General features: G+C 44.6%; 6 protein-coding genes across 10 annotated transcripts; 3 read left to right on the forward strand and 3 right to left on the reverse strand.

Moving 5' to 3' along the window:
* Window positions 1-14,376: 14,376 nt before the first annotated feature.
* On the forward strand, window positions 14,377-16,091 carry LOC120985936 (uncharacterized PPE family protein PPE13-like). The gene is made up of 2 exons (XM_040414165.1): window positions 14,377-15,043; window positions 15,651-16,091. The coding sequence occupies exons 1-2, from the start codon at window positions 14,377-14,379 to the stop codon at window positions 15,662-15,664; spliced, it is 681 nt and encodes a 226-aa protein (XP_040270099.1). The 3' UTR covers window positions 15,665-16,091.
* A 32,712-nt stretch (window positions 16,092-48,803) lies between these two features.
* DMTF1 (cyclin D binding myb like transcription factor 1) lies at window positions 48,804-102,840 on the forward strand. Of its 2 annotated transcripts, none has more exons than XM_040413135.1 (16): window positions 48,804-48,906; window positions 60,203-60,321; window positions 61,296-61,390; window positions 67,020-67,134; window positions 69,504-69,580; window positions 69,949-70,106; window positions 73,933-73,965; window positions 76,413-76,522; window positions 77,293-77,521; window positions 81,355-81,506; window positions 84,952-85,140; window positions 88,129-88,208; window positions 89,324-89,482; window positions 94,727-95,095; window positions 96,738-96,879; window positions 101,237-102,840. In XM_040413135.1, the coding sequence occupies exons 2-16, from the start codon at window positions 60,210-60,212 to the stop codon at window positions 101,332-101,334; spliced, it is 2,118 nt and encodes a 705-aa protein (XP_040269069.1). In that variant the 5' UTR covers window positions 48,804-48,906; window positions 60,203-60,209; the 3' UTR covers window positions 101,335-102,840. The 2 variants fall into 2 exon arrangements, with proteins under 2 accessions (XP_040269069.1, XP_040269071.1); XM_040413137.1 differs by lacking the exon at window positions 48,804-48,906 and adding an exon at window positions 49,624-49,728.
* A 632-nt stretch (window positions 102,841-103,472) lies between these two features.
* Window positions 103,473-136,598, reverse strand: TMEM243 (transmembrane protein 243). The gene is made up of 5 exons (XM_040413142.1): window positions 136,447-136,598; window positions 114,691-114,950; window positions 112,117-112,167; window positions 107,146-107,250; window positions 103,473-104,618 (listed from the first exon to the last, which is right to left on the reverse strand). The coding sequence occupies exons 2-5, from the start codon at window positions 114,793-114,795 to the stop codon at window positions 104,496-104,498; spliced, it is 384 nt and encodes a 127-aa protein (XP_040269076.1). The 5' UTR covers window positions 114,796-114,950; window positions 136,447-136,598; the 3' UTR covers window positions 103,473-104,495.
* A 5,745-nt stretch (window positions 136,599-142,343) lies between these two features.
* Window positions 142,344-149,644, reverse strand: MEIG1 (meiosis/spermiogenesis associated 1). 3 transcript variants are annotated; one of them, XM_040415743.1, is made up of 3 exons: window positions 149,529-149,644; window positions 144,097-144,294; window positions 142,344-142,490 (listed from the first exon to the last, which is right to left on the reverse strand). In XM_040415743.1, the coding sequence occupies exons 2-3, from the start codon at window positions 144,253-144,255 to the stop codon at window positions 142,362-142,364; spliced, it is 288 nt and encodes a 95-aa protein (XP_040271677.1). In that variant the 5' UTR covers window positions 144,256-144,294; window positions 149,529-149,644; the 3' UTR covers window positions 142,344-142,361. The 3 variants fall into 3 exon arrangements, with proteins under 3 accessions (XP_040271677.1, XP_040271678.1, XP_040271679.1); XM_040415744.1 differs by having other exon boundaries at window positions 149,323-149,638; XM_040415745.1 differs by lacking the exon at window positions 149,529-149,644 and adding an exon at window positions 148,457-148,503.
* Window positions 149,645-149,695: 51 nt separating this feature from the next.
* Window positions 149,696-200,023, forward strand: DCLRE1C (DNA cross-link repair 1C). 2 transcript variants are annotated; one of them, XM_040413143.1, is made up of 14 exons: window positions 149,696-149,857; window positions 155,302-155,353; window positions 156,565-156,649; window positions 156,815-156,874; window positions 160,788-160,843; window positions 163,945-164,046; window positions 164,626-164,698; window positions 167,241-167,381; window positions 168,635-168,736; window positions 175,398-175,534; window positions 184,467-184,521; window positions 185,187-185,275; window positions 196,972-197,072; window positions 198,587-200,023. In XM_040413143.1, the coding sequence occupies exons 1-14, from the start codon at window positions 149,749-149,751 to the stop codon at window positions 199,528-199,530; spliced, it is 2,106 nt and encodes a 701-aa protein (XP_040269077.1). In that variant the 5' UTR covers window positions 149,696-149,748; the 3' UTR covers window positions 199,531-200,023. The 2 variants fall into 2 exon arrangements, with proteins under 2 accessions (XP_040269077.1, XP_040269078.1); XM_040413144.1 differs by lacking the exons at window positions 149,696-149,857; window positions 155,302-155,353; window positions 156,565-156,649; window positions 160,788-160,843 and having other exon boundaries at window positions 156,824-156,874.
* An 18,870-nt stretch (window positions 200,024-218,893) lies between these two features.
* LOC120985944 (E3 SUMO-protein ligase KIAA1586-like) lies at window positions 218,894-221,128 on the reverse strand. Its single transcript, XM_040414177.1, has one exon. It carries the CDS (start codon window positions 221,126-221,128, stop codon window positions 218,894-218,896), a length of 2,235 nt encoding a protein of 744 aa, XP_040270111.1.
* Window positions 221,129-288,358: the final 67,230 nt, after the last annotated feature.

The raw sequence follows: 288,358 nt of genomic DNA on the forward strand, positions 1-288,358 counted from the left end.
TGTAAAATTATGATAATTACCACCAAAATAATCAATCCAAAAAGCCTAAAAAAAATCAAGGACACAGCTATTTTTTTTCACGGACACAGGAAAAAAGTCACTCATTTTTACGGACTGTCCGTTTTGGACAGTTGGCAACCCTGTATCAAACAACTCACTAGATCAGCTGCCGTCACTTTAATTTCTAGAGCCGCTTCTTCTTTGTACAATCCCAAACATAACCCATTCCAGTAACAGGCAACAAAATGGTGTGGAGGACAGACGAATACCATTTCAAAACCAATTGTCACATTTCCAACTTTCACACATATATATATATATATATATATATATAAAGGAGCACTCCAGAATGTTTTTACAGTTGCCCCATTTGTAAACTACAAGAGGGAAGGGGTAGGGCAGTCAATCACATTACTGACTGCTTTATTGCAGAATTATAGGCTGCAGTTTTGGTCCACCATTACATCACATAACCTGTACTCTACCTCCCCAAGTCCTACAGAGTCCGCTGTGTGGACCAAAGTCAGTCTCTCTGTGCAAAGCCCATGAGACCCTCAGTGTGAATCTCATACTCTTGCATAGAGAGATTGACTCAGATGTGCACAGCAGATGCCGGAGGACTCGGGTAGTCAGATGGCAGGCCATGTCATGTAAAACATAACTGAATTTGTAAAAAATAAATACACAGGTATCGTATTCAGGTAAGTTAAAATGCAAACTCAAACATACAGAGCTAACTGAGAGTTCAAACAAGCACTAATATCCCTAAGGCTACTTTCACACTTGCGGCAGGACGGATCCGACAGGCTGTTCACCATGTCGGATCCGTCCTTCCGCTATTTCGCCGTGCCACCGGACCGCCGCTCCGTCCCCATTGACTATAATGGGGACGGGGGCGGAGCTCCAGGCGCAGCACGGCAGTGCACGGCGAAAGCTGCCGAACTAAAAAGTCGAACATGCAGGACTTTTTAGTCCGGCGGCTTTCGCCGTGCACTGCCGTGCTGCGCCGGAGCTCCACCCCCGTCCCCATTATAGTCAATGGAGACGGAGCGGCGGTCCGGCGGCATGGCAAAATAGCGGAAGGACGGATCCGACATGGTGAACAGCCTGTCGGATTCGTCCTGCCGCAAGTGTGAAAGTACCCTAAGGACGGGACATTGAGTGTCTGGCTGTTTATCAGCACCTCAACCTCCTCTCCTCTCTATTAAAAGAGCTCAGCGGTGAACTAGCAAAACCATTAATAGATTTATTTAACCAATCACTGGCAACAGGAGTCGTCCCAGAAGATTGGAAATTAGCAAATGTTGTGCCCATTCACAAGTAGGTAGTAGGGGGGAATCGGGCAACTATAGGCCAGTAAGCCTGACATCAATAGTGGGGGAATTAATGGAAACCATACTTAAGGAGAGGATTGTGGAACATCTAAAACCCCATGGATTGAAAGATTTAAAACAGCATGGGTTTACTTCAGGGAGATCATGTCAAACTAATCTTATTGATTTTTTTGATTGGGTGACTAAAATAATAGATGGCGGAGGTGCAGTAGACATCGCTTATCTAGACTTTAGTAAGGCTTTTGATACTGTCCCACATAGAAGGCTTATCAATAAATTGCAGTCTTTGGGCTTGGACTCCCATATTGTTGAATGGATTAGGCAGTGGCTGAGGGACAGGCAACAGAGGGTTGTAGTCAATGGAGTATATTCAGACCAAGGTCTTGTTACCAGTGGGGTACCTCATGGATCTGTTCTGGGACCCATATTGTTTAATATCTTTATCAGTGAAATTGCAGAAGGCCTCGATGGTAAGGTGTGTCTTTTTGCTGATGACACAAAGATTTGTAACAAGGTTGATGTTCCTGGAGGGATACACCAAATGGAAAAGGATTTAGGAAAACTAGAGGAATGGTCAAAAATCTGGCAACTAAAATGTAATGTTGATAAGTGCAAGATAATGCACCTGGGGCGTAAAAACCCAAGAGCAGAATATAAAATCAGTGATACAGTCCTAACCTCAGTATCTGAGGAAAGGGATTTAGGGGTCATTATTTCAGAAGACTTAAAGGTAGGCAGACAATGTCACAGAGCAGCAGGAAATGCTAGCAGAATGCTTGGGTGTATAGGGAGAGGCATTACCAGTAGAAAGAGGGAGGTGCTCATGCCGCTCTACAGAGCACTAGTGAGACCTCATTTGGAGTATTGTGCTCAGTACTGGAGACCATATCTCCAGAAGGATATTGATACTTTGGAGAGAGTTCAGAGAAGAGCTACTAAACTAGTACATGGATTGCAGGATAAAACTTACCAGGAAAGATTAAAGGACCTTAACATGTATAGCTTGGAAGAAAGACGAGACAGAGGGGATATGATAGAAACTTTTAAATACATAAAGGGAATCAACTCGGTAAAAGAGGAAAGAATATTTAAAAGAAGAAAAACTGCTACAAGAGGACATAGTTTTAAATTAGAGGGGCAAAGGTTTAAAAGTAATATCAGGAAGTATTACTTTACTGAGAGAGTAGTGGATGCATGGAATAGCCTTCCTGCAGAAGTGGTAGCTGCAAATACAGTGAAGGAGTTTAAGCATGCATGGGATAGGCATAAGGCCATCCTTCATATAAGATAGGGCAAGAGGCTATTCATAGTATTCAGTATATTGGGCAGACTAGATGGGCCAAATGGTTCTTATCTGCCGACACATTCTATGTTTCCTTGGAGGGCCCCCATCCCTATCCACTACTGTACACACATGTACTTCTAAGGCTATTTTCACACATGCGGCAGAGTGATCCGGCAAACAGTTCCGTCGCCGGAACTGCCTTCCGGATCAGGCAATCTGCATGCATACGGAGAGCATTTGTAGACGGACCCAGATGCGGATCCGTCTCACAAATGCATTGCAAGAACAGATCCGTCTGTCCGTTTGTCCGTATGACCAGTTTCTATTTTTTTTTTCACATTTTTAAATGGAATCCAGCATTCCAGTATTTTTAATGCCGGATCCAGCACTAATACATTCCTATGGAAAAAAATGTTGGAACCGGCATTCCGGCAAATGTTCAGTTTTTTGGGCCGGAGATAAAACCATAGCATGCTGCGGTATTATCTCCGTCCTGATCAGTCAAAAAGACTGAACTGAAGACATCCTTATGCATCCTGAACGGATTGCTCTCCATTCAGAATGCATGGGGATATGCCTGATCAGTTATTTTCCGGTATAGAGCCCCTGTGACAGAACTCTATGCCGGAAAAGAAAAACGCTAGTGTGAAAGTACCCTTAAACATAAATCATAAGAACAATATGGGAATATATTAGGAAAATTCTAATAATAGATCCCATTATTTATCTCATGAATATTTCATATTATTATTTTTATTTTTTACTACATTTTTTGACTAATATATAAAAGACGCACACAAATCACATAGATAACGCAGCTGCCATGTATTGAAGCATTTATCAAAAATATTTATGAAATACACGCATATAAATTTATATATCTTTATTTTATATATATATATATATATATATATCCAAAAAAGAAAAAAGTGGCAGCACCGTCTGATAAAGAGACAAGTGGGTGCAACTGGCCCAATTGGGAATGAACAAACCCAGTATATAAAATTGAAAAAACGGGCAGCACTCCAAAAAGTAAAAATGAAAAAAAGAATTTATTCACCCATACAGGCAATGCGACGTTTCGGCTCAATGCTGGAGGAAGGCTCCAGCATTGAGCCGAAACGTCGCATTGCCTGTATGGGGTGAATAAATTCATTTTTTCATTTTTACTTTTTGGAGTGCTGCTCGTTTTTTCAATTTTATATATATATCCAGATATTTATTGTGTACGATAATCATATTTTTCATACATTTTTATATATTTATACATCCACTCTATTTGTTCACAGGGATTTAGATATGAATGTTTGGTCCACAAACTAGATAAAGTCCGGTCCAGCGTTTCATTATATTCATTATGGATCAATGACTTCCGGACCAATACCTTTTGTGACACAGTGAAGGGTATGGTCTGGGAGGACAGGTATTTTACTTTCCAATGTGTGCTTCTGGGTTGATTTGCAGCCAGGTGGGGTCAAACACCGGACTGGATTTTAGGTGCCGGTCCGGGTTTTTTTTAGGTGCCGGTCCTTAAAAGACAGCTGGGCTCAGCAGCAAGTTGTCTTTGTTTTGGGATCTGAGGCATGGTGCCGTGCTAGAGGGCTGAGAGCCGCATGTGGGGAAACAGTCCCCTAAAGACAACTAACAAGGTGATTGTTTTGTTCTTTGGAGTTTCCTTTGTGTGAACGAACACTAAGACTGAAAAATGTTGCTTTGTTTTTGCCTTGTGTGTGAATAAACACTGAAGTTTTGTTTTACAAACTGGTTTTTGTCTATGTTCTGCGTCCGCTTACCCTGCCTACCAGAGTCAATCCCCACACTTTATATACATCCACCAAACAAGATGGCTATCAATACCCACTGAGGAAGGAGCACGTATGCTCCGAAACGCGTTTGGAGGACTATGATAGTCAGCACGCCAGATGTGATGAACAGAGACTGAACCTTATTCTTACGCTGTACATGCATTAACTATCAGCTGAACAGCGATCTGAGATATTTAAAAAGCACTTCTCCCTACCTATTTCATAATCAACCAGTGAGATAGCCGAACTCCAATACAAGCCCGGCGCAACTTTGAACAATCCACCATGTGGGACGCCGATAGCAGCAGGACTTGCGATTAAGCCGCACCGCCAACAGGAGAAAGAATACCACGAAGGGGAGAAAGCATCTACAGATCGGCGAGTGGTAACGTATGAAACATAGTATCACAACATGTGTCAACATTGAATGTTAGACTCTGTGACTATATGACCACGGCCTATATATCAAAGGAGCGACCCAAACCAAGGATCGATCACAGGATAAAACCCAAGAGTTCACTGAAAAATATACAGTGGGATGCGAAAGTTTGGGCAACCTTGTTAATCGTCATGATTTTCCTGTATAAATCGTTGGTTGTTACGATAAAAAATGTCAGTTAAATATATCATATAGGAGACACACACAGTGATATTTGAGAAGTGAAATTAAGTTTATTGGATTTACAGAAAGTGTGCTATAATTGTTTAAACAAAATTAGGCAGGTGCATAAATTTGGGCACTGCTGTCATTTTATTGATTCCAAAACCTTTAGAACTAATTATTGGAACTCAAATTGGCTTGGTAAGCTCAGTGACCCCTGACCTACATACACAGGTGAATCCAATTATGAGAAAGAGTATTTAAAGGGGTCAATTGTAAGTTTCCCTCCTCTTTTAATTTTCTCTGAAGAGTAGCAACATGGGGGTCTCAAAACAACTCTCAAATGACCTGAAGACAAAGATTGTTCACCATCATGGTTTAGGGGAAGGATACAGAAAGCTGTCTCAGAGGTTTCAGCTGTCTGTTTCCACAGTTAGGAACATATTGAGGAAATGGAAGACCACAGGCTCAGTTCAAGTTAAGGCTCGAAGTGGAAGACCAAGAAAAATCTCGGATAGACAGAAGCGACGAATGGTGAGAACAGTCAGAGTCAACCCACAGACCAGCACCAAAGACCTACAACATCATCTTGCTGCAGATGGAGTCACTGTGCATCGTTCAACCATTCGGCGCACTTTACACAAGGAGATGCTGTATGCGAGAGTGATGCAGAGGAAGCCTTTTCTCTGCCCACAGCACAAAAAGTGCCGCTTGAGGTGGGCTAAAGCACATTTGGACAAGCCAGCTTCATTTTGGAATAAGGTGCTGTGGACTGATGAAACTAAAATTGAGTTATTTGGCCATAACAAGGGGCGTTATGCATGGAGGAAAAAGAACACAGCATTCCAAGAATAACACCTGCTACCCACAGTAAAATATGGTGGTGGTTCCATCATGCTGTGGGGCTGTGTGGCCAGTGCAGGGACTGGGAATCTTGTCAAAGTTGAGGGACGCATGGATTCCACTCAGTATCAGCAGATTCTGGAGACCAATGTCCAGGAATCAGTGACAAAGCTGAAGCTGCGCCGGGGCTGGATCTTTCAACAAGACAACGACCCTAAACACTGCTCAGAGGAACAAGTACAACGTTCTGCAATGGCCATCTCAGTCTTCAGACCTGAATATAATTGAAAATCTGTGATGTGACTTAAAGAGAGCTGTCCATGCTCGGAAGCCATCAAACCTGAATGAACTAAAGATGTTTTGTAAAGAGGAATGGTCCAAAATACCTTCAACCAGAATCCAGACTCTCATTGGAACCTACATACGTATAATAATATTTACATAAATTACATAAAATCACTTTATTTAAAAAAAAAATTATAAAATATATAATAAAAATGATAATAAATTTTTTCTAAAAATGCAGTAACCGCATAGCACGCATAAAAGCCGCATATAATTATATGCATATACGTCTGCATCTTCCAATATATTCATTGTCAGTTGTGTCTCCCCACTAGTCGACACAACTGACAATGAATATATTGGAAGATGCAGACGTATATGCATATAATTATATGCGTTTTTTATGCGTGCTATGCGGTTTCTGCATTTTTAGGAAATTTTTAGAATTTTTATTATAATTTTTATTATATATTTTATAATTTTTATTTTAAATTTATGTAATTTATGTGAATATTATTATACGGGGATAATTATAAATATATGTTCTCTAAGAAATGGCAAAGTAATATGAGATTATGCGTTGAGATAATACTGTAGATCCAGATCCAGGATTTTCGGACAACCTGTTATTCCAGATACGGCGGGATATATAAAGCCCTCACAAGTAGTCCAGTTTGATAGCCACTGATGAAGGGGTGTATACCCTGAAACGCGTTTGGTGCCGTACTGGACTTTTACTAATGAAATTATTTATGGAAACCTGATTCTACATTCCCATAGATACCTGCATCTCTGAAATCAAATGAGAGCGGAGGCGGAGGGAAAGTAGGACCCAGGAGACTGGAGATGCTCTCCAGGAAGCGGCTGCAGAGTCACGTGGGACGCTACGTTTGACTCGGAAACCACGCGGGACGCCGCACTAGGTAACAGCCACACTGAATGCCGTGTCGGGCGGGCTGATAGAAGAAACCCTCACAGGACACAGCCGGAGAACCTAGGAGCGGTAATGTACAATATCAGTACAACTAATACCGTGCATTGAGGGAAAGTTTATCCATAACTTACCATACTAAACCTGCTATTAACCACCTGTGTTGTTTACCAATAATAACTTGGAGTTTTTGGGACACAGCAGGCTTGTGCAATTTATGAGAGATACCGCACCATCCGATACCCTACAAGTGTGGACTTACTGGCCTTATACAACTAACACTGTGCCTTAACATACCATACTAATCCCGCCAGTAATCATTTGTGTTGTCTGCCCATAATAACCTGGAGTTTTTTGGACACAGCAGGCGTGTGCAATTTATGAGGGACACCTCATAATCCGATACTTTACAAGTGTGAACTTACGGGCTATATACTCTGCATAACTAGGTGTGGACGTGTACGTTTACTACATTTTAGTTAGCAGGTTGGCTATTTTAGGCAGTTTATTTCAGCTGATTTGATTGCTGTGCCATCACAATTGGTTTTATTGCTGTGTCATTACAATTGTTTTTACTACTGTGTTATTTTATTGATTTAATTCCTGTATTCATCCAAGTGGAGTTTTATTAAATTTCTGTGTATTCCCATATAGTGAGTGCCCTTCTCCAATCCATTTTCTATTATCATTAACTGTTTTTTTCTTTTATTTTTTTACTATTTTTAACATTTCCCATTTTTTTATATAATTTTGTGTGCGAATAAATTGTATAGCAACTTTTAATTCTTGCGACACCAGATATTAGTGTGCCATCCATCTCTTCCATTTCTATTGTTTATATATAATATATTGGCGACTGGTACTCCTAGGATTGAGCACCTATATCCATTTGTCTGAATTAGGTGAGCCGCTGACATTTAATCTAATATCCATCTAAACACTTCTAAATTTCAACAAACTGTACAACTCAATTGAAAAACAAACTGAAATCTTTTAGGTAGAGGGAAGAAAAAATATAAAAATAAAATAATATGGTTGCATAAGTATGCACACCCTTAAATTAAAACTTTGTTGAAGCACCTTTTGATTTTATTACGGCACTCAGTCTTTTTGGGTATGAGTCTATCAGCATGGCACATTTTGACTTGGCAAGATTTGCCCACTCTTCTTTGAAAAAACACTCAAATCTGTCAGATTGCGAGGGCATCTCCTGTGCACAGCCCTCTTCAGATCAACCCACAGATTTTCAATCGGATTCAGGTCTGGGCTCTGGCTGGGCCATTCCAAAACTTTAATCTTCTTCTGGTGAAGCCATTCCTTTGTTGATTTGAATGTATGCTTTGGGTTGTTGTCATGCTGAAAGATAAAGTTCCTCTTCATGTTCAGCTTTCTAGCAGAAGCCTGAAGGTTTTGTGCCAATATTGACTGGTATTTGGAACTGTTCATAATTCCCTCTAGCTTAACTGAGGCCCCAGTTCCAGCTGAAGAAAAACAGCCCCAAAGCATGATGCTGCCACCACCATGCTTCACTGTGGGTATGGTGTTCTTTTGGTGATGTGCAGTGTTGTTTTTGCTCCAAACATATCTTTTGGAATTATGGCCAAAAAGTTCAACCTTGGTTTCATCAGACCATAACACCTTTTCCCACATGCTTTTGGGAGACTTCAGATGTGTTTTTGCAAAATGTAGCCTGGCTTGGATGTTTTTCTTTGTAAGAAAAGGCTTTTGTCTTGCCACTCTACCTGATAGCCCAGAATACGGGAGATTGTTGTCACATGTACCACACAGCTAGTACTTGCCAGATATTCCTGCAGCTCCTTTAATGTTGCTGTAGGCCTCTTGGTAGCCTCCCAGACCAGTTTTCTTCTCTTCTTTTCATCAATTTCGGAAGGACGTCCAGTTCTTGGTAATGTCACTGTTGTGCCATATTTTCTCCACTTTATGATGACTGTCTTCACTGTGTTCCATGGTATATCTAATGCCTTGGAAATTCTTGTGTACCCTTCTCCTGACTGATACCTTTTAACAATGAGATCCCTCTGATGCTTTGGAAGCTCTCTGTGGACCATGGCTTTTGCTGTGGGATGCGACTAAGAAAATTTCAGGAAAGACCAACTAGAGCAGCTGAACTGTTTTTGGGGTTAATCAGAGGCAATTTAAATGATGGCAGGTGAGCTGACTCCTATTTGACATGATTTTAAATGTGATTGCTTAATTATGAACACTGCTACATCCTCAGTTATAAGAGGGTGTGCACACTTATGCAACCACATTATTTTAGTTTTTTTTGTTTTCTTCCCTCCACCTAAAAGATTTCCGTTTGTTTTTCAATTGAGTGGTACAGTTTATAGGTCACATTAAAGGTGGAAAAAGTTCTGAAATGCTTTATCTTTGTCTCATTTTTTTACAGCACAGAAACCTAACATTTTAACAGGGGTGTGTAGACTTTTAATATCCACTATATGTATATACAAACCGGATTCCAAAAAAGTTGGGACACTAAACAAATTGGGAATAAAAACTGAATACAATGACATGGAGATGGCAAATGTCAATATTTTATTTGTAATAGAACGTAGATGACAGATCAAACATTTAATCTGAGTAAATGTATCATTTTAAAGGAAAAATACGTTGATTCCAATTTTCACGGTGTCAACAAATCCCAAAAAAGTTGGGACAAGTAGCAATAAGAGGCTGGAAAAAGTAAATTTGAGCATAACGAAGAGCTGGAAGACCAATTAACACTAATTAGGTCAATTGGCAACATGATTGGGTATAAAAAGAGCTTCTCAGAGTGGCAGTGTCTCTCAGAAGCCAAGATGGGTAGAGGATCACCAATTCCCACAATGTTGCGCAGAAAGATAGTGGAGCAATATCAGAAAGGTGTTACCCAGCGAAAAATTGCAAAGACTTTGCATCTATCATCATCAACTGTGCATAACATCATCCGAAGATTCAGAGAATCTGGAACAATCTCTGTGCGTAAGGGTCAAGGCCGTAAAACCATACTGGATGCCCGTGATCTCCGGGCCCTGCACCACAAACAGGAATGCTACTGTAAAGGAAATCACAGAATGGGCTCAGGAATACTTCCAGAAACCATTGTCAGTGTACACAATCCACCGTGCCATCCGCCGTTGCCAGCTGAAACTCTACAGTGCAAAGAAGAAGCCATTTCTAAGCAAGATCCACAAGCTCAGGCGTTTTCACTGGACCAGGGATCATTTAAAATGGAGTGTGGCAAAATGGAAGACTGTTCTGTGGTCAGACGAGTCACGATTCGAAGATCTTTTTGGAAATCTGGGACGCCATGTCATCCGGACCAAAGAGGACAAGGACAACCCAAGTTGTTATCAACGCTCAGTTCAGATGCCTGCATCTCTGATGGTATGGGGTTGCATGAGTGCGTGTGGCATGGGCAGCTTGTATGTCTGGAAAGGCACCATCAATGCAGAAAAATATATTCAGGTTCTAGAACAACATATGCTCCCATCCAGACGTCATCTCTTTCAGGGAAGACCCTGCATTTTTCAACAAGATAATGCCAGACCACATTCTGCATCAATCACAACATCATGGCTGCGTAGGAGAAGGATCCGGGTACTGAAATGGCCAGTCTGCAGTCCAGATCTTTCACCTATAGAGAACATCATAAAGAGGAAGGTGCAACAAAGAAGGCCCAAGACGATTGAACAGTTAGAGGCCTGTATTAGACAAGAATGGGAGAGCATTCCTATTTCTAAACTTGAGAAACTGGTCTCCTCGGTCCCCAGACGTCTGTTGAGTGTTGTAAGAGGAAGGGGAGATGCCACACAGTGGTGAAAATGGCCTTGTCTCAACTTTTTGGGGATTTGTTGACACCATGAAATTCTGATTCAACATATTTTTCCCTTAAAATGGTACATTTTCTCAGTTTAAACTTTTGTTCCGTGATTTATGTTCTATTCTGAATAAAATATTAGAAGTTGGTACCTCCACATCATTGCATTCAGTTTTTATTCACGATTTGTATAGTGTCCCAACTTTTTTGGAATCCGGTTTGTATATGTGGGTGCCTATAGATATATATACAATATATTATTAAAATAATTTTTCTGTATGATACATGAGATTTCATACCATTCCATTTCACATTTCTCAAAAATATACATGAGTTCTGTACATAAGTTATTACCTATATCCATTTTTATTCCTGTATTTGTATATATATATACACTGCTCAAAAAAATAAAGGGAACACTTAAACAACACAATGTAACTCCAATGCTGTTGTGCAAATGGGATAGACAACAGGTGGAAATTATAGGCAATTAGCAAGACACCCCCAATAAAGGAGTGGTTCTGCAGGTGGTAACCACAGACCACTTCTCAGTTCCTATGCTTCCTGGCTGATGTTTTGGTCACTTTTGAATGCTAGCGGTGCTTTCACTCTAATGGTAGCATGAGACGGAGTCTACAACCCACACAAGTGGCTCAGGTAGTGCAGCTTATCCAGGATGGCACATCAATGCGAGCTGTGGCAAGAAGGTTTGCTGTGTCTGTCAGCGTAGTGTCCAGAGCATGGAGGCGCTACCAGGAGACAGGCCAGTACATCAGGAGACATGGAGGAGGCCGTAGGAGGGCAACAACCCAGCAGCAGGACCGCTACCTCCGCCTTTGTGCAAGGAGGAACAGGAGGAGCACTGCCAGAGCCCTGAAAAATGACCTCCAGCAGGCCACAATTGTGCATGTGTCTGCTCAAAAGGTCAGAAACAGACTCCATGAGGGTGATATGAGGGCCCGACGTCCACAGGTGGGGGTTGTGCTTACAGCCCAACACCGTGCAGGACGTTTGGCATTTGCCAGAGAACACCAAAATTGGCAAATTCACCACTGGCGCCCTGTGCTCTTCACAGATGAAAGCAGGTTCACACTGAGCACATGTGACAGACGTGACAGAGTCTTGAGACGCCGTGGAGAACGTTCTGCTGCCTGCAACATCCTCCAGCATGACCGGTTTGGCATTGGGTCAGTAATGGTGTGGGGTGGCATTTCTTTGGAGGGCCGCACAGCCCTCCATGTGCTCGCCAGAGGTAGCCTGACTGCCATTAGGTACCGAGATGAGATCCTCAGACACCTTGTGAGACCATATGCTGGTGCGGTTGGCCCTGGGTTCCTCCTAATGCAAGACAATGCTAGACCTCATGTGGCTGGAGTGTGTCAGCAGTTCCTGCAAGACGAAGGCATTGATGCTATGGACTGGCCCGCCCGTTCCCCAGACCTGAATCCAATTGAGCACATCTGGGACATCATGTCTCGCTCTATCCACCAACGTCACGTTGCACCACAGACTGTCCAGGAGTTGGCAGATGCTTTAGTCCAGGTCTGGGAGGAGATCCCTCAGGAGACCGTCCGCCACCTCATCAGGAGCATGCACAGGCGTTGTAGGGAGGTCATACAGGCACGTGGAGGCCACACACACTACTGAGCCTCATTTTGACTTGTTTTAAGGACATTACATCAAAGTTGGATCAGCCTGTAGTGTGTTTTTCCACTTTCATTTTGAGTGTGACTCCAAATCCAGACCTCCATGGGTTGGAAAATTTGATTTCCATTTTTTAATTTTTGTGTGATTTTGTTGTCAGCACATTCAACTATGTAAAGAACAAAGTATTTCAGAAGAATATTTAATTAATTCAGATCTAGGATGTGTTATTTTTGTGTTCCCTTTATTTTTTTGAGCAGTGTATATATATATATATATATATATATATATATTTTTTTTTTTTCTTTTATTTTTTTTTTTAAACCTAGATCAATCTAATCTATTTACTTAGTTTTCACCAAAAAACAAAATACTAATTAAAGAGGACCTTTCACTAGAATAAAACATCTAAACTAACTATACCGACATGTAGAGCGGCGCCCAGGGATCTCCCTGCACTTACTGTTATACCTGGGCGCCGCTCCGTTCTACCGGTATAGCCTCCGGTATCTTCATAGTTAGGCTCCACCCAGGGGAACCTGCCGGGGTCTCCTTCTCCCATGCTGTAGCGCTGGCCAATCGCAGCGCTCAGCTCATAGCCTGAGAGAAAAAAAAGCCTCTCAGGCTATGAGCTGAGCTCTGCAATTGGCCAGCGCTACAGCATGGGAGAATGAGACGCCGGCAGGTTCCCCTGGGTGGAGCCTAACATGTGAAGATACCGGAGGCTATACCGGGCGAACGGAGCGGCGCCCAGGATAACAGTAAGTGCAGGGGGATCCCTGGGCGCCGCTCTCCATGTCTGTATAGTTAGTTTAGATGTTTTATTCTAGTGAAAGGTCCTCTTTAACATTCAGGATTTTTCTATCCAATCATAATTGCCTATTTCTCTCTCTTTTTTTTTTCTCTATTCTATTGTATGCTATATTTTTATATTCTGTATGTGTATTTTTAGACTTGAGAAAAGAGTTCTAAGGCTCGGAAATGCGTTGTCAACCTTTTAAATATAAAAAAAAGATATTTCTCTACACCCTCTTGGTCGTAAAGTTGCACCGAAGAAGTGTTGCTGTTACGTGGGTAGCTTACTACTACCTTTATAATTGATTATTTTAGAGGATTTTGATGCTAACCATAAAACCCTTTTACGTCTAGGGTTACACGGCAATCTTGGCAGCGACACCAGGTGCACGACTGAAGATCACTATGCTACATCACGTGACATTGTGACTTCCCACGACTGCAACAACAGTCAAAATAAATCTAGCACGGTTGATTTTCTTGTGACTGTAATGTCATAGTCACAGAAACCTGCGAGTCACAACCGCACTCCATTCACTTTGACTATACTGCGATGTAGCATAGTGAAAGTGCAATCTTAGGTTGAGCAATGGTTGTTGTGGCCAAGATAGCTGTGTAGGCCTAGCCTAAGGCACAGTTTTTTCTAGTGCAATAACAACTATCACGGGATGCAAACAGCTCTCTTTTAGGCAGGGCTTCTCCCTATGTGTTATTTTTTCACTATGCATTACGCTCTGGTATTTGCATATACAGTGATACCTCGGTTCACGAACGCTTCTGTTCACGAACAACTCGGTTCACGAACAGAAAAGTTCATAAAAATATGCTCCGGTTCACGAACTCCGCCTCGGTTCACGAACAGGAGCCGCGGCCATTTTAATGCTATTTCCAGGCTGTCACATGGTCGTCACTTCCTGTAGGAAGATCGTGGAGAGAAGAAGAGACACAGAAAGAAGTACTGTGAGTACTCTGCAAACATTGGTGTGCTTTTTAGCACATACAGTACTATACAGTTCACTGGACACCCAATATGGCTCCCAAGAAGCATAGTGGAAAGAAGAAAGTGCGGAGCAGCAATGAAGGTGATAAGAACAGCAATGCAGGTGACAATGTGCAAAGTGGAAATGCAAGTGACAATGTGCAAAGTGGAAATGCAAGTGACAATGTGCAAAGTGGAAATGCAAGTGACAATGTGCAAAGTGGAAATGCAAGTGACAATGTGCAAAGTGGAAATGCAGGTGACAAGAATGTGCAGCGCAAGCATGGTGGCAAAAAGAAAGTGCAGAGCAGCAATGAAGGTGACAAGAACAGCAATGCAAGTGACAATGTGCAAAGTGGAAATGCAAGTGACAATGTGCAAAGTGGAAATGCAGGTGACAAGAATGTGCAGCGCAAGCATGGTGGCAAAAAGAAAGTGCAGAGCAGTAGTAAAGGTGACAGCAAGGTTGTGAAGAAAATAACCATTGAGCTGAAGAAGGAAATTATAGAAAAGCATGACCGTGGTATTCGTGTGACTGATCTGGCCTCGGAGTACAAGATGGCAAAGTCAACAATCTCAACTATTCTGAAAAACAAAGCCGCCATCAAAGGAGCTGATGTTGCAAAAGGAGTAACAATGTTAACCAAGCAGAGGACGCAAGTGCTGGAAGAGGTGGAAAAACTTTTGTTGGTGTGGTTGAATGAGAAACAGCTGGCAGGTGATAGCGTTAGTGAAGCTATGATCTGTGAGAAAGCCAGGAAATTGCACAGTGATTTACTGCAAAGAAGCCCCTCTACAAGTGCAGCAAGTGACGAATTTAAAGCCAGTAGGGGGTGGTTTGAAAAATTCCGCAGGAGAAGTGGCATCCACAGTGTGATTAGACATGGTGAGGCTTCCAGTTCTGACAAGGCCGCAGCAGAAGCCTACAAGTTAGACTTTGCGGAATTCATGAAGACAGAAGGATACGTCCCTCAACAAGTTTTCAACTGTGATGAAACAGGGCTCTTCTGGAAAAAAATGCCTAACAGAACCTATATCACGCAGGAGGAAAAGGCACTACCAGGGCACAAGCCCATGAAGGACAGATTGACCCTTTTGCTGTGTGCCAACGCAAGCGCCGATCTGAAAATTAAACCACTACTGGTGTACCATTCTCAAACCCCTCGTGCATTTAGGCAACAAAATGTGAACAAGGCCAGACTGCCCGTCATGTGGAGAGCCAATGCCAAAGCTTGGGTCACAAGGCAATTGTTTATGGAATGGCTGCACGAGGTGTTTGCACCCACCGTCAGAAAATATCTTTCTGATAACCAGCTGCCTGAAAGGTGCCTTCTTCTGATGGACAATGCCCCGGCACACCCTCCAGCCTTGGTGGATGATATGGATGCTGAGTATGACTTCATCAAGGTAAAGTTCCTCCCCCCCAACACAACACCACTTCTGCAGCCCATGGACCAGCAAGTCATCTGCAACTTCAAGAAGCTGTACACAAAGGCGCTCTTCACTAGGTGTTTTAATGTCACTGAAGAGACGTCCTTGACTTTGAAAGACTTCTGGAAGAAACATTTCAATGTTGTCCACTGCATTAACCTCATTGACAAAGCCTGGGAAGAGGTCACTCCCCGAACCCTAAATTCAGCCTGGAGGAAACTGTGGCCAGAATGTGTCGCTGAACGTGAACATGACTTTGAAGGGTCTGATGCAGAGGTAGTGGAGGAAATTGTGTCCATGGGCAAGAGTATGGGTCTGGACGTTGATGGTGCTGATGTGGAAGAGCTTGTTGAGGAACAGAGGGAGGAGCTGACCACGAAAGAACTTTCTGAACTCCACAGTGAGCAGCAGAAGGCACTTCTTGAGGAGCATTCCACTGAGGAAGAGGAAGAAAGGGAGGAGGTTAGCAGTGATGCCATAAAATCCATTATGCAAAAATGGAATGAGTGCCATGATTTTTTTGAAAAGCACCACCCCAACATAACTGTCGTGAACAGAGTGCTAAATCTCATGAATGATAATGTGGTCTCTCATTTCCGGAGGGTTATGCAGCACAGGAAGAGACAAGTGACATTGGACAGATTTTTCAGAAAAACTGAGCCTGCAGCTAGGAGACAAAGGAGAGAGGAAACCCCTGAAGGAGATCCCCCTGATGTCCTTATGGAGGGGGACTCTCCCTCCAAACAATAACTGCCTCCCACCTGCCTTCCTCCATGCCAGAAGTCATGTCAAGCAAGGTTAGTGTCCTCTCTTTATACATTACTATACTGTACTAATGTGTATTGTAATTTGTTTCATATTTTTGTGCTTCAAAAACACCCAAAAAAAGGTCAGCACGGATTAACCAGATTTACATTGAACCCTATGGGAAAATGTGCCTCGGTTCGCGACCAATTCGGTTCGCGACCAGAGTCAGTTCACGAATTAAGTTCGTGAACCGAGGTATCACTGTACTACATTACATATTGGTGAGTTTTCCTGTCAGGCTGCTCATCCATGATGGTATGGTAGACAGGATCACATCATTACCATCCAAGCTCGGACTGGCCCACAGGAGTACATGTGAATCCCCCGGTGGGCCCCTGAGTAAAGAGTGCCCCTAGTCTCCCTCCCCCTGCACAAGTGGCACATAACACAGTAGGCTTACCGCACTACATACATATATTCCATGTACAGCACCTCAACCAGCCTATGTTCATATAAAAAACGTGATCGATTATTAAAGAAACTCCCCGGTTTATTATTATAGACACGATCAGAGCTGAGATGACTTCTAGGTATAGAGGAAAGCTAGCCAGTGTCCTCTTTTCCCCGGGACCTATCTTCTCAAAGGTGCTGCAGGGACCCCCATATTCAATCATCTGGTAGCATCTTGCTGCTGTGTGAGCAGGTTATACCGTATTTATCGGCGTATAACACGCACTTTTTCCCCCTGAAAATAGGGGGCAAATGATGTATGCGTGTTATACGCCGATATTCATTGCGGCCCGGCAAAGATGCAGCATCACAGACTGTGCTGTATGAGCCGGGAGAGAGGAGGGGCTGGAGTCCGTAACTAGGGGCGGGGCCCGGTGCAGTCACTGTACTCTTACACCGGGCCCCGCCGCTCACCAAAGTATTTATAAACGTGAATCCTTATCCTGTTATTAAGCTGCCCTCTCCCATGTCCCCCCTGTATCCCCATAGCACTTACTTAAGCTTCAATAGCAGGCAGAGCGGACGGCAGCAGTAACATCACTCACTGACGTCGAGCGTCTGCTCCGCCCCCTTTATGAATGAAGCAGGCGGAGCAGACGCGCGACGTCAGTGAGTGACGTTACTGGTGCCGTCCGCTCTGCCTGCTATGGAAGCGTGTGAATCGTAAGTGCTGTGGGGATACAGGGGGGACATGGGAACATGGGAGAGGGCAGCTTAATAACAGGATAAGGATTCACGTTTATAAATACTTCGGTGAGCGGCGGGGCCCGGTGTATTGGGGGACACTGTTATGAGGGGGATCTGTGGATGACATATAGCAGTGTCATCCACAGATCCCCCCCATAACAGTTCCATCCACAGATCCCCCCACCCCATAGCAGTACAATTTGAAATGGACACTGTTATGAGGGGGATCTGTGGATGACATAGCAGTGTCATCCACAGATCCCCCCATAACAGTTCCATCCACAGATCCCCCCACCCCATAGCAGTACAATTTGAAATTTAATTTTTTTTCCTGAAATTTCCCTTAAAATGAAGGTGCGTGTTATACGCCAGTGCGTGTTATACGCCGATAAATACGGTATTTGAATGTATCTGTACGGTGGGTTCCCAAAATACATTTTAATGGTGGGCCCTAGACACCAAGGTCAAACACTGTTACCATCTACAGTTGCAAGAAAAAGTATGTGAACCCTTTGGAATTATATGGATTTCTGCACAAATTGGTCATAAAATGTGATCTGATCTTCATCTAAGTCACAACAATAGACAATCACAGTCTGCTTAAACTAATAACACACAAAGAATTAAATGTTACCATGTTTTTATTGAACACACCATGTAAACATTCACAGTGCAGGTGGAAAAAGTATGTGAACCCTTGGATTTAATAACTGGTTGAACCTCCTTTGGCAGCAATAACTTCAACCAAACGTTTCCTGTAGTTGCAGATCAGACGTGCACAACGGTCAGGAGTAATTCTTCACCATTCCTCTTTACAGAACTGTTTCAGTTCAGCAATATTCTTGGGATGTCTGGTGTGAATCGCTTTCTTGAGGTCATGCCACAGCATCTCAATCGGGATGAGGTCAGGACTCTGACTGGGCCACTCCAAAAGGCGTATTTTCTTCTGTTTAAGCCATTCTGTTGTTGATTTACTTCTATGCTTTGGGTCGTTGTCCTGTTGCAACACCCATCTTCTGTTGAGCTTCAGCTGGTGGACAGATGGCCTTAAGTTCTCCTGCAAAATGTCTTGATAAACTTGGGAATTCATTTTTCCTTCGATGATAGCAATCAGTCCAGGGCCTGACGCAGCAAAGCAGCCTTAAACCATGATGCCGCCACCACCATACGTCACAGTTGGGATGAGGCTTTGATGTTGGTGTGTTGTGCCTCTTTTTCTCCACACATTGTGTTGTGTGTTTCTTCCAAACAACTCAACTTTGGTTTCATCTGTCCACAGAATATTTTGCCAGTACTGCTGTGGAACATCCAGGTGCTCTTGTGGAAACTGTAAACGTTCAGCAATGGGTTTTTTTGGACAGCAGTGGCTTCCTCTGTGGTATCCTCCCATGAAACCCATTCTTGTTTAGTGTTTTACGTATCATAGATTCGCTAACATGCATGTTAGCATATGCCAGAGACTTTTGTAAGTCTTTAGCTGACACTCTAGGATTCTTCTTCACCTCATTGAGCAGTCTGCGCTGTGCTCTTGCAGTCATCTTTACAGGACGGCCACTCCTAGGGAGAGTAGCAGCAGTGCTGAACTTTCTCCATTTATAGACAATTTGTCTTACCGTGGACTGATGAACAGCAAGGCTTTTGGAGATACTTTTATAACCCTTTCCAGCTTTATGCAAGTCAACAATTCTTAATCGTAGGTCTTCTGAGAGCTCTTTTGTGCGAGGCATCATTTACATCAGGCAATGCTTCTTGTGAAAAGCAAACCCAGAACTGGTGTGTGTTTTTTATAGGGCAGGGCAGCTATAACCAACACCTCCAATCTCATCTCATTGATTGGACTCCAGTTGGCTGACACCTCACTCCAATTAGCTCTTGGAGATGTCATTAGTCTAGGGGTTCACATACTTTTCCACCTGCACTGTGAATGTTTACATGGTGTGTTCAATAAAAACATGGTAACATTTAATTCTTTGTGTGTTATTCATTTACTTATTTGTGTGTTATTAGTTTAAGCAGACTGTGATTGTCTATTGTTGTGACTTAGATGAAGATCAGATCACATTTTATGACCAATTTGTGTAGAAATCCATATCATTCCAAAGGGTTCACATACTTTTTCTTGCAACTGTATTGTAGAGCAGTGTAATGTGCAGTGAGTGTCTGCCCCCTCACCCCCTTAGGTAGCTCTGCAAGTGGAGGCCAGTCCTGCTCACATTCTAGGACAGGTCGCTGGTGGCTTTTTTAAAATCATTATATAGTGCACTGTTCGAAATGCGTTAAAAATTTGGCACTCACAACTATCCGCAGCTCTAACAGTGACTTCACTAGTTGCTCCACGTGAGCGCGAGCTTTTGAACTATACTGAGCGGCGCCCCCAGCTGGGGCGCGCTCCATTCTATAGATACCTGACCAATATTCCCTGAATTAAAACCCACAGAGAAGGATAAAGAGAATATTAGTCACGGATACAGTAACAGCAAGGTAATCTTGGATTTGAATTGACATGTGTTAGTGGCCGCCTGTAGTGGGGGAATCAGTGTGTTTACTGGAGACGAGGTGCGCGGTATCCCATATATTATTTAGGCCTCATGCACACGACCGTTGTTGTGTTCCGGCTTCAATGTGACTTAAAGGGGTTATCCCATGACTAATATAAAAAATGAAAATCAGACATCATATAGTACATGACAATCTCTTTCTAACAAAGCTAGAACCAGCCCTGTACCTCACATGGATCAAGAGATCTCCCAAATAATTTCTCTGCTAGATTTATATCAGGCTGAAAGCCTAAGGGGAGTGTCCTTTCTGCTTCAGCTCAGGGGTCGTGTCCATGCTCTCCCTATCACAGCTCAGGATGCAGTTAAAAGATGAAACTGAGCAGGACAAAGAAATAAGAAAAAGAACAAACAGCAGATGGCGCTATACAGATACATTTTATTGAATAGCTCAGTGGCTATGCTAAATTTTTTATTAAATTCAATTACAAACGTGTTCAGATGCAGGTGCTGGTTTGAAAACTGTAGAATATTTTTTATGGAACAACCCCTTTAAAGAAGGCGTATTACCTACGTTTAAATTTACAAATCTTGCATGATCTCACTGTATCTTATAGTGAACAGCATCAATGAATGGAGGCATGTAAAGCCAGCAAGAAGAAAAGCCAGCGGGGACGCGCACCTCAGAAGCTGCTATATGGTGTACTGCTGGTTCTTCTTCCTGGCTATGCATCCTTCTGCTCCCTTTTGCTGGCACCACAGTCTGCAGTGAGTACACAGCATGGTTCGTTTCATAAAGTATCTTGCGAGGTCACACTGAGACTGTGTCCCCAAGTGCAACCACCTCTCGTTTCACTGCTATGGTACTGCTGGAAGTAGTTGAGCCAGTGCTTGGCTTTTTTTTTTTTAAACTTTTATAGTGATGAATGGAGGGTGGTTGCACATGCGCAGCTACTCTCCCTTTACTACATGGGCCCTATTCTGAAGATAGAAGGGCATCCCAGAGGTGGGATCTGTGCCTTTCTGACATTCATGGTATATTCTAGATGGATGCCAGAAATGTTGAGATGAGACAACCCCTCTAATTCTCGATGCTCCCACAAATGCTCCGGTGTTTTATTTATGTTGCTGGGCTCCCCACCCCTTAGTTTTGGCATTCTATATGCGAGTAAGATAATGGGTTACTAAGGGGTTACTCATTTTTCTCTTGAGTCATTGCTCTGATTCAGTGAAATAAGCAGGGCCAGCATCCGAGAGGCATCATCAGGTATTCTTGAAGCATAATCTAGAGAGTAGGGCTTTGGGCAGTATGTCCATTTTTGTGGTGGTAAAGATTTGTCCATGCAGCATGTGGCTGCCCCACAGTTGGTGCCCGTGCATTGCGGAACGCAATTTGCAGTCTACAGCACAGGCCCGACCAGCACACAGTTGTGTGCATGAGCGCTAAAAGGGGTTGTCCGAGTTATAAAAAATATATATATATACTGTAAATCTGATGGGTAGCAATATATAACTAAGCTAAGCAAGTTTTAGGCAAAAAATATATATTTCCTCATTTCCCTGGTTCTCCTTTGGCCCTTTGTTTACCTGCAGTAACAACAATCTCTGCCCCTACCCCTGCTCTGCAAAGGGAGTGAATACAAGTCCTGCCCTGAGTGACATGTCTGCCTGCTGGGAGACTCAGCAGCATGTTGTATGTGTAGGACTACAGGTCCCAGCTGTATAATGACACTGCTGATACACACAGGATCTTCCCCCTACCTGTTCTGGTGTAATCCTCTGCAGAACTCCTCTAGTCTGTCAGCTCCTGTGCCCAGCATTTGCCTCCTCACTGCCTGCAGCTACTCAGTAAAGCCTTCAGCACTAAGCCTGTGCTACTGAAGGGGTTGAAGTTTTTCCTGAAATAATTCAGGGAGAGGGCAGGTGGCAGTGCAGGGGAAAATGGCCAGCACAGTGACCTCTCGTGTACAGACACATCTCTGCTCTCTCAGGCTTGTGCACGAAACATCAGAGCAGGGAGAGAAACTGACATCACAGGTCATGCGACCCTCAGTGAAATCTGAGAAAGCAGCAACTACAGATGCAGTAAGTGCATGGTAAAGCCTTTACATTTGATTAGTAAGAAACATACAAAGAACAAAAAAATAACTCGGACAACCCCTTTAAAACTAGAGAAATCAACACAAATCTAATAAATATGAACAAACACAGCTGATGAAACAAAACAATACACTCATCACAAAGCTCCTAAAGCTGACAGCTGCTACATTGTAATGTAAGCTGTTGCTATGTACAGGTCACCCTGATAAACACGTTTTTCTTTCACTTGTGATCAGAATGAGTATTTACTCCTTCAATGCACCAACCAACGGTCAAGAATTCCTGCTAACAGCCTTTTAACTACCCTAAACAGTTCTCATACTGTTAGTTAATTGAAAGTGGCTCACTGCTGATAGTGGGTGGTACGGTGCTACAAACTCAAATTTGAGGACGCCCCGCCTCAATGCAATAAATAGATATAAGAGTAAGGAAGCGAGCACTCACTCTATGGCAATACTCAGGTTTAATGATAAAATATCAGATAATACAATTCAAAAATACAATTCAAAAATAATAGTTAAAATGCAATGCTATAAAATTATTACCATATGGTATACATAAAATGATGGTCGACCATATATAGACCACTAATTGAGATGTCGCAATCAAATATTGCATAAATAGTGCTCCAACGGTATCCTGGTGAATAAAATAATCATATAAATACAGTGACAATATAATAGTGAACACTTGTGAAAAATATAAAAATATTCATGTGATAAAAATATAAATAGTTGTGTTAAGACAATATTATCTTAAAAATGACAATGTCCCAGTGTACAAAATGTGATAATAAGCTAGTTCGCCAAAAATGAAAAAAGAAGGACACCTTATGGAGCCTTGCACTGCGCAATCGTGCACGCTAATGAACTTGAAGTCCTTCCTGTATAGATTAAGAATTCGGCAATAAGTCCGCAATAAACCGCATCAGATACTTCAGCCTTTATCTGTACTCTGCATATTAAAGAATACACTCGTATGAACAGTCTGTAATATCTGCTTGACTCTCACCTCTGTGCAGAGGAGTGAGAAGTCTTACCTCCTTTGATATCGTGTTACGCGGTCTCTTCCTTGGTATGTTGTACGAGCTCAGCTGGAGACGCCGTTCCGTCCTCACATCTTGCAGGCTCTGGCAGACCGGCCCAAATCTCGCGGTACTCCGAGTGAGACTTCCGTCCAATCTCCGTACTCACTATATTCAGGGCAGTTTAGTTGTCACATGGTTGCTGATCTGTCACAGAAACATGGCATGTAGGGCGTTATAATTAGGGCTTATTAGGTTTATAGACCCATACTGAGGGAAAGGCTCGGTGTGGGGTCGCCCCTGTCGGGGCGGGTGCTCCATTGTGGTAGGCAGGCTTGAGTCCCTATCCCCCTAGGCAGGCAGGAAAGCCACAATAGGGCCTTCCAGGATATACATCGTGCCAATACCACAACAGCACCTGGTCACATTGGTCCGTGGTTAGACCCTCGCCAGGACCATCCTTCACAGTTGGACCCCGCCCAGACGAGGTGAGATCCACCCATCTTTTCTTTTTACTATTTCTGAACGGAATATGAATATGAATTGATGCAGCAGAGGAACTTTTTGTTGTCTTTGTCGTCTCTCACCTAGTGTGGCATATTATTTTAAATGACCTAGTAAAGGTTACGTTTTAAACAATCCCAGTTTACAAATATTTTTTCTGCATGATTTGGGTGTAACTATATACCACGTATAACAATCACTAAGAGTGGTATACATAATTTTTTTTAAACTTAGGCTACTTTCACACTTGCGTTAGGAGCGGATACATCTGGTGTCTGTACAGACGGATCCGCTCCTATAATGCAAACGCTTGCATCCGTTCAGAACGGATCTGTCTGTATAACAGTTTTTTTCAGATCTGATTTTTCACTTCGTGAAAACTCAGATCCGACAGTATATTCTAACACAGAGGCGTTCCCATGGTGATGGGGACGCTTCAAGTTAGAATATACTAAAAGAACTGTGTACATGACTGCCCCCTGCTGCCTGGCAGGTGCTGCCAGGCAACAGGGGGCAGACCCCCCCTCCCTCCCCTGTATTTAACTCATTGGTGGCCAGTGCGGCCCCCCCTCCCTCCCTCCCCTGTATTTAACTCATTGGTGGCCAGTGCGGCCGGCCCCCCCTCCCTCCCCTATATTTAACTCATTGGTGGCCAGTGCGGCCGGCCCCCTCCCTCCCCCCCCTGTTTTTAACTCATTGGTGGCCAGTGCGGCCGGCTACCCCTCCCTCCCCCCCTAATTAAAATGACCGCCCCCCCATCATTGGTGGCAGTGGAGAGTTCCGATCGGAGTCCCAGTTTAATCGCTGGGACTCCGATCGGTAACCATGGCAAAGTTAGAATATACTAAAAGAACTGTGTACATGACTGCCCCCTGCTGCCTGGCAGGTGCTGCCAGGCAACAGGGGGCAGACCCCCCCTCCCTCCCCTGTATTTAACTCATTGGTGGCCAGTGCGGCCCCCCCTCCCTACCCCGCCTGTTTTTAACTCATTGGTGGCCAGTGCGGCCGGCCCCCCCCTCCCTCCCCCCCTGTTTTTAACTCATTGGTGGCCAGTGCGGCCGGCTACCCCTCCCTCCCCTAATTAAAATGACCGACCCCCCATCATTGGTGGCAGTGGAGAGTTCCGATCGGAGTCCCAGTTTAATCGCTGGGACGCCGATCGGTAACCATGACAACCAGGACGCTACTGTACACCTGGCTGCCATGGTTACTTAGCAATTTTAGAAGCATTATACTTACCTGCGATGTCTCTGACCTGCCGGGCGCTCCTCCTACTGGTAAGTGAAAGGTCTGTGCTATAAGCAATGCGCCACACAGACCTTTCACTTACCAGTAGGAGGAGCGCCCGGCCGGTCACAGACATCGCAGGTAAGTATAATGCTTCTAAAATTGCTAAGTAACCATGGCAGCCAGGAATGCAGTAGCGTCCTGGTTGCCATGGTTACCGATCGGAGTCCCAGCGATTAAACTGGGACTCCGATCGGAACTCTCCGCTGCCACCAATGATGGGGGGTCGGTCATTTTAATTAGGGGGGGAGGCCGGCCGCACTGGCCACCAATGAGTTAAAAACAGGGGGGGCCGGCCGCACTGGCCACCAATGAGTTAAAAACAGGGGGGGAGGGAGGGGGGACGGCCGCACCGGCCACCAATGAGTTAAAAACAGGGGGGGGGGGCGGCCGCACTGGCCACCAATGAGTTAAAAACAGGGGGGGCCGGCCGCACTGGCCACCAATGAGTTAAAAACAGGGGGGGAGGGAGGGGGGACGGCCGCACCGGCCACCAATGAGTTAAAAACAGGGGGGGGGGGGCGGCCGCACTGGCCACCAATGAGTTAAATACAGGGGGGAGGGAGGGGGGGCCGTCATGTACACAGTTCTTTTAGTATATTCTAACTTGAAGGGTCCCCATCACCATGGGAACGCCTCTGTGTTAGAATATACTGTCGGATCTGAGTTTCACGATCTAACTCAAATCCGATGGTATATTCTAACATAGAGGCGTTCCCATGGTGATCCCCTGACCTATGTAAGAACCACAGCCAAGCTGGATGCTACAGACACCGGTGGCTTTCCTCTCTTGCAGCTTGAAGTACCGTCCAGGATCCACCAACATTGATGCTGACACTCTATCCCGTCTGCCCTGGCCCCTACCCTGTGATGAAGAGGCGGTACAGATAGAGGTCCCAGCCCCTGAAGTGAAAGCCATGTGTCGCTGACATCAATTCAAGACTATCCCCAAACATGACTGTCAGATTCTTAGAGGTTTTAGCGGAAGTCTTTCCAACCTTGTTACTTAGGTGAATGCTGAGTCCCTGCCTCAATTGACCAGAGACCAAATGGAGAAGGCCCAACAGGAACATCCTTATGTGGAGGTGGTCCTCTGGTTGGTAAAAAGGGGGCTGAGAGGAATGCTCTGAAGACAGAAGAGAACATCTTGCTTGCCAGCCAAGTGGAGTTCCAAAAAGTGAGGAATTGGCTACTGTATCAGGTGACCAAACGGTTGACTGGAGAGATCCGAAGACAGTTGGTGCATCCCGCTTGTTTCAGGGACATGGTCCTGAAGGCTCTGCATGATCATCACAGGCATCTTGGGGTTAAGAAGCAGACTGGTCTTGTGGTAGACAAATTCTACTGGCCAAGAATGTAAGCCGACATTGAGGGTTATTGTAAGTCCTGTGCAGGGTGTGTTGAGAAAGACTCAATCGATCAACCCAATCTTGTCAACATCACCAGTGAGGGCCCACAAGATCTAGTGTGCATTGATTTCCTCTCCATTGAGCCTGGCAAGGGTAATATCAGTAATGTATTGGTAGTCACTAACCAATTCACCGGTTATGCATTGTGGGAGATGTTCTTTGTACATTATGGACTGCCAGCCCACATCCACACTGACCAAGGAAGAGACTTTGAGAGCCGGCTGGTTAGGGAGTTATGTGAGATCTGTGGGATTGAGAAGTCTAGAATCACACCTTTCCACCCTCAAGGGGATCCTCAACCAGAAAGGTTCAACCATACCCTTCTCAACATGTTGGGCACTCTAGACCCAAAGCAAAAAGCACGCTGGAGCGGGCACGTAAGTCAGCTAGTTCGTGCCTATAATTGCACCAAAAATTAGGTACTCCCCTTACTTCCTCATGTTCAGGAGGGAAGCTTGACTACTAGTGGATATTAGTTTTAAAGTATCACCTGACCAATTATCTGGGAAAACCTATCAGAAGTATGTGTCACAGTTAAAGGAGAAATTGAAGGAGGCTTATAGATGGGCTGACCAGGCTTCTGGTCGATCAGGAAAGCGAAACAAGATCCAGTATGATGTTGAGTCAAAAAGCAGGTTTTGCAGCATGGGGATAGAGCCCTCATTCAACAGTTGGGCCTTTCCGGAAAGCACAAGCTTGCTGATCGTGGCGTCTGAAACCCTATGTGGTGGTAGAAAAGAGGCCTGGTGTTCCATTCCAGCATACAGAGTGAAGGTGGAGAATGCAGGTAGGGCCATCAAAACCTATCATGATCACCTGTTACCTTTGGGTCAGACTGTCTGATGGCGATAGTCACAACCAGATAGATCTAAGCCAACCCCCTTCCCCAGCCTCCAAGGAGGAGTCGCCACCACCGAGGGATCAGTCTAAGGCCTCTTGGACACGGACGTATTTTCTTTCCGTGTCCGTTCCGTTTTCTTTGCGGACCGTATGTGGAACCATTCATTTCAATGGGTCAGCAAAGAAAAACGGAAGGTACTCCATGTGCTTTCCGTTTCTGTATATCCGTTCCTCTAAAAGATAAAACTTGTCCTATTATTGTCTGTATAACAGACAAGTATAGTACTGTTCTATTAGGGGCCAGCTGTTCCGTTCTGAAAAATACGGAATGCACATGGACGTCATCCGTATTTTTTGAGGATACGTTTTTTTGCGGACCGCAAAATACATACGGTCGTGTGCAAGAGGCCTAACTGTTGCTCTTGAAAGAAGTGACAGTGATTCAAGTGATGAATGGGGTCTAGACAACGGATGGGAAAGCAACCCCAGGCCCTTTGTTCAGGACAGTCTGGATCAGTTGCTTGATGTAGACTATCCAGAAGAATCCAGTCCAGAATTTAGCTCGCCCTGTCCATAGTCAGGGGAGAATTCAGAAGAGATGGAGCCACCAGATGAAGAAATAGCCGTAATGGAGCCCGAGTCTGAAGGTCAAGAACCAGGGGTTGAGGAGGATGCTTCCATAGTAAACAATCACCCCAGCCAGGACCCTAGGTCCCCAATGATGATAACCTATGAGAGAATGGGGCATGTGTTAAAGATGTGTAAATTTTATTCTATATTTTTGTATCTCTAGGACTGTAATGAGTTAACTTTTTCTTCTTCAAGTGCCTCCCACCCCCCTCTTTGTTTCAAGACTGGAGAAGAGAGGGGGGGCAAAGAGCTGTGCTGTGGGAAGTGTCTGTTTTCTCATCTTTCTACAGGTGTCCCAAGGGAGGTATATAGATTGTGGAGGAATGCATAAGCCAATCATATGACTTGATGATATGTATATATTATTCACTGCCTATAGAGAAGCACCTCCTTGAAGTGTCACATATGACGTATGCAGTATTATTGTTAGGATAAACGCCATTACAAAATGGTGATGATAACCAGATGTTTACATTAGTTCACATTCCAAAGTAGTGCCCAGTGCGCAGATGCCAGGGTGTTATCTCCTCTCTCTTATCTCTTCTTCCTTTTGAGCCAATGAAATAATGCCTGGGCCTCAGAAAGTACTGCCCTTTTCTGAAGATACATATACCACTTACTTTCTGTAATAAATTAGAGATTGCATTGACCAACTATGTGTCAGCGTCTAGTCTCTCAGCCACGCGTGGATATTAACCCCTGGGGGTACTTTGATTTGGAGCACCAGAGTGTATCTTAAAGGTTTTAATTAAAAGCCGTGGGGCCCCAAGGCAAAGGGAGCATCAACAGCCAACACACAAGAGGCCCCAGGACTTGACGAACGGCAGAGAGGAGATGGCCGGCTTTAATAGAATGGTTAGAATACTCTTACCCGCCTTTCTGCTATTTAGTTTGTCACTTCATGTTGGCTTAGTCTGCTGTGAGGTGGTACCCATGTAAGTATAGTAGTCGGCTAATATGCTGAAAGCCTGGGGTCCATAGAACCATAATCTGATTTCATAGATCACTCTGGTGTGTATATGTGTTTATGTGTGTCAGTATGGTCCGAGGAGTGAATTGAGCATGGACAGTAAGACCACAGACAAAGGGAGGGGACAGTAACCTCCTGGTTTGGAAGGGGGCGCTGTAGTGCCGAGGTGTGGGACAAAGTAAACTCCGGCTGACCTGGCAGGGAGACGTGTGGAGCCGTATGACCTTTAGATAAGGGAAGACTGCAGAGATATTCTCCACCTGACCTGACCTCAGGAAGACGCGTGGAGCCGTATGACCCTTAGATAAGGGAAGACTGCGGAGATATTCTCCACCTGACCTGACCCCAGGAAGACGCGTGCGGAGCCGCCTGAGACGTGCGGGGAGTCCCAGCTGACTAGTCAGACGTGATAGTCAGATCTGAGCCAACCAGTGGGGAGGGTGAATCCTTTGTCTGTGGAGGAAAGGGTTAAAGGTGCCTCTGTACTCTTCTGTTTTGTGTGCGTCAGTCTGAAATACTGCTGTTGAAATGGGTCAGTCCTAGTATTATGAAGAAGGAGAAAATACAGCCCCTAGCTAGTAACGAGGGAAGAGGGAGATTATAGGATGTGATATTAATGGAGAATTGAAAGTTAAAATGTGAAAAAGAATGTTACAGAGCAGTGTCAGGATGTTAATTGATGGCACTAGCAAGAAAGAAAGTGCCCCAGTGTCTGCAATCAGAAAGGCGCTTGTGTTAAATGTTCAGAAATGAACTGGTTAAGTTTTGTTACCCTACCGATATGTGTGTGTTTAAATGGGGAAGATCCTAGTACTAGCATTAGAGATTACAGCAGTAAAAGATGGTAAGTTAATGGATAAGCATTGTATCTAGTGTGAGCTACAGAGATTCACTTCCCCCGCCTTCACACAGAAACATTCCTGAGATAAGAGAAGCGGGCAAAGGAAAAGGGGGGAGGGAATCATGCAGAGTAAGTGATGTGTAATATATTATACAAGACAAAGAATTGTTCAATAATTTTCTTTCTTCTTTCCCAATCAGTGTAAGGTGGGAATCCAGCTTTTAACAAAATTACTGTATGATTATAACATGTATATTGTCTTCTCATAAGAGTTGATTAATCACAGAGTGAAGACCAGAAGACATTGGAAAACACAGCACAACAGCGACATAGAACATCAGCAATTCTGGGTGTGGTGTAGTTATCTGTTTCCAGGAAAGCTGTGTTTGTCTGTGCTGCAAGTTTTGGGATGAAACAAAGAAAACTATGTGGCTGGGTTAGAAGACATAAATGATTCAGTGGAATGTGAATGGGTGTGGCTTTGAGTTGTAGTTGAGTCGAAAATGTGTGAAGACTGATGGATGTTTTTAGCAGAGCTGTGAATGCAATTCATATTTTATGTATAAGGGCGTGGTTATGAGCTGTTTGTGAAAATGAGAACATGAAATTGTGAATGCGTATGGAGTACAATATTTGTTTTTCAAGTAATATGCGCATTGAGGATTTTATTTTATTTTCCTTAGAAGATTTTTGTTTTTTTATTGGTGCCAACAGTGTTGATTGAGCTGTACATTTTTTTTAAATTGAAGTCAATGATAGTTTCTTATGGGCCCTTTGTGTGTTCATGTCTGTATTGTCAGATCTGTTTGTTTCAATGTTTTAAGTTACCTGTTACATGTTAAGTGTTGTGCTAAACATCAGAGCTCTGTTCTAATGGACAGCTGGCACACTACTGACAGACAGAAGGAGGACCACAGCGTCCAACTGAAAGGGGTGGACTTAGATGACTCAGAGCGGAGGGAGGAGGATAGGGGTGGACGTTACAGACAACGACAGCCCTTGTGCCCATCCCCTAGTTATAAGACACTCCCATGGAAGATGAGAAGTCCTGTTTTCCAGTCTATTAATTCCGCGATAGGAAAAGTTGGATACTTCTGTAAGCCAAAATGCAGAGTAACATCAAGCAGCATTGGGTGGTTCAGTGGTGCCAACCATAGGTAGTGTTCCTTTGGCATTGCTTCAGCCCTGATGTCAAACGCCTCATTGAAGTGAGGAAAAAGTAAGTCTGCCACCCTATAATGGTCCTGGGAGATGGGCCTGCAGAGTCTGTGGGACCCAGATCACAGAAGAGAGAGTGTTGTGCTGTGTTTGGTACTCCTCGTCCACACCACACGAGAGGATTGTATTCTATGTTGACCATGCCCGGATCACTGTCCGTCCCCACAGACACCCATGTTTTTTGTCATAAGGAGAACACAAAGACAGGTGGGGGGGAGGAGTTAGATCAAGATTAGGAAACAGGAAATCCAGTATCGGCTCTACTTTTAAACATTTTTAGCAGATTCAGTCTGGCCCAATGATATCCCTCATTCTGGGTGATAAAAGAAGTAGTCCCGTTTTCGATTGATACTGGAGCAGCCAAGACAGTTGTGCACAGCAAACATGGCCTCCCCTGATTTACTCTCCAAGGACACCAGTCTTTGGGTAGAAGTGGATGGGAAAGTAGTACGCTCCCTTTTCAACAGAAACCATTCATATTAGATTTGCCCCTAACCAAGATGCACTTGCCCGTTTGCTGGTCACTGGTAACGCCCCTTGTTGCCTCCTGGGTGCAGATTTGCTTGCAAAAGTACATGCTGGTATCTCATATCAGGAGGACGGTACTGTGAAGCTTACAGGTGCCCTCAATGACCAGGAACTTTGTTTGTTGGCCATTAGTGATAAAATTCCCTGGTCCATGTTTGTATCAGTACTCCCAGACGCTGAGAAAAGCAAAACCACTCACCATTGGATGGTACATGACCTACATGCCGTTAATGAAGCCACAGTTTCTAACACCCACATCGTGCCCAATACACACACCTTGTTGGCTCAGGTTCCCATTACCTCTACTCACTCCACTGTGATTGATTTGTCCTTTAGTCCCTACCGCCTCACAGATGAGGTGGTAGATGCTTTTTATGCCTAGAGCTGGCAATTTTGTGTTCCCCCACACTGGGCCTATCAGATTATTACATTTAGATTGTATTGTTATGAAGTGAGTGGCCATGACTGAGCTGTCCTCACCCAACTGCATGGCCAGCAATAACGCCCCGTAGCATATTATTCAGCCAGACTTGATCCCATGGCCAGAGGTGCCCCTTTCTGCATCAGAGCTGTAGTAGTTGTACTAGCTATGCTTGATGAAAGCTCTGAGATAGTTCTGAACAACAAAGTGATGGTGATATCACATCTATCCTCATGAACGTACAATCCAAATGATTGTTTTGTTGCCCGTTATTTGAGAATGCAGTGTTCCATTTTGTTGCCTGACAATGTTGCTCTCCAAAGGTGTAATACTTTGGACCCAGCCACCCTGTTGCCTCTGGATCAAGGGGGGAGGGAAGAGTTAAGGCACCGCACTTTAAACTTTTCTTCCAGATTTAAAGGAAGAGGCTCCTGACAATTTGCAGATTATGTCACAAGAGGTAGTGGGATTTGGTAAATCAGCCATTAGGTAATCTAGATCATGTGCTCTTTGTGGATGGATCGAGGTATGGCCAGGATGGCAGGTACTACACAGGTTGGGCAGTGGTGATTAAACGTGAACTACCACACATGTCTGCTCAAGAAGTGGAGCTAAAAGACTCTGAAGATGGCTTGCAGATATGCAGATGGGAAAACAGCCAACATTTACACTGATTCCAGGTGTGCTTTTGGGATAGCCCATGACTATGGGCCCATATGGAAAGCCAGAGACTCCTTGATCGCTTCAGGTAAACCCATCGAAAATGGGGAAGCAGTGAGGTCTCTGATGGAAGCCCTCTTGTCACTAACATGAGAGGTGATGATAGCAACGAAAGGCCACTGTAAACAGATGCAGAGGAGGCAAAGGGGAAAGCCACGGCAGATCAGGTGGCAAAAATGGCTGCCAAATTACCTAAGCAGACCCCTGTCTTAAGTGGCCACAGTTCAGGTCCCTGAAATAACTCCTCCTGTCTCCCGAAAGGTCTTAAGACCTTACAGAACCAGATGGGGAAGGAGGAAAGGGACTGGTGGATGGAAAAGGGGGGACTACAAATAAGAAGGGAAACTTTGCCTTCCCAGGTCCCTCTACTCCACGATGGCACAGGCAACCCATGGAGTGATGCACCAGACAAAAACTGCTATGTGTGATTTAGTACGTAGCATATGGTACGCCCCAGGGTTCAGCACTGTAACAGTCAGACATACTCAAGGATAAATGATTTGTGCCCAGAACAACGTGGGCAAGGTGGTTAAGGTACCCAAGAAACACGTCTTGCTTTTTGTATCTGTTTCAACATTTGCAGACTACCTTCAACTACCCAAGGTGGGCATGTATGAGTATGTATTGATATGTGATGACTTGTTTTCAGGATGGCCAAAACCGTACCCAAAGTAGTAAAGAAGATTATGGCCGAAGTTGTGGGCGGGTATGGGGTACTTTAGATCATTGAAAGTGACACAGGTGTTCACTTCACAGGTGAAGTGATGCAGGAGATGATGAAGGTTTTGGGTGTAGGACAGGCCTTACATGCTTCGTACCATCCACAAAGCAGCAGTAGAGTAGGGAAAAGGAACTGAACGGGACACTAAGTTAAAGATTCAAAAGCCTTAATAGAGTGCCTGCTGGTAGCCCTCTTTTAGTAAGGTATACGCCTAACCGTGAGACAGGCCTTTGTCCCTATAAGGTCCTTTTTGGGTCAGCCCCTAGGATAGGATTTTATTTCCCACAGCAGCTCCAGATGCAACATGGTTGTCTGACAGATTATGTGATCAGTTTTGTACAAGCATTTGACTAAAGTACATTTTCGAGTTTTTGCTTCACTTTCAGGTTTTGATAAAGTACCAGGAACCCACCCACTTTTGTCTGGAAATTGGGTGGTAGTAAAAGACACGTTAGAAAAGTCCTAAAACCCTGGTTTGATGGTCCATTCCGAGTGTTGTTGACCACAAGCACAGTGAAGCTCAAAGAAAAGCCTAATTGGATTGATTTCAAGGAAGTGTTGAGACTGGTTTTCCCTTGTGTGACTGTTGATCATGACTCAGAAGAATATGGAAAATTGTATGAAAACTTCGGTCCAGTCAAATCAGAAGCACTGATGACCTCCAGTCTCCCCCATATGATGTCAACGCAAATTAGGGAAAGATCATCTGACTTCCCCGTGCTCAAATCCAGTGTCATGGGAGGCTGTTCACTAGGAATGGTTTGTCATGGAAGCTGGTGAAGAGGAGGCGGAGCATTGGGACAGATGTTTAGGTTTAGGGAGAGAATGAAATTCAAGGGGGGACTGTTAAAGATGTGTGAATTTTATTCTATATTTTTGTATCTCTAGGACTGTAATGAGTTAACTTTTTCTTCTTCAAGTGCCTCCCACCCCCCTCTTTGTTTCAAGACTGGAGAAGAGAGGGGGGGCAAAGAGCTGTGCTGTGGGAAGTGTCTGTTTTCTCATCTTTCTACAGGTGTCCCAAGGGAGGTATATAGATTGTGGAGGAATGCATAAGCCAATCATATGACTTGATGATATGTATATATTATTCACTGCCTATAGAGAAGCACCTCCTTGAAGTGTCACATATGACGTATGCAGTATTATTGTTAGGATAAACGCTATTACAAAATGGCGACGATAACCAGATGTTTACATTAGTTCACATTCCAAAGTAGTGCCCAGTTGCCAGGGTGTTATCTCCTCTTCCTTTTGAGCCAATGAAATAATGCCTGGGCCTCAGAAAGTACTGCCCTTTTCTGAAGATACATATACCACTTACTTTCTGTAATAAATTAGAGATTGCATTGACCAACTATGTGTCAGCGTCTAGTCTCTCAGCCACGCATGGATATTAACCCCTGGGGGTACTTTGATTTGGAGCACCAGAGTGTATCTTAAAGGCTTTAATTAAAAGCCGCTTTAACACATGCTACTGAGGTTCCCAGAGGGATATACCCATATTTCATTAACATGTGGCCTTATTTCTCACCTGTGCCTATGTGGCTTGCAAACGGTGTGTGTGTGACTGATTGCGGTGTTAGTCAAGGTGCTTTCACGCATGTTTGCATTTTAGATGGTGAGTCTTCACTTTGTCCTTGGACACTAGCTGTGATTCACCAGAGGGAGAGTGTAACCCCTGCATAGAAAGTGATGGGTCTAGTGGATGCTGTGGCTGTCAATTACAAACAGGGACTCACAGCAGCAGGCATTAGTGCCAATTCTTTTGAGGTGAAGTGGACTACAAATCCCATGAGCACTTGCTCCTCCGTGCAGCCAATATCAGGGGGACCACGGTAATAGGCTAAGGAAGGAAAAGGAACAGCAGCATGGCCAGCAGATAGAAAGACTAAGATCTCAACAGACAGAAGTGTGCCCTGCTTCTGTGGAGACATTACATCACAGTCCTGACAGCTCCTGTAATTCCTGTATGAGAAGAGAAAGCTGCTGCATTAATCCTACAGCACAGTCCTGGCAGCTCCTGTGTTTCCAGTGTAAGAAGGGAAAGCTCACCTACTCCATTACCACTACAGCCAAGCCTGTATCCCAGGAGGATCTTGCCCCACTCCACTGCCATCCTAACTTCCCAGGCAGGGCAATCGTAAGTGCACCAACATTAGAGCGCCAATGTTTTTTGCAACCAGACCCCAACGTTCGGACTAGGTTAATTGCTAGATAGTAGGGTAAATTAAGCTGAGTGCTAGGAGTAGATAGCTGGGAAGTGCATGCTGTCTTTAACTTCCAAAGTAGAGTGTGTGTGTGACTACCATCACTGCTTACTGTTACAGATAGCCAATTCCCTCACCTGGGGTTTTTGTTAGACAGAATTGTAATCTGTGCTTTGTTCCTTTTATTGCATTATATTTATGTTCTTCACCATTGTTCACCCTTTCCCAAATAAATCTGTAGATCAGTTAACTCCTTTCTGGGGTGAGTGTGTGCTGCGTTGTTCAGGGGTTTCCCAAGTCGGCCCCTGGGAGAAGAGAAAGACCCTCCTGCTATCCTATAAAGCTCCAAGCAATATTTGGGTGGAGGCACTGCGTCATAGTGAGGTGAGAACCACCATACACCCTGCCTATCGAGGGATGCCCAAAGGAGTATTACATCAGTAACATTAGAAAGTTTTCTATTTACTGACAAATTGTGCCACCCACCCATCGAGTAGTGAGGTGGCACCCTAGGCAGACGCCTACCTGTCATCCTGGCCCTGATGACATCCGTGTGCTTTTTTTTTTGGAACCATAGAAATGAATGGGTCTGTGTGCAATAAGCAAAAAATATGGACAGACGCGGATGCAAAATATGGTTGCGTGCATGAGCCCTAGTAAGGGGAAGATTAATAGTTAGGTCCTTATTGATGCTGAAAATTACAATTTATAACTATGGCATGAAGAACAGAGAATATCAGAAAGCTATAAAAAAAATTTTTTTACAAACAACATATGGTTGCAAAGTTGCATCATAGTCTGAAACAGGTTTAATGTGTGGGAGACAAAGAGTTGAAAACTGGCAGCAATGACACCTTACACTCACTAAGTCCACAATCCATCTTAAAGGGAAAGTTCACGTTAAAAAACATTAGCAGTGGAGGTCTGCGGCCTCCTCCAGTCACTAGGAGGATGCATACCGTTCATCTGACTGTCTCCAATGTAAAAATTCATTTCATCTCCAGCAACTACTTCTAGGAGTTTCTATCCAGGGACGGATTGGCCATTGACCTTACAGGGAAATTTCCCAGAGGGCTGATGCCCAGGGGGCCACCTGAGTCCGGCCGGCCAGTGGATGTTTTTGGGGATGTATTTTGTGCTGCTGGCAGTATTTTGTGATGCACTGTGGTATCTGGCTGTGTTGGGTTGGTATAATGTGCCACAATATAGTATCGCTGGCCCTGCCTTCCATCAATTTGGACCCAACTACAAAACGGGCCACTTTTAGTATTTTTTCCAGGGCCACTTTAAGTTGCCAGTCCACCCCTGTTTCCATTCATAGTCTGTTCAAACCGCTCGGGCCTCCACCAATCATGAAAATGTGATTGGTTGTGCCACCTATAAGGTTTTTTTTTCTTTGCAGAGGTAGTGGTTATCCAAATTAGCATAGTTGTCAAAACTCCAGAATTTTCTGGGATAGTGCCTACTTTTATGGGCAGTCACAGCAAGCATTTGTTCCAGGGACTGTCCCGCAAACACAAGGTTGGATTTGCAAAGGAACATATTTGAGAACTCTGAACTACACAGATGCTTCCACTTTGGGTCTTAGGTTTGTATTTTGGGGTCTGGAATCTGAATATTGGGGCCCGTGTTCTAAATTTGGGGGTCAGGTTTATCCAATCTTTATAAAGTTTGGAATTGTTACTGCTAATGGCAGTACTGTAAGGTCCATACAGTAAGGACAGTATATCAAGATAAACTACCTGTTCAGATTAACCCTGCCCCATGGTAAATCACATCTTGTAAAGTAATGCACTGTCAGCCAAAATTGTAGAGTAACTGGACCTATAAGGAATATGAATGACATCTAAAGTATATGACTACCCATAGTGTTTTTTCCATTTCTGTTCTGGGAGAGCATAATTATAAACAGTATATCTCCTGCAGGGTTTGCCACTAGGTGTTTCGAAACCCCTTAATGTCACTGTTACGTTCCATAGCTAAAAACAATATGCTACAGCAATGGCTTCATCCTCTTGTATACAATGCATTTGGAAACTCTTTAGAACATTTTTTTTTTTTTACATTTTATGTTGCGGCCTTGTGCTAAAATAAAAAAAATATAAATCACATTTTCCCCATTAATCCACAAATTCATTGTTACACAATGTTCAGATTTACTAAGCCTCCTGAATATTTAGGGGGTAATGTACCAAGATGAGACTTATGAAAGTTTCAGCCTAATTATATTTATTAGAAAGGTTCTGTCAGTTTGTACTCCACTACAGGACACTTTTTTTTCTTCAAAAAGTCACAGTGATAACTGGCAAAAATGTAGCTCCAAAGTACGTAATAAATTTGGCTTAGATGCCTACTCCATCAACAAATCAGGCAAAATCATTCTGCTTTTCTGGCACAGAACACTGGATACATTACCTCCGTAGACAATCAAACGTTGCGCCAAATTCACACCATGTCTGATTTGGTGAATCTTTAAAAGGTCTAGCCTAAGGAGGTAATTATCAAGTGCACTGCCCCAGAAAAATTAAGTGATTTTTCTTGTGTCAGTCGAGTAGGTATTTGTGCTACATTTTGGAGGTATTTGCAATATTTTTAGGTGGCTTATGCCATACCCGGCAGTTCACATTTACTAAGAAAGGGGAAGGGGGGCAGATGTTTTGTTAAAGAAAGTAAATTTTTAGCAAAATTTATCATTGCGCCATTTAGCAAAAAGTTGAAAGTATATTCCAGCCTCTGGTGGCATACAAACTGAGGGAACCTTTGTAAGGCTACCTTCACACCTGCGCTTTCCCTTTCCGCTATTCAAATCCGTCATCGGGTCTCAGGAGGAAAACACTTTAGTTTTGTCCCCATTGTGGGGTTTCGCTCTGGTAGACTTGGTAAGCGAGCGCAGAACAGAAGCAAAATACAAGTTCTTAACGCAAAACTTCAGTGTTTATTCACATTTGAGGCAATTGCACAAAACAGCATGTAACTTTGCAGTCTTGGTGTTAATTCACACACAATGGAAAGTTCATATAACACAAGTCACCTTGCTGGCAGTTCTGCCTGCAGTAATCCACAGCAGGCTTTAGGGGGCCTTTTTCCCCAGCGTGCGGCTCTCAGCCCTCCAGCACGGCACAAAGCCTCAGATCCAAAAAACAGAGACATCTCTGCTGAGCCCAGCTGCCTATTTAAGGACAGCCAGGTGCTGCCAAAACCTGGATCGGCACTTAAACTCTGGTCCGGTATTCGACCTCACCTGGCTGGAAACCAGCCCAGCCGCACATGCTGGGAGGAAAATACCTGCCTTGCCAGACACAATCCCTCACTGTGTCACACCATTCATTGTCAATGGGGACAAAACTGAACTGAAGGGAACAGAGTGCACCAGAATGCATTTCATTGCGTTCCCATGGCGCACACAAAAGCGCTGCAAGCAGCGGTTTTCTGTCCGCGATGTGGTGCGGAGCGATCCGTCATGACTCACAATATAAATCAATGGGGACGGATCCGTTTTCCCTGACACAAAAGAAAACAGATCCATCACACATTGACTTAAAATGGTTTTAGAGATGAATCCATCTTGGCTATTTTAGAGATAATACAACTGGATTTATATTATCAGGACGAAAGCATTTTTGCTGATCCATGACGGATCAATGAAAACGGAGATGTGAAAGTAGCCGAATAAATGCGACTAGAATTCAGACTGAAAAATCCACAGGTATTTCATGCAGTAAATTGGAAAAAAATCACATGGGAGATTTTGTAAAATTGTTATAAGTAAAAACTCAAAAAAGACAGTAAAAAGTCACAAAAGGGTCTGAAGACATCCAGGGCACGAGCCCATGTGAAGCGACGCCCCCATCCCATGAAGCCACGCCCTCATCGCCACCGGGTGGGGGGGGGCAACCCCACAGATCATCCATAACAGTGCCATTCACAGATCCTCCTCCCCATAACAGTGCCATCCACAGATCCCCCTCCCATAACAGTGCCATCCACAGATCCCCCTCCCCATAACTGTGCCATCCACAGATCCCCCTCCCATAACAGTGCTATCCAGAGATCCCCCTCCCCATAACAGGGCCATCCACAGATCTTCCTCCCCATAACAGTGCCATCCACAGATCCCCCTCCCCATAACTGTGCCATCCACAGATCTCCCTCCCATAACAGTGCCATCCACAGATCCCCCTCCCCATAACTGTGCCATCCACAGATCCCCCTACCCATAACAGTGCCATCCACAGATCCCCCTCCCCATAACTGTGCCATCCACAGATCCCCCTACCCATAACAGTGCCATCCACAGATCCCCCTCCCATAACTGTGCCATCCACAGATCCCCCTCCCATAGCAGTGCCATCCACAGATCCACCTCCCCGCCGCTCACAGGAGTGTACATTAACATTTTAAACTCCAATCCTAATCAGTATCCTGCAACTTTAACTTTAAATCCACGCTCATCTCTAGTCTTTATCTTAGGGTCCTTTCACACGTCGGCAATTTCGTTCCGCATTTTGCGGAACGGAATTGCGAACCTATTCATTTCTATGGGGCAGCACGATGTGCTGCCCGGATCCGGAATTACGGATCCGCACTTCCGAAAAAAATAGAACATGTCCTATTCTTGTCCGTAATTGCGGACAAGAATAGGCATTTTCTTTTAAGTGTCGGCGATGTGCGGTCTGCAAAATGTGGAACGCACATCGCCGATGTCTGTGTTTTGCGGATCCACAAAACACACACGGACGTGTGAAGGGACCCTTACTCTCAGCTAGTCAGCTCCAGTAACAGGCAGTGCGGGCGGTGCTCACTCACTGATGTCACGCGCCTGCGCCGCCTAGTGGGAGGAGCAGGCGCCTAAAGTCAGTTAGCGAGCGCCGCCGGCACTGCCTGCTGTTACCGGAGCTAAGAATCTAGTAATGAGATGAGAGGCTGATTTCAAGTTAAAAGTTAAGTCTGCAGGCGGATTAGGATTACAGTTTAGAGTTAAATAAATGATTGCCCTGCCAGTGTCAGCAATCATTCGGGGCACTGGTCAAAACATCCGGGGCTCAGGCCTGAATGTTTTGACCTAACGATGCCCCTGAGTCACATGCTGATAAATAAGTTTATACCACCATTTAGTTTGCTTATTTTGCCCCCTAATTTTGCCCCCTTGTTAGGGAAGTTGAAAGAAAGTGTTAAAAACAATAAATGTGTTGCAAGGAATAACCACTGCTTTTTTTTAAGCAAATTGTGGCCGATTTTGATTAGTATGTCTCCCCTGGAGTATTAGGCCTCTTTCACATGGCAGTGTTCTGGCCATAAATTTACATCAATATTTGAAAGCCCCAACCAGGAGTGTGTGGAAAACACGAAAGAGGCACAGATCACTATATTTCCTCTGTTTATGTTCCATTCTTCGCTTTGGCTTACGAGTACTGGTGCAAAATACTGCTGTGTGAAAGAAGCCTTTGCGTACCTGGCTAGGGTATGTGCATTTTGTACAATTTTTCTGCACTTTGTAGTTTTAGTGCCCCTTTTTGCACATGCAGTTGTTGTAGCAAAAATCACCAGTTCCCAGTGGGAAAAACAAAATGCAAACTGGTTTTTGCCTACTGGTGTTTTTTTTTTCTTCCCCAAGTTGTTGAGAGGCGTTTAACCTCTTGGGGACATAGGGCGTACAGGTCATCATTCAGCAGGCACTCTGTGACAATGCCGAGGGGGGTCCTGTGACCCCCCCGTATCGGCGATCGCTGCAAACCGCAGGTCAATTCAGACCTGCGATTTGCAGCGCTTTCGGAAGTTTCTGATCCCCGCAGTCCGTGACCGCGGGGATCAGAAACACAAAAATGACACATCCTTTCATTTTTAAGGAGTGCAGGCGGTGCGGGCGGGCGATCATCTGCCCGCCCCCTATCTCATTTCCAGGATGGCCGAGCGGTTGTGCTGTGCCATGGAAACCATTTCTTTAGTGGTCCAAATGGAAACCATTTCTTTAGTGGTCCAAACCGCCAGACCAAATTTATGTGTGGTGGGGTCCTTATACAGTACCAGCCTGTACGTAGATTATATTTTGAAAATCTAATGCACAAGTTTTCCGCATGTAAACAGGCCCTACAGTGCAGATTTTGAATTCCATATCATGTCAATTGTTTGTGGAATTTTAGTGCAAATTTCCGAGTGCAGATTGTATATGCAGCTTGAGGCCTCACAAATAAAGCTTTATTATGAGTCATTATGTCTTTATGTGACACATGTATTTTCTTTTAAAGTGACACGCTTGTATAGGTACAAGCCGTCCCATTGAAGTGAATGGGACGGCTTCTTGTAATTACATCTGCTCACCGCTGCGAAGTTGACAGTGAGCAAGTAAACAACGAAGGGAAGGCTGCGCAAGCACGGCGCACTGCCTTCTCCTCAACCAGCTGATCGGCGGGGGTGCAGTATCGAACCCCTGCCGATCTGATATTGATGACCTATCCTGAATAAAATTATTCCAGAATAGGGCCTTCAGGCAGCTCCGGTAAGGCTGGATCCAGACAGCTCTGGCAGGCTGCTACTGCTGGAGTTGGCAAGCAGTGGTGTGAAATTAGCCTAATAGACCAACATTTCCTGTACCCTGGCATCTAACAAGAATGAAGACACAGTCCTGCTCATATCCATGCACATCATCATTGCCTCATGCCCACTCACCAAACAGTCAGACCTTCCCATAGATACCATTTTGGAAACTCATAATTATGAAAACAGAGACCCTGTGTCCCCCTATCATCTGCAGAAGAAGTGGAAATGAGGCCACAGATGTCTGCCCAGAATTATCGATACAGCCGGCTTCTTGCTTATGCGCGCCTTATCTTCCATAAACTTGTGTTTGGAGGAGCTGCACATACAAGGTCTTCTATATGATCTTCTCATTTTTATAAAAAAATTTACAAACTAGGACAATAAAATGTTTTTGTGAATTTTTAATCATTTTGCATGTAAAGCAGAACATGCAAATGTAACAAGAAGACATTAAAAAATAAAAATAAAATACTTCTTGGACAGACTTGAGGTTGTAGAAGCAGTAACAATTACAGTAGGCATCATTGAGGGGAAAAAAAGAATGTTGCAGCCAATCACAGTGCAGCTTTTAATCCCCAACTTGATCTGGAAAAAGAAAGTTTGATTGGTTGCTATAAGTTTTGATAGTGAGCTTGTATGTATGGGACACAGGCCTATGGTGTGTCATGGCTTTGTAGACACCCTTCCACCACCACAGCAGTTTCTATCATACAATGTAGAGAGCAGCAGCCTTAGGTCATCAATATCAGATTGTGGGGTGATTTGACACCCAACACCCCCACCAATCAAGTGTTTGACTTTGCAGTGACCAGCCAGGTTATTGTAGCTCAGCTCCTATTCCAGTAACGCTCTGATCAGTGGAGGTCTGACATCTTCATGATCAGCCATCTGCTGCCACCAAAACTGTTCAGGAACTGAGCTGTGGTAACAAGCACAAGCATAGCTAACAGAGCCGCTGGCTCCATTCTTTATGTTAGTTTTTGTGCCGACTGCAGTCGTTTGGTGGGGGTGCTGGGTGTCAGGCCCCCTCTGATCTGATACCTATCGTAAGGTTAGGTCTTGAGTATCTTTATATTAGGAAACCCCCTTTAACCAGCTCCCGACCGCCTAACGCAGGGATGCGTCCTGCGGGCGGCCGCGTGCGTCCTGCGCATCATCTCGTTCACAGCGATGCGCAGCTAAGAAGATGATCTACAGCCTGCCAGCAGCGATCATTCGCTGGCAGACTGAAGATGCGATTTTTTTTAACCCCAAAAAGGTATATTAGACGCTGTTTTGTTAACAGCGTCTAATATACCTGCTACCTGGTCCTCTGGTGGTCCCTTTTGCTTGGATCGACCACCAGAGGACACAGGCAGCTCTGTAAGTAGCACCAATCACCACACTACACTAAATCCCCCCCCTTGTCACTTATTAACCCCTGATCACCCCATATAGACTCCCTGATCACCCCCCTGTCATTGATCACCCCCCTGTAAGGCTCCATTCAGACGTCCATATGTGTTTTGCGAATCCGCAACACACGGACACCGCGGATCCGCAAAACACGGACACCGGCAATGTGCTTTCCACATTTTCGGATCCGCACATTGCCAGAACTATATAGAAAATGCCTTTTCTTGTCCGCGATTGCGGACAAGAATAGGACATGTTCTATAGGCTCCACAAAAAACGCAGTGTTCGCCCGATCAGGCATGATCTTGTACGCACACTTGCGTTCAGTCCGCCCCACCGCAGTGCCAGAATTTTTTTTATGATCACTGCAAAAACACCGTAAAATTGCTGCACCGCTATAAAGATCACTTTTGAGGGGCATGGCGAGTTCATAGAAGATTTTTTTTTTTTGGCACAAGTTAGCGGAAATTGATTATTTATTTATTTTTTCCTTACAAAGTCTCATATTCCACTAACTTGTGACAAAAAATAAAATCTCACATTAACTCACCATACCCCTCACGGAGTCCAAATTTTTTAATTAGACATTTATATTCCAGACTTCTTCTCACGCTTTAGGGCCCCTAAAATGCCAGGGCAGTATAAATACCCCACATGTGACCCCATTTTGGAAAGAAGACACCCCAAGGTATTTCGTGAGGGGCATGGCGAGTTCATGTAAAATTTTATTTTTTGTCACAAGTTAGTGGAATATGAGACTTTGTAAGAGAAAATAAAAAAATTAAAAATATCATTTTCCGCTAACTTGTGCCAAAAAAAAAAAAATTCTAGGAACTCGCCATGCCCCTCATGGAATACCTTGGGGTATCTTCTTTCCAAAATGGGGTCACTTGTGGGGTATTTATACTGCCCTGGTATTTTAGGGGCCCTAAAGCGTGAGAAGTAGTTTGAAATCCAAATGCGTAAAAATGCCCTGTGAAATCCTAAAAGTACTCATTGGAATTTGGGCCCCTTTGTGCACCTAGGCTGCAAAAAAGTGTCACACATGTGGTATCGCCGTACTCTGGAGAAGTAGGGCAATGTGTTTTGGGGTGTATTTTTACATATACCCATACTGTGTGTGAGAAATTTCTCTGTAAAATGACAACTTTGTATAAAAAAAATATGGGAAAAGTTGTCTTTTACAGAGATATTTATCTCACCCAGCATGGGTATATGTAAAAATACACCCCAAAACACATTGCCCTACTTCTTCTGAGTACGGCGATACCAAATGTGTGACACTTTTTTGCAGCCTAGGTGCGCAAAGGGGCCCAAATTCCAATGAGTACTTTTAGGATTTCACAGGGCATTTTTACGCATTTGGATTTCAAACTACTTCTCACGCATTAGGGCCCCTAAAATGCCAGGGCAGTATAAATACCCCACAAGTGACCTTATTTTAGAAAGAAGATACCCCAAGGTATTCCGTGAGGGGTATGGTGAGTTCATGTAAAATTTTATTTTTTGTCACAAGTTAGTGGAATATGAGACTTTGTAAGAAAAAATAAAAAATAAAAATAATTTTCCGCTAACTTGTGACAAAAAATAAAAACTTCCATGAACTCACTATGCCCATCAGCGAATACCTTGGGGTGTCTACTTTTTGAAAAGGGGTCATTTGTGGGGTGTTTCTACTGTCTGGACATTGTAGAACCTCAGGAAACATGACAGGTGCTCAGAAAGTCAAAGTGCGGAAATTCACATTTTTGCACCATAGTTTGTAAACGCTATAACTTTTACCCAAACCAATAAATATATACTTATTGCATTTTTTTTTATCAAAGACATGCAGAACAATAAATTTAGAGAAAAATTTATATAGAAATGTAGTTTTATTTGAAAAATTTTACAACAGAAAGTGAAAAATGTCATTTTTTTGCAAAAATTTCGGTCAGTTTTGATTAATATCAAAAAAAGTAAAAATGTCAGCAGCAATGAAATACCACCAAATGAAAGCTCTATTAGTGAGAAGAAAAGGAGGTATAACTCATTTGGGTGGTAAGTTGCATGACCGAGCAATAAATGGTGAAAGTAGTGTAGGTCAGAAGTGTAAAAAGTGGTCTGGTCATTAAGGGGGTTTAAGCTAGGGGAGCTGAGGTGGTTAAGGAGTTCATGTGACAACTCACAGGTTACCGGGGAATATTGGGGAAACTCCTAAATATCCTCTGGATAGGTCATCAGTATGTGATCAGTGGGGGTCTGACAACCAGAACGCCTACTAATCAGCTGCTTGAGAAGGCATTGGCACTCGCAGTATCGGCCTTCTCGAAGCTTAGCCTAGAGGCCATGTGACATCATGTTCATCAGTCACAAACTAGGCGCAGGTCAGCCTCATAGAAGTGAATGGGGCACAGCTGCCATACCAAGCACAGCCGCTATACAATTTACAGAGCTATGCTTGGTGATCTGCGAGGCGGCCACGGTGCTACTGTGAGCGCCTGCACCTTCTCAAAGGTGTACCAAGTATTGTTGTGACATCACAGCACTATGTCTGTAGCATGTATGTATGGACAGCAGAGAAACAGTAATTCCTATCACACTACCTAACACCCTGCACTGGAACCTATCAGCTACACTATATCACTATCTAACCTACACTGACTATCTCCCACTAACTATCTGTAGTATATATATGAGCTAACTATCTAATGTCATTGGATGAGGAATAGGATCCAGATGAAAGCACAGAGCACAGTAATGTCACTGCTCTCTCTTAGAACTGCAAAATACAGCAGAAAATGGCTGCTGGGGAGGTTCTTATATAGTAAGGGGGTAGGCAACTTTCCTATTGGTTGCTAGGGATGTAGCTAAGCTCTGACAAAGATATTGCAGCCTTCTCATTGGCCCACAAGCAAAAAGCAGTAGTATTGATAAAAAATAAATCTAGAATGTTCGCGATTACGAATATATAGCACTATATTCTAGATTTTCGCAAATTCTTGAAGTACCGATATTCGCTATAAAAATTTGCGATCAATATTAGCATGCACACGGCCAGCATGCGTATTTTGAAGATCCGTGGTTTGGCATGAGACCATAGAGTGATATCGTTGTGGGGTCCACTCATCACAGAGTCCTATGTCTTCCACCCATATGAGCCTACAAGCATGAGGCCATATAGTGATATCGTTGTGGGGTCCACTCATCACAGAGTCCTACGTCTTCCACCCATATGAGCCTACAAGCATGAGGCCATATAGTGATATCGTTGTGGGGTCCACTCATCACAGAGTCCTATGTCTTCCACCCATATGAGCCTACAAGCATGAGGCCATATAGTGATATCGTTGTGGGGTCCACTCATCACAGAGTCCTACGTCTTCCACCCATATGAGCCTACAAGCATGAGGCCATATAGTGATATTGTTGTGCGGTCCTCTCATCACGTAGTCCTACTTCTTCTATCCATACAAGCCTATAAGTGTGAGGCCATATAGTGATATCACTGTGGGGTCCTCTTATCATGGAGTCCTACATCTTCCATCCATATGAGCCTACAAGCGTGAGGCCATATAGTGATATCACTGTGGGGTCCTCTTATCATGGAGTCCTACATCTTCCATCCATATGAGCCTACAAGCGTGAGGCCATATAGTGATATCACTGTGGGGTCCTCTCATCACGGAGTCCTACTTCTTCTATCCATACTAGCCTACAAGCATGAGGCCATATAGTGATATTGTTGTGCGGTCCTCTCATCACGTAGTCCTACTTCTTCTATCCATACAAGCCTATAAGTGTGAGGCCATATAGTGATATCACTGTGGGGTCCTCTTATCATGGAGTCCTACATCTTCCATCCATATGAGCCTACAAGCGTGAGGCCATATAGTGATATCACTGTGGGGTCCTCTTATCATGGAGTCCTACATCTTCCATCCATATGAGCCTACAAGCGTGAAGCCATATAGTGATATCACTGTGGGGTCCTCTCATCACGGAGTCCTACTTCTTCTATCCATACTAGCCTACAAGCATGAGGCCATATAGTGATATTGTTGTGCGGTCCTCTCATCACGTAGTCCTACTTCTTCTATCCATACAAGCCTATAAGCGTGAGGCCATATAGTGATATCACTGTGGGGGTCCTCTTATCATGGAGTCCTACTTCTTCCATCCATATGAGCCTACAAGCGTGAGGCCATATAGTGATATCACTGTGGGGTCCTCTTATCATGGAGTCCTACATCTTCAATCCATACTAGCCTACAAGCGTGTGGCCATATAGTGATATTGTTGTGGGGTCCTCTTATCATGGAGTCCTACATCTTCAATCCATACAAGCCTACAAGCGTGAGGCCATCTAGTGATATCACTGTGGGGTCCTTATCATGGAGTCCTACAACTTCCATCCATACGAGCCTACAAGCAAACAAACAAATGTTAACACGTCTCTACAATTTATAAAAACACAAAGCCACAACTAGTGCAGAGGAATGGCCCGGCGGACCATGCAACAGGTCCTGGTACAGAACCCCTGCTGCAACAGTGAAAAAGATTTCCACTCCCATCATCTTCTTAGTGTGATAGATGATAAATGTCTGATCGTGGGGGGGGGGGGGGGGGGGGGGGGCGCTACTGCTGAGACCAACAATAAACAGTAGAATGGGGAGATCTTAAAGGGAACCTGTCACCGGGATTTTGTGTATAGAGCTGAGGACATGGGTTGCTAGATGGCTGCTAGCACATCCGCAATACCCAGTCCCCATAGCTCTGTGTGCTCCCTGAGAGGAGCCCTGTCCCTGAGAGGAATCCTGTCCCTGAGAGGAGCCCTGTCCCTGAGATGAGTCCTGTCCCTGAGAGGAGTCCTGTCCCTGAGATGAGTCCTGTCCCTGAGAGGAGCCCTGTCCCTGAGAGGAGCCCTGTCCCTGAGAGGAGTCCTGTCCCTGAGAGGAGCCCTGTCCCTGAGATGAGTCCTGTCCCTGAGAGGAGTCCTGTCCCTGAGAGGAGTCCTGTTCCTGAGATGAGTCCTGTCCCTGACTGACTGCGGCAGCAAAAAACTATTTCGATCAGTCCCAGAAGAATAATTGGCGCAGCAGGGTGCCAGCTTGGTCCCTGATCTATTGCAGGGTTAAATAATAGCTGGGGGCCCCTGTGACCAGACATTTACCACCTATCCTGAGCATGAAGCTACACAGAGACTGCTCCCTCTCACCGTCCTGCACCTTCTCAGTCTCCACAGACAGCCCCTCCCCTTCCGACCACGTGACCTCCTCCCAGCTGCTAGCCTGCCTGTGTGTGCTGCTGTGTTCCTGCATCCTGGTATCTCGGAGCCTCCATCCTGCTCGCCAAGTGCCCGGACTGAAAACAGGAAGTGAGTATGAGGCCCGGCCCTATGACAGGCAGGCGGTGTGATGAGTGAGGGCGCCCCCGGCTTCTGCACGGCCGCAATGCTGGCGGGGCGCCCCACCTGTCACACCTAAAGGGGGAGTAGTCAGTGGAATAGTCAGGAGCTGGTGGTACCCAGACGGATGACTTATCCATGGCTGGGGGTCTGACTGCTGCGGCCCCTTCAGCTCCCCCCTCCATATTCAGTAGGCCCCAATGATGTGCCAGATGTCAGCAGCATCTTTATTTTTTTCACTGGCCTGGCATACAGCATGGGCATCAGTATGCCACCAGATTCTCCTTAGCAAAGCCTACTGTAATTGGCTGCTGCTGAGGAGCAACTGAGAAGCAGGTGTCAGAATTTGAAATGGTGTGTGTGGCAAAGCTGTGCCTACCTACCGTCTAAGGGGTTGACCTGTGACAACATCGGATAAGTGTCTGATCGGTGGGGGCTCGCCCCCGTGATCCCCACTTATAGGTGTCTTCTGCCCCATTCAACCATGTGGATAGGGGGTAAGTTGTCCCGGGACAGCCCCTTTGAACCATAGTGCCACTCCAAACTGCAGGTTTGTGTGATTGTAAGGGCACGTCCAATCCTATACATCGCAGCGGGTGAAAGTCTGCATGTATGTTTAATATGGCGCTAAATCCGCACCGCAGGATGTAGATGGGATCTCCAATCACATCCATCTGGTTGGTACTGTAAAGCGCTGCACACATATCCACAGCGTTTCCCTCATGTGGATGTCGTACAGAGCTCTAGGAAGCTGAGCATCGAGGAGCTGTTTGACCAGAACTTTACTTACAAGTAATTTTTATGCTCATGAAATGAATATTTCTCTTCTTAAAAGGGTTTTCCATGATTTTTGTACTTGAATGGGGCTGAGCTGCTCTTAGGACACGTGACACATGAACGTGCAGTCATTTGGCCTAGGAAAAGCATAGGAAAGGCCGCAACGCTCACAGGCGAGCCACTGCCCTCTCAAACAGCTCATGGGCAGGGGTCCTGTGCGTCAGACCTCCACCGATCAGATACTGATGACCTATCAGATCTGTCACCAGGACATTGAGGGATAAATCAGATCTGTCACCGGGACATTGAGGGATAAATCAGATCTGTCACCAGGACATTGAGGGATAAATCAGATCTGTCACCAGGACATTGAGGGATAAATCAGATCTGTCACCAGGACATTGAGGGATAAATCAGATCTGTCACCAGGACATTGAGGGATAAATCAGGTCTGTCACCAGGACATTGAGGGATAAATCAGGTCTGTCACCAGGACATTGAGGGATAAATCAGATCTGTCACCAGGACACTGAGGGATAAATCAGATCTGTCCTCAGGATGTTGGGGATAAATCAGATCTGTCCTCAGGATGTTGGGGATAAAGCAGATCTGTCCTCGGGATGTTGAGGATAAAGCAGATCTGTCACCGGAATGTTGAGGATAAAGCAGATCTGTCACCGGGATGTTGAGGATAAAGCAGATCTGTCATCGGGATGTTGAGGATAAAGCAGATCTGTCGGGATGTTGAGGATAAAGCAGATCTGTCATCGGGATGTTGAGGATAAAGCAGATCTGTCGGGATGTTGAGGATAAAGCAGATCTGTCACGAGGATGCTGAGGATAAAGCAGATCTGTCACGAGGATGCTGAGGATAAAGCAGATCTGTCATCGGGATGTTGAGGATAAAGCAGATCTGTCATCGGGATGTTGAGGATAAAGCAGATCTGTCACGAGGATGCTGAGGATAAAGCAGATCTGTCACCGGGATGTTGAGGATAAAGCAGATCTGTCATCGGGATGTTGAGGATAAAGCAGATCTGTCATCGGGATGTTGAGGATAAAGCAGATCTGTCATCGGGATGTTGAGGATAAAGCAGATCTGTCACGAGGATGCTGAGGATAAAGCAGATCTGTCATCGGGATGTTGAGGATAAAGCAGATCTGTCACGAGGATGCTGAGGATAAAGCAGATCTGTCACGAGGATGCTGAGGATAAAGCAGATCTGTCATCGGGATGTTGAGGATAAAGCAGATCTGTCATCGGGATGTTGAGGATAAAGCAGATCTGTCACGAGGATGTTGAGGATAAAGCAGATCTGTCATCAGGACACTGAGGGATAAAGCAGATCTGTCATCAGGATGCTGAGGATAAAGCAGATCTGTCATCAGGATGTTGAGGATAAAGCAGATCTGTCATCGGGATGTTGAGGATAAAGCAGATCTGTCATCGGGATGTTGAGGATAAAGCAGATCTGTCACGAGGATGCTGAGGATAAAGCAGATCTGTCATCGGGATGTTGAGGATAAAGCAGATCTGTCATCGGGATGTTGAGGATAAAGCAGATCTGTCATCGGGATGTTGAGGATAAAGCAGATCTGTCATCGGGATGTTGAGGATAAAGCAGATCTGTCATCGGGATGTTGAGGATAAAGCAGATCTGTCATCGGGATGTTGAGGATAAAGCAGATCTGTCATCGGGATGTTGAGGATAAAGCAGATCTGTCATCGGGATGCTGAGGATAAAGCAGATCTGTCATCGGGATGCTGAGGATAAAGCAGATCTGTCATCGGGATGCTGAGGATAAAGCAGATCTGTCATCGGGATGCTGAGGATAAAGCAGATCTGTCATCGGGATGCTGAGGATAAAGCAGATCTGTCATCGGGATGCTGAGGATAAAGCAGATCTGTCATCGGGATGTTGAGGATAAAGCAGATCTGTCATCGGGATGTTGAGGATAAAGCAGATCTGTCACGAGGATGCTGAGGGATACATCAGATTTATCACATACACTGCTCGGTCAGCAGCCTGTAGGTTCCTCTACCCCATCATGGAATGGAAAAAGCTGTCTATCATGGCTAAAGTGTGTGTGGGGGACGCTTGTGTAAATGTGCACAGCAGCCCTGTCTACATGTTTCCAAATAGAAACCATAGAGCGTCCTTGCTGCTATGGAGCCTTATAAGAGGGAGCAACCGGTGAGAGGTTGTACCAGCTGTTGTGAAATGACAACCCCCAGCATGTATACTTGCTCACCAGATCTGGGAACTCCCATAAACGAGAGCGATCTTGTAAAACCGAGAATTCGGAGACTGCGCTTCCTAGTTTAATTCTCTTCGACAGTGGGAAATTAGACAGTGGTTTAGTGGGCACGGCCTAAAGAATCCATAGCCTACAATGACCTGCGGTGTGGATCTGAAATCTCAGCATGTCCGTGTATGCAGCGGATTTCACCCTTTGCAATGGAGAGAGTGGCATCCACTGTCATTACTGCAGCAAATGCATGTGGTTTCTGCAGCAATGTTGTGGCTCCGCAGTTGACTTTTCTGTTGTATTTTCAGTCACATGTGGATGAACCCTTAGGGCACATCCGGACGTAGTAGTAAGAAAATTCTGCTGCCGTTTAGACAGGGGTGCACCTAGCCTTTCTGCTGCCTGAGGTGAAAACTGAAACAGCCCCTCCCTTCCTAATGCCAATTTCTTAACCTAACCCCTTCCCTTTAGGCCATGGCCCTTCAGCCTCCCCTCTCTTGCCCCTACCTGGTGCTGCCTGAGGCGACCTGGCCTCATGGGTGGTGCACCCCTGGGTTTATGCCACAATCAGGCTACAAAAAACACCAGAATTACATGTGTTTGTGCTGCAGAAATGGCTGTGGGTTTCACCCTTTCCATTGCAGTGAAGATCCGCATGCTGCACATGTCACATTTGTACCGCGGGTAAATTTATACTGCGTTATATTTTACACAGCGTGTGGATGAGTTTTTTTCTCTTCCTTTTACAGCATATCCTCATTGTTTCAGTCCCGTGTGGACATATCCTTAGTGTATATGTGCAAGGATTTTTTGTGTAGAAAATCTGCTGGATAATCCAGTCCCAGCTAAACCTATGAGATTTTCAAAATCTCGTGTACCTGGTACCGAAATTTTCCGTGCGGAAATTGGCCTGTGGTGCAGATATTGAAATCTGCAGCATGTCAATTGTTTATGTGGATTTTCAGTGCCGATTTTACTCTTCGCAAGTCGAATGGTGAAATCTGGAGCAAATCCCCATAAAAATAAGCCAGTAACAAATGCAGATTTTGGTGCAGAAACTCAGTGAAAACGACGTCAAAATCCATGCAGAAAAAGTTCGGGGATAAATATATGCTGTAGATTTGTTGCAGAAATTTATCCAACTGAAAATGAGTTTCTTTCATTTGAAGGAGGTGGTTTCTGCAGAAAACATGGATTTTTGCATGCCCTATAGAACAGTCAATGGAATTTCTTCTACAAAGGGACACTAAACCCTGAAAAACATAAATGCATAATGCATAGTGCACATATAGCAATGTCTACAAGGTGCGCCCCAAACTGCTGTCAAAAGCAGTTTAGGAGCGATCTTGCAAAGAACTTTCACCTTCTCCTAGTCCTCTCCATCTCCGGCTACAGAACGGCACCTCACACACTCACACTCTCAACAGAAAGTTCAGGAGAGGGGCAAGACTTGGTTATTAACCTGGCTGACATTAGTGATGTGCTAATGTCAGCTGAACATAACTATATTAGTGCCATCTCACTGCCTGCCGCCGTTATTGAGAAAAATGAATTTTTATAATCTGAAAATGAGACAGGGCAGACAGGGTCGGCAGGAGGAGACCAACGCTGCCTGGCCCTGTCAATCAAGTGTAGCAGGGTGTGGCCAGAGGTGGGAAAACAGAGCCTCTAGGAGCAGAAGCAACGCCCCCCCTGCACCTAGAGTATAATTGGCATATTATAAAAGTTAGTTTTTCTCAATAACAGCGGCAGGCAGTGAGATGGCACTAATATAGTTATGTTCAGCTGACATTAGTACATCACTAATGTCAGCCAGGTAAATAACCATTTTCCTGCTGATAGAAACCCTTTAACCCCTTAAGGACATAGGACGTACCGGTACGCCCTATTTCCCGAGTCCTTAAGGACCAAGGACGTACCGGTACGTCCTAACTTTTAAATCGGGATTCCGGCGCCCGAGGGGTTAAACGGAACGGGATTTCGGCTGAAATCCTTCAGCCGGCATCCTGTGACAACGCCAGGGGGGGTGATGTGACCCCCCCGTGTCGGCGATCGCAGCAAACCGCAGGTCAATTCAGACCTGCGGTTTGCTGCGCTTTTTGCAGTTTCTGATGCCCGCGGTCCCTGACCGCGGGGATCAGAAACTTTTGAGTGCCTATAATCTATATTTTTCACCTCCCCTGCACCCCTGCATGATTTGATGCCGGCGGGGGGGGGTGTCGCAGGTGGTGGGGGCGTTGCGGGAGGCGGGCGGTGCGGCAGGCGGGATCGCGATCCCCCGCCCGCCTCCCCATGAATGATCGTTGGCTTCTAGTGGTTATACCAGGGTGCCAGCACATTGCTGGCACCCTGGTATAAACGGCTGACATCTGTGCAGATGTCAGCCGTTTAACCCTTTCCATACCGCGGTCCGTACGGACCGCTGTACGGAAAAAGTTATCTGTCATCGGTCAGGGAGCTCCCTCCCTCTCCATCGGGGGGCTGCTGTGCCTTTGCAGCCCCCCGATGGAGAGGGAGAGAGCCCCCAGAGAGCCCCCCTTAGCCCCGTGCTTACCCTTCCCCGTCTGCGAAGTTCTGAGCAGACGGGGAGGGTTCCCATGGCAACAGGACGCCTGCTCAGGCGTCCTGCTGTCCATGGTGCTGAACAGATCTATGCTGAAAGCATAGATCTGTTCAGTGTAAGTAAAATACAGTACAGAACAATATATATTGTACTGTACTGTATTATACAGACATCAGACCCACTGGATCTTCAAGAACCAAGCGGGTCTGGGTCAAAAAAATGTAAAAAAAAAGTGAAAAAAGTTAAGATAAAAAAAAAACATTTATCACTGAATAAAAATTAAAAAAATAAAATAAACTACACATATTAGGTATTGCCGCGTCCGTAACGACCTGATCTATAAAACGGTCATGTTACTTTCCCCGCACGGTGAACGCCATAAAAATAAAAAAATAAAAACTATGAGAAAATTGAAATTTTGCCCACCTTACTTCCCAAAAAAGGTAATAAAAGTGATCAAAAAAGTCGCATGTACGCCAAAATAGTACCAATCAAACCGTCATCTCATCCCGCAAAAAATTAGACCCTACTCAAGATAATCGCCCAAAAGCTGAAAAAACTATGGCTCTTAGACTATGGAAACACTAAAACATGATTTTTTTTTGTTTCAAAAATGAAATCATTGTGTAAAACTTACATAAATAAAAAAAAAAGTATACATATTAGGTATCGCCGCGTCCGTATCGACCGGCTCTATAAAAATATCACATGACCTAACCCCTCAGATGACCACCGTAAAAAAATAAAAATAAAAACAGTGTAAAAAAAGCCATTTTTTGCCATCTTACGTCACAAAAAGTGTAATAGCAAGCGATCAAAAAGTCATATGCACCCCAAAATAGTGCCAATCAAACCGTCATCTCATCCCGCAAAAAATGAGACCCTACTCAAGATAATCGCCCAAAAACTGAAAAAACTATGGCTCTTAGACTATGGAGACACTAAAACATTTTTTTGGTTTTAAAAATGAAGTTATTGTATAAAACTTACATAAATAAAAAAAAATGTATACATATTAGGTATCGCCGCGTCCGTGACAACCTGCTCTATAAAATTACCCCATGATCTAACCTGTCAGATGAATGTTGTAAATAACAAAAAAAAAAAACGTGCCAAAAAAGCTATTTCTTGTTACCTTGCTGCACAAAAAGTGTAATATAGAGCAACCAAAAATCATATGTACCCTAAACTAGTACCAACAAAACTGCCACCCTATCCCGTAGTTTCTAAAATGGAGTCACTTTTTTGGAGTTTCCACTCTAGGGGTGCATCAGGGGGGCTTCAAATGGGACATGGTGTCAAAAAAACCAGTCCAGCAAAATCTGCCTTCCAAAAACCGTATGGCATTCCTTTCCTTCTGCGCCCTGCCGTTTGCCTGTACAGCTGTTTACGACCACATATGGGGTGTTTCTGTAAACTACAGAATCAGGGCCATAAATAATGAGTTTTGTTTGGCTGTTAACCCTTGCTTTGTAACTGGAAAAAAAATATTAAAATGGAAAATCTGCCAAAAATTTGAAATTTTGAAATTGTGTCTCTATTTTCCATTAAATCTTGTGCAACACCTAAAGGGTTAACAACGTTTGTAAAATCAGTTTTGAATACCTTGAGGGGTGTAGTTTCTTAGATGGGGTCACTTTTATGGAGTTTCTACTCTAGGGGTGCATCAGGGGGGCTTCAAATGGGACATGGTGTCAAAAAAACAGTCCAGCAAAATCAGCCTTCCAAAAACCAAACGGCGCACCTTTCACTCTACGCCCTACTGTGTGCCCGTACAGTAGTTTACGGCCACATATGGGGTGTTTCTGTAAACAGCAGAGTCAGGGCAATAAAGATACAGTCTTGTTTGGCTGTTAACCCTTGCTTTGTTAGTGGAAAAAATGGGTTAAAATTGAAAATTAGGCAAAAAAATGAAATTCTCAAATTTCATCCCCATTTGCCAATAACTCTTGTGCAACACCTAAAGGGTTAACGACGTATGTAAAATCAGTTTTGAATACCTTGAGGGGTGTAGTTTCTTAGATGGGGTCACTTTTAGGGAGTTTCTCCTCTAGGGGTGCATCAGGGGGCTTCAAATGGGACATGGTGTCAAAAAACCAGTCCATAAAAATCAGCCTTCCAAAAACCATACGGCGCACCTTTCCCTCTACGCCCCGCTGTGTGGCCGTACAGTAGTTTACGGCCACATATTGGGTGTTTCTGTAAACGGCAGAGTCAGGGCAATAAAGATACAATCTTGTTTGGCTGTTAACCCTTGCTTTGTTAGTGGAAAAAATGGGTTAAAATGAAAAATTAGACAAAAAAATTAAATTCTCAAATTTCCTCCCCATTTGCCAATAACTCTTGTGCAACACCTAAAGGGTTAATAATGTATGCAAAATCAGTTTTGAATACCTTGAGGGGTGTAGTTTCTTAGATGGGGTCATTTTTGGGTGGTTTCTATTATGTAAGCCTCGCAAATCGACTTCAGACCTGAACTGGTCCCTAAAAATTTAGTTTTTGTAAATTTCTGAAAAATTTCAAGATTTGCTTCTAAACTTCTAAGCCTTATAACATCCCCAAAAAATAAAATATCATTCCCAAAACAATTCACACATGAAGTAGACATATGGGGAATGTAAAGTCATCACAATTTTTTGGGGTATTACTATGTATTACAGAAGTAGAGAAACTGAAACTTTGAAATTTGCAAATTTTTCCAAATTTTTGGTAAATTAGGTATTTTTTTGTGCAAAAAAAATAATTTTTTTGACTTCATTTTACCAGTGTCATGAAGTACAATATGTGACGAAAAAACAATCTCAGAATGGCCTGGATAAGTCAAAGCGTTTTAAAGTTATGAGCACTTAAAGTGACACTGGTCAGATTTCCAAAAAATGGCCTGGTCCTTAAGGTGAAAATGAGCCCGGTCCTTAAGGGGTTAAGCCTCTAGCACATTGAGATGCCTGCCTGGGCTGCTTTAAGAGTCTCTTATCTGCTCTCTGGCTGACTCCAGAGAGCATAGATTAAAGTGGTTTAATGTATGTGTCTCCTGCGATGCCAGAGATGCAGCGGCGGCCGTGCGGGCATCAGAAGCGACGCTGGTGCCAGGTGAGCAGGGTAAGTACAACCTCTGTGAGGGGCCCGGCATTACACGGTTTAGATAACTCCTTTAAAGGCTATGTACACTTTCGGAAGCAATTTTTTTATGATTGCATGTTACTCATTTTCAGTTGGCCTTTATTAAAAATATTGAACTGTTCTGTGGCAAAGGGTTAACTGTTTTTCTAGCTGTGTGACTGGTACTTTCACTTTCACGTTGTTCTGGTCATCTAATAAACCTTGGGGGTCATTTATCAAACTGGTGTAAAGTAGAACTGGCTTAGTTGCCCATAGCAACTAATCAGATTCCACCTTTCATTTTTCCAAAGGAGCTGTCCAAAACGAAAGGTGGAATCTGATTGGTTGCTATGGGCAACTAAGCCAGTTCTACTTTACACAAGTTTGATAAATGACCTCCCTTATCTCTAAACTACAGAGAGGTCATAAACACTTAGCTATAGCTAAACCTGTCACCAGGATTTTGTGTATAGAGCTGAGGACATGGGTTGCTAGATGGCCGCTAGCACATCCGCAATACCCAGTCCCCATAGCTCTGTGTGCTTTTATTGTGTATAAAAACTGATTTGATACATATGCAAATTAACCTGAGATGAGTCCTGTCCCTGAGATGAGTCCTGTCCCTGACTCATCTCAGGTTAATTTGTATATGTATCAAATCGTATTTTTTACACAATAAAAGCACACAGAGCTATGGGGACTGGGTATTGCGGATGTGCTAGCGGCGATCTAGCAACCCATGTCCTCAGCTCTATACACAAAATCCCAGTGACAGGTTCCCTTTAAGCCACATTCTTATCAGTAAGATAAGAACTGAGTTATAATGAGTGTTTATAAGGTCAGAGATAAGGAGTCCGTCTGCTCCTGATCTGACGGAAAAGACAGAAAATCCAAACGGTGCAACTAGAGCATCTCAGCTCTGTACAGAAAAAAGGATGGCATATTTTTAATAACCAATTTTTAAAAATTATTTTTAGCTCAAAATGAGTACAATGCAATAAAAAAAAAATTGACCCCAAAGGTATACTTTTTCAATAAAACCCTATGGTGGCGGTTGCCACTGTATGTCATCCATCTGAAACAGCAGTTTAACATATATGTTAAACGTAGGACAAAAATGTGATCTAAACACAGCCTTACACGCTTCAGTAATAACGATTATCACTAGAAATAAAAATCTGACAGATGTCTGACAGATGGGGAAGGTTTCCATCAAAACAGGCATTTTCTATCACTGACTGTCACTACAAACAATTGGCTGGGTTATATCTGTATATATTTGAGTGGGGAGGGGGATTTATCTTGGTAGATTTATTCTAATAGTCTGCAGTCTTTATTACAGCTCCCCATGGTTATAACCCAGCTTTCCCAAGAACCTGAAAGGAAAAGCTGCCTAGCTATGGCATTGTTTAGGAGTGCGGAGGAGGATTTTTCTTGGTAGATTTAGTATTCTGCAGTTTATTAAAGCTCCACATGGTTTTAACCCAGCTTTTACAGGACCTTGAAAGGAAAATCTGCCTAGTTATGGCACTATTTGGGAATGAGGAGAAGGATTTATTTGGGTAGACTTAGTGCTTAGCAGTCCCTCTTACAACTCCACATAATGTGCTACTTAGCTTTCCTGGAACCCTGAATGACAACTCAGCCTAGCCTTGCTACAGCATGGAGGTTTTGTCACTTGGATTTTTACTCTGCTTTTTTTTGTAGCCCAGCTTTTTCACAACCCTGTGTGGCAAGTTGGTCTAGCTATGTGAAGGGATTTATTACTACATAACTAGGTAAATTTGGAATTCAGCAGGAATTGGGAAAGCTGGGTAACAACCTCTGCAGAGATGTAATGGAGGCCACACCTGGTATATACATTCTGTATACCCTATACACCTATGAATATATACCACATACATGTTTCCCAGCTTTCCAAAGCTGCTGAAGGGCAAATCTGCACAATTATGCAGTAAAGGGAATAATTATCACTGCGTAAATGGGCAGATGAGCTATTCCGCTGTATATACTATGGCTGATACTATGTATACACTACAGCTGGTACTGATGGGACTATGACTGTCACCATTGCCCAGTCTGCTTTGTATAAATTACTAAGAGTTTCCCTCCAACAAAACAGCCACACCCACTCCTCCTAAACTTCTTAGGTCATGTTTACTAGCATAGGAGGGGGGAGAATACATGGCTGCAGCCTGAGAGAACAATGCTCTGCTCTTCTTTAGTATTTTTCATGGTCTGCAATTGTGATATCTGACGATATAACACATAAGGAGATCATGTTAGGTTTTGTTGGTTGTTCTTTGTTTGTTTGGATTCTGGGTCCAGTGGTCCTTTAATGCTACCTTTACTCTCTTTACTGGTTAAGAAAAAATAATAATTTTCACTTTAAAATGTGTCTGTAATTGGGAATACACATGAATTTAGACACGTGGAGGCCTATCAATCAGGTAAAGAGTTCATGCATAGCCATAAAGCCTACCATCCTACGAATTGACTTCTTTTACATACATGATGCCTGTTGAATTAGTGCATTTGGTTTGAGCGTGATCTCTGAAATGTTTTTTATTCTGCAGTTTGAGTATGAGCACAGCTGAAGACGAGTCTGGATCAGTGAAAGTACAAAGCACAAGGAGCGCTCTCACACTCACACAGGATCTGGATGGAAATTTAATCCTCCATTGTCCTCAAAATGGTAAGAGTGATTTCTCTTACCTGATCCGATCCAGGGAAACATTTGTTTAAGGCTCCATTCACATCATGTCTTCAGTGTCTTTTTGATGTACATACGCCAGTAAAATCTCATTCTAAAGAAATATATAAAGCTGGATACTATACCTTTTTGGTAGTATACCAGCCAGACAGAGACTAAAAGAACACTCTTTCCACCTTCTTTAGATGAATGGAGCCCGATAGATGGACTTGGCATGTAGGCTGGGAGCTTTTCTTGGCATACACGCTAACTGTACGTCACTAATATTCATTCAAACCTGAAAATTCAGGTGTGTATCCACATAACATTGCTATCCTATTTCTACCATCACAATTGTGGGGGGTCCACGAGGTTCAGAGATGAGGTTTAGTGTAGAAGCATCTGGTGGCCAATGGTCCAGCTAAGCAAATACTGAAAGTGAATCATAGTCCCACTGACATTTTCACTTTTAAGACGAGATAAGCTGGCTATATACATTAGAAGTTTGGCTAATGCAGGATCACTGGAAAACAAATTAGAATTTACTGAAGAAAGTTAAAACCCAGCTGCCTAAAGGTATGCCGAAGGTTTAGCAGCCCCCAAAGTAATGACAAGTTCCCAGATGGGCTAGCCTCGGCTGCACACAAGCATAAATCAGCCTTGGTCACTTATGACCCTGTTGCTGGTTGTCCTTCCTTTGACCAACCATTGCTTACAGGGAAAACTCCACGAGCCCTGCGGTTTCTGAGATGTTCTGTACCAATCTTCTAGACATCACAATTTGACCCCATTCAAATTTCCTCAGATCCTTGCAATTGCCCATTTTCTTGCTTCCAACATATCAACTTCAGAGACTGACTGTTAACTGCTGTCTAACTCCCAGCCTTTGAAAGATGACATGTATAAAATTATATGCAATTTGTTATATTTATATATCCTCCGTCTATCACAAATGTTCTTTACTCATTTTCATTTAGTGTCAGAACATGACCAGAGCTTTGAGGTGACCATGACAGCTACTACAGAGGTAACAGAAGATGACAATAATGAAGACTCCATAACTCAAATTCAGGTAAAACAACCTTAGGTACTACGTGTTTGGGACCACACAGCCGAGTCTCAATAATATGACCACTTCCTACTTTATACGTCGGCAGCACGTAGCTCATGAAGGAAATCACATGTGGTGAGCTGTCTTGATGAGTATATAACATGTGTGATAGGCAGTCTGCACACTTATCTCTCATTGTTGTCATGGGTAAAAGGGCTGATTTAGCAGAGATGCAAAAAGGAATGATTACTGGCTTTCAGGCCAAGGGTGGCGGTATTTCTGAAAGTGTGCGGTTTGTGAGCTGTTTGCTGCTATGGTGAGTGGACAAATGGTACTATTGTGAATAAGTGAAGTGAAAACTGTGGAGCACCATGTGCCATTGATGTTAGAGGAAAACATTGGCTAGGAAGACAGACGCCATAAAGTGGAGCAACTCACGGGCAAAATGAACCAGAGGGCTACCAGACATATGTCTACTGCGTATGGGGCTCTGAAGCAGACGTATAGTCATTGCACCTCTGTTAACAAAGTTTAATCGGCAGAAAAGTCTTGAATTTTTACAGCAGTATCGGAATTGACGTTGGCGTGTCAGACGAGAAACATTAGAGAACACGTTCTGAAACCATTGCCAGAAGAACACAAGCTGGTGTGGCAGCGTTCTGGTCTTGGTCTCTAGGCCCTCTCATCCATGTGGAAGGCACTCTCAACTGATTTAGGCTACTTTCACACTTGCGTTCAGGGCTCCGCTTGTGAGTTTTATTTGAAGGCTCTCACAAGCGGCCCCGAACGGATCCGTACAGCCCCAATGCATTTTTTTTTTTGTTCATGGTAATGCAAACGGATCCGTTCTGAACGGATCTAAGCGTTTGCATTATAGGTGCGGATCCGTCTGTGCAGATACCAGACGGATCCGCACCTAACGCAGGTGTGAAAGTAGCCTTAATTATGAATACATCCTTACAGATCACGTTTACCCATACATGCTGATTGTCTTGTCTAGGGTGGATGGGATCTTTCAGTAATACAATATGACGTCACATGGCTAGAAATGTCCAAGATTGGTTGGAAGAGCATGACCAAGACTTCCAAGTACTACCCTGGCCCCCTATTTCCCCAGACTTGAACCCAATTGAGCATCTGTTGGACCACCTTGATCGCTCTTTGGATCCTCTCCCATGCACCCTTCAGCAGCTGCATGGCTCCAGATACCTGTGATGACCTACCAGGGCTTTGAGTCACTCCAAGCCCATCTTGCTGCTGTCTGTGCTGCACACAGCCGTTACTCTGGATATTAGCTGGTGGTCATAATAATGTGACTCAAATGTGTATATGTTGTTTAACTTCTTTATAAAGATTTATTTTTTATAACAATCATTTCTGAGCCTTTTCTCCACCTGATCGTAGTCTTGTAAACTAAAATTATCATTAATATTTCAATTCTAGTGTCAGATGCACCCATAAAGGTGCTCATACATGTTGAATAGCTATCTGCTTTCCTGACACACTTTGTTCTTTTGAGCATGTATGTGTTTTCAGTGGGGAGGGAGGAGAAGGCCGCTGCCCCACACCTCTGACCCATATCGGGTGTTGAAATTCAAAGTGCACAATCCTTTTCTCTCCTGATGTCATCAGTCATTAAAGGGGTTTTCCCATCTCAACATTTGTGACATATTGCTAGGATATGCCTCAAATGTCAGATAGGTGCAGGTCCCAACTGTGGGACCCGCTTTGTCTCCAGAACCACTTGTAGTGGCCACCGTCCCTTCACTGCTAAGGGAGTTCTGAAAATAGTACTAGCTTGGCTATTTTCAAGAAGTCTCATAGCAGTTAATGGAAAGGACGTTGCACATGCACAATGGGTTCTCCTTCACTTAGGGGGCCCCATTCTGGAGATGGGAGCAGGTCTCAGAAGTGGAACTTGCAGCTGACATTTATGACTAGTAATATGACATAAATGTGGAGATGGGAAAACCCATTTGTATTGTCAGCCAAACTCACCGAAAACAACAAAGTTAGGCCAGCAAATAGTATGGGGGCCTTAAAGGGGTTGTCTGACGAAAAGTATTCTACAGTTTTCAAACCAGTACCTGGATCTGTATACTTTTGTATTTACATGTAATTAAAAATTTAGCATAGCCACTGAGTTATTCAATAAAATGTGTCTGTGTAGCACCACCTGGTTGTTTTTTCTTTGTCCTGCTCACTGAGATAGCCGCACATGCTCAGTTTCATCCTTCAACTGCCTCCTGAGCTGTGATAGGGAGAGGTGAGACAGCCCCTGAGCTGTGATAGGGAGAGCTGAGACACGCCCCTGAGCTGTGATAGGGAGAGCTGAGACACCTCCTGAGCTGTGATAGGGAGAGCAGAGACATGCCCCCTGAGCTGTGATAGGGAGAGCTGAGACAGCCCCTGAGCTGTGATAGGGAGAGCAGAGACATGCCCCCTGAGCTGTGATAGGGAGAGCTGAGACAGCCCCTGAGCTGTGATAGGGAGAGCTGAGACAGCCCCTGAGCTGTGATAGGGAGAGCTGAGACACGCCTCCTGAGCTGTGATAGGGAGAGCAGAGACATGCCCCCTGAGCTGTGATAGGGAGAGCTGAGACACCTCCTGAGCTGTGATAGGGAGAGCAGAGACATGCCCCCTGAGCTGTGATAGGGAGAGCTGAGACAGCCCCTGAGCTGTGATAGGGAGAGCAGAGACATGCCCCCTGAGCTGTGATAGGGAGAGCTGAGACAGCCCCTGAGCTGTGATAGGGAGAGCTGAGACAGCCCCTGAGCTGTGATAGGGAGAGCTGAGACACGCCTCCTGAGCTGTGATAGGGAGAGCTGAGACAGCCCCTGAGCTGCAGCAAAAGACACTCCCCTTGAGCTTTCAGCTTGATATAAATACACTTGAAACCAGAAGTTTACATACACTATATAAAAGACACATATGCATGTTCTTCTCAATATCTGACATGAAATCAGAATAAACATTTCCTGTTTTTGGTCAATTAGGATTGCCATAAATATTATTATTTGCCAAATGCCAGAATAATGAGAGAGAGAGAGAATGTTTTAAGGCATTTTTATTACTTTCTGCAAAGTCAAAAGTTTATATACATTTCATTAATATTTGGTACCATTGCCCTTAGGGTCCATTCACACATCCCTGTGTGTTTTGCGGATCACACATTGCCGGCACTAAGAGAATATGCCTATTCTTGTCCGCTATTGCACAAGAATTAATGGAAAATAGAGATACAATTTCAAAATTTTAAATTTTTGGCAGATTTTCCATTTTAATAATTTTTTTTCCAGGTACAAAGCAAGGGTTAACAGCCAAACCAAACTCAATATTTATGGCCCCGATTCTGAAGTTTACAGAAACACCCCATATGTGGCCGTAAACTGCTGTACGGGCACACGGCAGGGCATAGAAGGAAAGGAAAGCCATATGGTTTTTGGAAGGCACCTCCCCGGCGTTGTGACAGGATGCCCGCTGAATGATTTCAGCGGACATCCTGTTCCGATTAACCCCCGCCGCGCCGCAATGTAGTTTGAAAGTTAGGACGTACCGGTACGTCCTGGGTCCTTAAGGACTCGGCAAACATGGCGTACCGGTACGTCCTAAGTCCTTAAGGGGTTAAAGGCATAGTAATCTTAGTGTATGTAAACCTTTGACATTGCAGAAAGTAATAAAAATGCCTTAAAAAAGGCATGCTCAACCTGCGGCCCTCCAGCTGTTCAAAACTACAACTCCCAGCATGCCTGAACAGTCTACAGCTATCAGCCTACAGCAGAGCATTGTGGGAGTTGTAGTTTTACAACAGCTGGAGGGCCGCAGGTTGAGCATGCCTGCCTTAAAATAATTTTTCTCTCTTTATTCTGCCATTTGGCAAATAATAATGATTATGGTAATAATCATTGACCAAAAAGAGGAAAGGTTAATTTCTGATTTCATGTCAGATATTGAGAAAAACATGCATATGTGTCTTTTTATATAGTGTATGTAAACTTCTGGTTTCAACTGTATATCACAGCAATGAATTGGGGCGATCTCTGGATCCATGTGAGGTACAGGGTTGGTTCTAGCATTTTTAGAAAGAGACTAGCAGAAGGACCTGGCTTTGCACTGGTATATTTTATCTATTTCATTTAATGTTTGTGTATGTCATTAAAAGATATCAACAGTGACCTCTACAGCACCCCGCCCCTTAACACTGACCTCCATAGAGTACTATGACCTCCACAGTTCCCTGTCCCCTTAACACTGACCTCCACAGTCACCGCCCCCTTATAAGTGACCTCCACAGCAGCTTGCCCCTTTAACAGTGACCTCCACAGCGGGCACCCCTTCATTAGTGACCTCCACAGTACCCCATCTCCTTAACAGTGATTTCCACTACACCTCGTCCCCTTAACAGTGGCCTCTACAGCAGCCCGCCCCTAGGGTGGCCAGATGTCCGGACAGTCCAGCTTTCAGACTCCCTGTCCTCCGTCCGGCGCAGGGCCTGGATGGATACAGGGATGTTCTTTTGAACCGCTCACTCTCAGACAGCAGCACTGTGCTGTCTGAGCGTGAGCTGCAGGGAGAAAGTCACCGTCCCTTCCACCCCTGCAGGTGACAGAAGTTGATTTTTACCTTCATTTTTTCAATCCCCTTCGGCTGCGGAGGGGGCGTGGTTTAGCGGGACCTGGGGGCGGGTTTTTTAAGTCCGTTTTTTGAGGGTGGCCTGAATGGCCACCCTATCTTCCGCCTGAACTGTGACCTCCACAGCAGTCTGCTGTGTGTATGTGGAAACTAAGGGCCTGCAAGCTTCTATTGGCTGATAAGGGTCATGTGACCAGGCTTCTATTGGCTAATGCATTTTTTAGGAATATCTCACGCAGGGATATCCTTTTGAACAGCTCACTCTCAGACAGCAGCACTGTGCTGTCTGAGCGTGAGCTGCAAGGATAAAGTCACCCTCCCTCCCACTCCTGCAGCTGACAGAAGTTGATTTTTACCTTCATTTTTTCAATCCCTTTCGACTGCGGAGTGGGAGGGAGTGTGGCCTAACTAGATTGGGGGCGTGGCTTAGTGGAACCTGGGTGCAGGGTTTTTAAGTCTGTCTTTTCAGGGTGGCCTGAATGGCCACCCTACCTGCCCCCTGAACTGTCACCTCCACAGCACTCCGCTCCCTTAACAGTGTCATCCACAGTTCCCTGCCCCTTTAAAGCTGACCTGCAGCAGTGAAGAAAAATGGCTGGGTTGTTATGGAAACCTGGTGTAAAACTGTGTGTATGTGGAGACTCAGGGCCTGCGAGCTTCTATTGGCTGATAAGGGACATGTGACCGTGTGTATGGCAGTCGGGATATGAAGAGAAAGACCTGCAAGCTTCTATTGGCTAATGTACGTCATGTGATGTGCCATATTTGCATTTTTTGGGAATATCTCAGGAACGGTACGTGCTAGAGAGCTGTGACTCCCATAAGATTTCTTTCCAGGAAGCAAGGGATGTGTATACCAAGTTTCGTTGAAATCGATCGTTGCGTTTTTGAGTGATTGCGGAACATAGTAGTCATGGGATAACCCCTTTTAAGATGGTGTATAATTTTTTACTTGTAAAATACTTTTGGTCGCAGGGTGTGTTAATGAGGGTGATGAATGTTCTACTCCTTTTTCTAGATTCTTCAGAACGAACAACTTGCAGACATCTCTCCTGCAGGCAATGATGAGGTGTCAGCAGTCAGTCGTGCCTGGTTCACCAGCAAAGAAGACAAAGATTCTCTCACCAACAAAGGTGAGCCTTGTATTTACCTTCATTAAAGGGGTACACTTGATTCATTTTTCCATCACATTATGCACCGCTCGTATCCACGTGGAAAATGGATCCAGCCAGCAAAGGAGGCAATATGGACAATCACAATACATTAGTAAGTGCCTTGTATTAACTTTCTCTACATGATAAATGCTATTTGCTGAAGGGTGTTTTAATTACATACTGTCACAAAGATACAGTCACCTTCAGCGCACGAGACTTGAGCTTATACATTGCAGACATAACTTTCTCGACATGATTAATGCCAGTTACTGAAGTGAGACAACCCCTTTAAGCTATGTTACACACTAATATATGTGTGTTGGACCACAAGAAAGTGATCTGGTGGTGAAACTGTTTCATGTTGCCTCGAGTTCACATTGCAGGTGTAACCTTCACACATGCAGTTTCTGTGCCGTTTTTTTTTTTAAAACCATTATTGATCCAAAATAAAGTATTAAGGATGGACTTTTATTCTTCTCTCTTTTTTATCAACACCTACTGTATGTGTTGCTGAAAAATCCACATGTAAATCTAGCCTTAGCTGGTGAAATCTGTAAAAATGAAGATTAAAAAACCATTCACATATGACTTGGATTTCCTCATGCCTTATCTTTTGCTCCAGCCGGCATATATGTTCATGGAGCCCTGCCATGTTTGGGAGGTTCTCCAGCTTAGTCTACTTTCACACTGCCGTTTCTGGGTCCGCCTGTAAGATCCGTTTCAGGGCTCTCACAAGCGGCCCCAAACGGATCAGTTTAGCCCCAATGCATTCTGAATGGATGAGGATCCGCTCAGAATGCATCAGTTTGCCTCCGTTCAGTCTCCATTCCGCTCTGGAGGCGGACACCAAAACGCAGCTTGCAGCGTTTTGGTGTCCGCCTGGCGGTGCGGAGCCAAACGGATCCGTCCTGACTTACAATGTAAGTCAATGGGGACGGATCAGTTTACATTGACACAATATTGGTACAATTGTAAACGGATCCGTCCCCCATTGACTTTCAATGTGAGTCAGGACGGATCCGTTTGACTTACACTTAGACTTTTTGGACTTCGTTATGCAGACGGATCCGTACTAAACGGATACCAGCGTTTGCATTTATAGGTGCGGATCCGTCTGTGCAGATACCAGACAGGTCCGCACCTAACGCAGGTGTGAAAGTAGCCTAAGTCCCCTTTTCCGGTTTCCATCAACATCTTTTAATAAATTAATTCATGAAGGTAGCTGTAATTTTGTAGTATATTTGTTTTACCGTTCTTGCTCCTATCTTCCGTTCTGGGCTGTGGTCACATGACCTTGTCCATGCAGCTCTTTATTTCCTGTGATGTTATGTCCCTACAGGGGCAGTGATAGGACAGTGTCTATGTAAGTAGCTGGGTGGGGGGGAGCTATAAACTAGCTGGGTGTTGTGAGGGGCAGTGATAGGGCAGTGTCTATGTAAGTAGCTGGTGGGAGGAGCTATGAACTAGCTGGGTGTTGTTAGGGGCAGTGATAGGGCAGTGTCTATGTAAGTAGCTGGTGGGAGGAGCTATAAACTAGTTGGGTGTTGTGAGGGACGGTGCTGGGGGTGTGGTAGAGAAAGGAGAAGCGCATTAAGTGTGGCTGGGTGCCGCTCCATTCTCCTTACACCACACCAAGATGTAACTGTACATTGTGGTGGGTTTAAGTTTATAAGGATCTTTGGCCCTGATTTATGAAAATAGAGAAAATTGCATCTTTTCAGTTTTTATTCACTTGTAAGACAAATTTATTAATAGGCCTAAAGCTATTTTTTGCTCCTGCTGACTGCAGTTTCAGAAATTCAGCTGTCTGCGGGCGTTCCTGGCAAATACATTGGTTTTTGGCCTTATTTATCATAGGGATTGTCTCAGCTCCCCTCCACTCCTGACCTGCCGTAGCTGTGGCAGAAGAAAATAAGTCAGGACGTCATAGCTTCTCTGTGCTAAGTTCAACAAGTGCCGTAATCCACTTTCAGAACTTTGGCTAAACACAAAAATAGACAAATTTAATAGCTATTTACACCTTCGAGGCAATTTTTTTATAATTGCATTTTTTCCTTGTTGTCACCCAACAAGGTACTGTGCATGGGCCTTGTGCCTTCCAGTAGATTGGCAGCTACTAGTTTGGTGCAAGTCCTTGGGCGCCTGCCACTGTACCATTGTTCGTAGGATTTCTAATACTTTCACAGACAGTTACCATTCACCTGCTATATCCAGCCTTTCCAGTCACCTCTCCATGGAGTACATGGTCAGATACATTTTGGAGAGGCCCAGCATTGTCCAATGGTAGTTGTAGTATGTCTTTACATGTCTATTGCTTCCTTCATTTATTGACTTGTGTGATTTTTAAGGTCACAGATGGAAACAAGGCATGTGGTCTAAGGAGGAAATTTCAATTTTAATGAGCAACATTGAACGATACCTGAAGGTAAATTAATATGTGCCAATGTATGAATGCAAAACCAAAGGCACCTCATCCTGCCTGATAATCCTGATACATGTTTTTTTACTGAGTAAAGGTGTCTTTACATGGGACGATACACGAAGCGTTCCTTCCCGGCAATCGCCTGCTCATCAGTGAAGGAGACCTCTGCATTTCCATGCAGCGATCTCCTCCACAGTATGGACAGGAGTGATCGCTAATGCCATCACTCGTCCCCATACACACTCGTTGTTTGCTGCCAGCAACAAATGTTTTTTGGGTCCCACATGAACGATCGATTACCCGATGAATGAGTGTTTAGGGCCCTAGCCATTATACCAATCCTTTACTGATTACTATCATTGTTAATTTAGTCTCACGGTATTAAAGATGCAACTGAAATCATTTTTGAGATGTCCAAGGACGAGAGGAAAGATTTCTACCGGACAATAGCATGGGGCTTGAACCGCCCTCTCTTTGCCGTGTACAGGAGAGTGCTTCGCATGTATGATGACCGGAACCATGTGGGAAAGTAAGACTTTTTTTCTTATTGTAAGTATATAGTTAGCAATGTACTTGGTATGACTTATCATTTTGTCACATTATTCTATTCTGTTGACAGATCTGTCAGCAGACTATGCTCGCCTATATAAAGCTGGGCATACACATAGGGTAACTGTAGGCCGACAACTCTCTCTCCTCTCCTGATCCTCCCATACATATGCTTGCATAGAGGGGAGAAAGCTGCTGCCCGACATTGCTAACCGTGACATATCTGATCAGAACAAAAGGATCCAGCAAACCGACCCTGATCAGCCCATTGTTGAGTGTCGGCAGGCCCCATACATATTACATGGTCATTGGAAATCAGTGGGTTCGACTGACATAGATCTAATGCATGTGGCCAGTGGGGAAGGGCAGAGGGACAACCCCCTTATAAATACTCCAGATTATATGTACGGGACAATACTTTTTGTGTGCCATGTTTGGTAATAGGAGAACGGACCTGTACCTTACATAGGGCAGTATAGACTGATGACAGATCCTCTTTAACGCTTTAATGACCAGACCTGAAAGGGCCATAATGACCAGACACTTTTTGCAATTTCGCACGTGTGGTGGATTAACACCTATACCGTTTTTATTTGTCGGGCTGCCAAATTTTATTATTTTTTTTGGCTGCAGAAAAAAACAAAACTTTTTTTTTTTCGTGACACATAAAGCTGTTTAATAGTATGGGTTTTTAAAAAAATAAAAATTCTTTAGTGTTATTTGGAGAAAACGGTACAAAATAATTGATTTTCAAGTTCTACCTCTTTAATAAATGTGGAAACTGTTTTGATACATAATATGTATAGTTTAGTGTGAACAGGGTGGCTATGGCAGTGGTTTGGGTTGGCGTGGCTGTTTTTTATTTAGTTGTGTATTCTGGTACATTCTTGGTCCCCCACTAGGTCATAAAAGACCTGTAAGGGACTTTTTATATTTTTTATTTTGTACTGTAGCTGGGAATCTATGTATCTGTGTTGAAACTTTCCACTGGCAGAGCTGATCTGGGTCTGCTACGACCCAGCCATTCTGATATGCTGACCAGTAGAGTCAGTGACCTAGACATCTCCTGCGTTCACTAGATAGCACCCATTGAGCACTAATAGGCTGTCTTCTCCTTTAGGCACCTAACCTGCTCCCGCTAGATTGCAGCAGCTATGCCAATCAGTTATGCCAAAAGACGTCACTTCAGTCTAAAGACTCCGATCAGTCATTATGGAGTTAAATGAAGTCTGTCACTAGGAAATTGGTTGTTAAAGGGTTTCTATCACTTCGTATCACATATTTAGCTGTCAGACACTAGCGATCCGCTAGTGTCTGCTCTAACAAACCATCCTAATATGATAGGTTTTGGGGCAGCCGTTTCGCTAAAATAACAACTTATATCTATATGCTAATGAGCCTCTAGGTGCTATGGGGGCGTCATTAGCACCTAGAGGCTCCGTCTACCTTCATAAACTGCCGCCGCCCAGCACGTCCCTCCAGCCTGCCTATCTCCTCCGGAATGCGATCCTCTCCGTGCGCGTCTCTGTTCGGCGCATGCGCAGTGAATGTCTGACCGCTTCCCTGCTCAGACATCTCCACTGCGCCTGCGCCGATGACATCATAAGGCAGATTACATTGTAGGGCTAGCTCAGTGATCCATTGCTTCATTCTGGATAAAAAGTACTTTAAATCCATATGCAGATGAGCAGTTAAGTGCACCAAGGGCGGTCCAAAGTGGACCTTTACTCCTTATGCTTCCCCTGCAAGCCTCTCTCTCTCTTTTTGATTGACAGGGCCAGGCGAGATGAAGATGCAAGAGCTTAGCCCTGTCAATCAAGGCTCCCTGTCAGTCAAGGCCCCCGTGTTTTAAAGGGGTTGTCCTCTTGTTTTTATATTAGATCTGTGGATCCACGGATCAGCTATTTGAAGAGACCGCAGCGCTTGTACAAATGCTGCCTTCTCTTCACTGTTTGCCTGCTGTTTACATTGCAGAGGTGAGCAGGTGTAATTACCCCATTCACTTGAACAGGAAGGAGCCACCCCATTGAATGGGATAGCGGACTTGTAATTCCACTGCTTGCTGCTGCAGTTGCGATAGCAAGTAGGTAAACAATGACGAGAAGGCAGTGCTCGTATGAGCGCTGCGGTCTCTTCATACAGGTGATCAGAGGGGGTACCGGGAGTCAGACCCCCATCGACCTGATATTGATGATCTGTCAAGAGGATAGGCTGATATTGATGACCTATCTTGAGGATAGGTCATGAATGTAAAAAAAAAAAGCAGACAACCCCTTTAATAGGAAGCCAGCAGAATCCCCATAGACTCCATTAATAAACTATGTGGTATAAAACAGTAAAATCACCCTCTTTTCCAATGTTATTTATAAAAATACAAAACAATAAAAAATAAGCATAATTGGTATTTTGCAGCGCAAAAAAATGTCCGAACTATTATAATATAAAAGTATTTATCCTGCAAAGAGAATGTTGTAATGGGAAAAAAAAGTCCAAATAGCTGAATTGCTATTTATTGGTCACATTGGCCCCTAAAAAAATGAATAAAAAGTATACAAAAAGTCGCATGTATGCCAAAATGGTACCAATAAAAACTACAACTCTCTCTGCAGAAAAAAACAAGCCCTCAAACAGCTCTGTAGATGGAAATATAAGTTATGGCTCTCAGACTGTGATGTAAAAAAAAAGTTTTTTTTCTTTTACGGTTTAAATAGAAAAAATAAATAAAAAAATAACATAATAGGAACTATATAAATGTTGTATCACTATATTTGTACTGACCTGCAGAATAGGGTCATCATGACATTTTAGCACACATTGAGTGCTTTAAAAACAATGGCGGAATTACTCAAGAAAATTTTATTCCCAATTTTATTACAAATATATTGTAATTTGAAGGGATTGTCTGAGTGTTTAAAACTGGTGACCTATCAGGATAGATCCTCATTATCTGATCGTGGGGGGTCTGACTCGCGGCACTCCTGACGATCAACCGTTCTTAGGCCAGTGATGTCACTTTGATGGTCACATGTGCAGCTCAGTCCTATTGAATGGGGCTGAGCCGCAGTACCAAGCACAGCCGCTGTCCAAGTGACGATGATGTGCCTGGTAAGCTGCCAGGAGGCTGCGGCGGTCACCAACAGCTGTTCGACGGGAGTTCTGTACTGATCAGACACTGTCCGAGGGGATAGGTCATCAGTATTAAACACTCGGAAACCCCTTTTAAATGGTGCCATTAAAAAATACAACTTGTCCCCTTATGTGCACTGTGAAAAGAAATGTAAAAAAAAATATGGGTCTTAGAAGATCGGGGAAAAAGGAAAACAAAAATTGACATGGTCCCGAAGGGCTTAAAGGGGTTGTCCAGGAGTTTTGTATTCAGGATAGGTCATCAATATCGGATCAGCAGGGGTCCGACACCCAGCACACCCACCAGTCAGATACCGATGACCTATCATCAATATAAAACCCCTGCAATACCCCTTTAATACTATTTCCTTAGATTGTTACTGGGTACATGTCTTCTGGCACAGCATTAGCGAAGGAAAAGTTGTTGCCTGTAATTCCTAAGGCATAAAAGGTGCCACTAAATTGAGGTGATCTGTGGCACTACCCGGAGCTGTATTTTCCTAGGTTGTGTTTGTGCAGCTCTATGGAGTATTTGATGCTGGCACCTTTATCAAGTCTTGAACGGCCAGCTCGTTGTTACCATATTGGTGATTCACTTCGGTCCAAAGTACCAGATATTATCAGACGACATGTATTCGGTATGATATCTCCCGGTTATTTGATGTGATTCTGTTTTGCAGGTACACCCATGCAGAAATTGAAAGGCTGAGAGAGTAAGTACTGCACAAGATCTACGCTCTATATCTTTATAGTTAGGGGTACAATTCAATCTTTTTAAAGGGGTTGTGCACCATTAGTGTTGATCGCGAATATTCGAATCGCAAATTTTTATCGCGAATATTGGCACTTCGAGAATTTGCAAATATCTTGAATATAGTGCTATATCTTCATAATCGTGAATATTCTAGATTTTTTTTTTTATCAGTAGCCAAGCTTCTTGCTTGTGGGCCAAAGAATTTCCGTATCGCGAATTTTTATGGCGAATTTTCCAATTGCCGATTTTCAAATCAAGGAAATAATGACTGGAGATCACGAATTCTCGAATTTGCAAATATATGACGAATATTCGCAAAATATTGCAAATTTGAATATTCCCCCTGCCGCTCATCACTGTCCACCATAGTAAGCATGGAATTTCGCTAGGACAGGTAAAACATATGGATTGGCGGTGGTCAGACCGATGGGACCTGTTGCAGCTATTATAAGGAAGAAGCACAGCGGTCTCTGCATAGAACCACGTGCAGCCTGGTGCCGCACAGGTACTGCAACTGGAAGTGTCAATGGTTGGATCTAGTGGTCAGCAAGTGCTGGCGTTATGGTTTCAGTATATAAAGCGTATTCATTGTAAAATAAAACATTATTCAGTTTTACTCTCTGTATTGCAGTCATTTAGTGGGAATCTTCATAGTATAGTACCAGGGATAAAAATGTGTCGTGGTCATGGGATGCACAGACGTGCTAACTGTAACCAGTCCTGTACCTGGGTGTCCGACACAGGACCAGGACAGATCTTTACCCACTGAGAGCGAAAACTGGAACACTCTTTTGGGGCATGTCCACATGTGACTGAAATGCTGCAGATTTTCTGCTGGAAAGCCAAAGCCCAAAACAATCCACCAAATGGAGCGGGTTCTGTTGTGGATTTCTTCGCTGAAATACTGCTCGTTTGACGCAGATTTCGCTCTTGGCGTTGCAAAGGGTGAAATCCACAATGAAAATCTGCAGCATAGATTCACACGCTGCAGATTTTAAATCCGCACCACGGGTTCTGCTGCTGATTTAGGGTCCATTCACACGTCCGTAATTTGGGTCCGCCTTCGTTCCGCAATTTGCGGACCCATTCACTTTCAATGGGGCTGGAACGGATGCGAATTCGCATTTTTGGGATCCGCATCCGTTATTTCGGGATCCGCAATTCCGTTCCTGAAAAAAAATAGAAACATGTCCTATTCTTGTCCGCAATTGCGGTCCAGAAAAGGCATTTTCTATTATAGTGTCTGTGAAGTGCGGTCCGCAAATTGCGGATCACACATTGGCGGTGTCCGTGTTTTGCAGACCCGCAAAACACTTACGGACGTGTAAATGGACCCTTATCCATAGCACGTGGATGAGAATTGCTGAAAACTCCATCACTTTGCTGGCACTGTAGATTTGCCGCACAAAAAAATGTGACAGAAAATCGGCAACATTTCGGTCATGTGTGGAGAAAGGTAGCAGTTTCCTGGACTTGCTGTGAATGGTCCAGTTGCAGCCTGAAAAAACTGATGAGGGAATAGCATTTCTCTTCTGATATTTAGGTGTAGTGCCCTTTTACCAGAATGCAGGGGGTGGGGAACAGCTACATCCTTTCATTATTCCCAGAGAGCAGTCTATTGTATAAAGAAGTCTAACTAAAGGGGTTGTCCGCTTTTTTATACTGATGACCTTGTCCTCAGGTAGCAGCAGCATCCTTTTAGGATTCGCCGGAGATGCTGCCGCTACCTCTCTTCATTTGCTATATGGTTGACTGCTGAGGATCTGCGGTCGTGGTTTGGCTGTTACATTGTCGGGGTGGCCGTTTGCGTCCGTGGGTGCTGCTCTACAAACACTTTGCTTTCCTGAGGATAGGTCATCAATATCAGATCAAGGAGTAGCGACACTCGTACGAACGCTTCTCATCGCTGTTTACATTGCTCTCCATCGCAACTGCAGCGGTGAGCAGGTGGAATTACAAGTATGGCATCTCCATTCACTTCTATGGGACGGTTCCCTCCTACTCACCTGAACACGAAGGAGCCGTCCCATTGAAGTGAAAGTGCAATTACGCTGCTCGCCGCTGCAATGGCGACAGCGGACAGGTTAACAGTGAAGAGAGGGCAGCACTAGTACAAGCACTGCTTTCTCTTCAAACAGCTGATTGGCCGTAGTGCCAGGAGTCAGACCCCCACCGATCTGATATTGATGACTTATCCTGAGGATAGATCATCAATATAAAAAAGCGGACAACCCCTTTAAATCCGGAGTGTGGAGATAACCACTACTACTGTGCCACATGTAACTGCTGGCCGTCTTTGTCATACCCGGCCGTTAGTGATATAGTAGTCAGTGATATCTAATTCAGCTCAGCAGCAAGTGCTCAATATTCCTACAGCGCCCATTTAATGTCTTTTTTCTTATTCAGGCTTCGTGTGAAGCATGGGAATGACTGGGCTACAATAGGAGCTGCTCTGGGTCGCAGTGCCTCATCCGTAAAGGATCGCTGTCGGCTAATGAAGGAAACATGTAAAACAGGTGCACATCTTTCCCAACTCTTTACAGTTGCCATTTCAGTATCAGTATGTATACTATGGCCAGCTAGTAAATGTGAATGGCTCAAGAAACATATTTTTACACAGCATTTTCTCAACCCGCTGCTGACACTAGAGGGAGCCTGAACAGCTCCTGCGCTCCCTCTAGTGGCGACTACAGATAGCCAAGACGTAGAGCACCTTGTTTTCTGTAAGCACTTTGGTTAGTCAGTCCGCAATCAAGCTTAAAGTAGTTGTGCAGGATCCTGAAAATGTAATTTTATTGTGTAAATCTTGTCCAATCTCCTACCATGCATATCAGGTTACAGGTCAACTTTTCCTGAATCTTCACTTCAATCTCCATGCCATGCTTTATTACTTACAATCCGAAATTTCAGGTTGTGGGTCAATATGAGCCACACTTCCCATAGTGCTGCAAAATCAGCCAGAAATGTAAACCCCTACCAAACCCTTCCCTTGGCCAAAAACTCTGTCCACTACACCTTCCATCATCCCCTTGCCCTTTCCTCCCAGCATCAATATGACAAGCAGTGGACTCTGACTACCCTGCTTGTGGATTGAGAGCATCGACCAGCCCATTCCAAGATCACAGTCATGTGACCAATCTCCCGATCTCTGGAGCGAGATAGAAAAAAGAAGCGCAATTACATTAGTGTAGTGCGCCTTTTGCCATAGCCTAATATGGAGTTGAACCTCTTACTGGTTGGTATTTGGGTCACAGATCATATTCATGAGTCTATGCATGATTTTTAGGGAAATGGACTGATGAAGAGGAAAGGCGTTTAACAGATGTTGTACATGAACTTACTGGCACGGAGAATGGCGATATAGTTACACAAGGGGTCTCCTGGGCTTCAGTGGCAGAACGAGTGGGAACACGCTCTGAAAAGCAGTGCCGGTCTAAGTGGTTGAATTATTTAAATTGGAAACAAAGTGGTGGAACCCAGTGGACCAAAGAAGATGAAATCAATCTAATTTTAAGGTAAGGCTAAAGTTTTTGTTTTGGACACCATTTTAATTACTGTATTTCCCACACCATAAGAGAAATAAAATTAAAAAATTAAAAAAATTCAGCAGGCCTCAGATCAGACTCTTCCATCAGACCTCAGATCAGACTCTTCCATCAGACCCCCACCAGACCACAGATCAGACCCCCACCAGACTACAGATCAGACCCCCACCAGACTACAGATCAGACCCGCCATCAGACTACAGATCAGACCCGCCATCAGACTACAGATCAGACCCGCCATCAGACCACAGATCAGACCCGCTATCAGACCTCATATCAGACCCGTCATCACACCTCATATCAGACCCGCCATCAGACCCGCCATCAGACCTCATATCAAACCCGCCATCAGACCCGCCATCACACCTCATATCAGACCCGCCATCACACCTCATATCAGACCCGCCATCACACCTCATATCAGACCCGCCATCACACCTCATATCAGACCCGCCATCACACCTCATATCAGACCCGCCATCACACCTCATATCAGACCCGCCATCAGACCTCATATCAGACCCGCCATCAGACCTCATATCAGACCCGCCATCAGACCTCATATCAGACCCGCCATCAGACCTCATATCAGACCCGCCATCACACCTCATACAGTCCTGATCAAAAGTGTAAGACCACTTGAAAAATGGCAAAAAATCATATTTAGCATGGCTGGATCTTAACAAGGTTCCAAGTAGAGCTTCAACATGCAACAGAAGAAATGGGAGTGAGACAAAACATTTTTTGAGCATTCAATTTAATGAAAACAACGAATAAACTGAAACAGGCTGTTTTTCAGCTGATCAAAAGTTTAGGACCACATGCCTTTAAAAGGCCAAATCTGTGCAAAGATGTGGATTCATTGTCATTTTCTGTCAGGTAGTCACACGTTGTGATGGCAAAGGCAAAAAAACTCTCTCTTTTTGAACGTGGTCGGGTTTGAACTGCATAAGCAGGGTCTTTCACAGGGCGCCATCGCTGCTGAAGTAAGACAGTCATTTGGAATTTCTTAAATGATCCTGACGGTTATGGAACAAAAAAGTCAAGTGGAAGACCCAAAAAAATTTCATCAGCACTGAGCCAGAGGATCCAATTGGCTGTCTGTCAAGACACTGGACGATCCTCGACCCAAATTAAGGCCCTTACTGGTGCTAACTGCATCCCCATAACCATCAGACGGCACCTGAGACTGAAGGACTTACAAAAACAAAAAACGTCTTCAAAGACCTCGTCTCCTTGAACGCCACAGAACTGCTCGTTTGGACTTTGCAAGAGAGCACCAAACATGGGACTTTCAAAGGTGGAAGAAAGTTTTATTCTCTGATGAGATTTTTTTTTACCTTGATGGTCCTGATGGTTTCCAACGTTACTGGCATGACAAGCAGATCCCACCTGAGATGTTTTCTACGCGCCACAGTGGAGGGGGCGCCATAATGGTCTGGCGTGCTTTTTCCTTCAGTGGAACAATGGAGCTTAACGAAATGTAGGGGCGTCAAAAGGCCGCTGGCTATGTCCAGATGTTGCAGAGAGCATTCCTCGTGACTGAGGGCCCTCGTCTGTGTGGTAACGACTGGGTTTTTCAACAGGACAACGCTACTGTACACAATGCCCGCAGGACAAGGGACTTCTTCCAGGAGAATAACATCACTCTTTTGGCCCATCCTGCGTGTTCCCCTGATCTGAATCCAATTGAGAACCTTTGGGGATGGATGGCAAGGGAAGTTTACAAAAATGGACAACAGTTCCAGACAGTAGATGGCCTTCGTGTAACCGTCTTCACCACTTGGAGAAATGTTCTCACTCACCTCATGGAAACGCTTGCATCAAGCATGCCGAAACAAATTTTTGAAGTAATAAACAATAACGGCAGAGCTGAAATTGAAAACACCAGCGGCTCAACCTCTCACTTTGAATGGATAAGGTGCTCACCTAAAAAGGCCCACCCTCAGGCCCAAATAAGACGTGAACAATAGTAAATATATAAGGGCACACTCAAATGGGGCCACTATATCCACAAGGTGGATGTAATTTATTAAAACATATACAGATAAAATACTATAAAATGGCAACAATGTATATAGCATAGGCGCCCTAAACAAACAGGACCACTATATATCACTATGAAGTAAATGTTCCGTCTATTGCCCAGTACAGAACTGCTTCTCAAATAGTCCAGCATAAGGTGAATATCAGCCTAATAGTGAATTCAATCTGCCAGCACACTATATGCAGGTAGCTGTAACACTGTAGAGGAACGTATCACACTTCATCCACTATCATCAATAGCTGGCCCGCTGCTTAAGTTCAAACTCCAGGCATAGTCCGGTGCGTACTTCTCTTATATTTAATAAGCAGTCACTTGTAACAACTCCAAATTGGCCACAACAACAGTGATTAGTGAATGCGCAAGCATCGAGCAAAACTCCTGACGGGAGCCGGGTCTTACCCTCCTTCACTGCGATGTTGCAGCGCTGATTCCAGGTGGCCGCACACCAGCGGCGTCCCACGTGGTGTGCTGAACCTCTACGTGGCGTCCCACGTGACCTGGTTGCTCTGGAGACCGAATGAGGCTCAAGTGACGTCACTGGTAAGGGACGACTTTCTCCGGATCCGAATGTCCCCGATTCTTTCTTTATGTGATAATATTGTCTCTGCTGGATAGATGAGACACACGCTCACTCCTTACGCCAGACGCGTTTCGAGGTGCTATACCTCTTCCTCACGGCGGAGCTACTCATTACAGAGTTCATGTTTGGAAATTGGATTTCTGTTTTGGGGGGGTTTCGTTTTTTTTTGGAGGTGTGGTCCTAAACTTTTGATCAGCTGAAAAACAGCCTGTTTCAGTTTATTCGTTGGTTTCATTAAATTGAATGCTCAAAAAATGTTTTGTCTCACTCCCATTTCTTCTTGTTGCATGTTGAAGCTCTACTTGGAACCTTGTTAAGATCCAGCCATGCTAAATATGATTTTTGGCCATTTTTCAGGTGGTCTTAAACTTTTGATCAGGACTGTATGAGGTGTGATGGGTGTCTGATATGAGGTGTGATGGGTGTCTGATATGAGGTGTGATGGCGGGTCTGATATGAGGTCTGATGGCGGGTCTGATATGAGGTCTGATGGCGGGTCTGATATGAGGTCTGATGGCGGGTCTTAAACTTTTGATCAGGACTGTATCAGACACCCATCACACCTCATATCAGACCCCCATCACACTTCATATCAGACCCCCTTCAAACCTCAGATCAGACCCCCATGAGACCTCAGATCAAAACCCCAGCAGACCTCAGATCAGACATAAAATAAATAAATTAATTTGCCTCTCCTGCTCCAGGCAACACCGGCACTCCCAGATCCAGCGCGCTCTTCCTGCACTCGCCGCTCCCTGGTCTCCTGCCGGCGCCTCGCTGCACTGTGACCTTATGTCGCACAGCATCAGGTCATAGTGTACACTTATGCTGTGCGACATCAGGTCACAGCCACAGTGCGAGGCGCCAGCAGAAGACGACCAGGGAGCGGAGAGTTCATCCAGCTCAAGGAGCACTGTATTCACCGCTCCCCAGTCCTACTGTGTACTAATGAATACTTCCATAATGGAAGTGCTCACAAGTATTTGCTTCACACACACACACACACACACACACTTTTGGGGGAGAAAAAGAGCGTCTTATGGTACAGGAAATATGGTAGATAAAAATGTTTGTTCATTTGCTTCAGCAATCCATCTCCCTATCATTCTTGGAAAACTACAACAGTCACATAATACCTTTTTAAATAACCTTGTCATTATATTTCTTCATAACTAGAATAGCAGAACTTGGCGTTTTGGATGAAAATGACATTAACTGGGATTTACTGGCAGAAGGCTGGAGCAGTGTTCGATCTCCGCAGTGGCTCAGAAGTAAATGGTGGACTGTCAAACGGCAGATTGCAAACCACAAAGATGTGTCCTTTCCTGGTATAGTAATTTTATTTCTGCTCTAGTGAATTGCATTTTGGGAAGTATGGTCTTTACACCATGGACTGTACAGTAACATAGGAAATATTGGGCCATTGTGTTATAGGAGCTCAGGTAAGCTTGTTGATTTTTTATTTTTTTTGTAACACCATCAGAATTGTTAATGCAGCTCTGCGCTATAATGTATGCTGTAAATTAGGATCAGTTATTTACATTGAATGTTAGACAATGGCGATTCATCATAGAGGCAACTTAAGGTCCCTTTACATGGGACGATACAGCAGCAGATTGTCACCTGCTTGCCGGTGGAGGAGACCGCTGTATTTACATGTGGCGATCTCCTCCACGGTATGGGGGAAGCGATCGCTAATGCCACCTCTTGTCCCCGTACTGACAAGTTGTTTGCATGCTGCCGATTCTGTTTACACAGCACCATCTGCTGCAAGCAAATGATAATTTTTGTTACCGCACAAATGATCTATTACCCTATGAACAAGCGTTTTGCTCGTTCATCGGGTAATCGGCGGAACATTTACACCGCTAGATAATTGCTAAAGATCGTTTTTATGAACACTTGTTAGTTATAATCTGCGGGATTCTCCGCCTGTGTAAAGAACCCTTTAGAAGTTTTGATCATTGAGGGTCCAGGGCCTGAGAGTCTCCCATTCACCAGAATGAAGTAGTACAAGCTCTCTGTCGAGTGCTGTGTCTGTTTTTGTAATAGTCTAACCATTCATTTCTTTTCGCTGGGGTGAGATGTATGATTTTACTGCTCTATACAGTCTGACATGGCTGTTCAAGGAGAACAAGAACCAAGGACTTGTTCTAGTGCTCAGTGAGATCTCAAGTCCTGGACCCAAAGCGTCTAATATGTGCATGATGTAGCACAAGTTTTGTGAAGGAACAGATGAATAATAGATTGAGTTGTTTAACCATTAGGCTATGTTCACACAGCTTAAAGGGTACCTAAGCTTCTGGCTAATATACCTTAACACCTTTCCAAATGCCATAGACAGCATTTTTGTAATAAATTGGATTCAATTATTTTACCTCCCTTTTGACGCAATATCTACCCAAAGGTCCAGCCAGTCCAGAGGCTTTTCAGTACTAAAAAATCCCCCTTTTTTCGATGTTGCCATTTGTAATCCATACATCTTTTCCATGTACAAAGTTGTATAGGTTGCAGTGTCTCAGAGTACGGGGAGTAGGACATGAAAGAGACACAACTGACAGCTCTCTATTGGCGCATGTACAGTTTTCTTTTTTAAATAATGGGCATATGGCATATTGTGGTATATTTGTTTTTGGGGTTTATGTCAGATAGTGACAGGTACTATACTCACTGACAAAAATAAGGCATCAAGAAGTTGTTGGAATTGAATAAAAGTAATAATGATATATGTAAGTGATTAAAATATTAGAGAGAAAGGTTAAGTTTATTGGGGAAAATGTACAATTGAAAGGAGGCTTTAATACACTGTTGGGGCTCCTCTAGCCTGGATACAGTTGGGCATGGAGGTATACAGGCAGGGGCGGACTGAGAACTTAAAGTGGCCCTGGAAATAAACCTGAGAGTGGCTCCATGTTGTAGGAAGATCCAGATTGGAAGAGGAACACAAGTAGGAAGGGACAACAGAAGTAGGTGGAGGCCAGCAGTACCTTAGTGCAGCACACAAAGACCGCCCAAGCAGAACCAAATACCACAGTGCAGCATAAAATACTGCCACCTGCATTGCAGTATATTCCACTGAATCACTGTCCTGAGGATGGTGACATAGTTGGATTCAGGAGGGCACCTGTGGATTTATTAATACTGAGAGTATCAGGTCATTATGTACACAGCCGGAGGCCATGCGGAGGGCTCGGGCTGCCCCCGGGGCATTGGCCCACCGGAAGATTTCCCTGTAGCGTCTATGGCCAGTCTGCCCCCGCATACGGGGCCTGTATGGTGGCACATTTGGCTACAGATGTTGCAGCTGGTCCTATAGATCCTGCACATTTGTTGGTTCCTGAAGCAGGCATCCCAGCTGGTTCCATAAATGGTCGATTGGTGCTAAATCTGGTGACCAGGCAGGCCAAGGAAGTGTTGCAATCTGGTGGAGATATTCCTGGGAAACCCTTGCTGTGTGTAGGTGAGAATTATCCTACTGAAAAAAAGAGTGGCCACATGATGTCCTGCACATATCACTGTCCCTCGTATCACCACTAGGGCTGACCGACTGTCATATGCAATGGCTCCCCATATCATCACACCAGCAGTTCGAGCAATGCGTCCCTCCACAGAAAAGGCAGGATCCTGTCATGTGATCCCAAACAGATCCTGGAACGCTAAAGATGATACAGTTCCAGTCCATACCAGTTCAGATTTCTCATTCACGACACCACTGCAAACGACAGCTGACTGTCAATGGTACGACAAGCAATGGGTGCCATGACACCAAATTTCCCTCTAAGCGCCTGGAAATGGTCTGGCCAAAAAAAGGGGCTTGTAATGAAAGTGTAAACTGTGGGAGCTGCTCATGCTTGATCCTTTCTGCTGGCGGTCTGTCTGGAGCCTGTTCGCCGTGTGTGCCCTCATGTGACCCCTGCTCCCAAGACCTCCTAACTGCCAGGTCAGAAAAGCCTAGATGGCAGGCAGTTTGTTGAAATGATCATCCTGCTTCTCTCAGTCCAATGTTGTCTACCCTCTGAAAGTGAGTGTGCGGTAGAGGCATGTCTAGCAGTCAGCGATCTCTCACCATAAGGTACACTACCTAAAAGTAACCCCTGAAAGCCTTTCTATAGGGCGGCAGGGGAATCACGTTTACACCCTCTTATCAGACCACACCTGTAATCATATACATATCTGCCTGAAATATTACTGCATCATGAGTTTTGCAGCAGTCAGACTTTTTTTCTTGTCAATGAGTGTATTATGATATCAGTATGAAGGGGGTGACAGCATGGACGCAGCAGCGATGCCGGGTAGAGGGTAAAGGATGCAAGGATGTGAACAAGGGGGAATATAATGGTATTTAGAAAAATAAAAAAGGGGTGATACTGATGTGCAGCCATTGTGAAAGTTTAGGTACACTTTAATTCTGTGCGAGCAAAACCAGTGGCAGATCAGTAAGCTTCCTGCCTCTTGAGAACAGTGCATTTCTGGCGGCAAAAATATGCCAAATACTGGTAGCCGTTTTAATCCTTTCCCATTGACTTCAATGGGGAACACAGCTACATACCCTTGAAAAAAGTAACATGCCACTTCTCAAGGGTATTTGGAAACAGATGGCTAAAAACCGTATTTTTTTGCAGGGTATTTTCGTGACTGGATACTCTGCAAATTTAGGCCGTATGAATATAACCTTCGGTTCAGTAACCTACAGCAGGACAGCTTGCGACGATTCAATAATTGTCTGGTAGTTCTTGAAAGACCTCAATAACAATAGTGCATTTCTGTTTTCAGTATTAATAAAAGGACTGAGACAGTTGCATGAAAACCAAAGTACTCTCTTGGGTGCTCAGGAGCTAGAGAACAAAGCGGACATCCAGTCCCAGAGTGGGACCTCCGGTGTGCAGCATGTGCAGATAAGAGTGGCTCAGCTGGAGGAGAGCCCAAGCCTGCTGCAGATCCCTGTACAGATCACCCACCTGTGTAAGTATGGCCCCTGATATAAACTGTACACACTCATAGATTTTGGCACCAGCATATTAAATAGTGTTGGGCGCGAATATTCGAATCGCAAATTTTAATTGCGAATATCGGCACTTTGAGAATTCGCAAAGATGTAGAATATAGTGCTATATATCCGTATTCGCGAATATTCTAGATTTTTCTTCTTCAGTAACCCCCCTTCTTGCTTGTGAGCCAATGAGAAGGCTGCGATGTCTTTGTCTGAGCTTAGCAACATTTACTATACTATATAAGAAGCTCCCCAGCAGCCCTGGTATGCAGTGCTCTGTGCTTTCCTGTGTCATTACATTAGATAGTTAGCTTATATATATAATACAGATAGTCAGTGTAGGTTAGATAGTGATATAGTGTTCTGCTGTCCATACATACATGCTACATACATAGTGCTGTGATGTCACAACAATACGTAGTGCACCAATCAGTAATATGTAGTCAGAACTGCTCAAATGTGAAGTTGCACGTATTGCGCCAAAATATGCGCATAATTAATTGCCGATTAGCGCAATCGGGAATATACTGGAGCACTCTATCTGCATATAACGCCATTGTAATGTTCTGCCGTGCCAATCATTTTCTCCAGTCTCAGGGAACTTCTAGTAGCTTGAAAAATGTAGCAAAAGTGACCCACGCCTGTATTGCGCGCGCAATATGCGCATATTACATTGCTGATTTTTTCGCAATCAAGAAAATAATTGTGAATTCTCAAATTCTCGAATATATGATAAATATTCGTCCAAATATCGCAAATTCGAATATTGCCCCTGCCGCTCATCACTAATAATAAATACTTAATCTCTTCTATGGGTAATATGTAGACACAGTACACAACTTACCACCTATAATCTAAGGGACAGATTCACTATTTACTGAGCCAGATTTCTGGTGCAGAGGACAATCAACACATTTATTCCTTTTTATTATGATTTTGTTTACCTCATAGGAAATCAAAGGGGGCATGGCTTAGTGGCAGAAGGGGCGTTGTTTTAGATGTGCCAAATTGACCCCAAAATGTAGACACATCATTCTAGCACAAAGTAGGCTACCTGCGGGCTGGTATAGATTTCAGTTTAGGCACACGGACATCCAGAGAAGCGCCTAATTTATCATGAGGCATGGGCCCAGTCATAAATTAGGCTCAGTCTTTGGCAGTGCACGGAGATATGCTAGAACGGCATAAAACGCTGGTCTGTGATACATTCACTTCTTAACATACATGGGCTAAAGGAGAGCCAGATTTATCCAGTATTGAGCCACTCTGATCAATTTTTGTATTTAGAAACTATTAGTAACTCTACCTTAAAGGGGTATTCCAGCTTTTATTCCAGTGCTACATGTGGCCGAGACTGAGCTGTAAATCATTCCCGTAGTGAGGGTGCGGTCTGGCTCTTTCCAGTCCCCGGGATGCAGACTTCCAGAAGGGGTCACGTGCACTGCCGAGGCCTCTGTTGTGATGTGTCCCCAAATGGCAAGTCATGGCTGGGTCACGCACCACCTGGGGACACATCACTGCTGAGTGCTTTTTTTCTTTAGGTACAGTGCAGTCCTGTCCCATTTAACATTAATGTAACAGCTGGAATACCCCTTTAAAGGGGATTTCCTGGATTTTAATATTGATGACATATCCTCAGAATAGGTAATCAATATCAGATCGGCGGGGGTCCTACACCTGGTACGCCCACCGATCAGCTGGAGAAGGCCACACTCTGTGCCAGCGCAGCCTTCCCTTCATTTTTTACCTGCTCTGCTCAACATCGCATCGGTGAGCAGATGTAATTACTAGTCGTCCCACTCACTTCTACGGGATGGCTCCTTCCTGTAAACTTGAATACTACAGAGCCATCCCATTGAAGTAATTACACCTGCTCACCGCTGTGATATTGTCAGCGTGCAGGTAAATAATGAAAGGAAAGCTGATCGGCGGGGGTGCCAGGTGTCGGACCCCTGACGATCTGATATTGATGACCTATCCTGAGAATAGGTCATCAATATTAAAATCCTGGAAAACCCCTTTAAAGGGGTTGACTCATCTCAGACAATGGGGGCATATCGCTAGCATATGCCCCCATTGTCTGATACATCAAGAATGGAGCCCGAAAAGTGGCGGAGGGTGCACTGCGCATGCGCAGCACTGGCTCGGCTATTTCCGTTGGGCCCATAGAAGTGGTGGCCAATCGTGCGTAGTGAGCTCCCATTCACTCCCATGCCCTTCAAAGAACTATCTCTTCTCTCACTTTGTCATCTCACTTCTCCCTCGCACACACTCTCACTTTATTCTTTTACACACTTCTCTCACTATTCTGTCACTCCTTTCTCTAATCTCATTCTCCTTTCCTTTAAGTTTTCTTTATCCTGTCACAAGGTCTCTTTTACTTTTCTTTATCCTCTAGCACTCTCTTTTCTCTCACTCTTCTCTCCTTTCTCTTCTCTCTATGCTCTTACTTATTTCACTTGCTCTCTTCTGTCACTTTCTCTTCTCTCTCTCTCTGAGAAAATGGCAGGCGTAATTTTGACACGATGGTAACTGATTTTTCCACTCCCACATTAGCAAGATATTTCCTAAACTCATGAAGGCAACGCTCTGTCTGGCCTCCAGATAAAGAAATACATAGCTACCCGTCTGAGAAGATGGCGTATTGGACCATGTAAAGCCGGCCCGAGTCTAGGTTACAACTAGTTCTGTGTCAGGTTTTTCTCTAATGAAGGCTTCACATACATTTTCTAAAGATATATATCATCCAAAGATGTCCAAACCATATTTGGTACAATTCATCTGTTTTCTCAAGATCCACTTTTGGCCAGTTTAGGTAATAACTAGAGAGAGTGTGGCCACATTGCTTTTTTAATCTCTTGTTCATCAGTACACCAAGTGAAATAACTGGACATTTTACACCCAGATTTGCACTCATCACATCCCGATATTAATGCTCCATTTTTATTGCTTCATTATAGCCTCACCTGAACCCTCCTCTCCTAATGCTGACCAAGACACTCTGTCTTCACGAACGCTGCAGACATTTGAGATCCTACCAGTAAGTGAATGGATGAATACATTTAAAAATATACATTTTTTGTGGGAGTGCTTCTCTAAAGGGAATCGGTCACCCCAGTTTTGGACTATTGTAGATAAGGAGTCCAGATAACTATTTTTTTTCCTACTGCCCCCCTTATCCCACTGTCAGCACCAAAATACATATTTGGGACCGTTGTGCTGTGCTAATATAATGAAGAGGGCACAGCAGTCCCAACAGGGAACAGGGGCCATTAGGAAAATAAATAAAAAAAAGTTATATGGACTCATCTACAATACTACTCATGTATTAATGCAGATAATAGTCCAAGATCCTGGTGACAGATTCCCTTTAAAGAAGCACTCCCACAAAAATTGTTATTCTCTGACCTATTAAAAAGGTACATGATGTAAACTGTAGCGAAGGTAATCCTCTTATCAGTGGCTGTATTTGTGAGTTACAACCTCCCTTCTGATCCTCCGCTGTGTCATGTGTCCAACACTCTGCCTCTCAAACTGACACAGGACAAAAAGTCAGTTACTTCTCTATTCATTTCTATAAGGGGTCATGCACACGAACGTATTTTCTTTCTATTGGTGTTCCGGGTTTTTTTGCGGACCGTATACGGAACCTTTCATTTCAATGGGTCCGCAAAAAAAAACGGAGGTTACTCTGTGTGCATTCCGTTTCCGTCTGTCTGTTCCGCAAAAAAATAGAACATGTCCTATTATTGTCCGCATTACGGACAAGGATAGTACTGTTCTGTTAGGGGCCAGCTGTTCTGTTCTCCAAATTACGGAATGCAAACGGACATCATCCGTATTTTTTGTGCACTGCAAAATACATACGGTCGCGTGCATGAGCCCTAAGACTGACATTGAGGCTCCCATAGGAATAAATAGAGAAACTGCTGTGTTATCTGGAGAGTCAAAGTGCTGGTCACATGCCACAGCTGAAGATCAGAAGGGAGGTTATAAATACAGTCACTGGTAATAAAATTACCTTCACTAGTTAACATCATGCACCTTTCTAACAGGTCAGAGAAAATGTTTTTTTTTTTGTGAGAGGGCATCTTTAAGAAAGAAAATATAATACCAGTCATCTCCTTTTAATTGACCACTCTTTCTCTCCCGAAGTCCTTTTATTTACAGCCCAGCGGTACCTCAGGCACCTTCATCCTACAGACAAGTTCTAGCCAAAGTCTTCCATTAACACTGACTTCAAACCAAGGTGTGACCCTGACCTCAAACACCTCCCCAGCATCACCAGAGCAGATTATTGTGCATGCCTTATCTGTGAGTAAGAGCATACGTACCGACTGCGTATATTTTGTTAAGAGACTTCATGGTAGAGTGTAAACTGGTATGATATGAGGTAAACAAGAGTGCTGCTTTTCAGGTTGTAGCATTTTTGTTAGATTTTTAGAATGTGTATTAGACAGAATGAATGAGATTGGCAGGGGGGAATATGGAAACCATTATTACATAGATCAGAAACACGGCAAGAAATGTAGTTATGTTATGTAAAATTTCTGTTTATTGGAGTAGATTGAAGTTGCAAACCTTCAAGACAATATGGGTTTCTTAAGGCGGGCATATACATTAGATGAATGTTAGCCGAACCTGTTAATTTTCGTCAGACTACATGACCATCTATTGTCATCATATCTCCAGATTGGTAGCAGCTAGAGATATGGGTTTAGTCTTGTTTGAAATCTGGCAGTCCAGGCATTATCTCAACATCAGCAAGAGATATCACAGTAAGAAATAGAGTTGGGAATAAATACTCTATAATCTGCATTTACTTTCACTTTCAGTTGCATTCACTGCCATCTCAACCGATCTTCGGATGTGGTGAGGATAATGCTTTGATTCTGGTATTGTTTGAAAGCTTGGAATGCCAGCTTTCAAACAAGACATATCTCTACATGCTACCAGTCCAGAGATATGAGCAGCTAAATCAGCCTTCCTGCTGCCCAAGCACTGGGGCAGAACTGTTAAGAGGTTAAAGGGGTGCGTTGACTCTCTCCCAATGGCAGATTAAATCCAACATGCCTGTTGTGGAAATTTTATTATGCGGACATTTTACTTTAGGATGTGTGTGTGTTTTTTTTATAGATTGTCATCTGTCTCCCTGTGTAGGATTTAGCCAGAGAACACTGGTCAGAGAATCGGGACCAGTGGTGAAACCGTCAGTATGAAAACCTTCTCATGGGCTTGGAGACGTGTTCTCAGTGTGTAGGGGGGGCGTTTGCCGGTTTGTGAGCACTAAGTGCAAGCACTGGGCTTCTTCCCTTCAAATGTCTATACACATTAGAGAAGTGAAGTCTGCATAACGAGAGATACATATTATACCTCTGCTGCGGCTTCGCTATCCCTTTCTGGATACATATCTGCTTTTAAGACATGCATATCTGCCTTGTCGGTATACTCGTACCGTATACTGACAATAGCCGTAGCAATGTCTCGCAGATAATCTCAAACCTATAAGAGCCAGTAGAATGATCTTCACTAGATACTGGTCGCTTTGAGCAGTATTGAATGGGATCCATACTGACAGTGGTGGGGGATGGGCGGCCACCTGGCTGGTCAGACAATCGACATGACTTATCTTTCCTTATACAGGGATGGGGTGTGTGCATTGTCTGTACAGCCACATTGATTGCCCCTCCCTGTCCTTTGACATGTCATCACTTCCTGTATGTCATCACTTCCTGTATCCTTGTCTTGGGCCAGCCCCTTTTACACCTTTTGTGAGTAAATAAAAGGTACAGGCTGGGCAGGGCGGGAAGGAGTTGCTCAGAATTTCAATCAAGATGGTAGCACCTGGGTCTGTCTCTGACTGCGGCTGAGGGAAAAGGGATTTACCTTACACAAACTTTGATGCGAGCTGATTACAACTATTTATATTTCTACAACAATGCCCGATCCTTTGTTGTCATGTGAGATAAACCAATGGAGGTATTTTACAGTGGCTTATTCCTCTCCACATGAACACAAGTATGCTGGGCTTAACCAAGTGTGCACGTGTATGTAGGTGACCGCTGAATTACTGTCAGGTATCTAAAGTGTATGGCCAGTTTTACTCCTACTATGGGAAACTCAAGAAATCAGTCATGCATGCATGCTGCAGTCTTTCTTTTGCATCAGTGTGCAGTGTAGACATGTACACGTAAGCCATTAGGATGTGCATATGGATGTGTTAGTAAAAATCTTGCAGTGGGGGATATGTATATAAACCACATACAGGGAAAGTGGAGTAGCTGGCTGTTACATATGAGTGATATGATAATGATAACTCTGCATAGAAGTAAAATGCTTCCCACATTTTTATGTGGACTATACGGCCTCTTCTGTTAGCACCAGTGGTACATTATCAGTATATCTGTGGCTCCAGTGTGAGAGAGGAAAAAAAAACACCGTCCCAGATTTACTAATGCTGTAGATCACGGGTGTCAAACACAAGGCCCGCGGGCCGAATCCGGCCCGCCAGACCTCGTCATGTGGCCTGCGCAGCCGCCGCCGATATGCGGCAGGCGAGCGAGCTGGCGGCGGAGCACAGGGAGATGAGCGCTTCCATTGTGGAAGCGCTCATCTCCAGTCATCTGTATCGCCGTCCTCAGGACAGCGATTCAGATTCCTGCCTGTGCTGCGGTAGGGGAGGGAGAGGCGTGTCCCTTTCCCTTCCTCTGATAGGCTGCCGGCCTAGTGCCTGCAGCCTATCAGAGGCCGGCGCAGGCGGCGCGATGACGTCATCGCGCTGCCTGAGCCATACAGCGTGGGACACAGGCCAGAAGAGGCCTGCATCGCATCGCTGCCAAGGGGGTAAGTTTGTGTTTTTTTTTAATTTTTTTTATTATGTACAATACTTTTACTGGTGGGGGCTGTTATTACTGGCAAAGGGGGGGCTGTTTGTTATTACTGGCAAAGGGGGGGCTGTTTGTTATTACTGGCAAAGGGGGGGCTGTTTGTTATTACTGGCAAAGGGGGGGCTGTTTGTTATTACTGGCAAAGGGGGGGCTGTTTGTTATTACTGGCAAAGGGGGGGCTGTTTGTTATTACTGGCAAAGGGGGGGCTGTTTGTTATTACTGGCAAAGGGGGGGCTGTTTGTTATTACTGGCAAAGGGGGGGCTGTTTGTTATTACTGGCAAAGGGGGGGCTGTTTGTTATTACTGGCAAAGGGGGGGCTGTTTGTTATTACTGGCAAAGGGGGGGCTGTTATTACTGGCAAAGGGGGCTGTTATTACTGGCGGGGGCTGTTATTACTGGCACAGAGGGGCTGTTATTACTGACACAGAGGGGCTCTTATTACTGGGGGCTGTTATTACTGGCACAGAGGGGCTGTTATTACTGGGGGCTGTTATTACTGGCACAGAGGGGCTGTTATTACTGGGGGCTGTTATTACTGGCACAGAGGGGCTGTTATTACTGGGGGCTGTTATTACTGACACAGAGGGGCTGTTATTACTGGGGGCTGTTATTACTGACACAGAGGGACTCTTATTACTGGGGGCTGTTATTACTGGCACAGAGGGGCTCTTATTACTGGGGGCTGTTATTACTGACACAGAGGGGCTGTTATTACTGGGGGCTGTTATTACTGGCAAAGGGGGGGCTGTTTGTTATTACTGGCAAAGGGGGGGCTGTTTGTTATTACTGGCAAAGGGGGGGCTGTTTGTTATTACTGGCAAAGGGGGGGCTGTTTGTTATTACTGGCAAAGGGGGGGCTGTTTGTTATTACTGGCAAAGGGGGGGCTGTTTGTTATTACTGGCAAAGGGGGGGCTGTTTGTTATTACTGGCAAAGGGGGGGGCTGTTTGTTATTACTGGCAAAGGGGGGGCTGTTTGTTATTACTGGCAAAGGGGGGGCTGTTATTACTGGCAAAGGGGGCTGTTATTACTGGCGGGGGCTGTTATTACTGGCACAGAGGGGCTGTTATTACTGACACAGAGGGGCTCTTATTACTGGGGGCTGTTATTACTGGCACAGAGGGGCTGTTATTACTGGGGGCTGTTATTACTGGCACAGAGGGGCTGTTATTACTGGGGGCTGTTATTACTGGCACAGAGGGGCTGTTATTACTGGGGGCTGTTATTACTGACACAGAGGGGCTGTTATTACTGGGGGCTGTTATTACTGACACAGAGGGACTCTTATTACTGGGGGCTGTTATTACTGGCACAGAGGGGCTCTTATTACTGGGGGCTGTTATTACTGACACAGAGGGGCTGTTATTACTGGGGGCTGTTATTACTGGGGGCTGTTATTACTGGCATAGGGGGGCTGTTATTACTGGCAAAGGGGGCTGTTATTACTGGGGGCTGTTATTACTGGCACAGGGGGGCTGCTATTACTGGCAAAGGGGGCTGTTATTACTGGCGGGGGCTGTTATTACTGGCACAGAGGGGCTGTTATTACTGACACAGAGGGGCTGTTATTACTGACACAGAGGGGCTGTTATTACTGGGGGCTGTTATTACTGGGGGCTGTTATTACTGACACAGAGGGGCTGTTATTACTGGCGCAGGGGGGCTGCTATTACTGGCATAGGGGGCTATTATTACTGGCACAGGGGGGGGGCTGTTAATACTGGCACATGATTGGGGGCACTATAGGGGCATCTACTGAGGCCACAAAGAAGGGGTATTTTATATGGGCTCTCTGTACAGTACAATTTTATACTGGGACACATGGTGGGTACTATGGGGAAGGGGGGAGAGGAGTACTATGGGGTCATCTACGGGGGACACTAAGAAGGGGTATTTTATACTTGCAAATTATGGGGGACACTGAGGGCATCTACTGGAGCATTTTATACTGGCACATTATGGGGGCACTATGAGGACATTAGCTCAAATGGGGGCATTACAAGGGGGTATTTTTTGCACTGTCACATTATAAGGAGAATTATTACTACTGGGGGGGGGGGCATTATGGTGGGCTTTATTACTACCCCATGGTATGACCCCCTAGTAGCAGCACCAGCCTCTCCCTGCTCTGCTATCCCTCTGCACCTTCTCCAAATACTTATTATGAAATCTTTCTCATTAGGATAAAACCCATCAGCTCCACCGAGCCCCCGGCCAAAGTGTGGAAGTGGCGTCCGAGATCCCCAAGGGCCAAGCCAAGTAACTGTAAGTTTTCCGGCCCTTTGAGGGTGACCAAACTGCTGATGCGGCCCCCGATGAATTTGAGTTTGACACCCCTGCTGTAGATGGTGTAACATTAGACAGGTTGCCTGGAACTGCACCAGATTATCACAGGGGCTCAGGCTGCATGATAGCGGTGGTACAGGGATAGACACTGACTCTGTACGGACTACTGGTTGGCTTACTTTCAGACAGATTTTTATGCCAGAATTGCGGAAAACTGTCAGAAAAAAGGGTAGAAGCCCTTTTGACACCGATACCTTAGTAAATCTGAGCCAATGCTTGTTCAAGAAAGGCATAAATATAAGCAAGACTAAAGATGTTGGATGTTTTACGTGTATAATTTCCGCAAGCTGAAATGCAATGTAAACTTCTTGTATCTGTTCACAGCCTGAAAACCTTCTAAATGCAAGTGATAATGTCACAGTCCACTGTCATACACCAGGGATTATAATTCGCACCTTGGCTTCTGATGACATCTCCTCCTCCCTTGCTCAGACTGAGCTTTCTGTTGATTCTCACTTACAGCAAAATGACTTACCCAGTTCCTCAAGCTCTCTGAAAGCAGACTGTCTTCCCCAGGAGATTCACAATACGGACATAAGTGTCAACCAGGACTCTTTATATTGCACTGAGCAGTCCATAAATATGGAGAATATGAAACTTGTACATCATCCTGGACCAACCACAGAGGACATTTCAAGTGAAGACATAAAAACAGATGACAGTCATATTGATGTGACAGAAAACTACGTCAAAGTAAGGATATTCTCAAGGAATTCTTTTCATTTTTTTGCTCTTTTTCTGACAGAAAAATTCTCTAGATGAAAAAAATGTGAACATTTTGAGTGTAACTGTGACAGCTTGAAGAAGAGCGATCTTAACTACTGCAGACAACATGACCTGTTAGGTTACAACCACACATGGAGAAAATGCTGCAGATTCTCCGCAGTTGAACTGTGTGCAGAAAATCTGCAGCATTTACAGTAGCAGCAAAGTGGATGAGCCTTATGGCTCATTCAGACGGCCGTATGCTGTCCGCAAAAACACGGATCCGTTTTTTTGGGGACATTTCAGTATGTCCACAAAAAAACTGATTGCATTCCGCATTTTCGTTGACCCCTAGAGTTCAATGGGGCAATGTCCTGATTTTCACTGACAAGTATAGGACATGTTTTATTTGTTTTGAGGGGCTGTAGAAAAGAAGAAAAGGTCCCCATAGAAGTGAATGGGTCTGCATGTAATCCATAAAAAAACGGATCCACATTTTTGTGGACAGCATACGGCCATCTGAATAAGCCCTTAACCAGAGAGTACCCCTAGAGGGCAGGGCACAGCACGTCCATGCAAGACATGGACAGTTAAATGGATACAGTAATATTTAATGTATACTGCAAGTGAACTAAACCCTTGCTGGCTGCAAATTACAGCTGATTGAGGGAGATCCCAGATTATCTTCTGGTATGGAGATCCTTCTAGCTGCAAATTACAGCTGATTGCTGGAGATCCCAGATTATCTTCTGGTATGGAAATCCTTCTAAGGCCCCTTTCTCACGGGCGAGTATTCCGTGCGGATGCAATGCGTGAGGTGAACGCATTGCACCCGCACTGAATCCCGACCCATTCATTTCTATGGGGCTGTGCACACGAGCGGTGATTTTCACGCATCACTTGTGCGTTGCGTGAAAATCACAGCATGCTCTATATTCTGCGTTTTTCACGCAACGCAGGCCCCATAGAAGTAAATGGGGTTGCGTGAAAATCGCAAGCATCCGCAAGCAAGTGCGGATGCGGTGCGATTTTCACGCACGGTTGCTAGGAGACGATCGGGATGGAGACCCGATCATTATTATTTTCCCTTATAACATGGTTATGATCATGTGACATACCATGTGATGACCGGAGTGACGTCATCAAAGGTCCTTTACCCAGGTCCTAAAGAAAGAATACAGAAGCAAATGCCGGCTGCGCTATCAATTTGACTAAGGTGAGTTAAACATTTTTATTTATTTTTTTAACCCCTTCAGCGCTATCTTACTATGCATTCTGTATTCAGAATGCTATTATTTTCCCTTATAACCATGTTATAAGGGAAAATAATACAATCTACAGAACATTGATCCCAAGCCCGAACTTCTGTGAAGAAGTTCGGGTTTGGGTACAAAACATGCGCGATTTTTCTCACGCGCGTGCAAAACGCATTACAATGTTTTGCACTCGCGCGGAAAAATCGCGGGTGTTCCCGCAACGCCCGTGTGAAAGAGGCCTAACAGAAAAGCATGGTCCAAACTAAATAACCTTTTATCATTTTGTTTGAAGAAATCTTTTTCTAGCATTAAACTTCACATTTTTCATGCACACAAATATTTCAAATAATCAGCTTTTTTTTCTCTTGATATAGGATCTTAGGCCTTCTGCCCTTGAAGAACACCTTGATCAGCCCACTATTGAAGGAACAGTGTTGATTGTGCCATCGTGCCACAGTTACATACAATCGGATGATATTGATGCAGAATCGGTGCTTCCGCTTACCACGCTTGCAGGTAGTGCTTCCCTTTGCTTATAGATCATGAAATGTTGATTTGGAAGGAGCGGCCTTTCATTCTTAATATATGACCGGTTGTTAGTTAAGATGCTTCTTTTTACCTGTGACCCTGACAGCGAAACTATCCCTGTAATTGTCAGTGTTTTATGCACCATGGACCTTACACCTCATTTGCAAGGTTGTAATGTGCTGCCTGAATGTGGGTCTGATACCATCTAAAGGAGTCTGGAGCTACTTTCAGATGCATGTAACTTTTTTCTTCATAAGAAACAGTAGTCATGTTACCATTTCTACCTTAAGGCCTCATGCACACGACCGTATTTTTTCACGGTCCGCAAAACGGGGTTCCGTTGGTCTGTGACCGTTTTTTCGTCCGTGGGTCTTCCTTGATTTTTGGAGGATCCATGGACATGGAGCCAAACGGATCCGTCCTGAATTACAATGCAAGTCAATGGAGACGGATCCGTTTGACGTTGACATAATATGGTGCAATTTCAAACGGATCCGTCCCCCGTTGACTTTCAATGTAAAGTCAGGAGTTAATATACCATAGGATCGGAGTTTTCTCCAATCCGATGGTATATTTTAACTTGAAGCATCCCCATCACCATAGGAACGCCTCTATGTTAGAATATACCATCGGATTTGAGTTACATCGTGAAACTCAGATCCGACAGTATATTTTAACACAGAGGCGTTCCCATAGTGATGGGGACGCTTCTAGTTAGAATATACTACGAACTGTGTACATGACTGCCCCCTGCTGCCTGGCAGCACCCGATCTCTTACAGGGGGCTGTGATCCGCACAATTAACCCCTCCCTCTATTGTAATATCATTGGTGGCCAGTGTGCGGCCTCCCCTCTCCCCCTGCCCGATCATTGGTGGCAGCGGAGAGTTCCGATCGGAGTCCCAGTTTAATCGCTGGGGCTCTGATCTGTAACCATGGCAACCAGGACGCTACTGCAGGCCTGGTTGCCATGGTTACTTAGCAATATTACAATATTAGAAGCATCATACTTACCAGTAGGAGGAGCTCCCGGCCGGTCACAGACAGCGCAGCAGGTAAGTGACAGGTCTGTGCGGCGCATTGCTTAATGATCTGTCACTTACCAGTAGGAGGAGCTCCTGGCCGGTCACAGACAGCGCAGCAGGTAAGTATGATGCTTCTAATATTGTAATATTGCTAAGTAACCATGGCAACCAGGCCTGCAGTAGCGTACTGTTTGCCATGGTTACCGATCGGAGCCCCAGGATTAAACTGCGACTCCGATCGGAACTCTCCGCTGCCACCAATGATCGGGGGGGGGGGGGGGGGGAGAGGGGAGGCCGCACACTGGCCACCAATGATATTAATACAATAGAGGGGGGGGGCCGGGGGGAGGCCGCACACTGGCCACCAATGATATTACAATAGAGGGAGGGGGGGGGGGGGGGCGCACACTGGCCACCAATGATATTAATACAATAGAGGGGGGGCCGGGGGGAGGCCGCACACTGGCCACCAATGATATTACAATAGAGGGAGGAGGGGGGCCGCACACTGGCCACCAATGATATTCAAACTGGGGAGGGAGGTGGGTCTGCCCCCTGCTGCCTGGCAGCCCCTGATCTCTTATAGGGGGCTATGATATGCACAATTAACCCCTCAGGTGCAGCACCTGAGGGGTTAATTGTGCGGATCACAGCCCTCTGTAAGAGATCGGGTGCTGCCAGGCAGCAGGGGGCAGTCATGTACACAGTTCGTAGTATATTCTAACTAGAAGCGTCCCCATCACTATGGGAACGCCTCTGTGTTAGAATATACTGTCGGATTTGAGTTTTCACGAAGTGAAAACTCATCTCTGAAAAAGCTTTTATGCAGATGGATCTTTGGATCCGTCTGCATTAAAGTAGCCTACGGCCACGGACATGGATGCCAATCTTGTGTGCATCCGTGTTTTTTCACGGACCCATTGACTTGAATGGGTCCGTGAACCGTTGGCCGTGAAAAAAATAGGACAGGTCTTATTTTTTTCACGGCCAGGAAACACGGATCACGGATGCGGCTGCCAAACGGTGCATTTTCCGATTTTTCCACGGACCCATTGAAAGTCAATGGGTCCGCGAAAAAAAAAAGGAAAACGGCACAACGGTCACGGGTGCACACAACGGTCGTGTGCAGGAGGCCTAAAGCGGTTGGCCATCTTTTAGGTGGGGGAAGGGGGGTTAGCAAACTCCCTTCTGGCCAGACCCACATAAGGGAAGCATACTTACCTCACAATAAGTCATCAGTATCAGATTGGTTGGGGTCCAACCCCTGGCACCCTCGCCGTTAACTGTCTGCAGCAGTTGGTGGCAACAGAACTAAAAGAGAGAATGGAGCCAGAAGCAGAAAGCTCTATCTACTTTGTAGTAGCCGTGCCAAGTTACAAGGGAGCAGTAACCGCATGTAAGAGTCGCAAGAAATCCAAACCTTTTGGACTTCTTGCCACTGTTAGGTCAAGTCGCAACCTCGTTTACTTCCACTAGGTGCAGAGTGATAGGCTGAGATCTTTGCCACGTGATGTTTGTCGCATCCAAAGTCGCTATGTAGCATTTAATGCAGCTGTATTACTGCTATGTGAATGTTAAGATTTGTACACTTTTGAGCACATATAGTGATAATTGCCAGTGTAAGGATCCTATTAGGCAGATATTTTTTCATGAGTGATTGTCGATTTAGTAAGTCTTTTGATTTAAAGAAAACTGTAGCTAAATATTTCTTGCTGCTTTCTCATTAAGGCTACTTTCACACTTGCGCTTAAATTTTCTGATATTGAGTTCCGTCATAGGATCTCAATACCGGAGAGAAACGTTTCAGTTTTGTCCCCATTCATTGTCAATGGGGACAAAATGAAACTGAACAGAATGTAATGCTCCAAAATGTATTCCGTTCCATTTGGTTGCGTTCCCGTACCGGAGAGCAAACCACAGCAAGCAGAGGTTTTCTTTCAGTCATGGGATGCGGAGCAAAATGGATCCGGAGTGAACCATAATGTAAGTCAATGGGGACGGATCCGTCCCCTATTGACTTTCAATGGTGTTCATGACGGATCAGTCATTGCTATGTTAAAGATAGCACGACTGGATCCGCAAAAACGCAAGTGTGAAAGTAGCCTAATGCAGTCATTTGCCCGTTCACCCTTAGAGCATTTACACAGCTAATGGCTAACAGTTTTGTCTGAATCACAAATGATGAATAATTTAACGCTAACAATAATTTCTCAAATTCAGAATTATTGTTTAGTCTAATAGGCCATTACAAGCACAAAACAATAACTTACATTGTCCATTAAATGATTCCTGTTCTTTGAGAAGCTTCCTTCTCTTACGGTTTTGTCATTTAAATCAGTTGTAACTAGTCCTCTTGCATAAAATGTGTATCTGAACTGCTCTCACCCCCCTCCCCCATATCAGATTTTACACCTTGTAAGTATTAGATATGTTTAAAGGGGTTGGCCGAGTTATGTAAAAAAAAAAGACTGTAAATCTGATGGTCAGCAAAATATACATACGCTAAGCAAGTTATTTTTACTCATGTACCTAGTCCTGTTCTGGCCCTTTGTTGACATGCAGTTGCAGAGCTGGGGGGGGGGGGGGGGGGGTGACAACAATCTTTGAGGTTTTCCTAATGTATATTTGTGGGTGTCAACAAAGACTACCTCCCTCCCCCTACTCTGCTGCCCTGATTGTAGTTTGACTGCTGGGATACTAATGTTGTATGTGTGGGACTACAAGTCCCAGCTGTACAGTCCAATTACATTGCTGATACATACAGGATCTTCCCCCTACCTGGTCTTGTGCAATGCTCTGCAAACACTTCCTCACAGCCAGCAGAAGAGTACAGAGGAGAGAACTCCTCTGGTCTTTGTCAGCAGGGTGCTGAGGGAGGGAAGATCTTGTACACAGCATTTGTCTCTTCACTGCCTGGAGAAGAGGTAACCCTGCAGCTGCTCAGTACCTGAGGCAGGTCCTCCAACCCCGAGTCTGTAGGGGTTAAGCTTTCCTGAAAAATCCAGTGGGAGAGGAGACACGGCCAGAGCAGGGGCGATTCTTGACGCTCCAACCAGCACAGCTGACAGTGAGGTTCTATGCACAGAGGCAGAGCTGCTCCTTCTGCTCCCAGACTTGTGCACGGAACGTCAACAGAGCAGGGAAGGACGCTGACATCATAGGTTATGTGACTCTCAGCTAACCAGGAGAACAGGGCCACTGGAGATGAAGTGAACTGAAAACCCTTTGCATTTGGTTAGTTAGAAACATACAAAGAACAAATAAATACATTGGACAACCCCTTTAATAACTCTGTTCTGTTTGTTTTCTCTCTTTCATTAGATCCAATTTTGCAGCACCACAGGGACAGAGTTCACCGAATGGACTCCTCAATAGACGGACCAGATTCCGATGACTCAAAAGACATTGAAGATTTATAACATTCTTTGAATATGCATTCCTAGCAGGCGGCTTAGACTTGTCTCACCTATTCCACCCTCATGCCTACATGTTCTCGTCGCTACAGTTTGCTATGGCACCAAATGTGTTATTTTACCACAACTAAATTTGCACTATATTATCACCAGCTTCTTTAGTCACAGTGTTGAATTCCAGCTTTCCAGTGCCCTCTTCTCTCACCCGTATTTTGGTTAATTAGCGCATGAGGGGGAAGAAGAAACCAGTCTGTATCTGGCAAACATAACATTCCAGTTCTCAATATGGATCCAAGTATAACGTATCTAAAAATTCTGTACAAGGACCTTACCCTAAAGGATCTCTCCAGAACACTAATACCAGACCATGCAGGAGGACAAATGACCTGGAGCTTTGGGCCGGAAGCAATAGTTTCTAGGTGAAGCTGGACATGAGTTACAGGGATGATTTTGTGTTTACAGATGGAAGTGGTCATTGAAGTACAGTACATAAAATAGTGCCCATTCCTATAAAGCATAACTAAGGCGATATAAATGGTGCTAATGTACATATCTGCTATTTATGAGGTTTACAGTATTTAAAAAGGAATTTGACTTTCATTGTCCACAACAAGCCTTGTTGCCTTATGTGTTTTCATGAGGAGCATTTACTGTACAAAATGAAAGCTAAAAGCGCATGGAAATCAATCCATCATAGCTGACCCAGATATAATCTAGAACACAAACTGTTACATGAGCAAATAGATGTTGTCAACCACTTCAAGTAGTTTTATTAAAAGGCTCAGAATGGTGTACGATACAACATACTCATTTTACCAGTCCCACTCTGATGTTTTCCAGGCCACCTTTAGGGGGGGGGGAAGGGGAGAAATCAGTGATTGGGTAAGCGTTTATTTCTTGTCAAGAACGAACAGTAAGTAGAGACCAGCATTGGAATGGGGATGATGGGGGTATTGGTAAAGTGAGTAAGACATATTGTTTTACACCATTTCAAGCTTTTTCTTTTTAAAACAACCCCTCTATTTTCATGATAAACGAGATTTTATAAAAACCTGCAGAAAAGAAATGTGGAACCTTCCCCGTTGTATTGTGATTATTAAAAAGGGATTGTCCAGGTTCAGAGCTGAACCCGGACATGCCCATACTTTCACCCAGGCAGCCCCCCTGACTTGAGCATCAGAGCAGTTCCTGCTCCTATGCTCTCCTTTGCCCTGCACTAAATCGAGCAGGGCAAAGGCATTTTCAGGAGTTCCGGTGACGTACCGGGCTCTCCATGGGGATGCCAGGAAGCTTTGTGATGTTACCAACACTGATGGGCGGGCTTTAGTGCTGCCCTAGCCAGCCAAACGGCACACCCATCAGCACCAGTGACGTCACCGAACAGAATGCCGGGCGGAAGCTTCTGCCCGGCAGTGTGTTATTGAAAACAAATGAGCCCATTCCCTGCGCAATCTAGCTCAGGGCAAGGAAGCGCATGAGATGCTCCTATGCCAACATCAGGGGTGCTGCCTGGCTGAAAATAAGGGTATGTCCGGGTTCAGCTCTGAACCCGGACAACCCCTTTAATAACATACACTGCAGAGATAATCAGCAGTGTGTGAACCTAGCCTAATGGTACTACATCTGCCCATTGCCAGGCAACTTTATAAAACGTGTATTTTTTTTTTTTTGTCTTGCCAATCTTAATACCTTCAAGTATCTCCCACAAAGTATAATCGAGTGACTGCACATGTGCTTCCACCTCTCTTCTGTAAGCTGGTAACAGGCCTTTCATTCAGGGGTCAGTTGGTGTCCAAGTGGTTCCCCCATTAAACTGTACATCAATATGCCTTAAAGGGAACCTGTCACCGGGATAGAGCTGAGGACATGGGTTGCTAGATGGCCGCTAGCACGTCCGCAATACCCAGTCCCCATAGCTCTGTGTGCTTTTATTGTGTAAAAAAACGATTTGATACATATGCAAATTAACCTGAGATGAGTCCTCTCCCTGACTCATCTCAGGTTAATTTGCATATGTATCAAATCATTTTTTTTTACACAATAAAAGCACACAGAGCTATGGGGACTGGGTATTGCGGATGTGCTAGCGGCCCCTGTCCTCAGCTCTATACACAAAATCCTGGTGACAGGTTCCCTTTAATGTTTGTGGCTCATTTGCATATCAAATAAACTGGATTTTCAGAAGATAGAAAATAGAGGCACATCTGAAAATAAGGTACTAAGTGCTATTAGGCTATGGCTTTACTTCAATAGCGATTATCCTGGTTACAGATTTATTTTAATACATCAGCCCTTGGTTCTTCTGCAGAGGAGAGAAATACAACATTCTTTAGCACATCACTAAAATGACATTTGTGACGTACAGTCAGACTTAATTACTTTTGAGTTATGACAGTAGTTGCATAGGCCAGAGGTGAAGAAGTGCATTGAGTTATGAAATTTGCTTCTAACATTGCGACTGTAGTGCATATAGGTTATGGTGCAGCTGAAATTTCCCCCCTTACCATATGGACCTGGGTTTGATGGCTAGTCTTGTTTTACAGTGTTCAGCATGGTTCCCAACCCTTCCACGAGAGGACAACATGCATACAAGAGGGGCATGATTTACATTGTCTTCTACTGTGACACAAACATTCTGGTCACTTTTGAAGCCTCCATTGGCTTATGGTCACTTTCTTGGCCAGAATCATTGTGCGGCTGGTGTCTGGCTTCAGTCTTGAGCACAATTCATATAGTTCTCGATGCCTTTTAGTTTAAAAAAAATAAATAAAATGTGGACAGGCATGTAAATTATTTATTTAAATCCGCATATTCAAAGTGTCACTTTCTAATATTACAATTTTGGTCTTGTGACAGGACTTACTGACATCTGTTGCATAGTAAAACAAAACTGTATTATATTTAATGAAAATAAAGGATATTTAACATTCTACATTCCTTGTCTTTTCTTAGTTTGTGCTCTTCTGAACTTAAACACAAAGAAAGCGCCATCAGTGGCATTTCCCCGATCTGTAAGTGCAACAACGGTTTAAAAAAAAAAAAAAAGTCTTATGGCAGTAGGTCTCCCTTTTCTAAAAGGGATAGGAAAAGGTCTTTCAACTTGTGTCTTCTCTGTGGCATTGAAGTAAAACATGCGTCCTACGAATTGGCTGCCTCTTCCCCAGGCTTCATTTCCCCACATCATGAAAGTATAGGTTGGCACATATACATAACATGACTATAGAAAATAATATATAATAAATCAGATTCCTGAACTTGGGTTCCAGGTCTCCTTGCCGATACCAAAATATCTGTAAAAAAAGAAAACATTTAGTGTTACAAAACCCAAGCCAAAACTCATGGTTCACATGGAGTATTTTAAGCGAGGCAAAAAAATAAAAAAAATACCTGATGCGGACTCAGTTTTTTGTTTTTTTTCTTTGATGCGTTTTGTAACGCAGTTTTGGCGAGAATTTTCATTCCAGGCCATTTTCAATGGAATTCTGGACATGGATTCCATGCAGAAACCACATAAAGAATGGACGGTGTGGTTTCTAAAACCGCACGTGGGAAAAGAAACAGTACAGTATGGATTAACATGCAGATTCCCAAAAGTTTTGCATGTTTTTTTGTGTGGAATCTTCCCCCAAAATACTCCATGTGAACCCAACCGTACAAGTAATCTACGGTGCAGAATACAACCTAATTAAAAAGGGGTTGTGCAGTGTCGGGATATTGAGTTTAAGTCATCAATATCGGATTGGCAGGGGTCCGACTTCCGGCTGGATCAGCTGGTTGAAGGAGGCCATGGGAGGATAGGTCATCAAAATCCTGACACTACACAATCCCTTTAAGTAATTTTTCAAGTACAGGAGAAGCAGTTTTCAGAAATAATGTAACTTTTGTATTAAAATAAATGGAACCTGTAAGCAAATCATTAGGGCAACCATTGGGGCTTTTGTATGGGTATGGTGGCGGATTTCTGGGGAAAGAAAGATCAGACAGATTTCAACATACCCAATCATTTTATTCTCCAGAGCCAAGTCACCCATCTGTGCCAACAAACGGGTTACCCCTTCCCCTCTCCCTATTTAGAACACATGCATGCTAGGCTGAGAATACACAGGTGGGGCTCAATAAATTAGAATATCACCAAAAACTTAATTTCAGTATTCAATTCAAAAAGTGATACTGATATTATATAAATTACATAAAAAGTGATTTCAAGTGTTTATTTCTTTTAATGTTGATTATGGCTTACAGCGAATGAAAACCCAAAAGTCAGTATCTCAGAAAATTATAATATTGTGAACAAGTTCACACTCTAATCAGCTACACAACACAATCCACGTTTAATAGGCTACACAATCTGCTGACTTGACAGTTGTCCAGAAGACAGTCATTGACACCCTCCACAAGGAGGGTAAGCCACAAAAGGGCATTGCTAAAGGCTGTTCAGTGTGCTATATCCAAGCATAATAATGGAAAGTTGAGTGAATGGAAAAGGTGAGGCACAAAAAGACACACAAGCAACAGGGATAACTGCAGCCTTGAAGGGATTGTCAAGAAAAGGCCATTCAAGAATTTGGGGGACATTCACAAAGAGTGGACTACGGCTGGAATCAGTGCTTCTAGAGCCACTACACACAGACGTATCCAGGACCTGGGTTACAACTGTCTCATTCCTTGTGTCAAGCCACTCTTGACCCAGAGATAGACGGGTAAGACGCTTCTGACGTTAAGGTGAAAGAGGAATCAATTTTTGCTCAATGGAACAAAGACCTGTTTTCAGATGGAAGTACATTTTGCATTTCATTTGGAAATCAAGGTACCACAGTCTGGAGGAAGAGTGGAGAGGCACACAATCCAAGTTGCTTGAGCTCCAGTGTGAAGTTTCCACAGTCAGTCATGATTTAGAGAGCCATGTCATCTGCTGGTGTTGGTCAGTGCAGCCTTCTGCTAGGAAATGTTGGAGCACTTCATGCTTCCTTCTGCTGACAAGCTTTATGGAGATCCTGATTTCATTTTCCAGCAGGATTTGGCACCTGCCCACACTGCTAAAAGTACCAATACCTGATTTAATAACCACAGCACCACTGTGCTCGATTGGCCAGCAATCTCATCTGACCTAAACTCCAAAGAGAATCTATGAGGTATTGTCAAGAGGAAGATAAAGACACAAGACCCAACAATGCAGACAAGCTGAAGATCACTATCAAAGCAACCTGGGCCTCCATAACACCTCAGCAGTGCCATGGGCTGATTGCCGCCATGCCATGCTTATATAATATTCAAATATTTTGAGATACTGACTTTTGGGTTTTCATTAGCTGTAAGCCATAGTCATCAACATTAAAAGAAATAAACACTTGAAATAGATCACTGTGTGTGTAATGAATCTACACATCTTCTAATTTATTGAGATGCACCTACAGGTGTATGGGGGAGTCAGCCAAGAGCTATCTAACGTGTATGGCCAGCTTTAAAGGAGCAGAATAACGGAAATAAATAGTGCCAGTGTGAAAGAGGCCTAAAATACACCGTTTACCATGTTGCTGCAGGTATCTTTCATCTGTTAGAAGCCCATGAACTGCTACCTCCAGTGCTGGATTAGCTAAAACTCATGGAATGTGTATAAAAGTCCATGGACTTCCCATCAACATCAGTTCTGAGATCAAGGCTAAAAACTAAAATAATACAGCAACCATTCATTTAAGAACTCAGGGGTCCCCACCAAGGTAAAGTAGAGGTTTTAAGACCATAGGTACATGGTTAGGAAGAGAACATGCCAGCTTTGCCAACATGAAACAATTGTATTGTCTAAAGTCCAATACTCACCAGTATGAGACCAGTAATTGAACATAAGAATATGCAAACAGCAAAAAAAACATTCACTGGTTTTGGAGGCGGCTGGGGAAAAACGAAAGCACTGATAAATGTTACCTGTGTGAAGAGAGAAAGTATTAGGTCAGGCTCTGACGCTGAAGAGATACTATGTCAGTCATGACTGTATGTATAGATAATATGCAATATACAAAATACATAATTATTCATTTCTCCTGCCACTGGAAGCTCTGCAACACCAGCATAAACTGCTTGGGGAGAGAAAAAAATAAAATAAAAAAATCTGTATACTTTTTTTTGTGGCATAAAGAGGCCCATCGAAGAAAGCCACTTCCACAGTCCATGTGTCTCTGTATATGGCAACTATACAGCACCATATTCTCCCTTAGAAGCAAAACTTCATGAAAGAAAGCCTCTGTAATATAGCACGCAATGGAACATGTCACCCAGGCTTGGACTGGTAACCTGCCCTACTGGGGAGACTCCCAGGGGTCTGGTCTGTCATGATTAAACAGGAACCGCACTAATACATATCCTGCAGTATCAGTGCAGTCTCAGGGTTACAAGGGCTGAAGGACCTGGTTGTGATGACATCACAGTTCCTTCACTCCTGAGAGTATACAAATTGCGCTGATAAGGGAAGCCCTGCAGCAAAAGGACCTGGCTTGTTACAGGTCCTTCACCCGGAGAGTCAAGAAGAAAAGCACTCTTCTCCAAGATCACTGCTCCTGGCAGTCTGCAAGAGAGGCAAGTACTGAAATGGGGACAATGTTACCACTAGTGGGGAAGGAATAAAGTGGGGTACGGGAGAATATTTCTGGGAGGTAATTTGTGCTGCACTGTTGAGGAGGTTGGTATCTGATGCTGCTGTGGAGGTATGTGGTGCTATTGGGAAGCAAATATAAGCATGCTAATGCAGTCAGGATATTTGCCTCACTATTCTTGGCTGTGTTATAGTTTAAAAATGATGGGAATACATGAGTTTCTAAATGGTATGAAAGTGTAAATTTAAAATTGTCTAAATTTTCTATTTATGCATGGAAGACAGAGTACACTTGTAATAGTTTCCCTGCATAAAAAGCAACCTCAAAATTATGTAGGCCTACATATTATTTATTTCAGTTACTGCCTCTCTCATACTTCTCCTTGGCTACAAATATTCCTCAAAAATGCCAAGGGGAATATTTTTACTCATCTGGAAAAAATATTGTGCAACCTCCAGCAGATTAGGAATTTCTGTGTTCAACTTTTATTTTCTTCCTTATATTGGGGCATGACCAAGCAAAGCAAAATTCACCACAGCATGCATTTTGCACGATATACACTATTTTTACACAATATACAGTTGCAAGAAAATGTATGTGAACCCTTTGGAATTATATGGATTTCTGCACAAATTGGTCACAACAATAGACAAATCACACAGTCTGCTTACACTAATAACACACAAAGAATTAAATGTCACCATGTTTTTATTGAATACACCATGTAAACATTCACAGTGCAGGTGGAAAAAGTATGTGAACCCCTAGACTAATGACATTTCCAAGAGCTAATTGGAGTGAGGTGTCAGCCAACTGGAGTCCAATCAATGAGATGAGATTGGAGGTGTTGGTTACAGCTGCCCTGCCCTATAAAAAACACACACCAGTTCTGGGTTTGCTTTTCACAAGAAGCATTGCCTCATGTGAATGATGCCTCGCACAAAAGAGCTCTCAGAAGACCTACGATTAAGAATTGTTGACTTGCATAAAGCTGGAAAGGGTTATAAAAGTATCTCCAAAAGCCTTGCTGTTCATCAGTCCACGGTAAGACTAATTGTCTATAAATGGAGAAAGTTCAGCACTGCTGCTACTCTCCCTAGGAGTGGCCGTCCTGTAAAGATGACTGCAAGAGCACAGCGCAGACTGCTCAATGAGGTGGTGAAGAAGAATCCTAGAGTGCCAGCTAAAGATTACAAAACTCTCTGGCATATGCTAACATCCCTGTTAGCGAATCTACGATACGTAAAACACTAAACAAGAATGGATTTCATGGGAGGATACCACAGAGGAAGCCACTGCTGTCCAAAAAAAACCCACTGCTGCACGTTTACAGTTTGCACAAGAGCACCTGGATGTTCCACAGCAGTACTGGCAAAATATTCTGTGGACAGATGAAACCAAAGTTGAGTTGTTTGGAAGAAACACACAACACTGTGTGGAGAAAAAGAGGCACACCAACATCAAAACCTCATCCCAACTGTGAAGTATGGTGGTGGGGGCATCATGGTTTGGGCCTGCTTTGCTGCGTCAGGGCCTGGACGGATTGCTATCATCGAAGGAAAAATGAATTCAAGTTTATCAAAACATTTTGCAGGAGAACTGAAGGCCATCTGTCCACCAGCTGAAGCTCAACAGAAGATAGGTGTTGCAACAGGACAACGATCCAAAGCATAGAAGTAAATCAACAACAGAATGGCTTAAACAGAAGAAAATACGCCTTCTGGAGTGGCCCAGTCAGAGTCCTGACCTCAACCCGATTGATATGCTGTGGCATGACCTCAAGAAAGCGATTCACACCAGACATCCCAAGAATATTGCTGAACTGAAACAGTTCTGTAAAAAGGAATGGTCAAGAATTACTCCTGACCGTTGTGCACGTCTGATCTGCAACTACAGGAAACGTTTGGTTGAAGTTATTGCTGCCAAAGGAGGTTCAACCAGTTATTAAATCCAAGGGTTCATATACTTTTCCACCTGCACTGTGAATGTTTACATGGTGTGTTCAATAAAACATGGTAACATTTAATTCTTTGTGTGTTATTAGTTTAAGCAGACTGTGATTGTCTATTGTTGTGACTTAGATGAAGATCAGATCACATTTTATGACCAATTTGTGCAGAAATCCATATCATTCCAAAGGGTTCACATATTTTTTCTTGCAACTGTATATGGGCTGGCAGGGTTTCTGTGCCAGGGCTGCTTTTTAATCCCAGTCCAGCCCTGATGTCACCATTTTTATTTTCACTCAAATCAAAGGTACTGTATATGCAGGTAGACTGACCTCATGGATTTCTAGGAGTGCAGGATCATGCTCTGTACAACACAAATCCATAACTAAAGACCAAAGGCTAAATATCATTTGAAAAAACTTCTGTCATAGTGACAAGTAAGAAGCTTTGAGTGGACTGGATCCCAAGATCCCTTCCCCCTGTGATTGCTGAACACAGGGACAGAAGTGCTCATAGCTAGCATCCATTACATTTTAAAGCGAATGGACTGCCTGGAGATGTGCCTCTTAAAGGATAACTGTCACATTTAGACCCTAATTTCAATTTTCATATATGTAGTTACTAATAACATGATATTCCAGAATCAGTTACTATGAGACTGACTTACCCCATATTTAATAAGATTCAGCCCTTAGCAACCAGTCTGCATAAAACTGCAATTTCATTATTCAGTTAAGATGGCCGCCACTGCCCTCACCCTGAGGCTAATCCCGCCTGCCCTCACTAGCCAGTAACAATAGCCCCCCAAAAGTGTCAGTAACCAGAGCCCTCCCCCCTACAGGGTTAATCTCCTGCAGCACAAAGGGGTCCTCTTACCACATGTTGCTTTCATTTATACACTGAGCAGATCTCCCTTCCCTGTTGTGCGCTGCTCCAACTCTGCATTCTCCAGCTCTGCTGAGTGAGGGAGCGTCTGCCAAGCGCAGGGACAGGGAGAAGTGCACACAGCCCAGGCACTGTTATCAGCTGCTGGGGAGGACCTGGCTTTAATCATTTACTTACAGTCCTTGGCTGTCAGTAATGTGAGCCTGCACACAGCGTGCTCCGTCCTTCAACAGATAGACGGACCATGCCTAGCAACCCTATTTTAAGCACAAGTAAAAGTAGGCAGTACAGGGAACAAAAATGTGGAATTAAGGGGTAATTGAATACACTGTGAAATATGGCCACCAAGGTGATATTAATCACCACAATCCAATACTCAAATTTTTTATATATATATATAAATAAACAGTTATACTTTAATAAATGTGCATTCTGTGCTGACAGACTATATACCAAGACTGGTACTGATCGATGGGTGTCGCGACTAGTATCACTGGCCTGGGCGGGGCTAAGCTCCATTCAAGTGAACGGCGCTTAGCCCCGCCCAGGCCATTGATACTAGTTGTGACGTCACAGGGCCTGCGGTAAACAGCGAGAAGGCCGCGGCGCTGCTGCCTTCTCCAACAGCTGATCGGCAGGGGTCCCGGGTGTCGGACCCCCACTGACCAGATACTAATGACCTATCCAGAGGATAGGTCATCGGTATCAAAATCTTGGAAAGCCCCTTTAAAGGGGTTCTGCACTTTGTTTAAACTGATGATCTATCCTCTGGATAGATCATAAGCATCCGATTGGTGGAGGTCCGACTCCCGGGACCCCCGCCGATCAGCTGTTTATGAAGGCAGCAGCGCTGCGGCCTTCTTGCTGTTTACCGCAGAAGCATTCCCCCGCCCAGGCCAGTGACACTAGTCGTGACGTCACAGGGCCTGCGGTAAACAGCGAGAAGGCCGCGGCACTGCTGCCTTCTCAAACAGCTGATCGGCGGGGGTCCCGGGAGTCGGACCTCCACCAATAAGATGCTTATGATATATCCAGAGGATAGATCATCAGTTTAAAAAAAACTGCAGAACCCCTTTAAGTAGTAATAAATAATCTTATGCGACCATGTAATGGATAATGCCATCTATATTAAAGAAAAACCACTTTGCAATATCCCCTCCTCACCGGTTTTGAGTTAATGTGTATTCACTGTACAATTGTCCTGCCATATGTGACGTTCTCTGACATTTTCCAAATGCAATAGGTTGGCTAGCTGTTTGCAGATGTTTTTGGTGGATCCTGTGGTTACTGCTTACACGAGACTATTACATAAGACACTATTCATACAGTTACCCACAAACAGAACTACAATGTGCTGACACACTTACCAGGACCAGCAGAGACGTTAACCCACCAACAATGAGGTTGATGATTCGATCCTGAAAGTAGAACACATGATAATTCCTTGGGGCCAAACCAGATTTACAACAGAATGAAAACAGTTATAGGCTGCTGACCGGTCTACAGACCTACATCTAGGTGACTGGGGCCACACTGCAGTCTGCTCTAAACCTCTGCCCCTGCATTCCCAACATCAGTGGGGGGGGGGTCAAGCCAGTCAGAGGTATCATTTATGTGATGAAAATAACCCTCTAACCCAGCCTCCATGATTGATACTTTATTGAAACCAATTTTTGGAAAGCTGGATGACAGTCGATATTGCTACCACGATAGCTTTCACCCAGTCTAAATCATTTTGGGTGTATAAACCGATTTGCAGGCTTCACAAGCCTGACCATATATCCACAGCCACATCTCCACTCATGGCATGGACCGGGAGTCTCTTGTGATCAGTGCGGTCAGATGCACAAGGTCATCAAAGTGCTCAGCTAGACGAGAAAGGGTCAAGGTTGAGTCAGACACGGGATGCAAGATCCGCAACAAGTGTCAGCAAAATAATTTCACGATTATTGCCCAATCTTCTATTTTCTACATAGGAAAAGCTCTAATTGATATTAAAAGTGGAATTTAAAGCAACAAGGCAAACAAAACAATCATCTTACTAAAGATTTCACGATAACATAAGGGCTCTTATGACAAGACCTTGTCTAACCTTAAAAGCAAGAATACGTCAGTGAGGCCACTCATAGACCTGCAAGATTCATTCATTTGCTTTATTTTACTCTATGGCTACAGTTAATAAGAGAAGAACTCCTCTTTTAGGCTACATGCACACGACCATATGCGTTTTTTGCGGTCCGCGAATTGCAGAGCCATCCGTTTTTTTTTTTGCGGATCCATTTTAACAATGCCTGAAATGGACAAGAATAGGACATGTTCTATTTTTTTTGCGGAGCTACAGAACGGACATACTGCATCCTATCCACAAAAAACAAAACAAAAGAAAACAAACAAAAAAACACGGAACGGACACGGAAACAAAATCCGTGCGTGTGCATGTAGCCTTAGGTTACGTTTTTTTTTGCCTTGTAAGAAACACCATGAATTTCACTGACTGGATTCACATATGCTGCAGTTTTTCATGCATTTATTCACCCCTGGGGGCTTTTTGGGAAGACCCCCCTACCCCAGCGTATTGGCCAGACCTGTGGTGGAACCATACTTACCTGATCCCCACCACTGGGTTCTGGCTCCTCGGGTCCCCAGGCCCCAATGCAGCTCTCAGGCCACGTGGCAGCCTCAGCCAATGACTGGCTGCGGCAGTGACGTATCCCTCATGCATCACATGATCCAGTGACATGACGCATGGGGGACACATCTGTAGATGCCAGATGGCCTACATCAAACCATATGTTGAGAGCTGTATCGAGGCCAAGGGTGAGAAGGAACAAGAACCCAAGAGTCGGGATCAGGTAATTAGGATTCCCTCCACAGGTCTGACTACGTTGGAGGGGGTGGGGGGGTCTTCCCAAAAGAAAACCCCTTTTAAAAAAAAAACAAACAGGAGTGGTCATAATGGCTGGAATAGCAGGCTTTCTTAAAAGGGTTGTCCGGGTTCTGAGCTAAACCCGGAAATATACCCATCTTCACCCCTCCGGCCCCCCTGACATGAGCATTTCACGCTGCGATGCGATACTTTGCCCTGTGCTGAGTCGCGCAGGGCTAAGGCATTTTTTCAGGAACCAGTGACATACTAGGCTCTCCATGGGGAAAGCTAGGTGGAGGCTTCCGCCTAGCAGTGAGCCCAGTGACATCATCGGCACTAATGGGTGGGTTTTAACGCTGCACTAGCCTGTGAAACAGCTACGGCAGCGCTAAAGCCCGCCCATCAGAGCCAGTGACGTCACCAGTAACCCTGCTGGGCGGAAGCCTGCGCCTAGCAGTGTAATAATATAAACAAATAGCCTGCGCTATACAGCGTAAGGCAAGGGAGAGCATCAGAGAAAAGATTTTGGATTACTCTAGGACACAATATTTTTTCCACATATTGACAACTTCTATAGGATTAGCTGTCAGGCCATCACTGTGACCAGAAAGAGCCCCCCAGTGACTAAATTAGAGTATCACACATTAAACTAATAAGTGCAATACTTTTCTGTGGGCATTTCTATATAGGTCCATCAAAAGAACAAAAGAGTAGTCACTGTTATCCCAAATTCTTTATCTACTATTATACTAACAGATATTTAAGATTTCATTTTTGATGGCATAATACTGACAAAATGAAAAATAAAATAACCAAAAATTCTAAAATAAGTTTTGTTTTCTATGGACAGCGAGTTTAATAAAATGCCCTATTCTGATGCAAGTGTCCATTTGAAGAAATCTGCATGTCCAACCACAGGTTTCTCTTTCAGAAAGCCATATATTTTGTGCCAAGAAAAGAATATGGTATAAAACATACAGAAAACTACTGAGACCAGAGCCGAAAATCACCTTACTCATATGTAGTGTCTTATAGATGCTCACGATACCAGACTTCTATGGTGATAAGTACCTACCCTTGCAGAGGTTTCCCCAAACAGTGGTCTGTTGTCCAGGCCTCCGGTTCCATAGGTCCTGGTGGTGTAGTCCTCCATTATAAACGGAGTATGTTCTTCAGTCATTAACTTAGTGTTTCTGTGTATTACAGCATACACCTGGCACCTTCAGAACACGGTACAGAAAGAGGCTTGCTCATGAAGTCTGCCCGTAGGAAGCACCAAAGTTTTACTACTTGTGTAAGAATAATGCTTGGAATGTTCACTTCATGACGACTGGTCTGAAGAAACAGAAAGAACATTGAAAAGTCAAGCGCTGAGGTGAAGAGCTATGTAGGAATGTCCTAGTAATGAAAGGTGTGGACCTACAAGCAAATGTGTGATCATGGCTCGCTCTACCGTGATACTGGTGTGGTAACAAGAGCGATTTACTCCCAACACAAGATCCATAAGTGACCTGCCGATGTTACCAGCTACGTACACAGCATTTCTCTATAAAATAAGACAAATCACCAGTGAAAACAAAATCCTAGATTTGTCTACTCCCTCGGCAGGCAAGCAGAAGATCTGGATCTCCAGATCATGTTGCCTTAAGGGCTCATGCACATGACTGTTAGTGTTTTGAGGTTCTTTTTTACTTCAATTGAAATGTCCTATCCTTGTCTGCAAAATGGGCAAGAATAGGACACGTTCTAATTTTTTGCAGGGTCGTGGAGATGAATAAGTGCGGATCGAATGAAGACCAAACATACAGTCATGTGCATGAGCCATAGGAGAGTTTTCCAGCTCTTTTTTCTTTTAGTTTCCACCCCTGTCTTCGGTACCTGTGGAAAAACCCACACTCACCAGCTTTCTGGTCCCCATCCTATCAACTTCCAGGGGGTGAGAAGTGCTGCTGCAGCCAATGACTGGCCACAGCAATAATGTGCCCCCAAGCAGAAAAGTGACCCCATGGCCTCGGAAGTTGACCACAAGGTCAGTGAAGAAAGCCCAGGAGCTGTAGCAGGGAGCACGCGAGTTTGGATTTTACCACAGGTTTTTTTTTAAAAAAAATAATAAAATGAAAACTAGGAAACTTGCAGGAGATGAGATTTCTCAGGACTGCCAATCTGCAGAATTTTCTGTAGCTCCTGAAACCCACACTGCAAAGAGTACAAAGGTTAAAGGGTAACTGTCATGTTATCATCAAAAAATCTATTTTAGCATATGTTACTGCTGCAGCAGCATTATGCATAAAGCAATCTTTAGTTTCTTCACATACCACTGTTTTTTCTTGAGTTTTTCCCTTAGTTACGGCTGTTTAAACATTTACAGTATGAGAACCTTCTCAAGATGGCTCCTCTGCCAGTTCTGAGGCCAAAACTGCTTTCCCTCACTTCACATACACACTTGCTGTAGCCAGCAGCTCCCTGCCAGCCAATCAGATTGGATTACTGAGAGACACGCCTCCTCACTCTGAAGCCTAATGCAGGCATGCAGTGTGAAGGACCGCCCCTCCGTCTTCCTGTCTTCTTAACCAGAGACAAACAAGCCCTAGTAACGGTGTTTTAAGGGAGCAGTGGAAAGGGACAGAGGACATAGAAACATAGAATGTGTCGGCAGATAAGAACCATTTGGCCCATCTAGTCTGCCCAATATACTGAATACATGGATAGCCCCCGGCCCTTATCTTATATGAAGGATGGCCTTATGCCTATCCCATGCATGCTTAAACTCCTTCACTGTATTTGCAGCTACCACTTCTGCAGGAAGGCTATTCCATGCATCCACTACTCTCTCAGTAAAGTAATACTTCCTGTATTACTTTTAAACCTTTGCCCCTCTAATTTAAAACTGTGTCCTCTTGTGGTAGTTTTTCTTCTTTTAAATATGCTCTCCTCCTTTACCGAGTTGATTCCCTTTATGTATTTAAAAGTTTCTATCATATCCCCTCTGTCTCTTCTTTCTTCCAAGCTATACATATTAAGGTCCTTTAACCTTTCCTGGTAAGTTTTATCCTGCAATCCATGTACTAGTTTAGTAGCTCTTCTCTGAACTCTCTCTAGAGTATCTATATCCTTCTGGAGATATGGCCTCGAGTACTGCGCACAATACTCCAAGTGAGGTCTCACCAGTGTTTTGTACAGCGGCATAAGCACTTCACTCTTTCTACTGCTTATACCTCTCCCTATACATCCAAGCATTCTGCTGGCATTTCGTGCTGCTCTATTACATTGTCTTCCCACCTTTAAGTCTTCTGAAATAATTACTCCTAAATCCCTTTCCTCAGATACTGAGGTCAGGACTGTGTCAAATATTCTATATTCTGCCCTTGGGTTTTTACGCCCCAGGTGCATTATCTTGCACTTAATGAAAGCTGTTATTATAAGGTAATTACAGATGTTTTGACAATCAGTGACAGACTAACACAGGTATACATGCCTGGCTCTAATAAACTACCAATAAAAAAAAAGAAGATTATAAAAATATGACAGTTACACTTTAAAGGGGTACTCCCATCTCAAACAATGGGGGCATATCGCTAGGATATGCCCCCATTGTCTGATAGGTGCAAGTCCCACTTCTGGGACCCGCACCTACAACGAGAACGAAGAGGGGAGCTCTGTGGCTGGAGGACCCTGGATTTCCTGGGGTCCATCCACCACCAAGCGCGGCTCCCATAGAAGTGAATGGGAGCGCACCGAGCATGCGCGGCCCATGCTCTCATTCATTTCTCTCTTTATTCAGCAGGACCTGAGCTGACGTCACCGTGCTCACCACGTGGTGAGCGCGATGATGGTCAGCAAAGGTCCTTTTGCAGGTCCTTCAAGAAGAACAGAGGATCCTGGCTGTGCGATCTAGTGGATGAGGGGAGTTATGTTTTTATTATTTTTTAACCCTCAAGTGACATTTGACTTTGCATTCTGTATTAAAGAATGCTATTATTTTCCCTTATAACTATGTTATAATGGAAAATAATAAAATCTACAGAACACAGAACCCGAACTTCAGTGAAGAAGTCCGGATTCGGGTCTGGGTACCACATTCAGTTTTTTATCACGTGTGTGCAAAACGCATTGCAATTGCGCGGAAAAAACTGAACATCAGAACGCAATCGCAGACAAAACTGACTGAAATTGTGTGCCGACTCGCGATGCACCCTGAACACATCCGGCCCTCACCCGCGACACCGATGTGAAGGGGGCCATAGGGCTCATGCACATGAACATATTTATTTTTTTCCCCGTTTCTGTTCTGTTTTTCTTTTTCAGCCCGTATGCAGAAACATTCACTCCACACAAAAAAAAAAAAAAAAAAAAAAACACAGAATGACTCCGTGCGCATTCAATTCCCGTATGTCCGCAGAGCTATTCTGCAAAAAAGACAGAACATTTCCTATTCTTATCTGTTTTGCGGACAAGGACAGGCATTGTTACAATAGCTCCACAAAAAAAAGGATGCAATACAGAGGTCACACGGACATCATCCATATTTTTTGCAGATCCGTGTTTTTCGGACCAGAAAATACATACGGTCGTAGGCATGAGACCTTAGGCATCCATTTTTCAATGGGGTTAAGAACGGCCAAACCCCAGCAGTGCTCTCAATATATATTTTACAACCCCACAGTGCCCCCAGTTAGGGGTGGGCGATATATGCGATATAAATTTGGGCCACGATATGGATTTTTGCCATATCGCCGGACCGCGATATAATCGCGCTCTCTGCGCGCACCATTTTCTCCTGAGCCGGCACAGTGGAGAAGGAGGGAGTCCCTCCCACCCCACTGTGCGCGGCTGCCGCTGAACACCAATGAGGACAGAGTAGGAGGAGGAGGGGAGGGACTGTGGCCACTGCACGACCAATGAATGTGCCGGCCATATCCCGGACCCTATGACTGCACGCTGCGGGGCAGTTCTCTCATGTGGCTCTTTCCCAATCAGCTCCACCCACCAGCCGACCGCGACATGGAGATGGTGGCGGGACGTCCACCGAGATATTACAGAGCAAGACCGCCGTGTCACCACGATAGATGGAGGCGGAGTCCAGCACAGTGAAGGCCTTCACAACGATGTCTGTCAGTGGGCAGTTCCGATCGGAGTCCCAGCAGTGTAATGCTGGGGCTCCGATCGGTTACCATGGCAGCCAGGAGTCACGCTACTGAAGTCCTGGCTTCCATGGTATGTTAGTGAGCAGCATTATACTCACATGCGCCGTGGCCGCCGGTCGCTCCTTCTTCTGTCTGTGCGGCGCATTGCTAATGCTTATAGCATTAGCAATGCGCCGCACAGACCTATAAGAAGAAGGAGCGACCGGCGGCCACGGCGCACACGAGTATAATGCTGCTCACTAACATACCATGGCAGCCAGGACTTCAGTAGCGTGACTCCTGGCTGCCATGGTAACCGATCGGAGCCCCAGCATTACACTGCTGGGACTCCGATCGGAACTGCCCACTGCCACCAATGATTAATACTGGGGAGGAAGGGGGGGAGGTGGGTTTGATTTACTGATAAGGGGGCTGATAAGAGGGAGAGGCTGGGGGGGTGAATCAGAGGCTGGGGGGGCAGATCAGAGGCTGGGGGGGGGGGGGGCACATGAGAGGCTGGCTGCCATGGTCAGCTCCCTGCTGTTGTGTGCACAAAGCATAGGGCAGCAGGGAGAGTGTAAAGTCCTATTCACCCTAATAAAGCTCTATCAGGGTGAATATGACAAGGGTTCTAGCCCTTAAGGAGGCTAATAGTTATTAAATAAAAAGTAAAAAAAAAAAAAAAAAGTTTAAACACCCCCCCCCCAAATATAGAAAACAATATATTGCGATATATATCTCATATCGCACATGCTTAAAATTATATTGCAATATAGATTTTAGGCCATATCGTCCACCCCTACCCCCAGTATAGATAACAGCAACAATAATGTCCCCAATAGTGCCCTCCAGTATAAATATAGCCCCCCAAAAAACTAAAAATAAAAAATACTGACCTTATTTACTTTAAAGGCGAGGGAACACTCGCTCCTAGTGTCAGATCTGGTGCAGAGTGAGTGTTCCCACACATTCAAGTGGATAAGGTATATATGAGTATTACACTCACCGGTAATCCGGTTTCCTGGAAGTCTCCATGACAGCACAAACTGAGATTTTCCTGTCCTATCAGAGGAAGGCAAAGCATACAGAGGTGAAAAACCCCACCCCTTATCGCCAGTGTATTATAACAGGACTAGGACAAGGGGTAGAACATAACTAGTCAATTTAGTCTATTGACAAAGAAAACAAGGGCGGGACAAAGGTGTGCTGTCATGGAGACTTCCAGGAAAGCGAATTACCGGTGAGTGCAATACTCATTTCCCCAGTCGTCTCCATGACAGCACAAACTGAGAACATTACAAAGTAACTTGGGGGGACTACAGCACCTAGGACCTTACGTCTAAAGGCCAAGTCCTCATCAGCAAATACGTCCACCCTATAATGCTTGGTGAATGTGTGGGCCCTCTTCCAGGTGGCCGCCCTGCAGATTTGTTCTAACGAAGCAGAGGCTCTCTCAGCCCAGGAAGTGGAGACCGATCTAACAGAGTGGGCTCTAAGGGATGGAGGTGCCTCCTTACCGGAAGCTTTATAGGCCTCGGAGATGGTGCATCTAATCCAGCGGGATATAGAGCTCTTGGCTGCCTTCTTACCCCTATTTGGACCTGCAAACTGGATAAATAATTTTTTGTCGATACGCCACTCCATTGTGGCGTGTAAATAATGAAGAACTTAACGCCTAACGTCTAAATTGTCGAATCTAGATTCCTGCTCGTCTTTAGGGTTAGGAAAAAAAGACGGGATAACTATATCTTGTGACCTGTGGAAGGAGGAGACCACTTTGGGAAGAAAACAGGGGTCTAACTTGAAAACGAGCTTGTCCTCTAGCACCCTGAGGAAAGGCTCCTGTATGGACAGGGCCTGGCGCTCGCAAACCCTCCTTGCAGAGGATATGGCCACTAGGAAGATGGCTAGGGAGAGAAGAGGCTCAAACGGTACATCCGACAGCCCTGATAGGACGGTGTTAAGGCTCCACGGTGCGACAATGTTCCTGACTCAGGGATTTAGTCGATCCGCCGCTTTCAGGAATCTTGCTACCCAGGGGACTTCATAAAGGCTGGTATTATATAAGGCCCCCAAGGCCGACACCTGGACTCGCAGTGTGTTGGGAGCAAGGCCCAAATCCAAACCATCCTGGAGGAATTCCAGGAAAAGAGGGATATTAGGGGTGGACTGGTTGAACCTGGCTCCGCCCCAGGAGGCGAACTTTCTCAAAACCTTGATATGCTTTGGAGGTGTTGGACTTCCTACTGAGTAAGAGGGTCTTAACTACTCTTTCAAAGAGCCCTAACCCTAACAAGAGTGATTGCTCAGAATCTAGGCAGACAGCTTGAGGAGGTTGGTATTGGGGTGCGGGATGGGACCCTGGGTTAGAAGGCCCTCCTCTGGCAGGAATCGGATGGGATCTTCCGGGCTGAGGGACCTGAGGAGCCCGAACCAGCTTCTCCTGGGCCAGAATGGGACCACCAGAATCAGTCTGCACCTTTCGGACTGAAACTTTTGGAGCACTCTTGGGATTACTGGTATTGGGGGAAAGGCGTAGACTAGGCCCGACGTCCAGCTCTGGGTAAAAGAGTCTATTGCCACGCATGGGTCTCTTCGGTTGAGGGAGAAGAAGTCCTGAACCTTGTGGTTCTTCACTGAGGCGAACAGGTCTAGGATGGGACTCCCCCCATCGATCCCGAATCTTTTGGAAAGCGGTCTGGGACAAGGACCATTCGCCTGGATCCAGACTTTGCCGACTGAGGTAATCTGCCTGGAGATTCAGGGATCCCTTCAGATGTACTGCCGCGAGGGATTGTAGATTCCTTTCTGCCCAAAGGAAGATTCGGTCTGAGAGCCTCTGGAGGTGACCGTGTCTTGTTCCTCCTTGGTGCTGGATAAACGCCACAGCTGTGGAGTTGTCCGAATGGACCAGGACGTGGCGATTCTTGGCCTGTACTTGGATGGACCTGAGGCCCTCCCATACCGTGCTCTGCAGTTGGAGGACATCCTTCTCTGGTCCTCGGACCAGATCCCCTGAAAGGCCTCTGAAGCCGTGAGGGCCCCCCCAGCCCCGGGAGCTGGCGTCCACTGTGAGGGAAAACACATACTCCTGCCTCTAAGGAACTCCCGTTTCCAGGTTCTTGGTCTTGAGCCACCAGTCCAGTGAAGCCTTCACTTCTCGGGACACTGAAAACCTTCGGTCCAGGGATGATTGAGACCTGTTCCATTGACTTAGGACCAGCTTCTGTAAGGGTCTCATATGGAATTGGGCCCAGGCTAGTCTACCGCAGGAATGCAGGAGGTGAGAAGACCCAGCATTTCCAAGCCCTGCCTTATTGAGCAACAGGACTGCTTGGTGAGGTGGAGGACCCTTGACTTCAGCTTTTGTATCTTTAGCGGGGGGAGAAAGGATCTTTGAAGAGTCGAATCCAAGAGGATACCCAGGAAGATCTTCCGATGGTCTGGGAGCAGGTCGGACTTCTCCCGGTTGACTAACCAGCCCAAGTTCTGGAGGCGCAAGAGAACCACTTGGATGTACCTGTGAAGGATATCTGAGGTTTCTGCCACTATTAGCAGGTCGTCCAGGTAAGGGACAATTATTATCTCCTCCTTGCTTAGGGAGGCTACGACCTCCGCCATAACCTTGGTGAATATGTGGGGTGCCGATGATATGCCGAACGGGAGGCACTTGAATTGATAGTGGCGGGCTGTCCTACCTTGCTCCACCGCGAATCTTCTGGAACGGACCTGTATTGGGATATGGAAGTATGCGTCGGAGAGGTCTATTGTAGCCATTATAGCCCCTCTTTTGGTGAGCTTCACTGCTGACTTGACGGTCTCCATCCTGAACTTGTGGTAAGTGATATGTTTGTTCAGGGGTTTTAAATTTATGATTGTCCGGAAATTGCCATTCGATTTCCGGACCAGGAATAAGGGGGAGTAGTGACCCCTCCCCAATTCTCCGGCAGGGACCCTTTCTACTGCCCCCAGGCGTAATAGGTTTCTTACGCCCTCGGATAAGGGAGACTCGAGGCCCCTGGGGAGCTTGGTCAGAACGAACCTCTGCGGAGGAAGGGAATCCAGTTCTATAGTTTAGCCATGTTCTACGATGCCTAATATATATGGATCCATGATGGTTTGTTCCCAAACCCCTAGAAAGGAGCTGAGCCTCCTCATGTCATTGTTTTGACGAAGAGGGAGAGGGATCTCCCCTGTTGGGATTGAGGAAAATAACTTTTTCCTCTCCCGCCTCTCGTAAATCCGCGACCCTCGCGGCTCCTCCTATCGGCCCTAGGATCCTGCTGGGGCCTCCGGAAAAACTGTCTCCTGGACTTGGATTTGTCCTCTGGAAAGCCCCTCTTACGGTCCGTGGCGTTCTCAAAGATCTTGTCCAGGTCGGACCCGAACACATACTGACCGTAAAAGGGTAGAGATATCAGCCTGTTCTTTGAGATGGTATCGCCCGACCAGGCCTTAAGCCACAGTACCCGTCTGGTAGTATTGGAAAGGACCGCCGTGCGGGCAGATAGTCTAAACGATTCTGCGGTGGCATCGGCAAGGAAGAAGGTGGCCTTCTTTAAAAGAGGAAGACTGTCCAGGATAGGGCTGCAGCTAACGATTATTTGAATAATCAATTAGTTGTCGATAATTTCATCGATTAAATCGGAAAAAAAAAACAACAACACCAAAATGACAAAGAAAGGGGTTTATATGATTTTACTTGAAAAAATGATGATTACACTTACCGGTAATCGGATTTTCCTGACCCCACGACAGCACCTTAGAGAGATGGCTCCGCCCCAGGACAGGAAACCTGCAGCATAAAAAGGTGGAGCCGCTCTCCCACCTCAGTGAGTTTCCAGAGCATGAGAGGGACTCCCCCTTACGTTAGTTCAGTTTAACATTCTTCTTTTTTTTTTTCTTTTTTTTTTTTGCAACACCCGTGAACACACAGACTTACACCAACAGGGAGGGAATAAAGAGGTGCTGTCGTGGGGTCAGGAAAATCCGATTACCGGTAAGTGTAATCATCATTTTTTCCCCTCCCCCACGACAGCACCTTAGAGAGAGATTTCAGAGATCAGCCTCAGGGTGGGAAACAGTACTCAAGACTTTTGTACCAAAGAGAAGGTCAGAAATAGAGTCAAGTTGAAGCCTATAGTGTTTATAGAAAGTGGACGGAGAAGACCAGGTGGCAGCCCGACAGATCTGTTCAATGGATACGCTGGCCCTCTCAGCCCAAGAAGTGGACACCGCCCTCGTGGAGTGAGCCCTCACAGAAATAGGGGGAGACACACCGGATACTGAATACGCCAAGGATATAGCTTCTCTGATCCAGCGGGCAATAGATGCCTTAGAGGCAGTATTACCTTTCCTAGCCCCGCCGAACAGAACAAATAAGGCAGAAGACTTCCTCCAGTCCTTAGTCACCTCCAGGTACTGCAAAATACACCTCCTGACATCGAGGGAATGCATCTCCTTCTCTCTGTCATCTTTTGGTTCTGAAAAGAAAGCTGGAAGAGCTACCTCCTGAGCCTTATTAGTCCTAGAAGGAACCTTCGGCATAAAGGCGGGATCTGGTCTGAGAACTACCCTGTCTTCTCTGATGGACATGAAAGGGGGGTTAATGGAGAGGGCCTGAATCTCCCCAACCCTTCTGGCTGACGTTAAGGCTACCAGCAAAACTAGTTTAAGGGAAAGCACTTTAATTGAGCAAGAGACTAGAGGTTCAAAGGGATGTTTAGTTAGGGCATTTAACACCAAGTTAAGGTCCCAAGGAGGAAATCTAGGGCCTGCTACTGGCGTAATCCTATCTACTGCCTTAAAAAACCGAACAATCCAAGGGTCCATGGCTAAACTCCTTCTCCCTAAGACCGATAAAGCTGACACCTGCACTTTTAATGTACTTTTTGCCAACCCTAGGGACAATCCCCTCTGTAGAAAATCCAACACCTGAACCACTGAAAATTCTAATGGCCAGGAAACACTTTCTGTGCCTATAAAGGATAGGAACTTCCTCCATACCCGTGCATAAATAATATTCGTCACCTCCTTTCTACTTTTCATCAGAGTGGAAATGACCTCCTTAGAGAATCCCTGACTGGCTAAAAATGACCTCTCAAATTCCACGCCGAAAGATGCAGAGACTCTACCTCCGGGTGGAATACTGGACCCTGTGACAATAGGTCCGGAATTCCCGGCAGGATCCATGGATCCGAAACCGACATGGCCCTCAACAGGGAAAACCACGCCCTTTTCGGCCAGAAGGGAGCTATCAGAATCACTCTCGCCCTTTCGTATCTGATCTTCCTTATCACTAACGGAATCATTTGTAGCGGGGGAAAGGCATAACCTAGCGGGAAGTCCCATCTCTGGAGGAAGGCGTCCACCCCAGATGGGCACTCTTTTGGACTGAGGGAGAAGAACTCCGGCACCTTTCTGTTCTCCCTTGTGGCAAACATGTCTACCGAAGGCAGACCCCATAAATCTACTATCTGGGAGAATATCTTTGGACTTAGTGACCACTCCCCCTGACGTAGCCTGTGGCGACTCAGGAAGTCTGCCTGAAAATTCTCGACCCCTCGAATATGAATGGCCGAGAGATGAAGCACTTTCTCCTCTATTTCCTCGAAAATCCATCTTGTCTCCTTCTGTAAGGAATCTGACCTGGTTCCTCCCTGATGATTGAGATATGAGACCACTGTCCGATTGTCGGACATCACCCTCACATGTCTGTTCTGTATCATAGGAAGAACTGCCCTCAAGGCCAACAAAACAGCTCTCAGCTCCTTTCGATTTGACGAGAATAGCTTCTGACCCTGGGACCACTCTCCCTGAAAGATCTGATCCTCCACGTGAGCCCCCCATCCCCAGGGGCTGGCGTCCGTAGTCACAACTACCGGTTCCGGAAAGGACCAGGGAAGTCCCTGAGTCAGATTCTCTTCTTCTTTCCACCAATTTAGGGATGAAAGAGTTACGTCGGACAAACTTATAACTGACTCCAGAGACGTCCCTGCTCGCCTTGCGGCAGCCAAAATCTCTCCCTGTAACTGGCGAGAGTGTCGCTGCGCCCACTGGACTGCTGGCATGCAGGATGTTAAGACTCCTAACAGGGACATAGCTTTCCTTATAGACAGGGTTCCTCCTGACTGAACCCGCCGAACTACTCCCTGAATCCTGGCTACCTTCTCCTCTGTGAGGAAAGTTTTCTCCAGCCTGGAATTTAAAACCAGACCCAAGAAAACCTGGCTTGATGATGGCTCCATCCTGGACTTCTGGGTATTCAAAAGCCACCCCAGGGACTGAAGTACCTCCATCACCCGATTCAGAGCCCAGACACACTCCGCTTGAGTTTGGGCCACCACCAGAAAGTCGTCCAAGTAAGGCAGAAATGTGATGTTCTCCTTCCTGATGAAGGAGGCCATCTCCGCCACTACCTTCGTAAAGATTCGAGGTGCCATGGAAAGGCCAAAGGGGAGTGCCTGGAACTGGTAATGAAGAAGCCCAGTCTCGGTTCTTACAGCCACCCGGAGGAATCTCTGGTGATCTGGATGAATCGGAATATGATGGTACGCATCTTTTAAAATCCAGAACCGCCATATGACAACCCGGAGATAAAAGAAATATTGCTGACCTGATGGCTTTCAGGAATTTGTTCAGGTATTTGAGGTTTATTATAGTCCGGTATGACCCATCTGGTTTCTTCACTAGAAACAGGGTGGAATAAAAACCTCTCCCTATCTCTGACTCTGGGACAGGAAGTAACACTTTTTTGTTTATTAGTTTTTTTATTTCTTGCAGCATAATGATAGAAAACTTTGAAATCACAAATTTTTCCGCGGGGTATCTCAAAAATTCTAACCTTAGACCTTCCCGCAGAAGACCTATCAACCATCTGCCCGCCATCTTTTCCCAAGCAGGAAGAAAGAATCTTAATCTTCCTCCTACTGGGATCATGGCGTCATTGCTTTCCTTGTTTTCCCCCACGAGCCGCGGCTGATCTAAACAAAAAGCCCTTACTTCCTGATCTAGGCCTTGCTCCCTGCTCTCTGTCCCCCGTCTGCTTTTTATTCTGAAATCCACTCGGGTTCCGAAAGGGCCGTCTATATTGCTTAAATTGAGTGAAAGATTCTTGGGGAAACTTTTTCTTTCTATCCGCCGCTTTTTCGAGTAAGGAGTCAAGTTCAGACCCAAAAAGGAACTGGCCATCACAGGGAATGCTACACAATCTCAGCTTGGACGGCATATCCCCCCCTTTCCAATTCTTAAGCCACAAAGCACGTCGCGCGGAATTGGAAAGGGATGCGGCTCTCGCTTCCAGCCTCACCGAGTCCACTGCGGCATCTGCAATAAAGTCCGCGGCCTTCTGAAAAGTGGGCATAGATGCCAACAATTGCTCTCTAGGGCATTTATCCCTAATCTGCCCCTGTAGCCTATCCAACCACAGTGACATAGATCTCGCAACCACTGTGGCGGCTATACTAGGCCTGAAAGCCGCCGCAGAAGATTCCCATGAATTCTTAAGGGCAGAATCTATTCTTTTATCTAAGGGATCCCTCAAGAAACCCATGTCCTCAAAGGGCAGAGAGGATTTTTTAGAAATCTTGGAAATGGCTACATCCAGCTTCGGGGCCCTGTCCCAAGATGTAGATGCCTCTTCCTCAAAGGGGTACTTCCGCTTAAAGGTTTTAGAAATAAACGGTTTTTTATCCGTTTTTTTCCATTCTTTTTCTATCACAGCTGAGACCGATTTATGGACAGGGAAACACCTACGCTTCTTTTCCCTAAGTCCCCCAAACACAACATCCTCTACAGATCTATTTTCTCTGGTATCTTCCAATTCCAGGGTAGATCGGATAACCTTTAACAATTTGTCCGTATCTTCTGCCGGAAAAAGGAACTTTCCTTCTTTGGTGTCATCCTCCGAAGAGAAGGAATCATTAGAGTCCTCATCCCCGGAGAGAGAGCCACTATCTTCCGATTCCACGTCGGACTCCTGTCTCACTTCTCTTCTTCTCTTCCTACCGGCTTTCAAGGAATTTTTGACTTCGGACATAATAGACTTAATGTCTTTTAGAAGACTCGGAGTCTCCTCGGCCACTGTCTTCTCAATGCACTGCTGACAGAGCTTCTTAGCATAAGAAGAAGACAGCGAGCACTTGCAGATAGGGCATTCCTTGTTCTTTTTCTTTGTCGCCACCTTCTTAGGCACCGTCTAAGAAAAATGGAATATACCCAATCTAAGTAACAGCCTAGACCCTGAAAGGAGCGAGAATAGGACTCACAATACCGGCGGCAAGATTTCAATATCTGCACATTCAGATCTCCCTTCTTCATCCATAATGAAAGGTAACCTGCAAAAATATTGCACAGGTTATCTACTGCCACCAAGAATTCCTCTCACCTGAGAGATACATAGTTACTGCAAACCTCTCCACGCCAAGATAGCCCAGGAACTTGGTCCACTTCAGGCACACCGAAAACAGACAACGGCGTCCAATAACTCCAGCACCCTCATACCTGTATGTAGTTGGTTTTAAAACTGCCGGGCAGCCGAACTTCCGGTCACCTGACCGGAAGCGCACGGCCGTGGAACGCATGGCACTTCCTGTCCAGACGCCACCCACCAGCGTCTACATCCGGTGGCGTCCTGGCTGGTTTGCAGCAATACTGGGGCCTTCTGGCCACCCTAGATCCGTTGGTGCGGTCCTCCTCGTCTGAGGGACCAGCACCTTCTGCCCTTGTGACCCGGGATCTTCTCACCGGTATCCTGCCCCCGACGCCTGTGGGGATGATCGGACAGGTAAACAAGCCGCCTCCAACCCTCCGGCATCTACCGGGACTTCCAGGTCAGGACGACAACTGCAGGCTCCCGTACCAGGACAGGAAACCTCACTGAGGTGGGAGAGCGGCTCCACCTTTTTATGCTGCAGGTTTCCTGTCCTGGGGCGGAGCCATCTCTCTAAGGTGCTGTCGTGGGGGAGGGGAAAATTATGTTCAAAGGCCATATTAAAACAAATTGTGGATGGCACTGTTATGGGGGGGGGATCTGTGGATGGCACTGTTATGGGGGGGGGGATCTGTGGATGGCACTGTTATGGGGGGGGGGGGATCTGCGGATGGCACTGTTATGGGGGGGGGGGGATCTGCGGATGGCACTGTTATGGGGGGGGGGGGGATCTGCGGATGGCACTGTTATGGGGGGGGGGATCTGCGGATGGCACTGTTATGGGGGGGGGGATCTGCGGATGGCACTGTTATGGGGGGGGGATATCTGCGGATGGCACTGTTATGGCGGGGGGGATCTGCGGATGGCACTGTTATGGGGGGGGGGGATCTGCGGATGGCACTGTTATGGGGGGGGGGATCTGCGGATGGCACTGTTATGGGGGGGGGGGGGGGATCTCCATCCTGAACTTGTGGTAAGTGATATGTTTGTTCAGGGGTTTTAAATTTATGATTGTCCGAAAATTGCCATTAGATTTCCGGACCAGGAATAAGGGGGAGTAGTGATCCCTCCCCAATTCTCCAGCAGGGACACCGATCCCCCTCCCCATAACAGTGCCATCCACCGATCCCCCTCCCCATAACAGTGCCATCCACCGATCCCCCTCCCCATAACAGTGCCATCCACCGATCCCCCTCCCCATAACCGCCCCGGCCCCGCCGCTCACAACAGTATTCCTTAACCGGCAGTAACTTTATCACCGCATCTGCTTTTACCTTACAATGAAGCTCCAGTAACAGGCAGAGCGGGCGGCGGCGTAACGTCACTTACTCACGTGACGCGCCTGCTCCACCCACTTTATGAATGAAACAGGCGGAGCATGCGCGTCATGCGAGTAAGTGACGTTACGCCACCGCCCGTTCTGCCTGTTACTGGAGCTTCATTGTAAGGTAATAAAGATGCAGTGATCTAAAGTTCAAGGACCCGCAGGCATAGCGCCTGACCACCCGCATAGCAACGAATCAGACGATTATTCGATAACGGGATTCGTTGACAACGAATCCCGTTATCGAATATTATCGATAACGTTGTTTAATCGTTGCAGCCCTAGTCCAGTATCTCCTCCTAATTCTCTATATGGTACTCTAGTTGTTCAAGCAACACGGTGAGTGTACGAGCCACACAAGTTGCTGCTACCCCCGGTTTTAGGAGAGCTGCTGTAGCCTCCCATGTCTTCTTGAGCAGGCTCTTGGCTTTCCTATCTAGAGGGTCCTTGAGCTGCGCCGCGTCCTCAAATGGTAGGACCGTCCGTTTTGCTACCTTGGCAACGGGAGCGTCAACCCTGGGAATGGCTTCCCAATCGGCACAGTCTGCTTCGTCAAAGGTGTATCGCCTCTTAAGACCCCGTGGGATAAAGGAACCCTTCTCCGGCTTCTCCCATTCTGCCCGTATCATCTTCTGGACATTGTCCGGGAACACCGACTTGTGCCTCTCCCCTAAACCCCCGAAAATCTCCTCCTGGACTGACTTGGACCTCTTAGGGATCTCCAGCCTAATAGTGGCCCTGATGGTTCGGATCAATTCGTCGATATCCTCTGGGTTAAAGAGGAATCTCCTGTACTCACTACTTTCCTCCGATTCCAGAGATCTAGCAGTAGTTTCCACATCTGATAATTCAGAGTCGGCCGAGTCCAGGTCCCTCCCAGAGTAGTCAAAGCCTCTGGAGGAGGGTGGTCTGTGGCCCTGGCGAGGCTGGGGTTTAGGGGAGGCAGGAGGGTCCCTAGCGGCCAACACTGATTGGACCTCCGTTCTGACCAGAGTCTTAATCTCCTCCATATAACTAGAGGACTCAGCCTTCACCACGGTAGAGGTGCAGTCCTTACACAGTAGCTTGAACCCTGAGGAAGGAAGGCACTTAGAGCAGACGCCACACTTCCTGGGTCTGGATTTAGCAGAAAAGGTAGACTCCTTTTCTCCCTGTAATACACAAGGGAGGAAAGGGTCAACCACAGCAGGGCAAATACGTAATATGACTAGGTGCCAGCAGGCTACTCACACCGCCCAGAGTGGTAGGGGGCTCAGGACCCGAGCCAGTGGTGGTAGGGGCGCTCATCCTCTCAACTCCCGTCCACTTGTGTTGCTGCCAGCAGACAGGGTGAAATGTGCAGGCCTCAGAGCGGTCAGAATCTGCGTCCCTTTGAATTTGGCGCCGGCCGCGGCCTCCGTGACGTCACGACGTCATCACGCGGCAACTGGAGGGAAGCGCGTCATAGCGTCACTCCAGCCGCCCGTACCACGCTGCATCAAGCCCGCCTGGGCCGCCGCAGAGGGAACTTCGCCGGGGGCACCATGAATAAGGGAGACCCGGGCATAGACCGCGCCTGGAGGAAGGAATAGCCGGACCCCGGAACCGACCTCCGGTCTATCAGGCGACGCCCCGCCGCAGCAGGGCGACATAGGATAAATAAAAAATGGAAAAAAAAGGACTAGGGAACCCAGAAGAGCTCCCAGCACCTCTCTGGCTTTCCTTCCTTGACAGGACAGGAAAAAAAAAAAACACTGGAGATGAGGGGTGGGGGTGGGGTTTTTAACCTCGGTGTGCTTTTTCCTGCCCTATCAGAGGAAGGCAATCTCAGTTTGTGCTGTCATGGAGACGACTGGGGAAATAAATTACAGTATATATATATATATATATATATATATATATATATATATATATATATATATATATATATATATATATATATATATATATTATATTTTTCTTTTTTTAACCCCCTGAAAGGCACTTTTACCCCTTTTTAACGGCCATTAGACAGGTGCACTCCTGTCTAAATGGCCATTAAGAGTGCTCTTATACAGTTAGAGGGTAATTTACTATACTGAAATATGCTTAAATTAGGCGTATTTCACGCCAGGTCTAAAATTGTGGGTGCGGCGCGGAAGAGTACGGGCCAGCAGGTCCGTCTGATTTACCATTTTCTACGCCTGTTTCAGGCATAGAAACTGATCTAAATGTAAGCTCAGTAGCTGGCTTACATTTAGAATCGTCAGTGGATACGCAAAAGTTATGTAGAGGCCAGCGCCTCTTCACAACTCCAGTGGATCCACCGCCAGCGCAAGATCTTTATTAAGACCGGCATTTAAAATGCCGGTCTTAATACCGTAAATGTGCCCGTTAGTGTTTGATGAGTGATTTCCATCAATAGAGTGGCGCCTCCAAAGAGATCAGGTATAATGGAAGGATTTGCTCCTGCATCTGGCTTTGGCTCACATTCCCTGACCAAACACTGACTGTGTGAATGAGGCCAGACACAGACGAGCGAGTTCAGTGCGAGAAACTTGCTGTGCGTGGCAGTGTCAGGATCGCAGGGCATTCTGTCAGTGTAATTCAACAGATTCCAGGTCTGGCAGGGACACAGCAGCAGGAGAGTTCAGAGAGCTTCTCGCACTGAGCTCGCTGGTGTGGGTCCGGCCTCCACGTGATCAGATTGTCCCGGCACTGGCTGCCACTTTCCTACACCATGCAGCAAATGGGAAATGGGAGCAGTTTTTACCATCCGGGGCGGGAGAGATTTGGGAACGTTATCCCAACCTGTCCATTTCTGTACGTGGTCAGGTATAAATACGTCATGGATGGAAATGCTTTTATGTCATTACATTAGGCTGGTCAATCAAGGTGTCATAGCGGTGTGACAGTGTGGAGAACAGAGGAGGTCTTCTTCATTTCATAGATGTGTAGCCCTCAGGAGCGGTGTAATACGGCAAGCAGCACACACCAGGTCTATTTACGTGAGGCGGCAGCGCACTTCTAGGGGAGACATACATCTGAGGAGGCATGCATATTTTATATACGTGCAGCCCAACGGAAATGCATGAACACTCTTCAGGTGCTCCATGTGGTATGGATCCCAAATATACGCCCATGGGCATGAGCCTTCAGCTGCGCTCATAAATATGGCTTTAAAGGGAACCAGTCATCAACTCTATGCTGACCTCACTAAGGGCAGCATGAAATAGTGACAGAAATGCTGATCTCAGCGGTGTGTCACTGATGAGCTAAAAGTCAGTGGTTGCCAAGAACCAGCATAATAATCATTGCAGCCCAGGCCTTGAAAAGAGTCAAATCTACCTGAGAAGAGTCCTGGTTATTCATAATCTCCTGCTCTCATCCATCTGCTGATGATTGTCAGTTCTCTCCTAGAGAGAAAGGGAGAAAACTAGGTAGAAGCCTGTCAGTCATCAGCAGGTGGGCAGGAGAGCAGGAATTCATGAATAACCAGGACTCTTCTCAGGAGGCCGGGACTCTTTTCCAGGCCCAGTCTGCAATGATTGTGATGTTGGTTCTCAGCAACCACTTACTTTTAACTTATAAATGACTGACTGCTGAAATCAACTCACCTGTCTCTACTTTATGCTGCTGTTAATATGGGCAACATAAAGATGATGACAGGTTCCCTTTAACCTCTTAAGGACACATGACGTACCGGTATGTCATGTGTTGTTCCGATCACCGCCGCCCAGCGGGCGGTGATCGGAACCCGGTGCCTGCTCAAATCATTGAGCAGGCACCTTGGCTAGATGCGCGGGGGGGTCCCGTGACCCCTCCCCCCCGTGTTGGCGATCGTCGCAAATTCAGACCTGCCGTTTGCGGCTTTTACCTGCGGTTGCAGCGGCTGTGCCATCGGGTCCCCATGCGGCTGCAGGGGGGACCCGATGGCATGGAAGGCAGCACGATGCCTAAGGAAGGCATCGCGCTGCCTTCCGGTGACGAGCCTGTGAGATCCAGCCCCCTGGATCTCATAGGCCGGAAGCTGTATGAGTAAGGCCTCTTTCACACGGGCGTTGCGGGAAAATGTGCGGGTGCGTTACGGGAACACCCGCGATTTTTCCACGCGAGTGCAAAGCATTGTAATGCGTTTTGCACTCGCGTGAGAAAAATCGCGGATGTTTGGTACCCAAACCCGAACTTCTTCACAGAAGTTCGGGCTTGGGATCGGTGTTCTGTAGATTTCTATTATTTTCCCTTATAACTATGTTATAAGGGGAAATAATACATTCTGAATACAGAATGCATAGTAAACTAGCGCTGGAGGGGTTAAAAAAAAAAAATAAATTTAACTCACCTTAGTCCACTTGATCGCGGCCCAGCATCTCCTTCTGTCTCCTTTGCTGAACAGGACCTGTGGTGAGCATTAATTACAGGTAAAGGACCTTTGGTGACGTCACTCCGGTCATCACATGATCTTTTACCATGGTGATGGACCATGTGATGACCGGAGTGACGTCACCAAAGGTTCTTGACCTATAATGCTCACCACAGGTCCTGTTCAGTAAAGGAGACAGAAGGAGATGCCGGCATCGCGATCAAGTGGACTAAGGCGAGTTAAATTATTATTATTATTTTTTAACCCCTCCAGCGCTGTTTTACTATGCATTCTGTATTCAGAATGATATTATTTTCCCTTATAACCATGTTATAAGGGAAAATAATAATGATCGGGTCTCCATCCCAATCGTCTCCTAGAAACCGTGCGTAAAAATCGCACCGCATCCGCACTTGCTTGCGGATGCTTGCGATTTCACGCAGCCCCATTCACTTCTATGGGGCCTGCGTTGCGTGAAAAACGCTGAATATAGAGCATGCTGCGATTTTCACGCAACGCACAAGTGATGCGTGAAAATCACAGCTCATGTGAACAGCCCCATAAAAATGAATGGGTTGGTATTCAGTGCGGGTGCAATGCGTTCACCTCACGCATCGCATCCGCGCGGAATACTCGCCCGTGTGAAAGGGGCCTAATACTCACTGTATTACTCATACAGCCAATGCATTCCAATACAGAAGTATTGGAATGCATTGTAAAGGGATTAGACCCCCAAAAGTTCAAGTCTCAAAGTGGGACAAAAAAATAAAGTGAAAAAAAAAGTTGAAAAAATAAAGTTTCCCCCCCCAAAAAATGAAAAGTTTCAAGTAAAAATACACAAAAACGTCATTTTCCCCAAATAAAGCAAAAAATAAAATAAATGGTAAAAAATAGGGGAAAAAGAAAAGTATACATATTCGGTATCGCCACGTCCGAATCGACCAGCTCTATAAACATATCACATGACCTAACCCCTCAGATGAACACCGTAAAAAATAAAAACTGTGCTAAAAAAACATTTTTTTTGAAACACAAACACCTTACATCGCCGCGTCCGTAATAACTTGCTATATAAAAATATCACATGACCTAACCCCTCAGGTGAATACCGTAAAAAAAAAAAAAATTTCAATGGTGTAAAAAAAAAAGCCATTTTTTGTCACCTTACATCACAAAAAGTGTAATAGCAAGCGATCAAAAAGTCACACGCACCCCAAAATAGTGCCAATAAAACCGTCATCTCATCCCGCAAAAGTCATACCCTACCCAAGGTAATCACCCAAAAACTGAAAAAATTATGGCTCTCAGACTATGGAAACTCTAACATTACTTTTTTTTGTTTCAAAAAAGAAATCATTGTGTTAAACTTACATAAAATTAAAAAAAAGTATACATTTTAGGTATCGCCGCGTCCGTGACAGCCTGGTCTATAAAAATACCACATGATCTAACCTGTCAGATGAATGTTGTAAATAACAAAAAATAAAAACGGTGCCAAAAGAGCTATTTTTTGTTACCTTGCCTCACAAAAAGTGTAATATAGAGCAACCAAAAATCATATGTACCCTAAACTAGTACCAACAAAACGTACACCCTATCCTGTAGTTTCTAAAATGGGGTCACTTTTTTGGAGTTTCTACTCTAGGGGTGCATCAGGGGGGCTTCAAATGGGACATGGTGTCAAAAAAAACAGTCCAGCAAAATCTGCCTTCCAAAAACTGTATGGCATCCCTTTCCTTCTGCGCCCTGCCGTGTGCCCGTACAGCAGTTTACGACCACATATGGGGTGTTTCTGTAAACTACAGAATCAGAGCCATAAATATTGAGTTTGGTTTGGCTGTTAACCCTTGCTTTGTAACTGGAAAAAAATTATTAAAATGGAAAATCTGCCGAAAAAGTGAAATTTTGAAATTGCATCTCTATTTTCCATTAATTCTTGTGGAACACCTAAAGGGTTAACAAAGTTTGTCATTTTTGGGTGGTTTCTATTATGTAAGCCTCGCAAAGTGACTTTAGACCTGAACTGGTCCCTAAAAATTGGGTTTTTGAAAATTTCAGAAATAAAATGTAATTCCCAAATGATCCAAACATGAAGTAGACATATGGGGAATGTAAAGTAATAACTATTTTTGGAGGTATTACTATGTATTATAGAAGTAGAGAAATTGAAATTTGTAAATTTGCTATTTTTTTTACAATTTTTTTGTAAATTTGTTTTTTTTTTTTATAAATAAAAAATGATTTTATTTTTTTTTTACTTCATTTTACCAGTGTCATGAAGTACAATATGTGACGAGAAAACAGTCTCAGAATGGCCTGGATAAGGCAAAGCGTTGTAAAGTTATCACCACTTAGTGACACTGGTCAGATTTGCAAAAAATGGCCTCGTCCTTAAGGTGAAATAAGGCTGTGTCCTAAAGGGGTTAAGGCACACTCACAAAAAACATGGGATATAAAGCAAGTCAATACTTTAACCACTTCACTGCCACACAGGCCCCAGAGCAAACACACAGCTACACACCTCATTATCTAGAAATGCCCGGAATGCGGGACCCCAATATAGGTAGGTAGTCAGCTGGGCACTATTCAGATAACATGCCCCATAGTCACAGTACGGTCACTTCCTGCGTTACCTTTAGCATCCCGACGGGAAGTACTGTGCCTCCAGGAGACGTCAGCCCCAACTTCAGCACATAGTTACCCGGACAACCATGACCAGAACAGCGTTCTGAGAGCCGCTCTGGGCTGGATGTGTCTGCGCGTGCGCATTTGCGTCTCTCTCCTCCTATTGGCGAACGTAAAGACACGCCCCCTCGTCTGCGTCACTTGCCGGCTGCCGGAGCGTCTGTTTGTTTATGTTTAGCAGAGCTGCCACGTTATTGGCCGGGATGCGGGGGCGCCTCTGACATCTGATCGTTCATTGGCTGCTGTGCCCAGTAATGTGCTAGTATTGGGTCATCACAGCACGTGATCATAATCATTCGGTTTGTGATCATCGAAATCTGGTGTGAACATGGTCAGAGAGAGTCTAGCGTTTCCACTGGGATTGTGAGATTAGAGGGCGGAGGACGAGGCTGTGTGCTGTGAACAGAGTTCTACATGTTCAGTGTAGGTATAATAGCCGCACGGTATGGGCTTTACCAACAGGGCAGGTGGCTTTATGGAGTATGGCATAGTCCACTGCTACTTTGAAGAAATATAGGTCAGTCACCATTTCTCCTCAATGCTTAACCCCTTAAAGTTTTTTTTTTACTGATGTCCTATCCTCTGGCTAGGTCACCGATATCTGATCGCTGGGGGTCCGACACCCGGGACCCCAACGATCAGCTGTTTGAGAAGGCACAGGCGCTCCTGTATCTGATCAGATACTGATGACCTATACAGAGGATCGGTCAACAGGAAAAAAATAGTAATAAATCTCGGAAAACTGAGCCTATTTTCATCTTTGAGTTTTCCACCCCACGTTTCAATAGCCATAACTTTTTTAATTTTCTGTTCACATAGCCATATGAGGGCTTATTATGCGGGACAAGATGCATTTTTTCAATGGCACCATTTAATTTACCGTATCTTGTATTGTAAAATGGGGAAAAAAATTATTCGGGTAAAAAAAAAAAGAAAACAAATGTGGCAAGGTCAGCGACACCAAATTTGTATAGTTTTTACAGTATTTAGTTTCTTTACTTAAAAAAAAAATAAAAACCAGTTTTTTTATATTTCGGCCTACAGAGCTGTACAAGGACTTGTTTTTTGTGGGACGTTCACCGCTCAGGGAATTTTTCTAAATACATTAATAGTTCAGACGCGACAATATCTGATATGTTTTTTTACTTTTAACTTAATAACTTTCAGCCTCCTTAGGGCTCATGCACACGACTGTATGGCTTTTTCAGTGTTTTGTGGGCCGTTTTTAATGGATCAGTTTTTCAGTTTTTTGTTTCAGTAGTGTTTCCGGTTCTGTTGTGTTTTTCCGCATGGCGTATACAGTAATTACATAGAAAAAATTGGGCTGGGCATAAACTTTCCAGTAGATGGTTAAGCAAAAACGGAACGGATACGGAAGACATTGCGTATGTGTTCTGTTTTTTTTGCGGATCCATTGACTTGAATGGAGCCACGGAACGTGATTTGCAGGCACTAATAGGACATGTTCTATTTTTTTACGGAAATATGGAAATGGAATGCACCCGGAGACACTTCAGTGTTTTTTGCTGACCCATTGAAATGAATGGTTCAGTATAAGTAACGCATACTAAACTCAAAAAATGGCCAGTATACTGAACGCAAAAAACGTTTGTGTGCATGAGCCCTTAGGGAGATAGAACCTGAGATCTTTTAATCCCTTGTCACATTCACCATAACAGACATCTATTATGGTGAATGCGATTCTGACGTGCTGAATGCTGAGCTGTGCCACGTGTACAGCTTAGCAGGCAGGTTACCATGGCAGGCCTGAGAACCTCCACATCCCTCTGCCTCGATCGCTAATGAACGTGGCATCTGAGGGGTTAAGTGAGCGGTTTTGGCGTTATCTCTGATCCTGGTCATTGCGGATCGGTGTCTGCTGTATTATACAGTTGGCACCCACTGCGTTTGGAGTGGGCTCAGCTCCTTAGCATTATGCGTTAAGGGAAATTTTTTGGGGAAAAAAATGAGGCACTTACTTGAGCGCCACTTCAAGGCAACTACTCGAGAAAAATGGATTCATGAATGAAGAGCTTATTACATAAGAAAATGTAACATGGCTGAATGCTGGTGAGGGAACCCCCAACAATCGACCACTACCACCAGGGGGAAGCTGCCAGCCAGAGGTGGACATGTATGTACGACCTGTACAGCCAGGGGCGTAGGTGCATAGGTTCAGCTTGGGCCCCCCCAAAACTTTCAGTTGCATCGCTGGCAGTGTTCCCTTCGAGGATTTGTAGCTAGTCAGCTGTGCATTTTGGGACCTGGGCACCAGAATACAGAACTGCATGGGATAAATATTAACATAATGCACCCTATTAGCTATAAGGCAGCCAGGTATACAGGGCCACACAGCATCCAGCAAATACCGTGCGTGAAAATCGCAAGCAAGTGCGGATGCGGTGCGATTTTCACGCACGGTTGCTAGGAGACGATCGGGATGGGGACCCGATCATTATTATTTTCCCTTATAACATGGTTATAAGGGAAAATAATAGCATTCACTTCTATGGGGCCTGCGTTGCGTGAAAAATGCACAAAATAGAGCTTGCTGCGATTTTTACGCAACGCGCAAGTGATGCGTGAAAATCACCGCTCATGTGCACAGCCCCATAGAAATGAATGGGTCCGGATTCAGTGCGGGTGCAATGCGTTCACTTCACGCATTGCACCCGCGCGGAAAACTCGCCCGTGTGAAAGGGGCCTTAAGCAAGCTTCTTCCTCTGCTCCAGTCCTCCATTGTCTGGATGCTACCGGGCAATTCTTTTTGGCAGCAGACACTTCATCCACAGGGGCACTTCTGACTCAGGCAGGATGGTGAATTGTGGGTTCTTCTCCAAGACTTTTTATGATGCAGATCATAATTACTCTATCGGTGACTGAGAACCTTTGGCCATGAAGATGGCCTTGGAGGAGTGGCATTATCTCTTGGAGGGAGCAAGTCATCCAGTCGTGATTTATACTGATCACAAAACATTGATCCTGCCAAAATTGTGACTGTGGCTCCAGTTTGTATTAGGGATATTGCTTCTGGTATAACTTTTGTACCTGAATCCAAGAGGACAGCGGTTCTGTCCTGGGGGACACAAGCTAACTCCTCGCTTCCTTGAATCCTGTCTGCTATAAGTTATGACTTCCTGCCTCTTTACGTGTGCCTAATTCCTTTCATGTTTCTCTATTCAAGCTTGAGTTCTTCATCTGGTACTGGTAAGGGTTCCATCCCTACTACCTCTCCAGTCAGTTCAGAGAGTACTTGTGAGGTCAAGAACATACTCATTATGGAGAAAGTAATAGGTAAAATATACTTCTTAGTGGACGGGAAAGGCTTTGGAGAGGTCTTGGGAGCCATTGGGAGTGGCATGCAGAAAAGGGGACGTTGGGGGGCGCTACTGTTATGCCGGCAGTCTGTCCCCTCGCTACTTACCCTGCCACCATCCGACCTTTCTCTTCTGCCAACAGCATTCCCAGTTGCTGGCATCCTCGTCAGGATATGTAAGTTACGACCTGATCATCTTCTACTAGGCTTCCTGGCCTACTCCTTGTGCATGGTCAGAGACTCTTAGGCTGAGTTCACACTGGCGAGTATTCCGCGTGGGTGCAATGCGAGAGGTGAACGCATTGCACCCGCACTGAATCCGGACACATTCACTTCAATGGGGCTGTGCACATGAGCGGTGATTTTCACGCATTACTTGTGTGTTGCGTGAAAATCGCAGCATGCTCTATATTGTGCGTTTTCCACGCAACGCAGGCCCCATAGAAGTGAATGGGGCTGCGTGAAAATCGCAAGCATCCGCAAGCAAGTGCGGATGTGGTGCGATTTTCACGCACAGTTGCTAGGAGACGATCCGGATGGGGACCCGATCATTATTATTTCCCCTTATAACATGGTTATAAGGGAAAATAATAGCATTCTGAATACAGAATGCATAGTACAATAGCGCTGGAGGGGTTAAAAAAATAATAATAATAATTAAACTCACCTTAGTCCACTTGATCGCGCAGCCCGGCTTCTCTTCTGTCTCCTTCTTTGCTGATTGCAGGAAAAGGACCTGTGGTGACGTCACTCCGGCCATCACATGGTCCATCACATGATCTTTTACCATGGTGATGGATCATGTAATGACCGGAGTGACGTCACCACAGGTCCTTTTCCTTCACACAGCAAAGAAGACAGAAGAGAAGCCGGGCTGCGCGATCAAGTGGACTAAGGTGAGTTAAATTATTTTTTTAACCCCTCCAGCGCTATTGTACTATGCATTCTGTATTCAGAATGCTATTATTTTCCCTTATAACCATGGTATAAGGTAAATTATACAATCTACAGAACACCGATCCCAAGCCCGAACTTCTGTGAAGAAGTCCGGGTACCAAACATGCGCGATTTTTCTCACGCAAGTGCAAAACGCATTACAATGTTTTGCACTTGTGCGGAAAAATCGCGCATGTTCCCACAACGCACCCGCACCTTTTCCCGCAACGCCCGTGTGAACTCAGCCTTATGCTAAATGCACACGATCAGGATTGCACTGTAGGTCATGTACATTTTATTCTATGAGAAGTTGAAATTCTCAGTGCAGATTTTTTTCAGCGCGGATTTTGACCTGCGGTGTGGATTTTAAAATCCGCAGCATGTCAATTTATTTTATTTTTCCTGAACGGATTTTCTTCATTCACTTAGTAAAATCCGCACCAAATCCGCACGCAAATCTGCACCAATTGATGCGGATTGACCGCACAGATTTGCCTGCGAACACCTGCGGATTTCAGTGCGGTTGCTCTGCACATAAATCCTGAATATGTGCATGTACCCTTAAAGGGCCAACATGCACACATCCAGGCAGTAGGTGGTTGTCCTTGGGTATTTCAGGCACCCTCCCTAGTAGGAGGTGCCAGAGTTTTAGGTTATCTAGTCTCTAGTGAACAGCATAGGTGTCATTTTCTGTCTGACCTCTGAGCACAGACTCCTAGTGGCCTGACCTGACAATAACCTGTTCTCGGATTGCCCTACTGTTGCCTGCCATGATTTCAGACTTGTCTCTCCTATAGGCTAGTACGCAGCCTGCCCTGACCTCAGCCTGTCTCCTGACTATGGATATTGCCTGACCCCATCAAAGGATAGGTGAAAACTATAAGATAGCTGAGGGTTTAAAGGGGTATTCCCATCACAGACAATGGGGTCATATTGCTGGGATATGCCCCCCATTGTCTGATAGGTGTGGGTCCCACCTACAATGAGAACGGAGCGGGCAGAGCTGTGGCTGGAGGACCCCGGATTTCCTGGGGTCCGCCCACCACCAAGCGCTGCTCCCAAAGAAGTGAATGGGAGTGTACTGCGCAAGCGCGGCCCCTGCTCCCATTCATTTCTATGGGGCAGAGGGAAATAGCCGAGCTATTTTCGGCTGCCCCATAGAAATGAATGGAGGGCGGCTGCACATGCTCAGTGTGCCCTCCGTATATTTCCTCGCTCCATTCTCATTGTAGGTGCGGATGCCAGAGGTGGGACCCGCACCTATCAGACAATGGGGGCATATCCTAGCGATATGCCCCCATTGTCTGTGATGGGAATACCCCTTTAAGGGGCTCCATAAACCTGGAGTTGCAGGTTGAGACAGCGGAGTACAAATACTTGGCTATTTCTGGCAGTCCCACGGAGATGAATGAAGGAGTGGTGCACATGCCCAGCCTACTTTCCATCCATTCATTATGGGGTCCCCACAGGGTACAGGGCCACCGTTCTCATGATCCTGTGGATAGGGAATAACTTATTGCCACCGTACACATGCGCAGACAGACGCACATTTCCACTGGGTTACTGAATAACACGAGGACCACTGGCTCAGTACAAGGTGTGGACATTTATTTAGTAGACATACACTTTTACTTTATGGACTTCTTTGTCTTCACATTCTCTGCTCTTGTTGTAGTAATAAAATGTATTGTCTTTCCTCTGCAACTTTTTCACAAATCCGGTGACCGGCCAGCGATCCACCTAGGAAAGAAAAGGAATATTGTCTCCGGTTATCAAAAACAGTGAGGATTTATAAAAATGATATCATATTACAATTAAAAAAGGTACAGTCTGTATACGCCTGTGTTTGTGCATCTCCTATTCCTGCCAGCAATATAATACCGCTGGCAACCCACAAAAGCCTCTCCGCTTTGTGCTTTTCTCCTCCTCCTGCGCCAAATCACCCCTCCCTCTTAGGAAAAAGGTGAGTAAAGATATTGCCAATTGGGCAGACACCCACGTGATGGTTGGGCCCTGTGCGCTCTCTACAAAGAAGGTGTAGAGGAAGTGGGATGCCTAAGCCGTGGAGAAAAGAGGAGGATGCAATGATCAATGGGACGGATGAAGCGTGGACTGTATACTCGCACTGTAGCAGGGAAGATGCAAGCTGGACTTATGTCTACATTAGGGTGCTATAAAATTGATTATTTTTTTTTTTAATCTCATGTTTTATTATAATTATATTTTAAATGATAATTTATGTTATAATCTAAAAGAGTTTCTCTAGCTCCGAAGCATCTTATTCGATTCCAATAGTACACCCACAAATGAAGGCTGGAGGCACAGCTCCTTTTCCCACAATATCATTGCACTGTAATTAGACGGAGCCTCGCAAGAACCTGTAAAGCAATCTATACTCGCCTGCTCAGTTTGGGCTCCTAGGATGTCCTCACTGGACCTCCAGTCCACGTCTTCTTTCATATGCTCTGCTGAAGCCAATGACTGACCTCAGCAGTGATGTGTCCGCAAGCGACACGTGACCCAGATGCCGCTTGGGAATATGTCAGCTTCTGAAGCCAGTCATTGGCTGCAGCATTGCACATGACCCCATCAGTGCAACTGTTGACAGACGGGGTTTGGAAGTCCAGTGAAGACAGATCTAAAGCTAGGGAGCAGGCAAGTATAGATTTCTTTACTGGTACCACTTGGAGGGAGGGATTTTGGACAAAGAATGCAGCTGAGAAAAGTTTTTCTCAAAGAGCTGAGTGGTTAAAAAAAAAAAAACTTAGGAAGCAAAACCTCACCTTGCTGCTCTTGAGCTGATGCTAACCAGGTCCCGGTGGGTCCACCCGAGTAAGTAAATTGAGATTTGATGGGTTAGAATGGCTTTTTAATTTTTTTTAGCAGGTTCCCTGTTGTCACACACAATTTAAAATCCTGGATAATTTTAACACTCTGAAGGACTCCTTGGTGAATACATACCAATAAAACCTGGGTGGGTGAGCGATTCGAATACTCTGGGGGTCATTTACACTACTGCATTACTCCAGAGTAAATAAAAAGGCGCAAACCGTATTTGCGTGGCTTTCCTCCAGGTACTCCGGTTTCCTCCCACACTCCAAAGACATACTGATAGGGACCTTAGATTGTGAGCCCCATTGGGGACAGCTGGATGCTAATGTCTGTAAAGCGCTGCGGAATATAGTGGCGCCATATAAGTGCGTAAAATAATTAATAAATAAACTGCAGGTTTGCAATTTTTTAGACCCCAAGAAAAGGCCGGCATGGTAATGCTGCTCGAGATAAATGACTCCCTTTGTGGATATAAATGTAAGAATACTAATGGATCTGTACACAAAGCTCTCACCATAGCCACTTGCTTTATATGCCTGTATTCCACTTCATCTCTGTAGCCAGCGGTTTGGAATCTGTACAGGTTTTCTATCTCGTCCGTCCACTGCTTTGCACGAGTCATTGATTTTGGTTTAACTTCAGAGTTGAAGGCACCAGATTCTACATTAGACATTGCTGCGAGGTTGTGGTTGTCTTCAGTCTCGTCAAATCTCTAAAGGGAGACGGGAGAAAATGCAGTAAAAACAATTCTTTTTTCCAACATTTCATTACTTTATATGAAACAAGGTTCCGACAAATAACCTGACCCAAGAGAGAGTCAAAAAGAGCCATCCCATGAATGCACATCCGACAATGAGAGAATATTAAAAATATATATAAAGTTTATTAGACACAACAACAGACACGCATTAAAAAATTGGATACAATATAGAACAAAGTGCGGTATGCAATAAAATATATGTAACCGACACACACAGGTCCACTGAATTATCACATATGTATGTATGCGTAATCAACCAGCATGTAAAGCAATACAATGAATCCCATAAAGCAAATGTAAGGTAAGACCACTAGAAATGAGGATCAAGACAGACCGACATAAGGTCAAATATCAAGAGCCAAACCTACGTAGCCAGCTGGTACAGTGGACCTGGAAACATGACAAGCGCCCAACGTGTGTCGCCGGAGCAATACGGCTTCCTCAGGGGTCTGTTGTTGTGTCTAATAAACTTTATATATATATATTTTTAATATTCTCTCATTGTCGGATGTGCATTCATGGGGTGGCTCTTTTTGACTCTCTCTTGGGTCAGGTTATTTGTCATATGCAGCTGCACCACCCTTTGCACTCCCTGAATTATTTGGTGTGCCCCCTGTCCCTTGAATCATTTATATGAAACAAGGTTCCTCGCCATGAAGTAATGAGTAACAAGGGGTTGTCCTGCCTAGGAGCTCACCAACCCAATCCTCAGAACCTGAACCCAACTGAAACACAGGTGACACATATATTCAGGAGAAGCACAATCCACATCCATAAAAATGTACAATATTTAGCAAATACCAATGTCAAAAACACAATTTAAAACATTAAAAACACATACAGTATTTTTCGCTTTATGAGACGCCCCTAGGAGAAAATTTTAAAAATATATATTTTCCATCCCACCCCTGAATCTAAACCTCAGATCAGACCCCCCCCCCCCCATGATAATCAGACCTCAGATCGGACCCCCCCAATGATAATCAGACCTCAGATCAGACCCCCCCCAATGATAATCAGACCTCAGATGAGACCCCCCCCCCCCAATGATAATCAGACCTCAGATCAGACCCCCCCAATTATAATGAGACCTCAGATCAGACACACCACCAATGATAATCAGACCTCAGATCAGACACCCCCAATTATAATGAGACCTCAGATCAGACCCCCCCCCAATGATAATCAGACCTCAGATCAGACCCCCCCCCAATGATATAGGGACCTCAGATCAGACCCCCCCCCCATGTTAATCAGACCTCAGATCAGACCCCCCCAATGATAATTAGACCTCAGATCAGACCCCCCCCAATAATAATCAGACCTCAGATCAGACCCCCCCCCCCCAATCTTCATTAGACCTGAATTCCCCGTGAATGTAAGATCGACAATATCTACCTAGGAAAGCTGAGTGACCACCAATATGGCCTTTACCAGCTGTCACCCAACTTTCTCATACTTTCAGCAGACCCCCAATATTAATCAGACCTCAGATCAGATCCCCAATGTTAAGCCTCATGCAGACGTCCGTGGAACACGGTCCGTGAGATACCAGACTGGCATTGCAGGAGCGCACGGCGTCATAGCAACCAATGTCGTCGTGCGCGCCTGCAATGCCAGTCCGGTATCTCACGGACCGTGTTCCACGGACGTCTGCATGAGGCTTTAATCAGAACACAGAGCAGACCCCCAATGTTAACCTGACCTCAGATAAGATTCCCAATATTAATAAAACCTCAGATTAGACCCCCTCAATGTTAATCAGACCTTAGATCAGACCCCCCAATCTTCATCAGACCTGAATGTTGTTTGAATATAAGATTGACAATATCTACCTAGGAAAGCTGGGTGACCGCCAATATGGCCTTTACCAGCTGTCACCCATCTTTCCCAGACTTTCATCAGACCTCCAATCTTCATCACACCTTAGATCAGACCCCCAATGTTAATCAGACCCCCAATGTTAATCAGACCTCAGACCAGACCCCCAATGTTAATCAGACCCCCAATGTTAATTAGACCTAAGATCAGACCCCCAATGTTAATCAGATGCTAGTCTCATAGACATGGCTCCCTGTAACTTTCATCAGACCTCAGATCACACAAAAAAAATAAAACTTACCTTTCCTGCTCTCACTTTTTTGGGGTAAAATTTGTCTTATGGAGCGAAAAATATGGTAAGGCTTATGGTGCACGAACGTGTGCGCTCCGTGGCCGTATTGCGGACCGCATTTGCGGATCCGCAATACACGGGCGCCGTTTCGTGGGCATTCCGCATCTGCAATCCGGAGATGCGGAATGGTGTGGAACGGAAGCACTACGGAGTGCTTCTGTGGGGTTTCGTCCCGTACTTCCGTTCCGCAAAAAGATAGAACATGTCCTATCTTTTTGCAGAATGGCCGGATCGCAGACCCATTAGGGTCCATTCACACGTCCGCAATTTCATTCCGCTTTTTGCGGAACGGAATTGCGGACCCATTCATTTCTATGGGGCAGCACGATTTGCGGTCCGGATCTGGAATTGCGGACCCGCACTTCCGGGTCCGCAATTCCGTTCCCGAAAAAAATAGAACATGTCCTATTCTTGTCTGCAATTGCGTACAAGATTAGGCATTTTCTATTAAGGCCTATTGCACACGGACGTTTTTTTTTCCCGTTTACTGGCCGTTTTTTGCGTTCCGTATACGGTCCGTATACGGAACCATTCATTTCAATGGTTCCGCAAAAAAACCGGAATGTACTCCGTATGCATTCCGTTTCCGTATTTCCGTTTTTCCGTTCCGTTTTAACATAGAACATGTCCTATTATTGCCCGCAAATCACAGTCCGTGGCTCCATTCAAGTCAATGGGTCCGCAGAAAAACGGAACACATACGGAAATGCATCCGTATGTCTTCCGTTTCCGTTCCGTTTTTTGCTGAACCATCTATTGAAAATGTTATGCCCAGCCCAATTTTATCTATGTAATTACTGTATACTGTATATGCCATACGGAAAAACGGAACGGAAAAACGGAACAGAAACGGAAACACAACGGAAACAAAAAACGGAACAACGGATCCGTGAAAAACGGACCGCAAAACACTGAAAAAGCCATACGGTCGTGTGCAATAGGCCTAAGTGCCGGCGATGTGCAGTCCGCAAAATGTGGAACGCACATCGCCGATGTCCGTGTTTTGTGGATCCGCAAAACACACACGGACGTGTGAATTGACCCTTAGAGTGAATGGGTCCGCAATCCGCTGCGGCTGCCCCATGGTGGGTGTTCGTGCATTGCTGCAGCACGGTCACGGGGCTCATACGTGTCGTGTGCAAGAGGCATAATACATCCAAAGAGTGGTACGTTTTAAACAAGACTAACAACCCTAATTAAGTATAATACAAAGCACGTGACAACGTAACACACAGTGAAATAAAAAACGAATTGCATAAATAGTGAAATGAAGAACGTAACGAGAGTAGATGGTGGTGACATCAAAATATGGGAGTTGTTCACCAAGAGGGAGATTTATCAAAATTGATATAAAGTAGAACTGGCTTAGTTGCCCATAGCAACCAATAAGATTCCACCTTTCATTTTTCACAGCTTCTTTAGAAAATGAAAGAAGGAATCTGATTGGTTGCTATCTGCAACTAAGCCAGTTTTCTTTTATATCAGTTTTGATAAATCTCCCCCGTGTGCAAACATAAATAGTGGTCTAGACAGAACATATAGTAAACACTGTGTTGGGAGAAAAAGGAGGAAAAAAATCTATTTTTAGGAATGCCCCCCCTTAACCAAAAGTGAAGAGGCAGAATCTTCTATAATGTGACATCCAACCGAAAATAAAGTGTATAATGCATACCCAGATGGGTAAATGAAGCCCACCTGCAGCGTGCCCTGTGTTCGTATTTGCACGGACTTATTGGGCACATTGGTAACATACCCCTTGTAATATATGGAGGGTTATTTTGGTGGTGCCTGCTTTCTGTTTGGGTATCAATTAAAGCACCCATCCACAGTGCTGCTGTTCCCACCCCACAGCTCCGTTCCCAGCCACTTGGTCCCGTGGCCGACGTGGCCAATCACTGTGACTGACAAGTTATACAAGTAACAAAGCTACATTAGATGTACCTTAAAATGGGGCCGTTGAAAAAATACAACTGGTCCTGCAAAAAAAAAAAAAAAAAAAAACACCCTCAGGCCTCATGCACCCGACCGTTGTTTTGGTCCGCATCCGAGACGCAGTTTTGGTGGCTTGGATGGGGACCCATTCATTCATGTGCTGTCCGCATCCGTTGCTTCGTTCCGTGGCCCTGCCAAAAAAATATAGCATGTCCTATTCTTGTCCGTTTTGCGGACAAGGATAGGCATTTCTACAATGGGCCGCCCGTTCCGTAAATTGCGGAAGGCTTCTGTGTTTTGCTGATCCGCATTTTGCAGACCCCAAAAAACTGAATGGTCGTGTGCATGAGGCCTCATAGGGCTATGTTGATGAAACAATAAGGGAATGCGGCTCCTTAAATGCAGAGATGAGGAAATAAAAAAAAAAAATCATGGCGTCCTTAAAGGGGTTGATTTTTTTTTTTTTTAGCATACTCTCCCTCCTGGGCAGTTCTGCAAAGAGAAGCAGGTCACTTCTGATTCCAGCATCAAAGCGGGGGACAGCTGAGGGCGAGGGAGCCCAGATCCAGTGGCAGGGAGCAAGTAAGTAAGTATACTTCCCTTTGCAAATCAGCCTGGGAAGGGGGGTACCAAACCACCCCCAAAAGGTGGCCAACCCCTTTAATTCCAACATAGGCCACGTCCTGAAGGGGTTAATCATGCATGATTTATTAGATGCCTTAAACGTGAACCAGAATACAAGTCATTGGATAAACTGTAACGATATGTGATGTTTCCATAGGATTGTATGATGGCCCTGAGAATAACGTTATCCCTGCCCTGCTATAAGAAGAATAACTCTCGTGTCCGGGAATTATTCGTGTGGTCTCCTTACCCAAAAGCACCGATCAGCAGCAGTTACAGATCTCCGGTCTCCTAGCGACAACTGACGCGCAGCTTCAGAAGATGAGGCCAAAAATGATTACCCTAAGTTTATGGGCGTGGCTAGCATGCCCTAGAGATGGTGGACGTTGTAACATTTCCCTGGGAAATGTGCTCTCTTCTCACTACAGTCTCTGCCTTCTAATACAAGCGTTCTCATCCAGCTCTTATCTGATTGGCTGCTGACTTCAGACAGTACAGCGCTGATTGGCTAGAAGGTCCGCTCTTGAAGGGCTTCTGCCTTAGTCCTGGCTAACAAACCACTCATAAGCCCGGTCTCCAGACTGGCTCCGCCTACTCAAGAGTCTGGTCACATGGGCATGACATGATCAGAGGTTCTTTAGCTGGCTAGGACTGTGCAGCCTCGCACTGCTGTTAACATGAGCTCCTTCCAGGGCCGGATGAAGGAATACCCGTCCATATCCATCGACAGGTTTGACAGAGAGAACCTCTCCGCCAGAGCTTACTTCCTGTCCCACTGCCACAAGGGTGAGAGTCCACAGAGCTGCATGGCCATATCATCCAGACTACAGCAGGGATCAGCTGCTGTGAAACTACAACTCCCAGCATGCAAAGTGCCGTGCTAGTCTTAGAACTGCTGGAAAAGCGAATGGAGCATTCTGGGAGTTGTAGTTTCGGAACACTTGGGAAGTGATGGCTAACCGGCTGTGGTGAAACTACGATTCCCTGCATGCTCCATTCATTTCTATGGAGTTTTACCAGGGCTGGAGTGCCAGAGGTTAGCCATGACAGGATAGGAGACAGCGATCTCATGCCAGGGCCAGGTGACAGGCAGGGATGGGCAAACTGCGGCTCTCCAGCTGTTGTAAAACTACAACTCCCAGTCTGCCTACAGCAGGGAATGATGGGATTTGTAGTTTTGCAACAGCTGGAGAGCCACAGTTTGCCCATCCCTGGCCTAGGGCACCTTTCTGACACAGGCCATAGGGGGCGCACTTTTATTGCGGGGTTGTTTTGCCCTCAGCACTCTTGTCAAGACCTGGTACAAGGGTTGTGCCACACACAGTAGTAACCTGCTCATGCCACCCTCTTATCCAGCAGGACAGTACTGGGTGCCCCCCTCTCCAGACTGATGGAAGTGTCATTGGTCAGTGTCGGTCACGTGCCATTGCAGTACATGTTTGCTCTGATAGGCCCCTGAGTACCGGACTTGGTCAGGTGTCACTGTGTATAGGTGAGTGCATTTTGGGGGTTCAAGGGGTTGTCCAGGACCTGTCCACATCTGTGTGTGGTATTATAGCTCTGATCCAATGACTCCAGTGGAGCTGGGCTGCAATACCAGACACAACCCATGGGCAGGGGTGGTGCTGTTTTTAGAAGAAAGCAGCCATGTTTTGCTAATCCTTGACAACCCCTTTAAAGGGAATCTGTCACCGGGATTTTGTGTATAGAGCTGGGGACATGGATTGCTAGATGGCCACTAGCACATCCGCAATGTCCAGTCCCCATAGCTCTGTGTGCTTTTATTGTGTAAAGGATTTTATAGATATGTAAATGAACCATAGAAGAATCCTGTCTCATCCATGCTTGAGAGATGAGTCCTGTCCCTGAGATGAGTCCAGCGTGAAGGAGCCCAGCACCGCCCCGCATCCTCCGAATCTCCTTGCTCCCCAACGTCATAAAGCTAGAGCACCGTAATCTCGCGATGCGCGAGCTAGCGCATGCGCAGTTCGTTCCCTGAGGCGGATTCCAGCACAGGGAAGGAACACTATACTGTCACTGCGCATGCGCTAGCTCGCACATCGCGAGATTACAGCGCTCTAGGTTTGTGACGTCGGGGAGCAAGGAGGAGATTCTGAGGATGCGGGCCGTGCTGGGCTCCTTCACAGTGGGTGTGGCTGGGCTCCGGAAACGTTAGTAGCCTCATTTACATTTGACACAATAAAAGCACACAGAGCTATGGGGACTGGATATTGCGGATCTGCTAGCGGCCATCTAGCAACCCATGTCCTCAGCTCTATACCCAAAATCCCGGTGACAGGTTCCCTTTAAGTCAGCTCCTAGGTTGGACAACCCTTTTAGACCATGTAGATAAAATGCTTGCCTTCCACTCACTGAATGCAGCCCAGTAATAGAACAGAGGTGTAATCGGTGGCACCAGAAGCTCTAGGGGCAAATGGTTTATACAGACAAGGGGGAGCTTGGGGAAATTATATAATATGTATTTTTTTATTTTATATGCTTCTAAAATGTTTTTAGCCGGCTGCTGACTGCCCGTTGACTATAATAATCTGAGCAGTCCCCACCCATCCAGTCCTCCTGCCCCTGCTTTATGGCACGTGACTGCTGCAGCCAATCGCTCACCTCTGCATGTCACCAAAGACGCAGGGGCCGGAGTTCCGGACTGGACCGCGCTGGAGAAAGAGGTAAGGATGACATAGTTAGTTTTATGGTTTTTATTTTAGACCACTTGGAGCATTCTCTGAGATTTTTAACCATCACTGACAAGCCTTTTAACTTTGCAAGGATATCCCTGAACATCCTGAACATCCTTGCAGAGTTAGGCCACCTTCACACAGTCAGTGTTTAAAGGGCATCTGTCGGCAGGTTTGTGCCTATGAAACTGGCTGACCTGTTACATGTGCGCTTGGCGGCTGAAGGAATTTGCGTTAAGACCATGTTCACACGTGCCTGTATTGCTTAGAAAAATGATGTTTTACTATATGCAAATGAGCCTCTAGGAGCAATGTGGGCGTTGCTGGTACACCTAGAGGCTCCACATTCTCTGCAACTACCACGCTCTCTCCACTTTTATTGACAGGGCCAGACAGTAACTGTGCTCACGCCTGGGGGCCCTGTCAATCAAAGTCCAGAGGATGTGGCAGTTGCAGAGAGAGCTGAGACTCTAGGAGTAACGGCAGGGGCGGATTGGCCATAGACCTTACAGGGAAATTCCCCGGTGGGCTGATGCCCTGGGGGCTACCCTCCTCTCTGCTGCTGACTGGGTACATAAGGGCTCTCAGCAGTAATTAACCCTGTGAGAATCGGGTACTCATGTACCCGGCCCGTGACCGCACATGCACTCCTGAATTCAGCTGCTATGGCTGCATCTCTCCTCCTAACCCCCCCTGCTCCATATCTTAATCGGAGAGACCTGGAAGAGGACAGAAGATGGCAGCTATTGGTGGCCACCGCAGAGGGACAACTTTTCGAGCAGTATATTGTGCTGCACTGTGGTATATGGTTATGATAGGACGGTATTGCTAACCCCGCCTATCTGTGTTGCCCCGCCTTCTGTCAATTTAGACCTGCCTACAACACAGGACCACTTTTAGTTTTTTTTCCAGGGCCATTATAAGCTCCCAGTCCGCCCCTGAGTAACGGGTAACGCCCCCTTTGCTCCTAGAGGCTCATTTGCATATATTAAACCATTCTTTTTCTTAGCAATGCGGGCACATATAAACATGGGACCAACACAGATGCCTTCAGCTGCCAAGGGCACATGTAACAGGTCAGCCAGTTTCATAGGTACAAGTCTGCTGACAGATGCCCTTTAGGCTACATGAAGTATGTATCCACTGGACTCTGGGGTCGAGTGGAGGGTGGACCTATAGGCGCAAAACACAACCAGAGTTCGTTTCAAACCAATAGGTTTGTTAATGTGTTTTTGGGGGTATCGTGACAAACTGCGTTTCGGGGTACTGTGGACACCTTTTTTTTCAAGGCTGTGAAAATGCTCCTGATGGTAATTGTGCTGCTTCCAGCTTCTGGCACGTGTGGCGTCCAGATGCTGTGTCAGCATCTGGACGCACTGGGAAACAGCGGATCACAGACGCGGATGACAAACGGTGCATTATCCGAGTTTTCAACGGACCCATTGGCAGAAAATCACGGAACACAACAACGGTCGTGTGCATGAGGCCTTAATCAGTGATTGTGAGCCAAAACCAGGGGTGGGTGAAAAGCATTATATCTTAATTCTGTGTAGCCTTCACTCCTGGGTTTGGCTCGCAATCACTGATGGAAATCACTGATCACTGATGTGTGAAAGCAGCTACACTCTAATCTGGCAGGAGCTGGAGCCTGTTGTCAGTGATAGCTGTGCTCCCCATAGAGAAGGCAGAGACATTTTATTGTCCCTGCCTTCCCCATTTGCTGTACACACAGTGATCAGGCAGCAATGTCACTTACTGCTTCTGTCCCAGGGGTCATGTGATTGCTGGGGGCTGTAGTCCCCCCTATAACTGGGGCTAATATGTCAGCTCCAGTTACAGAAGAAAAATAATAATATAATGTTGAATGATCCAGAGGTCTTGTATGACCTTATTGGGGCCACAAAGGATAAAAAAAAATATAAGGCGCCACCATCTCAGTGACCACAGACATATTTCCCCCTACAGCAAAATGACCATAATGGAAATGGGACATCATTTAAAAAGATATTTTTCATTTATTTTTTTTTTTTTTTACTTTTCCTGGTTTTAAAAAGGAAAAACAAAAACACACAAAAGTAAAACGCACAAAAATATAGACCCATGTATCTCTAAAAAAGATACAAAAATTATTTATATAACCGGGAGATTGAAAAGGTCTGGCATTCAAAGACACATGTGTCTGGTTAGGATAGGGGGATAAGTGGCCCAGCCTAAACTGGTTAATTTCTTTAATAATCAGGTAAAGTTGTTTTGAGGTGATTATATGCTATGTTTTTGCTGAGGTTTATGCTTGGAGACATTGAATCCCTGCCTATTTTTCCCAACATTTTTATGTGGAGGAACAATCTGGTGCAGGGGCTTCATAAATACTGTGTTTAGCATATTTTGGAATGTTTTGTACTTGTGCACATTGATAAATCTGTTGTTATTTTCATCAATGCATCTCTGCAGGGCAACTGGCGGGGGAGTGCCGGCTTCCTGCGTCTGTGGCGGGGGGGTGCCGGCTTCCTGCGTCTGTGGCGGGGGGGTGCCGGCTTCCTGCGTCTGTGGCGGGGGAATGCCGGCTTCCTGCGTCTGTGGCGGGGAAATGCCGGCTTCCTGCGTCTGTGGCGGGGAAATGCCGGCTTCCTGCGTCTGTGGCGGGGGAATGCCGGCTTCCTGCGTCTGTGGCGGGGAATGCCGGCTTCCTGCGTCTGTGGCGGGGGAATGCCGGCTTCCTGCGTCTGTGGCGGGGGAATGCCGGCTTCCTGCGTCTGTGGCGGGGGAATGCCGGCTTCCTGCGTCTGTGGCGGGGGAATGCCGGCTTCCTGCGTCTGTGGCGGGGGAATGCCGGCTTCCTGCGTCTGTGGCGGGGGGGTGCCGGCTTCCTGCGTCTGTGGCGGGGGGGTGCCGGCTTCCTGCGTCTGTGGCGGGGTGTGCCGGCTTCCTGCGTCTGTGGCGGGGGTGTGCCGGCTTCCTGCGTCTGGTCTGCGGGGGATTGTGCCGGCTTCCTGCGTCTGTGGCGGGGGGGTGTCGGCTTCCTGCGTCTGTGGCGGGGGGGTGTCGGCTTCCTGCGTCTGTTGCGGGGGGGGGCCGGCTTCCTGCGTCTGTGGCGGGGGGGGTGCCGGCTTCCTGCGTCTGTTGCGGGGGGGTGCCGGCTTCCTGCGTCTGTGGCGGGAGGGTGCCGGCTTCCTGCGTCTGTGTGTGTGTGGGGGGGTGCACAATAGGGGTGCACAACCTGCGGCCCCCAACCATCTGGTGACAGACATGTAGGTCTGTCTTGTGACTTCTCACCATGCATTTTTCATGTATTCTCCCATTAGATGGGAATCCCGTAGGTGTAACCAGACATTTATGATATATACTGTTCAATATGCCATAAATATAGTATTTCAGTTCATTACACCCCTTTAACTTTTTATTTTCGGTCCTTGGGATTCTTTCAGTCTGACAGTGTGGCCCCCAACCACTGCTTTAGAATGATATACCATCTACATGAATGACTTTTATTTTAGTATATTTGTTCCAGGTTTTCATGTTTTTTTGTCCCTTATGTAGATCATATGAAAGGGCTTCGCTCTCCTCTCTTGAAAAGAAGACTGGAGTCCTGGTATGTTAAATATTTTATGCAAATTTCCCATCTTTGTCCTAACAAAAAAGGCTATGGACACCAGTGGGGGGGATTTCTTGTTATTGCATTCTACCGTACTTATCTTGGGCTAAAATCATTTTTCCATTTGGTCTTTATAACAAATTGTCGACACTTTGTATTCTACCGTCTTCAGTTTACACTCTTTCTGAAGACTGTTCCTTCTGCTTTTCAGGGAGCTGCTCTTGTATATTAACTCCTGACAGCTCATATACACTCATTTAAGTTTAATCATAACCTAGTTTAGATAAATGTATATCTCTGCTTTTTTCTCCCTCCTGTGAATACCTATTGGTACAGGGAGGAGGTGTTATCAGTGATTGGTAGCATTGTGTGTATGTGTGCATAGAGAGATAGCTGTCAGTCACTGATAACACCTTCCTCCTGTACTGATAGCTGTTCACAGCAGAGATTTACACGTATAAATTACACATTTTACTGAATCATTTCCCACAAAACTCCTATATCAATCTGCTCAGCTTCTCCTGCTCTATAACATGGTGCTGTCAGATTGCATAGCATTTCATGGTGACAGGTCCTCTTTAAACCTTATCTGCCCAAGCCTCCAATCTATCCAGATCCCTCTGTAGTAGTATACTGTCCTCTTCCGTATTAATTACTTTACACAGTTTAGTGTCATCTGCGAAAATTAATACTTTACTATGCAAGCCTTCTACAAGAGAATTAATAAATATATTGAAGAGAATAGGGCCCAATACTGACGCCTGAGGTACTCCGCTAGTGACAGTGACCCAATCTGAGTGTGTACCGTTAATAACCACCCTCTGTTTTCTATCCCTCAGCCAGTTACTTACCCACTTACAGACGTTTTCTCCCAGTCCGAGCATTCTCATTTTATATACTAACCTTTTATGCGGTACAGTGTCAAATGCTTTGGAGAAGTCCAGATATACGACATCCATTGATTCGCCGCTGTCAAGTCTAGAACTTACCTCCTCATAGAAACTGATTAGTTTGACATGACCGATCCCTCATGAAGCCATCCTCCTTTTCACTCCCCGGTCAGCCAAGGCAAATAAGTGTCTTCGGATCCTGGTACATTTGCAGTACTGAATCTACCCAATGTCCTTTATATGCAAGTGGACACAATTTGCCATACATTCTGTATAGGGCCTAGAAATAAAATGTCTCTTATGCTTTCTATTTTCCAGTCTGAAAGTTTACCTGTACTGTTCACCAGTCACAAAGGAATTGCTGCTAACAAGTCCAAAGTATGCGTTCTGGGAAAACCGCATGGTAAGTGTTCCTCTTCATGAACGCCGCAGATTAGATGCTACTGTCCGGAGTTTTCAAAGCTTCCAGTTCTAGGAAAAAACACTTTATAGACAAAGCATTGCACTCAGATGATATAAGATGTGATTGGCTCTGCACCAACATTTACACCATATCTTTTGTGTTCAGAGGGTTATTGAAGTGGACACCCCAACACAGATTTCACTGATCGACGAAGCTTCTGGTGATGTGAGTATTGCTTGACCTCTTACTATGCACTTACTGGCAAGAAGCCCAACAGAAATGCTGTAGCTGCATCCTTAGGGTCCATTCACACGTCCGTAGGTGTTCTGTGGATCCGCAAATTGCACATCCGCAAAACACGGACACTGGCAATGTGCATTCCGCAATTCTGCGGACCGCACATCGCCGGCACTATAATAGAAAATGCCTAATCTTGTCCGCAATTGCGGACAAGAATAGGACATGTTCTATTTTTTTTGCGGAAACGGAAGCACGGATGCGGATATGCGGATAGCACATTCCGGCCCCATTGAAAATGAATGGGTCTGCACCCGTTCCGCAAAAATTTCAGAACTGATGCGGACCCATTTTGCAGACGTGTGAATGGACCCTTAAACACATGAATTCGAGTCTGGTGTGTGTTTTTTTTATTTTTTTTATATATACTTGTAAGGCCTCTTTCACACGGGCGTTGCGGGAACACCCGCGATTTTTCCGCGCGAGTACAAAACATTGTAATGCGTTTTGCACGCGCGTGAGAAAAATCGCGCATGTTTGGTACCCAAACCCGAACTTCTTCACAGAAGTTCGGGCTTGGGATCAGTGTTCTGTAGATTGTATTATTTTCCCTTATAACATGGTTATAAGGGAAAATAATAGCATTCTGAATACAGAATGCATAGTAAAATAGCGCTGGAGGGGTTAAAAAAAATAAAAAATTATTTAACTCACCTTAGTCCACTTGATCGCGGCCCGGCATCTCCTTCTGTCTCCTTTGTTGAATATGACCTGTGGTGAGCATTAAGTACAGTTACAGGACCTTTGATGACGTCACTCCTCTTTTACCATGGTGATGGATCATGTGATGACCGGAGTGACGTCATCAAAGGTCCTGTAACTGTACTTAAAGGGCTTCTGTCAGCCCACTAAACCGTTTTTTTTTTTTTTGCTTAATAATAACCCCTACACTGCGATTTATCCATACATAAGTAAAATAATAATTTTGGTTCAGTAGAATTTGCTAAAACCCTATTTTTATAATATGTAAATTACCTTGCTACCAGCAAGTAAGGCGGCTACTTGCTGGTAGCAGCCGCATCCTCCGATCCTAATGACGCCCCCTCCGCATTGTGATTGACAGGGCCAGGGAACGGAATCGTTCTCTGCTGGCCCTGCCTGTTTTCATTCAATATCTGGCGCCTGCGCCGCGGCCGTACCTATCTTCAATCGGCGCAGGCGCACTGAGAGGCGGCCACTCACTCGGCCGCTTCATCCTCAATGCGCCTGCGCCGATGACGTCACATCTACACCCGGCGCAGGCGCATTGAGGATGAAGCGGCCGAGTGAGTGGCCGCCTCTCAGTGCGCCTGCGCCGATTGAAGATGGGTACGGCCGTGGCGCAGGCGCCAGATATTGAATGAAAACAGGCAGGGCCAGCGGAGAAAGATCCCGTCCGCTGGCCCTGTCAATCAACAAGCAGAGGGGGCGTCATTACGATGGGAGGATGCGGCTGCTGGTAGCAAGGTAATTTACATATTATAAAAATAGGGTTTTAGCAAATTCTACTGAACCAAAATTTATTATTTTACTTATGTATGGATAAATCGCAGTGTAGGGGTTATTATTAAGCAAAAAAAAAAAAAAACGGTTTAGTGGGCTGACAGAAGCCCTTTAATGCTCAACACAGGTCCTATTCAACAAAGGAGACAGAAGGAGATGCCGGGCCGCGATCAAGTGGACTAAGGTGAGTTAAATTTTTTTATTTTATTTTTTTAACCCCTCCAGCGCTGTTTTAGTTTGCATTCTGTATTCAGTAACCATGTTATAAGGGAAAATAATAATGATCGGGTCTCCATCCCGATCGTCTCCTAGCAACCGTGCCTGAAAATCGCACCGCATCCGCACATGCTTGCGATTTTCACGCAACCCCATTCACTTCTATGGGGCCTGCGTTGCGTGAAAAACGCAGAATATAGAGCATGCTGCGATTTTCACGCAACGCATAAGTGATGCGTGAAAATCACCGCTCATCTGAACAGCCCCATAGAAATAAATACTCGCCCGTGTGAAAGGGGCCTAAGACTGCCAGAATAAGCGCACTTTATCTACTTTGCATTTTATCAGAACTTCCTTTGGCAAATGCAAGGTGCTATCTGATTGGTTGTTGTGGGCAACTAAGCCAGTTTTCCTATACACCAGTTTTGATAAATTGTGTCTTACCACTAGTGTTTTTCCCCTATAGAGAGATGCCTGGAAGAACACCAAGAGCTCCAGCATGCTGTGTGTGTTATTTTATTTTTTATTTTTTTTATTTAAAGCTTTAAAAAGCTAGATAGACAAAAATAAAACCTTATTAACAGAAATGGCTGTAGCAAAATAAGCGTGTGTGTCCTGCATTTTGTAATTTCCCATTTTAACATCTGGAGGTGGTGGTTTTACTGCAAAAAAAACACCACAAAAAGTGGGGCAGAACAACGCCACTAAAACACTAGATGTCACAGCACCTAATAATACTATTCCCATCATCTGTTACCACTTACATTCATTCTTGAAATCTTTTCAAGGGGAACCTGTGATATTTTCTTTGTAGACCGTGTCCACATGACGTCCTGTCTCTAGTCGGACTGTTAGGCCTTGGTCCTGGGTGACGGGGAAGGATTTGAGACCTGTGCCTAGAATTGGCTGCACAGTAAAAGGCAGTATCAGGGCCATGTTAGAATTTGTATAGTAGCCTTTATTCAATATGTGATTTAGTGCCGATGGTTGTTGCATAGACGATAATATACATTAATATTTCTGTGCTTAATTATCACCAAAACCATGCTCCTTATGGAAATCTAAGGCCTGTCTCCTCGCCTGTCTGCTTTAGTAAATACTCACAAAATAATACTGGACTGTATTTTCCCTGAACTCTGTTCCTCAGTTATTCCTCATAGAAATGTATGAATAAACTGACAACTGGGTGTTACCAATCCCCTGTGTCGACCCAGTTGTCGATTTTGGCCTAACATTCTGAGAAGCGCAAAAGAGGAACAACACAATGCATAGTTATGAAGTATAGCATATCCAGAATACAAGGGGTTACTAAACAGGCGGGTCACTCTAAGGGCTCCGCAAAAAAAAAGATCCGCCAAAAATATGGATGACGTCCGTGTGCATTCCGTATTTTGTGGCACAGCTGTCCCCTGATAGAACAGTCCTATCCTTGTCCGTTATGTGGGCAGTAATAGGACTTGTTGTATTTTTTTTGCGGACCCATTGAAATGAATGGTTCCGCATACGGTCTGCAAAAAAAAAATAATGCAAAGGACCTGGAAAGAAAATGCGTTTGTGTGCATCAGCCCTAAAAGTTATTTCTCACACACAGGGCCTGTGGCTAAGGTGAAAAACTTTTAGATCGGTTTCACACGATTAATACGTAAGCGCATTCCTGCATCTTCACTTCTGCAATTTCAGGCCTGGCCCCGACCTGATGACTTGCATTGATAGCTTCATAGTTAGCTTCAGGGCTCATACACACAAACGTATTTTCTTTCCGTGTCCGTTTTTTTTTTTTGGGGGGCCGTATGCTGCACCATTCATTTCAATGGGTCCGCAAAATAACTGAATTTACTCCATGTGCTTCGCATGTCCCTTCTGCCAAAAAAAAAAAAAGTAGAACATGTTCTATTATTGTCCGTGTAACGGTCAAGGATAGGACTGTTCTATTAGGGGCCTGCTGTTCCGTTCCACAAAATACGGAATGCACACGGACGTCATCCCTATTTTTTGCGAACCACAAAATGCATACGGCCGTGTGCATGAGCCCTCAAGCTGAGACTTGCAGCTGTAATACCGATGCAGAAATGACTTTGCTTTATCTTCGTAGCATTAATAAAATTAATAAAAAGCCTTTGCACGATATGTGTTTCTATTCCAGAAAGAAGATGTCCTGATCACACTCTTACCGGCGGGTCATTGTCCAGGTTCAGTAATGTAATATTCACCATATTCCTTACTACTATGTCTGATCTGCATAGATCACATTTACGGAGATGAAAACCAGATAATGAAAGGGATAGAGATTCCTGACCATTTTACAACCTGCCTTGGATTGGTCGCTACTTTAACTGCAGTAGTTTTCTTGTTTTTAGCGGGGGGAAAAAACTCATCAAATTTGAGATGGATAGGACATTGTTTAAATGGAATTTCAAAATTCCATATATTACAGAACAACATGTAACCACTGCTGTCAATTAACACTATGGTCAGATTCCAGTGGTCCCTCAAGATACAATATTTTCAACATACAGTGGTCTTTTCTGACCCATCGTAAGTTGAAACAAGGCTCAACATACAATGCCTCCGACTCAGCTCCAACCAATCAAGGCCAATTCTCTGGTAAAATAGCTGTATTAGTTGATAGTGAGCAGCTATTCCTGACTGTTATATATAAGGACATGTTTTATCTGTCTTAGTTATCTGCTTATTTTTTTTCTCTGATCCTGGATGTTATTTTGGGGCTTTGGAACCAATTACTCAACTTACAATGGTCGTCCTGGAACCAATTAATATTGTCCCTTGAGGGACCACTGTACTTTGTGAATATGCCCTGGAGAGATATTTGACCATAAACCTGTTATAGGATATGACTGAAATGCGTTGTCAGTGGTAGCACTCGGCTGATATGAGTACGACAAGCTGCTTACTGTATGTTGATGAGAATGCAGTATTCTTACTTTGTCAGTTGAGTAGTAGCGGTAAAAACAGGAAGAGGCCCTTTAGGAGAACATCCTTTTAGCTCCTGGTTTCAGCAAGGGACATGTCTACATAGAGCCAGAATAACCTACTGAAGCTGCAGGTGTTGTAGCTAGTGACGCAGATAACCCCTAATGCCGTGGAGAGCAGGCGTGTGTATAGTACAGGTGAAACTCCAAACATTAGAATATCATGCAAAGTTCATTTATTTCAGTAATGCAACTTAAAAGGTGAAACTAACATATGAGATAGACTCATTACATGCAAAGCGAGATATTTCAAGCCTTTATTTGTTATAATTTGGATGATTATGGCTTACAGCTTATGAAACCCCAAAGTCACAATCTCAGGTCCCCTTTGCTCAGGGGGTATGGATTAATTAGCTGACTAGAGTGTGACACTTTGAGCCTAGAATATTTTCACAATATTCTAACTAAGTTGCATTACTGAAATAAATCAACTTTTGCTCGATATTCTAATTTTTCAAGTTTCACCAGTATGTATTCTAATAGCCTAGGCTCCACTAATGTATGTGAAAGAAAGCAGTCCTTACATTACTGTACGTGACTGCTCGGCATCCAAGCCTGAGGATGTGCCCGATCAGGGCTCTGTGCCATTCTACAAGTCCTGGGATGCCATAACGGGCTAGAGTTTTCATGCACTGCTTTGACTTGTAGTTCAATAGCTGGATCTCCACAGGTTGCAGACCAGAGGAGGTGAGATATATCTATATCTATATCTATAGTCTGGCAGCACTCCCTTTTAAGACTGTATGCAATGGAGGGTGCCCGCGGTAATCCCTCGATTCAGGACAAAAGACAGCAATGAAAGTCCACAGCACTCCTTGAAAGATAAAACCTTTCAGGTGGCCTGACTTGAGAAAGGTTCTGTGAGAGAGCCGAATATATTCTATCTATCTATCTATCTATCTATCTATCTATCTATCTATCTATCTATCTATCTATCTATCACAATGGTCAGGTTATAGAGATATTAGACCCATGGAAACCAACATGTCTGTCAGGACATCTTCTTGTATTAGACACTAAAGGCAGGAGTAGTCAGAAGCTGAAACGTCTAAAAAACGTAGGTTTTCACCTGCAGTTCTTCTGCATGTTTACAAGGGTTAACCACGTGCATCCCCCAGAATGGTGGACACATCAAACACATCATGTAAAGTAGATTAGGTCACTATGACGTCTCTCAACTCCTCAAGGAGAGGTCAGAGCTGACACTTCCAGTATTGTTTGAGTAAATTCTAGGCAACATCGAGATATCACATGACCCCCTTTCATTGGAACAACTTGAGCTGAAAAATGGCAGCCATTTTTAGTTTATTTCCACACATTTGAGATTTGGTCACAATTTGAGTGCAGATTTCACGGCTGAATCAAGACCCAATCTACAACCATTTCCATTATTTTATGCCCCATTGACCTTCGCCAGAAAAAAAATTGCCCACAGCACGTTCTTTATTGGCACATTTCTAACTGAAAAGCCGTGGATTCATTACTGAACTGTGTAACCTAATAACTGCATCTAATACCACAAAATAGAAAAAGATGAGAAATCTCCATCCAAACCAGAATGTATAGAGACTAAACTGATCTGTATTCAGGTGATGTCAAGAAGGAAGCGGAGAGAAGGCCCATATTGACATGCATGTCCTGACCATTTAACTGTATTTTATGTTATTTTTTAAAGAATAGACATATTTAGATTTTGACTATTTCCATTCAATGCCTAAGGCTACTTTCACACTTGGCGGCAGAGTGATCCGGCAGGCAGTTCCGTCGTTGGAACTGCCTGCCGGACCAGGCAATCTGCATGCAACCGGACAGCTTTTGTAGACTGATCCGGATGCGGATCCATCTCACAAATTCATTGCAAGAATGGATCCGTCCGTTTGTCCGTACGGACAAACGGATCTGTTTCTTGATTATTTTTTTACTGGTCTGCGCATGCGCCAACCGGAAGGACGGATCCGGCATTGCGGTATTCAGCACTAATGCATTATTATGGAAAAAAATGCCGGCATTCAGGCAAATGTTCAATTCTTTTGGCCGGAGATAAAACCGTAGCATGCTGTGGTATTATCTCTGTCCTGATCAGTCAAAAAGACTGAACTGAAGACATCCTGATGCATCCTGAACGGATTGCTCTCCATTCAGAATGCATTAGGATAAAACTGATCAGTTCTTTTCCGGTATTGAGCCCCTGTGACGGGACTCTATGCCGGAAAAGAAAAACGCTAGTGTGAAAGTACCCCTAACACGTTCGTTCTAGTGTACTGTGAATATGACTTGATTCTGACATGAGATGATCTTGTTTTTCTTTAGGTTTTTATTCCAAGGACAAAATGGCACTGTTCTCTATACCGGAGACTTCAGACTAGCGAAAGGAGAAGTCGCCCGTATGGAGCTTTTACATTCAGGAAGCGGGTGTGTAGCGTATATACAGTATGGTGACATACGCTTCCTTGTGTGGTACTGCACATCCGCCAGTGCAGAAATGGTTCACATAAACATGGGTTTCTAGATGAACCATTACGGATATTCAGTCTGGTTTTGGAGATATTATTGGGCATCTACAGCCAATTGTCTTGGATAAAATTCTGCTATTTTACCTGTACTGTAGCGGAAAAATGTAACATACCATCAAACATTAGATCGCATTATATGTTGGTAATGAACATTGTGCATTTTGCTAATTGAAAATCCACGTGCCATTGTTTTTTCATGGGAATCTGCACTGCTCGACAGCTTGTACCAAGTACAGTTGTACCAAGTACAGTGACCTGTACTGAAAGAGCTATAGGAAATGTAGCTAAGGTGGCAAGGTTCCTACAGATCATGCATGCTTTTATTCACAGAACCTTCACAAGATGCTATTCTAAATGAAATGGTCACTTCATGCCTCTCCCATCTATCTTCATGATCAGAACCCTAACCATAAAAGAATCTTTGGCTTGTGTTCTACAAGATGTCTCTTATATTCATTCTTTCTTTTTCCTCTCCTAGAGTGAAAGACATTGAAAGTGTTTATTTAGACACCACATTCTGCGATCCAAAATATTTCCAGATTCCCAGTAGGGTAAGTCTTGCTGACACGCAACACGGAGTTCCTTCACAGCCCCTGCCCTCTGGTCTCCTGGTTGGATGCTATAAGGGAGGGGCTGGGAAGACGCCCAGTACAAAGAGCACATCACAGTGAAACCTGTACTGGGCACCTAAAGGGGTTGCCTGAGGTCAGAGCTGAACCCGGACATATCCTCTTCATCACCAAGGCAGCCCCTCTAAGATGAGCATTGGAGCAATTCATGCTCCGATGCTCTCCCTTGACCTGCGCTGAACCGTGTAGGGCAAGGCTTTTTTCATTAGACCCGTTGATGTATCGGGTCTCTGCTAGGCGAAGGCCTCTGCCTAGCAATGTTCCCAGTGACGTCACCAGTGCTCTAATGGGCATGCTTTAGCGCTGTCCTAGCCTGTAAAATGGCTAGGGAAGTGCTAAAGCCTTTGCTCTGCGCGATACAGCACAAGGCAAGGGAGAGCATCAGAGCATGAAATGTTCCGATGCTTATCTCAGAGGGGCTGCCTGGGTAAACAAGGGAATATGTCCGGGTTCAACTCTGAACCCAGACAACCCCTTTTAAGAGAGCAGGATTTGGCAGAATAAAACTTCATATTCTCACTACTCGTGATTAGAGAAGATCTGCAAAAGATATGTGGATGCTATGCGCATTTCATCCGAACAGAAAAGTCGCTCATGTGAAAGAGCCCTTACTGTTTTCCAGCAATCTGCCAGTGAGTCATAGGAAACATTTTATTCTTTCTTCTGACACTGCGCATACGCTAGTTACCCATGCTGTGCCCAGTGTTACCTTTTTAGATTGCATGGTCAATAGGGACTGTGGCATCTTTGGAGTTTGATAGAGCGGTGGGCTCTGTCAGGCTATCAGTGCTCTATTACACAATCACGGGTTGCTGATCGATTAACAAGGAGCCTAGCAAAGAGGTAAATGCCATTTTGTTTTCAAATTGCAGCTTGCAACTGGATATAGAGTTTATCTTGTAGACTTCTCTATGATGTAATATATGAGCTGAGCTGAGCGCTGCGATTGGCCAGCGCTACAGCATAGGAGAAAGAGACGCCGGCAGGTTCCCCTGGGTGGAGCCTAACTATGAAGATACCGGAGGCTATAACCGGAGAACGGAGCGGCGCCCAGGGATAATAGTAAGTGCAGGGGGATCCCTGGGCGCCGCTCTACACGTCTGTATAGTCAGTTTAGATACTTTATTCTGGTGAAAGGTCTTCTTTAAATTACAAAATCTCCCCAATTAAATAATATCTGACAGAATAAAGTTATGAAAATGGCAGAGCTGCAGAATATTTTTTCTATTACTACACCTTACAAAAAATCTAAAAAGATAATCATTATATATACTCATTCATACTCGGTGGTATCAATAAAAACTACAACTCGGACCACAAAAACAAATTACTGTATTTTTTTGCTTTCTAAGACATGCCTGATGATAAGATGCACCTATGTTTTAGAGGAAGACAATAAAAAATATATATTTTGAACCAAAAGGTGTGCTAAAATACGTGAAGTGTATGGTTGCTTCCTATGGGTGAGAGGGCTTATAGTCATATGTAATACATATTTGTCCAGGTTGTCCCTTGATCTCTTCATACTCTGGCTGCCTCAGGGGCAGCGGAGAGCCAGTAACGCTCCCTCCAGCCTTCTTCCTCTGAGTGGCCAGACAGGCTACTAACTACGTTGATTGGTGGAGTCAGTGGATTAGCAGTTACCGCCGCGCTCACCACCAATCGGCTAAACATGCAGGGTGGTGGTGCAGAGAAGATAGAGAAGACTTTCCTCTGCCTCGGAACAGAACCCTGGCTACGGAGCACGGGATGTGCAGGCTGGCAGCATTCAGCTTCACTGCCCACCCCACAATTCCTCCAAGAACGCACTGCCTCACTTCTTAACTGACTGTGTGCTCCTGGATATTTGCCTGCAATGTGCTGGCCGTGTATCTGGGCAGGTTCGTACTGCCATTCTACACACACACTTTGGTGGGAAAAAGGGCGTCTTATAAAGTGAAAAATACCGTTCATAAATGGGGAAAATAAAAAGTCCTGAATCTTGTAAAAAAAATAAAAAATGAAGAAAAGTTGCTCGGCCCTGAAGACCCAAAACAGACCATTTTTCAAGGGGTTAATTTAATGCAATGGGGGAAATGTATCATGAGGGCAATATTTGAAGTCAGTTTTGCTTATGTCTGTGTTGGAGTACTTTTTGCCGCATTTATGAAATGTCACATGTTGTTTGATACATTTGGCTTGTCCTTAAACCTAACCGTCTCGTCTAGAGAAGCTACTCCAGTTTTCCTCCTCCTGGAATGAGATTGAGACTCTTTAATAAAGTCCCAATGATAAATCTGGAGTGAAACTCATTAACATAGATGACCACACCCACTTTCCCACCCATATTACAAAACTGGAGAGAGTGGTGTAAAAATGCAAAAAGTCACAAAAGCCCTATTTTCCGACTTTATGAAGCCAAAATTCTGGAATGAAGGCATGATAAATCGGGGCCCGTGTTTTTTTCCTTTTTTCTTTCCTTCAGGAAGAATGCTTGGCTGGGATTTTAGAGTTGGTGCGGAGCTGGATAACACTGAGTCCTTACCACGTCATCTGGCTCAACTGTAAAGCAGCTTACGGTTATGAATATCTATTCACAAACCTGAGTGAGGAATTTGGAGCAAAGGTAAAGTGGCGCACAGAAAAGATTGGATAGTAAATCTCATACCAAATAAGCAATTGGATACCAGAAGTGTCATTTTGGCTTCATTCAGGCTTTCATACATCAGTATACTTAGTTTTTTTCATTGTATGGTATGGTGACTGTTTTATCCTTTACAGAGAAGTCCGGTATAGTCTGTGAATTATGTCTGCCACTGTATGCCTGTGCACATCAGACATATCTCGAGAGTATTGCTTGTGATCAGGCTCTTGATTGTGATCTACTCTAAGATCAGATCTAACGACCGCTTCTGTGTAAGGCTTATATTGGACGTACAGATGAAGCAGGCGATTGTCGGGAAGGAAGCGTTCCTTCCCAACGATTGCCTGCTTGTCAGCAGAGGAGACTGCTGCTGTTACATGCAGTGATCTCCTCGCTAATGCCATTGCTCGACCCCATACTAAATCACTGTTTGCCGGCAGCAGAACGTGATTACACAGCGTGATCTGCTGTCAGCAAATGAGGATTTTTATACCTACTGAAAGATTCCAATTACCTGAGGACCCTTATTGTTCATCGGGTAATCGGCGGCAGTATAAGGCTACTTTCACACTAGCGTTCGGGTGTCCGCTCGTGCGCTCCGTTTGAAGGGGCTCACGAGCGGTCCCGAACGCATCCGTCTGGCCCCAATGCATTCTCAGTGGAGGCGGATCCACTGAGAATGCATCCGCCTGCCAGCGTTCAGCCTCCGCTCCGCTCAGTGAGCGGACACCTGAACGCTGCTTGCAGCGTTCGGGTGTCCGCCTGGCCGTGCGGAGGCGAGCGGATCCGTCCACACTTACAATGTAAGTCAATGGGGACGGATCCGCTTGAAGATGACACAATATGGCTCAATCTTCAAGCGGATCCGTTCCCCATTGACTTTCAATGTAAAGTCTGAACGGATCCGCTCAGACAACTTTCACACTTAGAAAATTTTCTAAGTTTTAATGCAGACGCATCCGTTCTGAACTGATGCGAACGTCTGCATTATCGGAGCGGATCCGTCTGATGAAACATCAGACAGATCCGCTCCGAACGCTAGTGTGAAAGTAGCCTTACACTGCCAGATCATCGCTAACAAGAGTGTAATATAAGCTTAACGTCCTGTATCAGGAAGGACTGCACTTATACCTGAGAGTCCGTCTCGTAAGGTATCCGTATGAAATGGAAATTGTCTGACATGCTTGAATATAATTGAGAATCATCAGATCATATTAACTCTTCTTTGTTTACAGGTCCATGTGAATAAACTAGATATGTTCAGAAATATGCCGGATATTCTGTGCCATGTGACAACTGATAGGCGGACGCAGATACATGCATGTCGTCATCCAGTGGTAAATACATTGCCATCTCTCCTCTTATGATTTACTTATTATAGATACTCCTTCAAAGATTGACTTTTATTTACTATTGATTACTAGTAGCAAATCCATGAACATAAATAATTGAAAGAAGAAAAAATAGCGGCACTCACCGTCAACTTTCTTTTTTTGCAGCTTTATTAGAAGTAAAATCACGGTAGATGCGGGGCACTGCACAGATAAATTAGGCAACAGCCGTGTCTCGCTGAACTGCGCTTTGTCAAGCCTCCGGTGACGTGGTGGCGAGGTGTACTTTATACATCACTCCCACGTCATCGTCAAACAGGTGAAATGATCACTTCAATCTACATACTGATGTCCTTATAAAAAACAGATAGATAAACATCAGATAATCTAAAACCATTTCATACAAAAACAGCCAAGTCATTTTTGTCATTTAATCCCAGAGGACCCATGGCATCAGTTTTGATAATCCATGCGGCCTCCCTCTGTAATAGAATGCGCTTCCCATCTCCTCCTCGTTCTGGCATATGTCGGCCGGTGGCAGTGTAGACCTGTTTCACAAGCAGGTACTCAAAGAAATGCAGGCCTTTATTCACCCGACTAGTGAATCCAATTTAAAGGAAGGTGAAAATAAAGCTCTGGGTTGGCTGGCAAAACATGAGGATATAATTGTCAAACTGGCCGACAAGGGTGAATATATAGTGGTTATGTATAAAACCAGTTACATAAAAGAAGCAGAATGACAACTGAGTGATAGGAACACATATACACTTCTCCAATCTAACCCCACATTTTAAATATCAACAACAACTGAGAGCGTTATTATGTCGATATGGGAGTGTTGTCAAAACGAACGGCGGAGGGACTGTACCCCCATTTCTCCGCTAAACCAGTCTGGTACTGTGTACCCAAAATCCACAAGTCACTGGTGGACCCACCTAGACGTCCTTTTTTTATCGGGGATCGGATCTGTTACCGAGCCCCTTTCCCAATACCTGAATTGGATGTTACGTCCATTGCTAAAAGGGATTCCCTCCTATTTGGAGGACACCAGTGATTTTTGGAAACCCTTAAAGATATAGAGTGGCAAGATGATATTTTTATTTTTTTGGCATCAATAGATGTGGAGAGCCTATATACTAGAATCCCCCAGGAACTGGGAGTACAGTCAATCCGAGATACAGTTGCAAGAAAAAGTATGTGAACCCTTTGGAATGATATGGATTTCTATACAAATTGGTCATAAAATGTGATCTGATCTTCATCTAAGTCACAACAATAGACAATCACAGTCTGCTTAAACTAATAAAACACAAAGAATTAAATGTTACCATTCACAGTGCAGGTGGAAAAAGTATGTGAATCCTTAGACTAATGACATCTCCAAGAGCTTGGAGGTGTTGGTTACAGCTGCCCTGCCCTATAAAAACACACACCAGTTCTGGGTTTGCTTTTCACAAGAAGCATTGCCTGATGTGAATGATGCCTCGCACAAAAGAGCTCTCAGAAGACCTACGATTAAGAACTGTTGACTTGCATAAAGCTGGAAAGGGTTCTAAAAGTATCTCTAAAAGCCTTGCTGTTCATCAGTCCACGGTAAGACAAATTGTCTATAAATGGAGAAAGTTCTGCTCTGCTGCTACTCTCCCTAGGAGTGGCCGTCCTGTAAAGATGACTGCAAGAGCACTGCGCAGACTGCTCAATGAGGTGAAGAAGAATCCTAAAGTGTCAGCTAAAGTCTTACAAAAGTCTCTTGCATATGCTAACATCCCTGTTAGCGAATGTACGATACATAAAACACTAAACAAGAATGGATTTCATGGGAGGATACCACAGAGGAAGCCACTGCTGTCCGAAAAAAACATTGCTGCACTTTTGCATAAGAGCAACTGCATGTTCCACAGCAGTACTGGCAAAATATTCTGTGGACAGATGAAACAAGTTGAGTTGTTTGGAAGAAACACACAACACTGTGTGGAGAAAAAGAGGCACAGCACACAAACATCAAAACCTCATCCCAACTGTGAAGTATGGTGGTGGGGGCATCGTGGTTTGGAGCTGCTTTGCTGCATCAGGGCCTGGACAAATTGCTATCATCGGAGGAAAAATGAATTCCCAAGTTTATCAAGACATTTTTAAGGCCATCTGTCCACCAGCGGAAGCTCAACAGAAGATGGGTGTTGCAACAGGACAACAACCCAAAGCATAGAAGTAAATCAACAGAATGGCTTAAACAGAAGAAAATACGCCTTCTGGAGTGGCCCAGTCAGAGTCCGGACCTCAACCCGATTTGAGATGCTGTGGCATGACCTCAAGAAAGCGATTCACACCAGACATCCCAAGAATATTGCTGAACTGAAACAGTTCTGTAAAGAGGAATGGTCAAGAATTACTCCTGACCATTGTGCACGTCTGATCTGCAACTACAGGAAACGTTTGGTTGAAGTTATTGCTGCCAAAGGAGGTTCAACCAGTTATTAAATCCAAGGGTTCACATACTTTTTCCGCCTGCACTGTGAATGTTTACATGGTGTTCAATAAAACATGGTAATATTTAATTCTTTGTGTGTTATTAGTTTAAGCAGACTGTGATTGTCTATTGTTGTGACTTAGATGAAGATCAGATCACGTTTTATGACCAATTTGTGCAGAAATCCATATCATTCCAAAGGGTTCACATACTTTTTCTTGCAACTGTATATTGGAGAAAACAGACAGGAGTGCCCCATATATTGACTTTGTCACCCGGGCGTTATTATATGTACTAACACACACAATGCCTTTTTATATTCAACCAACAATGGGTTAGACAGCTGTCAGGTGCAGAGATGGGGACACCAGTCTCCTGTACCTTTTGCCAATTTTTTTTCTTGCATCCTTTGAAGAGAAATATATACTGTATTTACTACGTGGAATCCTTTTGTGCAGTGACGTTACTGGTGCTATCCGCTCTGCCTGCTATGGAAGCTTGTGAATCGTAAGTGCTGTGGGGATACAGGGGAACATGGGAAAATGGGAGAGGGCAGCTTAATAACAGGATAAGGATTCACGTTTAGAAATACTTCGGTGAGCAGAGGCCCGGTGTATTGGGGGACACTGTTATGAGGGGGATCTGTGGATGACATATAGCAGTGTCATCCACAGATCCCCCCCATAACAGTTCCATCCACAGATCCCCCCACCCCATAACAGGAACTGTTATGAGGGGGATCTGTGGATGACATATAGCAGTGTCATCCACAGATCCCTCCCATAACAGTTCCATCCACAGATCCCCCCACCCCATAGCAGTACAATTTGAAATTAAATTTTTTTTCCTGAAATTTCCCTTAAAATGAAGGGTGCGTGTTATACGCCAGTGCGTGTTATACGCCGATAAATACGGTATTTGTACTTGAGATATATCGATGACGTGTTCATCGTTTGGACTGGTGACATAGTGTTGTTCAATGCATTCGTGGAATATCTGAATAATACAAATTATATGAATATGCGATTCACTAGCAGAATAGAAAATGTAGAACTTGAGTTCCTGGATGTTAAAGTAACGATCAGAGATGGGAGTTTGGATACTACGGTACATAGAAAACCTACTTCCACGAATGTATTGTTACATTATGAAAATTTTCACCCGCCCCATGTCAGGACAGCAGTCCCCTACGGCCAATTTATACGCTTGACGAGAATAGTGAGGAACCAAATAGAGTTTGATGAACAATGTAAAGAGCGTAAGAGACGTTTCCTCCAGAGAGGATATCCAGAATATATCATAGACAGAGCTTATGTGAAGGCACGTAAACAGAAGCAAAACAAGGCACTAACATTGAAGAAAAGGGGAAAAACAAAGGAGCAGTGAAAACGCTAGGACAGTGTTCACATTTTGATTATTCCTCGATGGCTCCAGTAATTAGGAGTGTGATCCTCAATAATTGGCATATGCTGGAACGAGAATATAATTTGAAAGATAGGGTTGGTCTGTGTCCTATCATTAGTTTCAGAAAAAGTAGAACCATGGGGGATGTTATCACCAGGAGTAACTTACCAAGGGCTGATTTAAATTGGTTAGAGAAATGTACAAACTGGATTCCAAAAAAGTTGGGACACTATACAAATCGTGAATAAAAACTGAATGCAATGATGTGGAGGTGCCAACTTCTAATATTTTATTCAGAATAGAACATAAATCACGGAACAAAAGTTTAAACTGAGAAAATGTACCATTTTAAGGGAAAAATATGTTGAATCAGAATTTCATGGTGTCAACAAATCCCCAAAAAGTTGGGACAAGGCCATTTTCACCACTGTGTGGCATCTCCCCTTCTTCTTACAACACTCAACAGACGTCTGGGGACCGAGGAGACCAGTTTCTCAAGTTTAGAAATAGGAATGCTCTCCCATTCTTGTCTAATACAGGCCTCTAACTGTTCAATCGTCTTGGGCCTTCTTTGTTGCACCTTCCTCTTTATGATGCGCCAAATGTTCTCTATAGGTGAAAGATCTGGACTGCAGACTGGCCATTTCAGTACCCGGATCCTTCTCCTACGCAGCCATGATGTTGTGATTGATGCAGAATGTGGTCTGGCATTATCTTGTTGAAAAATGCAGGGTCTTCCCTGAAAGAGATGACGTCTGGATGGGAGCATATGTTGTTCTAGAACCTGAATATATTTTTCTGCATTGATGGTGCCTTTCCAGACATGCAAGCTGCCCATGCCACACACACTCATGCAACCCCATACCATCAGAGATGCAGGCTTCTGAACTGAGCGTTGATAACAACTTGGGTTGTCCTTGTCCTCTTTGGTCCGGATGACATGGCGTCCCAGATTTCCAAAAAGAACGAATCGTGACTCGTCTGACCACAGAACAGTCTTCCATTTTGCCACACTCCATTTTAAATGATCCCTGGCCCAGTGAAAACGCCTGAGCTTGTGGATCTTGCTTAGAAATGGCTTCTTCTTTGCACTGTAGAGTTTCAGCTGGCAACGGCGGATGGCACGGTGGATTGTGTTCACTGACAATGGTTTCTGGAAGTATTCCTAAGCCCATTCTGTGATTTTCCTTTACAGTAGCATTCCTGTTTGTGGGGCAGTGTCGTTTAAGGGCCCGGAGATCACGGGCATCCAGTATGGTTTTACGGCCTTGACCCTTACGCACAGAGATTGTTCCAGATTCTCTGAATCTTCGGATGATGTTATGCACAGTTGATGATGATAGATGCAAAGTCTTTGCAATTTTTCGCTGGGTAACACCTTTCTGATATTGCTCCACTATCTTTCTGCGCAACATTGTGGGAATTGGTGATCCTCTACCCATCTTGGCTTCTGAGAGACACTGCCACTCTGAGAAGCTCTTTTTATACCCAATCATGTTGCCAATTGACCTAATTAGTGTTAATTGGTCTTCCAGCTCTTCGTTATGCTCAAATTTACTTTTTCCAGCCTCTTATTGCTACTTTTTGGGGATTTGTTGACACCGTGAAAATTGGAATCAACGTATTTTTCCTTTTAAAATGATACATTTACTCAGATTAAATGTTTGATCTGTCATCTACGTTCTATTACAAATAAAATATTGACATTTGCCATCTCCACATCATTGCATTCAGTTTTTATTCACAATTTGTTTAGTGTCCAAACTTTTTTGGAATCCGGTTTGTACACCAAAAGGGAACTTCACATGTGGACACTGTTCTACGTGATTATATGTATAGATGGAAGTATTTGTAGTATACGTGATTTTCTGCCCATATGAGAGGTTTTATGTGGGCAAGACCTTCAGACCTCTCTGTGTGCGATTGAGGGAACATAGAAAATCAATGGAAAGCCGAATTGGAGCTACTCGACTTATCGAACACATACACGCCGAACATGGAGGCAGAGATGATGTGTTGAAGTGTGCAGGGACAGAGGTAGTCCATATGCCAGAACGAGGAGGAGATGGGAAGCGCATTCTATTACAGAGGGAGGCCGCATGGATTATCAAAACTGATGCCATGGGTCCTCTGGGATTAAAGGACAAAAAGGACTTGGCTGTTTTTGTATGAAATGGTTTTAGATTATCTGATGTTTATCTATATCTTTTTTTATAAGGACATCAGTATGTAGATTGAAGTGATCATTTCACCTGTTTGACGATGACGTGGGAGTGATGTATAAAGTACACCTCGCCACCACGTCACGGGAGGCTTGACAAAGCGCAGTTCAGCGAGACACGGCTGTTGCCTGATTTTATCTGTGCGGTGATTTTACTTATAATAAAGCTGCAAAGAAAAAGTTGACGGCGAGTGCCGCTATTTTTTCTTCTTTCAATTATTTGATTATACATCTACTCGGCAGAGCACCACCGAACTGTCGCATGATAACAGTGCAGGTGTGAATCCTGTTGGACATTGACCACACTAGGCAGTGCCGACAATAAATAATGAAAATGTCCACAGGTATAAAGCAGCCTCGAGATTCGTAAAATGAAAGGTAAATGAAGATGACATAACTGCATGATTGTGCTATTATTATGGCTGACCCGGGCACTCCTCCTTATAACACTGCTGTGTCTGCCATTATTCAGGAACTAAAATGTGAATAACACAATTTTCTCTTGTTACATAACAACATTTATTTAATATGTTTCCCCATTTAATCTAATAAGACAATTCCTCTTTAATTAAAAGAATGAAGAATTTCTGCGAGGAAACAGACTGCCTTGTGGGATGTATTCATGTGATGGGTTCCCTTTGCGTGTAATCAGTATTAAACCATCGACCATGTGGTTTGGTGAGAGGACCAGGAAAACCAATGTCATTGTGAGGTATGTCCAATCATGCCATTTATTGTCCTATTTACTTGGGAGTCCATCTACAATACTGTAACAAAATGGCTAAAAACAACAATAGTAGACCACAGGGTTGGTATCAGTATACATGGAAAACCAGAAGATTGCTTGTGCCATATTAAAATGTCAAAGGAAGGAAACTGCATAATGTTCAGATCATTGCTGTTTGTATAATGTCTTTTAACACTGCAGTTATAAATGCAATTTGGACCATAGCGAAAATCCCCTTGTTATAATAGTTTTGTGGGAGAAGATTCAGTATAATTTTGTATTTTATTCCGCCTTCCCTCTGACTATATACCACCCCCCTGACGAAGACACGCCGAAACGCGCGTTGGGGTAGCCCCATCCTGGTTCTCTTTGTCCACACTAGGTCTACTTTTAGGTAAGTTTCAGGTCATAGTCTTCCTCCCACGGCTTTGTGCTGCCGATGCTGAGATTCCTCACTTGGCTTTTTCTATTGCTTTGCTGGTTCCACATAATTTTTGTATTATCTTGGTCAGCATACTATGCACTACAGCCGTGGTTGGCTCTCTCACTGATCTTTACTTACCTTATACCATCACATATACATTTTCTTTATCTGGCTCATGAGCTGGTCATTGCACTTTATATATTTATTTCTCATGACTCTACCATTATTACCTATGTACTTTGTGACCTGTGTGTATATCCAGGGTGGCGCTCGTTTTCTCCTTTCCCTGCTCCCCCCACCCTGTCTTTGGCATCAACTGTATGTGTTTTTTATCATGTTCTTGATTCAATAAAATATTTATTTTATTATCATTCTGGTACTCTGAGCTTCCTTCCTTTCCTTTTCTATGTATACAGAGGTAGCTGTCAGTCACTGATAGGACCGCCTGCTGGACTTTGAAGCCCAGAATGAGCAGAAATTTGAATGTATATATTGCATGTTATACTGAACCTTTCCCCATAAATAAATATATATATATATATATATATATATATATATATATCCGTCTGCTCAGCTCCTCCTGCTCTATAACTTGCTGCCTTCAGCTCAGACACCATGTTCAATGTGACCAGTTCCTTTTAAGGTACTTGCAAGTTGTGCGCTGGTTGCACCTGTCAAGTTATTTGTTGCATCACACTGTTCTTTAGTAAAGGATTGTAAATTACCTGCCTTAGTGTCATTGTCGCTATCCATCTGTAACTTTACACGTGCATAAAATTCATGACCTTCACCAATTTCTGGGCAAAAGGATTGGTAGTAACAGCACCACAATACACCCCTGGACCTTTTGTTCCCAGACTGACCTAATTCCCGGTGATGGAGTCATCCCTACTGTGCATTATGCATTTACTGGCTCAGGTGGTTATTCTGGACGATATCCACCCCATGCGAGGGTGGAGTTGCTACTTTTGTGCTAAAATGCCAAATGTTTGATATTTGAATTTTCTTTATACCATGTTAGTGTTGTGTATTTTTCTATCCACCTGTAACGGATCAGTGATTGTGGGCCCACGGTGCAAACTAACTGGTTTGACTTTTGGCTAACCCTAAGGGCATTATCTGGCCCTCCACTGGTATTTACCCTTTGACCCCTGTACTTCGCTGCAGTGGAGCAACCAGACTGCTACCTATTGGAATAGTGCCAGTATAGTTGACCGCACCAAAACTGTCTAAACAGTCACTTAGGTTTGAATGCAAGTTTTAGAGATCCAGACAGAACACTTGTAGTGTACATGAAGGTAGACAGGACGCACTTGCAGACAAGGTCGTAGTGGAGATACAGATGGCGCAGGCAGGTTGGATACTTAATAACTGTCACATTTAGACCCTTATTTGAATTTTCATATATGTAGTTACTAATAACATGATATTCCAGAATCAGTTACTATTAGACTGACTTACCCCATAATTTAATAAGATTCAGCCCTTAGCAACCAGTCTGCATAAAACTGCAATTTCACTATTCAGTTAAGATGGCCGCCACTGCCCTCACCCTGAGGCTAATCCCGCCTGCCCTCACTAGCCAGTAACAATAGCCCCCCAAAAGTGTCAGTAACCAGAGCCCTCCCCCCTACAGGGTTAATCTCCTGCAGCACAAAGGGGTCCTCTTACCACATGTTTCTTTCATTTATACACTGAGCAGATGGCAGATCTCCCTTCCCTGTTGTGCGCTGCTCCAACTCTGCATTCTCCAGCTCTGCTGAGTGAGGGAGCGTCTGCCAAGCGCAGGGACAGGGAGAAGTGCACACAGCCCAGGCACTGTTATCACCTGCTGGGGAGGACCTGGCTTTAATCATTTACTTACAGTCCCTGGCTGTCAGTAATGTGAGCCTGCACGCTGCGTGCTCAGTCTATCAACAGATAGACGGACCATGCCTAGCAACCCTATTTTAAGCACAGGTAAAAGTAGGCAGTACAGGGAACAAAAATTTGGAGTTAATGGGTAATTTAATACACAGTGAAAAGTTGAAATAGGGCCACCAAGGTGATATTATTCACCACAATCCAATACTCTAAAGGATAACTGTCGTATTTTTATTTTTTTAAAACAGACAAGGCAGGCATGAACTGAAACTAGAAGTGCATGATAAGACACAATAGCACTAGATTATCAAACATGTTTGCTGGTCACCAGGGGATCTAAAGCTCAGGTCCCCTCTGACTGGGGAAGGTTACTGAAATAACCAGGTACCCCCAGCCATTGGTTGGGGAACAATTTGGAAGCGCACGCTGGCCCTTTTAAGAGGCCGGATGCGTGCACCCTAGCGGCGCAGATACTGGCAGGCTAGAGGGGAGTGTGCAGGCCACAACCTGCAGAGAAGTGGGGTAGCATGGGAGAACCGTGGCGTGCATGGACCACTGAGCTAACAGTACCCATCTCTTAGGGGGCCTACAAGAAGAGAAGGATCCATGTTATACACTGGTTCCCAAGACTCTTCTTTCTTCATATCAAGACTGTTCTTGACTTCACCACTTTTGGCAGGATCACTAGCCTGTTGAGGTTTTTTTTTCCTGGGCACAAAAAAAAAATCAAAGGATCTCGATAGGGTATTTGCTTTAATGTTCTTCTACTTCCTGAAGAAAAGTCTGCCTCCAAACAGGGAAGACGTAGGCTTAGAGATCAAGGACGAAGAAGTGGTGGAGATTCTGCCATCTTCTTATCAAAACTATCAGAAAAATGGCAGTATGCTACTGTAATTCTTGCAGTTTTAGAGAGATCGGTGGAGGTTGAGCAGGCTGAACAGAAGCAAGGCACTGGGAATGACAAACTGATACTCCACTAAGAACTTGACCAGAACTCCAGTCCAGGACAGGATTATGCTTACAGAGTAATGGCAGCAGCAAGAGTAGAGGACTAGCCACTAGGTGACTTTGGAAGCACAAGTAGAGATATCTACTCTGAGTGGGAAACACCAGCTTGCAGATCCAAAGTCATGGTGACAAACTGTATGGGCTTGGATCAAGCCCCTCGAACAATCAAGGTCACCACCAAGGGTCTCTCCAAGTTTTGAATGAAATCTGATGCTGGTCCACCACCTGCCATCACCACCACCTGCCAAACCGGAATCAAAGAGGAGCAACACAGTTAACAGAGTACCACCGCAGGATAATGTCAAGACAAATGTGCAGAGGACAGATCTTCACGCAGGATTTTCTCTCCTACCAACCCTAGGCTCTGGGGACTTGCACCCTTTAAGGACAACTGTCGGGATGGTGCCTTAACCCCTTAGTGACCACCAATACGCCTTTTTAAGGTGGTCACTAAGGGGCTTTATGCTGGACTGCCACCTTTTTACGGCAGCCTAATCGAAGTGCAGCAAGGATCTCCTGTGCAGAGGATAGCGGGGGCTCTCACACGACATTTGGACTCCTGCTCTAACAGCCTGGGCTGGAGGAAGTGCCAGTCTGGGCCGTTTATCCCCTTTGATGGCGCAGTCAATAGCAATCATGGCATCTAAGTGGTTTAGAGGAAGGGAGCTCCCTCTGTTTCCGCATATCCGCATGCGACAGTGTCTCTTATCGGCACGTCTTCATGCCTGGCCTTGTCAATCAAAGTGGAGAGGGTGCAGCAGTTAAAGAGAGAGCAGACCTTCCAAGTGTAACAGCAACAACCTGTTGCTTCTAAATGCTTATTTGTATACATTAAAACATTTTTCTCAGCAACGCAGACATCTGTACATGGGATCAACACAGATGTCTTCAGCTGCCAAGTGCACATGCACCTGTGAGCACTACATTTTCTTCACTGTTTGGCTACATTCACACGTCAGTATTTTTCTATAATCCGATTTTCTGTCCGTTTTTTGCGGATCCGTTGTTCCTGAAAATGTTTCCGTATGTCATCCGTTTTTTGCGGATCCGCAAAAAAACGGAAACATGTATAAATTTCAATAAGCAAATAAAGTTGTTTGGATTTCTTTAAAAAAAAAAAAAAAAAATGTAATTTCCAGGAACGGATTCCGTATAAAACGGATGACAAACGGAATGACATCCGTATGTCATCCGTTTTTTGCGGATCCATTGACTTTGTATTGTACCAGGATCCGATTTTTCAGGAAAAGAATAGGACATGTTTTATATTTAAACGGACATGCGGAACGGAACAACGGAAACGGACAGCACAAATTGTGCTGTCCGATTTTTTTCCAGGACCCATTGAAAATGAATGGGTCCAGATCTGTTCAGCAAAAAACGGAACAGATCAGGAAAGAAAAAACGGACGTGTGAATGGACCCTTTACCTGCTCACCGTCAACATCACAGCAGCGAGCAGTGTAATTACAGCTCCTATGTCCCATTCGCTTCAAGAGGAAGGAGCAGGGTCACTCCTTCTGCTTCTTCCCATTGATGCCACATCAACAGAAAAATAAAAAAAAGTTACGGCTCATGGAGTGCAACGAAGAAAAATTGCACCCCAGAACAGGCTAGTCACTAAAGGGTTAAATACGAAAGAATTTGAAAGCAAGCCCTTAAGATACTGGCAGGCTGGAAGGGAACGCGCAGGCTTCAACCTGCAGAGGACAGGGCAGGCCAGCATAGTGAGTAGTGCAGCGGGCACGGACCTCCAATGTAACGGCACCGTGTTGGTGTACAATGATTTAAATAACAAATTCTGTTTCAAAAAAAAAATTGATCTTTGAGGAACGTCAGTTAGTAGGTCGTTTTCCTGGGATACAGTTGGCAGATTTTCAGAAATCAAATGTCAAAATTTGTATGCATGACTACCATCGCTGTTTCTTTCTTTCATGAAAACCAATATTGCGTAACAAAAAGCTGTGCCAGTCATATATTCCTGCACAAAATAAAAACCTCAAAAAACACAAATTATCTGAATTGTTTAAAGGGGGTTTCTGAGACTTTTTGATTGGTATAGTATCATCTTTGGATAGTTCATCAGTATCTGACACCCGGGACCCCCACCAATCAGCTTTTTGAGAAGGTACCTGGTGATCCTGAAAGCTCAGCGCCATACATTGTACAATGCCTGTGCATGGTGTTGCAGCTCAGCCCCATTCACTTGAATGGGCTTGAATTGCACCTAGGCCATGTGACCGTGACGTCACTGACCTAGGGAAAGTTGAAAGAGTCCTTCTCAAATAGCTGATTGGCAGGGTCCCAGGTGCAGTTTTTTTTCATCACCACGTTCTAAGGCCTCTTTCACACGGGCATCATGTTTTAGGGCCGGATAAGATGCGGGTGCATTGTGGGAAAATGCGTGATTTTTCCGCGCGAGTGCAAAACATTGTAATGCGTTTTGCATGCCCGTGAGAAAAATCAGCATGTTTGGTACCCTGACCCGAACCCGGACTTCTACACAGAAGTTCGGGTTTGGGTTAGGTGTTGTGTAGATTTTATTATTTTCCCTTAGAACATGGTTATAAGGGAAAATAATAGCATTCTTAATACAGAATGCATAGTACAATAGGGCTGCAGGGGTTAAAAAAAATAATTTAACTAACCTTAATCCACTTGTTTGCACAGCCCGGCTTCTCTTCTGTCTTCATCTTTGCTGTGCACAGGAATAGGACCTTTGATGACATCAGTGCGCTCATCACATGGCCCATCACATGGTCAATTACCATAGTGATGAATCATGTGACGGACCATGAGGTCCTTTTCCTGTGCACAGCATCCCGATCGTCTCCTAGCAACCGTGCGTGAAAATCGCACCGCATCCGCACTTGCTTGTAGAGCATGCTGCGATTTTCATGCAACGCGTGATGCGTGAAAATCACTGCTCATGTGCACAGCCCCATAGAAATGAATGGGTCCGGATTCAGTGCGGGTGCAATGCGTTCACCTCACGCATTGCACCCGCGCGGAAATCTCGCCCGTGTGAAAGGGGCCTAAGAGTTCTAACTTTTTTATTTTTACGTCGTTGCAGCCTCACGAGGGCTTGGTTTTTTTTTGCGGTGCCGTACAGCTGTGCCCGCCCCGACCAGCTGCAAGGGGTCCGGCAGTCACTGATAGCCGGACACCTGCTGTATGCGCCGGCTTCAGTGAAAACACCGATGCTGGCGCAATAACCCTTGCACTGTCGTGGTAAGCGCTGACTGCAGCACGTGCGGTATCCTGCAGGGTGTCCATCGGGTCCCCGCGCTGCTGTGACGGGGATTCGATGGCTTGGATGGCAGCCCGATGCCTTCCTTAGACATCGTGGCTGCCATCCGTGTCAGCCTGAGAGATCCAGCCCCCTGGATCTCACAGGAAGTAGGCTGAAGTGTATTACAGTCTGTAATACACTTACAGCCAATGCATTACAATACATAAGTATTGTAATGCATTGTAAAGGGGATCAGCCCCCCCAAAAGTTGAAGTCCCAGAGTGGGACAAAAAAATTAAGTTAGAAAAGAAGTAATAAAAATGTTTTTTTACCAAAAAAATGTAAAGGTTCAAGTAAAAAAAACAAGTGTCCTTTTCCCAAAATAAAGTTAAAAAAAATCTAGTAAAAAAATAGGGAAAAAGACCAAAGTAGACACATTTGGTATCGCTGCGTCTGTATTGACCGGCTTTTTAAAAATATCACCTGATCAAACCCTCCAGGTGAACGCTGTGAAAAAAAAAAAAAACTGTGCCAAAACAGCCATTTTCTGGTCACCTTGCCTCACAAAAAGTGTAATTCCAAGCAATCAAAAAGTCTTATGTACCCCAAAATGGTACCAATGAAAACGTCACCTCTTGCTGGGATAAGTAAAATCGTTCCAAAGTTGTTACCACATAAAGTGACACATGTCAGATTTGCAAAAATTTGCCTGGGATTTAAGGTGAAAAGTGGCTCGGTACTGAAGGGGTTCATGGGGAATGTAAAGTAATAACAATTTTTGGAGGTATTACTATGTATTATAGAAGTAGAGAAATTGAAACTTGGAAATTTGCAATTTTTTTTCACAAATTTTTGGTAAATTTGGTATTTTTTTTTATAAATAAAAATTACTTTTTTTGACTTCTTTTTACCAGTGTCATGAAGTACAATATGTGACGAAAAAACGATCTTAGAATGGCCTGGATAAGTCAAAGCGATTTAAAGTTATCACCACTTAAAGTGACACTGGTCAGATTTGCAAAAAATGGCTAAGTCCTTAAGGTGAAATGGGGCTGAGTCCTTAAGGGGTTAAAAAGCATTTTTTTAGTGGAAAAGGTTTCTTTTTTAATTTAGAGGTTTTTTGTAATAAAGCTTTATTATTATTAAAGCACCATTCATTCCATGGCATTGGACATATATAATTTTAAAACAATGGCAATAAGCATTAACAAGACAATTTACAAAGGGAAACAGAAGGAGAGAGGACCCTGCAGGGGCTTACAATCTAACATTTATTATTTCCACAAGGGGACTTTAATTGCTCACACAGTGCACAGTTCTACATAAGCAGTACAGTGTACTACATACTGTCAGTACTATACTGACAGGCACTCTCAGGCATGCACTGTAGGCAGACCTGGGGGCCTTCATTAGGCCCCTGGCTGCAGTGTACAGACATCGGCACCCCCACAATCTTATTCTTGGGGTGCTGATGCCTAATAGAGGGAAGCCCCTTGTTCTAAACAACTTAGATGATGAGGTTGCTATTGACTGTAGTATCTAAGGGGTTAAATGGCCCATATCGGCACATCTGCCAATTACATCTGGGCCATTAAAGCAGGAGCCCGGCCTTCATGAGAGCCAGTTTCCTGCTCTCTGCTGCATGGAAGACCCGCTTTTTGTAGACAGCCATAAAAAGTTGGTGGCGTAGAATAAAACTCAGTAATGACCACTGTAGAAACGTTTATCGTTGGACGTTAAAGAGGTTGTCTCCCTCAGCAAGTGGCATTAATTATGTAGAGGAAGTTAATACAAACCTTTTCAGGCTGGATTCATTTTTCTATCACATTATACACTGCTCGTTTCCATGGTTACAGACCACCCTGCAATCCATCAGTGGTGGCTGTGCTTGCACACTATAGGAAAAAGCATCAGCCTCTCTGGTGGCCGGGACCATGAAAGCACATATAGGCTAGTGCTTTTTCCTATATTGTGCAAGCACGGCCACCACTGATTGATTGCAGGGTGGTCTGTAACCATGGAAACGAGCAGTGTATAATGTGATGGAAAAATTAATCCAGGCAGCAATATGGACAATCACAATACATTAAGTGCCTTGTATTAACTTTCTCTACATGATGAATGCCACTTGCTGAAATGAGACAACCCCTTTAAGGGGTTAATACATGTTTTTTTTCAATTTGGTCACAAGAATAAGAATTCCCAACAAGATAGTCCAACATCTAACAAAAAGAGGCTTGATTAAGGGAAGTATCTCAAAAGCAGTGGATACCCGGTCTTACTGGTGTGGGGATATAGTGGTTCACAGTCTTGGATTCTGTGTGATAAACGTCCAGATTCCTTTGTTTTCAATCTGAAAATCAGGCGTCTTCTCTTTCTTTTTTATTCCAGGACAGGAGAGAGCTCATATCGGGCCTGCTTTTCTTTCCATTCGTCATTTGGCGAGGTATGTTGATAAAGGTTATCCTTAAATATACAGTACAAAAATATTTCAGTTGCCTTTTTCTGTCAAGTTTTATTCACCTGTTTCTGTACCTTTCCTCATTAATGGCCAGTATTAGGGCTCTGCCCCATTACCTCTTTTTGTTGTCATTGTTTCAATTTAGTTAAAGGCTTATGCACACGACCGCTGGCTTTTCTGTGGTCCGCAAATTGCGGATCTGCAAAACATGGATACCGGCCATGTGTATTCTGCATTTTGCAGAACTAAATGGCTGGCCCCTAATAGAACAGTCCTATCCTTTTCCGTAAAACGGACAAGAACAGGACATGTTCTATATTATTTTTTATTTTTTTTGTGGGGCCGCAGAACGGACATATTGATGCAGACAGCACCCGGTGTGCTATCTTCATCTTCTGCGGCCCCCTTGAAGTGAATGGGTCGGCATCAAACCGGCAAAAAATGCAGGTTGGGTGCAGACCAAAAATACGTTACACTGAAGTCTTATTCAAAGTAGAGACAGATATAAATATAAGTTTAGTGGAGTTTATGTATTAATATCTCTCATCATTTTTGTAGTTGGTTAACATCGGTAAAGGGTCAGACAAATATTTTACAGTATAAAAATTGGTAAATTGGTTACATAACCTGGATTTTCTTTTCTTTTTGAGATTAAGGACTTTTTGAGTTACATCAAACCTATGAAAGTCTATCCAAATGTGATTCCAATTGGGAAAACATTAGCACATGTCGAAGAAATGTGAGTATACATATCATCTTTATTAAATTTTTGTTTGTCAGATGTATTAAAGCATCTTCTAAGGTATTGGCATGATAATAAGATATGTCATCACTCTCTGGTCAGTGTTGGGTCCATCCTCTGATCCTGAGACTGAAGGGGGCACTGCTGGTTTAATCTTGTGTTCCCTTCATTCTCAGAATCACAATACATAGTTTGTAAGACTGAAAAAGGACATGCGTTCATCCATTTCACCGTATCGTTCTGCAAAGTTGATCCTGAGGAAGGTAAGAAACCCCATGTGGTAAATGCCAGTTTTCCTTATTTTAAGGGGGAAAAATGGTTCCCAACTCCAGTCTGGCAATAACTCCCTGGATTAACAACCCTTCTCCAGAATTCTAGTAACTATAACCCCTAATATTATTACTCCCAAAAAAAGTAACTAGCAACTATAACCCCACTATTACACCCCCCAAAAACATACAGGCCCCTCTACTGAGTTCACAATGACAGGCTCCTCTGGCAAAGGTTTCCATAGTCTCACTGCTCTTACAGTAAAGAATCCTGTAATAAATAGACGGCCTATATTGTAACCTTTATTATATGTGATTTTATGAGTTCTAGCTCATATTGTACTGAGTGTTATGTACAGGATATAAAAGGCTTGTTGGCTCTGCTTAGTCTGGGAGGCTGTGTGATGGTAGGCACAACTGCCTGTCAGATGCCAATACCAGGTGGTGAGTTAACTTGCCCTTATGGCACTGTTTAATTAGGTAAGCTCTGATCCTCACACACGCAAATCGCTCAATCCCATGGAAAAGCATGAAGGCCTAGACCAGGGGTCAGCAACCTTCGGCACTCCAGGTGTGGTGAAACTACGACTCCCAGCATGCACACTTGCTTGGCTGTTCTCAGAACTCCCATAGAAGTGAGTGGAGCATGCTGGGAGTTGTAGTTTCACAACTGCTGGAGTGCCGGAGGTTGCTGATCCCTGGCCTAGACATTAAGTCTCTGTTCGCAGCAGGTAGTCTAGAGGCTGCAGGTCTACAGAGGAAATATATCATGGGTGTAAATCATTCCTGTAAATACCTTTTGTGTTAATAATTTAAAAAATGGAGTTTTGTATATCGTGGCCTTCGCAGGCCAAAACCACATACCTTATTGCATGCGGTCCCACGTAACAAGGATCTCTCTGTAGAGTTTACATATTTCGTATCAGTTTGATGAAACATGAATTATGGAAGCATCTCAGTTTGCGAAGGGTTGAAGACGTATTATGTTCATATTTCTTATCTGCCACTTAGATGGGCAGTTGGGGGTAAGAATAAATAATGAAGTGCCTCCCCCAGGGCTGAACCAGGACGGAGCAGGCTGTCCCCCAGACCCACCCCTTCTGCTGAGGGGACATAAAAATATGTGATCGTGGATATTTTAGTTGACACATGTTGGGGACCCAGTCTGATTGGACTGTGTACACCTTTCTTCCCTGTCTCCAGGACAGCAAGGACTTTTACCATGCAACCTCCTAGGTCCATCTAGAGAACCTGCACTCCAGTGCAACAAGGATGTTGAATCACCCCATGTCAGGCTGCAGTCTTGTCCCACTGGGGTGCCGCTTCCTCTCGTTTGTTCATGGATTCATTGTAGAGTATACAGTTAGTGTTACTGTGTGAGTGCATTGGTTGGGGCACCTCTCGGCCCGGAATTCCACAGAAAGCCATAGGTGGTGGCAACATGTATCTGGGGTGCGTGGACTGTGCTGGGTGTCATTTAGGCTTAGTTTGCAGCTTGAAGATTGAGTGAATGGAGTAAATTAACCCCTTGCAGTCACATCCTAATCACATGCCAGGGCAGTGTGCACGTGACAAATCCCTTTCTACCTTGAAAGAACTTATTTTCTGAACTAAATAACACTAATTTTGATCATCTTTCTGGGTAATCTTTCTGCAGTCCACCCATTCGATTTATTACTTTTGTAATGACCCTCTCAAGCTCTGCTATGTTTTTCTTATGCACAGGTTCCTGAAATTGTGCATAATGCTCTATGTGCAGTCTAATGATTTGTAAAGTGGCAGAATGATGTCTTCATCATGTGCATCTATGCCCCTTTTGATGCACCCTATTATTGGCCTTGGCAGCAGCTGCCTGACAAGGGATGCTACAGCTGAGTTTACTGTCAACTAAAATTCCGAAGTCCTTTTCCATGTCAGTGTTAGAGTTTTACCATTTAGTATGTACGGGTGACTTGCATTATTCCTTCCCATGTGCATAACTTTACATTTGTCAGTGTTAAACCTCATTTGCCACTTTTCTGCCCAAACTTCCAATCTATCCATATCCATCTGTAGCAGTATCTGTCCTTTCATGTTTTTTTTCCTTTATTTTATTTTTATTAAAGCAGTGGAATTATATCACATATATCAAACACTTGATTACTCAATAAAAAAAACCCTGCCAAATAATGACCGATTCAAGAACAAATCCCCATAGATCTCCTGGTGGAGTGGGGTAAAAAAAACAAAAAACCTGCAACTTATTTTGAGAGCTTTATTTTATCTTTTCATATGCCTTCACTTTATTAACCAAGTTGACCCAGTTATTGATATCAGGGGCGGCTCTAGCCATCCAGCCACGTGCTATGATCACTTTAGCCAACATAAACACCATAGAAATGTAAGCTGGACCCTGGTCTTTCACAATATCCCCTATTATGGCCACTCGAACATTGAAAGGCATCTGTACCCCGATCCTATTTTTAACAATTCCATATACACCTTGCCAAAATACCTGAACATAACTGCAATGCCAGCAAAGATGCATGAAGTCGGTGAACTTGCGGTCCCCCCTAGGGCAACCTGAGTTAAGCTCCCCCATGCATCCTTGCTATCCGTGCAGGAGATAAATATAGCCTGTGTACAAAATGAAATAGTATTACAGTATAATTAGTAGTAGTCCCTGAACATCTACTCATATTCCTATAAATCCTGTCTGCCTGTACTAATCCAGGAGCCTCGCATCTCCTTCTCACCTAACTAGGAAAATACACCCTACCTGCCATGCCCTGGATCAATCCCCTATATATATGTGATAATTTAATCTTCCCCCTCCAGTACCTTTAGTCAAAATATCTACTAATCTATTATATTCTACAGTAAATAACGGAGATTGGCCTGTGGAAATGTAAGACGAATATAGTTGTCTCTATCTAAACCAATTAATCTTATTAATGCCTTCTGAATGAGAAATCTCATCTAGTGTAAAAATAACCCCTTCTCTAAAAAGCTCAGAAATGTAATTGATACCCGAACTGAGCCAAAACGTATCTTGTGACATATTCAAAAATTCACCCAAGTGAACATTTCCCCAAAGTGGCGTGAAGTGTAGGGCAGCAGTAACCTCTAATACCTTCCTCGTGTAATCCCACACCTTAATAAGCAGATTCGCCATGGCACCGCAAGCACGGGTTTTCATCTGCTTCAATTGTCCAGATTCCAGCAACATAAATATACTTTTATATCCTGAACTATGAACCAAATCATTTAACACTGGATCAAGCTGCCATTCCCTTATTCTTTGTAGCTGAGCTGCCAAATAATAACCTCTAAAAAAAAAAAAAAAAAAAAAAAAAGGTACACCCAATCCGTATTTTATTTTCATTCTAACTAACATGTTTTATCCCCCAAATTAAATCATTTAATAACTTTTCAATAAGTGAAAAAGTGCTGTTATCAATCCAGACTGATGCAGCCATGAACAAATACAAAAATTGAGGGAGAATAATCATTTTAATAAGTGAGATTCTATAAGCCATCGATAGTGGTAATTTAGACCAAATCTCAATCTTAGCTTTTGTTCTTTTTAATTAGCGGGTTGATATTAAGTGGAATAAAACCATCTGTAGAGGAATAAACTCTAATCCCCAAGTACTCAAAGGATTCCTCTGGCCCCAATATTCTCCCCCCCCCCCCCCCCCTGTATTAACCAAAGTCACATCCTCTAGAGCAGAGGTACTCAAGTACTTTTTGTAAAGGTCCACATACCTGAGTCTGCTGTAGGATGAAGGTCCGAGCTGCAAAACAAAAAAATATATAAGGAGGGACAACACCATTGGCGTGTAGCGTTGCATTATATATATTTATTTTTTTACAATAATCCACACCTCCCAGCTCACCTAATCTCCTTTTTGCTGACCAAACAGTAAGAATGTCCTTTCAGTGCCCCCTAACAATAATGATGCCCCTTAGACAGTATGATACCCCTTTAGTGCTCCACAGAGTATGATACCCCTAAGTGCACCCTCACAGCAGGGTGATCCCTTGGTGCCCCCACACATTATGATGCTCCTTAGTGCCCCTTACACATTGTGATGCCTCCTTAGTTCCACCCCAGAGTATGAGTACCCTAAGTGCCTCCTCACAGTTGTAATGCCCTCTTTGTGCCCCTTCACAGTAATAATCCACATTGTGCCCCCTTTATAGTAATAATCCCCTTTGTGCCCCCTTCACAGTAATAATGCTCTGTGCCCCTCCATGGTAAAATGCCTATTGTGCCCCATTAATAGTAGTAATACCCTCTGTGCTAGTAACGCCCATTGAGCCCACTTCATAGCAATAATGCCCTCTGTGCACTGTGTCCCCTCCATAGTAGAAATGCCCATTGTGTCCCCTCCATAGTAGAAATGCCCATTGTGTCCCCTCCAGAGTAGAAATGCCCATTGTGCCCCCTCTGTGTTTAAAAACAAACAAAAAAAAAAAAAACGGTACCTACTCACCATGTCCCGTTCCTGAAGCTCACAGTCCTCTCACCCCTGCAGACACAGATCGCGCTGCAGCACGGTGTGGGCGGAGCTTACAGATTTTTGTGCTGCAGGCTCCGCCCACACAGGCAGGCAGCGCAATCTGTGCCTGCAGGCTGAATGGTGGAGCAGGGAGAAGTCTTCCTGCTTCACTATTCAGAGCGTCGCCGGCCTAAAGGAGGGGGAGGAGCGCGGGGAGCGGAGCAGTGAGTGACAGGACACAGCTCCCTGCGCTCCAGCAATGAGCGCTTCCATCTGTATTGATGGACGCGCTCATTGCTTCTAGGCTCTGGCATCCTATGAGAGTGGGCACCCGGGGCAGACCGCCCTCCACTTAGCACGCCACTGTGTAGGGGTCCGGACAGCTGGCGGTCCGCCAGTTGAGTACCCCTGCTCTAGAGGCAGCAGAATAGTCTTATTCCAGTTAATCTCTAACCCGGACATACCTCCGAACTCCTCCACACTGTGAATGCTATTCGGTAAGGTATCCGGAGTATCAACCAAACAGAAAAGAATGTCGTCAGCATATAGAGACCCTTTTCCTACACTGCCATCCTCTCCAAAGCCGCTTATTGAGCCATTTTGCCTGATCTTCAACGCCAAAAGGTTCTAAAAAAATATTAAGTAGAAGAGGAGACAGGGGGCATCCCTGACGAATACTTCCCGATAGTAAAATAGAAGGTGTTAACACACCATTAACACAAATTTGAGCCGTCGGGTTTGTGTATAACATTTGTGTCAGATTTAATGAAATAATCCCCAATTCCAAAATACCTCATTGTTGTCCAGAGGAAGCCCCACTCCACCCTGTCAAAAGCCTTAGTGGCATCCAATGACAAGATGGAACGACAGCCCCCCCCCCCCCCCCCCCCCCCGTCACTAGAGAAAAGACGGCTAATATTATAATGAGTACTCTTCCCCGGAATGATGAAACCACAATGATCTGGGTGTATAATGGACTCTAACTTTTCTAAGTCTGATAGACAATACCTTTGCAATAATTTTAATATCTGTATTGAGCAGAGATATAGGTCTGTATGCACCGACCTCCAGCAGATCTTTTCCCTTTTTTCCTATTAACATATTAGTAGTCTCCATCATAGATCTTGGAAATTCCCCCTCCTGGGCTGAGTCATGGATGACCTCTACCAGGTAGGGGAGCAACACGTCCCGATACCTCCTATAGACCTCAAATGGTAACCCATCTGAGCCCGGAGAAGTGATGCCTTGAATTGAATCCAAGGCCCTCTGTAAGTCAGTCACAGAGATCGGGGCATCCAGAGCAGATCTCTGCTCCTCAGATAACCTTGGAAATTCAATGTGGTTTAGGTAGTCTTCCATCTCCTGTTCTTAACAATAGCAGATAACAGCTTACCAGGTTTCCCTGATTCTCTGAAGGCATTATAGCCAGAAAAAAATATCTTTTGTTGAGCTTTTTCATACATAAAATCGCCATATTTTCGTTGTGCCTTTATCATATCCTCTCGCTTAACATCTGTCTGATTTTCATTGTATAGTTGCTCTTTACTATTAGCCTCTTTTTTTAAGCTCCCTTTTCTCTCAAGGCAAAATCTCTCCTCATGGATGCTATCTTTCTCTTTAGGATTCCCCCAATAAAAGCTTTCATGGCATCCCAAATATAATACATTTTCGTATAACCATTATTAATATTCCAGTCAGTGGAAATCTCCTGAATGGATCGGTGTTCTTCAATGAGAAGGCTCCACAACCTCTACCCCAGCCAAGATCGATCTTCAACAACAGAGTGGTTAATGAGAGATTTTAACCACACTACCTACATATCCATGGTTAATTAGCACCATATCAATACAGGACATGGAGCCCCTTGTTCTACAACAAGAGAAGGCCTTAATACTACCATTCTTATGCCTCCAAATATCAACAAAACCCGTTTCTCTACAGAATTTTGCCAATGGGGAAGTATATCTGCAAGGATCACTTTCCCCCTTAGTACTACTAAACCTATCCAATTCCATTACACAATTAAAATCACGAATGATGATTGTTGCACAACCTTCCCTCTGTTCCATAAATGTTAATAATTGACCCAGTATATACGGAGAGCATGGCGGAGGAATACACTGCTCAAAAAAATAAAGGGAACACAAAAATAACACATCCTAGATCTGAGTTAATTAAATATTCTTCTGAAATACTTTGTTTTTTACATAGTTGAATGTGCTGACAACAAAATCACACAAAAAATGGAAATCAAATTTTTCAACCCATGGAGGTCTGGATTTGGAGTCACACTCAAAATTAAAGTGGAAAAACACACTACAGGCTTATCCAACTTTGATGTAATGTCCTTAAAACAAGTCAAAATGAGGCTCAGTAGTGTGTGTGGCCTCCACGTGCCTGTATGACCTCCCTACAACGCCTCTGCATGCTCCTGATGAGGTGGCGGACGGTCTCCTGAGGGATCTCCTCCCAGACCTGGACTAAAGCATCTGCCAACTCCTGGACAGTCTGTGGTGCAACGTGACGTTGGTGGATAGAGCGAGACATGATGTCCCAGATGTGCTCAATTGGATTCAGGTCTGGGGAACGGGCGGGCCAGTCCATAGCATCAATGCCTTCGTCTTGCAGGAACAGCTGACACTCTCCAGCCACATGAGGTCTAGCATTGTCTTGCATTAGGAGGAACCCAGGGCCAACCGCACCAGCATATGGTCTCACAAGGGGTCTGAGGATCTCATCTCGGTACCTAATGGCAGTCGGGCTACCTCTGACGAGCACATGGAGGGCTGTGCAGCCCTCCAAAGAAATGCCACCCCACACCATTACTGACCCAATGCCAAACCGGTCATGCTGGAGGATGTTGCAGGCAGCAGAACGTTCTCCACGGCGTCTCCAGACTGTCACGTCTGTCACATGTGCTCAGTGTGAACCTGCTTTCATCTGTGAAGAGCACAGGGCGCCAGTGGCGAATTTGCCAATCTTGGTGTTCTCTGGCAAATGCCAAACGTCCTGCACGGTGTTGGGCTGTAAGCACAACCCCCACCTGTGGACGTCGGGCCCTCATATCACCCTCATGGAGTCTGTTTCTGACTGTTTGAGCAGACACATGCACATTTGTGGCCTGCTGGAGGTCATTTTGCAGGGCTCTGGCAGTGCTCCTCCTGTTCCTCCTTGCACAAAGGCGGAGGTAGCGGTCCTGCTGCTGGGTTGTTGCCCTCCTACGGCCTCCTCCACGTCTCCTGATGTACTGGCCTGTCTCCTGGTAGCGCCTCCATGCTCTGGACACTACGCTGACAGACACAGCAAACCTTCTTGCCACAGCTCGCAATGATGTGCCATCCTGGATAAGCTGCACTACCTGAGCCACTTGTGTGGGTTGTAGACTCAGTCTCATGCTACCACTAGAGTGAAAGCACCGCCAGCATTCAAAAGTGACCAAAACATCAGCCAGGAAGCATAGGAACTGAGAAGTGGTCTGTGGTCACCACCTGCAGAACCACTCCTTTATTGGGGGTGTCTTGCTAATTGCCTATAATTTCCACCTGTTGTTTATCCCATTTGCACAACAGCATGTGAAATTGATTGTCACTCAGTGTTGCTTCCTAAGTGGACAGTTTGATTTCACAGAAGTGTGATTGACTTGGAGTTACATTGTGTTGTTTAAGTGTTCCCTTTATTTTTTTGAGCAGTGTATATACAAATGCAAGAATGCATGGAATTTAATATACCATGAAGGAAGATATATCTCCTTTCTCCATCACTAGATATGGAAGTCCACTTAAAGTCAACCCTTCTATGTATCAATACAGAAACCCCCCTTGAATAACTAGTATGAGCTGAATGATGGCAAGAACTCATCCAGTTCTTTTTAATACAATGAATGATGTCTTTAACCAAGTGTGTTTCCATTAAACCAACTAATACCTGGAAGATGTTTATGGATCAAATTAAATGGCACATCTCTTAACGTTTTCCCCCATACCCCGTATATTTCACGCTAGTATCTTAACCGATATACTGGGTCAAGACAAAAAACAACAACTCTCCACCAGTTACAACTATATCCACCCAACCTCCACCCCATCCTCACCCCTCCCTCCATCCCACCACTTGTCCCCGGGCTAATGGGAACTCTATTCCAGAACTACTCCCTACCCTCCCCACCACCCCAACGCACCATCCTAAACAAAAGGGGGCTGCAGCCTTCACAAATCCATAAGACTTTTTTTAAGTTCCTTTTATATCCATCCTTTCTGCAACCTCCTCCGGCGTGTCAAAAATGTGAATAATGTCCTCAAAAACAACCTGCAGTCTAGACGGAAAATTGAGCGAGTACTTAATATTATCCTGTGCCAGTCTTTTCTTGACGGCCACAAAGCTGCGTCTTTTTTCCTGTGTGTACTTAGAATAATCCGGATAGATAGAAATTTTACAGCCATTATAGCGCAAATCCGATTTCTCCCTCGCTCTCTTAGAGCTTAAGATTTTAGCTAGCATTACAGGCGAATAGGACCCATAAATGTTTTTCCCAGCTTGCAAACGGTGTGCACGTTCCACCCAAAAAAATGAAGAGAACTTATCCTCCCCCAAGTTCTCTAGTAACCATGTTTGCAGAAATACTTCCGGATCCTTGCCCTCAACTCCTTCTGAGAGTCCTATAATTCTGATATTACAACGTCTTGATCTATCCTCTAGGTCAGTAAGTTTTACTTTTAGTGCTCCCCTTTCCTCATTTAAAAGCAAGATGTCTTGTTTCATAGTATCGATCTCTGACCTCATATCTGAGGTAACGGCATACTAATTCTTGAAGTTTAGATCACACTTTATTTAGATCATGTCTAATAAGCGACATATCAGTTTTTACTGATCCCATTTGTGTTGGTAAATTCTCTAAAGCCTCATTAGTTCTCTTGACATGTCAAAGAATTTCGCCCAAAATGTGCTCATCTTCATTATTTCTGACGGATTAGTGGAGGTTACTAGTGATACCCCCAACTGACCCAATTCCACGGCTTCTCCTTCAGCAAGATGGTCATGATTATTTTCTTTAATGCTATCCCCCTGGATATTCTTAGAGGCAAGCCTTGTTTTGGCCACTGGGGATTTTAAGTATTTGTCAATCTTAGATAGGCCCCCTTCTGGTCTGCCCCCTGAGTGACATTTTGGGGAGGACAGTTCACCAGATTTTCTACTATTTTTAGGGGCCATTCTCTATCAGCCAGCTTATAGATATAACTTGGAGAAGTTGTTAATATCCCAGGCTTTCCCGCTATTGAATCTTCAAAACTTTTATAAGCACCACTCCAAAGGTGCAAAACACCCCAAACACGTGAGGTTGAGAACATAGGCTGAGTGAGGGTGACTTCAGAAATGACTTCAGAAACAGTGACTCTTTCTCCACTTTAGACCGGACACTGCAAGCCTTCAGCCGCCACTGCTACTTCTGAATTCCTCCTCTCTTCCTCTCCTAAGATTGTGCTCCCTTCTCCTCTCCCACACCCCCACTTACCTACCCAGCGACACAAACGGCACAATCAAAAGCTGCTAGAATCACAGCCGAGGTCCGCACAGAGGCTGGGAGGAGACTGTAGTTCACAGTGGGGGACAAGGAGGCAACAGATTTCTTATTCTTGTAGTGGCGGGCGCTGGATCAAACCTCAACTGTCCGCCTTGAGGCGCCCCAAATCATGTCTTCTCACGCTGCCGACCACAAGTGAAAGCTTGGGCCAGGGGACGCCACCAGTCTTTTTCAGAGGGAACCAGGGACAAACACCGCCAAACACAGCTGCAGTCCCGAACATCATACACGGCGTGCACTCACAGGCGGGCGGGGTGGTAGGGAGCGTGGCACGTACCAATTACGTCATGCAACTACGTTCAGCCGCCCGTCCTCTTTCATGTTAATTACTTTACACAGTTTAGTGTCATCTGCAAAAATCAATATTTTACTGTGCAAGCCTTCTACAAGATCATTAATAAATATATTGAAGAGAATAGGGCCCAATACTGACCCCTGAGGTACTCCACTAGTGACAGTGACCCAATCTGAGTGTGTACCACTAATAACCACCCTCTGTTTTCTATCATTGAGCCAGTTACTTACCCACTTACAGACGTTTTCTCACTCACACGGAGCGCGACCTTCCCATCAACCAGCGGACCCCCGCCGATCTGATATTGATGACCTGTCCTGATGTTAGATAATCATTATTAAAATACCGGAAAACCTTTTTAATCTTTGTGATACCACTGCACTTCTTCCAGGGCCAGATAGGCCACATTTAATGGGGAGTTTACTTTGTCACTCTGCGTTTCCACTGACATTTCATTTTCCTCAGCGGGTTCCCAGAGGTCCTAGCGATATACAATTATTTTTTAAGATCGAAACGCCCTTTTCATTGTTATCATGCTTCCACACTGTCACAGTAAAACGGTTCATTGTTTTAGCCAGTTTTTCCCGCAATGACATTGCCTGCAGACAAATCACAGAGGTATCACAGAAAACATTTCAAAACATGCATTCTGCAAATCTGGATTTCATGATCAATGGCCCTTTCACGTCCAATAAGGCTTGTTTTACACACCCGCCGCATATGGAGGGTGGGATGGCGAAGCTGCAGCTCATGATCATTAGGAACTACCCTGCATGCGCGCAACCTTGTGCAGGATACATCATCCGCTTCCGCTGCAGCTCATAAAGGGTGTTTTGATGAAAATTACAGCAAGCCATCCAGTAAATCCTATACCAGTGGAATTGGGGTAGGTCGTGATACCCTCGTCTGGTAGCATAAACCTGGTGACAGATTCCATGAAGTAAAAAAAAAAAAAAAAAAAAAAAAAAGCAGTGTCAATTTTAACAAATAATGTCAGGCAACTAGTTTTCTTCATGTTATGTATTGTGGTGGTTATGTGCATTTAACACGTGCCTTGTATTCGACAGCTTGAAGCCATTTTATAGGTCTTATTCAGAATGCACAGAAGTGAGGTATAAACCACTGGGAAGTTTGAAAAGATCAAGAGACTTGATTTCCAAGGAGACAGGTGAGACTGTTCATAGTAATGTATGTGTGCGCGCAGGTTAACTTCTGGTATTTATTCTTGGTGGTAGAGGAACAACCAAAAATAACAGGTTTGCAGTTTGCTCTATAGTATATTGTCATATACTGTGAGTTTGGGTCTACCAATAATTTATTTTTATTTTTTTGGAGTAAAACGTACAACTCGCATGTGAGGGTTAATTATATCAGCATTTTCCATTTTGCCTACCTGTTCTTTATTTAGGAATCTTCAATAAGAATAGTTGCAGCAGAAATAACTGGTCGGTACACCTCAACCAGTCGTTTGCTATTAAGAACTTGTCCAATTTTAGTTGAACAAAAAAACAAAGCATTCACCTATTCATTGCCAAGGCTCCTGTCCCCACTACTTCCTTCCCCCAGTGGAACTGTAATGTTCCCTCTGTGATTACATGCACCACTGCAGCCATTCACTGTCCCCAAGCGGCATGTGACAGCGGAGTCTCTGTAGCCATTTTCTGCTTTGGGGATACGACAGTGCTGAGGCCAGTGAACGGCTGCAAAGATGTGCATGACCACGGACGGGACAACACACTTCCTAGCCACCAGGGACCGGAACCTTGGCACTGGAATGAAGTGGCGAATTAAAGGTCGTTTTTTTTTTTTTTTTTTTTTTTGTTTAAACACTTTGCTGGAATATCGTGCAAAAGTCCATTTATTTCAGTAATGCAAATGAAAAGGAATTGCATTAATGCAGCTTAAAATTAGAATTTTGTGAAAAGGTTCAATATTCTAGGCTCAAAGTGTCACACTCTAGTCAGCTAATTAATCCATACCCCCTGAGCAAAGGGGACCCGAGATTGTGACTTTAGGGTTTTCATAAGCTGTAAGCCATAATCATAGAAATTATACCAAATACAGGCTTGAAATATCTCGCTTTGCCTGTAATGAGTCTATCTCATATGTTAGTTTCACCTTTTAAGTTGCATTACTGAAATAAATGAACTTTGCACGATATTCAAATTTTTCGAGTTTGACCTGTAATTGGGGTTGGGTTGAAATTGACGATTTCCTGTTAATGTGTCGGGCTTTAGTAATGTACTCACTATATGTATACTGTTAGAGTGGCTGTCTGGGGTTTTAATCACCAATGGCAGTCTGACTCTCGGCATCCTCATCGATCAGCTGTTTGAATACGCCATCGCATGTGAGCACTGTGGCCTCGCAGTTTAGTACACTCAGCGCTCCATACATACAGTAGCAGCAGTGCTGCTTTAACTTGAAACAGACAACAATGGAGTACTCTGAAAAACTGCTACTATAGGCAATGTATAATGATTGTACTAAATCAAGAGGTCACAGCGTTGCAGCCTCTTCAATGAGCTGATCAGCAGGTGTCCCCCAGACCCCACTGATCTAATATTGGTACCTCTTCTGAGGACAAGTCATCAGTATTAACACTTTTGAAATACTTGTTCCTAAACTAAACTAATGCTGGCTTTTCATTCTTGCATGGCAATTTACATGAATATTTTACAGATGAAGACGGTATTGAAGAATTATTTGACGATTATCCATTGAATCATTGGAAGCACAAGATTCTCAAAGACCACAAATGGACATCTGAGAATAATCTGTCTGTAAGTTGTGAAGGAGATAGCAAGCCCATAGTGATCTCCACTAATACCCCAGTGACTATTGCTGTACTGGAAGATTTTATGGAGTGTGAAGAATCCAATGGAGAAGAGGAGGAGGAGGAAGAAGAAGCTGAGGATCTAAAATCAGTTAAAACAACTGATACTAAAATAGGTACAAGGGCGCCAACAGAATCTTCAGATGAAATAAGTAGACCAATTGAAGAATGTTCATTGCCAGCAGCTGTCCCCATGGCAGAGAAGGTTTTACCTCAGTGGAATTTCTTCTTTAATTCTCGTTCAGCTGAGGGAGACGGTGAACACAACCCTGAAACCTCTGAGGAGGAAAGAGAAAAAAATTCTCAGTCTCCGAAACTATTCAGTGAATCAGATGATGATGATTCCACTCATATATCCTCTGTAAATTCCTCCCAGTCCACCCACATCTCCGAACAAGGTAGTCAAGGATGGGACAGTCAGGGGGACACTGTTCTGCTGTCCTCTCAAGAACGGAGAGCTGCTGAACTGCACTGTATGGACAGAGGTTCTTGTCTTCTCACAGCCGTTTCAGGGAATGCACCAACTGGAGATTCCAATCCAGAAGGAGCACAAGGTGGCAGCAGTAATGGAGAAAGGAGAGGAACAGGTGGCACCGGAGAAAATGACCTGTGCGTACAAACAGAGGACAAAACAACTCTTAAGACTGATGGTAGAGTAGACTCTCAGAGTTCTTCTGACTTTGAGATTCCATCAACACCAGGAGCTGAGCAGCCTCACCTTGACAAGCTGCGCCATCTGTATGAATGCCTGGCCACAGGGGACGTCCTCACCACAGCTAAGCAAAAGTGAACTTGTGGACGTCCGTGCAAATCATCCATTCCCTGGCTACTCTAAGATTATTGATATCACTTAACATTCACTACTGCTATTTTCTGTTTGGTTGGAATAGAAGTATATTTTTGTATGGTATCTATACAAAGGGTTTAGTCATTTTGTGTTCTTGTGCCTTTACCTTTCTGATCAATTTGATGCATTTTCAGAAGTAATTCACATTTGTATGCATTCAATAAGCTTGTTGTGATATAGCGGTCGCCCAGAATAAGTGTAACAAAGGTTAGGCAGCACTTCTCACTATACTAGGAGTGTTCAAGTGTGTGAAAATAAGGGAATCCTCTCAAAGCTTTTCCACTTTCCTCTGCTGATGTTTTTCTATTTTTCCATGACGAGATCTATTCCTGTATTATACACGACATAAACCAAAATCGCTTCCTCTCCACACAAGCATTTCCATGGTTTTCGCAGGTTCTTACAAATAAACGGCAGGATTATGCACCAAAAAAGACACCTGTCCTTGCTCTCGTTGGTTAAAAAGGACCTGTAACCTCACCTGATGTCAGTTTTGGCAACTACTTGCATCCCCCATGTAATAATTCTAGAGCATCTATTCTTATGACATTCCTGTATTATTCCTGCTAGAAGTTTGCAAATAAATTGCCAGCAGTCTGCAGTAAAAGTACTGCTGGGTGTTACCATTAGCGCATGTATCTGACTGTCCAATCAGTGCTGCTGGTGTCAGACTGTGCAGGAACACCCCCCCAAACTGGTAACACCCATCTGTACCTTTACTGCAAGCTATTGGCAATACAGTCATAACTTCTAGTAGAAATAACAAAGGAATGGCACAATGTAGAGTCATAAGACCTAACGTAAGGCAAGTAGGTTTTGCCCCCAAGATTTCCTTTTAAAGGGGTATTCCGGTAGGTACAAGTTATTCCCTATCCTGTGGACTATCGGATCGATGGGGGTCCTACCCACTGGAACCCCGACCAATCACAAGAACAGGAGCCCCCTGGCCCTTCTGCGCCTCTAAATTGACTGGAGCGGCTGGTCGCACATGCACATGGCCGTTCCATCCATTTCTGAGGGAGTTCTGGAGATAGCCAAGCGCTGTACTTGGCTACCTCCGGAATGCCAATAGAAATGGAGCGGCTGTGCACATGTGCAACCGGGTGCATTGGTCATTTTAAGAGAGCAGCAGGGGGCACGGGACCCCTGTTCTCATGGTCGGTGGGGGTCCTACCACTGGGACCCCCACGATCTCATAGTTATAAACTATCCTGTGGATATGGGATAACGTGTACCTGCCGAAATACCCCTTGAAATTGGATGTCATAGAGAAGCGTCCTCCCTCTTAGACCCCCATCCATGAGCCCACTTAGTGCCCACTACCTCCTGTTGACCATAAAGCAGCATGGTAAATACTAACCAGTAAAAGCTGATATAATGGTGTGTATTTATATTTTTTGTGATCAGCAGAAATGGAGGTTTCTATGTACAGCAGGGAGAATGCATCCATGTAAAAAAAAAAAGTGTTTTTTTGTGTTTAGTTTATCTTGGGCTACTTTGACACTTGCATTTTTGCCTGATCTGTCATAGATCAGCAAAAACAGTTCCGTCATGATAATACAACCGTCTGCATCCGTTATGAACGTATCTGGTTGTATTATCTTTAACATACCCAAGACGGATCCGTCATTAACACCATTGAAAGTCAATGGAGGACAGATCAGTTTTATTGTGTCAGAGAAAACGGATCCATCCGCATTGACTTGCATTGTGGGTCACGCCGGATCCTTTTTTGCTCCGCATCCCATGACAGAAAGAAGCTGCGGTTTGCTCTCTGGTATGGGAACCCAACCAAATGGAACAAAATACATTTTGGAGCGTTCCATTCTGTTCAGTTATGTTTTGTCCCCATTGACAATGAATGGGGACAAGGCGGAAGCGTTTTTCTCCAGTATTGAGATCTTATGACTGATCTCAATACCGGAAAAGAGAAACGCTAGTGGGAAAGTAGCCTTACTCCCAATCTGGGAACGATTCCCACACTGATTATCAGCGATGATCAAAACTGTCTGTAACAAACGCTAACCTCAGTGATATCCACCTGCTCCACTGAGCAAACACAGCTGGCCATCAGAACGCAGCATGTGCATACAGATTGGCGCAATCCTGCCTCCACCTGGGGACCTGAAGTGATGCACTGAGCAAGCACAGCTGGCCATCAGAACACCGCATGTGCACACAGATTGGCGCAATCCTGCCTCCACCTGGGCACCTGAAGTGATGCACGGAGCAAGCACAGCTGGCTATCTAGAACGCTGCATGTGCACACAGACGGGCACGATCCTGCCTATACTTGGACCTGAAGTAAAGGATGCATATCGTAACCAAACCCTGTATCACTGCAGACCATTGTGATCACAGCCAGAACAGAGGATCATTTTTATAATACAGAGTCTTTCGAATGTATATTTATATAGACTCCAAACAGGGCTGGAAGGTGCAGAAGCGCACTATTCTTTTGTTTTTACCTACCAATCTCCGTACCCTATCTAAAAGCTCTGCGCCCATGTGTAGCACTATTGTGGCCTTCACAGGCATTTAACTATTACAGACATTTGAACTATTTTACCAATCAATTTGGATTTCTTTTTAAATTTTTTGGACTTTTTCCCTTTTATTTATATTTACTGCATTGATATTTTTTACATTGATTGAATTGGTATATTCTTTGTATTAATGCATCAGGTGCTTATTATACAACAGCCATGTGGGCCTCGTGAATATCACCAATCTTATGTTTATATATTACTTATGGAATAAAGTTATATGGTCTAAACTTTGTCCGCTGGCTGGCACGGGTGGTCTGAGGCGAGGGCCGCTGGCTTGGGGGATGCTGGCTAATTTGGGGGTGTCTGTGGCAGGGGCCTCTCGCTGGCTTGGGAGGTCAGCAGCTGGTTAGAAAAAAAACATTTTAAAAGCAAATAAAATAAAAATATATATTATTTTATTGCCCTATGCCCCCCTATTCTCCTCATCTGCACCATCCATACTATGCTGAGATGGTGACAGGTAAGTCAATGACATGTTGTGCTGCTCTACTTTTTAGTGTGCTGCATTTTTTTATTACAATATCAGATGTATAAATAATACTATCATGCTTTTAGATATGCAAATAATTAAATTAATTCACAAATAATCAACTAAACTGCCTACAAGACATAAATAATTCATTCATACATTGGTAGACTACCATTGGCTGGCTTGGTTGTGGGTCTGCAGCGGGATCCACTGGCTGGCTTGTAGCATTTGCAGCAGGGGCCGCGGGCTAGCTTGGGTGGAGCCGTACAACCAGACGGAATGTTTGTGAAGCTGAAACCATAGTCCTGTGATGTCATAAAGCCGATCCCTAGAAAATCTAGAAACCAATGCTTATCATCTGTCATAAAACCTACCACATATCTTCTTCTGTACTTTAGAACTGTACTAAACTTTTCTGTATAGTGATAGACCTTTTGTATTTTGTAAAACATTACTCCAACAATTATGACAAAGACGATTAGTTCATGATAATACCATGTAAGGACGTTCTTGAAGCAAAATCTTTATTTGCCCTCAAATGCCAAACTGAATAGGTGCGTTTTGAGTCTTTTTTTTTTATCATCTTTTTTTTTTTCTCTTTAGAGTTCAGTGATGCCCCTGGATAGTGTGTTCTATAGAGTGGGGTCTGCATGACAGAAGGCTCTGACTCCAAAAGTTTTGTGGTGGATCAGAGATATGGACAGTTTGTTCGAGTCTACTGATCTAAGGGTACGGCAACGAGAGTAGGGCTGCAGTAGTTCTTTTAGGTAGTTGGCAGTGTTCCCTCTATGCCTTGGCAGCTGCAGAGTGGGGTGAGCTGGCCAATGCTTTGTCAAAGGAAACATGAGCTAATCGTCACATTGGTCAAACATCAAATCTAGCGTACTAAATAAGACAAGATAAAATTGTTACTTTGCTTACCATATAAAGAAAAATCTTATTCTTCTTACGTCATTAAATATCAATCAGCTGCCAATTTTTTTTATTGCAAATAGATCATGTAGGCAACAGAAAATGACCAATATATAGCAATGAAATGTCTGTATTATCAAAGAACTTGTTTGTATGCCAGTGTTATCAACTTTTTGTTCCACTTAATCTGGGAGAAGTAAACCTAGTGAAAAGACATTACATATGTAATGCAGATCAACAAGTAGTGTCACAACAAGCAAACATCAAGAAGCTATGGCCTCTCACTCTACTTACCAATCCACATGAAGCATCCATCGGTACTTTCACACTAGTGTTATTCTTTTCCGGCATTGAGTTCCATCCTAGGGGCTCTATGCCAGAAAAGAACTGATCAGTTTTATCCTTATGCATTCAGAATGGAGAGCAATCCGTTCAGTCTTTTTGACTGATTAGGACAGTGATAAAACCACAGCAGGCGAAAAAAAAGGTAAAAATAAATAAATGCCGGAACAGTTTTTTCAGATGACACCGGAAAGACGGATCCGGCATTTTAATGCATGATCAGTCTTACAAATGCCATCAGTTGGCATATGTTTTGACGGATCCAGCAGGCAGTTCCCGCGACGGAACTGCTTGCCGGATCACTCTGCCGCAAGTGTGAAAGTAGCCTTATATTATCCCTCTCAGGTCATTAAATGTCAATCGTCTGCTAATTTTCTTTTGCAAGTATATTATATAGGCAACCGCAAACAACCAAGATATAGCATATAATATGTCTGTATCATCAACGAACTTGTTTGTATGCCAATGTTATCAACTTTTTCTTCCATTTAATCTGGGAGAAGTAAACCTAGTGGAAGAAAAAAGGTACATATGTAATGCAATCAACAAGTAGTGTTACAACAAAAAGTAAAGTCAACTCTTAATGTATTTACCAATACATATAGGTAAGGCTACTTTCACTCTAGCGTTTTTTTGCGGATCAGTCATGGATCTGCAAAAACGCTTCCGTTACAATAATACAACCACACGCATCCGTCATGAACGGATCCGGTTGTATTATGTCTTATATAGCCATAACAGATCCTTCATGAACACCATTGAAAGTCAATTGGGGAGTTATCAGTTTTCTATTGTATCAGGATCTGTCCCCGCTGACTTACATTGTGTGTCAGGATGGATCCGTCTTGCTCCGCACCACATCGCGGACAAAAAAACGCTGCTTGAAGCGTTATTCTGTCCGCGATGGGGACGGAACGGAATGCATTTTGGTGCATTCCGTTTCGTTCAGTTTTGTCCCCATTGACAATGAATGGGGGAAAAACTGAAGCGTTTTCTTCTGCTATTTAGATACTATGATGGATCCCAATAGCGGAATTGAAAACGCAAATGTGAAAGTAGCCTAACAATCTTGAAATGTTCTTTTGCTATGGCCTATTTGGAAAACACTTTTTTTTCCCCCAAAAAAAAAGTCCTTTGTCCAGAATTCAGGAAGAATTTGATCCTCGTGAACATTTCCAAGTGTGAAACTTCCAAACAAATGTTCATCAGACTGAAACCACGCTCACAGTCACAACTGGAGGCAGGGAAGGTTCTACAGGTATCTGCTAGGACTGCGACATCTTTAAATTGTTCCCCTTTTAAAACAAAATGCACAAGATCTTGAAAAACTGCATCAGACCACATTGTTCTGTTACTGTCTTCACTATCTTGGTCATCCTGTTTATATGGCAAACACTCTCCAGAGTATCTTGAAACAAGTGTCGCATTTTCTTGACAACTATTTTTATAATGGGATGTACCACTGAAGGTAGACATATCAAAAATTCTCCACCCCATCAGCTCATTTTCTGGAAAACGGCATTCCAAATGTAGACATAAGTGCTCAACAAACGTAATAATTGGAGCCATGTTGACTTCATTTTTAGTATCTTCTATTATCTTACAGTACATTAGAGTGAGCAAATGTGTATCACCCAAGAACTGTGAACTTAGCTTACTTATTTTTGCCCTAACATATTGGTATTTATTGAGAGTAGGTAGAGTTTGTTTTTTGGTTGTTGTTTTTTTTTTTTTTTGCTTTGTTCGCCAGCTGGCTAAGAATGTCAGAAAAAAAAACATTTAGATCCACACTACCGATATCCCGAACCAGAAATCCAAAGCAGCTGGGAAGACCAAGATCCTCCTCTCCACACGAGCACACTGAGACAATCCCTGCAAGCTAGCCACGTTGCCCCTCTCTTTCCTGGTTTCCTCCTGCAGTGATCCCTATCAGAGTCAAACCAGAGAAGATCCAAGATAGTGAAGTACTGCAACACTAGGTTCATCCAAAGATTTTTATTATACTCACAGGATATTATATAAAACACGCATGTAATAAAACCCGATGTCCTGCCATGATATCCTAGTGTTCTCCTCGGATTGGTCATCTCATGTTTTGCATGTGAAGGGGGTCCTGCAAAAACTGAGGGATAGAGTCTTTGTATTATAATATAGGCTCTATGTATTATATTATGGGCTCTGTTTATTATAATGTGTGGTCTGTGTATTATAATATAGACTCTGTATTATAATATGAACTCTTTATTATAGTATAGACTCTGTAGATTATAATATGGACTCTGTGTATTATACCACGCTCACTGTATACAGTGATCCCTCAGGATACAATGGCCTCAGAATACAATATTTTTTTTAACATACAATGGTCTTTTCTGATCCATCGTAAGTTGAAACTAGACTGAACATACAATGCCTCAGCCAACCAATCGTGTCTGTTATATGTAAGGACCTGTTTTATCGGTCTTAATTATCTGTTTATTTTTCTTAAATCTTAATTTTCTCTTATCTTGGTTGACATTTTGGGCTTTGGTACCAATTACTCAAGTTACAATGGTTTCAGCATACAATGGTCGTCCTGGAACCAATTAATATTGTAACTTGAGGAACCACTGTATTATAATATGTATTATGTGTAGAGATGAGTGAACCAGTTCGTAACAAACCATATTCATTACAAACTTTGGAAAATTTCTGCTGGCAGATGAACCTGAACCTTTTCAGGATTGTTTCGAACGACTAGTAAAATGGTGCATAGTCCCACTTTACTGCACATGTCAGCAGGAAAAAGCACTAGGGAGGAAAGAGAATGGTGCTTATATGACCCTGAGAGGAAGGGGATGGGGGCTTGCCCTTATTGGCTCCCAGGCTGACAGACAGTGATGTGCTGGGCTGTGAAAACGATCTTAGGGACAGTTAAAAGTCACAATCAAGTTTCTATTCTACTGCCAGGGACATTGAAGGGAAAGGCTAGAATTTGAAAGAAGAAGAATTGTATAGAATAGGGACAGGCAGGGAAAGCTGTCAGCCAGGGAGTGAGAAGCTGAGGCTGAGTGTGCCTCCTAGCACAACTGCAGCTGCTGCAAACCTCAAAAGCAGCTACCTGTAAGGACATTTGTTTTATTTTTTTCCCATTTTAACAGAATAAAATAGAATAAGCGTAAAACTGTAGAACACGTGTTTTACCATCCAGACAATAGATGTAGCATTTGAAATCTCAGTAAAAACACCTGAAATACTAGTTCGAAGTCTGTGTCAAGGCATCTCCACATAGTTTAAAGGAAGGTGTTGCGCTGCCTCACTTGGCTGTGATTCAAAGGGCTTGATCAGGATAGGATACGACAGCTTTTAGGTGATGCCAAACAAAAAGGTTCCACAGGAGGATAATCCCGGTCACAAAACCACCCCTCTGTAGATATAAAGGTGCAGGCACATAGTGAAGGTCCACCAATGTTTCCAATAGTAATAGCTTTTATTATACTCACAAAGGTATAAGATCTATAGGCATAAAACAGAATAAAATCTCTGTGGTTATAACACCGCTCGACCCAGGTTTCGCCACACCAGCTTCATCAGGAGCGGATCTCCACATAGTTTATTCAATTTTTTTGGGGGTTGAAGTTTTTAAAACCAGCAGTACATGTCTTACAATACACAGGGTAGCGAAGGATAACATCTGTGAGTAATAACATGAAATATTACAAGAAAATTTAGACTGGCACATTCATAGTCATAGGTGCATATCCATAAAGCAAACATAGTTGATAAGAAAATATTGGCTGCACACACATATAAGCAGTAAAGCTGAGAAATGGGGATCATTCTAAATTATACCTACTATAAATGGATCAATGGAAGCTCTTAGCGCACATTTTGATCAAACTTGTGTCGGACCCAACTACCAAGCGTCAAGGTGGCTTCCGCAGACAGGTCCCTATCACTAATATATCGCCTCTCTTGGACTTTACCTTGACGCTTGGTAGATGGGTCCGACACAAGTTTGATCAAAATGTGCGCTAACGTAACATCAGTGAGTGGTAATGTGAAAAACTAGGCAGACATCCTTGTTGGTGCATCGCCTGGCTTCAAGTGTTGATGTAGTTGGGGGGGGGGGGGTGGTGGAAATAATTGCATAGCAGTTTTTTCTGAATCTGCATACTTGAACGAGCAAAAGACATTAAGCGCACATCAGTTAGTGGCGCAGATACTGCAGTATTTCCAAAGTCAACTGTCGGTAGCAGTGTCTTCAATGTGTTTGTGAAAAGGGAAGAACATTGTATTGTGCCTCCCTGTGTGTAAGTTCTTTTAAACCAGATTTGCAAATCATTCCATGGTTTGTGCAACTGTGTACATTTAGGCCCAAAAAAGTTAGGGATATGGAAGGTTTCTGTATGGTGGCAGTGGCAGTAAGGGCAAATGCAGAGCAGTGGAGAGGAACCCACAGTCTGATAAAAGGGGCAGGCAGAGTGAGGACTCCGAAGATGATTGTGTGCTGGATCCTGGCGCTGAGGAGGAAGCAACATCAGAGGAGAAGGGAAATGGCAGCAGCAGCCAGTTCAGTCTCCTTAACATGATAGAGCATTTTTTTCACATGCCATATCAGGCTGAGGATAATTAGCAAGCTGAGACCTTCCGCCTCCAAGCCCAGGTTCAGGCCAGTCACTGGCACAAACCCTGTTCCCTGACCCCATGGATTTCTGGACTGGAACAGTGGACCCAGCTGAAATGGCACACTCTCTATCTTCTTTCTTGCCCAGCCTCCAGTGTCATTTCAGAGAGGGTTTTCAGTGCTGCAGGGTGCGTGGTCACACCCAAACTGACCAAGTTGTTTAATGCATCACTTTTGTAAAAAAAGAACCAAGCCTGGATCTGGGAGGATTTTCACACTCCTCCGGCTGAGGCCAATGAATAGATCTGACCTTGCTGACGGTGCCCCATCTTGCCACTGTTGCTGTCTGTGTATGCATGGGGGTGGGCTCCCTAGGATACAGCGAAGTCACAAAAGAGGAAAGTGACTCCAACACGTTTCGCCAAAGCCGTATTTTACTTAAAAGTGTTAATGAACGTAAGCACAGATGCTGGCTACACACGAATATATTTACATATATCCGGCCTGGAGGCTAAGACCTTAGTGCTGTACAGAGCAGCGCCCTCCGGTGGGTGCTGATAGTATATGCTGTAGATTTACCTACTGATGGGCTCAAATCGACCAGCCACGCTTTTACTGTTGGTACCCTAGAGTCAGGAACAATTATATAGGTACGTGATATGGGCTAGCCTGCTGTACAACAGATTACAATCTTATTGCATGCTATTGTATTCCTCCAATAACTGATCAAATAGCATGTGCCTATAGCGTTTCTCCTGAATAAACACCAGCCTGGCTTGGATTTGTTGTGACGCTTATCAGCACTCCGGTGTGAACTGGCACTTTAAACGTGAAGTCCTTGTTATTATTAGTATTATTATTATTTTATTATTATTTATTATTAAAGCGCCATTCATTAAATAGCGCTGTACATATGAAAAGGGGTGCACATACGTAATACAGACGATTGCACTAAGCATGACCAAGACGAGTTATAAACTGGTACAGTCTGAGAGAGAGGGCCCACAATCTACATGGTATGGGAGAAGGACACAGTAAGTGAGGGTAAAGTTGGTCATGGCGGTATAGAGGCAGCAGGGTCACTGGTTGTAGGCTTGTCTAAAGAGGTGGGGTTTTCAGGTTTGCACTGTAGGTGAGAGTCAGATATGTTGAGGTAGTGAGTTCCAGAGAGTGGGGGATGCATGGGAGAAATCTTGGAGGCGATTGTGGAAAGAAGTTATGAGGCATTTTCGCAGACTCAAAGTTGAGGAAAGCGTGAATACGAGAGATGTTATTGAGTTGAAGGCGGCAGGTGGTGGAAAGGGCTTGGATGTGTGGTCGGAAGGAGGGCAGAATCCAAGGTCACTCCAAGGCAGCGGACTTGGTTGACTGGGATGAGTGTGCAGCCATTGACCGTGATAGATATGTCTGTTGGGGGAGGGTTGAGCAAGATGGGGGAAAGATGAACTCTGTTTTATTCATATTAATAAACTAGAATAATGGGCGAGCACACTGCATTTGTATCATCCAGTACATAAAATTTAATTAAATCCAATAAATGAACACGTGGTATAGTTAAAATCAGTCACAAAATAAAATACAATAAAATACTAAAAACAATAGGCTTGGATAAATACACTTGAATAAATACCGCAGATAGATGGGATGGTTTACACAATAGGTAAAGTCCAATTAATGGTATATGGAACAAAGTGACATCAGAAAGTCCATTAGAATAGATATCTCTAATTCTCCTAGCCAGGAGATCTTAGTCACAAGTCTATTGCATAAACAGTACACCAGAGATATGTACTGGTGTTGTACAGTAGCTCCAATATGAAGAGAGTGTCCTCTTACAGTCTCTGGCCGACTGCTTAGAATAAACTCCTATATAAAACCTTAGGTGTTGATATTTGTGCACCAATTGGCTGTATAATGTTGCAAAGTCCCGTAGTCACTGTGGGTATAGCAACTTGTAAATACAGTGCTTCTTACCTCCCTCGTGGTGGACAGGTTGTTTCCAGCGTGAGTCGGGCGACGCGGGATATTGCCGGCGTCTGGCTTCGTTCAGCTGCAGCTGACTTACCCGAAGTCTCACGAGATTTCTAAACGGGATTTCGTCCGGCACGACAGGGAGGGCACAGTGAGTCTCCAATATGTTCTTGGTTATTGGAATCCTTCAATTTCATTTACAGCATGGCCATGCTAGTGGAGGTGCTTTGATTACAGGTATGCGATATTGGAGCTACAACACCAGTACATATCTCTGGTGTACTGTTTATGCAATAGACTTGTGACTAAGATCTCCTGGCTAGGAGAATTAGAGATATCTATTCTAATGGACTTTCTGATGTCACTTTGTTCCATATACCATTAATTGGACTTTACCTATTGTGTAAACCATCCCATCTATCTGCGGTATTTATTCAAGTGTATTTATCCAAGCCTATTGTTTTTAGTATTTTATTGTATTTTATTTTATTGTGTGACTGATTTTAACTATACCACGTGTTCATTTATTGGATTTAATTACATTTTATGTACTGGATGATACAAATGCAGTGTGCTCGCCCATTATTCTAGTTTATCTACATTACCCTTTGAGGGTGGGTGTCCCTCACATTTGGGCTAGCAGCACCTGTTCCACATTTCCGCCTTGAGTGAGCCACCATTTTACTGTCGGTTTATTCATATTAAGTTTGAGAAAGCGAGTGGAGAAGAAGGAGGATATGGAAGATAGGCATTGTGGGATTCTGGATAGTAAGGTGGTGATGTCTGGACCAGAGAGGTAGATTGATATGAGTAATTAGATGACGGAGCCGCGCGACCGTAGGTCCTGAACGCTGTTATTAACAATACTTGTGGCATGACACAAACCGAAAACCTAACTGCCTACAAGCCTGGTCTCAGTCTCTAGGATCCTAGACGCCCAAACTGTAATGAAGTATGTGCACGCTTCTTAGTCTTACCGACTCAGGTCTACTCTGTATATGCTGGTGACGGTGGATGGAATAGGGGTTTCTCCAACAAGAGTGCGGTACCGCAGTGTCTGTTGCTGTACTCCCCAGCTTTCATCTACTTTTCTGGCAGCAATTTCCCTTCTGGTCAAGATCAGGGTCATAGACACGATCAATTCCACTTGGCTGCAGCTCTGGTCTTGAATGATGGTCTCTGGATTGGATGTTGTGAGATTCTTCTCACACAGCTCCTGTATTCTTCCCCCAGGCACACTCTAAGATGGAGGACCCTTCACTCCCTCCCATTCATTTCCTCTGAGGCTTGTAACTCCACCTCTGAGAGTTTAACATCTCATGAATATAGAAATGCAGTCTTTTAGCTGTGCTAAAGACAGCGGCCTCTTGTGGCCGAACAGCAGAATGTCAGCTCAAATCATTTAACTTACATTATACAAATAAATACAATATTCACACAATGAGAGCTGTTTCCTCATTTCACATCTGTGTCCTGCCTATCATCATGTTCTGTAAGGCTTCTACTGCCTCCATTATGCCGCTGCCACCATCATGCCACTGCTGTGGTCTGCCTACCATCATATTTGGTAAAGCTGCTCCTGCCTCCATCATGACACCACCGCCATCAGGCCACTGCTGCAGCCTGCCAACCATCTTGTTCTGCACAGCTGCTGCTACCTCTTGAATGCAACTGCCACCTTCATACCACTACTGCTGTCTGCCTACCATTATCTTCCATAAGGCCACTGTTGCCTCCATCATGCTGTGGTCTGCCCCCAACATGCACCATATGGCTGCTTCTACTCGTTACTAATCCCCTGCTGTCACCACCATTAACACTACACATCTTCCATTACTACCACTACCACCACTATTACTACCCATAGACAGCTGACCTACTGCCTTGTATGTTCCATGTTGTGCTGCTACTGCTGCTGTTAATATTGTGGCCATTTCACTATTGGGGTCATTTATCAAACTGGTGTAAAGTAGAACTGGCTTAGTTGCCCATAGCAACCAATCAGATTCCAACTTTTATTTTGGACAACTCCTTTGGAAAATAAAAGGCTGCTATGGGCAACTAAGCTACTGTAGTTCTACTTTACACCAGTTTGATAAATGACCCCCTATATCAGTACCTTTTACACTGCAACATCAGTACCTTTTACACTGCAACATCCCTAGTCAATCTGTCCTGGAGGCTGGTTTTAAAGTCAGTATAAAACTGAGTCTGCTTATATAGAACCTTCCAGTAGCCATTTGGCTCCAGGAGAAGTATATGGTGGGCTCGGCATGCATGTTGGTACTTGCATCCCTGGATCCGATAAAAGCTGTAATAGCACCGGACGGGGTTAAAAGCAGAGTGTGCTTGGCGTGCATGCTGACCTGCATTCCCTGGACTTTGTGTGGCTCAATAAATTCCGCTCAATAATAGAGGAATTAACGCCATCAATGTTACTCGGGCTATTGGTTGAGTATATAACAGTTGAGCCATTGCAATAAATGTAGTCCCCAATCGAAAATGGGCCATAGTTCGCCACAGGAAGGACCACTCCACCCTGTCAAACGCTTTAGCGGCATCCAAAGACAGGATGGAGTGGTCCCCCCCCACCAACAGGTTCAAATACACCCCATAGAGATTCGCCTGTATCTGTCTCCCGGGAATAAATCCTGTTTGATTAGAATGAACCAGGGCTGCAATTACTCGTTTAAGACGATTTGCTAGGGATGTTGCAGAAATCTTATAGTCTGTACTGAGGAGTGATATGGGCCTGTAAGACCCAACCTCACTACCATCCTTATCTTTTTTTTAAATTAAAATGATAATTGCCTCCCTGAAAGATGGAGGGAGAGATCCATATCTATATGATTCATTTAAGACTTGCAGCAAAATAGGGAGAAGTACCATAGCGTGATATCTATAAAGTTCAAATGGCAAACCATCCGCCCCCGGAGAGGAATTATACTTAACCGAGCGAAGGGCCTCCTCTAACTCTACCTGTCGTATAGGATGATCGAGCATTCTAGTTTCCTGAGGCGAAAGAAAGGGCATTTCTAATTGATCCAAATAATCATCAATTTTTGAGGGACTACATACTGTTTCAGATCTAATAGTACTTGGCAAATTCCTGTCTAATCTGCTCTGGATCCTTGACTATCTGACCCCGGGTATTTTTAATGTACCTAATTTTAGTCGCAACACTTTGATTTGCGACCAGTGCAGCTAACAATTTCCCTGTTTTCCCCTCCTCACTAAAACGTCTCTGTCCTTGGAAAAATAATTTATGCTGGGCCTTGTTTACTAAAAAAGTCCTATATTGTTGGTTGGCATCTTTCAATTCTGTACGTAGTGAGTCCGTACCATGTTTCATCAAAGCCCCTTGCAACTTCCTGACTATCTCCCTCAATGTATTTTCCTGCCTTTGAAACTCCGCTCGTTGACTTTTTATTTTACCATAGTAGAGGCCTCTAACGTAGGCCTTCAAAGCGTCCCATACAAAATGAATATGAGTGGATCCCTCATTCCGATGCCAAAATTCAAGAATCTCCGCATTGATTAAGTCCCGCTCACCAATGACCTCCAACCAATAGGGGTTTAGTCTGAAGGTTCTATAGGTTCTATTGGGGCCCGTATTCATCCCCACTCCCCCTAGCAGAAGCAATACTGGAGAGTGGTCTGAAATTCCATGCAGTTCCTATTTCATCTTTACCACTTGATCAGACATAGCCCCGTTTGCGAATGCTAAGTCAATTCTTGACATTGACCCATACGTCCGGCCAAAGCATGAGTACGCTATTTTTTCTCCATACAAATGACGCCAGACATCAACCCATGCAAACTCCTGGGTAATACTACACAGGAGAGACCGAGTATGCCTCTGCTCGGGGGAGAGAGACACCCTATCCAATCTCGGATCCAATACCGAGTTAAAGTCACCTACCAGTAACAGCAGGCACGGAGGTTTACCGCTAATAAATGCAACCAGCAAAGACAGAGCCGTGGAGGCAAATGGGGGAGGTACATAAACAATGGCTAAAATAGTCTCCTGTCCACTCCACTGACCATAAAGAAACACAAATCGTCCCTCCCTATCCACCTTAACATCCAACGGCTGAAAATCAACCCCATGGTGAATATACACACTCACACCCCTCGAGTATGCTGACAGGTATGAGTGGTATTCCAATTTCGCCCATCGCCTCTTTAATTGGGGGAGTTTATCAGCCGTTGCGAGCGTCTCCAATAAGGCTACAATTGCCGGAAGATGACGAGCCATAACATCAAAGACCACTGTCCTTTTAACTCTATCCCCCAACCCTCGCACATTCCAACACAAAACCCTGCGCGTCATTCTAAACTTATCCGAAGCCAAAGCTCCCCGCAGGAGGGGGAAGAGGTGCCCCCTAGGCCCAGCAACAGCAGCCAACCTCCCCATTCCCTCCCAATCCCTAGTACCCACCCCCCACCCATAACCGCCACCCCAACCCACCATTTGACTCACAGAGAATATTATCCCCATCAGCCTCTTCCACTTCGCCAACCCCGCTCCCGATCGAGCCCCACCCCACACTCCACACCGTCATATAACCAACATATAAAAGTATAAACATAGTCGAAAGATCCCAATGGGGGGCTAGAAACCGGCCGCGTCGAGCCACCGTGCAGCCTCCATAGGTGTGGGAAAAAATTGCACAATGTCATTATGAACCACCCTGAGTTTAGCCGGATACAACATCGCATACTTTATGTGGGTGGAAATTAATATTTTTTTAACATCAGAGAAGGACCATCTTTTATTTTGTGTCTCACGGCAGAAATCCGGGTATATTTGGATGTCATTCCCATCAAAACCAATTTTGTTGAGTTCTCTTTTACGTCTGAGTACCCAGTCCCGATCCTTGGAGAGGACCAATCTGGCTATAAAAGCTCTGGGGGTTGCACCTGGGGGGGGCTTTCTCGGAGGGATTCTATGAGCTCGCTCTACACAAAACGTAGAGAGGTCATACTCCGCTCCCAATGTTTGCACCAGCCACTTTTGCACAAAGTCCGCTGGGTTCTCTTGTTCCACCCCCTCAGGAAACCCTACCAATCTTATATTGTTCCTCCGAGATCTATCCTCCAAATCTATCAATTTATTTTTCAGCCCAAGACATTCCTGCTCCACGCCCACAAAGCGTTTTTTTGTTAAACCCAACTCCATTTCGCATCCCCCGTCTCCAACTCCAAATCTTTTACCTTTACTCTTAGTTTTGTGATTTCATCCCTAATAATGGTAATATCCCCCTGTAACGCCGCCATTGTGGTTGTTAATTGAGATACAGCACTATTAGTCACATTCACTGCCCCCAAAATTTCAGCTAACATATTATTAACACTATCCAGGCCTTCCCTATCCACCTTCCCAGCTTCCGTAGAGACCAACATTGCGGTGGTAGGCTTATTTCCTCCCGTTTCAAGGTGAACTGTGGCTTTCTGGGATCCACCCCTAGTTTTAGACGTTGGGGACCTCAAAAATTTATCTAAGCGTGCTTGGGGGCTACTCCCGGGGCCTACTTTCATAATAGGAGCACTGTGTATTATAATATTGATTCTGTGTATTATAATGTGAACTCAATTTATTACACTGAACAAAAATATAAATGCAACACTTTCGGTTTTGCTCCCATTTTGCATGAGCTGAACTCAAAGATCTGAAACATTTTCTACATACACAAAAGACCTATTACTCTCAAATATTGTTCACAAATCTGTCTAAATCTGTGTTAGTGAGCACTTCTCCTTTGCCGAGATAATCCATTCCACCTCACAGGTGTGGCATATCAAGGTGCTGATTAGAGAGCAAGAATATTGCACAGGTGTGCCTTAGACTGCCCACAATAAAAGACTGTGTGCCTTAGACTGCCCACTGTGAGGTCGGATGGATTATCTCGGCAAAGGAGAAGTGCTCACTAACACAGATTTAGACAGATTTGTAAACAATATTTGAGAGTAATGGGTCTTTTGTGTATGTAGAAAATGTTTCAGATCTTTGAGTTCAGCTCATGCAAAATGGGAGCAAAACCGAAAGTGTTGCGTTTATATTTTTGTTCAGTGTATAATATGAACTCTGTAATATTATATGGACTCTATTTATTTGGATTCTGTGTATTATAATATGAACTCCGTTTATTTTAATATAGACACTGTTTATTATAATATGAACTCCGTATTATAATATGAACTCTGTATTATAATATGGATTCTTTGTACTTTAATATGGCTGCCAGCTGTCACCACACTCCCTTTTAGGAAAAGTGGCAAGTTTAAAAGGTTGCAAAAACGCCGGAAATCTGGAGTGAATGATAAATTCCCCCTTAGTATCATAATAGTGTGTAGAAATATTTCACTCACTTATGTAGCATTGACATATTCCGCAGCTGCTTACAGACATTATCACTAAACCAAAAAATAAATATCATAGTCATTGCTACATCTGAAAATGCCCATGCAATAAAAATATAAAAATATTTTTTGCAAATGGCGTAATGGAAAAGAAAAATCTAAATTGCCGTTTTGACATATTTTATCACTTCATCTCCCAAAAGATTTTTATCAAACATAATCAAAAATTCATACACACACCAAAATTGCATCAATAAAAACTACAGATCATCTCACAAAAAAGTTCTGGAGGTCAGAATATGGCAAAAAAAATTCTTTTAAAAAGTTTTTATTTTTTTGTACTAAAACATAACAAAAAACTATATGTTATGTGTTAGGCGCCATTCACACGTCCGCAACGTGTTTTACGGAGCCGCGGATCCGCAAAACACGGAAAGTGGCAATGTGCGTTCCGCATTTTGCGGACCGCACATTGCTGGCACTAATAGAATATGCCGGTTCTTGTCCGCAATTGCGGACAAGATTAGGACATGTTCTATTTTTTTCCGGAACGGAAGCGCGGACCCGGAAGTGCGGATCCGCAATTCCGTGTCTGGGCAGCACATCGTGCTGCCCCATAGGAATGAATGGGTCAGCAATTCCGTTCCGCAAACTGCGGAACGAAATTGCGGACGTGTGAATGGACCCTAAATTTGTTAAAGGGACTCTGTCACCACTTTCTAACCCCCCCTTTTAAAAGTATTGTTATCTCCATGGCGCCCCTGTGATTACAAAGGTGTTGTTAGAAGATAAATTCGCCGTCTCCTTTTGATAAAAAGAGCTTTTATCTAACCTGTCAATCTTCTTGATAAGGTGCCCAGGGCGTTTCTGTTGGTCTCAAGCTGCCGCCCGCCGCCGCCGTTGGTGCCCAGCTCCTCCCCTGATGCTTTCAGCGCCGCCTGAATGTAATGAAATACGCCTCCGGCTCTCGCTCAGTGCCCCCTCCTCCTTTTCAAAGATCCCGCGCGTGCGCACAGGCCTGTGCCTGATGCGCCCGTGCGGACATTTACAATCAGCCTCATTGAGCGAAGTGCGCATGCGCGCACTTCGCTCAACCTCCTCATCAGACGAGCACTGCAGCCAGCCGGCTGCAGTGCTCGTCTGATGAGGAGGTTGAGCGAAGTGCGCGCATGCGCACTTCGCTCAATGAGGCTGATTGTAAATGTCCGCACGGGCGCATCAGGCACAGGCCTGTGCGCACGCGCGGGATCTTTGAAAAGGAGGAGGGGGCACTGAGCGAGAGCCGGAGGCGTATTTCATTACATTCAGGCGGCGCTGAAAGCATCAGGGGAGGAGCTGGGCACCAACGGCGGCGGCGGCGGGCGGCAGCTTGAGACCAACAGAAACGCCCTGGGCACCTTATCAAGAAGATTGACAGGTTAGATAAAAGCTCTTTTTATCAAAAGGAGACGGCGAATTTATCTTCTAACAACACCTTTGTAATCACAGGGGCGCCATGGAGATAACAATACTTTTAAAAGGGGGGGTTAGAAAGTGGTGACAGAGTCCCTTTAAAAGAAATTAGTGCAGTCGTACTGTTCCAAAGAATAAACATTATGGGTCAGTTTTACTGGATAAGGAACGCCGTAAAAACAAAACCCATCAAAACTATGGTGGAATTGCGTTTTTTTCCAATTTCACACCATTTGGAATTTTTTTCCATTAGAAAGTACAACTTGTCCCCAGTGCTTTAAGTGGGCCAAAAGAGGTGCCGGTACTCTATTAGGCGCCGGTGCTCCCCCCCCCAATACTGAGCATGAAAATACCCTTAGAAAGTACCCTGAAAAAGAGCTACTGTAGAAAGAGCTACTGAACATAAATAAAATGTGCAAAAGGGTATTGAACAAAATGTTGTACAAAATGTACATAAAATAATTTATAAAAATTATAATAACATACTAACCATAGAACAGTAAACAGTAAACAGTAAAACATAAACCTGAGTCTTGAAGATGAAGGTTAATTTCTTTACCCCTGAAAAATATACAAAAGCAGATTCAATACAATCACAGTACATCAAATGAAAAATGAAAAATATTGTACAAATCATTTTACCTAGAAAAGGCTCCAGCACGTTTTGGGCTCCACTTTCCTTGCACTTTTGGCTTCGCAGTTTGTGAAGGCTGCACTTCTCCTCCCTTTTGCCAGCCATGTCTGCACATATGTTTGTGCATTAAACTGATCCAAGGGTGGTCCGTTGCATTTCAGGAAGATCAGATTTGAAAGCCTTTTGATGTCAAGAGAGTTTCTTTTATCTGTCAAAGTATCATTCATTGAGCTGAAAGCTCGCTCGCATTCACTTGTTGATACTGCAATGGTGTGGACAGCTTTAAGAAGAGGCTTCAGGTCTTCTGGTGTCTTGGAAGCTTTAAGGTCTTTATACTCCCTAAATCCTTGGACACTTTTCCTCTCCCCAACTCTGAATCTCTGACATAAACGTCTGACCGCTGCATCACCATATTGAATCTCAAGAGATGCAGGCCAGGAGTCAGACTGGAGGACCTTGATGTCTGAGAGGAGGTGACTGTCTGTCTTTTCAGATGAGGTTCTACTGACATGTGAGGAAGTTGTTGGAGTCATCCTGCACTTAACATTTTCAGCCAGGCTACGGAAAAATTGCCCAGGGTTGATTTTTATAACCCTCTCATTTTCATGCAGGCATACATTTCTGAAGATTTTCTTATTTTCAGCCTCAATGGCAATTTGTGTGTAGGGACCAGGTGTGGATACCATTGACTCAAACACCCGGATCTGTCGGTCCAGCTGCCTGTCGGCTTGATCCAAAGTCATGTCACGTCTCTGGAGCATTCTTGAGAGGTCACTGAGTTCTGTGAGAGCGTCATACATGATGCCAAGATTGACCACAAAAGAAACAGTAGTGAGAACATCATTGAGTCCTTTGTATTTTGCTCTCTCTCTTGAGTCCCTGCTGGTATCAGCAGCAGCACTTGTAAAGTGTACCTGCAAAGCTGGGTAGTTCTCCCATACTGCTTTCACCGTTCTCTCACTTGAAGCAACCCAACGCACTGATAAAACACGGCCTATCACAAGGAGACGCTGTCCAACACTGTGAGCACTCTCTGTTAACTCCCTTTGGTTTTTTGGGGATGCATGGTAGAGGGAGTAAAGCTGATCTAAAAATATTTTAAAGTGGTTGATTCCTCCAACCTCCTTCAAAACATCACAAACTGCCAGTTCCAGTCTGTGATTGGAACAATGCCAGACAAACAGGTAAGGGAATTTGGAACAAAGCTGCGCAGCAACTCCTGCTTTCCTCCCAAGCATCACTGAGGCTCCATCACAAGCAAATGCCAACAAATGTTCCTGTAGGTAGTGAGGGTCAAAGCCATTATTATGAAGACATTCTAACAGTGCTTCAGTGATGTCATTTGCTGTGGTCCCCTGCAGCTCAATGAGTTCAAAAAATACTGTGTCTGGCTGTTCATTGGAAATAGCTGATCGCAGGCACACGACAAGGACAGACTTTCCACTTATTGTAGTCGATTCATCAATGAGCACACACAGTTTTCTTTCATTCATCACTATGTCATTGACTACCTTCTTTTTCATTTCAGCTGCAATGTGATCCAGTATATTTGCACACGAGTTATTAGAGTGTAAAACTCTGCCCATCTTGACACCATTTAAGACTTGCAACTGGACATCTATTGGCATGTCTGTAAAGGGACGCCCATGCTTGCCAATCTTATAAGCTGTTCTAAACACATTGCAAGTTGAGGCGTATTCAGCCTTTCTCATATCTTCAATGTGTTTTTGCATTGTATTTTGTGTTGCCTTCTCTTTTATTTCAACTGCTTTCTTGTGATAAATTGAGTCTCTGTGCTCTTTAATTTTCTTTCGTAGTGAGCTTTGTTGTGCAGCCTTGTCCCTTCCATAAGACGAGATTAAGCACCCACTCCACTCCTGCGACACTCTCTGCCCTTGCTGCATGTCTACACGAGCACAAACTTGACTACACACACTACAGCCCAACTTTCGATTTTTGCTTAGCAGCCACTTGTAATTTGTGGAGAAATACTGTACTTGTGCTTGGGACCAACATTCTGGCCACTCATGCTCGGCAATGCGGCTGTTGTCATCGGTAGAAGTGATGTCACTCTCGTCCTCTACGTCACTTGTGAGAACCTGATCGACCGCGGCACAAGTGCTGCTTTCATTAGCTTGTGTCTGACTCTGACCTGCAGCGATATTCTGGTTTGGTGGGGGGTCAGCCAGCGAGTCCTCTGATTCTGACCTTGTTCTTTTGCTACTTATAAGCCAGGAGAGCATCTTAAAGCGTACCTGTCAGATCACCCAAAAAAAACTAAACTGTTACATGTTGCTCAGTATCTCATCCTGATCATGTACATATACTTTCTATGGCCAGGGGGGTACTGGTACAGAGAGGAATTAATGTGTGTGTGTGTGTGATGAGGGGGGGGGTCTGATGTGCAGGGGGGTACTGGTTCAGAGAGGAACGAATGTGCGGTGGTGGGGGGGGGGGTACTGGTACATAGAGGAACTAATATATATGTGTGTGATGGGGGGTCTGATGTGCAGAGGGGTACTGGTACAGAGAGGCACTAATGTGTGGTGGTGGTGGGGGGGGGGGTACTGGTAAAGAGAGGAACTAATGTGTGTGATGAGGGGGGGGGGGGGGTCTGATGTGCAGGGGGGTACTGGTACAGAGAGGAACGAATGTGCGGTGGTGGGGGGGGGGGGTCCTGGTACATAGAGGAACTAATATATATGTGTGTGATGGGGGGGTCTGATGTGCAGGGGCCCCCTACACATCAGACCCACCCATCAGACACATATATATTAGTTCCTCTATGTACCAGATCCCCCCCCCCCACCACCGCACATTCGTTCCTCTCTGTACCAGTACCCCCCTGCACATCAGACCCCCCCCCCCCCCCTCATCACACACCTTAATTCCTCTCTGTACCAGTACCCCCCTGCCAGGGGGGGGGGGGGTACTGGTACAGAGAGGAACTAATGTGTGTGGGGGGAGGGGGGGTGCCTGTCACTCACCAGTACTCTTCAGAAGTTGGATTCCAAAGCAAAGTCGATGTTCTTTGCTGCACCGTCCGACTCCTGACTCCAAGGAGGACCAGTCACTGGTCGCCGCACTGATCGCTCCTCACAGGCGCGCGGGAAGGAGTTGACGTCACCTAACGTGAGGTCAACTCCCTGCCTGCGCCAGCCTGAGCCGTACTCTGCAACGACCCGCCCCCCTCCACTAGCTGCCCAGCCAACGACATTAGGGAGGAGATACTGCCAGCTCTCCGCTGCGCTCCGGTACCGGAAACCCACGTACTGGGCGCACGGAGAGGTGCTGGTACTCTCCAGGGCAATTTTTGGAAGTGGCGGTACTGAGTACCGCCGCGTTCCGGCCCACTTCAAGCACTGCTTGTCCCACAAAAAATAATCCCTGTTACAGCTATGTGAACAGATAAATAAATGAAAAGTTAGGGCCCTGGGAAGGCACAGAGTAAAAAATAAAATGCAAAAATAGAAAATTGCCTGGTCCTGAAGGGGTTAATGTTATGATGGATCCATGTATGATTACTGTTTGGTGCGGAAGCAGAACATCCTGTGATGTCATCACATGGAACGTCCAGGTCGGGAGATTCTACCATACTCTGTATGATAATAATCAATGCCTGGTCTGGCCACACTTACTGTGATGTCATAATGTGTAGAATCTGGACAAGGTTAACCTCCTGTGATGTCATAATGTAGAAAGTGGGTAATACAGGCTCTCTCCCTGGCACCTGTGTCAGTCTTTGTCTGGCTTATCATGTGCTCATGCAAGCGACGCAGAGTAGATACAGTTCAAGTGGAGGCTATTTTGCCCAAGCTATGAAAAGTGGAAGAGGTCATCCAGCGCAAGCAAAGAGGCTTAGAAATGGATGAAGTAGAGGATATGGAGGTTGGAGAACGGCAATATGAAGATGTCATCGAGATAAAGAATGCCTATGAGTATACAGAAAAATCAATGGAGGCTGGAGAACGGCAGTACCCCGATGACGTAGAAATGATTGATGTGGAGGAAAAATACAAATTTGACAAGGATGGAGATTGCATAATGAAGGAAAGCCGTAAAAAGAAAACCCATAAAACTGTGGTGGCATTGTATTTTTCCAATTTCACATAATTTGGATTTATTTTTTCATTAAAGGGTTTCTACCACTTCGTTTCACATAATTAGCTGTCAGACACTAGTGATCCGCTAGTGTCTGCTCTACCAAACCATCCTAATATAATAGGTTTTGGGGCAGCCGTTTTGCTAAAAAAAAGAACTTATATCGATATGCTAATGAGCCTCTAGGTGCTATGGGGGCGTCATTAGCACCTAGAGGCTCGGTCTACCTTCACAAACTGCCGCCGCCCAGAGCGTCCCTCCAGCCCGCCCATCTCCTCCGGAATGCGATCCTCCCTGTGAGCGTATGTATTCGGCGCATGCGCAGTGAATGTCTGACCGCTTCCCTGCTCAGACATCTCCACTGCGCCTGATCCTCGGAGCACTATGACGTCATCGGCGCAGGCGCAGTGGAGATGTCTGAGCAGGGAAGCGGTCAGACATTCACTGTGCATGCGCCGAATACATACGCTCACAGGGAGGATCGCATTCCGGAGGAGATGGGCGGGCTGGAGGGACGCGCTGGGCGGCGGCAGTTTGTGAAGGTAGAACGAGCCTCTAGGTGCTAATGACGCCCCCATAGCACCTAGAGGCTCATTAGCATATGGATATAAGTTCTTTTTTTAGCAAAACAGCTGCCCCAAAACCTATTATATTAGGATGGTTTGGTAGAGCAGACACTAGCGGATCGCTAGTGTCTGACAGCTAATTATGTGAAACGAAGTGATAGAAAACCTTTAAACATGCTTATCCACAAAAAATAAGCCCTGTTACAGCTATCTGAACAAATAGATTTAAAAAAAGTTAGGGCTCTAGGAAGGCACAGAGTTAGATACGAAAAAGCAAAAACATAAAATTGTCCCGTCCTGTAGGGTTTAATGTTGTGATGGATCCATTTATGATGACTGTTGGGTGTGGAAGCAGAACATCCTGTGATGTCATCACATGGAATGTCGAGGCCTGGAGATTCTACCATACTCTGTATGATGTCATAATCAACGACTGGTCTGGCCACACTTACTGTGATGTCATAATGTGTAGAATCTGGACAGGATTAACCTCCTGTGATGTCATAATTTAGAAACTGGGTAATACAGGCTCTCTCCCTGGCACCTGTGTCAGTCTTTGTCTGGCTCATCATGGCTCAAGCAAGCGATGCAGAGTGGAGATAGTCCAAATGGAGGCTATTTTGCTCAAGCTATGGAAAGTGGAAGAGGTCATCCAGCGCAAGCGAGGACGCTTACAAAAAGATGAAGTAGAGAATATGGAGATGAAGAATGCCTATGAGGACACAGAAAATCCAATGGAGGTTGGAAAACGGCAGTACCCCGATGACGTAGAAATGATTGATGTGGAAGAAAAATACAAATTTGACAAGGATGGAGAATGTATAATGACGGATGTCAGCATCCACCAAATAGTGAGCCCTGAAATGAGGTGCAGTGATTTTTCATTGTGTTAAATTTTTATTGTAACATTCTAGAATGCTTGTACTTACTTTGTTCTTTTATAGGATACAGCTGTACAAAACGCAAGATTCCTGCCTTGAAGATAACATACTTTACCTAGGAAAATGCAAGAGATGAAAACCATCTACCGGTAATACCGGCTCTCTTTCTGGCACCTGTGTCAGTCTATGTCTGGATCATCATGTGCTCACGCAAGTGACATAGAGTGGAGATAGTTCAAGTGGAGGCTATTTTGCTCCATCTATGGAAAGTGGAAGAGGTCATCCAGCGCAAGCGAGGACGCTTAGAAAAAAGATGAAGTAGAGGATATGGAGGTTGGAGAACGGCAGTATGCAGATGACATCGAGATATCGAGAATGCTTATGAGAACACAGAAAAACCAATGGAGGTTGGAGAACGGCAGTACCCTGATGATGTAGAAATGATTGATGTGGAAGAAAAATACTAATTTAACGCACCCACCAAACAGTGAGCCCCGAAATGAGGTGCAGTGATTTTTCATTGTGTTAAAAAAAAATTGTAACATTCTAGAATGCTTGTACTTACTTTTTTCTTTTATAGGATCCAGCTGTACAAAATGCAAGATTCCTGCCTTGAAGATAACATACTTTACCTAGGAAAATGCAAGAGATGAAAAGCATCTACCAGTAATACCGGCTCTCTCCCTGGAAAAACCAATGGAGTTGGAAAACGGCAGTACCCCTATGACGTAGAAATGATTGATGTGGAAGAAAAATACAAATTTGACAAGGATGGAGATTGCATAATGATGGATGTCAGCACCCCCCACACAGTGAGCGCCGAAATGAGGTGCAGTGATTTCTCATTGTGTTAAATTTTTATTGTAACATTCTAGAATGCTTGTGCTTATCTTTTTCTTTTATAGGATCTGGCTGTACAAAACACAAGATTCCTGCCTTGAAGATAATATACTTTACCTAGGATAATGCAAGAGATGAAAAGCATCTACCGGTAATACAGGCTCTCTCCCTCGCACCTGTGTCAGTCTTTGTCTGGATCATCATGTGCTCACGCAAGCGACGTAAAGTAGAGATAGTTCAAGTGGAGGCTATTTTGCTCAATCTATGGAAAGTGGAAGAGGTCACCCAGCGCAAGCGAGGACGTTTAGAAATGGATGAAGTAGAGAATATGGAGGTCAGAGAACGGCAGTATGCAGATGACATCGAGATGAAGAATGCCTATGAGGACATAGAAAAAACAATGGAGGTTGGAGAACGGCAGTACCCTGATGACGTAGAAATGATTGATGTGAAAGAAAAATACTAATTTGACAAGGATGGAGATTGTATAATGATGAATGTCAGCACCCCCCAAACACTGAACTCCAAGATAAGATGCAGTGATTTCGCATTGTGTTACATTTTTATTGTAATATTCTAGAATGCTTGTATTTTTTTTTTATTTTTTTTTATAGGATCCGGATGCACAGAACACAAGATTCCTGCCTGGAAGATACTATACTTTACCTAGGATAATGGAAAAGATGAAAATCACATATACACCAAAAAATATCTTTCAATAAATATGTTTTTTTACCGTACACTGTATGATGTCATAATCAATGCCTGGTCTGGCCTCGCTTATTTTAATGTCATAATGTGTAGAATCTGGACAAGATTAACCTCTTGTGATGTCATAATGTGTAGAATCTGGACGAGGTTAACCTCTTGTGATGTCATAAGGTAGAACGTGGGTAATACAGGTTTCTCTCCCTGGCACCTGTGTCAATCTTTGTCTGGCTCATCATGTGCTCACGCAAGCGACGCAGAGTGGATACAGTTCAAGTGGAGGCTATTTTGCTCAAGCTATGAAAAGTGGAAGAGGTCATCCACCTCTTGGAATATGGAGGTCAGAGAACGGCAGTATGCAGATGACATCGAGATGAAGAATGCCTATGAGGACATAGAAAAAACAATGGAGGTTGGAGAACGGCAGTACCCCGATGACGTAGAAATGATTGATGTGAAAGAAAAATATTAATTTGACAAGGATGGAGATTGCATAATGAGGGATCCTCATGTGCTTACGCAAGCGACGCAGAGTGGATACAGTTCAAGTGGAGGCTATTTTGCTCAAGCTATGAAAAGTGGAAGAGGTCATCCAGCGCAAGCGAGGACGCTTAAAAATGGATGAAGTAGAGGATATGGAGGTTGGAGAACGGCAATATGCAGATGTCATCGAGATAAAGAATGCCTATGAGGATACAGAAAAATCTATGGAGTTTGGAGAACGGCAGTACCCCGATGACATAGAAATGATTGATGTAGAGGAAAAATACAGATTTGACAAGAATTGAGATTGTATAATGATGGAACGCCGTAAAAACAAAATCCATAAAACTGTGGTGGAATTGTGTTTTTCCAATTACACACTATATGGATTTTTTTTTTCCATTAAACATGCTTATCCACAAAAAATAAGCCCTAATAAAGCTATGTGAACAGATAAATAAAAAAGAATTAGGGCTCTGGGAAGGCACAAAGTAAGATACAAAAAAACAAAAACATAAAATTGTCCCATCCTGTATGGTTTAATTTTGTGATGTATCCATTTATGATGACTGTTGGTGCGGAAGCAGAACATCCTGTAATGTCATCACATAGAATGTCCAGGCCTGGAGATTCTACCATACTCTGTATGATGTCATAATCAACGACTGGTCTGGCCACACTTACTGTGATGTCATAATGTGTAGAATCTGGACAAGATTAAACTCCTGTGATGTCATAATGTAGAAACCGGGTATTACAGGCTCTCTCCCTGGCACCTGTGTCAGTCTTTGTCTGGCTCATCATGGCTCAAGCAAACGATGCAGAGTGGAGACAGTTTAAATGGAGGCTATTTTGCTCAAGCTATGGAAAGTGGAAAAGGTCTCCAGCGCAAGCGAGGACGCTTAGAAATGAATGAAGTAGAGGATATGGAGGTTGGAGAACGGCAGTATGCAGATGACATTGAGATAAAGCATGCCTATGAGGACACAGAAAAAGCAAAGGAGGTTGGAAAACGGCAGTACCCCGATGACGTAGAAATTATTGATGTGAAAGGAAAATACTAATTTGACAAGGATGGAGATTGCATAATGAGGGATGTCAGCACCCCCTACACAGTGAGCCCCGAAATAAGGTGCATTGATTTCTCATTGTGTTAAATTTTTATTGTAACATTCTTGAATGCTTGTACTAATCGTTTTCTTTTATAGGATCTGGCTGTACAAAACACAAGATTCCTGCCTTGAAGATATTATACTTTACCTAGGATAATGCAAGAGATGAAAAGCATCTACCGGTAATACAGGCTCTCTTCCTGGCACCTGTGTCAGTCTTTGTCTGGATCATCTTGTGCTCACGCAAGCGACGTAAAGTGGAGATAGTTCAAGTGGACGCTATTTTGCTCAATCTATGGAAAGTGGAAGAGGTCATTCAGCGCAAGCGAGGACGCTTATAAATGGATAAAGTAGAGGATATGGAGGCCAGAGAACGGCAGTATGCAGATGACATTGAGATGAAGAATGCCTATGAGGACACAGAAAAACCAATGGAGGTTGGAGAACGGCATTACCCCGATGACATAGAAATGATTGATGTGGAAGAAAAATACAAATTTGACAAGCATTGATATTGTATAATGACGGATGCCAGCACCCCCCCAAACACTGAACCACAAAATAAGATGCAGTGATTTCTCATGGTGTAATTTTTTTATTGTAACATTCTAGAATGCTTGTATTAACTTTTTTTTTTTTTTTTTTTATAGGATCCGGCTGCACAGAACACAAGATTCCTGCCTGGAAAATACCATACTTTACCTAGGATAATGGAAAGATGAAAAACATGTACATAAAAAAATATCTTTCAATAAATATGTTTTCTACCATACTCTGTATGATGTGATAATCAATGCCTGGTCTGGCCACACTTATTGTAATGTCATAATGTGTAGAATCTGGACCAGATTAACCTCTTGTGATGTCATAATGTGTATAATCTGGATGAGGTTAACTTCTTGTGATGTCATAAGGTAGAACGTGTGTAATACATGCTCTCTCCCTGGCACCTGTGTCAATCTTTGTCTGGCTCATCATGTGCTCATGCAAGCGACGCAGAGTGGATGCAGTTCAAGTGGAGGCGATTTTGCTCAAGCTATGAAAAGTGAAAGAGGTCATCCAGCGCAAGCGAGGACGCTTAGAAATGGATGAAGTAGAGGATATGGAGTTTGGAGAACGGCAGTATGCAGATTACATTGGGATGAAGAATACCTATGAGGACACAGAAAAACCAATGTAGGTTGGAAAACAGCAGTATGCAGATGATGTAGAAATGATTGATGTGGAAGAAAAATACAAATTTGACAAGGATGGAGAATGTATAATGACGGATGTCAGCATCCACCAAATAGTGAGCCCCAAAATGAGGTGCAGTGATTTTCATTGTGTTAAATTTTTATTGTATCAATCTAGAATGCTTGTACTTACTTTTTTCTTTTATAGGATCCAGCTGTACAAAATGCAAGATTCCTGCCTTGAAGATAACATACTTTACCTAGGAAAATGCAAGAGATGAAAAGCATCTACCGGTCATACCGGCTCTCTTTCTGGCACCTGTGTCAGTCTTTGTCTGGATCAACATATGCTCACGCAAGTGACGTAGAGTGGAGATAGTTCAAATGGAGGCTATTTTGCTCAATCTATGGAATGTGGAAGAGGTCATCCAGCGCAAGCGAGGACGCTTAGAAAAAGATGAAGTAGAGGATATGGAGGTTGGAGAATGGCAGTATGCAGATGACATCGAGATAAAGAATGCCTATGAGGACACAGAAAAACCAATGGAGGTTGGAGAACAGCAGTACCCTGATGACGTAGAAATGATTGATGTGAAAGAAAAATACTAATTTGACAAGGATGGAGATTGCATAATGACGGATGTCAGTACCCTCCAAACACCGAACTCCAAGATAAGATGCAGTGATTTCGCATTGTGCTAAATTTTTATTGTAATATTCTAGAATGCTTGTATTTTTTTTTTTTTCTTTTATAGGATCCGGATGCACAGAACACAAGATTCCTGCCTGGAAGATACTATACTTTACCTAGGATAATGGAAAAGATGAAAAACATGTACACAAAAAAATATCTTTCAATAAATATGTTTTCTACCATACACTGTATGATGTCATAATCAATGCCTGGTCTGGCCTCCTTTATTGCAATGTCATAATGTGTAGAATCTGGACGAGGTTAACCTCTTGTGATGTCATAAGGTAGAATCTGAGTAATACAGGTTTCTCTCCCTGGCACCTGTGTCAATCTTTGTCTGGCTCATCATGTGCTCACGCAAGCGACGCAGAGTGGATACAGTTCAAGTGGAGGCTATTTTACTCAAGCTATGAAAAGTGGAAGAGGTCATCCAGCGCAAGCGAGGACGCTTAGAAATGGATGAAGTAGAGGATATGGAGGTTGGAGAATGGCAATATGCAGATGTCATCGAGATAAAGAATACCTATGAGGATACAGAAAAATCAATGGAGGTTGGAAAACGACAGTACCCCAATGACGTAGAAATGATTGATGTGGAGGAAAAATACAAATTTGACAAGAATGGAGATTGTAAAATGATGGAACGCCGTAAAAACAAAATCCATAAAACTGTGGTGGAATTGTGTTTTTCCAATTTCACACTATATGGATTTTTTTTCCATTAAACATGCTTATCCACAAAAAATAAGCCCTGATAAATCTATGTGAACAGATAAATAAAAAAAAATTAGGTCTCTGGGAAGGCACAAAGTAAGATACAAAAACCAAAAACATAAAATTGTCCCATCCTGTATGGTTTAATTTTGTGATGTATCCATTTATGATGACTGTTGGTGTGGAAGCAGAACATCCTGTGATGTCATCACATAGAATGTCCAGGCCTGGAGATTCTACCATACTCTGTATGATGTCATAATCAACGACTGGTCTGGCCACACTTACTGTGATGTCATAATGTGTAGAATCTGGACAAGATTAACCTCCTGTGATGTCATAATGTAGAAACCGGTTAATACAGGCTCTCTCCCTGGCACCTGTGTCAGTCTTTGTCTGGCTCATCATGGCTCAAGCAAACGATGCAGAGTGGAGACAGTTTAAATGGAGGCTATTTTGCTCAAGCTATGGAAAGTGGAAAAGGTCTCCAGCGCAAGCGAGGATGCTTAGAAATGAATGAATTAGAGGATATGGAGGTTGGAGAACGGCAGTATGCAGATGACATTGAGATAAAGCATGCCTATGAGGACACAGAAAAACCAATGGAGGTTGGAAAACGGCAGTACCCCGATGACGTAGAAATGATTGATGTGAAAGAAAAATACTAATTTGACAAGGATGGAGATTGCATAATGAGGGATGTCAGCACCCCCTACACAGTGAGCCCCGAAATAAGGTGCATTGATTTCTCAGTGTGTTAAATTTTTATTGTAACATTCTTTAATGCTTGTACTTATCGTTTTCTTTTATAGGATCTGGCTGTACAAAACACAAGATTCCTGCCTTGAAGATATTATACTTTGCCTAGGACAGGGATGGTGAACCTTTTACAGACCGAGTGCCCAAACTGCAACCCAAAACCCACTTATTTGTCACAAAGTGCCAACACTGCAATTTATCCTGAATACTACAGTCCAATATAGTATATCATCCATGTACTTTATCATTTAGCTATAATAGCCTGCCTGCATTCAATGCGCTGCCTGTGCCATATATACTGCACCCTGCACTGATGAATGGCAGGAAAAGTCTAAGGCATCTTGGTACACCATAGACTTTTCCAGGGTGCGGGTGCCCACAGAGAGGGCTCTGAGTGCCGCCTCTGGCACCAGTGCCATAGGTTCGCCACCACTGGCCTAGGATAAGGCAAGAGATGAAAAGCATCTACCGGTAATACCGGCTCTCTTCCTGGCACCTGTGTCAGTCTTTGTCTGGATCACCATATGTTCACGCAAGCGACGTAGAGTGGAGATAGTTCAAGTGGAGGCTATTTTGCTCAATCTATGGAATGTGGAAGAGGTCATCCAGCGCAAGCGAGGACGCTTAGAAAAAGATGAAGTAGAGGATATGGAGGTTGGAGAATGGCAGTATGCAGATGACATCGAGATAAAGAATGCCTATGAGGACACAGAAAAACCAATGGAGGTTGGAGAACGGCAGTACCCTGATGACGTAGAAATTAATGATGTGGAAGAAAAATACTAATTTGACAAGGATGGAGATTGTATAATGATGGATGTCAGCACCCCCCAAACACTGAACTCCAAGATAAGATGCAGTGATTTCGCATTGTGTTACATTTTTATTGTAATATTCTAGAATGCTTGTATTTTTTTTTTTTTTCTTTTATAGGATCCGGATGCACAGAACACAAGATTCCTGCCTGGAAGATACCATGCTTTACCTAGGATAATGGAAAAGATGAAAAACACATGTACACAAAAAAATATCTTTCAATAAATGTTTTCTACCATACACTGTATGATGTCATAATCAATGCCTGGTCTGGCCACACTTATTGTAATGTCATAATGTGTAGAATCTGGACCAGATTAACCTCTTGTGATGTCATAATATGTAGAATCTGGATGAGGTTAACCTCTTGTGATGTCATAAGGTAGAACATGGGTAATACAGGCTTCTCTTTCTGGCACCTGTGTCAATCTTTGTCTGGCTCATCATGGCTCACGCAAGCGACGCAGAGTGGATACAGTTCAAGTGGAGGCTATTTTGCTCAAGCTATGAAATGTGGAAGAGGTCATCCAGCACAAGCGAGGACGCTTAGAAATGAATGAAGTAGAGGATATGGAGGTTGGAGAACGGCAGTATGCAGATGACATTGAGATAAAGCATGCCTATGAGGACACAGAAAAACCAAAGGAGGTTGGAAAACGGCAGTACCCCGATGACGTAGAAATGATTGATGTGAAAGGAAAATACTAATTTGACAAGGATGGAGATTGCATAATGAGGGATGTCAGCACCCCCTACACAGTGAGCCCCGAAATAAGGTGCATTGATTTCTCATTGTGTTCAATTTTTATTGTAACATTCTTGAATGCTTGTACTTATCGTTTTCTTTTATAGGATCTGGCTGTACAAAACACAAGATTCCTGCCTTGAAGATATTATACTTTGCCTAGGATAAAGCAAGAGATGAAAAGCATCTACCGGTAATACCGGCTCTCTTCCTGGCACCTGTGTCAGTCTTTGTCTGGCTCATCATGGCTCACGCAAGCGACGCAGAGTGGATACAGTTCAAGTGGAGGCTATTTTGCTCAAGCTATGAAATGTGGAAGAGGTCATCCAGCACAAGCGAGGACGCTTAGAAATGAATGAAGTAGAGGATATGGAGGTTGGAGAACGGCAGTATGCAGATGACATTGAGATAAAGCATGCCTATGAGGACACAGAAAAACCAAAGGAGGTTGGAAAACGGCAGTACCCCGATGACGTAGAAATGATTGATGTGAAAGGAAAATACTAATTTGACAAGGATGGAGATTGCATAATGAGGGATGTCAGCACCCCCTACACAGTGAGCCCCGAAATAAGGTGCATTGATTTCTCATTGTGTTCAATTTTTATTGTAACATTCTTGAATGCTTGTACTTATCGTTTTCTTTTATAGGATCTGGCTGTACAAAACACAAGATTCCTGCCTTGAAGATATTATACTTTGCCTAGGATAAAGCAAGAGATGAAAAGCATCTACCGGTAATACCGGCTCTCTTCCTGGCACCTGTGTCAGTCTTTGTCTGGATCATCTTGTGCTCACGCAAGCGACGTAATGTGGAGATAGTACAAGTGGACGCTATTTTGCTCAATCTATGGAAAGTGGAAGAGGTCATTCAGCGCAAGCGAAGACGCTTATAAATGGATGAAGTAGAGGATATGGAGGCCAGAGAACGGCAGTATGCAGATGACATTGAGATGAAGAATGCCTATGAGGACACAGAAAAACCAATGGAGGTTGGAGAACGGCAGTACCCTGATGACATAGAAATGATTGATGTGGAAGAAAAATACAAATTTGACAAGCATTGATATTGTATAATGACGGATGCCAGCACCCCCCCAAACACTGAACCACAAAATAAGATGCAGTGATTTCTCATTGTGTAATTTTTTTATTGTAACATTCTAGAATGCTTGTATTAACTTTTTTTCTTTTATAGGATCCGGATGCACAGAACACAAGATTCCTGCCTGGAAGATACTATACTTTACCTAGGATAATGGAAAGATGAAAAACATGTACACAAAAAAATATCTTTCAATAAATATGTTTTCTACCATACTCTGTATGATGTGATAATCAATGCCTGGTCTGGCCACACTTATTGTAATGTCATAATGTGTAGAATCTGGACCAGATTAACCTCTTGTGATGTCATAATGTGTAGAATCTGGACGAGGTTAACCTCTTGTGATGTCATAAGGTAGAACGTGGGTAATACAGGTTTCTCTTCCTGGCACCTGTGTCAATCTTTGTCTGGCTCATTATGTGCTCACGCAAGCGACGCAGAGTGGATACAGTTCAAGTGGAGGCTATTTTGCTCAAGCTATGAAAAGTGAAAGAGGTCATCCAGCGCAAGCGAGGACGCTTAGAAATGGATGAAGTAGAGGATATGGAGTTTGGAGAACGGCAGTATGCAGATGACATTGAGATGAAGAATATCTATGAGGACACAGAAAAAACAATGGAGGTTGGAAAACAGCAGTATGCAGATGACGTAGAAACGATTGATGTGAAAGAAAAATACTAATTTGACAAGGATGGAGATTGCATAATGACGGATGTCAGTACCCCCCAAACACTGAACTCCAAGATAAGATGCAGTGATTTCGCATTGTGTTAAATTTTTATTGTAACATTCTAGAATGTTTGTATTTTTTTTTTTTCTTTTATAGGATCCGGATGCACAGAACACAAGATTCCTGCTTGGAGGATACCATACTTTACCGAGGATCATGGAAAAGATGAAAAACATGTACACAAAAAAATATCTTTCAATAAATATGTTTTTTTACCATACACTGTATGATGTCATAATTAACGCCTGGTCTGGCCACACTTACTTTGATGTCATAATTTGTAGAATCTGGACAAGATTATCCTCCTGTGATGTGATAATGTAGAAACCGGGTATTACAGGCTCTCTCCCTGGCACCTGTGTCAGTCTTTGTCTGGCTCATCATGGCTCAAGCAAACGATGCAGAGTGGAGACAGTTTAAATGGAGGCTATTTTGCTCAAGCTATGGAAAGTGGAAAAGGTCTCCAGCGCAAGCGAGGACGCTTAGAAATGAATGAAGTAGAGGATATGGAGGTTGGAGAACGGCAGTATGCAGATGACATTGAGATAAAGCATGCCTATGAGGACACAGAAAAAGCAATGGAGGTTGGAAAACGGCAGTACCCCGATGACGTAGAAATTATTGATGTGAAAGAAAAATACTAATTTGACAAGGATGGAGATTGCATAATGAGGGATGTCAGCACCCCCTACACAGTGAGCCCCGAAATAAGGTGTAATGTCATAATGTAGAATCTGGGTAATACAGGCTCTCTCCCTGGCACCTGTGTCAGTCTTTGTCTGGCTCATCATGGCTCAAGCAAACGATGCACAGTGGAGATAGTCCAAATGGAGGCTTTTTTTTCTTTTTTTTATTTCAATCATTTTTATTGAATTTTTTCAACATAATCAAAAAATTAACACCATCAGTTACACTGTAGGTAATCGATCATACATATAGGTACTCATAGATGGCGGTGCGTTACATTTTGCAGTAGGTAAGTTAATACATGTAAACAAGTATTAAGATAACAGAAAGTAACGGAAAATAAACATTGCCTTGATACGAAATAACACTACAGTCATATAATGATCAGACAGTACTATTGCGATACGTCATAGTGTTGGCTGGGGGACCTGGGCATGAACAACATCCACGACTCCCATTGATACAGGAACCTATCCACTCTATGCTCCTTATATGCCATTACTTTTTCATACGCACAGTTGTTATGGACTCTGGCTAGTATTTCAGCCACAGATGGGACAATTGCTGATTTTCAATATTTAGTTAACGCTAATTTAGTGACAAGTAGCAAATGTGCCACCGGGATTCTGCACCTAGGTAGGACATCTCGTATACCCCTGAAAAACAGAGCCGTGTACATGTTTTTATTGACCGTAAATGGAGGCTATTTTGCTCAAGCTATGGAAAGTTGAAAAGGTCATCCAGCGCAAGTGGGGACGCTTAGAAATGGATGAAGTAGAGGATATGGGGGTCGGAGAACGGCAGTATGCAGATGATATCGAGATAAAGAATGCATATGAGGACACACAAAAACCAATGGAGGTTGGAAAACGGCAGTACCCCCATGACGTAGAAATTATTGATGTGGAAGAAAAATACAAATTTGCCAAGGATGGAGATTGTATAATGACGGATGTCAGCATCCACCAAATAGTGAGCCGCGAAATGAGGTGCAGTGATTTTTCATTGTGTTAAATTTTTATTGTAACATTCTAGAATTCTTGTACTTACTTTTTTCTTTTATAGGCTCCAGCTGTACAAAACGCAAGATTCCTGCCTTGAAGATAACATCCTTTACCTAGGAAAATGCAAGAGATGAAAAGCATCTACCGGTAATACCGGATCTCTTTCTGGCACCTGCGTCAGTCTTTGTCTGGATCATCATGTGCTCACGCAAGTGACGTAGAGTGGAGATAGTTCAAGTGGAGGCTATTTTGCTCAATCTATGGAATGTGGAAGAGGTCATCCAGCGCAAGCAGAGGATATGGAGGTTGGAGAACGGCAGTATGCAGATGACATTCAGATGAAGAATACCTATGAGGACACAGAAAAACCAATGAAGGTTGGTGTCACGGATGGTGTTGCAGAAAACAAGAAGTAACAAATAAAGATCTGACTGACTTGATCGCAAACTAAGGAACATAAGGGTGAGCCCTATTAAAGCCCTAGAGCTCTCCCTGACTGCTCAGCCCATGCAAGGATCTCAATGATAGAAAGTTGCATGTCCATGTACCTCGACTGTGTGACACCTGAACACCCTATAATAGTGAGGGGACATGACCACCGGCTCCCTATACTTAATACGGAGGGAGTCAGGGTTACCTAGGATCAAGCCAACAGGAAAACACAAATGAAGAAATAGACTTATCTGAGGAACCAGCAATAGCAACTTCAAGCAGTGAACAGAATCCAGGAAGTAGTATAAACCGCAAAGTGAAGCAGTATGGGAGGGGATATATAGGGAGGCAATCACTGCTGATAGATGACAGCTGGGAGAGGGAGAAGAGATGTCAAAGCGAAACCAAAACAAAAGAACATCATGCAGGAGGTACTGAAGAACATCTATCAGAACTTCTCAGAGATCTGGCGGTGACAGTACCCCTCCCTTTACGAGTGGACTCCGGACACTCAGAGCACACCTTCTCAGGATGGGACCTATGGAATGCCCTGAGAAGACGAGTGGCCTTAATGTCCGCCACTGGAACCCACATCCTTTCCTCAGGACCATAACCCTCCCAATGAACGAGGTACTGAAGAGAACCGCGGACAATACGAGAGTCCACAATCCTAGAGACCTGAAATTCAAGATTACTATCAACCACAATCGGAGGAGGAGGCAAAGACTAGGGTACAGTGGGTTGGACATAAGGTTTTATTAGGGACTTGTGAAAAACATTATGGATCTTCCAAGTCTGAGTAAGATCAAGATGGTAGGCAACGGGATTGATGACGGACAAGATTTTGTAAGGCCCGATAAACTTAGGACCCAACTTCCAGGAGGGAACCTTCAATTTGATATTCTTAGTAGACAACCACACCAGATCACCAACATTCAGGTCCGGACCAGGCACACGTCTCTTATCCACCACACGCTTATATCTCTCACTCATGCTCTTTAAATTATCCTGAATCTTTTGCCAAATAGATGACAAAGACGAGGAGAATCTCTCCTCATCAGGTAAACCAGAAGCCCCCTCTCCAGAGAATGTCCCAAACTGCGGATGAAACCCATATGCACCAAAAAATGGTGACTTATCAGAGGACTCCTGATGACGGTTATTTAAAGCAAACTCAGCAAGGGAGAGAAAAGAACACCAATCCTCCTGATTCTCCGCCACAAAACAGCGCAGATATGTCTCCAGATTCTGATTGACGCACTCTGTCTGGCCATTCGATTGCGGGTGGAAAGCAGAAGAGAATGACAACCGAACCCCCAAGCGAGAATAGAAAGCCTTCCAGAATCTGGAAACAAACTGTGTGCCTCTATCAGAGACTATGTCTGAAGGAAAACCATGCAATTTGACAATGTGATCAAAAAATGCCTGCGCCAGCGTTTTAGCATTGGGAAACCCAGGAAAAAGAAATAAAATGCGCCATTTTGCTAAAACTATGGGTTTTGGTCCCTATGAGTTTTGAAATCAGGAGAAAAAAATCAAAATGTCATCTAGATACACTAGTACAAATTTCCCCATTAAATGATAAAAAATGCTGTTCACAAAATGTTGGAAGACGGCTGGAGCATTCATCAAACCAAAAGGCATAACCAAATTCTCAAAATGGCCCTCAGGGGTATTGAAGGCCGTCTTCCATTCGTCCCCTTCTCTGACCCGTACCAGGTTGTATGCCCCTCTTAAATCCAACTTGGAAAAAACTTTAGCGCCAACAATCTGGTTAAACCGGTCCGGGATCAGAGGAAGCGGATAAGGGTCACGAATATGCTTTTTACCATACACTGTATGATGTCATAATCAATGCCTGGTCTGGCCTCACTTGTTGTAATGTCATAATGTGTAGAATCTGGACAAGATTAACCTCTTGTGATGTCATATTGTGTAGAATCTGGACGAGGTTAACCTTTTGTGATGTCATAAGGTAGAACGTGGGTAATACAGGCTTCTCTCCCTGGCACATAGAAACATAGAATGTGTCGGCAGATAAGAACCATTTGGCCCATCTAGTCTGCCCAATATATTGAATACTATGAATAGCCCCTGGCCCTATCTTATATGAAGGATGGACTTATGCCTATCCTATTTATGCTTAAACTCCTTCACTGTATTTGCAGCTACCGCTTCTGCAGGAAGGCTATTCCATGCATCCACTACTCTCTCAGTAAAGTAATACTTCCTGATATTACTTTTAAACCTTTGCCCCTCTAATTTAAAACTATGTCCTCTTGTAGTAGTTTTCCTCTTTTAAATATTCTCTCCTCTTTTACCTTGTTGATTCCCTTTATGTATTTAAACGTTTCTATCATATCCCCTCTGTCTCGTCTTTCTTCCAAGCTATACATGAAGGTCCTTTAATCTTTCCTGGTAAGTTTTATCCTGCAATCCATGTACTAGTTTAGTAGCTCTTCTCTTAACTCTCTCCAAAGTATCAATATCCTTCTGGAGATATGGTCTCCAGTACTGCGCACAATACTCCAAATGAGGTCTCACTAGTGCTCTGTAGAGCGGCATGAGCACCGCCCTCTTTCTACTGGTAATTCCTCTTGCTATACACCCAAGCATTTTGCTAGCATTTCCTGCTGCTCTATGACATTGTCTGCCTACCTTTAAGTCTTCTGAAATAATGACCCCTAAATCCCTTTCCCTCAGATACTGAGGTTAGGGCTGTATCACTGATTTTATATTCTGCTCCTGATAAAATATGCAAATCAGCCGACAAACAAGCAATTCCTTGTTTATCGACTGATCAGCAGCACGATTATACCGGCCAGATATAAGATATGAGCACTCCTATGAACACTTTTTCCCAGTAATTGTCCCGAATATCGTCCTTCAGCATAGCCCCTGAAACCGAAGAGATATACTTACCTGCTCCCCACAGCTCTGGTCCTCTGCACTGCCCCCATCTTCCCGTCCCCCGGCTGTTTACACCTGTCAGTGCATGGCCATGGTTACATGCACCTCTCCAGCAAATGACTGGCTTCAGTGGTGATGTGGCCACAAGCAACACGTCACTGCTGAAGCCAGTCATTGGCTGGAGTGATGCATGTGGCCATCACCATGCACTGACAAGTGTAAACAGTGCAGGGACTGGAAGATGTGGGCAGCGCAGAAGACCGGAGCAGCGGGGAGCAGGTAAGTATGAGCCTTTTGTTTCAGGAGACATGCTGCAGGAACTGGTTAAAAATAATTTTTACTAGAAAAGTGGCGACATTTCTTTCCATTCTGCCTCCTATTGATAAATCAGCGCTTTCCTTCACTACAGAGACCGGCGCTCACTGGTTATTACTGTCTTCTGCCCCCAGTTATAGGAGCCCTGCAATAACCAGTAAGAGCTTTCCTTCACTGCAGAGGCCTGCGCTCTCTGGTTATTACCACCATTGCCCCCAGTTATAGGGGCCCTGCAATAACCAGTAAGAGCTATCCTTTACTTCAGAGGCCGGTGCTCACTGGTTATTACTGCCTCCTGCCCCCAGTTATAGGAGCCCTGCAATAACCAGTAAGAGCTTTCCTTCACTGCAGAGGCCAGCGCTCACTGGTTATTACCGCCTCCTGCCGCTATAGGGGCCCTGCAATAACCAGCAAGCGCTTTAACTTACTAGTGGGGAAGGCGCTCATTGGTTATCCCTTTAATGACCAGGCTTCAAAAGGCCTTAATGACCAGACACTTTTTTGTGATTTAGCATAAGTGGTTCAAACGGCTGTAACGATCTTATTTGTTGAACTACCAATTTTTTTAATAGTTTTATTTGGGAGAAATTGTACAAAACATTTTTTTCAAAGTATTTTTTTTCAAACTATAGCTCCTTATTCTTTAAATATGCAAACTGACACCAAAATAATTATAATAGGTTCCCTATTTTGTGTAAGCCGTTTTGGTTTATAATATGTATAGTTTCACGTGAAAGGGGCGGTAAAGACGACGGTTTTGTTTGGTGTGGGTGGTTTTCTTTTTATGAATTTTATTATTTTATTTTTTTATCTTTTTTTAACTTAATTTTTAATATACTTCTGCTACATGATATGTCCCCCCAAGAAGTCATAAAAAGACCTTTGGGGGACACTGATCCTTTTTTTTTATTTGCACCTTTTATTTTTTACTTTTATCTGTATTTTATGGTATTATTTTTTTATAATTGGTTTATTACTTATTTTTTTAAATATATTGACAATGAACACTATTATTTTGCACTTGTATGGTATTTTTTTTTATAATATTCTATTTTTTGCCACATATTTTATTTCTTTTTTTTTATTTGTATGTTATTATATTTTTTATTTAGTTTAAAAAAAAAAAAATTTAACTTATTTATTTACATATTTTTTTCCACATAATTTGTCTCCAAGAGGTCACTGAAAGACCTTTGGGAGACAATGAGAGACTTTTTTTTTGGGACTATTTCCACTGTAACTGGGGCATCCAAAGGAGCCTCAGTTACAGGGGAAACCAGCCTCCTGTGGAAGTTTGTAGAAGGCAGAGCAGATCAGGGTTTCCTGCAGCTCTGCGCTCCTCTGCCCCAAGCTGCTCATCTACCTGAGGAGAAGGCAGAAGCGCTGATTGCACGATCAGTTGTGTTTCTGCCCAGCAAGAAGGGGGCCGCAAAACTTTGTTCTGGGGGCCGCATGCGGCCCACGGGTTGTGCACCCCGCTATAAAGCAATGTGACAATGTGTTATCCAGACCTAAAAAGGTTGTGCAACCCTGGTCTAGTCTTAGCAATCATCACATTTTTCACAAGATCCAATGGTTAGGATCGTAGATGCGCTTTTAAGAAAATCTTGTGAGATCTCAGCTACAACAATTTCCCCTGATATTGTGGCTAAATCAGTAGCAAGATCTTTATTCCTCTGGTTGAACCAATTAAATAAACATCTGTTGGCAAAAACTGAGAGAAGAAATTCTGGAATCACTGCGGTTATTAAAAATGGCCATGGGCTTCATAGCAGATACTTCTGCTGAATCAGTAAGATTGGCCGCTTGAGATGGGGCCCTTACAAACTCATTATGGCTTAAAACCTGGTCGGGCAATACTATCTCCAAGAACAAGCTTTTTTTTTCAATACCATTGTCAGAATCAAATATGTTTGGGCCCTAGACAGAATTTTGGAAAAAGCAGGAGACAAGAACATAGGGGTTTCCATAAAAATGACCTAGAGGGGACTTCTGGTTCCGGCGCTGGTATGCAAGACGCGGAGTGAACTAGCTCCGGGCACCTGTCCTCCTAATATCACCTGCGCTACGATATTAGCGACAATAAAAGGCTCCAGAGGGCACCTAGGAGACCCCCACACAGCAGAGGTTACTGGTCCATGGACCGGTATTTACTACGGAGCGGCAGGCGGCAAGTTAAGAGCGGTGCAGCGCAGACCGCAAATGCCATGCTGAGCAAGATGGCGGATTCCCGCCCCACGTCGCCGGTCAACATTAAAGAGGCTGAAGCCACGGAGGGTGAAAGCCGCATCACAAATAACGAGTTGGCCAAAATTGACTACAGGATTCTGGCCATAGAAGTGGCCAAATATCTGGCTCCGGACATTAAGGAGACGCTCTCCAAAACTCTCACACAGTCCCACCATGAACTGCATGACGCCGTAGTGAGACACGATGCAAGCATAGAGGAACTGGAGCAAAGAGTCGCAGTAATGGAGCAAGATTTATCCAGGTCCAACCGAGATGTTCAGGACTTATATAAACAAAATATAATCTTGAAAGACCGTTTGGAGGACTTGGAAAATAGGTCCAGGCGGAATAATCTGCGGATTGTGGGCCTACCTGAAAGCATCAAACCGCCGGCCCTCAAAGAAATATGCGAGATCGAGTTGCCTCAAGCCCTAAATCTGGATCGGAGGCACAAGGTGGAGAGAGTCCATCGTGTTGGGCCTGCTATAGAGTTACAACAGCTAAGGGGTGCAGACGCCCGAAACGCCGCGCCAAGTTATTATGCGATTTTTAGACTACTGTGATAAAGAATCCATTCTACGGGCCTTTAGAGCTCACAAAGGGCCAATGAAGGTGAGGGGCCATACCATCTTGATATTTGCGGATTACTCTGCTCTGATAGCAAAGAGAAGGCGAGAGTTCAGCCATATCTGCTTTGAGCTTTACAAAAAGCAAGTTAAGTTCCAGTTATTGTACCCGGCAATCCTAAAAGTGACCAATACGGATGGCACTGTCAAAACTTACCATGATCCTGAATTAGCAGAAGAGTTTCTTCGGTCAAACGGTCAGCCTGGGGACCCAAGACAAAGAGGAAGATCCCCACAATGACGACAGACGAACAGGGAACTGTCGAGGAGCCCGGAGTGGAGACGTACACCGCCAGCAGACAGATCGAGAAAGGATTGGGAACTGGTCCCGGTGGACAAACGGGTACCCAGCCCAAAGCGAGGGGACTCCAGGTCGAGATAATCTCTTCTCAACATGTAGCCGCGGTTGAGACCTGATATGGGACTTATGCCTATCCTTTGATGCCAGTTGAGTAAGGTATTTGGAGTAGCTCATGACTGGCTAAATACGAGATGTACGAGTGACTGAACTGTGCATTACTTTACATGTTTCTACACCCGGTTCTATATGTTTGTGGTTCGCACTCTCGATATTATGGGGGAGAGTTGCTAGGTTTTGTAGCCTAGAAAAAAGGGAAGTCATGAAGAAAGTAGAGAGGGTTATATATTTGTTGCTATGTTATGACAGGGGCGAGAAAGTAGGTGGTCAACCTAATGTTGGGGTGGGGGGGAGGTGGGTAGTTCGTTATGTTTCTGGGAGTGTTCTTATCCATGCATCAGCCGACGCTCACTTTACGACTTATCAGGTATCGGGTTTTATCTATTTAGATATGGATCCTGTCATTAGAATGTCTCATAACCTATTTAGGGGTATATATGAAGATCGTTAGTTGGAATGTAAGGGGCTTGCGCTCACCGCAGAAGAGGTGGATGATCCTCCGTCACCTTAAAAAAATGAAACCGGACATAGCCCTGCTCCAAGAAACTCATCTGGAAGCAGGAGACTTTGGTGACCAAGGTAGATGGGTTAAGGTTTCATTACGAATCCAAAACTCAAAGTACACTATTTATAATGTATACGGTCCGAACTCCAATAATTTGCATTTCTTCAGACTACTGGAAAGCAACTTGCTTACCGACAAGACCTCAAATTTGGTTGTAGGGGGCGACTTTAATTCCTTAATTGTGGGACAGGAAGATAGGAAGTCTAACTCAGACGAGCGTAAGAGAAACAGTGCTCAGGACGCAGTTTTAGGGCCATTAATGGAGTCGGTGGGACTGGTGGATCCCTGGCGGCAATTTCATCCGGATGAGAGGATCTTTACCTTTTACTCTCACGCCAGGGATTCATGGTCGCGCATAGACTACATCTTGGCTCAGGGCTCTCTGTCGGGCTTGGTGGAGCATGCTGATATTGGTGACATTGTCATTTCAGATCATGCTCCGGTGACTCTGACTTTGAGGGACACATTTCCTAAAGGCACAGATTACCTATGGAGATTCCCCTCGAATTTGATAAACAATGAGGATTTTACCAATAAATTAGTGGGATGGTCGGAAGAATATAGGGAGGATAATCAGATCCACCTAGATGCCCCAGAACTCTTTTGGCACACCTCCAAGGCTGCTATGAGGGGGCGCATCTTGGGTTATGTAGTCAACAAAAAGAAAGCCTGTCAGCAGCTACTGGAGCAAGCGAGTACCAGAGTCAGACAAACATATAGGAAGTTCATTGACCTACCCTCTGTAGAAAACAAGGCAAAATGGGTGGAGGCCCGCCAGGCCTTTGATAAGTGCGAAAGGGACAGAGAGTCTCTAAAAAAAACACATTTTGAGGCTAAGATGTACAAATATGGAAACAAGGCGGGGCGTTTGCTGGCCAACCTAGCCAAGGGTCAGAGAAAACCTCAATTTATATCTAGCCTCAGAGATTATAATGGTAGGGTAGTAACGGACCCGGCTGTTATAGTGGGACACTTTTATGCGGCCTTATACGACGATGCTTCCCCATCTCCTCTAATTGATACTTTATTAGATCGTGTGAAACTACCTTCAGTGACTACCGAACAGGTCCAGAAATTAAATGCTGACGTTTCCCTAGAGGAACTTCAGTCTGTTATTAAGGGTCTAAAAGCCCCGGGACCTGACGGGTTTACAGGGGAATATTATAAGGCGATGCTGTCCCAGATCAACCCTGTATTACTACAACTCTACAATGAAGTACTTAAGGGTAAGGCCCACCCAGATAAGGAAAATGTATCTTATGTGACAAACTGCCATTTGCCATTGGGCATTGTAGAGGACTTATGGCTAGCCTCCTGCCCTACGACTATGGCCCCGGGACATGTTGCCCTTCAGGAACAGTGACAGAACTGTGCCGCATGTCTGGACTGTTGGTGGGACCGAACGCGGTCAGCGGTGTATGCTGGGTATTCTGTGGAGCTGGAATCGGATGCGCGGAATCACGAACGCCGCTGACCCTTACCTTCTGCCATACTGAACTTTCAGCTCCAGAGACTAAGTCCCGTTCGAAGATGGGACTTAGTCATTTTTCTGCATGGAATTGACCGACCGCACAGCCCAAATCTATGGAACTGTTTTGGGCAGGAAGTTGTGCTTGCGGTCGGTCATAAAGGACTTCCACTAAACTTTTGATCCGCTGGAGGGATTTGTGTGATTTTTGGAAGTGTTTATGTTTGATGTATGCAGAGTTTAAATATGTAATTTTTATGGAGATGGAATGTATGGTTTTAAAGTTATAGAGTATGTTTAAAAACTGTATTTTTACTGTCTGTGATAGTTATGTTAATCCATAATTATATCACAGACAGAAAGGGAGGATTTTGTGTGTTTGGGTGGGGATTCCTGTCCTGTTGTCTCTCTGTGTGTATTGGCAATGTCCTTTGTCCTGAGAGATAATTGAATTACTTCTCTGTTGTCTCCAGGACAGAGGATATTGTGTATTCGTCTGTCTGTGGTGATTGCATCAACCCAGTGTGAGGTAATTCTATCACGGACAGAGGGGAGGATTTTGTGGGGATGTGTTGTAATATATTGATTGGTTGTATTTCAAACCCCTGTGGGCAGTACTATGTTTTTGGTTTGTGAATAAAAGAGGCTGTACGTGAAGTACAGTGAGTCCCTGTTTTTCTAACCCTTCAAAACGCAGCCTCGTCTCGTTATTGGAGGGAATTGCTGCATCACGCTGGGGACTGCTATGCTCTGCATATTCCCTGGAGGAGAGATCTTTCCTACACGGTCCTGAATGCTGGAGGTTCATTCAGGGTGGAAGGAAGACGGCGCGGCTCCAGTTAAGCTACGGCGGTTGTGGAGTCTGCGGTGCTTGTGGTGTCCAGTGCGGTGCTTGTGGTCCTCGGCGCAAGCTAGGAAGCGTCCATTAACGGAAGCGGATCCGTTACATTGGTGGCAAGCGGTGGGATGGCTTCAGGGGTCGAGTCGAGGGGGAACGCGTGGGAACGGCATTCCTGCACTTTTTTCATGGCAGGAACGCTGTTCCCTTTCAGGGCAAAAGGACCAGGAGGGGAAGCGGTGAAATGAGATTCACAGGGGGCGGAGCGGAGGCGAGGCCCTGCGTGACTCGCACTGTGCAGGGCAGGCTAAGTGAGGAGGGAAGGGGAGCGGCTTCAGTTGAGGACGGAAGACTCACTGACTGACTCCCCCCCCTCCTGGCTGAGAGCTCCCCTCCTCCTATCCTGAGCCTGCGACTGCAGTGGGGTACCTACCATATAGGCAGACCACGCAGCTGCTATGGGGCCCGTGAGGAAGGGGGGGCCCTGCAGTGGAGGAGAGTCCCCGCCCCTGTCTATCTTCCTGTCTCCCGTCTGCTAGCCCCGCCTCCTAGCCCCGCCTCCTGCCCCCACCTGATTCCTCTGGATTGCCACAACCAGTAATGAAGTAAGTGAGGACTTGTAGGTGAGGACAGTGCAGAGGTGTATGTGTGTGGAAGGGGGCAAGGTCACTCAGCTTTCCCAGGCTATTCCTCTGCACATATGCCATTCAGAACAGGAGGGAAGCTGGGTGTCACTACATTATGTAATGTGACTCAGCTTTCCTAATGTCCTGCATGGCACAAGTGCAGAGGCATGAGAAGATATGAGGGTTGTGTTACTCAGCTTTCTCATGTCTCTCCACATGTGCCATGCAGGACAGCAGAAAAGCTGGGTGCTATTACATCATGTGATGTCACTCAGATTTCCTGCTATCCTGCAAGGCATAAAAGCTATGGGGCCCAATGATTTCTGTGTACGCCCCTGCCTGACTGTCTGCTGAGGTGAGCGTGGCTGGACCATCCGACCGGACCGGGGTCCTGGTGGTCCGGTCCAGGCCAGTCTAAGTGTCTGTGACTGTCCCTGAGTGAGTCCGGGGGGCCCTAACCCGCCTGTGGGAGCGCCGGTGGCCAGCAGCCCCAGACCAGACCAGTCAATACCCCCTCTTATATCTCAGTCAGTACTCTCATCAGATGTGACTGCAGGCAGCACAGCAGCAGGCCAGAAGAGATCGATCAGCCAGGATTAATGTGCACAGCCTGGGTGGGAGGCCCCCCTTACCCTGGCCTTAGGCAAGTGACAAACTGCCCCCCCCCCCCCTCAATCTTATGCAAGTGACAAACCCAGCTCTGCTACATCTACAATGAGCAACTACAACAAATCTAATGCCAAACTGCAGTTCCTCTATGCGATTGTGATGCCTCAGATAGCTTCCACTGGACCCACAGCCTGTGGGTCCAGTGGAAGCTATCCAAGGCATCACATAGAGGAACTGCAGTTTGGCATTACATTTGTTGTAGTTGCTCATTGTAGATGTAGCAGAGCTGAGTTTGTCACTTGCCTAAGAATGAGGGGGGCAGTTTGTCACTTGCCTAAGCGAGGCCTCCCACTGTGCACATTAATCCTGGCTGATCGATCGCTGCTGCTCTCACATCTGATAAGAGATTTCCTAAGGGGGTATTGACTGGCATTAGGGACGGGCTGGTGGATGAGGGCAGCCACCCGGTCCTGCCTATGGATCACCCAGTTTGCACTTAGCTATGCCCAGGCCCCATGCCAGGGGGTCCCTGATGTATTAACTGACCAATAACATGGAGATCCCAGTGCCAGCTGCCTTGCTGGTGGACGATTGGCATATACTTATGCTGTGGGCCCACTTATGCTGTGGGTTGCAGTGGATCTTGGGTGAGTTCCCACACTTTTTTCCCCAGGACTTGACCCCTGGATGGCTTCCCTAGTGCGAGGAGCAGCATCCTGGGAACACCAAGCAAAACTGGACTATTGGTATAGTCATGTACGGTTTGACGCTATGCTGAAGAGGCGGTTGGCTATCTACGGGCCCCACCTAACAGAGGAAATTGTACCGGAAGTGAGGAGAGAACTGGCGGAGTATCTGCAGCAGGAAGCAGAATATCGGGCAGAGATGGCGAAGTATTCCGTCCCTGCGCCCCAGCAAAAACATGAGTTACAGGGGGCCGAAGGTGTCGTCCTTCCCCCCAGCGGCAGTGTGTACCCCAGGGGGCCGAATGTGTCGTCCTTCCCCCCCAGCGGCAGTGTGTACCCCAGGGGGCCGAAGGTGTCGTCCTTCCCCCCCAGCGGCAGTGTAAACCCCAGGGGGCCGAAGGTGTCGTCCTTCCCCCCCAGCGGCAGTGTGAACCCCAGGGAGCTGAAGGTGTCGTCCTTCCCCCCCAGCGGCAGTGTGTACCCCAGGGGGCCGAAGGTGTCGTCCTTCCCCCCCAGCGGCAGTGTGTACCCCAGGGGGCCGAAGGTGTCGTCCTTCCCCCCAGCGGCAGTGTGTACCCCAGGGGGCCGAAGGTGTCGTCCTTCCCCCCCAGCGGCAGTGTGAACCCCAGGGGGCCGAAGGTGTCGTCCGTCTCCCCCAGCGGCAGTGTGAACCCCAGGGAGCTGAAGGTGTCCTCCTTCCCCCCCAGCGGCAGTGTGTACCCCAGGGAGCTGAAGGTGTCGTCCTTCCTCCCCAGCGGCAGAGTGTACCCCAGGGGGCCGAAGGTGTCGTCCTTCCCCCCCAGCGGCAGTGTGTACCCCAGGGGGCCGAAGGTGTCGTCCTTCCCCCCCAGCGGCAGTGTGAACCCCAGGGAGCTGAAGGTGTCCTCCTTCCCCCCCAGCGGCAGTGTGTACCCCAGGGAGCTGAAGGTGTCGTCCTTCCTCCCCAGTGGCAGTGTGTACCCCAGGGGGCCGAAGGTGTCGTCCTTCCCCCCCTGCGGCAGTGTGAACCCCAGGGAGCTGAAGGTGTCCTCCTTCCCCCCCAGCGACAGTGTGTACCCCAGGGAGCTGAAGGTATCGTCCTTCCTCCCCAGCGGCAGCCTGTGTTTCAGGGAGAGGAGCGAAGCACCCTCTCTCCCCAGCGGCAGCTTAACATAACAAGGGGAGACACCAATCGCTCAGACGGCGCAGATGGGACCTTGGTCTCTGCGCCTGACCTACCGGGATGCTGGACAGCCTGTCCAGATCCCCCACTACCCTCACCAGGACAACAGGAGGAGGGGGTAAGTACAAATTCCCCTCCCCAGTTAACTCCTAACGTGGCCTCAGGGTTAACAGAGGCGATGTTAACCCCTGCTGACTCCCATGTTCCTCTGGCTACTGAGCCGGACTATGGTCTCAGCACCCCAGCAGAAGAGCTGGCAGCTGGACAGAGTGCAGTCGGCCTCTGCCCTCCCTCAAGTCCCCACAGCATGTTGCCCCATCACCACAGCAAAATACCCAGGTGCAGTAACTGTTTCTTGTGGGTGAGTCACCCTTGTACCTGTTTGTTGTGGGTGGGCTACTCGGGCATCTGGTTACTGTGGGTTGGTGGATCGACTAACGGAGGCACTGACCGACAGAAGGTCAGGTGCGTGGTTAGTCTTCCCCCCAAAGGGGAGATGTGTGACAAACTGCCATTTGCCACTGGGCATTGTAGAGGACTTATGGCTAGCCTCCTGCCCTACGACTATGGCCCCGGGACATGTTGCCCTTCAGGAACAGTGACAGAACTGTGCCGCATGTCTGGACTGTTGGTGGGACCGAACGCGGTCAGCGGTGTATGCTGGGGATTCTGTGGAGCTGGAATCGGATGCGCGGAATCACGAACGCCGCTGACCCTTACCTTCTGCCATACTGAACTTTCAGCTTCAGAGACTAAGTCCCGTTCGAAGATGGAACTTAGTCATTTTTCTGCATGGAATTGACCGACCGCACAGCCCAAATCTATGGAACTGTTTTGGGCAGGAAGTTGTGCTTGCGGTCGGTCATAAAGGACTTCCACTAAACTTTTGATCCGCTGGAGGGATTTGTGTGATTTTTGGAAGTGTTTATGTTTGATGTATGCAGAGTTTAAATATGTAATTTTTATGGAGATGGAATGTATGGTTTTAAAGTTATAGAGTATGTTTAAAAACTGTATTTTTACTGTCTGTGATAGTTATGTTAATCCATAATTATATCACAGACAGAAAGGGAGGATTTTGTGTGTTTGGGTGGGGATTCCTGTCCTGTTGTCTCTCTGTGTGTATTGGCAATGTCCTTTGTCCTGAGAGATAATTGAATTACTTCTCTGTTGTCTCCAGGACAGAGGATATTGTGTATTCGTCTGTCTGTGGTGATTGCATCAACCCAGTGTGAGGTAATTCTATCACGGACAGAGGGGAGGATTTTGTGGGGATGTGTTGTAATATATTGATTGGTTGTATTTCAAACTCCTGTGGGCAGTACTATGTTTTTGGTTTGTGAATAAAAGAGGCTGTACGTGAAGTACAGTGAGTTCCTGTTTTAACCCTTCAAAACGCAGCCTTGTCTCGTTATTGGAGGGAATTGCTGCATCACGCTGGGGATTGCTATGCTCTGCATATTCCCTGGAGGAGAGATCTTTCCCACACGGTCCTGAATGCTGGAGGTTCGTTCAGGGTGGAAGGAAGACGGCGCGGCTCCAGTTAAGCTACGGCGGTTGTGGAGTCTGCGGTGCTTGTGGTGTCCAGTGCGGTGCTTGTGGTCCTCGGCGCAAGCTAAGAAGCGTCCATTAACGGAAGCGGATCCGTTACATCTTACATTAAACTTCTACCCAAACCAGGGAAGGACCCCCTATTACCCAGCTCGTATAGGCCTTTCCCTTATAAAACGTGGGCACGAAAATATTGTCTAAAATCATTGCGGATCGGTTGGCAACGTTCCTCCCATCTCTGATAGGGGCAGAACAGGTAGGGTTTGTCCAGGGCCGCTTGGCTGTTATGAACATCAGAACAGTTCTTACGGTTCTGGATAAGGTCCGTCACAGGCCTAAACCTTGGGAAGCTCCAGCCATGCTCACCTTGGATGCCGAAAAAGCCTTTGATAATGTCAGGTGGGCATGGCTGGAGGCGGTACTGGACAAACTAGGCTTCAGGGGAGCATTTAGAACATTTATTTCCAACTTATATGAGAATCCGAAAGCTCGGGTATATACTCAGGGATATCTTTCAAAGCCCTTTGAATTGAAGAAAGGCACGCGACAGGGGTGCCCGCTTTCGCCTCTGTTGTTCAACTTGGCCTTGGAACCTCTGTCTCGGCTCCTGTACTCCTCAGACCTGTTTGAGGGAATAGCGGTGGGTTCCACACAAGTGAAAGCAGCACTTTTTGCTGATGATGTGGTTTTATTTCTGGCAAAGCCGGAGGAACACATACCAGATATATATAAAGCCCTGGAGGCTTTCGGAGCATACTCTGGATATAAGGTGAACATATCCAAGTGTGAGATCCTACCGCTATTACACTTGGGACGAGCCCTAAAGCAGATGGCCATGAAATTGGGGATTACAATGGTTAAATCCCACATTACGTACCTGGGGGTGAAGGTAGGGAGAGATCCACACTCCTTGTACCAACTAAATTTTCCTCCTTTGATATCTTGGATTATAAATGACCTGGACAGATGGCAGGGTTTACCCCTTTCTTTAGCAGGGCGTTGCCACCTAGTGAAGATGATGGGGGTCGCTAGACTTCTGTACCCCCTGCAGACGATCCCACTCTTACTGCGACATGCAGATGTAATACTTTTAGAGAGTAAGTTCATACATTTTATATGGCAGGGCAAAACACCGAGGATTTCGTTAGATAAACTGAAATGAAATAAAGACCAGGGTGGTCTCAACTTTCCGGACATTAGAGGCTATAATCTAGCTTGCAATAGTAGATATATTTTAGATTGGGCTAACCGGACATCTTTCTACTCCAATCTTAGACTGGAAAAACAACTTGCAGAGCCTTGGGACCTAGTGGCACTATTACATACTAGTGTCCCTAGACTCTCGGTGTTAATCAAAAAGTCTCTGGTCATGAGAGATACAATTATGACCTGGAAAATACTACGGAAAATGTATGAATTGCCATATCAAATTTCCAAGCATTTCCCTATAACATCCAACCCAAATTTCTAACTGGGAAGGCACAGTGCGTTAGTACTGGAATGGGCGCGAAAAGGGATTAGGAAAATGGGAGACATCTTCCATGAGAAGGAGGCTAGATGGATGACACAGGCAGAATTGGTAGAGAAGTTGAGTCTGCCGGGATCAATTTTTCTCCCGTATCTCCAGCTTGCGGCATACGGTAGGAGCTTGGTCAAGGATCTGTCCAAAGAAAGGGGGTCAAACGATTTTGACTTGTTTCTGAAAGCTAAAACTAGACCATCAATCTCACTTCTTTACCAATCTCTCAGGGAAAGGTGGGAGAGGATAGACCCTAGGACGATGTTTCGAAGGTGGGAGGCAGTCTTAGAGATCAAAGGGATACATAAACCTATCTCCGCAGGGATAGAGGCTTTACATAAATCCATGCCGAACGAATACTGGCGGGAAACCCATTTAAAGATCTTGCACCATGCCATTTACGGGTTCGACATCCCTAGATCCTGCTAGGTTAGGTTGACGGCATGACCAAAATGTAACTTACCGAAGTCGGACTTGTTCCATGGACTTTGGAGTTGCCCGAAGATGGGGGATTATTGGAGTGACCTCAGTACTCTTATGACAAAGTGCGGTGGAAAGGAGGCAGACATTACCTCTGCAATGGTAATATTACATGTCCATATTATCAGAAAAGATCAGTCAACTGATTATTCAACAGCATCTATATTTCCATTGGGACACAAAATTCTATTAGTGGCCAAAAAGTGTTTACTGAAATTGTGGCTACAGCCACAGGTCCCTTCTGCCTCTATGGTTGTTGCACAGCTCAAGCATATATTCCACTTAGAATGGCTTGAGGCATTGCAACAAAAGGAAGTACTAGGGAAAAAATGATATCTGACCTGGCGCAAGTTTATATTGAGCTATATAGAGTGTCCGGAATACTCAAGAGTTATGTCTCCTTTTAAGTTGGCGTCATGGTATCTACTTGAAGATCTAAAGGATAACTTGGGGGCCCTGAAAGTGACTTAGGCTACTTTCACACTACCGTTCAGAGCGGGTCTGTCTGATGTCTGCCCAGACGGATCCGCTCATATAATGCAGACTTGGGATCCGTTCAGAACGGATCCGTCTGCATTATATTGTAGAAAAAATTCTAAGTGTGAAAGTAGCTTCAGACGGATCCGTCCAGACTTTACATTGAAAGTCAATGGGGGACGGATCCGTTTGAAAATTGAGCCATACTGTGTCAACTTCAAACGGATCCGTCCCCATTGACTTACATTGTAAGTCTGGACGGATCCGCTTGCCTCCGCACGGCCAGGCGGACACCCGAACGCTGCAAGCAGTGTTCAGGTGTCCGCCTGCTGAGCGGAGCGGAGGCTGAACGCTGCCAGACTGATGCATTCTGAGCGGATCCGCGTCCACTCAGAATGCATTAGGGCAGTACGGATGCGTTCGGGGCCGCTTGTGAGCCCCTTCAAACGGAGCTCACAAGCGGACACCCGAACGCTAGTGTGAAAGTAGCCTTAACCCTATCGATATATCTGTGAACTAAGAGGCCAGTATTGGAGGCTAGGCTGATGCAGGGGAAAGGAAGGGGGGGGGGGATATTTTCTCTATTGTCTCTTGAACTCTTTGTGTTGCATAATCAGGATACTGTTTGTACTGATGCATTGTACACATGATGCTTTTCATTTATGTTCTGGACCATTAATGTTATGTTATTATTATTTTTGAAAAAATAAATAAAAATTATATTTAAAAAAATAAAATAAAAAATGACCTAGAAAGACTATTTCCTCATTTCGCAGACCCTGCACTCTGCAGAGATCAGACAAAGGTAAAGGGAAATCTGGAAGGTGGAGTTACACAACAGAAAGAAAAGGTAGAAACTTTATTCTTAATCCCAAAAGCTCTACGGCATCCACTAAATGACGCCAGTGCAGTAGGAGGAGGGTTGTCATACTTCTCCGACCAATGGGCAAGAGTTACTCAGAACCAATGGATCCTTCATATCATTTCCGAAGCTAACAAAATACAATTCGACAGCCTACCTCCAGATAATTTTCAAATCAATTGCTTCCAATCTATCCGGCACCAACAAGGTCATAATGAAGCTGCTAAAACAATTGCAACAGTGCAATTTGCCATGTGCCAACGTCTCAACAATTCCAAGGTTATCACTGGTCAAAAAACTAAATGGGACGTTCAGATCCATTATAAACCTGAAGTTCCTAAACAAATAAAATACAGAAAATTCAAGATGGAATCATTCAAATCAGTGATTTCTCTGATAGAACAAGGTGCAAATATGTGTACCATAGATCTCAAAGATGTATACTATCATGTCCCAATTCACCAGCACCATCAGAAACATTTGAGATTCACAACTCAAGTACATCAGGAGATTCTGCACTTTTTTTTGCTGCCTCCCTTTTGGGATTTCCTCAGCACCTAGAATTTTTGCAAAAATAATAGCGGAGATCATGTCGTTCCTAAGGCCTCTTGTACACGAACGATACGGATTAGGTCTGGATGCGCTCAGGAAAACTTGCACCATTTTGCAAGCAAGTTCAGTCAGTTTTGTCTGTGATTGCGTTCACTTGTTGAATATAGAACATGCTGCGATTTTCACGCAATGCACAAGTGATGCGTGAAAAACATGTACACAGACCCATTGAAATGCATAGGTCCAGTTTACATCACGCATTGCACCTGCGCGAAAAACTGTCTCGTCTGAAAGGGGCCTAAGGGAAAGAGAGGTAGTAGTAATTCCTTATTTGGACGACTTCCTCCTAGTAGCAGAAGATGCACAAGTCCTGATTCAAAACAAAACCACAGTCCCTTTTCTCCTGGAAAAACTGGTTTGGATTGCGAACCAGAATCATCCCTGCAACCTAGAAAATGTTTTTTGGGGTCCTCCTAGATTCGGTACTCCAGAAGTCCTTTTTTACCACAAGAAAAACTGGAGACTATTTTGGAAAAAGTCAAGTGTTTTTTTTAAACTGAACTTATTGCTCTCTGAGAGAGTCTTTTGGGTCTCAGACAGTTCCATGGGCTCAATTCCACTCGAGGACAATTCAACATTGACCTGGGACAGAGACCTGGATTCCCAAGATTCACTGACCAAAATTCTGGGGAACGTAAAAAAAGTCAATTCTCTGGTGGACAGTCAGAGAGAACCTGGAAGTAGGGATCCTGTAGCACCTAATGCCTTTCACACTGAAAACCATGGATGCAAGCCAGTGGGGTTGGGGAGTCCATATAGATCATGTCTATTTTCAAGGTTCCTGGTCTTGGGAAGTCCAACAAAAGTCATAAAATAGTCCAAATTGAGAGCAGTTCTAGAGACACTGATAAAGACCCGGATTGTCATATACGGATATTATCAGACAACATAACTGCAGTCTCATTTTTATGTTGTCAGGGAGTCACACAATCTCAGCATCTTTAGCTTGCCCTGACATATACATTTCCTCTGATTCCTCTTATTCCGCTGGTCATTGGGAAGAAGAGAGTGGATTAAAAAAAAATCGAATTCTTCTTTTTTGGACAAAAAGAAGTTGGTCCTCATCTCTAAAGCTCTTGGCCCTGGAAAAACTGTGATCTTGCTGTTATGAAGAAACAACATGTCCTAAGGTCCCATATTTCTTCCGAACCTACAAAAATTTCAATTATCAGCATGGATCCTGAAAGGGAAAGACAGAAAGAGCAAGGGTTGACAGATAAAGTGATTCAAACCCTACAGCAGAGCCGGAAAAGGGTAACATCAGCCATATAGATATGGAGAAACCTTTTATACCTGGGCAGGGGAAAATTCTCCTGACCTATCTGCTCCAAATATTCCTAAAATCTTGTATTTTCTTCAATTGGGTTTTGACATGGGTTTAAGTGCCAGTACTTTAAGGAGGTTGTACGATCCCAAAATCAAAATTCTTTTTATGTGCTCCTAACACCCCTCACCATCCATCCAAACGCCCCCAATACCTTTTTTTCATGTCTGAGCTTTCGTTCTGCCTGTCTGGGCATTAGATTATCCTGGTAGATCTGTTTACTTTCTACCCTTCCTGTTTTGTTGAATACACAAGCCTGGCTGCACTGCACAGTGTTGAGTCACAGGCTGGCCACGCCCCCCACACTGCTCTGTCTGCAGCCGCTACACACACTATGATGGATGTGGAAAAACCAGCACTTACTCAGATGCACGCTGTCCGGGAGAGGACGTCAATCCACAGCAATATAAGGAAGGAATCCCAGCAGTCGTGTCTTGATGCGAATAAAGTATCTTTTTATTCCATAAACAGAAATAGTCCTATGACCAGGACGCGTTTCGGCGAATGTGCCTTCATCAACAAGTATCCCAAAGTGATTTTAACAAGCTATATATACTATAGTCACCACCCACAGGAACAGCAGGTCTATCCCATAAAGGGAGTGACCACATAAAGACAGGTGCAATCAATATTAAGTGAATAAACCAAAAAGCAACAAACACTTGAATACATATTCTATCTTACATATTGTAGACAGTTTTCTTATGCATGTTCAGATATTCAACGTCTGAAAAATAGATGATACATAGATTGTAAACATGTAACAGAATTGTTTCTTTATAAATGCATGACCTCATATTCCCTATTGAGGCCTCTAGGGTGTAATGTGTCCAACGTGTGGATCCAAAAGGCTTCCCTCCGTAACAGAATTTTCTTAATGTCTCCCCCCCTCCGTGGTCTAGTCACCTGTTCTAGAACCTGAAATTTCAGCTGGGCAATAGAATGTCTACATTTTTCAAAGTGGCTTGGTATGGGTAATAACAGATTTTTGGTTCTAATAGTTGATTTGTGTTTATTAATTCTGTCCCTCACTGCCTGCATTGTCTCACCAACGTACAGCAGACCACAAGGGCATTTGATAAGATAAATGACGTTTGAGGACTCACATGTAAAAAAAACTTTTACTTCAAATGGATGTCCAGTATGTGGATGATGAAATGTGGATAGTTGACCATCCTGGTTTTTTATAACCAGTGTATCCAAAAAGCTAACTTTGTCTCTATCACATGTCATGGTAAACTGTAGACCCTCACATGCTACATTTAAATGATCCATAAACGCCAATAGGGTCTCACGTGGCCCCGCCCATATGCAAAAAATATCATCGATAAATCTTTTCCAAATTAGGATATTCTCACCATATAACTCATTAGTATAAACGTATGCTTCCTCGAATGCAGCCATGAATATATTTGCATAGGGCGGGGCCACGTTCGACCCCATCGCGGTCGCACGCTTCTGAAGATAATAGCTATCCCCAAATAAAAAATAATTGTCCCTCAGAACAATGTCTAACAGATGTAAAAGAAAATCACGTGTAGATGATGTAAATTTACTGGTTCCTAAAAACTCAGAAACTGCCTGAATCCCCTCCCTGTGACCAATCGACGTGTAAAGACTAACAACGTCGATGGTCACAAGGAGGCTGTCTTCAGGAACATGACCCAAATCATAAATCATTCTTAGAAAGTGAGGTGTATCTAACAAAAAGGACTTGGTATCTTTAACCAGTGGCGTCAGGGCTTTTTCTAATACCATGGCCAATGGACTAAAGATAGAATCTACTGAGGACACAATAGGACGTCCTGGGCAAAATATATAATACCGGAGTGATGGGTGATTGCTTAATCAAAAATCTACTCATATCTGAGTCAATAGTCCCAGCTGTTTCAAAACGCTTGACCAGAGTAATAATTTTCTCTTTAATTCTCTAAACCGGATCTCTATCAAGCAATTCATATGTTTGAAGGTCAGACAGCTGTCTCATGACCTCATTAATATATTTCTCCCTATCCATCACTACAATCGAGCCCCCCTTATCAGCAGGTTTTATCATAAGAGTATTGTCCTCCATAAGAGCCCTGATCGCTCCTTTCTCTTCTCCAGTAATGTTTGGAGTCATGTACAGTCCACCATGCTTTATGTTGTCACAATGCTCTCTTATCTCTTTAAGTACCAATTGTGCATATGTTTCCACCGGATGATATACTTTCGGGGGCATGAATGTGGACTTATTACTGAGTCCCAGATCCTTCAAATGTAAACATGTTTTATCTGATATGATATCAATAGGTTGAGCAGACAAGGCCGGTTGTGCAAAGTGTGCTTTTAGCCTCACCTTGCGAAGAAATTGTTGTATGTCTATGTCCATTTGGAAACTGTCGAATCTAGGTGAGGGGCTAAATGACAGGCCTTTCTGCAGTGCTTCAACCTGCTGGCTGCTGAGGCACCGGGACGATAACTGGCGTGTCCATCTTTCTACACCCAGACATGAATCTACTTCTCACTGTCTAAATCCCATCACTGACCGTCCACAGGCTCTTCCCTCTTTCCCATTTTGCATGATACAGCCTGCTGAGCTGTGTATCTAATCCCATCTTGTATGATACATCCTGCTCAGCTGTGTATCTAATCCCATCTTGTATGATACAGCCTGCTCAGCTGTGTATCTAATCCCATCTTGTATGATACAGCCTGCTAAGCTGTGTATCTAATCCCATCTTGTATGATACAACCTGCTCAGCTGTGTATCTAATCCCATCTTGTATGATACAGCCTGCTCAGCTGTGTATCTAATCCCATCTTGTATGATACAGCCTGCTCAGCTGTGTATCTAATCCCATCTTGTACGATACAGCCTGCTTAGCTGTGTATCTAATACCATCTTGTACGATACAGCCTGCTTAGCTGTGTATCTAATCCCATCTTGTATGATACAGCCTGCTGAGCGGTGTATCTAATCCCATCTTGTATGATATTTTGTGATCCCCATTTTTTTGCAGTCCCATTGAGTTATATGGATTTGAGGTCCTCATTTTGAGTACCAGAATAGGACGTTCTATCTTTACTGAAACTGAAATATGAATGTAGAAAACACACTGATGACGTTCATGTGCTTTCTATATTCGTAGGTCAGTTCTGCAAAAGATAGAACATGTCCTATTCTGGTCCTCATAATGCAGATCTAAAACCTATAAAACTCAATGGGACTGCAATAAATGTGAATCACACATGGACAGTATCCTTAATTAGTGGATCCTCGACGTGCAGGCCACAAAACAGATATGGTTCTGTGCATGAGCCCTATCACTTATACTGAGCGCCCATAACAGTGACATCTGCAGTGCTCCCATAAGTGACAGTCACAGTGCCCACATATCAGTGACCTCCACAGTGCCTCCATAACAGTGACCTCCATAGTGCCTCCATAACAGTGACATCCGCAGTGATCCCATAACAGTGATAGTGACAGTGCTCCCATAACAGTGACAGTCACAGTACCCACGTAACAGTGACATTCACAGTGCTCCCATAACAGTGATAGTCACAGTACTCCCATAACAGTGACAGTCACAGTGCTCTCATAACAGTGACAGTCACAGTGCTCCCATAACAGTGACTGATGGGATATATGTGACTCCATTTTGTCTCATTTAGCCACGTGTATTACATTTGGTTAGTGCACTACAAAACCTCCCTCCCCCCTATGGAATGTGAGACACTTCCTTAAACTGTTTCATGAAATCCATACATGTTGAAAGTATGAACAGCCTTCTAGCCATAAAAGGACATCTGGCTCAAGTGTCTGCTAGCTTATGTGTATATACCTGATTGGTCAAATGCTGTTACTATGAGTCAGCTATGATGTTAATGCAGAGCTTATGTGTGACCATACTATTGGTCAAATACTAATGCTAACATATGATTGGATGTAAAGGAAGCTCAACCCCCTCTATTAAAACTGTTTGCCAGCTGTGAATAAACCAGAATGGATTGGAAATAGACATGTGTTCATGTGGTCTATCTTCTTCATTCTCCCGGTACCGGTAAGACTTAATTCAAGCTGATCACTGAAATCATGTGTCAGGGACACACGTTAGGCGAGAGAGTAAATTAGGCCTAACAGCTTTGGGGGCTCAGTTTCCGGGATTGGGAGGGTCAACTCTTCAGGTCTACCGTGAAAGACATCAATTTTTGTCCGCCTTGGACCTGGGAGCAATGACCAAAATCTCATCCAAGTAAGTCGAACCATCTATTTATGATTTCGGTGAATTGCGATGTCTGGGACACGCGCAAAAGCTCAGGGAGCTTGTTGATTTTAAGCGGCTCATATCATAGGGTCCATATCGTTAGGTAAAAATGTTGATTATAAGAGGCTTAGTAAGTCCATATCGTTAAGAGATAGTGCACTATATAAGGATATCTGTTCCGGGAACAGAAGGATACAAGCTTGAATTAACTCTTATGTATATATAGTATAAGTATTTTAGAAGTATTAAGATTATCTGTCTGTGTGAGATGTTGGCCGGGTGGTAAGTTTACGGTCGCATCCCGCTTTGAAATCATTCTGTTTCTATCACTGCCAACATGTAAACTTTGTTGCACGGTCTAGTCCCACAAATTATTTTCTAGTTAACACATGAGTAGACAATTGGGCAAGATGTGAGAATTGACAGTTAAAATGTGAAACAGAATGTTATGCCAGGCTGGCAGGGATGAAAGGCTGCAAAAAAGCTGTTAGAAGCTTACAGACTGGTTACATCAGAGCTCCTGTGATTGTGAAGGGGGGTTAGGGTGAGTGACAAGACACAGCAGAGTCAGGAAGTTAATTCATGGCAAGGGAAAAAGTGTCTCAGTGTTTGCAATTAGAAAGGGCTTGTGTTAAACGTTCAGAAATGAACTGGTTAAGTTTTGTTGCCCTAATGATCTGTGTGTGTTTAAATAGTGACGATTTATAGTCCTAGAATTAGAGATTACAGCACTAAAAGATGGACAGTTAATGCATAAGTGTATTGATAATTGAAGTTAGAGAAATGAAATGAGCAGCATTTCTTATTTCAAGATGGAGGATTTTGAATCCTATAGAGAACAAAGAAGTTGCCATGAGGCATCCCTCCCCCCCCCCCCCCACCACATCTGCAGTAAACTCCAAAATGTCACTTGTAGTCCCACAAAAAAAAATAAAAAATTCTTCCTGTTCTGTCTGAGATGTGTTTTCAGAGAGAGCCCCCTCCCATCTCACCCCCCTCCTCTGCTCAGGAATTTCATATGGGGGTTGAGGGGGGAGGGGGGCTGCTAATTGGTAATGCATAAGCAGCAATGTGAAGATACTAACCTGTGTTATCTATAAGATATTCCAGACAGGGCTCCAGTATTAATTGTATCTTTCCAAATTGTATGTTCCGATGGTTTAAAATGTGCCTGCAGTGATGATGCTAATTGGAAGTGTCCACTCGTATCAATCTAAGGTTGCACCCAATAAGTTCTTATTCAGATGTGAGTAAAAGTTTGAGGAACATGTGGTACAGCTGAACGTCTTGATGTATTGCTTTACTTCCCCTGTTTGAACACTCCTGAAATAGGAGACGCAAGGCAGAGGAAATGGGGGAAGGGTTAGTTATATAGAATAAGTAACGATGTGTGTAACACTAAACAAAAAAAATTACATGGCATATAAGATGATTTGTTAATTTTAACAAAATGACTGTATGATTAACATGTATATTGTTTTACAGCGACAGACCATCAGCAATTGCTGTGTTTGTCTGTGCTGCAAGTTTTGGGATGTAACAAAGAGATTGTGTGATTGGGTGAAAGATACATGATTCAGTGGAATGTGAATGGGTGTGGCTCTGAGTTGTATGTACGTAGCAGAGCTGTGTGTGTAATTCATATTTTATGTATAGGGGCGTGGTTATGAGCTGGTTTGTGAAGATGAGTACATGAAAATGTATATGAATGCGTATGGAATACGGTATTTGTTTTTAAATATGCGCATTAAGAATTTTATTTTATTTTCTTGGAAGTTTTTTGGTTTTTTTTATTGGTACCAACAGCATTGATCAAGCTGTACATTTTTATTTCAATGAAAAGTTTTTATGGGCCCTTTGTGTGTTCATGTCTGTATTGTCAGATCTGTTTGTTTCAATGTTTGCAGTTACATGTTACATGTTCAGTGTTGTGCTTAACATCAGAGCTCTGCTCGTATGGACAGCTAAGATACTAATGGCAGAACAGAAGACAGACCAAAGCGTCCACCAAAAGGGGCGGACTTAGGTGACTCAGAGTGTCAGGAAGGAAATGTGAGCCCTCTATGGGAATAAATGGGGTACTGACAAGGACATACAGAACAGATTCCTTAGCAGTAGAAACCATGGACAGGGAATACATCATGTCATGTATTTAGCATTATACTAGATTACCCAGTCAGCCTATTAGGGAGAGATTTGTTCATTAGGCTTAACTTGCAGGTATCAGCAAAGAATCAGGACATAAGAGTACACTCAGGTCTCATTCCAGTCTCTACACCAGTGCCACTGATTCTTGCAAACATACAGGACCACCCAGAATAACATTAACCTTGCATTATGGTCCTCAAATGAATATGACACAGGATTCATAGATTGCACACCTTACAAAGCTACTGTGAAACCAGGTGTCATCTCAGTGTTCCAGAAACAATACCTGCTGTTAAAAGAGAAACTTGATGGACTTAGGCCAATGATAAAGGAATTCCTACAAAAGGGAATCCTGGCAGAGGTGATTTCACCCTACAGCACGCCCGTGAATCCAGTGACAAAGGCAGATGGTGCTGCCCGCTTTGTACAGGATTTAAGGGCCATCAACAACATCATTGTGCCTATAGCCCCTGTTGTACCTGATGTCACTTAATTATTATCTGCCATTCCAGCAGACGCTGTTTGGTTCAGTGTGATAGATCTGAAAAATGCTTTCTTTTCTATCCCAGTTGATAAGATAACCAGACTACTTTTTGCTTTTTCCTTTGACAGACGCCAACTGACCTGGTGCAGAGATGCCCCAGGGATATGCTGATTCACCTGTAGTGTACAGCATAGTCCTCCGAGCGATGTTAGAGTCATGGTACATCCCCCCAAGGTTCTGTGCTGCTGCAATATGTCGATGATTTATTACTGTGTAGCATGTCAGCGGAGGCCAGCATTCAGGATGGTTTATCACTGTTATAATGGTTGTCAGGATGTGGTCACAAAGTGACACTTAAGCAAATGCAATGGTGTAAAATGCAGGTTGAATACTTGGGCTTTGTCCTCACAAAAGGTGAACGGAGAATCAGCGCAGAAAGAGTCCAGTCTATTGCGGGTTTGGTCGCCCCGCACACCAAGAAAGAAATGTTATCTTTCCTTGGTATGATAAACGGTAGACAATGGATTACTGGTTGCTCCCACTATTGACAATGTTTTGAGGCAAGCCACTCTGGATGGAAATCCAGATTTGATTAAATGGTCTTCTGAAATGTACAATGCATTTGATTATCTGAAATGTTCGCTCATGTCGAGTCCAGGGCTGGGCCTCCCTGACTATAATATGCCCTTCCACATGTTTGCACGCCAAAATTGTAAAACCATGGCGGGTGTACTGACACAAGAAAACGGAGGCAAGTTGCGTCCTTGTGTGTTTTTCTCAAAGGTAATGCCCACCTCTGTCCAGGGGATGCCGGCATGTCTGCGTTCTCTTGCAGCCTGTGCTATGATGGTAGAGTCGGCAAATTCTTTCACAATGTGACATTACACCATTTTGCACACCACTCATGATGTTGTAGGCCTACTCAAGGACATCCGCACTCAACACAGCAGGCAGCTGAGCTTATTGCACTCACTAGGACATGTATTCTACATGCTGATAGACCTGTCACCATTCATACTGAGAGTAGGTACACACATGGGGTAGTGTGGGACCATGGTATGATCTGGCAGAGGAGAGGATTTACGGCAGCAGATGGTAAGGATCATGTCTCACAGGGCAATGCGCTGGCAGTTAAGATGGCGAAATGAGTTGCCAAAAGCAACCTCACAGGTTTGTATAACCATTGGGAGATGCCATGTTTGGCATCTCCAACCCCTGAGATGCTGCAAATACTTACTGATCTTCAGTGGTATGTCACTGAACAGGAACAGCAGGACTGGTGTTATCCAGTATTGCAGAAAAATCCTGAGATAGGATTAGTCTGCGAAGAGGGGAAGTTATGCATTCCCCAACACAGTGCTTCCATCTTAAGTAGCACATTTCCACAGAGTAGGACATTCCACAGAGTAGGACATAAACAGCATTGAGATACTCATGGGTAGGCCTTTCCCCACACCATGGGCAAGACGCCCCCTGGTGGTGCAGGAAGGGGACTTGGACCTGATCAGAGAGAAGTACTGATCTGATCAAAGTCCTCAGTAAAACTGAAGAAAAAGTGGCTTGTAAGTCTCCTTCTCTTTCACAGGAATCAACCCGTCCATTCCGGATAGGCAACCAGGTGATGATCAAGATCTTAAAGAAGGGAAAGGAACCAGGAAGTTTCACCTACGGACAACCCACCGAGGTAGTCGTGATCACCAGAACAGCGGTCCTCACTGAACAATCGCCCACGTGGATCCACGCCACAAGGATTAAGTTGGTGAAGAAAAGAGAGGTACTAACGGAGGCAGACAGCCTTAACCTCGAAGAAGATACAGAAGGGGTACTAACGGAGGCAGACAGCCTTGACCCCCAACAAGATGACGCAGTCGGGAAATTCCTCGAGATGGCTGAGATGTAGTGCCTTAATAATTGTAATTTTGTGTCTCCTACTTACTGTCCCATGGTTGTGGAACAGACAGATATACCTGGAAACAGAATGCAGAGGGGAAGACAGTCTATGCAAGACAAAGGAGAACTTATGGCTGTACCTGGCCAAAACTCTGAACTTAACTGACTTTTGTCTCCAAAGCACTTTATCGGCATCTAACATTTTGGAGACATGTCTGGTAGCAGTCCCCACCCCACTAGACGTATGGACGGAGCTCCTACGTTCCCAATGGAATGACGCAGATATGGATGATCATGATGTTAAATATGGATATGTAAATCCTTATCATGCTTGTTATGACTGTCCTACATATGAGAATCTGCAGAGTAATATGATAGAAGTAATTACAGGTCTTGTCACAGCAGCAGAAATATGTTATAACTTCACCTGTGATGAGACACTATTGCCTCCCTGCATACAAGCAAAAATGCAGAATAAGATTAAGCCAAATATTTGTGATAGAGATTTAGGTAGTTGTAAAAAGATAATATCAGGAAAGAATATGCAATGTAATATTACAAAAACAGTACCATCCCTAGACAAACATGTACCTCTACCAGCAGGATGGGTATTGGCCTGTGGGAATACTAGTTACACATACATACCGGCCAATATTACAGAGGGACCCTGTACAATAGCTAGGTTGACATTAGCAATGATACCACTATTCCCAGCAATGCAGATACGACACATGAGAGACACTTCCCTACAGTTACCAGAAGATTGTGATTATAATGTGAATCTCCTCTCTAGATCAGAATATATGAGTTTAGGGGTATCTTTGATAGGAGTACCAGGGTTGGCCATATATAACCACAGGACAATATCAAAACTTGCCTGTTTTATGATAAAACAGATAAATGTCACTAGTGCAGTTCTGCAAGATATGCTGCTGGATATACAATCGTATGAAAAGGCTATCTTGCAGAATAGGGCAACTATTGACTATTTATTGCTCCAGCATGGTATAGGATGCTCAGCGTTCGCAGGGATGTGTTGTTTCAATTTATTAGATCACTCCCGTGGAATAAAAGATAAAATAGGCCAATTAGAGGAGATGAGAAAACATATAAAACAGGATGTTGACCAAGGTTGGTGGGACTGGCTTTTTGGCTGAATACCTGACTTTGGTCAAATAAGATATGTTTTAGGAGTGGCACCCGCCGTGGTCGCTGCAATAGTGGGTCTCTGCTGTTGTCTACAGTGTGTGCCCTCCTTTCTTACCATATGTCAAAAAAGGTGTCCGAAAGAGGGGTACACTCGACATTCCTCTATACACCGGTAGAGGTAGAAGAGGTAAACACAACCTCAACAAAGCCTGAGGATTATACTGCTGAAGGGTATATGGAATACCTAAAGGCTTATAAGCAAACCAAGGAAGAGCAGAGAAAGAACCATATAGTATATATATATATATAAGGTTCTAAGAGGGGATTTGATGGGATATATGTGACTCCATTTAGTCTCATTTAGCCACGTGTATTACATTTGGTTAGTGCACTACAAAACCTCCCTCCCCCCTATGGAATGTGAGACACTTCCTTAAACTGTTTCATGAAATCCATACATGTTGAAAGTATGAACAGCCTTCTAGCCATAAAAGGACATCTGACTCAAGTGTCTGCTAGCTTATGTGTATATACCTGATTGGTCAAATGCTGTTACTATGAGTCAGCTATTATGTTAATGCAGAGCTTATGTGTGACCATACTATTGGTCAAATACTAATGCTAACATATGATTGGATGTAAAGGAAGCTCAACCCCCTCTATTAAAACTGTTTGCCAGCTGTGAATAAACCAGAATGGATTGGAAATAGACATGTGTTCATGTGGTCTATCTTCTTCATTCTCCCGGTACCGGTAAGACTTAATTCAAGCTGATCACTGAAATCATGTGTCAGGGACACACGTTAGGCGAGAGAGTAAATTAGGCCTAACAGTGACCACCACAGTGCCCACATAACAGTGACATCTGCAGTGCTCCCATAACAGTGACAGTCATATTGCTCCCATAACAGTGACAGTCATATTGCTCCCATAACAGTGACAGTGCCCACATAACAGTGACATCCACAGTGCTCCCATAACAGGGACATCCACAGTGCCTTCATAAAAGTGACAGTCAAAGTGCCCACATAACAGTGACATCCACAGTGATCCCATAACAGTGATAGTCACAGTGCTCCCATAACAGTGATATCCACAGTGCCCACATAACAGTGACCTCCGCAGTGCCCACATAACAGTGACATCCGCAGTGATCCCATAACAGTGACAGTCAGTCACAGTGCCCACATAACAGTAACATCCACATGTCACGGTCCCTCAGGTGACTGATGTCAGGAAAACAAGGAGACTGGCTGAGCGTGGAGGAATCTAATAGCCTCCTTGATTTCTCTTGATTCAGTGTTGATAGGTTTAATCACCACTTCCCTTTTCTCAGCTGTTGCTCAGTGGTCATAACTTCTACCCTTTATAGTCTGACCCCACCCTTCTGACTATGCGGTAGATAGCTTTATTTGGGTTTGGCTGAGCTGGTGTGAGATCCTCTCTGGTGTTCCTGCTCGTCCGTCTCTACAGTAGTTTAGTGTTGCATTTGTTTGTGTTTGTTATATTCCCTGTTGTTTGTATCTAGGCCTGAGACAGAGACTTCCATTTGTCCATCTGGGGAGGAATGGGTTGTCCCTGGTCCTATACTTTTTCTAGGGCCTTATAGGGATATAAAGGCCTAGGTATCCTGCATATGAATATTCCTACCTTCAGGGTCTATTCATATTGATAGATAGTCAGGGTCCGGATAAGGGTTGGTTAGGAGGTGACCTGCTTCTTCTCTAGTTTCCAAGCCCAGTTACTGTTCCCCTTCCCTCTTGTGTTCAGTGTATGAAGTATGTATCCACTGGACTCTGGGGTCGAGTGGAGGGTGGACCATAGGCGCAAAACACAACCAGAGTTTGTTTCAAACCAATAGGTTTTTTTAATTGTTTTTGTTATCGTGACTGTTTCAAACCAATAGGTTTTTTTAATTGTTTTTGTTATCGTGACCAGTGGATACATACTTCATACACTGACCCGGACGGCGGCCTGGCCCCCGCCAAAGGTGAACACGGACGTAACCGGCAGCACCAACCAGCAACACCTAAACCACTCCTACTCGCCTCCAGTATAGTTGCACCGAACATTAGGTGCAACAACAACAGGTGAGCAGTACCACTCTTCCTGTATTTGGAAGCTTGTTCTGAACCTACTCACCCTATGAGCGCCTTTTTCCTCCTTTGGCCACTTCTTCTTGTGTTCAGTGTGGAGTTTTCCCCCCACACTGATCGTGACATTATCTACCGCCATAAAAACCACCATTTCGTTCAGGTCAGTGCAGCTATGGATCCTATGTTTGTACTGGTTGAACAGCTGCAGGGACTATCTTTGGAGGTATCTGACCTCAACGCGACAGTCTTACGGATTCAGAGACCACAGGCGGCTGGTTCCAATAGTGAATAAGGAAAGATAAGCAGAACTACAGAGTCCAGCAATTGGAAAAAATATATCTACCTTTGATAGGTGAGGTGGTGCTCGCAGATAGAGATCCTGGCTAAGGGTCCCGACATGTAACAGGTAGACGCAGAGATCCGCAGCACTCTTCCATTTGTGCAAAAATGTAAATTGGTTTCTTTCAAATCAGCAGCATAATGACAGCGACGTTTCGACCATCTCTGGTCTTTATCAAGCAATGTGATTATAACATAGGATATGCCTTAAATAGAGTGTGTATAACCCCACCCAGGAAGTGGGGGTGTGTCATCAATATTAATCTCATATCTCAACTAATGTGCCCATCATACATAAAACATATATGTGGATCAAAGTGACAAGTGCATTCAGTTCATAAAAATCGTTAATAGATCACTTACTTAATCACAGTAGTGCCCCCATGTGAAGTCCAGTATGCAGAGAATCGCGCACTAGCGGTCGGCGTGCCTCACATTCTACTGCACATGCGCTAGGTTGATAGACAATTTTCTTCCTCTGGCCAATGAGAAAACAGGAGTCTGGTGACGTACCCTGTTACCAAGTGCAGGGAAAGATCGCTCTATAGCCAATAGAAAAGAAAGGGGAGTGCCTAATGACGCATATTGTCGCTAAGGCATATAGGCAGCTCAGCGATCTTATCCCATCCTACTGGCAAAACTCAATACTCTCACCTGTCAAGCCGAAATACAGGACAATAAGATCTGTTAATTAATACGGGGGTCTGAGTAAAAGACAAGTTGGAGAGCAGCAATATAATAATCCAATCAAAATAAGGGGCTCCATATGACTGGAATCATTGCTTAGGTGACCCCCAGTCCTCACATGGGTCCCCAAGAGAGAATCGGATGGCAGCAATCCCTAAAAGATCAATTTTCGATTGACCCTCTACCTTATTGAAGGGGTTGCTGCAACCATTAAACCCCAATGTCTATGTCTATAGGGGGGGCAGCATACGTTAATAAGCATGTCCCCCCTAATATTTGACATTACCGGGGAAAAGAAAAAAGTCATAAAGGCTGTCCCATTTCATCCAACCTATCTTACATCATTCACCCCCTACAGTTATAATAATATACTGTTTTCAGGAGGAGTATGAGAGGAATATTTAATCCAGAAAGATGGCCCGGGCAGACAAGTCCAAAATAAGTATAAATATCACAGAGGGCACCACCTGAGGAAAAGCAGAGAAACAAAAGACACAAATTAGTGTGTGATATAAAAATATGTAAAGAACACATAAAGCACAACAAAAATATTTTGTTGGGCACCAAACTTATGTTACAAATTGCTCGTATACATAGGGTGGTTGTAGCATACATCTAGGGAACAAGTTACTTAAAAAAAAAATACCCAAATTGTAGTCCCCTATTGAGGCCTTTGGGTTCTAGAGTGTCCAACCTGTGGATCCACTTAAGTTCAAGTTTTTTGAGTAGAGTCTCTCGGTCGCCACCACGGCGAGGGTATGCGACCCCATCTATTATCTGGAACCTCAATTGAGAAATATTGTGTCCACATTTAGAAAAATGTTCCGGGACAGGGAGCTCCAGAACCGCCTTACGGATCTTAGATTTATGTTGTGTGATTCTCTTCTTTACCTTTTGTGTGGTTTCCCCCACATAAACCGTATATTATTATAACTGTAGGGGGTGAATGATGTAAGATAGGTTGGATGAAATTGGACAGCCTTTATGACTTTTTTCTTTTCCCCGGTAATGTCAAATATTAGGGGGCACATGCTTATTAACGTATGCTGCCCCCCCCCTATAGACATAGACATTGGGGTTTAATAGTTGCAGCAACCCCTTTGATAAGGTAGAGGGTCAATCGAAAATTGATCACTCTCTTTTAGGGATTGCTGCCATCCGATTCTCTCTTGGGGACCCATGTGAGGACTGGGAGTCACCTAAGCAATGATTCCAGTCATATGGAGCCCCTTATTTTGATTGGATTATTATATTGCTGCTCTCCAACTTATCTTTTACTCAGACCCCCGTATTAATTAACAGATCTTATTGTTCTGTATTTCGGCTTGACAGGTGTGAGTATTGAGTTTTGCCAGTAGGATGGGATAAGATCGCTGAGCTGCCTATATGCCTTAGCAACAATATGCGTCATTAGGCACTCTCCTTTCTTTTCTATTGGCTACAGAGCAATTTTTTCCATTGGCTAAAGAGCAATCTTTCCCTGCACTTGGTAACAGGGTACGTCACCAGACTCCTGTTTTCTCATTGGCCAGAGGGGGGAAATTGTTTATCAACCTAGCGCATGTGCAGTAGAATGTGAGGCACGCCGACCGCTAGTCCCAGGCCTGCCCTGAACCTAAGGTTGCCCTCCCGGACAGATTTTTAGGGAATCGTGTAAGTTGTACTTTAAGCTGCATCCATACTTTTCTGGAGATGAGTGTCAACGTGTGGGTATGATAATTTCTTTGCTTAAGGATGATGCACAGTCTTGGGCTTTTTCTCTGCCGACCGGATCACCATCCCTCCAGTCGGTAGATGAATTTTTTAGAGCCTTGGGTCTTATTTATGATGACCTGGATCGGATCTCTCAGGCTGAGACCAAGTTAGGTGGTTTACTGCAGGGAGAACGCTCTGCGGAAATCTATTGCTCTGAATTTAGGAGATGGGCTACGGATACGGAGTGGAATAATCCTGCTCTCCATAGCCAGTTCTGTCAGGGTCTGAGAGACTGCAGGACGCGTTGGCCTTTCATAAAAAACCTGAGTCATTGGAAGCAGCTATGTTCCTTGCTGTACGTCTTGATAGACGCCTGAGGGGGAGATCTAAGAGTCCTCACCCTCAGGACGTACTGTCAAATAAGGTGGTGGCTTCCTTTGACACTTATGGTAAAGAGACACCTGTGGTTACGCCTTGTGAGGAGCCTATGCAGTTGGGGGAAGCTACTCCTGAGACTGCTGGTAAGAGCTCTGGTCATATGAAGGGAGTCTGTTTTTGTTGTGGAAATTTGTCCGTACATTCAGCGTCAAGGTGTAAACAAAAAAAATAAATAAAAAAAATAAATAAATAAAAAAAGCTTAATCCCCGAAAAGAAAATTTACTTTTGTAATTTACTGGTAGTGCCTGATTTCTCCTGTCTGCCGAGGTGGCGCTAGAGTCCAAAACTGTGGAAATCAAGGTATTTATTGACAGTGGGGCTGGGGTTAATCTGATTGGACAGTTTGTTCGTATTCATGGGTTGACTACTAGTGCACTAGAGAAAAGCATTTCTGTCTTTGCAATTGATTCTGCACCTCTTACCCAAAAATGCCTGTCGCAGGTGGTAAATGACATCCATTTAAGAGTGGGTGATTTCCATCAGGAATCTATCTAGTGTTATGTGTTGGAGGGTCTGCCTGCTCCGATGGTTTTGGGCTTACCATGGTTGAGCAGACATAACCCTACCATCGATTGGCAAGCGAGACAGATTCTCGATTGTAGTGATTTTTGCATGGACAACTGTCTTTATGCGTCTTTCTCTGTAGTCACCACTAAAACTGTTCCCTTGTTCATTTCCGAATTTTCTGATGTGTTTTCTGAGAGTGGTAACCAGGAGTTACCCCCGCATAGGGAGCCCGAAGGAAAGGCTATGCGAGAGTATATCACCGAGAGCTTGGTGAAGGGTCATATCAGACCATCCAAATCCCCAGTGGCTGCTGGGTTGTTCTTTGTAAAAAAAAGAAAAAAAAGAAAAAAAAAAAGAAAAAAAAAAGAAAAAAAAAGAAAAAAAAAAGAAAAAAAAAGATGGTACCCTTAGACCAGTGGTCGGCAAAGTGCGGCTCGCGAGCCACAAGCGGTTCTTTTGATCCTTGAATGCGGCTCTTTGGTTCGGGCTGGCGGGTGGGCGGCCGCGCAGCCATATCGCGCCGCTCAAGCTGCTTGCAAAATGTCCGTCATGCGCCTCCTGCCCCGTCTGTCTGCTCCTTCCACTTTATGAATGAAGCAGGCAGGCGGGGCAGGAGGCGCATGACGGAGGGTGAGATGTCACGCTGCGCACAGCAGCAGAAGGGCGGGCAGCGGCGGACTTTCGTCAGAACACCGGCCATGTGAGGAGTGGTGAAGAGGCCGCCGCTCAGGAGGAGCGAAATGTCCTGCAACAGAAAGGTAGGAGCTGCCCCCGGTGTGTGCACTGCATCGGCCCCGCCGCAAGTGTCCCTGCCTCCTCCCTTCCCCCCACTAATACATTACTTTACTTACTGGAGGGCACTTATAGGGGATATCTGTGGAGGGAACTTATGGGGGATATCTGTGGAGGGCACTTATGGGGGATATCTGTGGAGGGCACTTATGGGGGATATCTGTGGAGGGCACTTATGAGGGATATCTGTGGAGGGCACTTATGAGGGATATCTGTGGAGGGCACTTATGGGGGATATCTGTGGAGGGCACATATATAGCATCTTATGCTATATATGTGTCATCCACAGATATCCCCCATAAGTGCATCATCCACAGATATCCCCCATAAGTGCATCATCCACAGATATCCCCTATAAGTGCGTCATCCACAGATATCCCCCATAAGTGCGTCATCCACAGATATCCCCCATAAGTGCGTCATCCACAGATATCCCCCATAAGTGCGTCATCCACAGATATCCCCCATAAGTGCGTCATCCACAGATATCCCCCATAAGTGCGTCATCCAGATATGCCCCATAAGTGCGTCATCCACAGATATCCCCCATAAGTGCGTCATCCACAGATATCCCCCATAAGTGCGTCATCCACAGATATCCCCCATAAGTGCGTCATTCACAGATATCCCCCATAAGTGCGTCATCCACAGATATCCCCCATAAGTGCGTCATCCACAGATATCCCCCATAAGTGCGTCATCCACAGATATCCCCCATAAGTGCGTCATCCACAGATATCCCCCATAAGTGCGTCATCCACAGATATCCCCCATAAGTGCGTCATCCACATCTGCAGACAAGTTTAATAAAAGTAAAAAATGATAAAGATAAAATGAAATAATAATCAAGATCCAAATAAAAGAAAGTACATATAAAAGTATTCAAAAACACACTCTGGGCTCATGCCCACGAATGTAAGGGCGCCGTGCCTGTGCTGCGGTCCACAATGCACGGACACAGACCATGGGGCAGCTGCATGAGGATCGCGGACCCATTCACTTGAATGGGGTTCGCGATCCGCATCCGACTGCCCGCACCGCAAAAAAGTAGCGCATGCTGAAGTGAATGGGTCCATGATGCAGGCTGCACACGGCCGTTTGCAGCCCGCATCATGGACCCATTCACTTCAATAGGTCCAGGATATGAGTGCTATAGTGTGCTTCCGTGGTGCTTCTGGCTGTGCCTCCGCACCGCAAAAAAGTAGTGCATGCGCTACCTTTTTGCGGTGCGGAGGCACAGCCAGAAGCACCACAGAAGCACTCTGTAGCACTCATATCCCGGATCCTGGACCCATTGAAGTGAATGGGTCCTTGATGCGGGCTGCACACGGCCAGTGCCCGTGTATTGCTGACCCGCCGTATGCAGCCTGCAATACGGCAATGGCGGGCACACGGTCGTGTGCATGAGCCCTAATAGTCCTCACTGGTACTGTTGACGCAATATTTTAGGTTTTAAAAATGTGGCTCTCGAAAGAAATTTCAATCGTGGTTTTGGCGATATTTGGCTCAGTTGACAAAAAAGTTTGCCCACCACTGCCTTAGACCATGTCTGGACTTCCGTGAGCTTGTATTTCCGTCCGTGATCCTTACCCCCTTCTTTTGATTCCGGATTTGTTTAGTCAGATTGTCGGTGCCAAGGTGTTCTCTAAATTGGATCTGAGGGGGGGCATATAATCTGGTAAGGGTCAGGGAGGGGGGTGAGTGGAAGACTGCATTTAATACCCCTGAGGGTCATTTTGAAAACCTGGTCATGCCCTTTGGGTTAAACAACGCTCCAGCGGTTTTTCAACAATTTATCAATGACATCTTTCATCATCTGGTGGGGAGATTTGTTGTATATCTGGATGACATACTAATTTATTCTCCAGACATTGAGCCTCATAAGGAGTAAGAGACAGGTGTTACAGATCCTAATAGAGAATAAATTGTATGCGAAGATGGAAAGATGTGTTTTTGCTGTTCAGGAAGTGCAATTCCTGGGTTACCTGCTCTCATCCTCAGGTTTTCGTATGGATCCCGATAAGTCTGTGCGGTATTGGACTGGGATCGACCCGAAAATCTGAAAGCGCTTATGCGTTTTTTTTTGGATTCACCAACTACTACTGTAAATTAATCTTGAACTATTCAACTATGGTTAAATCTTTAACAGTCATGACTAGGAAGGGGGTCGATTTCTCTGGTCTGAGGCGGCATTAGAAGCCTTTTCTGCTGTGAAGGAATGTTTTGCTTCAGCCCCTATTCTGGTGCAACCGGACATGTCTCAACCATTCATTCTAGAGGTTGACGCATCCGAGGTAGGGATGGGAGCAGTTTTGTCGCAAGGTCCTTCACCTACCTAGTAAATGGCGCCCATGTGCTTTTTTTACTAAAAAAAAACTCTCGACTGCTGAAAAAAATTAGGACGTGGGTAGTAATGAATTGTTGGCCATTCAGTTGGCTTTTGAAGAATGGCGCCATTGGTTGGAAGGAGCAATTCATCCTATTACGGTAATTACTGATCAAAAAAATCTGGCTTACCTTCAGTCGGCTAAACAACTGAATCCAAGGCAGGCCAGATGGTCGCTAATTTTCACTAGATTTCACTTCATTGTCACCTACCGTCAAGGCGAATGCTTTGTCGCACAGCTTTCCTGGGGGGGAGGGGGTGATTCTAAAGATCCTAGTCCTCTTTTGTCTAAAGGGGTAGTCATATCTGCCCTATATCCTGATCTTGAGGCTAAAGTGTTGGAGGCCCAAGAGGATGCACCGAACTCTTGTCCTCCAGGGAAATTGTTTGTTCCTTCAGACTTACGTCATAAGGTATTTGAGAAACATCACTGTACTGTCTTGGCTGGACACCCTGGGAGTAGATCCACTGTCGATCTCATCTCGTGTAGATTTTGGTGGCCAGGGCTGCGTAAGTGTGTTGAGGACTATGTGTCAGCCTGTTGTACCTGTGCTCGTGCTAAGGTGACACATACTCAGCCTTCTGGGTCTCTTCTTCCGTTACCCATCCTGTCCAGACTTTGCACGCATTTGTCCATTGACTTTATCGCAAATTTACCGAATTCTTCGGGAAAAACCGTGATCCTGGTGGCAGTTGATCGGTTTAGCAAAATGGCGCATTTTATAGCATTGCATACTCTACCTAATGCCAAAACTCTTGCGCAGGTGTTTGTCGATAACATCGTGAAACTACATGGCATTCCCTCTGATGTGGTGTCTGATCGGGGGACTCAGTTTGTTTCCAGGTTCTGGAAAGCGTTCTGTACTTGACTGGGGGTACAATTGTCCTTTTCTTCAGCTTTTTATCCTCAGTCGACCGGACAGACGGAGCGCACCAATCAGAATCTGGAGACTTACTTGAGATGTTTTGTTTTGGAGAACCAGGATGAGTGGTTTTCATTCTTGTCGTTAGCTAAGTTTGCCATTAATAACCGTAGACAGGAGTCCACTGATAAGTCGCCGTTTTTTTGGGGGCATATGGATTCCATCCGCAGTTTAGCACATTTTCTGGCTCTCAAACTTCCGGAATTCCTGAGGAGAAACGATTTTCCTCTTCTTTGTCTTTGATTTGGCGGAAAATTCAAAATAACCTGAAAAAGATGGGCACCAGGTATAGGCGTGTGGCTGACAGAAGACGTATGAATGGTCCGGACCTGAGAGTGGGTGATTAAGGTACCTTCTTGGAAGTTGGGCCCAAGATTTATTGGTCCATATAAGATCACTGCCATTGTTAACCCTGTAGCCTTCCGTCTTGAACTTCCTCAGGCTTTGAAAATGAACGTATTTCATAAGTCGTTGTTGAAGAAATGTGTCGAACCTGTTGAGCCGTCCTCCTTGCCTCCCGTTCCTGTCATGGTGGACGGTAATTTAGAATTTCAAATTAGCAGGATTGTGGACTCCCCAGTTCTCCGTAGATCCCACCAGTATCTCGTCCACTGGAAGGTTTACGGACCAGAGGAGAGGATGTGGGTTCCAGCAGCCGATGTAAATGCAAATCGTCTGGTGAAGGCCTTTCACAGAGCCCATCCTGATAAGGTCGGTCCTGGGTGCCCAGAGGTCACCCATAGAAGTGAAGGGGGGTACTGTCACGGTCCCTCAGGTGACTGATGTCAGGAAATCAAGGAGATTGGCTGAGCGTGGAGGAATCTAACAGCCTCCTTGATTTCTCTTGATTCAGTGTTGATAGATAGGGTTAATGACAACTTCCCTTTTCTCAGTGGTCATCACTTCTACCCTTTATAGTCTGACCCCACCCTTCTGACTATGCGGTAGATAGCTTCATTTGGGTTTGGCTGAGCTGGTGTGAGTTTGTCTGTGATGTTCCTGCTCGTCCGTCTCTACAGAAGTTTAGTGTTGCGTTTGTTATATTCCCTGTTGTTTGTATCTGGGCCTGAGACAGAGACTTCCATTCGTCCATCTGGGGAGGAATGGGTTGTCTCTGGTCCTAACCTTTTTCCAGTACCTTATAGAGATATAAAGGGCTAGGTATCCTGCATATGAATATTCCTTCCTTCAGGGTCTATTAATATTGATAGATAGTTAGGGCCCAGATTAGGGTTGGTTAGGAGGTGACCTGTTTCTTCCCTAGTTTCCAGGCCCAGTTACTGTTCCCCTTCCCTCCTGTGTTCAGTGTGGAGTTTTCCCCCCACACTGATCGTGACACAACAGGGCTCCCATAACATGGACAACCACAGTGCCTTCATAAAAGTGATAGTCACAGTGCTCCCATAACAGTGACATCCACAGTGCTCCCATAATAGTGACAGTCACAGTGCCCACATAACAGTGACATCCACAGTGCTCCCATAATAGTGACAGTCACAGTGCCCACATAACAGTGGCATCCACAGTGATCCCATAACAGTGACCTTCTCAGTGCCCACATAACAGTGCCCCTATTTTCTATCCACTGCCCCCTTTGGCATTGACAGTGCCCTTATGTGCCTTCCAGTGCCCCCTTTGCCTTCCAGTGCCTCGTGCCACCCAGAACCCTCATTGGCCTGTTTGCCATCCACAGTTCCCCATTTTGTTATCCAGTGCCACCCCTGGTGCCCCGTTTGTCTTTCACAGTGCACCTTGTGCCATTAAGTGTTCTTTGTGTGCTATCCAGTGCCCCTTGTGTGCCACCCCTGGTGCCTCTTATGTGCCATCCCGTACCCCCTTTGCCATCTCCAGTGCCCCTTGTGTCTTGCAGTGCCCCCACAGTGACCTTTGTGTGTCATCCAGTGCTCACTTTGCCATCCACAATGCCCATTGTGTGCCATCCACAGTGCCCCTCATGTGTCTTCCAATGCCCCTTGGCTATCCACAGTGTGCCCCTCATGTGCCCTCTTTGCCATCCACAGTGCCCTATAAAGCATATCGATCAGCCTCTGTGGCTGATCGCTATGCTGAGACTCAAACACAGCGCTTACACCGCGCTGTGTATCAGTCAGTACAAGCCTGTACACTGAAAAGACGGCCGGGTCCCGGTGCATGCACAGTGTGCATGAGTCGGGACCTGAGAAGGCCGGCAGTAGGCAGTGAGGTCAGCGATGATATTCCGTCTCCTGTCTCAAGCAGGAAAAGAAGCCAGCGCTGGATCGGAAGCCTGAAAATCGCGTTTGGAGCGGTCACGTAACCGTGAAGAGGATCCTATGAAGTGCTGCGCTGCAGAGGGTAAGTATACCTGTAATATACTTCCCTTGACAGGTAATTAGAGTTACCCAAATTTAAAGAGGCCAAAAAAAAAAACAACTTTAAAAGGTGGCTGCACAGAGTGCAGATTACATTCAGTTTCTCATGCAGAAAAAACAGTGTAATACGGTACCAGCAAGATGAATGAGATTTGACAAGTCTCATGGGCTTAGGTGTGAAAATAGACCTGTTGTGCGTATTTTAAAATTCTGCAGCATGTCAATTGTTGTGCGCTTCCGCACCTTCTGTAGAGTGGTTACCCCATAGACGTCAATGGAGTTGTTTACGTAACCTGAAAATCTGCACCAAAAACCACGACACGTAGCGCAGATTTATGTATTCTTTGGGGCAGATGTTTTGCACACAAATCTGCCCTGTGTGCAGGTACCCTTAACCACTTAAGGACCACAGGTTTATAGCCCCCTAGTGACCAGGCCCTTTTTTTTACAAATCAGCACTTCACAACTTTAACGGTTTATTGCTCAGTCATGCAACTTGGCACCCAAATAAATTTTACCTCCTTTTCTTCTCACAAATACAGCTTTCTTTTGGTGGTATTTGATTGCTGCTAAGATTTTTCATTTTTCCGATATTAATCAAAATAGGCCGCAATTTATATTATATTTGTATTTTTAACTTTCTCTAGTTAAATTGTTTAAATATAATTACATTTCTATACAAGTTTGTGTCAGAATTTATTGTGCTACATGTCCAATAAGTGTATATTTATTGGTTTGCGCAAAAGTTATAGCGTTTACAAACTATGGTACAAAAATGTGAATTTCCGCATTTTGAAGCAGCTCTGACTTTCTGAGCACCTGTCATGTTCTTGAGGTGCTAGAATGCCAGGATAGTATAAATACCCCCCAAATGACCCCATTTTAGAAAGAAGACACCCCAAAGTATTCGCGGAGGGGCATGGTGAGTTCATGTATTTAATTTTTTTTCACAAGTTAGCGGAAAATGACACTTTGAGAAAACTTTGGGGTGTCTACTTTCCGAAATGGGGTCATTTGTGGGGTGTGTGTACTGTTCTGGCATTTTGGGCGGGGCTAAATTGTGAGCAACCCTGTAAAGCCTAAAGGTACTCGTTGGACTTTCGGCCCCTTTACGCACCTAGACTGCAAAAAAGTGTCACACATGTGGTATCGCCGTACTCAGGAGAAGTAGGGCAATGTGTTTTGGGGTGTATTTTTACATATACAGAGAAATATCTCTGTAAATTGACAACTTTGTATACATTTTTTTTTTTAAAGTTGTCATTTACAGAGATATTTCTCACACACAGTATGGGTATATGTAAAAATACACCCCAAAACACATTGCCCTACTTCTCCAGAGTACGGCAATACCACATGTGTGACACTTTTTTGCAGCCTAGGTGCACAAAGGGGCCCAAATTCCAATGAGTACCTTTAGGACTTGTGACAAAAAATAAAATTTTACATGAACTCACCATGCCCCTCACGAAATACCTTGGGGTGTCTTCTTTCCAAAATGGGGTCACTTGTGAGGTATCTATACTGCCCTGGCATTTTAGGGGTCCTAAAGCGTGAGAAATAGTTTGGAATCCAAATGCGTAAAAAATGCCCTGTGAAATCTTAAAAGTACTCATTGGAATTTGGGCCCCTTTGCGCAGCTAGGCTGCAAAAAAGTGTCACACATGTGGTATCGCCGTACTCAGAAGTAGGGCAATGTGTTTTGGGGTGTATTTTTACATATACCCATGCTGGGTGAGAGAAATATCTCTGTAAATGACAACTTTTCCCATTATTTTATACAAAGTTGTCAATTTACAGAGATATTTCTCTCACCCAGCATGGGTATATGTAAAAAGATTTCTTTCCAAAATGGGGTCACTTGTGGGGTATTTATACTGCCCTGGCATTTTAGGGGACCTAAAGTGTGAGAAGTAGTTTGGAATCCAAATGCGTAAAAAATGCCCTGTGAAATCCTAAAGGTACTCATTGGAATTTGGGCCCCTTTGCGCACCTAGGCTGCAAAAAAGTGTCACACATGTGGTATCGCTGTACTCAGAAGAAGTAGGGCAATGTGTTTTGGGGTGTATTTTTCAGGGCTTTTTTTCTCAGAGAAAAGGTGGTGGAACTCACCCCCCCTCCCCTGGCCACGCCCCTCCCCTAGGACCACCCCCTCCCACCCTCTGGGCTGAAAGAAAAAATGAACGGCACAGATTTCTTCATTCGCATCGATCAATGTGGATGAAAAAATCTCTGCCAAAACATGTGAAAAAAAAAAAAAAAAAAAGGAGGGGAAAGGCGTCTACCAGGACATAGGAGCTCCGCCCAACATCCAAACCCACTCAGTTTGTATGCCCTGGCAAACCCGATTTCCCTATTCACATCAATCGATGTGGATGAATAAATCATTGCCAGAATTTTTTTTTTTTATAAAAAGTGTTTGTCAAAGCATATGAACACCGCCCCTCAGCTCATAAGCCTCGGTAAACGTATCTTTTTTACTGCAGAGGAGAAATCTTGTCATGCAGCACCGCATACACCGACTTTTGTGTAATCTGACAGCAGCTCAATGCTTCTGTCAGAATGCACATCAGTGCTGCAGCTGGTTGATCGCTTGGTCCACCTAGAAGGTGTATAAAAAAAAGCTAAAAAAAAAAACTAAAAAAAAAAAAAAAAAAACAGGCCGCAACGCAATAAATTTATTAACATTATATAACTTTTGAACAGAACATTAACTTTTATAAACTTTATTGAACTTTTGAAACAGAACATTAACTTTTTTGCTTACCTGTGATTTTTTTATTTTTTTTTTACCTTTAGAGGATAAACCTCTCCTTCCCCATGGGATAATGTGCAAAGCGCCCAGAGATGTGGCGAAGTACACTATGCACTTTGTCCCAGGTGAAAGGAGGTTTGTGGCAGCTCTGTGTGAAAGGGCCCCAAGACCCCTGTGTGCCTGTCCTGTGTCACGCAATGCCTACACTAATAGTGTACCTGTGTGTGGTACTTGCGGAAACACTCCCCTATGCATAGGGCAGGCTGGTCAGGACAAAAAACGGTGGTGTCACGCCTTATTCCACCCCTGCTACAGACACGACATCTTTTTCTTGGGGAACGTTGAGTCGGGGTACCAGGATAGACACTCGGGAAGTGTCTGCCATGTAGCCGGCTAACTACATCAGGGACTTGGGGCATGGACCCTCCTGGATACAGGATTTCCGAAATGATCTCTTCCTGGAATTTTAGGAAGGATCCTGTTCTCCCAGCCTTACTGTAGAGAACAAAACTATTATATACAGCCAATTAAATTAAATAAACAGACACCTTCTTATACCAGCATCTGGTGCGGCACTAAATAGGGAGCCAATATCTGGTCATTGAAGTCCACCCCTCCCATGTGAAGGTTATAGTCGTGGACAGAGAGGGGTTTCTCAATGACTCCAGTTGCCCTTTCAATTTGCACTGTCGTGTCTGCGTGAAACGTCCCTCCACTTCACCACGAGCAGTTCTTGGTCACACAAGGCAGCCCTCTCCCCCCGTGCAAGTCGGGTATTAACGAGCCGTTGGGGGAAGCCCTGGCGACTAGGTCGCGCGGTGCCACAGCATTGAATTCCGACTAGATGTAAGTGCCGAAAGAGGGCCACGCTTGAGTAAAAATTGTCCACGTATAAGTGGTACCCCTTGTGGAGTAAGGGTGACACCAAGTCCAAGACAATCTTGCCACTGCTTCCCAGGTAGTCAGGGCATCCAGTTTTGATTCTTTTTCCTCATAGACTCTAAAACAATATGTATAGCCTGTGGCCCTTTCACAGAGCTTATACAATTTGACCCCATACCGGGCGCGCTTGCTTGGGATGTACTGTTTGATGCCAAGGCGCCCGGTAAAATTTACAGCGAAATGCATAAAGCACATGATGACCTCAAAACGTGCCCTGGACATTGCAGCATAGAACATGGGCATGTAATGATTTGGGTCTTTAGACCAATAGGACCGTAATATTTTTTTTTTAGTTAGACCCATGCTGAGGAGAAGGCCCAAAAAAAATTTAATTCAGAAACTGTGACTGGTTTCCACCGGTAAGGCTGGGCATAGAAGCTTTCCAGATTGGCGGTTATATACTGTGTGGCGTCGCGGTTGGTTTCTGCCACAACTAAGTCATAGAGATCCACGGTGAAGAACAGCTCAAAAAACTCGAGGGCTGATCCTAAATGAGCTGTCTCCACGCGAACTCCAGACTGGGCGGTGAAAGGGGGCAATACGGGTGCGGCGGAAGCAGGGGAGTGCCAATTAGGGTTTGCCAGCACCTCTAGGGAGACTAAGGGCTCTACGGGCCTGTGAACAAGGTGGCTGCGACGGGGGAGTTACTGCACGTGCCACCGTACCAGCTTGAACTGCCCTTCTGGTGCTCGCCACTTCACCAGGGAATACGGAAGTGCTGGTAGAAGGTCCAGGATGTGCTGCGCTGCTGGTGTATGCCGCACCATAAAAAAGATCAGCGCTAGCACCACTCTGCTGCAAATGAGGCTCATCATGCGGGGTATACAGAACACCGACATGGGATCGGGTACGCCTGACCGAAGCAGGGACCTCAACCTCGTCATCTTCGCTAGCGGTTAGAGTGCCACTGCTGTCTACAGGTTCATATTCTGAACCACTGGATTCAGCGGATGAGGCGTCCCCATCGCTTTCATCCATCACGGCCAGAATCCTGTAGGCCTCTTCAGCGGAATACCCCTTGTTTGACATTTTGGACTAACTAAATTTAGGGGGTATTCCTCTGAGACTACCCAGGAAAAAGAGAAAACCTACCTAGTAAAAAGGAGTGCTTGCGAAGTAAAGCTGCGATCGCTAATAAAGATCCAAAAAGCTCAAAAGTGATCTTTATAGCGGCGCAGCGATTTTACAGTGTTTTTGCAGTGATCAGAAAAAAAAAATTCTGTCACTGCGGTGGGGCGGACTGAACGCAAGTGTGCGCACAAGATCAGGCCTGATCGGGCGAACACTGCGTTTTTTGTAGAGCCTAAGGTGACCCTAATGTACTTATATAGATCTGATTGCGATGCAATCTGCAGGCCACACAGGAACGTTCCTCCAGTTCCAAGAGGTGGTTATCAAGGCCCTAATTTTTCAAAGCCAGGCCGGGGAGGGTCCCAGTAGTTTTACCACCTTCTATCTCTTTTTAAGTCTGCATAGCTTACAGATCCACTTTTCACCAACCACTACATATTCATTTCCGTGAAACACCTGTTAGGTCAAAAGTACCCTTTCCACCACTTAAAATGTTCGTACGGGGGTGCTCTTTCCAAAATAGGGCCACTTCTTGGGGTTTTTAATATCTGGGGACCTCAGGAATCTTTTAAATGCGATATGGTACCTAAAATCAATGTCTACGAATTCAGGTCAGCAAAATCCATATTTTGCTGTTTGACTCTAGTGCCCTGCTGTGCGATCATACATCATTTTTGGCGTATTCAGGGGGAAATGGGGAACAAAATGTGGGGTGCATTTTGTCCTGTTACCCTTTGGGAAAGTGAAAAATGTGGGTGTAAAGCAACTTCTTGCGGAAAAAAAAAGATGCTATTTTTCATTTTCACTGCCAAGTGTTTCCTAATTCTAGGAAACACCTTTGAGATCAAAGTGCTCACTACACACCTTTAAATATTCCTTGAGGGGTTTCCACTGTAGGGCCACCTCAGGGTGTTTTTATATGTGACATAGCTCCCAATTACAATTCCAGCTAAATCCGCTCTCCAAAAGCCATATGGTGCTCCCTCCACTCTGAAGCATGCTGTGCGCCCATACATCAGTTTTGAGGACATATGGGGTGTTTCTGTGAACTCCAGATTCAGGGTAATAATAGATTTTGAGTTTTGTTTGGCTGTTAAACCTTGATGTGTTGCAGAAAAAAAAGATAAAAATTTAAAATCTGCTGAAAAAGGTGAAATTTTGAAATTTCATTCCCATTTTCGAAAATATCAATAAGAAAAGTAAACGTGCTTCAAAAATTACTGGATGTCACGCGTTTGCGCTTCATCGGCCGGAAGTACACTTTCCAGCGTCCGGAAGTCCCATGTGGCACCTGCGCTTACATTCTGAGCGCCGGCGTCCTTACACTAGCCGCAATAGCTCCCTAAACATCTGCGTGCAAGGTGCTGTGGGCACTCCATGCCAGTAAGTGCAACTCTTCCCTTATAATTCCTTTATATCATACAAGCCTGTAGTGACAATCTCTGTTTAAAAAATTATTTTCAGGTATCTGCTGACATGGTTTTCTGAATATTTCGACCACACATGTGACTTCAGGAAGCTAAGTATTTTATCATTATTATTATAATAATTTTTTGTTCTAATATATCATTTCCTACAAATATTCGTATTGACTACCTCCTGATGAACCACCAGATGCGGAGGAAACGCGTTGGGATTGTTACTGTCTGTATCATCTAGATATGCTCATAGGGTTTCTTTTACCCAAACAATTTTGTACGCATCAGATATGTACATTAGTGTAGGGTTTTAACAGGGTTTCTGTCAGGCTTTAGGCATGGGAACAGGGTGCCTCCACCATTAGGGGGCTTCCCTGGGCAGAGTTTACTTTTAGGGCCAAAATAGGAATAGATTTGTTCTCTACCCTTAGACTCAGCCTTGCCATCCCAGATACGCCTATCAATACCTGTATCAGCCCTGTTAGGATATTTGCATTTATTTTGGTTTGTTAGGCGAGAGCACTTTGGTCACATTTTTTGGTTATTATGAGGGTATTTTGCCCTGTTACCCCCAAATAGAAATAAAGGTAATTTTAGAAGCACGTTTATTTTTATTTTTGATATTTTCTAATTAATTCATTACGTGCCGTTTATCTGTAACATCCACTATTAATATTTCTTCTTCATTCCCATTTTCCTTTAATTCTCGCGGGGCACCAAAAGGGTTAACAAAGTTTGTAAAATCAGTTTTGAATAGCTTGAAGGGTGTAGTTTCTAAAATGGGGTGATTTATGGGTGGTTTCTAATATGTAAGCCCCAAAAAGTGACTTCATAACTGAACTGGTCTTTAAGAAATTGGGTTTTGGAAATTCTTAAAAATTTAAAGATTTGCTTCTAAACTTTTAAGTGTTCTAATGTCCCAAAAAAATAAAAATGTAATTTTCAAAATGATCCAAATATGAAGTAGACATATGGGGGTAAAGTAATAACAATTTTTGGCGTTATTACTATCTATTATAAAAATAGAGAAATTAAAATTCGCTAATTTATCCAAATTTTTTGTAAATTTTGTATTTTTTTATAAATAAAAATGAAACATTTTGGCTCAATTTTACCACTGTCATGAAGTACAATATGTGATGAGAAAACAATCTCAGAATGGCCTGGATAAATAAAAAAAAGTTTTAAAGTTATTACCACATAAAGTGACAAATGTCAGATTTGCTAAAAATGGCCTGGGCAGAAAGGTGAAAAAATAGCAGGGTCCCGAAGGAGAAAAGTGGCAGGGTCCTGAAGGGGTTACAGTACAGATATCAGCCTACATAACACAAACAAGCCACTGACAGCAAAAAGGAGACTTTTGTATTACTTACCAGTAAAGTCTCTTTCTCGCTCTTCCTTGGGGGACACAGGAAACCATGGGTATAGCTCTGCTCCCTAGGAGGCGTGACACTAAGTGAAAGCTGTAAGCCCCTCCTCCATCAGCTATACCCTTCAGCCTGGAGAAGAGACTGCCAGTTGCGTGTCCAAGTAGTGAAAGATAACCACCAACCGGAAAAAGAACTGTCAAGCCCCAACTGGGGCAACCAAGCCGGAACCACAATTGTAAACCCAAATGAAGGGCGGGTGCTGTGTCCCCCAAGGAAGAGCGAGAAAGAGACTTTACTGGTAAGTAATACAAAAGTCTCCTTTTCTCGCCCATATTCCTTGGGGGACACAGGAAACCATGGGACGTTCTAGAGCAGTCCCAGAAGGGAGGGACCAGAACAACTAGACCAACACCAGAGGCATCAATCAACTGCCGCCTGCAACACCAGACGGCCTAAAGCAGCGTCAGCCGACGCATGAGTATGCACCCTGTAGAACTTGGTGAAAGTGTGCAAGGAGGACCACGTGGCCGCCTTGCAAATCTGCTCCGTAGAAGCCCGATTCCTCTGAGCCCAGGAAGCCCCGACCGCTCTAGTGGAGTGAGCGGTAACACCAAGGGGCGGAACCTTGCCCTTGGCGAGATAAGCCTCAGTAACAGCCATCTTGACCAAACGGGCGATAGTAACTTTGGACGCCGCCATCCCTCTGTGCGACCCCTCCGGAACCACAAAGAGCGAGTCAGTACGCCTGAAAGAGCTGGTTACCTCCAGGTAAACCTTGAGCGCCCTAACAACGTCCAGGCGATGAAGCTCCCTCTCCCGGGGGTGGGAAGGGGAAGGACACAAAGAGGGGAGAACGATGTCCTCGTTCAGATGAAAGGCGGAGACCACCTTAGGAAGGAAGGAAGGGACCGGACGAAGGACCACCTTGTCCTGGTGGAACACTAGGAAAGGTTCCAGACAGGAGAGTGCAGCCAATTCGGACACCCTCCGAAGAGAGGTGACGGCCACAAGGAAAATAACCTTGCAGGACAGAAGTCGCAAGGAAACCGTCCGCAGAGGCTCGAAAGGAGAAGCCTGGAGCGCTGAGAGAACCAGGTTCAGGTCCCAGGGCGGTACCGGAGGGCGGTACGGGGGAACCGCGTGAGCCACGCCCTGAAGGAAGGTCTTGACAGGACCAAGGGGGGCCAGTGGGCGCTGAAACAAAATGGACAGCGCAGACACCTGACCCTTCAAAGAACTAAGACCCAGACCTTGGGCAAGTCCGCTCTGCAGGAAGTACAAAACAGTGGGGAGAAAAAAGCGGAGCGGAGGAATCCCCAGATCGGCACAGAACCCCAAATAGGTCCTCCAGGTCCTATAATAGATCCTAGAAGAGGACGGCTTGCGGGCACGGATCATGGTGCGGACGACGTCCGCAGAAAAACCCCTACGTGTCAAGACGGTGGTCTCAACAACCACGCCGTCAAACGTAGGGACCTTAAACGCGGGTGGAAGATCGGTCCCTGAGAGAGAAGATCTTCCCTGGCGGGCAGCGGCCAGGGCGCGTCTGCCAGGAGCAGCATGAGGTCGGCATACCAAGACCGGCGGGGCCAGTCCGGAGCGACCAGAATCACCGAGACGCCCTCCGCCGCGATCTTCCGAAGGACTTTGGGCAGGAGTGGGACGGGAGGGAATATGTACGGACGCGCGAAGCCTCGCCAAGGACGAACGAGGGCGTCGGCTCCGCAAGCTCCCGGATCCCTGGACAGATAGGCGGGGACCTTGTGATTGAACTTGGAGGCCATGAGGTCCACGTCCGGCATGCCCCAACGAAGGCAAATGGCCTCGAATACCTCCGGGTGAAGAGACCACTCGCCGGGGTCGACAGTGGTGCGACTGAGGAAGTCCGCCGCCCAATTGTCCACCCCTGGAATAAAAATTGCCGATAGAGCCGGGACGTGGGCTTCCGCCCAACGGAGAATGCTGGTGACCTCCCGCATCGCTGCAGCGCTGCGAGTGCCCCCCTGGTGGTTTATGTATGCCACGGCCGTGGCGTTGTCCGATTGCACACGAACTGGATGACCCTTCAGCAGATGAGTCCAGTGTCGCAGAGACAGAAGGGCCGCTCTCAGCTCCAGGACATTGATCGAGAGTTTGGACTCCGATGGAGACCAAATGCCCTGGACGGATCGGGGAGGAAACACGCCTCCCCAGCCCAAAAGACTGGCATCGGTTGTAACCACCAACCAGTTGAGCGGCAGAAAGGACCTGCCCAGAAGAGGGGACTGTAACCACCAGCGGAGAGATGACCGCACCGGAGGCGATAGATGGAAGGGATGATCCAGAGACTGCGGCGATTTGTCCCAGGAGGAGAGGATCGCCCGTTGGAGAGGGCGGGAGTGAAACTGCGCAAATGGGATCGCCTCGAAGCAGGCAACCATCTGCCCCAAGACCCGCATGCAGAAGCGGAAGGACGGTCGACGGTGGAGAAGGAGACCCCGAATCGCCCGGCGGAGGGTCAATCGTTTTTCCGAGGGAAGACGTACCTCCGCCGCTCCCGTGTCTAAAAGCATTCCCAGGAAGACCAGTTGTCTGGAGGGGGGAAGGGAGGACTTGGGGAAGTTGATGACCCAACCGAACCTCGCCAGAGTCTCTAGAGTGAGATCCACACTGGCAACCGCTTGAGAAAGGGACGGAGCCTTGATGAGGATATCGTCCAAGTACGGTAGCAGAAAAACACCCCTGGAACGGAGTAAGGCCAAAACCGGGGCCAGGACCTTGGTGAACACCCGGGGGGCTGTTGCCAGCCCAAAGGGAAGGGCGACAAATTGGAAGTGGAGGTCCCCCACGGCGAATCGGAGGAAGCGATGGTGACCCCGGGCTACCGGAACATGGAGGTAGGCATCCCGTATATCGATGGAAGACATGAAGTCTCCCCGCTCCAGGGAAGCCACCGCGGAACGGAGGGAC

Source organism: Bufo bufo, chromosome 1 (assembly GCF_905171765.1).
Source record: "Bufo bufo chromosome 1, aBufBuf1.1, whole genome shotgun sequence".
In the NCBI taxonomy this organism is placed as follows: Eukaryota; Metazoa; Chordata; class Amphibia; order Anura; family Bufonidae; genus Bufo; species Bufo bufo.

Excerpts from the sequence above, each read along its gene's own strand:
- LOC120985936 (XM_040414165.1), top strand. The coding sequence starts at position 14,377 with ATGGCTCCCAAGAAGCATAGTGGAAAGAAGAAAGTGCGGAGCAGCAAT.
- DMTF1 (XM_040413135.1), top strand. The coding sequence starts at position 60,210 with ATGAGCACAGCTGAAGACGAGTCTGGATCAGTGAAAGTACAAAGCACA. Across the intron at positions 60,322-61,295 it reads CCTCCATTGTCCTCAAAATG|TGTCAGAACATGACCAGAGC; the intron begins GTAAGAGTGATT and ends ATTTTCATTTAG. Across the intron at positions 73,966-76,412 it reads GAAATTGAAAGGCTGAGAGA|GCTTCGTGTGAAGCATGGGA; the intron begins GTAAGTACTGCA and ends TTTCTTATTCAG.
- TMEM243 (XM_040413142.1), bottom strand. The coding sequence starts at position 114,795 with ATGACTGAAGAACATACTCCGTTTATAATGGAGGACTACACCACCAGG. Across the intron at positions 107,251-112,116 it reads TAACGTCTCTGCTGGTCCTG|GTAACATTTATCAGTGCTTT; the intron begins GTAAGTGTGTCA and ends CTCTTCACACAG. Across the intron at positions 104,619-107,145 it reads CAATTACTGGTCTCATACTG|ATATTTTGGTATCGGCAAGG; the intron begins GTGAGTATTGGA and ends CTTTTTTTACAG.
- MEIG1 (XM_040415743.1), bottom strand. The coding sequence starts at position 144,255 with ATGTCTAATGTAGAATCTGGTGCCTTCAACTCTGAAGTTAAACCAAAA. Across the intron at positions 142,491-144,096 it reads ATATAAAGCAAGTGGCTATG|GTGGATCGCTGGCCGGTCAC; the intron begins GTGAGAGCTTTG and ends TTTCTTTCCTAG.
- DCLRE1C (XM_040413143.1), top strand. The coding sequence starts at position 149,749 with ATGAGCTCCTTCCAGGGCCGGATGAAGGAATACCCGTCCATATCCATC. Across the intron at positions 155,354-156,564 it reads AAAAGAAGACTGGAGTCCTG|TCTGAAAGTTTACCTGTACT; the intron begins GTATGTTAAATA and ends TCTATTTTCCAG. Across the intron at positions 175,535-184,466 it reads AAAACCAATGTCATTGTGAG|GACAGGAGAGAGCTCATATC; the intron begins GTATGTCCAATC and ends TTTTTATTCCAG.
- LOC120985944 (XM_040414177.1), bottom strand. The coding sequence starts at position 221,128 with ATGCTCTCCTGGCTTATAAGTAGCAAAAGAACAAGGTCAGAATCAGAG.